Below are 288,358 nucleotides of genomic sequence, written 5' to 3' on the forward strand. Positions count from 1 at the left end.
AGCGATAACGGTGAAGGGAAATGTCAAGTGTCGCTTCTGTGCTCTAAATCTCGTGTTGCTTCCTTGAAATAACTCAAGCTTCCAAGATTAGAATTATGTGGAACTTTATTATTAACAAATTTATACAAAAAGGTAGTACATACTTTGCATTTACAAGTGAATCTAGTAACTTTTTAGATGGATTCGAAAATTGTCTTACATTGGTTGCATTCACAACCCAGTTCACTAAAAACATTTGTAGCAAACCGAGTTTCTGAAATACAGGGTAATACGATTACTAATCAATGGCGTCATGTTCGATCTAATGATAATCCTGCTGATAAATTATCACGTGGTCAATTATCCAATGATTTTATCAAAAATAAATTGTGGATTGGTAGTCCAGCATGGTTGTCACAAGAGGAAAAATTTTGGCCCAAATTAACCCTTAAAACTATTAGATGTTCATTACCTAAAACAAAAACATTGATTTGCCTTGACACTAATATTGAAATAGATTTCTTGAAAAACTTTTCATCTTTCGTAAAATTAAATAAAGTAATCGCGATATGTTACAGATTTTGCCACAATATCGTCATAACAAAAATAATGTAACAACGGACGAATTTCGACATGCTGAAATTGTTATTATCAAACTTATTCAGAATTCTCATATTGCTAAAGAATTCCATGAATTAAAAATGGCTCATTCTTTGAACAAAGAAAGTCAATTGTATAAATTAGACCCATTTGTAGACGAAAATGGCGTGTTGCGAGTTGGTGGACGATTAAGAAATTCTATTACCAGTTTTGAAAAACAATATCCGATAATCTTACCAAAATCAAATTTCGTTACAGACTTAATAATTCGTTGCTATCATCATGCTTGTTTACATGCTGGAAATCAAACTACACTGTACACTGTGAGACAAAAATATTGGCCAATAGATGGTCGCAATCAAATTAAAAAGATAATTAGAAAATGCGTGATTTGTTCCTGTGAGAGACCATATTAACTAATTATAAAATGGGAGATATACCAAGTTCTCGTGTCCAAAAAAGTACACCTTTCAATCGAGTGAGAATCGATTATTGCGATCCGTTTTATGTAAAGGAGAAAAAATATAAAAATACAAAAAAGATAAAAATCTATGTTGCTATTTTTGTTTGTATGGTCGTAAAGTCAATTCACATTGAAGCTGTCAGTGATTTAAATGCTGAAGCATTTTTAGGAGCATTAGAGTGTTTTGTTAATCGTCGCGGTAAACCAAACGAAATATATTGCGATAATGCGACTAATTTCAAGGGTGCAAAGAATGAACTTAACGAGTTATATGTTCTTCTCAAATCAGATAAATTAAAGAATCAAATTTTTCATTACACAACTTGCAATGAAATTACATTTCACTTTATACCACCCTCCTCGCCTCATTTTAGAGGATTATGGGAGGCGGGAGTAAAATCTTTCAAATATCATTTTAAACGAGTAGCTTCAAATACGTTATTTACGTATGAAGAATTTTACACACTAGGAACTATGATTAAAGCAATTCTTAATTCAAGACCTTTAGTTCCTATTTCGTCCTATTAACGATATTTCTGCTTTGACTCCTGGACACTTTTTAATTGGTGATTCATTGATAAGTTTACCTGAACCCAATCGGCTACAAATACCATCAAACAGACTGTCATCTTGGCAATTGATTTCTCAAGTACGTCAACATTTCTGGAAGCGATGGAGTGTTGAGTATTTAAACAAGTTAAATGTTCGCCAAAAATGGAACAAATGTTCCACTAATCCTAAGGTAGGAATGTTAGTTTTGCTTAAAGATGATAACATTCCTTGCATGCAATTGCCCACAGGAAGGATACATCAGCTTTATCCAGGGAATGATGGTATAGTGCATGCTGTCACTTTGAAAATTGGTGATAATTTGTTAAAAAGACCTACAATAAAATTAGCCATTTTACCTATAAATAATCAAAATGGTGAAGAATAAAAAGTTGATCGTAAACTCTCAACGGGGGGTGTATGTTTAAATCTAAATCATCTTCATAAAAAGACTTTAATTATTGATAATAATTACAAATATAACAAAAAAAACTATTGTATTATTTTAATATTAATAATTGTTTACATCGTTTATTATATAGTCATTTATACGTCACATTGTATTTTTATTATATATTTCATTCTCTGAATCAATGTTTAATTGGTATATGTGGTTCAAATTAAGTGTTCTTCGAAATTTGACAATGAGACCACCACTTTTAAGTCACAAAGAACTATCGTCAAGCCAATAGCGTTTTGTTTATATTATCCCATCTGCGACAAAATCTCGTCGATGTCGATGCTCTTGGAGCACAAAGACCATATACTTGCAGCATTCGTGAAAAGGCTTTCTTCAAATTAATGTCAAATTTTTATGTTCTTTTTTCTATCAAATATAATTTCTTTGTAATAATTCATGTAATATTGTTGAAACTTTTATATGAAATAAATAAATAAATTTAAACGTATATTATACCAAAATACTTTCTTGTTGGAATAATATTCAATAAGAAGACACCTTTTAGTGTCACTTTTAAACACCAATCATGGAATAGAATTTAGGCGTTGATAGCACTTGAAAGAAAAGGATCAATTTCGAGTAATTCTGCTTTTCACACTTTTAATTTTGGGCCTTGACTTAAACTTTTTTTTAGTCCTATTGTTTTCTAAAGAAGCAACATTGACTCTCCTCTCTTCGTCAGTCTGACATTCAACAGTGTTCTTAAAAATTCGTTGATTTTTTATATAATATTTCTGTGTCCATCGTTCCAAACATAAATGTGGATCCTCACAAGGCACAGTGGCCGATTTCCCGAAAAACCTGGCCAAAAGTCAAAAAATTTTTTTTAGAAATTTATACTTTTTATTGTTGAATATTATAAAGGAGGGTTCACTGCATAATTTTGCGAAAAAAAATTACACTTTTTTTATCACCAATTTATTATGTGAACAAGTAAAAGTGATCTTTGACAGAGATTTACTCAGAACGTTTCATAACTATAAATTTTTGTCACAGTTAAAATAGTGAAAATATACTAATATACAGCAGATTTTTGAATATCTTTTTTTGGGAATTATTAACAAAGGTGTATGAAATATGTTGAATGTATTTATAATCACATTTAAAACGTACAGTTTTTAAAAAAAAATGGGTATACCAATTTTGGTTGAAATCGTATCATTTTTCGATTTTCAGCAAAGTTTTTTAAAATCTAAACGGCCATTTTGGATCCGCCATTTTGAATTTGACACAACCAATGTAAAATTTGAATTCAGAAGCCCAAAAAACATGGGTATACCAATTTTGGTTGAAATCATATCATTTTTCGATTTTTGGCCAGGTTTTTCGAGAAATCGGCCACTGTGCAAGGAAGCGATAAATATTCCCGTAATGCAAAAATATGCCTAGAAACGAAAAATACAGTATATTTAGTAAAGATTATTTTAACGTATAATTTGTAGGAGTACATAGTGTTAAATAGGATAACTACATCAATTACCGATGGTACTCAATGCTGTTATTCATAATTTGAAAAATAAATTATAATTTGCAATTATATAAATTTGAATACCTGCAAGGAAGTCCCATAGACAAATGGTTATTACAATCGCATTTATATTCATTTGCTTTTCTAAAATTATTGAGTCTCTCGATTTGCAATAAACAATCCTGTTTCAGGATAAATTTGTGAAATTTTGTAAATCGACTTTTGGTTCAATTCTTCTTGAACAAATTTAAAAGCATATTCTGTTAAGTACTTATTAAAAAATTCTTCTAGACTTTCAACTGCGAATTGAATAGCTTTCCTTTTTAAACAAGAGTAGGCGGCTACTACGTCGTGCTCAGTACATCGAGTAGAAATTAATATAAAAAAATCTACAACAAATCGTTCCAAACTCGTAAACCTAGAAACTATTGTCTTGATCTTTCCGTTTATAGATTCAAGTCTATTATTTGTTGTATTTTATAATGTTGTGTTTAAAAAATTGCCACAGAAACTCTAATCATCTATAATATTGTGCCAATTTTTATTAAAATATTCTATGAGATTTAGTAGCTTTTTCATTCAATTCAGCATACAACTTGTCATATTCTTCATTATTTTTGCAATAAATCATTTTTTGTATTAGTCTTTTTGCTGAAGTCTTTTTGGCCGTTGGTAATGCCTAATTTTTCTGTTGTAATTTCCCTGTTGAATGTTCTTTGATTGTGAAATTGTTATGTTCACGGGATGTTTGTGTTTGCAAACACTACCTGCAAAAGTAAAGCAATTTACACAAGCATCCCAAACTGAAGAATGAGACATTTATATAGGCCTAAGCTTCCCATTGTCCCAAGTGGCGACGCCGACCGAGGGAAAACCCAAAAGCGTCTGAATCGTGACGTCAACTAAATTTGTATTTAACACTGCTCGGTCTGTTTTATTTATTAATAGTTTCTTTATTTATTCATTTATTTTCCCTTTCTTCAACTTATCAATGTTAGGACAGAATCATTTGTTTTTAACTGCTTAATTTGTAATCTTCCTTTTCTCTATGTTTATTATTATTAACATCACTTCTGTTAAAAAAAAGGAAGGAGAAAGAAACAGAAATTCTTTTCATTTTAGTTAAAATTCTTTTTTTTTCTTTGCTATTAATTAACAATCACCTAGTTAAGTAATTATTAATAAATACTCCTATCATTATAATTATTTTATTAATAAGCAATATTATTCGTATTAAACCTTTCATTATTTTGTAAAGGCACGGTACTAAGTTGTTCCTATGGCTTGGCATTTTCTACGCATGAAGAAGGACCGCTGGCACGTCTTACCCATACGGCTGCTCCCGCTCGACTGTCTCTGGCTCTCGATCTCTCCACCGTACCGCGCAAGCGCGGCCTGTGGGGGGTGGCCAGGTACCGGTGTACACGTCGGTTCCTGGTATACGAGAGATAAATTATAACTTTTTTAAATGTAATTATTTTATGATAAATTTTAGATATTCATAATCTGGAAATATTAACGACTCTGAATATATATTTTTTAAAGTTGAGTTATTAAAATTACAAATTTTTTAAGCAATAAAACTTGGGTTAAAATTTTAATCCTTCAACAAAGGACCTAGGGATTCATTGTTCAAGGAGGGATTGCAATATAATTTCCAAACTTAACAGAAATTTTCTACAAACTATTATATTTTTTTTGCTGTTTTACACGTATATCGTGAGAGACGGTTTGTTGATCTTATATACCTTTAAAACTATTGTTAAAGTACTTTAAAAATGTCTTCTTATGGGTTATCAGGTCGTGGTACTGAAGTGGAACTCAAGCCAAGTCCAATTCAGTACCATTCCAGTACCACTCTTTCGGTAGGGTTTAGAACAAAAATTCTTAACTCGACATACTAATTCTTACAGAATTAGTCGAACTTAGCCGAGTCCTGTACCCGAATGATTTTTGTAACTGGACTGCTAAAACGTTCATGCTGTTGTGGTTATAGTGTTGCTAAAATGTGATTCACGAATGTGATTAAACAAAAATAATTTATAAATTTAAAAATAAGTGTTTTATTTAACTTGTAATTTATTCTTAGCCGACGTATCAGCGAATAAGGACAGTTTTCAGTAAGTATAATACATTTTTACTTCTCTTATAAGTCGATATTTTTGAGGTTATGAATATGTTGAGCACGCTGTTGTTGGTACCGGTTGTAAATATTACTCAAATGTAATTTTAATATTTATAATATTTATTTTTCTTCTTTTCATAAAGTAATAAAATATTTATTTTGTATCAATTTCTAAAACTAATTATAATATTGCATCAAATATTGGAAAATGTGTATAGTTTCATTTTAAGGTTATAGATACAAATAATACATGTCACATAGATATAATAAACATGTCTATTTTTTTCAAATAAAATATAATTGCCTCTATTTAATCCATAAAATATTTTACTTTTAATAATATTTTATCAGGTTTTAAAAAATATGAACGAAATGGATAAGTCACTAGAAAATACAATGGAGGTAAGATTGTTTTGAGCAGTAAGAAAGATCTTGTAATTTTGAATAGAACGAGGTAGATCATTTATTTTGCAGAACTATTTAACTGAGGATTTTCAATAAGTACAATTACCAATCTTGCAAACGGATTCCAACATTGTCTATCAAGTAAGTTCTTTAATAATAATAATAATATTGATAACGATAATAGAGAGTATAAATAAATATAATTTATTATATTTAATAAATAGCAAACTAATTTTAAAATGTTATTTTACAAATAAAAATTTATTTTTAGTTGGAAAAAATATTTTTGTTTTTGGTATTCTTATGCTTATTTTGTAGCCAATAATATTTTTAAATTATTTTAAATATTGATATTGTTTAGATTTTAGATGTAAAGGAGCAATCTGTAGAACAAAATACAGCATTACATAATTCGAATCAGGTGACATGGTCAGAAGTATCAGAAAGAAAGAAGGAGGAAACCTTTATAAATGTAAATAACTTTAATTTTTTCAGTAAATTTTAAAACATTATTTATTTGTACATACAAAATTTGGAATTCTTGTAGAACCTTCTTGAGTTTTTGAATCGCGACTCAGATGGGAAATTAGTATTAACACATTACCAACATCACAAATCTTTAAATAAAGATGTTCGAGCTCTTTTAACAAGAACAATAATTAAGAAATTTAAAGATGATGCATTAAAATCTTTAAAAGTTGGAGAAAAACTAACAGTATTTAAGTAAGAAATATATTATATTGTATTTAATTAATTTATCGAATAAATTTTATTTGAATAAATCTTGGTATTTTTTTAGGATTTCGTCAAAAGTGTTTGCAGCTTTAGCAGATGCAATTGAGAAAATTTTCGCAGGTGAATCCGCAAGTACATACTTCAGTCCATTTTAGTCCGAAAATGGCATAGCAGTACAAATCTGTGGTACATTATGGTCACATTATTATTATATAATTGAAAAGTTAAGAAAAGAAAATCTCCTGGAAAAGCCGACAAAATCGAAAATTGTAGCGAAGTCTATTTCGAAAAGGACTAGTAAGATTTTTTATACAATCTTTTAAATAATTAATTTTTAAATTAGTAAAAAATAATTAAAAATGATATATTTATTGCAGATGAAGAAGTGAAAGAAGCTCTAAATAGAATACAGACTAGTTTAGATGAAACTAGTATTATTGATGATTGGATTCATACTCATAATGATCGAATGGTTCTGCTATTAGTTAATAAAATTTCCATTGCGGATTATATTAACAAATTTTCTTGTTTAAGAGTGCAAATAGCAAAACAGTTGGTATGATAAATTAAATATTACTTATAGAATTAAGCAAATTTAGTAATTTAAAAATTATTAATAATAGTTAATTTTATTTTTTAGTATCTTATAGATTTGGATATTTTGAAACCTGAGAAGGGCGAAGAACTGCGAAAAAGGTGGCCTATTTTAAAATCTGTCATTCTTAAAGTTATTTTAAAAAATAAACTTTCTCGAAAGTGCAATTTTCTACATTTTTTTTAATATATACCCTATCGAAAGAGTGGTACTGGAATCTTACTGATTTGGACTTGGCTTGAGTTCCACTTCAGTACCACTACCTGATAACCCATAAGAAGACATTTTTAAAGTACTTTAACAATAGTTTTAAAGGTATATAAGATCAACAAACCGTCTCTCACGATATACGTGTAAAACAGCAAAAAAAACATAATATGTAGTTTGTAGAAAATTTCTGTTAAGTTTGGAAATTATATTGCAATCCCTCCTTGAACAATAGACCCCTAGGTCCTTTGTTGAAGGATTACAATTTTAACCCGAGTTTTATTGCTTAAAAAATTTATAATTTTAATAACTCAACTTTAAAAAATATATATTGAGATTCGTTAATATTTCCAGATTATGAATATCTAAAATTTATCAAAAAATAATTACATTTAAAAAAGTTATAATTTATCTCACAATTTATGGCTTTCTTAGTTTTGTAAAAAATATTCTGTTTTTCTAAAAGAACATACCAATTTCTGTTACTTAGAGCCGAGTATAAATTAAAAGCATAAGATGTAAATGTTCTAATATTTCGTTTTCAAAAAGTGTAAATGTTTTATGAACTATTCTAAAATATATATTAATAGTATGTATTTGTTAGGTACAATATCAATTTCTATAAGTTTAGTCGTTTTTCCATAAAGTGAAACCATAACATATTAAAATGTGAGACAACTTTTATCAAATAGTGGTATGAAAAGTTTCTCCGTGTATGATTTCCCATATAATTTCCTATATAATTTCCCATGCAATTTCCTATGTATATATGGGAAATTTCAATATAGATGTAGATCACTATAGTTCCACATTTACGCCGCCAGATGGTGATAATATTTTGTATCTCACAGTTGAAATCAATCGTTAATACTATAAAAGCTGAGACTCTAACTCAGAAAGTGTATTGCAAATCACAAATTTTTTTCTTTGCAGATGAATTGCTGTAATGTTATTTGATTTTTAATTTTTGCAAACTGCCGTCTGCATAAATTATTCAACTGAAAATTCCCATATGAAATCCTATATGGTTTCCTTTATATAAATCCATGTGAAATCATATGTTTACACGGGTTTTCATATGAGATTCCACATGGGATTTTTCTAAGAATCTTTTATCTATTTATGAACAAAATAAGATTACACCTAGGATACAATATGGGATTTTACATAATTTTTTAATGAAGGTTATTATTATTAATTTTTCTACGTTTTTATACAGGAAATTTATAAGGAATGTACATGGGGAATTGACATAAGATAATGTGAGAGAAAATTCAGAGGAAATCACATAGGAATTCACATGATTCATGATTCACCCCACTACTTGAAAATGGTTGTGCCATCCCTCCGACAAATTATTAGTACGAGCTGAACCTTCCAAAACTGATCTGTATTGGTTTGGCCGATTAGGCATCTGTGCCAGAATTTCTAAATAAATATATAAATAAATAAAATAAATATAAATAAGATAAATTTATTAATAATATTATAAATGTAATTTAATTTAAAGCCATTTATGATATGTACCTGATGTAACGCCTCTCAACTCTACGCAAAATTTGTGCTGGACGTAACTCTAGATTTTCTTCAGCCTTTCTATTATTATTATTAATATTAATAATAATATTAATACTTCTTAAATATTATTTTTGTATTTTTTACAAATATTTTCGTCCAACCTTTTCTAAAAATTTAATTTAAATTTTTAGGAAATGTTCGTCACAAAAATTGACTGAATATTTAAATTACATTTTCACTCAACTTTCGGTATAAATTTTTAATAAATATTTAATTTAAATTTTTAGTCAACTTTTACGCCAAACATTTCACGAAACTTTAATTTAAATCTTCACTCAATTTTCGCGTCGAAAATTTCTGGAAAATTTAATTTAAATCTTCCGTCAAGTTTTACGCCAAACATTTACTCATTTTGGACATTTAAATCTTTATACAATTTTCTCTAAACTTTGCAATTAAAGTTTCCGAAGTTTGCAAATAAATCTTTAGGAAATTTTCAGGAAATTTTCGGTGCTGTGGGGGTTAGAGGAGCAATTTAAGCGGACTCGTTTATTGTTCGCTTCTTATTTTTTGGGAATTTTCGTAGTCCGCTTGAGCGGACGACGCACCAGAACAGTTCGCTTAACCCTCTGCCTGGCCAGTTGACCGTTATCGACAAAAAGCGACAATTCGGTCGCCTGGTGGGGACTATGGGAAATACATTCTATAGCGTTAGAGTGGGGATAACCCAGGACAGGGAGAGGGTTAATAGGCGCTCGAGTGTATGTATATTGCATAACTGCGAGTGGTTCAGTTGCATTCGAGTATCTATATATATATTACAATGTTTCATGAACAAAAATCATTTTTCGACAATAGTATAATTTTATTAAAAATGTAAAATTTTTTATTTTAATACCTATAGTTAAAATTCTTTCACAAAATAAAGTAAGACAATATTTGTAAAACTATATTTTTGGATTTCTCTTTTAGTAAGAGGGGGGTATGGTATTTAAACTCTTTTTATTTTTTTTAATTGAATGTATAATATTTCAAGAATATTGTGTGAAAATTTCAAGCCGATGGGTGGAAAATTGATGAAGTTATGAGCATTCTAATGATTTTTGAAGTCCGTGTTTACGATATCTCAAAGTCTACTGAACCAATCGTTTTGAAATTTGGCTCAGTACTTCTCGACTTACTGCCCCAGGTAACAACGAGGGCTTTTTTTAAATGCTGCGAAAAATAAAAAAAAACCTCTTGTAGTTACCTCGAAAAACATTTCCTTTAACAAAAATTTTTTTTTTATTTAGATGATTCTGTTGCGAGTTACGTTGAACACTGTAAATCCATTTTTTACGAGGCGCCTGAAAAGATTTACTGCCACTCGTTCAATTTGCAATATTTTTCAATGCGAATTTAGGAAAATGTATTTCAAATATTGTATTAACATGTGGAAATTAAGTTAATAAAGTAGAACACTTTATATCATCGAAAAAAATTATCAAAAAAGTGCCTTTTTTACACCGAATTAAACATGTACCCCCCCCTTAATAATGCCTGACTCTATAGGTCTGTCAACTTTTAGCTGCTACTGTAGCAAATTATTTTTGTACTTGAATATTCTATGACATAGAAATTTAATAATCTTGTCAAGAAGACTAGAGACAGGAGAGATAACTCAAGTGATGGGGGTAAGGTAGAAAGTGAGGGCAGGGTAGGAGTTTCTGTCTGCAAGTAGTTCGTGTGGTAGTCACAGAATGGGTTTCTGCGCATACATGTGTGAATACATTTAGGTTATGTTACTTTGTTTGGTAATCAAATGACACGTGATTTTTAATAAATTGAAATTAATGAGTCTTAGTTAGCAAATCCATTTTATAATACAATCAAGTATACCAAATTAGATTACTGACAGGTTGTCAATTTTTGATTAAAAATTTGAACACTCTTTAAATTAACTTTTGACAAGCTTTGTCGTCTGCTTTGTTGTCTCTCCAGCTGTATAACGGATCTGACGTCACAAGTTACACATCCGGATGCGCAGAAACCAAATTTGGTCTACTGCACAAATACTTAACGCCTTCGTTGGGCTCAAATGTTGCTTCAGCGATCTCTTACCCCCACCACTAGAGTTATCTCTCCTGTCTCTAGTCTTCTTGAATCTTGTTCAATATATGAGAACTGATCTATGAAAAAGGGGCTTAAGTGTCAAACAATCATTTTTCAGTTTCTTAACCATTCGGATAGAGTTAATTGAGACGCTCTTTCTCATGGTGAAAACAAGTAAGTCATAATTTCTTAAAAAGTTTACTAAAAGTGAAGGGAAAAAAGTAAAATTTTTAAAATTATAGATATAGAATTCACAATTAGGGTCGTTTTGAAATATACATATGGGGTAAAATTCCTATAGCGTACTATGTGAAAAAAAAATTGATCGGATCGGGCTGTAACTTGCAGATAGTTTAGCCCTAGGGGTGAGTACTTTAACTACGAAGTATTGTTAGGATTTTTCGACAACTGTAGGAGAGGGAGGAGGTTGAATTTTAAAAAAAAATTTAAACAGTGAATTTTTCAAGACTTGTAACTTTTAAACGGAAAGATGAAAAAAAATTGACACGTATGTTTTCCAAAGGGTTCTTCCTGATCTTTCGCATGGTGCAAAATTTTTTGAAAAAAATTAAAAATTTGACCCTTTTATTGAAAATCAATCATTTTTTTACTTTTTTTTAAGTTTGGTCTTTTTTTATTTATTTTTTGAAAGATAAAAATGTGTATTTTCACCACAAAAAATATTGAAATGTCCTATTTTGTTATTTTCGAGATATTAATTAATTAATGTTAATAAAAAAAATCGGACAAGTGCGAGTTGCACTTGCACTAATGCGAGGGTTCCGTACATCGACAATAATAACCTCTTTCTAATATATAAATAAATTATAAATAACTGGACAGGGTCATTTTGTGCAATTTTTTAGAAAAAAAACCAATTTCTTTCATTTCTAGCCTGTAGCCATCAAATCCAATTGGTCTCTCTATATTTTTCCTGTAATCTATACGTGAAAATACGTATGCGTACTAAATTCAAGTTATTCACATACAAAAATGTAGCCCATTGGTTATTAACAATCCACTAATTCAAAATACTTTATGTAGGGCTTGTTGGATGCGAAATTATGTCAACTTTCATTTAGTAAAGACAGCATTACGATAACTTTATTTGTTTATAAAATATATCATTATTTATTAACACTAATTAATTAATTAATATCTTTAAGGCAACGAAAAAGTACATTTCCATATTTTTTGTGTTGAAAGTATACGTTTTAAACTTTCTAAAAAAAATTGGAAAATAAAAAAAGACAAATTTTAAAAAAGTCAGAAAAATGTTTGATTTAAAAAAAATCGGACAAGTGCGAGTTACACTCGCTTTAAAACCGAGGGTTCCGTACACTTAAACCTAAAATTTGAGGGGATTAAAGTGTAAAGGCCTATGGAAAAATTCCAATTTTGCTTAATTTTTCCTGTAATGTGAGCATGAAAACACATAGATAGACACATAGAAACATAGATCGAAAATTATCAGTTGTGCGATTCCAAGTGAGATTTTGACTTTTTCGGAGTAGGTTAACCGATTGCAATGAAACTTTGGAATTTTGTTATATATAGTAAGACTAATCTTTAACGTAAATTTCAGCCTACAATATTTGTTAGTTTACGAGATTTGCAATAATAACAAAAAATTTAAAACTGCTATATCTTCAGTTCTAATAAACGGATTGAGGTCTACTTTTTTTTAAAATGTCAAGGAAAATGAGAGGAATAAATCTCTTTCAGAACATTTTTTTATAATTTTACAACTAAAAAAATTATTAAATAATAATTGAATAACTTTCGCGCGACTAACTAAAATTCAATCACTTAAACGCTAAAATGATCTTACCTGTGTTTTCTTTAATGTTCCAAAGGATTTTTATTGTAAATGTAAGTTTAACTTAAGAAATTTTATTAATTTATTAGTATAAACAATTGAGATTTCTGCTAGTTGACGTGCAGACGACATTGCGCACGCAGCATTCTCATATAGCCAACTGACGTGATTCGTGGACTAAATTGGCTATGTGAGAATGCTGCGTGCGCAATGTCGTCTGCACGTCAACTAGCAGAAATCTCAATTGTTTATACTAATAAATTAATAAAATTTCTTAAGTTAAACTTACATTTACAATAAAAATCCTTTGGAACATTAAAGAAAACACAGGTAAGATCATTTTAGCGTTTAAGTGATTGAATTTTAGTTAGTCGCGCAAAAGTTATTCAATTATTATTTAATAATTTTTTTAGTTGTAAAATTATAAAAAAATGTTCTGAAAGAGATTTATTCCTCTCATTTTCCTTGACATTTTAAAAAAAAGTAGACCTCAATCCGTTTATTAGAACGGAAGATATAGCAGTTTTAAATTTTTTGTTATTATTGCAAATCTCGTAAACTAACAAATATTTTTGGCTGAAATTTACGTTAAAGATTAGTCTTACTATATATAACAAAATTCCAAAGTTTCATTACAATCGGTTAACCTACTCCGAAAAAGTCAAAATCTCACTTGGAATCGCACAGTTTTTCTTTCAAAACGCTATGATAATAAACTTCAATCATGCTCACTATATTTTTTTTGTAATCTACACGTAAAAATACATAAAACTGTATAAATTTGAATACCTTGAGATAAAATTTTCTTCTTTTTAGGGTTCCGTACCCGAAGGGGGAACCCTATTAATGAGACTAGTGAAGCAAGGCATGTACCCCCCCCCCTAGCGGCCACATGAATTTATCTAGAGAGATGAAATTTAGTACACATATGTATTTTGGCGTGTATATTACAGGAAAAATATAACGAATCTCATAGGAATTTATTATCATAGCTTTGTCAAGGAAAAATCATGAATTTTTACGAAAAATACCTAAAAATGACTATGTACCCCCCCCCCTGGTGGCCACATTTTTTCACATAGAGATCTCAAATTAGGTACACTTATGTATTTTTACGTGAAAATTACAGGAAAAATATAATGACATGAATCGGATCGATTTACATTGCGTTGTCAAGGAAAAATCAAAAATTTTGAAGAAAAGCGTTTAATCCTCCTAGCGCACACACTATTTGACCAAGACAGTTCATATTTGGTATACATACGTATTTTTGCGTATAGATTACAGAAAAAATAAAGCAAGCACGATTGGAGTTGATGATCATATTGTCTTTAAGAAAAACTCATATTTTTAGAAAAAATCATGGATTTTTCGAATAAAATAAGAAGAAAATTTTATCTTAAGGAATTCAAATTTATACATTTTTACGTATTTTTACGTGTAGATTACAAAAAAATATAGTGAGCATGATTGGAGTTGATAATCATAGCGTTTTCAAGGAAAAACTGATAATTTTCGTTATATGTGACTATGTGTCTATCTATGTGTTTTTATGCTCACATTACAGGAAAAATTAAGCGAAATTGGAATTTTTCCACTTGACTTCATTACTTTCACCCCCTTAAATTTTAGGTTTAAGGGTACGGAACCCTCGGTTTTAATGCGAGTGTAACTCGCACTTGTCCGATTTTTTTAATTAAAAAAATCCATAATTTTTTCCAAAAATTCTTAGTTTTCCTTAAAATAAATATGAAAATTAACTCCAATCGTGCTCGCTATATTTTTCCTGTAATTTTCACGTAAATATACATAAGTGTACCAAATTTGAGATCTCTATGTGAAAAAATGTGGCCACCAGGGGGGGGTACATAGTCATTTTTAGGTATTTTTCGTAAAAATTCATGGTTTTTCCTTGACAACGCTATGATAATCAATTCCTATGAGATTCGCTATATTTTTCCTGTAATCTACACGCCAAAATACATATGTGTACCAAATTTCAGCCCTCTAGATAAATTCATGTGGCCGATAGGGGGGGGTACATGCCTTGCTTCACTAGTCTCATTAAAAAAATCGGACAAGTGCGAGTTACACTCGCATAAAAACCGAGGGTTCCGTACCCCTAATCCTAAAATTTGAGGAGTTTAAAGTGTGAAGCCCGATGGAAAAATTCCAATTTTGCTTAATTTTTCTTGTAATGTGAGCATGGAAATACATATCATAAGTTTTTAAAAATTTTTTAATTTTTTTTAGCATTTAACATTTTCAATTTTATGATTTTTTTAGATTTCACCAAATAATTAAAATATCAACAAATAAAAAATGTCAAAAGATAAAAAAAATAGCAAATGGTAAAAAAAAGAAAATGGCGAAAATGGAAAATTATAAAGAATGGCAAAACACTACAAAAAAATATAGCAAGCACAATTGAGCTGCTCGGAAGAAGAACTCGCTCTTCGCTCGGAAGGGAAAATTTCATAGCAGTTGTAGGCATAAAAATAGGAAAAAAAAAATTTCAAAATTTTTATTTTTAAAAAGTACTACCTTGTATAAAATATTAAAGCGCATCTTTTTTTTCTTTGAAATTTTTTTGTAGAGCGAATATTTTAGTTAATAATAACAAAAAACTGACAAATTTTAATTCTTAACTTTCATTTAATTTTAAAACATAAATTGTCATATCTTTCACAATTATTAATAAAATTACTTTAGAATTGATATCCTAACACATTGAAGTATAGAGAAAAGGATAACATAATAAGAATGTTCGAAATCATCATTTGTTTAATAATTTTTAATTGTTATTTAAGGACATATTGATAATCATGTTTTCTTACCTTTGCCGACAAAAAGTCTGCGGGAAAGTTCCGAGTTTCAAGAACTTCCAGTGAGACATTTGTTTATCAATGTGTAATAAAGTTTTTTGTAAATTTACAAAACGATTTATTAAATAGTTTAAAAAATATTGAAGTTTTAAAGAAACGCGTGCAGCCGCATATCACATCGCCACGTAGAGTAGAGTCTTATTACGCTCTCAGGGCGTGAAAACATCATCTTCCCATTACTTTTCAATAATATTATTAGTTATTTTCATAATATTATTAATTAAATTGTTTAAAATTATGAACAATTAATAAAAAATTAATTAACAACATTATTAAAAATAATTTTAAAAATTTTTAAATATGTATATATTGTATCTAAATTTTTATTAAATATATTATATTATTAAATAATTTTAAATTTTATAACATTTAAATAACAATTATGTTACTAATTACAAATGTTATTACAATGTTAAAATATAATGTAATACGTGTCGTCAAAAAGAAAACCGTTTAAAAGTTAATTTTAAACATCAAATTAAAAAATACAATAAAAGTGATATACTATAACTTTTCATTGTGATATAAAATAGGTTACTAAATAAAAATGTAACTACAAAGTTAAAATATTGTTAAATATTAAAAAATTAAAAATTAATATTGTTTAAAAATATGTTATCTGCAAAAAAAATGAACGTATACTTTACAAACAATATTTCTGAAACAATATTATTTTACTTATTAGGTAACTACCCTATTGAAAAAAAACACGTATAATTGTACGTATAATAATACGTATAATTATACGTATTATTATACGTATAATTATATGTATTATTATACGTTTAATTATACGTATAATAAGACATACGAATTTGAAACAAGAATTATACGTATAATTATACGTATAATAATACGTATAATTAATTATACGTATAATAATACGTATAATTATACGTATTATTATACGTATAATTATAATTCTATTAAAAATAGAATAATAGAATAGAATAGATTAATTAGTAGCAAAATTGCGCTGAAAATTTTTAGAAATTTTAAAATGCAAATTAAATTTCACGAAAAAAAATATCGTCGAATGTCAATTCAAGCAGTCACCCATCCAAGTACTAACCGCGTCCAACGTTGCTTAACTTCCGTGATCTGATGAGAACTTGTTCTTTCGCCTTGGTGTTTCCGCTGTCTTGTCTTGATTAATAACTTTGTTGTATAAGTATTGTATCGCACCTAACCTCACTTTTAGTGATACTTATACGACAAAGTCATTAATCAAGACAAGACAGCGGAAACACCAAGGCGAAGGAACAAGTTCTCATCAGATCACAGAAGTTAAGCTACGTTGGACGCGGTTAGTACTTGGATGGGTGACTGCTTGAATTGACATTCGACGATATTTTTTTTCGTGAAATTTAATTTGCATTTTAAAATTTCTAAAAATTTTCAGCGCATTTTTGCTACTAATTAATCTATTCTATTCTATTATTCTATTTTTAATAGAATTATAATTATACGTATAATAATACGTATAATTATACGTATTATTATACGTATAATTAATTATACGTATTATTATACGTATAATTATACGTATAATTCTTGTTTCAAATTCGTATGTCTTATTATACGTATAATTGTACGTATAATAATACGTATAATTATACGTACAATTATACGTATAATTATACGTACAATTATACGTATAATTATACGTATTATTATACGTATAATTATACGTGTTTTTTTTCAATAGGGTAACTTGTACAGTATATTTATTTTAATTTTTTATTAATTGTTTTAAAATTGAATGAAATTTAAGAATTAAAATTTGTCAGTTTTTTGTTATTATTAACTAAAATATTCGCTCTACAAAAAAATTTCAAAAAAAAAAGATGCGCTTTAATATTTTATACAAGGTAGTACTTTTTAAAAATTAAAATTTTGAAATTTTTTTTTCCTATTATTATGCCTACAACTGTTATGAAATTGTCCCTTCCGAGCGAAGAGCGAGTTCTTCTTCCGAGCAGCTCAATTGGAGTTCTCGCTATATTTTTTTTGTAATCTGCACGCAAAAATACGTAAAAGTGTATAAATTTGAAACTCTTTAGATAAAATATTCTTCGTTTTTTGGGGAAAAATCATGATTTTTATCGAAAATTATTAGTTTTTTCTTGAAAACACAATGATAATTAACTCCAATCGTTCTCGCTATAATTTTTTTGTAATCTACAACTAAAAATACGTAAAAAAGAATAAATTTGGATCCCTTAGGATAAAATTTTCTTCTTTTTTTATTCGAAAAATCCATGATTTTTCCTAAAAATATGAGTTTTTCTTAAAAACAATATGAACATCAACTTCAATTGTGCTCGCTATGTTTTTTCTGTAATCTACACGCAGAAATACGTAAGTATACCAAATATGAACTGCCTTCGTCAAATATTGTGTGCGCTAGGAGGATTAATCGCTTTTTTTCAAAATTTTTGATTTTTCCTTGACAACGCTAAGTAAATTAATCCAAATCATGTTCGCTATATTTTTCCTGTAATTTTCACGTAAAAATACATAAGTATACCAAATTTGAGCTCTCTATGTAAAAAGATGGGGCAACCAGAGGGGGGGTACATAGTCATTTTTAGGGATTTTTCTTAAAAATTCATGGTTTTTCCTTGACAACGCTATGATAATTAATTCCTATGAGATTCGCTATATTTTTCCTGTAATCTACACGCCAAAATACATATGTATACCAAATTTCAGCCCTCTAGATAAATTCGTGTGGCCGCTAGGGGGGGGGGGTACATACCTTGCTTCACTAGTCTCATTAATAGGGTTCCCCTTTCGGGTACGGAAGCCTAAAAATGGGGTAAAATTTTGAATTTTTTTTTCACCAATCGAAATAACACAAAAAACTTTTGGAAAACATATATGTCAAAATTATATCCATTTACTTATATAATATTTATAATTTTTAGTTAATTAATTAATTATTAAGGTTAATAAATAATGATATATTTTATAAACAAATAAAGTTATCGTAATTCTAACGTTACTAAATGAATGTTGACATAATACGTACCGCATCCAACCAGCCCTATATGAAGTACAATTGGCTAACATTGCAAATGTTTATAAAAAATCCTCTAATCGAAAATAGTTCATATAGGGCTCGTTGGATACGGAAGTATGTCAGCTTTTAATTGGTACCTTCAGGATTGCAATAATTTTATTTATTTGTAAAATATTTCATTTTTTATTAATATTAATTAATTAATTAATATCTCGAAAATATCAAAAAGGGAAATAGATAAATAAAAAAAAGACTTAACTTAGAAAAAAGTCAAAAAAATTTTTGTTTTTTAAAAAAGGGTCAAATTTTAAATTTTTTGAAAAAATTTTTTCACTATTCGAAAGAGCAGGAAAAAACCTTTCGAAAACATATAGTTCTAATTTTTTTTTCATGTTTCTGTTTAATAGTTACAAGTCTTTAAAAATTTACTGTTTTTGAATTGTACAGCTTAATTCCTTTTCTTTTCACGTCTAAAAAGTTTTGTGAAAGACATAATACAGTTTCTGTATTCAGAAATCTGTTCGCGAATCTCTTTTTCTCAAATTTAAAAAACTACATAGTCTTATCAGAAAACTGTTATTATCTAATTCTTTTTTCACTGGGTTATTTATTTATAAGTACTACTATTCTGTTATTAAATAATAAAATGTTTTTATCGTAGCAAAATGTCATATCAAACTTACGCCAAATGTCGGTATTTCATTTTTGATTGGACATCAGTGAAGGTTTTAGAACATTAAACTAATAATGTTTTTATATTTAAATTACCATTCAAAATGTAGGACCAAAGTAAGTGTATAAAGTATAGGAATTTAGACTAAGGGATAGAGTTTGAAGGCAAAGGATATAAGGTTGAAAGAGCATTGCATTTCCGGTATTATTTAAATTCAAAAAAAAGCTACAGAGTTGGGGAAAAAATTACTTTCAATTTAAATAACAAGTTTTAACAATAAATTCATAATATTAAAGAGATTTAATTTTAAAATATTTAAAAATATTTTTATTTTTTACGAAGATGTATAGTATAAATATATAATCGTATTTTATTTTCTTTAATAATAAAATGTAAAATGAGATTTTTTTTATTAGTGTTTTGAAAATAATTTTATAATGAAAAATCATTTTTTAACAAGTAACATTTTACAGTTGAAAAATTATATTAGGTCGATTACTCTGTATTTGGTATAACCGGTGACCGGCTAGTAGAAGTATAAAGACTCGACTGTAGAGCTTACAGGTAAAGCAGGTGTTGTAAGGTAATAGAAATTTTATATATAAACAGGTACTTCTTTGAAACTAGTAGTTTTAATTTTGCCTAGATCATTAATTAAATATTTTGAGACTTTGATAAATATTTGTAAAATTTGTAAAAACGTTTATTGTAAGGTGTTGAAGCAAAAGTAACAGTTATTTTAAGTTTGGTATGTGACCGTAAACAGTGCATTACGTTCGGAGTAGATTGGATCCTTCATCTGCCGTTATTCGGTAGAGTCAGTCCAGTGTCAAAGTCCGTAGCTAGATGCATTCCGCCGTTATTGCCGTCGTTACATCTTAAAACAGGTGGCCCAGTTATGTACATATATATGTAGATTGATTTGTTATTTGTTTTTTATTTGCAATTTTGATTTTAAATTATTTCTGCCCTAACAACTATTAACGAGACAGTGCTGACTTTATTGGAGAGAGGTTTCGGTATTTTTCCTATTTACTTTTCTACCTGGTGCGTCCGACCTGTACCGAAAGCTACCGAATGGACTCGTTAAGGAAGGTGCCGGTCATCGTGGCATCAGCGCTGTAACAAAGTGTGACTTTTTTTAGTTTTTTGTAAGTATAGTACGAGTTACAAGTTTCCCGTGGTCATTAGTGATTATTGTCATTTCTTTTTTCAAAATTTTATTGGTACCAAAGTTGCTATTTATTTTTCTAATTACAAAAAAAATATTTAAGTGTGTCATTATAAAAGTTTCGCTTAAATAACATGAACAATTTCGAACTATACGGGAAGTGTACATTAAAATAATTATTTGAGGTGCAGTGAAGTGTTTTAATGGCGTAAAAATATATTACTTAATTACGATTTAACTGTATTTCCTGGATTTTTTTTCACTTTTGACACTAGCTCTAAGGTAAGAATATATAATATTTATATTATTTCATATATTAATAATAATAATGATTTATTTCATAATTTTTAACTAAACAATATAAAACAGAGTTAATTTTGTTGTAATTCAATTGTTGTTTAAATTTTTTAACTATCACAAATATTTTTGAATTTGCAATAAAATGAATTTCGAAAAATTGACCAAGTTGTTTTTTGTATGTATTATAAATTACCAATTAAAAATAACTTTTTAAATTATTTATTTAATCTGACACAGATAGTTTTTATGCCGGATGGCAAGAACCCAGTAAGAATAATGAGTCCAACATGAGAGAGAAGAAAAAATTTCTAATCATTATAAAATTAATTTCTTGCTTGTTTATAGTTTTATATCCTTCTTAAAAATTAAGAATGAAAAAAGGTTATGATTTTCCTGAACGATGATAAACATTAAAGTAAATTAATGTTGATGAAAGTAATAGTAGAAATTGTCGTTAACTTAATTTACATTCTACATTGAGAAGATAATTAAAAAATAAATTTTAATTTTTCTTTTTATATTTATTTATCTTTATTAATACAAACAAATTTAAAAAGTGTTAACAATATATTGGGCAAGTGAACCAGTCATTGGCTTATTTAACCTAATTTTCAGCTTCAAGAATTAAATTAACATATAGAAGATAATAACATATTTTTAGAAATTTTAAACCGAATTCAGTTAAATTATTATCACTTTTGAATAAAAATGTGCTAAAATATAGTTAACAAACAATTGTTTGTATATCGCAAAGTTGCAGTCATTTACACTCTTAAATATGTAGTTACGCGAATAAATTATGTATTATTCATTTATTCTAATAAAATTGAATCAGCAAACACAGAACAAGCTAAATATTAATTTGTTTTTGTAATTTAAAGAAAAAATTATGGGTACCAACAACTACTGACCTTTGTGCCAATGGCATGGATCACTTCTCAGTTAGCCTATAAGCTTGCGCAGGAAACTAGCAAGCAAGCTTGTTGAAGTTTCCCTGCACTTTTACAGACTAACTGCATCACCATTTTGCCATACAGCACAAGAAGTTTCCTAAACATTTTCTAAAGTCAATCTGAAATATCTCCGAAATATTTATCGGAAAATCTGTAAGGAAATATTCGTTTAATATTAAAGTGACCACATGTGAGAAAATACTATGGTCAAAGTATAAGCGAATATTGATAAATAAACATTACTTCAACATTGCGAGGCAATATTACTTAAACACTGTAGTACAATATTTACTTAAACTTTAAGTTCAATAATTTTTCATAGGTCTAACTGCCAAAACGACTTTTTCCAATAGCAATAAGTTGTCAAAATACTCGAAATTTAGACTTTAAACCATTAATGCCCATAGCCACAGACAAGCCAATTTCGAGAAAACAACTATTAGGATCCTACCCAGTGGACAAAGAATCATGTTCAAAAACGTTTTTAGAACGTTTCATGTCAGTCAAAAAATGTTCTAGAACATTATTTTAACATCCATGTTCTTAAAATGTTTTAGAACATTATTTGGCGGACATGTAACGTTCTAAAATAAAGTTTTTAGAACGAACATGATTTTTTGACCACTGGGTAGCATGAGTCCTAATAATAATTTTGAAGTTAACAATTTTTTAAGCAATTTGTTATAAACAAATACGGTACCTCTATTCAAAATAAACCAATCTGGCGATGGTCGAGTAAAAGAAACACTTTAACGTTGTCTCTCTCTAAAGCGATTAATCTTCATTTTTTTTACTTTAGGCATATATATTTTATTTAAAATTCTGCATTTACAATAAGATCTAAACACAATTTATAATCAGTGAAAAATGAGAAAATATAAAATGTTGTATAAATTTCATTGTAAATGTTATACTGTAAATAAAAAATGCTTTAAAAAATTATTGCGAGGTTATAGAAAAAAAAGAAGTCTGTTTGCTTATTAGAAAGACAAAATAATAACCAAACATAATAACTAAAAGTAATAACTAATAGCACCATTCGGTTATACGTGAAAAATTAAAACGGTAACATGTATTACTTAAATTTTTTTTATAAAGTTATATTGCTATATAAGTTAATTTATAAATTGTTTATAACATTTTTACAACAGAGTAACTTTAAAAAAGAATGCAAGTGATACATGTTCCTGTAGTAATTTTTTACTTAGAATCGAATCGCACCATTAGTTTTTTCTAAAACTTAACAATTTGTTTATAACAAATTGTTTGAAAAACTTTTTAGGGTCAAAAATTATTATTAGGGCTCATGCTAGGATCCTAATAGTTCTTTTTAGATATCTGCTTGTCTGTATAGCTATGGTTGGGCCCGGCTGAAAAAACTTGTACAAGAAAATGTACAAGTTCTTGTACATGTTCAAGTAATGTTCTTGAACAAGTTCAGCATCCGGAATTGAGACATGTTCTTGTACCAGAACTTGTACAAGATCCTGGATAAGAAAATATATACTTGTACAAGAAAATGTACATGTTCTTGTACATATTTTTTGTGCAGGTTTCATGTACAAGTACTTTTAGATGAACACGTTTATGTTCTTGTACAAGAACATTTGTTTAAAAATGGTTTTGAAAAAAATTTGAAATTTTAATAAGTTATAATTATTAAGAATCTTCACTTATACATGCTAAAAATTATTGCGCAGCTGTAAAGGCTTAAAAAAACTACTGCGCAGCCTTTAAAGTTTTTAATTTTTAATTTAAAAGACATAAATGAACATGTACAAGAACATGTTCCACATCTGGTACAAGAAAATGTATATGAAATCTGCACAAAAAAATATGTACAAGAACATGTACATTTTCTTGTACAAGTATATTTTCTTGTCCAGGATTTTGTACAAGTTCCCCTCACAACACAAGGATATTCAGGATATCCCTGGGACGTCCTGGGGATATCCATTTGCTTTTGGCGATTCGGATATCCCTAAGATATCCTCTGGATATCCATGGACATCTCTAAGATATCCCAGGGATATCCAAACCGCCGAAAACAAATCGATATCCCCAGGACGTCCCAAGGATATCCTGAATATCCTTTTGTTGTGAGGGTCTGGTACAAAAACATGTCTTAATTCCGGATGCTGAACTTGTTCAAGAACATTACTCGAACCTGAACAAGAAAATGTACAAGTTCATTTATGAATACGTTTAAGAACTTGTACATTTTCTTGTACAAGTTTTTTCAGCCGGGGGTTACCATTTTTAGTTAGTAAACTATATACTGATGCTAATTTATTAGTTGTGGTTACTATTTTTGTTGCTTGGCATAACTTGGTTTAACTAATTAGTTTGTTGGAATAACTATTTAATTAGTTACCTTACTAACGAAATGGTTAGGCTTACTAACTAAATGGTAACAGTAACTAATATAAATGAGCAAAAATGAGTTACATGTTACATGGCCATGTAACACCTTTATAATTCTATTAACTTTAATTATATTCTTATTCCATATTATTTATTATAATTAATTTTATTCTGTTTATATTCAGTAAGATAATTTTTATTTTTAAAAAATGATAATTTAACTATTAAAACTCAGGGTGTTCAGCAGTCAGGGGAATGTCAGTGAACTTTTTAAAAATTTGACAAAAATAAACATTTTTATGAATTTTTTGGTACAAGAAAAAATTTACAATGGTAATAAATAAAATTTTTTTGAAAAATACTTTAATATTTGATATTTTTCATTTTTTTTAATATTAAATATTTATTTAAAAAAAGTTAGAAAAAGGTTAGGAAAAAGTCAGGGAATTTCAGGGAATTATCGTAGCACTAACGTAACATTTTCTTAATTATTTATAAATTTTTTACAAATGGTAATCTTAAAAATTTACTTTATTTACATTTTTCAAATAGGGAAAACTATTGAGGCCCTGGTCAGAGTCCTATTTTAAATTTAGCGAATACCCTATTTGTAGAGATCCTCAAGAGAGTGTAGACGCATGTTTCCCCTTCCACTACTTTTGCGGGTAACCGGAATCGAAAGTGATGAAAAAATATGATTTACTATTGGTATCTTTTAAAATGCCTTTAATATAAACCATTTCAAACAATTGCGCTCATTTCGAACCAATCAAATAAATTTTGGATTAACTTTCCATTTCAGTTTTACCCTCTACCAATCACAGTTCAGCTCGACTTGCGTCAACTCTCCCTTGAGGATCTCTACCTATTTGGGGTTTCAGCCGTTTTTCATTATTTTAATTTTAAAAAAAGTTTATATAATTGTAATCCAAAATAAAATTTTTGAAATAATTGAAACAATTTTTAATAATATTTTAAAACCAAAACTATATACTAGCCGATATTTTTGAGTATGAGTTGTTTAACTTTTTTATAAAAATTCATAAATGTTTTTTTACAGATATCGGAGTAATAATTAGCAGCGTGGAGAAATGGTGATCGTTACTCGGGTAAGCAATTTTTAAAATTAGTTATAGGACGTTTATTTAACTTCAAACTTTTGTAAACTTATTATATATGTACATACTTTTTACTTTAACAATAGATTTATGACCCTCACACCAGAACTATGTCCGTTTTATCCACATTGCGAACAGAATCGAAGTAAAATATTTTGAATTATTTATATAAATAAATAGATAAATTAATTTTATTTGCTCACAATGTTTCCCTTACTTAACGTTTACAACTTTTTACTTAAATAAATTAAATTTTATTTACTAGAATTACTGTAAAAAACTTCACAAACTCTTCCGAAGAAATAATAGGAAATTTTTCCGAAATAACCAAAATACCACAACTCGCAGGAATATTCCTCAAATCTCATTTGACTCAAATGAGATTTAAGGAATATTTATGCGAGTATACCATAGCACTAAAAATAATTTTTGATATATATAAAATGGTTATCTCTTTAATTTTATTATAGGAAACATTGAAATATCTGATTTAAAATGTTTTGATAAATATTGAATAATAAAATAAACGTAAAATTTTTGTTCAAAATATTACCGAATTCGTTAAAATGAATTGTTTACTCTTAACTTTTTTTATTGTATTTTATATTTTTAACTTTGAAAATAATTGATATTTGTTAAAAAAATTAAAAAATAAATGTTGTGTCGAAATAAAATATTTAATTTAGAAACAAGCTACCATAGTAGGATCATTTCAAAGTTTATTAAATTTAGCTTCAAATGGATCAAAATACAACCATTTTAATATTATTAATATAGTATTATAGTTCTGTAAAGTCAGATATTTTTTTGCGAAGATTACAATTGAAAAATCTTGAGTTCAAATGAACGTCAATTGAAATTTTCTTTTGAGATTTGATCCTTTTTAAGTTAAACCCTAAATATTAATTCTAAAACAAATTTTATATTAATTAACTTTTATATTAATTGACTTGAAATAGATTATTAAGAAGATTATTTATGACAGTGGTGTAATAAATTCTTCCATTATACGATTTTCAGGGCGATTACATATGGATCGAACCCATCTCAGGAAGGGAATTTGATGTTGCTATTGGTGCTCGAGTTGTTTCAGCAGAAGGCAGACGTATTCAAGTAAAAGACGACGATAATAAGGTATCTCATATATTTCATGTGGAAATAATCTCAAATTAATAAATAACAGACTAGGATGAAGAATTACAAGATAATATACATAATTCTCATTAAAAATCTTAAAGAGCTGAATTTTTTTTCTAAACATTTTTTATATTAAATAAGATTAATTAAAAAAAGTATGAAAGAAATTTTTAGATATCTAAAATTGTAAGGTCTCATCTATTTGTAGGATTACTTTTTGACCTAATAGAAATGTAATTAGTAAAATTATCTACAATTTCAAACATTTGAGCACTCAGAATGATTACAAGCATTAATCACTACACCCAGTGAGCTCCCTATTCTAAGAGAAAGAACTTTATAATATGCCCCTGTTCGATCTGCACACAGTTTTGTTTCACAAATAACTATTTTTAATATTATATTATAATGTATACCTAATTACTGCATATACAAATTATCTTTCTTTTACTATAGGAACAATGGCTAACTCCCGAAAGGCGTATAAAAGCGATGCACGCTACATCAGTCCAAGGTGTAGAAGATATGATCAGTTTGGGCGACCTCCATGAAGCTGGAATTTTGAGAAACCTTCTTATTCGTTACAACGAAAATCTTATTTACGTAAGAAATTTTGAGTTACTAATAACTTTACAAAAGATTTAACAAATAATGCCTAAAGAAATACTTTTTAAGTGTATTTTGTAAACCCAAAACATTTTTAAAAGAAAAGTTTCCAATGTATTTTTGTGTGTTGAACGCGATCCCGAGTTCCAAAATTGCGTATCACGTCAGGATTTAGAGTAAAGTCTCCAAAAACTGTGTTTTTGAGGGTTTCAGTATTTTTCTCCTTAACCTTACGTGCTAAAGACTATTCTACATAGATAGGCTTCAATTAAAGCTTAAATCGTACAATTTAAGACCCACATACGCAAGAGAAATAAAAATTATAAATTTTGAAAAAATGGGAATAAAGACCCCAAAAACCGTGTTTTTGAGGTAAGGCTTTTTTTTCTCTTTAACCTAACGTGTTAAAGACTTCTACATAGGCCTAAATTAAACCTTAAATAGTACATTTTAAGACGCATATATGCGCAAGATAAAAAAATTTTGAAGAAATTGGGGAATATTATTTTTGTATCTTGCGCATATGGGTCTTAAAAAGTATACTATTTAAGGTTTAATTTAGGCCTTTATAGAAGTCTTTGACACGTCAGGTTAAGGAGAAAAGAAATACTGAAAACCCTTAAAAATACGGTATTTGGAGTCTTTACCCTCACTTTACTCAAAATCCTGACGTGATATGCAATTTTTGAATTCGGAATCGTGTTCAGGACACAAAAATTTATTGAAAACCACTTTGATATCTCAAAAATAACCATGGAGACCTGTGTTTTTCATATAGAAAAATTTTTATTTCATAAAGTTTCAATAAAACAGAATTTTAATTTAACGTTTCTGAATATTTAACATTGTTCTTTAATCAAATTTCTAATCATCTTAATTGTCGAAATAACATAATATATATGAATATTTTAAAGTAATGTCGATCAAATAACAATTCTGAAACATATAAATTATATTAACTGTCGAAGAAAATTAATAAATTAAAAATTTTGAAGTTATTCGGAGAATCGATAATTATGCCAATAAAAATGATCATTTGAAACATTAAATTAGTGACAAAGAATTTTCGGCATAAATAAAAATTGTGTAAAAAAATAATTTTTATTACTTAAAATTTAGAATAAATAAAAAATATATTTAATGGTATTTAAAAACATAAAATTAATATTAAATAGTAATTAGATATAAGAATTATAAAAATTATGAATTTACATTTCGGAATAAATCTCTAATAAATTCTTGTAAACTCTAGGATATGAATATAATCTAATTTTCCATTGTTTGTGCTGAATATTTATTAACTTTATTTCTTAAAAATTACACTATGCTTGAAAAAGGTAATTTTTTGGAACAAACTTGGCATATAGTGTATTAACCTAATTTGGGTACGCTGAATTTTCTTTTTTTGCCAAATATCAAAATACATTTTTCCTAATGAAAAAGAATAAAATTTACTTGAAATTCGTTTCTCGAGGATTTTCGGGGTCTCTTATTACGAATCCAGTGTCAGTTTTTCAAAATTCTAAATGACAGATCCAATATCGAGGATAAATTTATTAAAAATTAACGTATTTCACTTGAAATTCATTTCTCAGAGGTTTTTGGGGTCGCTGATTACAAATCTGGTGTCAACGACCTCAAAACACTACTAAGTAACGAGTTTCAACATTAAATTTGAAATTCTTGAAACTAACTTAGGGGTCATCCATAAAGCATGTGATACTTTAGGGGGTAGGGGGGGGTCAGCAAAATATCACACTCCATATTAATCGGTATTGGAAAAAGCATCACAAGGGGGAGGAGGGGGGGTGTTAAAATTCTGAAAAAATGTATCACATGCTTTATGGATGACCCCACTTAAGGGATTCCTAACCCGTGTAGAAATCACCAACGTATGCCTAAAATGATTGTTAGCCCAACATTGGTCCTACCTTGGCAGCCCCTGTTTATAAATTCTAGACTGGTCCTAACTTGGACTTAGCTAGAACATCTAGTTAAGTGTAAGAAAATTTTTTAATGAAAAAAGTGATTGAATTTAGGATTTGTAAAATATTCTCAGATAATACTTATTTAAATAATTGATGATTATTTATATGGTTTTAATTATTTATTAATTTGCAATAAATATTTAAAGACATTTTTCCATGGTTATATTTGTTAATTTATTTAATTGTTATAAATATTGCCAAATAATATATTTCAAAAATATTTTGTTGAATTTTTATTTGTTTAAACAATTTATTGTTCATAATTTATAACTTTTTTAAATACACATAGACAGTAGCATAGTTAATATAAATAACAATAAATTGTTTAAACAATTAAACAATGCAGTATAATGTTTTAAATCCATTATTTGACAACATATAACACTTACAGTGAAAGTTCTGGATGATTTCAAGTATTTTTGTAAAATAGAATTAAAAAAATATAGTGAAAATTTATATAGACAAATCAAATAAAAATATCTAATTCGGTTAAAATTAATTTTTTTAATTATTTATTATTTATTACTAAAACTGATTCTAACTAGGCACCCAAGTTAGGACCAGGCTAAAATCGCATCCCAAAACATTGTAGGACCAAGCTAGAATGCCAAACTTGGACCTACCCAGTAAAAAAAAATAATTTAAACTTCGAAATATTTATTCTATTCACCGTAACCTTCCAATTCGGTTTTTGTCGCCAAACCGAATTTAGCTTAAGTTACAACCAATTTTTTTCGCTTACTCCCAATTATTTTTTTTTTTACTAGGTAGTTAATAATAAGGCAAAATAGATAGGACCAAGGTAGGACCAATTTTCTACACAGGAAACAGGGTGTTTTTCCTATAAGAATCACCAAAAGAGAACATCAATTTTTTGAACCTTGTATTCGTTTTAGTAGACCAGGTCACATATTTTGAAATAAATGGGATCCGAACGATTTTATTAAAAAAATCCGCCATATTGCGGATACACCATTTTGAAATTTGAAAAACTGGCACTAGATTCGAAATCAGCGACCCCAAAACGAGTTTCAAGTTAGTTTTATTCTTCTTGATTAGGAAAAATTTTGTATTTTGATAATAGGCAAAGAAAAACAAAATGGCGATTATTTTAAAAATTGTACCTGATCTTGAAAAATGGCTAACGCCATTGAATTTAGCGTACCAAAATTAGGTTAATACACTATATGCCCAATTTGTTCATTTTTTGAACTAGCACAGTGTTATTATTTCTTTTCTTTATTTCATACCTTAATACTACTTAAGTTTGTTTTCCTAAAAAATATAAGTGTAATTTCTTTTTTAGACATATACTGGTTCCATATTGGTGGCTGTGAATCCATATCAAATATTACCAATTTACACTGCTGAACAAATAAAACTTTACAAAGATCGAAAAATTGGTGAATTACCACCACACATATTTGCAATAGGAGATAACAGTTACGCTCACATGAATCGTTACAGTCAGGACCAATGTATAGTAATAAGGTAAGAATCAAATGTATAAAATATCATCTAAAATATTTTGGATAATTCAAGAAATATCCTAAGCGAATAGGAAACTTTATTTGGAGGGTCTCCTAAGTTAAATATCTCAGTATAACATCGCAAAGACACAATTTATCACCGCTTGTAAGATTTTACTAAAGGAACAATTTTTTTATTAATGTTAAAAATAATATTTATTTTAAATAAATTAATTAACAAATTGACAGAATTAATAGTAAACCGTTTAAAATAATTAATTACAATTTTTATAAATTAGAAATTTACGTAGCTATTGAAAAATAAATATAAATATTTAACTAATAATAAAATAAAAACAGAAATTTTTTTATTAAACAAATAAAAATGTAGATAAAAATAACAAAAATATTTAGGCATGTAAAAATGAATTATCATAAATATTTATTTTTCAATAAAACAAGTTTTGATTTGAAATTATTACTAGTCAGTGTACACAAATTTAGCTTCGGATAATTTCGGAAACTGTCGTTAATGTACGAAGTCCGACTTTGCGAAAAGTTAATAGAGTTCTGAAGTATGTTGACAGCGCCTACTGGTGGTGAAAATTTCAAATAGGCAGGTGTGTGGTTCCAACGGATGTCATTGTATCTTATTGAAAAATGTCAATTTTAATTAAAAATAGGGAATCGAATAGAATATGCTGCGTTGTAGATTGTTCGACTACAGAACGTAAAAATCCGGAATTACAGTTTTATTCTTTCTCGAAACAGTGGTGGTTAATAGAAAGGAGAAAAAAACTTAATAATTTTCATCTAATTCTGAATAAACTCTTTTTAAATTTCACTATGTTAAAGTTTAGATTAACTTTTATTGAATTATGAAATAATTTGTCTTTTCGTATAGAGGAAAATTATAGAGAATCCTTGATCTCATTTTCTGGGATTTAAAATCTGCAGAAAAGTTAGTAATCGTTATTAAAAAATGGTAAATTGAGGGTCCCGATCAAATAAATGGACCGAACGCTCCATTACCAGTAAAGTAGTAGTGACAGCCTGTGGGCGGCTCACTGCTACCCGACTACCATTAGAGCGTTCGTCCGAGTGTCGATCGAGTTATTTGATCGGGACCCTCAATTGAAGTATATAAACCGATAATTAATAATAAAACTATATTTTTAAAATCAACTATATTTAAAATTTATTTTTTATATTAAATAGAAAAATAATGTTAAAATTTGCAAATTCAAAATGGCGGACTAAATTACTGAAATTTTTCAAAATTATCTAATTTTAACAAAACTTGATATTCTAATGTTTTTAAAATCGTTGAATTCAAATATGATGGTAAAAATAACAAATTCAAAATGGAATTTGCTACGACCCAATAAATGCCAAAAAAACTTCTTTTTTTTGCAAAATTTTTTGAATTCGCTGCCATCTTGTCATTTTTAAATATTTTTTATCGGAGTTAGGAAAAATGCCTAACCACCTGTCTCAGCTTCAAAACGTTTATCTTTTTTTTTAATTCGATGCCTCTGAAAGGCTACACATTGTTCACCGATTGACCAAATTTTTTTTTACCTTTACTTAAGTGCTCTCTGCACGGAGAAAATCTGAAAGCACTGAGTATTTTTCCTCACAGCACTGGCTACTGCGTAAACCAAAAAATTAAATTCCAGAGTTCTGAAAGTTCTCCACACAGCACTGAATGCTCTGTAGAAAATAATCACAACTTTTTTTGACAGTAATCAGAGTTTTGTTTTATATTAGTTGACAACAGATTATTCAGAGCTACGAATGTAGCAATAAATTCTTTGCTCGAAGTCGTGAGTGCTGTTCTCACAGCTCTGAGTACTGTGTAGAATTATTTTTTAGAATTTAGAAAACAAAGGAACGTTTAACATCAATTAAAAGGAAGATAGCCATGGTTATTTTTTCTTGTCAAATATTAATTTTAATTGGCATGTTTATAACCAGTTAATGAATAACAGAAATAAAGAAATGAAGAATTTAAAAAGTCTTTTTAAAAACTATCGGTTTTAAAATATTTTTTAGTTATATAGCAAATAAAGTTATTATATTATAATGAAATAATAAATAATTATTTTTAAAATAAATTACTATAGGTAAATTTTAAATATTTATTTGTATTTCACAAGTTTTGAGATTTTAAGATTTCTTAGCTAATATCAAATTACAACCTAATCTAAATTTATAGATAATTATGATTAAAAAATAATAAGTTTCAACATTATTATTTTAAATATTTATCTCTTGAAGTAAAAAAAATATAAATAATCTTAGTCAAATAATCTGTTTTTCATAAAAATATTAGAAAACATCTAAAATTGATTAAAATTGTCTTGAACGCTTGTTAAAAATTGTTGTCTATTTTTTATTAAAGGTTTAATGTTCTTTCATTTCTTTAATCCTAAAAAATAATTCTACACAGTACTCAGAGCTGTGAGAACAGCAGTCACAACTTTGAGCAAAGAATTTATTGCTACATTCGTAGTTCTAAATAATCTGTTGTCAACTAATATGAAACAAAACTCTGATTACTGTCAAAAAAAGTTGTGATTATTTTCTGCAGAGCATTCAGTGCTGTGTGGAGAACTTTCAGAACTCTGGAATTTAATTTTTTGGTTTACACAGTAGCCAGTGCTGTGAGAAAAAATACTCAGTGATTTCAGATTTTCTCCGTGTGGTGAGCAAAAAGATCCAATAAAAAAATTTTTTATTTTTTTTGAAGAACTATTTTTTCTTGACATTGTACAAAAGGTTTTTTTCCTTTAAATAAAGTAATTAACGAGAAAAAATTGTTTTAACCCTTTTTTTACTACCATCTATCGCAGAGGCGCGTGGAGGGACCGAGCGCACGTGGTCATGTTCGTTGTTCAATTACTCAGTAACTAAAAAGTAGTCCTAAATTTCTTTCATGGGGCAAATTTCTAATAACCTCTATAGATTAGAAATATGGAAAAAAATCGCTTTTTTAAACCTCGAACGTGAACTGCCCCCTTTACTTCAACAACCTCCAAAAAGGTTAAAATTCCAAGTTTTTTTCAAATCTAAGCATTTTTTAATTGGTTCAGTCCGACATTTAAATTTAATACAAATTTATTCAAAAATTGAATAGCCAAAAAGTAATTTAAAATAAGTTTTAAATCTAATATTGCTGTCATTTGTTATCCTACATTTCGAGAAAATTTCAGTTTAATATTCACGAAACTTTTGTTGTAACCGACCTTATTTCGAATCAATCAAATAAATTTTGGATAACTTCCGATTCCGGTTACCCTCTCCCCATTGAAAATCCCTGTACAAGATCTTGTACAAGAAAACTTGTACCTGTTCTGGTGAGAACATGTACATGATCTTGTAAATTTCGGCAGCAGAATTTGGAACAAGTTCTTGTATCAGAACTTGTACAAGATATTGTACAAGAAAATATATTTAATATTTCTATACAAGAAAATGTACATGTTCTTGTACATATTGTTGTACAGGTACATTTACATCTTGTACAGGGATTTTCAATAGGGCAGCCGTATTAAATGACCTATTTACTGTAATATTTATGCTTATTTTTTCAATAGGGGAAGTAAATAAATGACACAAAACACTTGCAAATACGACAAAAGATTTTGATTTAATTGTATGTTAATCATGTGTATTAAATTATAAAATTTCAAAATTTGAATTAATAAATTTTGTTTCAATTGTTTAGTGGTGAAAGTGGAGCAGGAAAAACTGAGAGCACAAAATTAATTCTGCAGTACTTAGCAGCTATCAGTGGAAAACACTCATGGATAGAGCAACAAATTTTAGAAGCTAATCCAATTTTAGAAGGTAAAGAAAATCATGTTTTATCTGAGAAAAATACTCAGAAATAAACACTGCAAATACACTGAAAAAAATAGTATTGAATCAAGAAAATTTAATTGCTGCAAGTAAATTGTGGGATTGAATAAGGACAAGTAGGAAAAAAAAATTACCTTCTGAAACGAAATGCACAACCAATCAGGTTTGTGCACTCCGTTTCGGTAAGTAATTTTTACGGGAGAGGTATAAAATCTCTTTGACTAATTGTAAGCTGTTTAGTAGAATCATTAGTAAACGTGTTAAGTAGAATATTGTAACTATTCTCTCCTTGTATTATATTATAATACTGCAGCAATTTTGCAGAAACTAATGTAATGTTTGTCTGTCCGTAATGTTTGCTCTGTTTTTATTTTAGCATTTGGCAATGCAAAGACTGTGAGAAATGACAATTCATCTCGATTTGGAAAATATATAGATATTCATTTTAATAATCAAGGAGTAATAGAGGGTGCAAAAATAGAGCAGTATCTCCTAGAAAAATCCCGAATAGTTTCTCAAAATATGGACGAGAGGAACTATCACATTTTTTATTGCATGCTAGCTGGACTTTCAAAAGACGAAAAGCAAAAACTGGAACTGGAAGATGCGTCATCGTATAGGTATTTGGTGGGGGTAAGAATCAAATTTTAAATATGTATTCCCAGTAAGATGAGAGAAATTAAAAAGAATTGAAAATTTATATTTATTGCAAAAATAAAAAGAATTAAGGGAAGGCACTTTGACCTACTTAAATTATTAAACGATTGAATATTTATTGTTTTACTTGCAGGGAGGTAGCATCACATGTGAAGGCCGTGACGATGCTGCAGAATTTGCAGACATCAGATCAGCGATGAAGGTATTATTATTTACCGATTCTGAGATCTGGGAAATTTTGAAACTACTATCAGCTTTACTGCATATCGGAAATGTGAAAAGTAGAGCTACTGTTGTAGGTAAGTACTAAATATTCTGATGTACTTTAAATAGAAACAAAATTCACCGAAAAAAAGTTATATTAAAAAAGGTATATAAAATAGGATTCACTCATTCGAGTCTAATATTACTTCCATTTAAGAGAACATTTCAATTTGGAGTGTTGAAAACAGGCGAATTTAAAACATTAATTATAGAAAGTAAATAAGAGCAATCATTTCGATATTTATAAATGCATGTTCAATTATGATATTCACCTTGACCTGAATTTATGCAGATTAGGCATATCAATTTATAAAATTATGCCTTCTTCTTACAGATAATTTGGATGCAACTGAGATTCCTGAACAAACGAATGTAATAAAAGTAGCTCAGTTACTAGGTGTACCCATTCAATCTTTGATAGATGCTCTTACGAGGCGAACGATTTTCGCGCACGGTGAGACAGTGGTAAATGTTATCAAAATATTATTGTAAATATCACAGAAAATTATAAGGTATTAAAATAAGCTGCAACGCTTATTATTTTAATCCAATTTTGCTTATTTTAATACCAAAATGGATTAAAATAAGAAAAATTGGATTAAAATAATAAGCGTTGCAGCTTATTTTAATGCCTTTTAATTTTCTGTGATTCCATTTTGCATTGTCATGTATAGTTAAATATGTTCTTTTATTCCAGATATCGACGCTTTCAAGAGAGCAGTCCGTAGACATTCGTGATGCGTTTGTAAAAGGAATTTACGGACGATTGTTCATTCATATAGTGAAAAAAATTAATGAAGCTATTTTTAGACCAAAACACACATCCCGTAGTGCTATTGGCGTATTAGACATTTTTGGCTTTGAGAATTTCAATCACAATAGTTTCGAACAATTCTGTATAAACTATGCGAATGAGAATTTGCAGCAATTCTTTGTTCAACATATTTTCAAATTAGAACAAGAAGAATATAATCACGAAGGAATAAATTGGCAGCATATTGAATTTGTAGATAATCAAGATGCTTTAGACTTAATTGCTGTCAAACAATTGAACATAATGGCATTAATAGATGAGGAATCAAAATTTCCCAAGGTAATTATTATTATTATTTTCTGTTTTTTGATCAGGAAACAGCTCTAACGTTAAAAATTTTATATTTCACAATATTGAATAATCAATTATTTCCTTAGGGAACGGACCATACAATGCTGGCGAAAATTCACAAGACCCACGGAACCCATAAAAATTATCTGAAACCGAAATCTGATATAAATACATCCTTTGGTTTAAACCATTTTGCTGGAGTCGTTTTTTATGACACAAGAAGTTTTCTGGAAAAAAACAGGGACACTTTCAGTGCAGATTTATTACAATTAATTCATATTTCATCAAACAAGTTCCTTCAACTTTGCTTTGTTGAAGACATTGAAATGGGTTCAGAAACACGAAAAAGAGCTCCTACATTGTCCACACAATTTAAAAAGTCTTTAGACTCTTTAATGAAGACATTATCTACCTGTCAGCCATTTTTTATTAGATGTATTAAACCTAATGAATATAAAAAGCCAATGGTAAGTAAATATTAATTAGGGTATATTTATAAAATGCAGACCGTTATCTTCATATTATTTTTGGTTTTTAGATGTTTGATCGAGGACTCTGTTGTCGACAACTGAGGTATTCAGGAATGATGGAAACAATTAGAATACGTAGAGCGGGATATCCTATTCGGCATGCTTTTCCAGAATTTGTTGAAAGATATAGATTTTTAATTCCTGGAATACCTCCAGCACACAAGGTATTATTTTTAAGGAATCTAGTGTTCAAAAATGCATATTTTAAAAAATATTTAAGGGATTCCATACTTTTTAGTATAACAACTATTTCATTTGTAGAACACAATAAATCCTGATTAATTTTTTAGACTGAATGCCGTGTTGCAACGTATAAAATCTGTCATGCTGTGCTAGGCAGATCTGATTATCAGCTGGGACATACCAAAGTATTTTTAAAAGATGCTCATGACCTTTTCCTAGAACAGGAACGAGATCGAGTACTGACTCGGAAAATATTAATTCTGCAACGTAATATTCGAGGTTGGGTTTATAGAAGAAGATTTCTACGTATGCGATCAGCAGCCATAATTATCCAAAAATTGTGGAGAGGTTACGCTCAATTACAGAGATATAAACTTATGCGCATTGGTTACATGCGTCTTCAAGCTCTAATTCGATCAAGAGTTCTTTCACATAGATTCAGACATCTACGTGGTCACATTGTTGCTTTGCAAGCTCGAGCAAGAGGACACTTGGTTCGTGGAATGTACAGAAAGAAAATGTGGGCAATTGTTAAAATTCAAGCTCATGTAAGGAGACTAATTGCACAAAGAAGGTATAAAAAAATCATGTACGAATATCGTCTTCATGTGGAAGCTCTGAGACTACGGAAAAAGGAGGAAAGAGAATTAAAAGATCAAGGAAATAAAAGAGCAAAAGAAATTGCAGAACAACACTTTAGGGTAATAATCCAAAATAATTCCATCTCGTTTTCAATTATATCATATTTATTGTATTTTAGGAAAGACTGCAAGAATTAGAAAGGAAGGAGATAGAAATGGAAATAGAAGATAGACGCAGAATGGAAATCAAAAAGAATTTGATCAACGATGCTGCCAAAAAGCAGGATGAACCTGTCGACGACAGTAAATTAGTAGAAGCTATGTTCGATTTCTTACCTGATTCAAGTAGTGAAGCTCCCACTCCTGGAAGAGAGACGTCAGTTTTTAATGTATGTCAATGGTATTTTAAAACTCTTCTTCTTTCTAAATTAAGATAAAAAAAAGACTAATATTTTTATTTAAACAGGATCTTCCAGCACCAAAAATAGATCAACAGGAAATTATCAGCCCCCTTCAAACTGCTTCTGAAGACGAAGAGGATCTTTCAGAATATAAGTTTCAGAAATTTGCTGCTACATATTTTCAAGGAAATATCAATCATCAGTATTCGAGAAAGCCTTTAAAGCATCCTCTCCTTCCGTTACATACCCAAGGGGATCAATTGGTACGAATTAAACTATTTCAAAGAAACTCAATGTGATCACAATTTCAATTACCTTTTCTTCTTCTTTCACAGGCAGCGCAAGCATTGTGGATAACTATTTTAAGATTTACTGGCGACTTACCAGAACCTAGGTATCATACTATGGACAGGGACAATACTTCTGTCATGTCTAAAGTAACTGCTACTTTAGGTCGCAATTTTATAAGGAGTAAAGAATTTCAAGAAGCACAGTTGATCGGCATGGATCCGGTAATATAATATATTATATCACGTAACGGAATAAGTATAGGATTGTATAAATATTTTCCATTTACAGGAAGCATTTATGAAGCAGAAACCACGTTCGATTAGGCACAAACTTGTTTCACTTACTCTTAAGCGTAAGAATAAATTGGGAGAAGACGTGAGAAGAAAATTACAGGAAGATGAATTCACGGCGGATAGCTACCAATCTTGGCTTGAGGCTAGACCGACGTCCAATCTTGAGAAATTGCATTTTATAATAGGTCATGGAATTTTGAGAGCTGAATTAAGAGATGAAATATATTGTCAGATCTGCAAACAATTATCAAAAAATCCCTCTAAATCGTCACATGCACGTGGTTGGATTCTCCTCTCGCTATGTGTTGGTTGCTTTGCGCCTTCAGAAAAATTCGTCAACTATCTTCGAGCATTCATAAGAGAAGGCCCACCTGGCTATGCTCCATATTGTGACGATAGATTAAAGAGAACATTCAACAATGGAACTAGAAATCAGCCTCCCAGTTGGTTAGAACTCCAAGCCACGAAATCGAAAAAACCAATCATGCTCCCCATCACGTTTATGGATGGAAATACTAAAACATTATTAGCCGACTCCGCAACTACTGCCAGGGAATTGTGCAATCAACTCTCGGATAAGATATCGCTAAGAGATCAATTCGGATTTTCTCTTTACATAGCTCTTTTCGATAAGGTGTCATCTTTAGGAAGCGGAGGTGATCATGTAATGGATGCTATATCTCAATGCGAACAATATGCCAAAGAACAAGGAGCTCAAGAAAGGAATGCACCTTGGAGGCTATTTTTTCGAAAAGAAATATTTGCACCTTGGCATGAACCAACGGAGGATCAAGTTGCTACAAATTTAATTTACCAACAAGTAGTGAGGGGAGTTAAATTTGGAGAATATAGATGCGATAAAGAAGAAGACTTGGCAATGATTGCAGCTCAACAATACTATATAGAGTATCATACTGACATGAACGTAGATAGGTTGTTTACACTTTTGCCAAACTATATTCCAGATTATTGTCTGACCGGCATTGAGAAAGCTATTGATAGATGGGGACATCTTGTATTACAAGCTTATAAAAAAGTAAGTTTTTCTTTCTTTTAACCATTTAAAACATACTTTAGGTATTCTTTGAAAAGTGGTCGCTAATTATAAATCTGACATCAGATTTTTAAAATGTCGGATCAAATATGGTGGATTTTTTTAAATGCATCAGATTTGTTTGAAACTGCTGTTACTCGAGGGTTTTCGGAGTCGCTGACTATAAATATGACTTTAAATTCGTAAGCAGCTACCATAAAAGTCTTCAAGTAACGAATTTTAAGCGAATCCGATCACTTTTTAGTTTTTAGAAAATATTTCGCCACATTGAATCCATTATTTTGAATCCAAACTGACATCGGATTTGGAATCAGCGACTTCGGAAACCGATTTACGAGTTTTAAGCAAATGTAAAGAACATAAAAAAGTTCACCATATTAGATTCTCAGTTTTGAATTTTACAATTAGATGTCATATTCATAATAATTCATCGATCCTGAAAATCCCTGAGTATGAAAATTTGACTTTTTAAATGTTACCTATACAATTTTGCAGAAAAGTTATTAACAAATAATTTTTGTATAAAAAGAATAGCCCCCAGAATAGCTGTCAAGTTTTCACTGTAGAAATTGTCTTTATTTTCAGAGTTATTATTTAAAAGAAAAGGTACCTGCTTTACGAGTTAAGGAAGATATAGTAGGTTATGCAAAATTCAAGTGGCCTTTGCTGTTTTCTCGTTTTTACGAAGCATATAGAAATTCAGGTCCAAATTTACCTAAGAATGATGTTATTATTGCTGTTAATTGGACTGGAGTATACGTCGTTGACGATCAAGAACAGGTTCTTCTAGAATTATCTTTTCCTGAGATAACCAGCGTATCTAGTCAAAAGTAAGTGTTTATCAAACAATAATTATTTAATATTATTTAACATTTATCACCTACATTTTAATTTTTTTCATCAAAGCTTCCAGATATTCAGGATTTTTTGCGGACGTCCTTGAGATATCAGTTTGTCCTAGGAAATTAGGATAACCTTACAATGTTCGTGAATGTTCTAAGGGAATCCTTGGGATATCCTAATTCCTCAGGACCAACTGATATCCCTAGGACATTCTGAATATTGTTAGTATAACTTTTTTCATGACAAATAAATGTTTCATAATGCATGCAATTTAATTTCAGAACCAACAAAATATTTACACAAACCTTCAGCCTGTCGACCGTGCGAGGAGAAGAATTTATGTTTCAAAGTCCTAATGCTGAGGACATACGTGACTTAGTAGTATATTTTTTGGAAGGATTGAAGAAACGTAGTAAATTTGTTATTGCATTACAAGACTGCAAAGCACCCGGTGAAGGGTCTTCTTTTTTAAACTTTCAAAAAGGAGACTTAATTACTTTGGAAGATGAAAACACAGGAGAAACTGTACTTAATTCTGGTTGGTGTATTGGTCTATGCGACAGAACTGGAGAGAAAGGAGATTTTCCAGCAGAAACAGTTTATGTTTTGCCTTCTCTTACCAAGCCACCAAATGATATTCTGGTAATGAATATACTTCAATTTATCACACTTAAGTTTTAAATTAATTTTAGAGTATTTTACATCCATGTTGCCTCATTTTATACTTCCTTTTCTGCTCACTTATTCAGTATTTACATTCATTCATACTTTTCCGCATTTTTCTGATCATTTATTTTTTCAATTTCCTTACCTTTTCATCCATTATTTCCATCTGTATCCTTACAACCTCAAACTTCTCACGAAATCCACTCATCTTCTCAATTTGTTGGTAATTAGGAAAATAATATTTGGTAACATATAGGAAGGTTTCTGCTAAAGACTTGTATCTTTTTCCTGCAAGTTCTTAATTTCACTTTATATCTTGTGATAAATTTTTAAATCTTGTTTCACTGTACAGGCGCTATTTAATATAGAAAGTTCAGAGAATGGACGCAGACTATATCCTCAACAGATTAATGGATTGGAATCTCGTGATAAGCCTCACACTCTAATTGAATATGCAATTGATCACTTCCGGTAAGTATTTCTTTACTTTTTTAAATTAATTTAAACAAGTTTACTAAAATCATAAATTTAATTTACCAAAATATTTAGAACGCCACCAAAAAAATCAATTTCAAAAGCATTGACTTTAACAACTGCGAGGCGAGGTTATACCGATGAATTATGGAGACATTCAAGGGAACAAATAAAACAACCATTGTTGAAGAAATTAATATCGAAAGAAGAACTGGCAGAAGAAGCATGTTATGCTTTCACTGCAGTTTTAAAATATATGGGAGATTTGCCAACCAAAAGGCCCAGGATTGGTAATGAATACACTGATCAAATTTTCGATGGACCTTTAAAAAATGAAATTTTACGTGACGAAACTTATTGTCAAATCATGAAACAGTTAACCAATAATCGAAATAGAATGAGTGAAGAACGTGGATGGGAATTAATGTGGCTAGCTACAGGATTGTTTACTTGCAGTCAAAGTTTATTAAAGGTAAATTTTATTTAAAATAACTTTTCCTCACAATAACGCGGTTTGATTCCTGACCTGTGGCAACCTTGCATCTCTATTTATTATGTTAAAACGCATAAAAAAATGTGTTTTATAAAAATTTGTTTCGAGTGCTACCGTTCTTTTATTCTTTCACCCACCTTTAATGTCAGAGGTTTTTGCGATAGCAGCAAGTGTCCTGAAAATTTTGAGACCTTCTTGAGCAAAATTGGTTGAGAATTTTTTGAGAAAATTTGTGAGAATTACCTACCAAAAAAGTCTATAAAATGGACTTATTACCATACTATCCCCTGAAAAAAAATGTTTTCTTCCAGGAATTAACATTATTTTTAAGAACAAGGAGGCATCCTATTTCACAAGATTCATTACAACGACTTCAGAAAACATTGCGTAATGGACAAAGAAAATATCCCCCTCATCAAGTAGAAGTTGAAGCTATTCAACATAAAACAACACAAATTTTCCACAAAGTATATTTTCCTGATGACACTGATGAGGTGTGTGAGTTATCGTTTATTACTTAACTAAAATTTAAAAAAGTTGTATCAATTTTAAGTGGTCTAAAATACAATACTTGAAATGATCCTAATGGATATTCTTTTATTTTAAATTCATATTTCTAACGCTATGTAACAAAAAATGTAATGTCTTCTTCCTTAGGCATTTGAGGTCGATTCTTCAACAAGAGCTAAGGATTTCTGCCAGAACATCGCTCAAAGATTAAGCCTTCGAACGGCTGAAGGTTTCAGTCTTTTCGTTAAAATTGCTGATAAAGTAATTTCCGTCCCTGAAGGTGATTTCTTCTTCGATTTTGTCCGACACTTAACTGACTGGATAAGAAAAGCTCGTCCATCAAGAGATGGTAAGATTTTGTTTCTTTAATTAAATAACATAATATATTTATATGTTTTCAATAGAAATAATAAAATTCCTCTCTATTCAGGTACATCTCCTCAATTCACATATCAAGTATTTTTCATGAAAAAACTTTGGACAAATACTGTTCCTGGTAAAGACAGAAATGCTGATTTAATATTCCACTTTCATCAAGAACTTCCAAAATTACTCAGAGGTAAAAATTTTAATTTAATTAATTTTAATTTTTTTTTACGTAATATTATACAAACAACTTAGGTTATTCATGATTACTTTATTCAATTCTAACTAGAGAAATATATTACTTAGATATACAATGTAAAAAGACGTTCAAGTCAAATTTTACAGCAATATAATATAATATTTTTATATGTAATATTCGAGTAAGAAGGCTTGTGTTTATAAGTATTTAATTTATTTAATCTATTATTATCCAGATTAGTGAATTCCTTTGAATTTGATTCTGTCCCTGTATTCTAATTCTTGAGTTAGAATGAATATTTTGCTGAGCACTCGAAATATGAGTTTGCAAAGCTCAGTAAATATGTGTGTAATTATAAAAATGTTCGCACATTAGGAAATATTGAATAGAAAATTAAAGAAAATATTATTAACCAAAGCTCCTTTTCAATAGTTTTGTACACGGAAAAAAATATCTTGTGTTATCTACAAACTGCAGTTGTAGTCTCCACAAAGCAGCTGATTTTGGGAAATACACAAATCGGACTTGTAAACAAAACAAAATTTTTTTACGCACACGAAAATTTTTTCTGAAAAAAAAACAGATTGTTTTGTGATTTGCTTAAGGGGGAGTGACACCTTTGAGGTCTCTTTTAAACCTGTTTTTCATGAATTTTTTTAAGTCACATGAATAAAGTAAACAAAATTTGGTTTCGAGGACTTTATTTGTTAACTTTTTAAGTTTACAAAAATATATTTATATCACCGTTTTGAAGAATGTCATTTCGAGAAAAAAGCGTTTAAAGTTTTGACATATGAAAACTTATAAAAACATGAAATCAACGTTAATTTGCGATGCCTGCACCGTATAATTGGCCGTTTACATTAATATTGGCTTCATCTTCAGCCTTTCGAGCGGCTGTGAGCGTAAAAAAACGTAATTGTTACCACGGTAAAAGAGAAAATAGCCGATAGCGCTATCAAGCAGTCGAATCGCTCTTGAAAACCTTCTGCAAATTTCGATTATTTTACATAAAATTATTCCGAAATCGCTTTTGCTGATATAATTTTTATTCTACACATCATAAAGTATCGTTTAAGAAAACAAAAAAAATCGATTTTTTTCCGGGTCAAAGGTGTCACTCCCTCTTAATTCTGCCTATTGGAAACACTATTTTCTTTATTTACAGCACAGTTTTTACAATTTGTCTATTTTAGAATTGGATTTGTTGTTGCCACAATAAATTTTTTCTGTGTACTGTAAAATTGCAAAACCTAGTAAAATTATTTCGGTTAATTAACAATGTGTTCTAAAAGGTCCAAAAATAATTTTAAAAAGTAGTAGTAGTATGCAGTTTCTTTCTGAATACCTGATATTAATTCAATAAATTTATGTCTAGGATACCATAAATGCACTAAAGAAGAAGCGTCCAGATTAGCAGCACTGGTTTACAGAGTACGATATGGTGAAAGTAAACAAGAGCTACAGGCAATTCCGTAAGTATTTTTTTTTAATATATTACATTCTCATAATGAATAAGTTATTAGATTTGTGTGATTTTTGATCGATATCAAGGGAACGACATAAAATATTAAATACGGACATTTAAGATTTCAATCTTTATTTAAATTTATTAAAAACACAGTCTCAGGTGCTTGCTTTTCAACGTAATCAATGGAATATTGTAGAAAAAATTTCAAAAGCAAAGAAGAGTGCAAATTTCACATCAGCCAAATACAAATGCCATATCAGGATAAGCATGGAAAAAATGCCCCGTATGAATCAGGTCCTTATTTGGGGAATAATTTAGTCGTATTATAAAAAATAGTTTTGGCAAAAATATGTTATATTTAAGATGACATCTATTTTATAGAAAAAATATGGTGGTGGTGCAAAAAGAATTTCGACCAAGAAAAATTGTTTTAAAGTAAATGAAATTTTTTTTAGTGTCTTGCTGTGCAAGATTTTGTTTGCCAATTTTTTTTTTAGAAACTGTCTTAATATGTTGTACAACATATATTTTTTTATGAAAATTGGTTTAGCAAATTCGGAGGAAAACAAAATTTTTAAATTTTTTAAAAAAGCGTGTAACTTAAAAGCAAATTTTTTTTTTTTGAGTTGAAACTCGGAGAAAATAAGTTTCATAACAGGACTAAATTATTCTCCATATATATGTACTTATTGATACACTATTTCCATGCTTATCCTGCAACGGGCTTCAGCGAAAAAATGCTGAAATATTAAAATTCACATAACTTGGTCAATTTTCATAAAATTTTATTTAAGAAAAGCTCTTTTTACGCAGCTTTAAATATACTTTCAAAGCATGTTTTTGAAAAAAATCAAAAATTCGCAAAAACTAAGTTCCTCCTGTTCTTGACCACTATAGCCACCCACTGTGACGGATTTATCTCAAAATCTAACACTTGGATCGACTTAAACTTTTAGGAAGACAAAAATAAACCAAAAACAATTTTGTAAATAGGTTAAAAATTGAGGAAGTTATGAGTAATTCTTTACGTGAATACATACCGAAAACGGTTTTAAGACCGTAAAATAAAATTTTAAGGATGTTTGGGAAATTTCTGATATTTTTTTTATTAATCCGAATTGACCTTTAATTTGTAATAGGTCTTTATAAAAGAGCAAACAATTTTTTTGTCACACAGTGCAATTATCGACGGTACTTATATGAAAAAAATTTTATATTTCAGTCAAATGCTGCGCGAATTAACACCTGGCGATTTAATAAAAGTTCAAAACGCCAATGAATGGAAAAGGTCAATAGTAGCTGCCTACAATCAAGATGCTGGTAAGTTTTTTATTAATTTTATATACTATAATAAATAATTCATGTTCCAAAAAAACAAATACTTTCCTACAACACGTACATAGTTGTTTGAAACATTTAAGAAATACAAATAATTGTGTTACAGGTATGAGCCCAGAAGATGCTAAAATAACATTTCTAAAAATTGTATATAGATGGCCAACGTTTGGATCAGCTTTTTTTGAAGTAAAGCAAAGTACAGAATCACAATATCCAGAACTCCTACTAATTGCTATCAATAAACATGGAGTTAGTCTTATTCATCCCCAATCAAAGGTGAGTTTCATTTGCTTTTTCCTGCAAGAAGAAAAAACAAATTTGGGGTAACTTGGAATCGAATCCAAGTTCATATGGGCAACCTCCCCTCAACGTTCTTTGATTAATTTTTTTTCATTTTTAAATTTTTTGTGCTCATTTGTAGTGAAAATTGATACTTTTGCTATTTTTGTAAGAGGAAAATCCCCTTAAAGTAAAAAAAAATTTTAAACTTATCATTGGGATGAAGTATTTTATATATTGATTGTGTGTTGAAATTAATCGGTAATGTCATTCTTAAATGGTAGTGAAAAGACTTTGAAAAAGTGATTTTTAGAAAAACGCGTTTTAAATTTTAAAAGCTAAAAAAGTGAAAAAAAAATATATTTTTAAAATTATACGGAATCATCGGTTCCGCAGCTTCATAGAGTAGACTCCCTACAACAGCTTCGATGTCTTCAGCCTCTTTTTTTTCGTCCACGAAATTATAAAATCATTGAGAACAAACGCTCTATCGAACGTAAAACTAACTAACGGAGATGCAGTTTGAGAAGCTAGGGGAAAGGTTTTTGCTTTTAAAAAACTGAAGAATTGTGGACTTCGGATTCGTAATCTACGTGAAAAAATCTATTGAAATGATGTATGAAACATCTAACTTTTTCAAACATATAAAAGATAATACAAATATATTCATTATAAAATAAAATGTCCTCTGCCTAGGTATGTGAGATTCTCGGTAGTTTTAGCGTTTATCCAGATATTGATTCACTAAAATGTTTAACTTTTGTAGAGGTTTGCGGTTTATAAAAGTTTTTGGGGTATTATTAAAAAAATCAAGTTTTTTAAGGAGGTTCATCCCAAAATCGATTTTCTATAGATTTTTTAAAAATTTTTAAGATGTATTATTGACATCACTTTACATGTGTTGTTCAAATTTTATTGAATTTTACCGTATCATTTTCAAGATAAAAATTGATAAAGTTTGAAGTTTTACATGGGAACAGTGAAAAAACATGAAAAATGACCATGTTTTCATTAATTAAAAAAACGGTTCTACAGATTTTTTTAAAAAACTAATATGTTTTAAATTATGAGTTTTAACAGTTTTTACAAAAATATGAAATTTTTTTACCGTTTGGTTGTGAAGTAAATGTTAATCAAAATTAGCAACTTTTGAACTTATCCCATGTAAATAAAAGAAAGAAGAGGAGAAACGGCAACATAACCTCTAAATTGGCCAGTGGAGCTCAACTTTTATGGACTATAGCTGTCGGTTTTAAACTTACGGTAAACCCCTAATAGAATGAGTACCGCTTGAAGGGATGAACCTCCTTAAAAGACTTTTTGCGGAAAAATTTAACACCATGTAGAATAATTCAGCGCAAGTTTTGCTTTTTGGAAACTTTTACTTTAAAGTACTAACTTCCTGGATATTAATATATATTAATGGCCACTGGTCATATTTGTAACCATTTATGTAATTTGTAGTTAAATAATAATTAGATATGCGACCATATCGACAATTACTTTAAAGTTCTAAATTCTTTATTAACGGGTTCAAGTGCAAAATGAATGTTTAATTTTTATTTACAGGATATCTTAATAACTCATCCGTTTACTAGAATTTCCAACTGGTCTTCAGGAAACACATATTTTCATATGACAATAGGAAACTTAGTGCGAGGTACTAAACTTTTGTGTGAAACTTCGCTGGGTTACAAAATGGATGATCTTTTAACTTCGTACATATCATTAATGCTTACAAACATGAACAAACAACGTACAATAAGGATAAAATAACTTATCAGTAAGACAATGTTATATAAGATATAGCATAATCAAATAATATTTATGACATTAGCCTTTGTTTCTAGAGTTTATTCTTAATACTGAAATTTACCTGAATTATAATTGTGACGACGACTAATGAAGGTTCAGAAATTCAATAGTTAACATTAATTACAAATTGATAAATAATTGAAATTTTAATTCAAATTAGTTACATTATTAATGTGGTTGAGTGGTATACTAAATGATAATAATTAGTAACAATCAAAAGTATAATATTTAATAAACAAAGTCTCTTAAAGCGTTAATAAGCGCTTACTTGTTATCAGTTCTTTAAATTAAGTTTTTTTAATTAATTAAATAAGTCAAAATTTATATGGATATTGTATGAAAAATTAATATTTAACAAATTAAATATTCATTTTTGTGTAACTAAATTTACTGAACTGACAAAAAAATATATTTTTAATGTATATGACCGTTCTTGTTTCGTAAGTTTGCGAAAAAGACCAATGTAATCGTCCGACTAATCTACACTGAAAATTTTTTTAAATAAATTTGATTACTTTTTAAATATTTTACCTGGTTTAATAAGTTTCCTGTTAGTTCCACATTAACTTATCTTTTTTTTTAATTTAATGTACTATTTCTGTCAGAAGACCGAAGACAATATGTGCACGAGTACCTATATCCTAGTAAAAAGAAAAATTAGACGATGGCACTTTTTGGATGGACCATTATTTTTGAATTCAAAAAAAGGCGAATAGGACCGAAATTGGTTTCAGGTTTATATATTGATACAATTTTGCAGTTTCTGCGAAAACAATTTTTTCAATATTTTCTGAATTTTTTCGAAATTTTGAATATCTTTAAAATTCCTTTTTTTATACTACGTAAATTTATGTATTTTAATGCGCTGATTATGAAAATCATAGTGACAATACCCGAGAATTTTATTTTTATGTTGAAAACTATAAAATAGGGTAAAATGTACAGTGAACCGACACCCAAATACCTGCTATACAAATGATAATAAGTATACAGAAATAATAATATGGAATTAAATTTTCAGGTATAAATTGATTAATATACGAAATTTAGAAACTGATAGATGACACAAAATTTTATTTGTATTTTCCTCAATATTTTGTTATTTAGAAAAAAATATATATATAAATAAAATATATTTTACCTGAATTTTTTTTGTACATTAATTAATACGTTACTTAAATAGCGGTTTAAATATTGTTTATTTTACTAAGGGGTGTCATTTTCATACAATAAATTTTTAATTTTGAAATGACAAAATTTTCAAAATCTTATTCAATAAGATCTAAAAGTTTTTTTTTAATAAATTGCATAATTTAACCAAAGATCGCAAAAAACAATACAAATTTTAAGACTATTTTATGGTTTTCGACATAAAAATCGGATAAATTTGCGGTGATATTGTCACTATGATTTTTGTAATTAGGGCATAAAAATACATAAATGTACTTATAGGATAAAAAACCGGAGATATTTTTATAAAAATTCAAAATTTTGAAAATTTGAGTAATAACAACAAATGAAATGTTAAATGTTAAATTAAAATGAATGTAATGTATTGAAATGCAAGTTGACGTCGTACTTGTGGTGTCAGCCGCAAACGTCCTGAATGCAGTATTGTTTTCATAAGCGCTGAGAAAATGGAGAATTCCCTCTCCAATATCTTGAAGGAATTGCAATTCGAACGTTCATGATTGTTTTTTTTACATCTTTGATATAATTATGCTTGTAATTTCTTTTCCATAGTCAAAAACATTATATACATTTCGATCACATTCTGCATTAAAAGGATAATCCTCTTAAATTGAGAGGAAATTCTTTTGATATTATATTGTCGAGGAAAAGATTTATGAAAATGTAATGAATTTTTTCCCACAAAGAATATTGTTTTTAAATGTTATAAACTTTTTCATTTAAATTAATAAAGTTTCAATAATAATAACGTACTTGAGAAGAATAATTTAATACTCTTTTAAAGTGGACTAGACTAGTATTAATAGGTTATTACATTTCTGATGGAGCAGTTGTCTTAAGAATTAACGCAAAATTTATTTTTAAGAAAGAGTAACAGTTTAAAGAATTTTTTATAAAGTTTTCTGCTTTACACTACACAAATGCGAATTCGTCTAATTATATCTAAAGGTGTAATTATTGTTATTAATACTGAATTACTGTTGTGCATAATAAAGGTAACCATGTTCATTGTCCACACAATACGAACGTTAATTGTGAGTAAATTCCCAGGGTACATTCCCCAACATTCCTTCGTAACAATAGATCTCTTCAGGAAGGTTCCTCTCTTAGGATGATGTTATCACATTTCCTTTAAAAAGTCTTTTCTGTTTAATTACGTTTACCGAAAGCAGGTTTTATTATTTTACAGTTATTAGTCCGATATAGATTAAATACAGATAGCTTAGAAATAAGGAAATATTGTTATTCATCTGAAACTTTTTCTGTACGATAAGTTCTTCTTATATATTTATCGAAATATCGTAGTTTCAACTAATTTTCTAAATCAAACAAAAAAATATTTGTTATGACAAATTGAAGATTTTTCTTTATATTTCGTTTAGAAATCTGTATGTAATTGATTCCTTGCACGAATTTCATGTGAATTTCTGTACGAAGATTGAAAGACAAATTTTGAGTCAGAATAGTCGAACGCAATTCGCAGGAAAAAACGCCACACGAATACCAAAAGTACACTGTATAAAAAATTTTTATTTCTGAAATCGTTCACTGAAATCGTTCACATAAGACTGAATTTTTGCTTTCATGTTAGGACTTTCAGCAAAAAAATTATAACAAAATAACAAAAAAATTTTTTTCTCTTCTACCAGAATCGGGCACAAGTTAAATTCTTATAGAAAATATTCTTCATGGTGAAGACAATCCACAAAAAAATGTTAAAGTGGGGTTTTTGAGTAATTTCAATTTAAAGTTTTTTATAAAAATGTCCGCCATTTTTTTTAAATTTTTTTTTATCCTGATTTGAAATGAATTTGGTTATTAGAATGAAATTTTCTCCCTCGGATTATGTTAATTTTAAAGTATAAACGAAAATTCTAATTTTATAAAATATCGATTTTCGTGACTGCTGCAAATAATTTATAGTTTCTTAAAAAAAAAAAATTTTTAATCAAATCTTGTCTTTAATCGAAGGAATGAAAAAATATTAGATTTACACAAAATGTCAGCTTTAAAAAAAAAATTAAAAAATTTTTTGTAAAAAATTTTTTTTTTGTGTAAATATAATATTTTTTTCAGTCCTAAAAAAGCAAGATTTGATCTTATATTAAATAAATATTTGGCTGTTTGTAATTTTTTTTTATAAAAAACACTTTTTTTTATAGAAACCGTTGTAAAATCGTTGCAGCAGCCACGAAAATCGATATCTTTTTCAAAATTAAAAATATTGCTTTTACTTCAAAAGTTATATATTCAGTTGCAAAAAATTCCATTTTAATAAATTAAAAACTTTCTTTGGAAAAAATTTTCAAATAATGTCTTTTTCTGCCTCTAGACTAGGTATAACCTAGTAGACCTCGAATATTCCTTATTTTTCCAGCTTTCATATCAATAAAGAAAATTGTTTAACTTTCTCAGTATTTTTGAAATTGTTTCTCATTATTTATTGAAGTAAAAAATATTGTTTTCAAGACAAATTAATGTATTATTAAAATAATAAAACTGGGAATTTAAATTCCCGGTTCTCCTGATTAGTAGACACCCTGTGAAATAGATATTTATAATCTACCAATTCATGAAGTGCAATTAATTCAAGTTTCAAGTATTTTCAAAAAAACGGCCGCCATATTGGATCCGTCATTTTGAATTATTAAAATCTAACACCGGATACGTAATCAGCGATCCCAAAAACCACCGAGTAATGAGTTTCAGGCATTTCCACTAGTGTTGCACTCGCTTCCGATTCGTGTCGCTGTGGTCACGAATTATTATTTCAGCTTTGAAGTTGTACACTGAAAAAACCTTGGTCGAATTGTCGTTACAAAGAGCGCATTTGCAGAAAAACACTTTTTTAGTTTATTTAGCAAATAAGAAAAGACCAAGATATGTCTGAATTTACATTTTAAAAGTTAGAAAAGTGCATAGGGGAATTTGAAAAAACCTATTAATTTCTATAAAATGTTCACAAAAAAACTAAATGTACCCTTTAGTAAATTCAATGAAAATTATAAAATTTTTAAATATTCACATTTTTAATTCAAACAACATATGCTAGTAATCGTGAAATTCTGAGGAATAAGAATATGATAAAACAATTAAAATTTTTTTTTTTTTGAAAAAACTCATTAAGGGCCATAAATAGAAAATGTCATTAGGCCCGAGAACGCCGCTCAGGCCCTTAATGAGTTTTTTCAAAAAAAAATAAAATTTTTAATTTTTTTTATTATATTCATATTCCTCAGAATTTCACGATTACTAGCATATGTTGTTTGAATTAAAAATGTCAATATTTAAAAATTTTATAATTTTTACAACTTCCCCTTACAGGACGCAATCGATGATCGCCTCCTATTTAAATATGTGACGCTCCGCGACAAAAGGGACCTTAACTCAAAAGTAGCTAAGGTACTCGCGTTCTCGCGGAACGTCACATATGTGGGACTTTTAATAAAAGAAACTGTAAATGTTAAGGAAATGTCTTCTTAATTTATAAAAATATTCAATTTTTTAGACTCATTAAAAAAAAACGAAACTTTTGTGGAAAATTATAAAAGGATATTGATGGCAATAATACAAGTAATTCAAATAACATATTAAGATTTGATTAACATTATCACTTTAATAAAAAATCTATTTGCTGAATCAAATATTTTAATAATTAGTGTTATTATATTTAATATAAATTATTTTATTCGTTTTCTAGCATAGTATCTCATTAGATTCTGTATAATATTTTACACATTGTTTCAACAATTTCTGAAACATTTATTAAAACACATAAACTACTAAAATAAAGTTCTGCTGAACTGTCTTGTTCGTTTTCGTTTGTTTCAATGTTCACAGAGACGTGTCTACTTTTGTCGAACACAGAAGGCATGTAATTCGCACTAAAACTTAGGGTGCTTTGGTTCTGTCTGTAAATGAAAAGGAAGTATCAGAGACCTCCTTGTGATGGCGGATGTGTACTCCAGGGAACATCAGCTATAGCTGGAGGCATACTAGCTTGATTGTGCATGGAACGGGGTGCTCTCATGACTTCATCCGCGGGAGGACAGTGTGGACGAGGTCCCGGTTCTGGCGTATAGGTAAACGTTAATCCAGTAGCGTAGATAATACCGTCGTTGCGTACTAGAGAAACTGGAACTTGGGTGGGTTGTCGAACCCAAAGCCATTCACCTCTGAAGAGTGATATATCCGGAACGACACACAACATACTCTCTTGACACCTATACATGGTTTCAGCTTCAACGTCACCAAACCACACTCGAAGATTTGGTGTAAAGTTGTCACCAGTCAATTCCAGCATTGCAACATCACCGCCCCCGTTAAGATGCAGACTATGAACAAGTGGCACTGGAGTTACGGGCGAACGCACTGGACCCATTCCTTCGAAAAATTGGTATTCAGCTTTGTCAGTACTAATAATTGTCCAGCAAGCACCATCATTAATCATCTCTTTGTTTGCTTCCTTTGGACAGGGAGTTGCTTGAAACTGAATTATCCTCTCTTGAGAAAGACACAAATACATATGGTCCGTGTCTTTCATGTAGAAAGCACATTTATGCAATTGCGACACAGGATCGTCAGCCTCCAAACTCGCCATTTGCTTGTCAACCTTGCGAATAACTAATCGAGGTAGGGCCATTCCAGTTACTGAGCAGACTAATTTTACTGTACTGCCATAGTGGACATACCCGTCCCGAACTTGAAATTCTTCTGATTCACTTTCATTGTCGTCTAAAAGGTGAATTGTGAACGCACCCCATTGCGTTGAACTAGCATGAAAATTGCCATTTTCAACATGTAGATATCTCGTGCTAACCGTTTGTGAACGTAAACGATTGAAAAGAGCTACTTTAGTGCCACTGGCAATACAAAGATCAGCATTTTTTAACGACTGTTTCTTTTTGGAAGGTTTCGATATGACCTTTATTCGCTTACTGTGAAAAACTCCAATATCATGTCCACTACCGTAAAACATTTTAACGGAAAGCATAAAATGCTTTCTCTTATCTGAGTCGGATATGTACAAGGTTTTAGCGGCGCAATATTGTTTGCCATTGTTGAGATCAAGTTGCTGCATATCCTGATCGGAATTTCCAATTCCAATAAAAGCGCATAATTGCGATGACTGTTCGGACTCACCGTCTCTGAGCATTTGTTCCTGTCTCATTCTCCAACCATCTCCAAATAAATAAATACAAGGTGGCGGACAGAAGAATCGTTTTTCATTACCATACGATTTCTGAGCAACTTTAGCATGTAAAATTACAATGACCATATCACTCCTATCACGCAAGTAACGTTCCATAGCTTCTCGTGTCAACCTTTGGTCTTGATTGTCCGGACGATACACTCCAGCACTGAAACGAGGATATACAGACATGACCGATGTTGGCGAAGGCGGGGACTGCATGCCGTGTGCCATAATGGGTAAACCAAATTGATGTGGCATATTTAACTTGCTACTCCTTACTTATTTGGCTACTGCCAACTTATCCTCAAGGTAGGTGCAACATCACGTTGTGAATCTGAAAAGAAAAATACATTGTATAAAAAGGAAAATTACTGACATTAAAATACACATAAACATAAATACGTCATTAAATTGATTCGAAACTTTTTTTTAGTAAAAATCTATAATTGATTGATAAGGAGAGGTTGGTAATATTAAAAGGGGTTTAGAATGTTAAAATGTGAAAGGAGTAGAGAAAACTGTACAAGAGATTGAAGGATGGGTAGAATGAGAAAATTCTATCCGCATTCAGATGAAACCTGGTTTTCCTATTATATTATAGGCTAATATCACCTTGTGACTACTAAAACTTGCCTTATTTTATAATGCTTACTGTGAACGCTAGGAATTTTTTACAGATATGAGGTTTATGAACCCAATGGGAAATTTACCATTGGTCAAACATTAGACTAATATTGGGAGCCAATGATTGGCAAATGCAACCACTTTATTGATTATAAAAAATTTTAAATGACAACGCAGTGGTCTACAGAAAGAATTTGGTTTGTGAATTAAAACAGGAGCACCGCTCCAGGTCGCAATTTTGTCTCTGGAACAAAAAATAAAATGTATCCTTAACCCTCCGTCAGTCGCATCAAATTTTGTCACGCGATCAGTGGCAGGTGAGGAAATTCCTCACCTTAATAAATTAATCCAATATTGTTATAAAATGTCAATCTTTTTCATAAATGTTTATTATGAATGATAAAATGTAAAATTGTCTTCAGTTATTGTTTGTTGTAAAAATAAAAAATTAATAACTTATCAAATTGACTATACGCGGTTAGTCGCATGTTGAAAAATTTCCTCACTTTGCATAAAAAATTCTCAACATTTGCTACATTTAAATTCAATAACATAAAAATAAAACTATTAAAGAACATGAAAACAATTTTAAGGCCATTTTCATCAACTCAGTTAAAAGTTAATTAGCGATTAAATCCCTAACCGACCAATCATGAGCGGTTAAATTATCTTTAATCGCTGATTAACTTTTAACCGGAGTTGGTGAAATTGGTCCTTAATATATAAAAGAAGAGTGCTGTGAAAAGTACTGAAATTATGGAATTTTAATTTTATGTATTTCAAAAAATATAAATAAAAAAAAGGAAACTGGGTGGTTTTCTCACTATGCGACTGACGGATGGTTAAAATGTAGTTCAATATAAAGTGACATAAGTAGGATTTTTCAAAATATTGTTTTATAAAAAAGTGGCGTCGATTTTAATCGGTGCTACTGTAAACATTTTTTGTCTTTTTGTACAGACCATCATTTTTAATTTTTTATAATTAATAAAGTGGTTTTTATATACCATAATACTAGTGAGGCTTTCCACGGGAAATTTTCAGTCAAAAATTTTTTTTGCCCAAAACATTTTTTTCCAAATCTATATAAAAAATAAGAAAATATGTATTTTTTTATTTTCTTATTTGGTAAAAATGAAGGAAGTTAATATTTTTTTAAATTTAACGTCATCAAAGGCAGTGTATTTTAGAAACATTCTTTTATCTATTGTACTAATGCATAAAAACTTATTCTATATATGATATATAAGTATATAATTTGTTATATATAATATATATAATTTGTTCTCTTTTTTTCAAATTTTTCAAATATTTGTTAAAAAATAACGTACCTATAACGGAAGTAACAAAAAATTTGAATTTAAATTTAAAAAATTAGTTGTGAAACACTTTTGATTTTTAATTTTTTTTGTACTGCAATCTCTGATGACTGGAGAATTTTTTCCCTTATCTGCAAAAGTGGTGTTTTTAGTTTTTAAATCACTATTTTTAGTTTACTTAGTACGGCGCACAGAATTTCAAGCAGTTATTCTACAAATATAACTTTTTTTCATTATCATTTTTTTTTAATTTTCAAAAATACATACCTACTATAAATCTTTACGTCTAGCTTAAAAATTGTAAATAGTAATTTAAAAACTAAAAGTACTACTTTTGCAGATAAGGGAAAAAATTCTTTAGTCATCAGAGATTGCAGTGCAAAAAAAATTAAAAATCTAATTTCAACTTTTTTATTGCTTCCGTTATAGGTACGTTATTTTTTAACAAATATTTGAAAAATTTGAAAAAAAGTGAACAAATTTCATATATAGAATCATTTTTTATGCATTAGTACAATAGATAAAAAAAAGGTTTCTAAAATACACTGCCTTTGATGACGTTAAGTTTTAAAAAATCATAACTTCCTTCATTTTTACCAAATAAGAAAATAAAAAAATATATATTTTCTTATTTTTTATATAGATTTGGAATAACTGTTTTGGGCAAAAAAAATTTTTGACTGAGAATTTCCCATGGAATGCCCCAGTGCTTTTATTTGCTTAAAACCCTATATCTTAAAAAAAAATTCTTAGCTTTCACAGTAAGCCAGAGGCAAGTTTTTAATGGTGATAAAGTGATACTAACTCTTAAGAATTTTTATATAACCTGTAAACTATCTAAATCAGCTTAAATCACATTAAAAAACGCTCAAATTTTACGGAAAAAGCTAAGATTCGGGATTCTGGCATTTATTTCTAAGAGTAAAGGACGATAAATTTTTCTAAAAATTCGAAATAGACTTATCACGAAAAACTGTCAAATTTAATTTAAGAAAGAATTTTTAGCATTGTTTTTTAAAAAATAAAATAACTCATAATTACAAAATAAAGCTGACCTCTTTTATTTACAACTCTTAAATAAATCAATTTTTCATATTTTTCCTACAAAATTTCAAAAAGTTAAGACTAGGTCTTTCTCTAAATTCACAATTAAATTGTTACTATTTTGTGTTAACATTTACAATTTTCCATACCCTCAAAAGCTATATATGTTTCTTTAAAGAAAAAAGTTTTTACTTTTGTAAAGAAATAATTAATCAGAGATTTCTTACAGGAAACCTGTAACAAGTTGGCAGTCTTCTTAGAAAGAAGGATGTACGTGAAGCCCGTGGGAACTGAACTGAGCTCATTTTTGCTACATGAGTTAGAATTCTGACGTTTATTATGATACGATCCTTACACAATAAAATGGTAAATACTTCCTTTTTAATAGAGTCATGTATAGTTGCTATATTTGCTGCTAGCTAAATTGAATATTTTTTAAAAATATTTAGTATACTATTTTTATACACATTTTGATAAACATTTAGAAATAAAAGCTAAAATGTATAACAAAATTAAAGTAACGTGCTCTTTTATGTATTGGCACGTACAATATACATGAGAATAGGTTAATTAAGTTAAGCATAATTCTGGGCCATATGTATTTACTGTTTAATGACACTGAGTCAGCATCGTATAGTGTTGTCAATATTTCACACAATTTTTCTTGCTAATATTCAAGCTTTTAAATTTTTAATCTTAACAAACTTGTTAAGCTTTTTAAGAAACTTACATAGGTTAGACAATTTTATTTAGTATGAAAATATCTAAATTCACGCGTGTACAAAATAACTCAAAAATTTTTATTTCCATATGCAAAAAGGGGTCCGTTACATTTGTCCAAACTTGGTTTGGTTAAAAGTCTTAGGATTATATAAGAAAGTTGTTTTTAACAAAGTAGTTAGATTTCAAATAGAAAAATATTTCGTTTGTTGGAGTGTTTAGAATATTTAAATATTTCGTTTATTATAACTAGTCGCATTCATTTGTTATTTTAAAATCAGTACTTCATGTAAAACACTGGCAAATGCAATTCACAATATCCTACTTGATTTCTTTGAGGGATTTGTGTAAAACACTTTGTTCGTAGATCGATTCAGCTCAAATTTTTTGGTGCTTTCTATATCTTTAAAAATACTTGCAGTCAACAAAAATTTCAAGTCCCAATTCTATCTTTATAAAGAACTTTCGCAATCGTTAATTCAGTGAAAAATTACGTTTTCGATTTGGCTAAAATTTTCAGGGAAGATAGTTGAAAGTCAATACTTCGAAATGATATAAGCAATCCACTATGGTTCAGGAGACCGAGTTCGGAATTCAAAAATCACTTTTAGAATTGGGTAAAATTAAGTATACCATATTCTAATCATTAATAACACAGGCCGACAAGATTTACTTTCCAAGAATCAGACAATACTTTTCCGAAGGCTTTCGACGTGCTGAATCCGAATCCGGTCTCAGAATTGACTCTGCACGTCAGGTTTTCGAGATATTCTAACCTTAATGTGCAGAAAACCCGTTTTTCAACTGCATTTGAGGTCATGCAACATCAAGAGATAATTTTTTTTCCAAAAGATCAATATGACATCTGAAAGTGCTATTCTTCCCCTTCAAAACCCATTTTGAAAATTTTAAAAATCTTCATTTGTCCCTGAGTAATCGTTCATTCCAGTTTTTGAGTATGGCAAATTTTTTGATATTTAAAAAAATCGTTCGCCATATTGAATCCATTATGAATTTTGAAAATCTGACATCGCATCAGTGTTGCCAGAGACTCCGCATTTCCGCATTTTGCTCCGCAATTTGACACTTTCATCCGCAATCCGCATTAACAAAAGCGGATGACCCAAAAATCCGCATTTTGGTATAAACCCCTTTTTTCCATGTAAAGGTTACTTACGCCCAGTGCACAACTGCTGCGAAATGCGCAAAGCACGTAAAGCAAGCAATTTATTGTCAACCAATCAAAACCCACTATGTTGGCAGTCGAGCTGTGAATGCTTCCTTAGGGTTATAAAAATATACATAGTAAGTTATTTTTTTACAGATTTTCTTATAGGTATTTACTTTTTTTGTTTTTACATTAATTATAACAATTAAATTATTTAAACAAATGTTTAAAATATCTTTTTTGAAATATCCGCCATTTGAAACAAAAATCCGCATTTCTGCGCCTGCGCGTCCGCAAACCTCAAGCTCAGTTCTGGCAACACTGCATCGCATTCCTGTTCAGCGACCCCAAAAACCCTTGAGTAACAAATTACAAGCAAATACAATCAAATTCGTGTTCAGTTATACCGAAAATCTGCAGAACTATTTGAAAGTTAGATGTTTGTTGTTATATTATTCTGTATTATCGAAGTTTTATCTGTTCCTGTTCAGTTTTTAAATATCGAAGAATTCGCCATACTCAGAAATTTGAATGAACGATTACTCAGAGACAAATGAAGATTTTTAAAATTTTCAAAATGGGTTTTAAAGGGGAAGAATAGCACTTTCAGATGCCATATTGATCTTTTGGGAAAAAAATTATCTCTTGATGTTGCATGACCTCAAATGCAGTTAAAAAACGGGTTTTTTTTTGCACATTAAGGTTAGAATATCTCGAAAACCTGACGTGCAGAGTCAATTCTGAGACCGGATTCGGATTCAGCACGTCGAAAGCCTTCGGAAAAGTATATTGTCTGATTCTTGGAAAGTAAATTGAATCAAATTTTATTGGCCTGTGTAATCAAAGTAGTTTTCCTACAAATTTTATTGTCTTACGATAATGTGTCGTTAATATACAGTTGCGCGAAGTTTGAAAATCAATTATCATTTTTATCCAATGCATTTGTAATAAAAGTAATTTACTTCATAATCATTCAAAAGAATTCACTCTATCTTTTTTTCTCATCTCTCTTTACTCATGAGAAAAAAACAAGAATAAAAGTTAATTCATTGTAATTTTTTGAAATTTGAAGTATCACATAGTATTCTTCATGTAGTTGTATTTGTTCAATAATGTAGTATTTTCGAAAGCAAACTCCTCGAAACTCGACCAGATCTTAAATGCTACTATATGAATAATTTTTAATTTTTCAATTAAAAATATGTAATTTGAACTAAAAATATTGTAATTTTATATGACTATTTTAAAAAAACAATTTTAATAATGGCAAAATTAACTGAACGAGAAGTTCTTGATATTATTTCAGGGAATGATGATATAACAATTACTTCTACTGAAATTTTATGTAAAATTAATATAGATATTAAAAATATCTCAGGTAAAGATCTCAAAAGTTTAAAAAGTTCATTAACTTCATTGAAATGTAAAAATTTGAAAATATTTGAAAGTCTTAAATAAATAAAATAAGAAAAAACATTAATTTTAAAAATTAAAAATTTTCTCTCGTAAACAGCAATCAAAAAAATCTAATAACAAATTTAGATGAAAATACAATAATTATTTGAATATTTAAACGGCCATATTGGATCGGCTATTTTGAATTTTTAAAAACTAACATCATATTCGTAATCAGCGATCCCAAAAACCACTGAGTAACGATTTTCAGGCACTTTAAAATAAATCTTGACTTTTGGCCAACCAACTCGGTCTGGGTATTTAGTTTTTAACCATATTTTTACAAAATAAAGTGATAATTCGATTTCTCTTGCAGTTTATGCGTTTTGTGCACAAGAGCAGCTATATAGAAGAAATTTGGGGCGCATGAATATCTCATAAAAATCATTAGCTAGAATTTTCATTTGTATGAATTTAATTTGACAGAATTTTTTTAGACGAATTTTCATTTTTCTAATTAGCATTTGAGTTATCTTCTTTGTAAACAAAATTTTATTCAACATAATTTTCAGGTATCGAATTTTCATTTAACATCATTTTTATTTTATCAAATTTTTTGTTCTCCAACTTTGTATTTTAAAGCATTATAATTTAAATCAATTTTAATTTATCAAAATTCCCATTCAACAGGATTTTAGTGATTCGAATTGTTTAATGTCAGAATTTTTAATTTATCGAATCTTCATGTGCCTGAATTTTTATTTAATAGAATTACTAAACCAGCGAATTTTCATTTGACAGAAATTACAAATGGCGGAACAAACAAAAGTCAGAAAGATTTCGGCGCAGTTTTTAAAACAGACCAATAAGAAATTATTAAGAAAATTGTGATTGGTCTATTTTAAAAATTGCGCCGAAATCTTGTTTGTTCGGACATTTGTAATTTCCATCAAATGATAATTCGGTGTTTTAGGAATTCTATCATATAAAAATTCTAACACATGGAGATTCGATAGTTTAAAAATACTGACATTCAATAATAATTTGAATCACTAAAATTCTATTGAATTAGAATTTTGATAAATTAAAATTGGTTTAAATTATAATGCTTTAAAATACAAAGTTGGATAACAAAAAATTTGTTAAAATAAAAATGATGTTAAATAAAAATTCGGTACCTGAAAATTATGTTGAATAAAATTTCGTTTACAAAAAAAATAACTCAAATGCTAATTAGAAAAATGAAAATTCGTCTAAAAAAAAATTCTGTCAAATGAAATTCATACAAATGAAAGTTCTAGCAAATGATTTTTATGAGATATTCATGCGCCCCAGAAATTTAAACTCAAACTCAGAATCCTCGGAAAATTTCCGATCTGTTATGTATATTGACACACCATTTTTTTTCTTCTCAATAATAACTTTAAAAAAATTTAATTTATATTTAAGAATATTAAAAATATAAGAATTTTGTAATCAAAAAATTTCATGTTTCATTAAATTAACGATTGTGAGAGTTCTTTACGAGATAAGGGCTTTTACGAGAGAGAGTTTTGGTTGGTTGAGTATTTTTAGAGTTATAAAAATCACCGAAAAATTTTGAGACTAAATGCTGCAAACAAATTTGTTTTTGAGCCATGGATAGTTTTTTTGTACTATCTAAATCTGAATTAGTAGAAAACTACTCATTGTTAACAGTTTTATACTAATTAAAAGAGTAAATTCGTTTACTACGAAATAGTAGAAAGCTACTAATTCAATGTACGAGAATAGCCTACTAAATTAATTAGTAGCACATTTACTAGAAAAGTTAGTAATTTATTCTACTAAAATAATTAGTTACGACGAAGATTATTAAAGAATAATATGATCAGAATAAAAAAAAGTTTACATAGTGATAAACATAATATTTATTGAATTCAACATTGTTTTAATGAACACATGAAATTGTTTTCTTAATCCAAACATGAAAAAGAACATAAAGTAATGACATACTATTAATCTCATTTTTTAAGCGATTTGCAAATAAAACATTTATAATTTCTTTGCGCAAAATCCTCAATATTTTATTAATAAAGGAGTAAAAATTCTACTACTTCAGATTTAGAGAGTACCTAAAAAAATTAAAACCAATTTCAATTAGGTTATCAATAATACTTTTAGTATATTCTATACGTGAAAATAGTCATGATTAACTTTCATCCGTTTAGGGATTTCAAAACAATTTCAAAATTAATTCCAATGAGGTTCGCTTTACATCCTGTTCAATTAATAGTTCTCTACATCCAAAATTGTGGGTGTTATGCGAGAAAAATTTTGCTTTATGAATTTTAAATTTTTCCATGATAACGCCATTTAATACAATTTCAATACAGTTCGTTAGATTTTTGGCAGAATATGTACGTAAAAATACATGAGTACAATTCCCTCTGAAACTGTTAGTACGCTTGACGTGCGTAGAGTGGAAAATTGATGATGACTTTAAAGCAAGATATTTTAATTAGAAAAAAGTTAGAGCCTTGAAACTTAGATGGTTAGAAAGCTGATAAAATTCTACGTCTGAATGTATATCAAGAATTTTATTTTTACTTTTTAGAGCGATTGTAACATCGGGAAGAATTCAAGAAAAAAATAAACAATTTTCCTACTTTCGTACTAATATTTTTGACTCCTGGCATAATCGTATGGAACATTTTTAAACTTTTACAACATATTCTTTAAGATCTTAGCTTTAATTTGCCTTTTTGAAACTTAAAAAAAATTTTGTGGTTCCTGAATCATGTTAAAAAATGTCCGAGCATGTGTTCTTCTACAACTCATTGTCAGCTGTCGATCATCACTTTTCGCTGCCTCGCTTCTGGGTTGTAGAAAAACATTTTCGGACATTTTTTAACATGTTTCAGGAACCAGAAAACATTTTATAAGTTTCAAAAAAGCAAATTAAAGCTAAGATCTTAAAGAATATGTTGTAAAAGTTTAAAAATGTTCCATACGATTATGCCAGGAGTCAAAAATATTAGTACGAAAGTAAGAAAATTGTTTATTTTTTTCTTGAATTCTTCCCGATGTTACAATCGCTCTAAAAAGTAAAAATAAAATTCTTGATATACATTCAGACGTAGAATTTTATCAGCTTTCTAACCATCTAAGTTTCAAGGCTCTAACTTTTTTCTAACTTAAAATATCTTGCTTTAAAGTCATCATCAATTTTCCATTCTACGCACGTCAAGCGTACCATAAGGCTGCTCGCACAAGAAAAGATGGAGCAGTGTACAGGATGTGTTTCAAATGAGTTAGAAAAGGAAAGAGCGATATTCCTGTCTTTTTCTATCTCATTTGAAACAGATCCTGCACACTGCTCCGTCTTTTCTTGTGCGAGCAGCCTAACAGTTTCAGACATATAAAATATGATTTTCAAGTTCGCCTGTCAAATAACCTAATTTTGCAAATTTCATCTATTAAATGTGAGAAAGAGAAGTCATTAAATTGAAAAAAACCTTACCAAATATAAAGTACCTGTGACTAACTTTTAGTTTTTCTTAGCACTTTTTTTCTTTTTTCTTCATAAATGTGAAATAAAAAGCAATAAAAATTGGCACTTTGCTTATTTTCACTATTTTCAAATGTAAATAACTTTCTTGGAGAAAACTGAAAAATTACAAAACTTGGGCAATATCTAATTGATCACTAAATACACACACTGGAAAAAAATTCTCTTTGGTCCCGAAGATACTTTTTGAGATAATTAAGTTTAAATTTTTCACAATTTTTATGAGGTTAATGCATGTGATTTTTATAAAATTGAAGTTAGTTCAAAATGTTTAACCAATAAAACGTAACTTCGTCCTTAAAAAACCACATGTATTAACCTGATAAAAATTGTGAAAAGTTTAAACTTAATTATCTCAAAAAGTATCTTCGGGACCAAAGCGAATTTTTTTCCAGTGTGTGTATTTAGTGATCAATTAGATATTGCCCAAGTTTTGTAATTTTTCAGTTTTCTCCAAGAAAGTTATTTACATTTGAAAACAGTGAAAATAAGCAAAGTGCCAATTTTTATTGCTTTTTATTTCACATTTATGAAGAAAAAAGGAAAAAAGTGCTAAGAAAAACTAAAAGTTAGTCACAGGTACTTTATATTTGGTAAGGTTTTTTTCAATTTAATGACTTCTCTTTCTCACATTTAATAGATGAAATTTGCAAACTTAGGTTATTTGACAGGCGAACTTCAAAATCATATTTTATATATTATTTCACATATTTAAATAATTATATCAATTGATAATGATAAATTTATTCATTCTTAGTAAATTACAACAATTTTTTTTTATTTTTATGGTAAATTCTACGTATTTTTGCATATTTTCTAATGGCTAAAAAATTGACAGTTTTCAGCACCTCATATACTTTAAATTCATATTTTGCAATAAATAATTAAAATTTTAATAAAATCCTTTTCATTTCGTGATCTTGATAACTTCAAAATCATTCCTGCAAAGTATTATAATTTTTAAAAATTAGTCAGCGACGACTTCAGTCGAAATATAATGGATTGATCCAAAAATGAAATATTTCACAAATAAATAAAGCTATTGTAATTCTGAAGGTACCAAATCAAAGCTGACGTAATTCCGCATCCAACGAGCCTTATATGGACTATTTTGGATTCGATGATTTTTTATAAACAATTGCCATGTTAGCCAATTGTTTATTAACAATATAATAATCCAAAGTACTTCATATAGGGCTCGTTGGAAGCGGAATTCTGTCAACTTTCATTAAGTAACGTCAGAATTACGATAACTTTATTTGTTTTTAAAATATCTCATTTTTTATTGACTTTAATAATTAATTACTTAACTAATATTTCAAAAATAACATTAAAGGACATCTCAATATTTTTTGAGGTAAAAATGCACAAGAAGCGGTGCCATACACACACACACATCCACATCCGCACACATACACACATCCGGACATTTGTTCCTCATGTCGAAATATAACTATAGTTAAAAATTTATTGAAATAATTGATTTTAGGAAGTTCGAAAATTGTCATCACTATAAAACTTTCTACGAGGAAGAAAAATTCCTTCAATAACTGAAAAAAGGTGAAAAAGGTGACAAATCATTGAAATAGGTGAAAAAAGGTGAATAGGTGACACTCTGCATATTGCTGGACGATTGGAAGATGAAAATAAAAAGGCTAAATAAACACTTCTAATTTCAAAATAATTTGAATTTTCGGATATTTTTTTAATTCAGTAATTAATATTAAAAATTTAAGTTGAATTTTATTAGCAATAAAAACATTCTTGACAAAAAGTATATTTGTAAAATATGTTGTAATTTTATTTTTGAGGCTAGCTACGTTTTTCTTATATGGAAAATAAAATCAATATTTACTATTAATTATGGTCAAAACTTCAGAAGCACTTTACATAAAACAATTAAGAATAAAAAATTAAGGAAAACTGACAAATACTTAAATTTGCTACTGGACTTTGAAATAGAAAAACTGCAATAAATCAGTCAATTTTTAAAGAAAACTATTCAAATAGGGCTCGTTCGACGCACAATTTAGTACGCTTGAATATTACATGAAGAAAAAAAATGTTTAAAACATAATTAATGCGGTAAACATCAGTTAAAGTTGTAAAATTGAGGAAAAACTGACAATTTCTAAACTTTCTTGTAACTTTTCTCTTGTAAATATTACTTTTAACAAAAAAACTCTATGTGGGTTGAAAAGCCCTGCTTTTTAGCTTCAAAATGAAAAAAAACTTTTAAATCGGTGGAAAAATAAAAAAGTTCCAAGGGTTTTAGTCATAAATATACGTGAAAACGGTGTTTTGGGTCTAAAATTAAAATTTGGGGGTGTTAGGGAAATTTTTAATATACCATTCTTCTTAGTTTTTCGTTACCTACAACCTGTAGTAGGTTCGATAAAAAGTGTTTTTTAATTTTTTTTGTAACACAGTGTTATCAAAGCTTTGAAAATTAAATTTTTTTTACATTTTTTTACAGCCAAAAATTGTAAAAAAAAGTGATTTTTTAAATTTTGATTTAATTTTTTATTTTTTTTAATTCCATGATATTAGTCCACTTGGTATTCACGTAAACTAAAAAATTTTTTGGTTTTTTGATTTTCGACTGTCAGGAGCGGCTCTACAGGGGGTACCGCAAAACTTTACAAATTTTAGACCTATATTTTGGCGCCCTTTACAAATCGTAATTAACAATGAAAAAACAAAAAAAATTGCTTTCTGTAATTTTAATAATGTTTTTTAAGGAGTAAAAAAAGCTTTTAACTTTTTAATTAAAATGTCTGTGAAAAAAAATTGTAAAGAGGTGCCTATTTTTCGTCTTCGCAAACGCAAGTACGCCTGAATTAAATAATTAAATTTTTCAATAACAGGGTGTTTAACAAGGATTGAGAAAAAAATTCCCTGACATTTTTTGACTTTTTATTTACCTTATTTCTGCCTTTTTGGGACAAAAATATGGTTACTGACATATTCAACAATAATTTAATTTCTAATGAAATAATAAAAATGGTGATAAAAATCATAATTTAAGTCTTGGTCGATTAACAAATTTTTTTAATTCACAGAAAATTTTAATTTTTGTATAAATTTATAGAAATTTCCCTGACTTTGAATAAAATTCTCTGATATTTCCTGACTTTTCCTTGACTGACCTTGTACATGTTTGTACAATATTTGAAAATGACAGTAATACGAGTGATACTCCGCGAAATTTGAATAAAAGTATTTCAAAAGTGCTTACATATATATTTCCACGGTTGCTATTTAATGATTTGTAAATGTGCTTCAAGAAAAAATAGTTTATTGCAGAGATGATGCAAAAAGTCTTATAATTATTAATTCGTTAGAAAGGCATTTTTATAAGTATGTATGAAGTTGCTAATTATGTGAAATGCAATTTTTTTATAGTAACTGTGATGAAAAAAAATTGATAAAGAATAACGGGAAAAGAAACTGGAAAATTTAAGAGCTACACTGCAAAAGAAGTATCTTATTTTAAGATGTTTTGGTAGCGTTTTCAAGACATCAAGATATCTTAATGTCTTTAAAATGCTACCAAAACATCTTAAAATAAGATACTTCTTTTTGCAGTGTAAGTAAACTAATTTTAATCATTTTTTAACGTAACAAGCAATCATCTGTTGGATTTTTTTTGTTACATGTTATTAAAAATTTGTATTTTTAAATAATTAATAATAACTTTTTGAAGACACTACGCTTTATATATCCACTTGTAAAATTTTAAAGTTTGGTACTAGAAGTGTATATAGTGATTCTCCAAGAAGTGTACAACTCCATGTCCCTTGTGTTTTTTAAGAAATAAATTGTATGTATTGTAATTAATCCAACGTGAAAAAGTAACTTTAGTGTTTACAAACATAAAGCCTATAGCCACTTTAATTTATAAAATTAAATATTATTTTTAAAATGCAAATTAAAGATCCAAACTGTCATGGGGAAGCCTGTCCACAGTGTCATTTACGAAACAAAATTAAATATTTTTTACAATATACAATAATAAAAATAATTATTGGTAACGTTTTTTATTGTCCAAGTTTCTAGAGTTTAGGAAAAAAATTTATTTTTTTAGCTTTTTTTCGATGTTAATTCTTGTCCCCAGTTTTGTGCATCATGGGGAAGCGTTTTAAAAAATTGAAATATTTCATAAAAATCAAATCAGAACCGCATAAATTTCCAAAACTATATGTTTCATTTTTAAATTTTGTTTGTTATAATATTAAAAATTATTTCAAATTTTTATTAAGTATCACAATAGCTCTTTATATTACATGGATGCATTTACATCTAATTTGTTTAAAATATACAAAAATTATGAACAATTTGTCCGGCCCATTACAGATATTTCATTCTTGACTATCATACTTGAAAGTTAAATTATGATTTTAATTTTAATTAGAAAAAAAATTCTATAATAACAGAAATGATAAGCTGGCCAAAATATGAATAATTGATTAACAACAACGCAATAACATTAATATAATAAACATAAACATTATTTTTGATTAGTTTATTATTATTTATGTTTCTATGTATTATTAAGAAAATAAAAAAATATTCGAATAATAATTTTTGACAATTAGTTTATATGTTGGCCACGATTTTGCAGATACAATTCTTCTTAGTATTAGATTTCAAAATTTCGCGCGTCGCATTGTTCCGCTGTTCAGGAATTGGATTATATATTCTAAAATATTAGTGCTTCTGCTAGTATTTTTCTGTCAGATTTGTTGTTTACCAACAATGATTCTCGTATTTTCCGCGAGTATTACTGCTTATCTTTGATTTGAACCCTAAGAGAAACTATTTAAAAAAAACGTTATCAAAAATACTTAACAGCATTTACGGTGTTCTTACAAACATTTGAGGTTAGGGTAGACTACAACATGACCCTTGAACAAAAATAAAGAAGGATAAAAATTAAATTAATATTCCAATTCGATAATATAAATATTCAGTTAGAATAATTAAAAATTACAGAAAATGTCACTTTAGTCAAACAAAGAATACAATTATTTGCATTTTAAATAAACATCAGTCACGTCGTAAATCAAGATAAATAAATTAACAACATGAATTATTAAATAAACAAAAAATGCACGCAAATTGAAAATTTCTAACTTTACTATTGCGAAGTAAAAATTAAAATTTTTAACTAAAAAATACAAGGAAAGGAAATTCTTAAAACTAGTCATTCGATGATTTGATTTTTAAGTTTTTATAACATCCCCCCAAAAAATAAAATTTTTAGGTTATGTTTCTGTCAAATTCAATGATACCACAGTTTTTGATTTTTTAACTAGAAATTGTTTGAAAAAATTAAAAAAGGTTTTCAAGTAAAAATGTTTTTTATAAGTTAGACTATATTTTATTTAATAATTATTGAATTTAATAGAAAGCATTTTTTGTTTTAATTTTCCAAGAAATTGATAAATCTAATGTAACTCTGCATTCTTAATATGCAAATGACTAAACTTAGTTGTAAAATCATTAATAGAAAGAATTGAATGTCCGAAAAAGTTAATCGTATATCAGAGGTTAAGAAACCCCTAGCTCACATAAATTGAACAGCTTTTGATAAATCACTCGTAACAGAATAAGATTACATATTGACATTGAAAAAAGAATTAAAAATAAAAAAATCTTTACCTTAGACTGATAGTTTCTGTTGCACTTTCCCATTATATCCATTTCACTGGAATCGAAATTACTTCCTCCTGTTTCTGAGTAACTCATTACAAAGATTAATCTCCTTGCATTTCCATATACAATATTGAGAAGAAAATCGGTGCAGTTAGTCAATTCTTGCTTGGCTGCAACTAATCCATTTCCATTCAAAAAACACCTGTTCACTTTCTGAATTTTCCGAACAGTCATACCAACATATTAGCTGCCTGCAAATATTGCACGTGCGCGATAGTTTGAACTTTAAATCCTCCACACATATAAACATCCATTTTAGTAGTAGACTCCCTGAGATTATCAATGTTGGCACTGCGTTCGCGGGAACAATCAAAATTTACACAAACAAGTAGATTCTAAAAATGAGAGATGAAATTGTTTGCTTTTGGCAACAGTAACGTCAAGGAAGAGGGCGCGACTTTGCAGAAATAAACACAATCCCGCTTTAAACATAATCGCCAGGGCGACGAAAAGAGACCAAGTGGTTATTGCGATCGCATATAAATGCAATAGTTTCTATTGTTTTCCTCTTGCCTATTTGTACAATGGCGAAGTCGAACCGAAAAATATTACACGACTCTCCGAACGAAAGCAACACACTCTTAGAGCGAGTAAGATCGAGTCATACCGAGTGATCTTCCCTTACCTCTCAATCCCATTCTTTCTTCCCACCACTCAAAATTGTCCCCTCCACCGCGGATACTAGACAGTGAAGCTTCCCTTCTCACCCATCGTGGAATTGCTGCCGCAAAAGGATGTTGGGGTTACCATGGAGGGCGTGGGAAAAACCTGCTGTGGGAAAGAGTGGGTGGCCCCTGCCTCACTCTACTTTTGCGATGATGTCGATACAACACAAATGTCATTTCTCGTATATATGCAAGATCTGTGCTATCTATATCTACGTATACATACTTAGAAAACTCTGTTTAATACAAAGACAGACTATTGTAAGCACAGGTGAAACTGCATGAAACTGGACTTGTTAATTATATGAGAATAAGCAGCATTAAGCTAATGCAAATTTTTATCCAACATTAACTCTTTTTCTATCTCGATATTAATATAATCAGGCGTTTTGATAAATCTCTTTTTTCCTTCTTTTTTCTATTTATTTCCACATGCTTTTATTATTCTAAAAATAAAACCAAATTTATTTTAAATTACCATTTCATTTTTAACTTAGTTTTTATTAAATTCTTACAAGCTCACGATAACGGAAAGTTATTCTTAGACAATTCAAATTAGTTTCTGTGTTAAGCAAGCATAATTTAAAATAATAATAATACCGCAAAACGGGGTTATTTCGCTCAAATTTTCAAACTAACAAAATTTTTGGTAACAATCATTCATATTGAAAATATATAATCTCTGACTCTTTGCTTTTAATATTACTATGTAAAAAATTAATTATATTGCCCAAAACTATTTATATATATATACCTTTACATAATTCGCACAATTTTAATGCACAGCAAAATATGTTAGTTTATAAAAACATAACCATTTTATTTAAAAATAAAGTCGTTACAATGCGGAATATTTCAGATTTTTAAAATATAAGTTTTCAATATTTAAAAATATTTATAACATATATTTATTGTTATCATATATCTGCTCTCTAAATCTGAATCAGTGAGAATCTTCACTGATTTTAATTAGTAACTCACTTCTCACTGATTAAACCAATGATTTTCACTAATTCTCAGTACAAATCATTGATAACACGCAGGTCTACAAAATAAGACTTTTTTTTGGTGTCAGAGTAGTTTCAAATGTATTTTTGTGTGCTGAACACGATCCTGGGTTCCAAAGTTGCGTATCACGTCAGGATTTTGAGTAAAGAGAGGGTAAAGTCTCCAAAAACAGTGTTTTTGATGGTTTTCATTTTTTTCTCCTTATCCCGACATGCTAGACACTTCTATATATTAGGCTTAAATTAAAGCTTAGATCATACACTTTAAGACCAATATACGCAAGATTAAAAAAAATTTTTAATTTAAAAAAAATGGGGGTAAACACCCTAAAAACCGTGTTTTTAAGGTAAAGGTTTTCAGTATTTTTTTTCCTTAATCTGACGTGCTAGAGACTTCTATATAGGCTTAAATTAAACCTTAAATTGTTCACTTTAAGACCCGCGTTTGTGCAAGACAAAAAAAATTTTGAAAAAAATTGGTGTAAAGACTCCCAAAAATGTGTGTATGAGGGTTTTCAGTATTTTTTTTCTCTTTAACCTGACGTGCTAGAGACTTCTATATATAGGCTTAAATGAAAGTTTAAAACGTATATTTTAAGATCCATTTGCGCGTAATAAAAAATAATTTGAAATTTTGAAAAAATGGAGGTAATGACCCCAATAATCTTTTTGGGTGAGTTGAATCTAATTTTTTTTAAATTTCAAATTATTTTTATCTTGCGCATATGAATCTTAAAGTGTATATATAAGATATAAGCTTTAATTTAAGCCTATATAGAAGTCTCTATCACGTAAGGTTAAGGAGAAAAAAATACTGAAAACATTTAGATACAATATATACATATTTAAAAATTTTTTTAATTATTTTTAATAATGTTGTTAATTAATTTTTTATTAATTGTTCATAATTTTAAACAATTTAATTAACAATATTATGAAAATAACAAATAATATTATTGAAAAGTAATGGGAAGATGATGTTTTCACGCCCTGAGAGCGTAATAAGACTCTACTCTACATGGCGATGTGATATGCGGCTGCACGCGTTTCTTTAAAACTTCAATATTTTTTAAACTATTTAATAAATCGTTTTGTAAATTTACAAAAAACTTTATTACACATTGATAAACAAATGTCTCACTGGAAGTTCTTGAAACTCGGAACTTCCCCGCAGACTTTTTGTCGGCAAAGGTAAGAAAACATGATTATCAATATGCCCTTAAATAACAATTAAAAATTATTAAACAAATGATGATTTCGAACATTCTTATTATATTATCCTTTTCTCTATACTTCAATGTGTTAGGATATCAATTCTAAAGTAATTTTATTAATAATTGTCGAAGATATGACAATTTATGTTTTAAAATTGAATGAAATTTAAGAATTAAAATTTGTCAGTTTTTTGTTATTATTAACTAAAATATTCGCTCTACAAAAAAATTTCAAAGAAAAAAAAGATGCGCTTTAATATTTTATACAAGGTAGTACTTTTTAAAAATAAAAATTTAGAAATTTTTTTTTTCCTATTTTTATGCCTACAACTGCTATGAAATTGTCCCTTCCGAGCGAAGAGCGAGTTCTTCTTCCGAACAGCTCAATTTTGAATATTTTTTAAAAAAACCTTTTGGAAAATGTTCAGAATAACATAGACTCTGTCTGTTATATGCGGAAAATTCAAAATTTTGCGTTTAAAACGTTTTTTAAACAATGTTTAAGTTGGTTGTCAAATCATGGCGCATGACACGCAAACTTCTCAGGTATGTGAAAAGCACAATTTTGAATATTTTTTAAAAAAACATTTTGGAAAATATTCAGAATAACACAGACTCTGTCTGTTATATGCGAAAAATTCAAAATTTTGCGTTTAAAACGTTTTTTAAACAATGTTTCAGTTCCAAAAATGGCCTACATATAAGCAATTCGTGTATTTTTCCTTACTTGTGACAACCAACTTAAACATTGTTTAAAAAACGTTTTAAACGCAAAATTTTGAATTTTCCGCATATAACAGACAGAGTCTATGTTATTCTGAACATTTTCCAAAAGGTTTTTTTAAAAAATATTCAAAATTGTGTTTTTCACATACCTGAGAAGTTTGCGTGTCATGCGCCATGATTTGTGACGTCACGAAGGTTCAAATGCTCTTAAAAACCACTGTGATATCTCAAAAAAATACCTTGTAGACCTGTGTAATCAGTGAAAATAACTGATTCATACAATATAACAACCACAAGTAAAAAAAGTTAGTATTAAATTTTACAAAAGTATTTTTCAATTGTAGGACAAAATGCAACCCAAAGCGTAATTTTGATATTAGAAATACTAAACTTAAAAAAAACTTATATGAAATTTAGTAAAGTTATATCAAATACGTTTAACATATTTTAATATAATTTTACTAAATTTCATATAAGTTTTTTTTTAAGTTTAGTACTTCTGATATCAAAATTTCGCTTTGTCGCATTTTGTCCTAAAATTATAAAATACTTTTATATAATTTGATATTAACTTTCTTTACGTTAACACAGCTGGGTTAAGTTTCGGTTAACTTTTAGTATCTTTAATAAAGACTTGATAAATCGACTAGATATGAAAGAAAAATGCATTTTGAAAGGTAAATAGATGTTTATACCCAGTGGGAAAAGCACGATTGGCTGAATATTAGTCCAATATTAGGAGCACTTTTGCCAATCTTGGTCCATTATTTTAGCCAATATTGGGCCAAGTCTGGGAGTGTAGAGACCAATGCCAAGGCTCGAATTTCAATATTGGCCCAATATATTCAACCAATATTCAAAAGTGCAAAAAATCAGACTCCAGCCAAGATTAAAAAAATTAATTATTAAAACTGAAATATAATAAAATTTTTTGTTATATTTATATGTATATTATATTATTATTTATTATTATTTCCCTTCGGATCAAGGATTATATATAAAATCATCCGCAATAAACGGAGAAAAAGAAAAAACTATTTTCTAACTTCCTGCTACTCACATAGCACGACTTCTTGCTGTGAGGTTTCTGTAAGGATATTGTAGGGTTTGTAAGGTTACCGTGTAAGCCTACAGTAAACTTGAGGTCATCTTAAAACTTCCGCCATTACAGTAAGCTTAAACAGTAAAGCTAAGGTAAGCTTACACAGTAAGGTCGTGGTAAGTTTACATGGTAAGGTTGTGGTAATCTTACACGGTAAGGGTAAGGTAAGCTTCCCGTAAGGTTACTGTAAGGTTGCTGTAAGGTTACTGTGAACATAAAGTAATATGAAAATATATTAAAAATAATTACATTATAATATATATATATTATATTATAAATTTTTTTTTATAAAAAATTATATATTTGGTAAAGTACTTCATGAACCCCAATAGGGTTTGTTAAATAAAATTTACTGCGTAGCCGTATGTGCCACAGAAAACTACTGCGCATAAATATTAATAAAATTTATTTATTAATAACATTCTATGTTTACAGTAACCTTACAGTAACCTTACGGGAAGCTTACAGTAACCTTACGGGAAGCTTACAATAACCTTACCGTGTAAGCTTACCACAACCTTACCATGTAAACTTACCACAACCTTACCATGTAAACTTACCACGACCTTACTGTGTATCACGGAGAGAAATAGATGGTACGGGGTACTATCTAGATAGTACCAGGTACCATATTTGATCTTACATATACGGACAGCAATCTAGATTCTATCAGTAACAATCCAGATTGTACGGAGTAACATCTTGATTGTAGTGGGTAACATAACCATACTTTTTGTAACATCTTTGAAAGTACCGAGTAGCATAATGATAGTACCGGATAACATCTACTTTTTACCATCTTAAGATCATAAATTCTTACCATCTATTTCTCTCCTTGTAAGCTTACCTTACCTTTACTGTGTAAGCTTACTGTAATGGCGGAAGTTTTAAGATGACCTCAAGTTTACTAATTAGTTAAAAATTGTTTATATTTTGTTGAATTTTAATATTGCCTGAAAAGTTGAAAGAAACTACCTTACCGACCGCATACGGTAATGAAAAAATTGAAAGCTGGATTTTATCTTAGTTAAAAAAAAATTATGTTTTTATAGAGATGTTTATTCGTTGATATTACAATATGTTTAATATCTTTTTACGTAACCTTTCCTTTTATATATACACGGAAAGAAATCTTGTTAGAATATTTAATATTTTGACACTCATATTTAGTATATTAATGTTACAATTGCGGAAGATTTTGCAGATTTTGGGATGTTTATAGACTTCATTACTATTTTTTAAGAATGCCTAAAATAAAAATAATAAAGTTTAATATATTTAGAAACAGAAATTAGAATAGTTTTTGCGAAATTCATAATTGTATTATGAAAACTCCAAATGTTAAATTCTAATACGCCCTGTAACAAGTATGTATTAGAATAAAATATTTCATTTTCCGTATTTAGAATTCCGTTCCCCCACAGCAGCCAATCTTTACTAAAAATTTCGTAAAGATTTCCTTGAAATCTTGGGGATATTTAATTGCAAAGTTTAATGAAAATTGCATAAAGATTTAAATGTCCCACCAAAATAAATATTTGGCGTAAAAGTTGACTAAAAATTTAAATGAAATTTTCAGGAAATGTTCGTCGCGAAAATTGACTGAACATTTAAATTAAATATTCATTAAAAATTTATAGCGAAAGTTGAGTGAAAATGTAATTTAAATATTCAGTCAATTTTTGTGACGAACATTTCCTGAAAATTTCATTAAAACTTTTACTCAATTTTTGCGACAAACATTTCCTAAAAATTTCATTAAAATTTTTACTCAATTTTCACGACGAACATTTTCTGAAAATTTCATTTAAATTTTTAGTCAACTTTTACGCCAAATATTTATTTTGGTGGGACATTTAAATCTTTATGCAATTTTCATTAAACTTTGCAATTAAATATCCCCAAGATTTCAAAGAAATCTTTACGAAATTTTTAGTAAAGATTGGCTGCTGTGGGGGTTAACTGGTATAATCATTTTACATTTTGATATACCTTGTCGATAAAAAAGTGGATTGGTGTTAAATCCTTAAATATTTACATATAATACTAATAGAAACTTTTTCTTTCAAAAAATGATAGAAAAATATCAAAAATCACCGAAGTTTGACGGAGTTAAGCGAGTGAGTCCGACCGGGTTTGACCGATCACTAACGAGTAGTCACGAAAAAAAAAATAATTATAGAATATTTGTTATAAGTTTGCTTCTATAATTAAATTAAATGATTTTATGATAAAAATTGTTCTTTGAAAGGTAATAAAATGTTTAATTATTTCTTAATAAATAATTATTTTTATTTTTATTTTTAAATATTTAACAATGTAATATTAAGTTTCTCACAAGTGCAGAAAAATCTGTCTATTTAGTATATAAAGAAGTTCAGAATTTCTCATTTCAGCGTGAATTATGTATCTATATACGTTGCGTTATTCTGCGTTTATGTATGCGTATTGTAGTTAGGATGTGTTAGGAATAATTTTAAGCCAATCAAAGCGTACCAGTTATGTGTGTGTATTAAGAAAGACCCCCACTACCCTCGAATAGAAAAGGAGACAAAATCTTAGAAAAGAGCCATTGGTGGTTCCGACGTTCTTCTTTTTTTCACGGCTCCTGCTTTTTCGTATAGTTTTAGCAAATATTGAAACGTGCTTTATTTTATAACACCACTCCTACTTTTTCGTATAGTTTTAGCAAATTACTGCTAGACTGTTTACTTCCTATCCTGTTTTTTCCTACAGTTTTTTCAATATTCGAAAATTGTAGATTTGAATTAAGAAATAATAATTTCAGTTTTCGTAAAATGTTTCCAGTTACAGGAATTTGTAAAACTATACCAACTTTTATTATCAAACCAGAATGTTTCGGAATTGAAAAACAAAAATATCAAAATTTCTATTCAGATTTATTAAATATTATAACAAGATTTCTTTCCGTGTACATATAAACTTTAACAAAAAATAAATATAATATATTTATAAAATTTTTTTATTTTTTATATAAAAATTTAACATTTTTCTTCGTTAACATGTAAAACAACAGATCGTAGAAGGGTATACGCGACATTTAAAATACATTACGCGTATGCCCTTTTACGATCCGTCGGTTTATATTTTGAAAGTCGAAGAAAAACTGAAACTTTTTTTCTCTTGGCAAAAATTAACCCACGGAGTACACACCTCTTTTTTTCAAACACGAGGTATACTCAGGGTCAGTGTGACCCTGTTCACTTTTCAAACCTCTATCATTTCTGAACTACTTAATTACTTAAACTACTTGAAAATTTTTTTTTAATAATCTGTTAACTTTGAGGAATGTCACCATACTTTAAATATCTTATTAAAAATATTTAAATATAGAAAAAAATATTTAAATAAATAATTTTTTAAAAAATTGTGGTTCTTGTAATTTTTAATATTTTTAGCCAGTATTTTAGTATTGTATTTTCGAATAATAATAAGATAAAATTTAGTCCTATATTCTAACTTGTAAAATAAATTATTTTCGCAAGTTGACGGGAATACGTTTTCATTTTTGACAAGATCTAGTTGACAAGTAATTGAAGTTTTATAAACGTGGAAAATCTAAACGTATTATTAGAACCTAAAACTGTTAACTGAGATTCTCAGGATCTCAAGTTTTGAAAATTTGTAAAAGTTATATTCAAGATTAAACTTGAGAGCAAGGTCACACCTGTATGTGCTGCGAGGGTTAATAATAAAGTCAATATTTTGAGAAATAGATATGCCATTGAAAATAAGTCTACCTTTAAAGAACCTCGAAAACACAGAGTTTTAAAAATTAATTAATTTTTAAACAGTGAAAAAAGTAGTATCACGAAAATGCGTTCTTTTCGAGATATTTGCAAGTTTACATACTTTTTGAACACCTTGTATATCTTTAGTCGAAACATTGGTTGATAGTTCATAAAACTTTGGTGAACTAAAGACTTAATGCATAGAACAAAAGTTTTTTTTTTTTTTAATGACTTCGTGTCGCATCCAAAAGTAAATTTCAGAACTATACTATAATTTTTGCAAAAAAGAGTTCTGATATATTATTCCGATAGAAAATACAGAGTTCCAGAGTTCTCTTATAAAACAAAAAAAATAGTTACATAAAATTTCCAAAATTTATTCAAAAATTTTAAAAATTTAAAGTTTTAGTGGTTTTTGCCGAAGTTTTGACATCTTCATTAAAAGTTTACAACTTATCCTTATGAAATTCTACACTATATTCAAAATCAAAAAAAGTGCTGAACATTAAAATTCTCAAAATGTTTTTTATAAAAATTTGAGTTTTTATGAATTCTGATTAGAGTTCTGGCACCTTTATACAGTTTTCGAACTGTATCTCAGGACAGACTCTTTGACTACATTTTACTTTATTGACCCAAGTTCCGGTCTTTTCATTATTTCAAGCTGCAGCTATTCTACGCTACCCTTGCAGATAAGTGGTGATATGGCCCCAAGTATTGGGGCGAGATCACCACTTATCTTGTTTTTGAAGTTAAAATGAAAAAGTAATTAAAAATCATTGGAAAACATCAAATAAACACAAATTATCACTATTTTATAACACTAAATTTATTTTAGAAAATAAAATCTTTTATAATCAACAATTAAAATTTTTTTGTAGTTTTCAGAGATTGTCGCTTTAATTTAACAATTTGATTGAATCGAAATTGCATTTGGGCTTTCTGGCCACAAATTTTTTATAAATAATAATTAAAAATTGAATAAAGCTAATAATAAGGTGGTGATCTCGCCCCAAGTGAATATATTAAGAGAATAACACAACTTTTAAAACACTTAAAAATCATCACATTCAGAAGAGTCAAATTAATAAAAATTAATTACGTTAAATTTTTTTGGTGAAATTTTTCTCAAATAAAATCGCGAAAATTGAAAAAAAGTTGTGAAATAAACTGCTTTAAATTCATTAATTTTTTTGAAAAATGAAGAAAATTGTAATTCAATTTGAGTGTAACATATACTTTATATATAAGAATCGATTCGTTTCAATGCAAAGGAATTCAATTATTTTATGTATTAACTTGAATTTAAAAAAACACAAAATTTTTTAGCTAAAATATGAATTTTTGATTTTTCAATTTTTATTAATTCTTAAAATTTTATTCAAATCTGTACTTTATATCCTATACCAATCGATTCGTTTTAATGCAGGGAATAAAATTATTTCATATATAAACTATATAAACTAAAATGTGAATTTTTTATTTTTTAACTTTCATTAATTCTTTAAATTTCAATCAAATCTATACTTTATATATACTAATCGATTCGTCTTGACGTAAAGAAGACGATTATATTATATATTACCTTAAATTTTACTTTTAAAAAATTTTATTAAAAAAAAATTTTTGGAAAAAAGACGATAAAATTTTTTTTGGGGGTATTTTTAAAAATCCTCTTGTCATTTTTGAGAGATTAATGTGATAAATAAACCTACAAAATTTTACCCAAATCCATTAAAACATGTTAAAGTTATCGTGTTCACAAAAAAGGGGTCTACACATACATACATCCGGACAATTGATCAGGATCTCATATAACATGTTTCTATATAGAAGAAAATCTGTTTTTACCATTTTTAAAAATTTTATAAACGAAAGGACTACAAAGCTTCCTCCACGAGGAAGCACTATTATCAAGATTATTATATACATATATGTACCGCGTATTGTAATCTTCAAATGTAAATTAATCAATTATATTAAATTGCGAAATATAATTGCTGCAACTCTCTTAGTAATATCAAATAACAATATTTTGTTTAAGAAAATATTAAAAATATTTTTTTATTCCTAATAAATAAATAAGTAAATAATGATACATATATTTAGTTTAGAATAAAAAGTCCAGTAGAGAAATCAAATAAAATTAACAGTAAGCAATTTTAAAGAAATATTTCACTTTCTTTTGTAAGTTTTTGAGTTGTGTGCGAAACTGATGTATTTTTTTTAAATTAAAGATAAAATAAAAAGGAATATTATTAAAAAATTAAAAATTAAAAAAAAGAGGTCGAAATTGAAAAAAAATCTCAAAGAAATTTTGTTTTTTACTTTTTTCTATTTAAATAACAAAATTTTATTTTTATTTTAAAATTTTCTGAAAATACGTAATTTTCTGAAAAAAAATCGTTTTTGATTCATCAAAATCGGTTGAAAATTGACCGAGATATAAAGGAAAGAAAAAAATGCAGTATCAAAATTAAAAGTGATATAACTCCTACAATTTTAGATATTTTAAAAATTCCTTTTACTCACACATTGCTCTTATATAAAGCTATAATTTTACCAAGTATCATTAAAATCGAAGAACCACTTGCAGATTCTGATATTTCTGACGTGGACTTACCCATATATAATACAAATATAAATATTATGACTGCAATGTAAACATATCTTAACAAAAATTTCAAAAAGTTGGGTCTTTTTTTCCTTTAAGCACTGTCTTTTGTATTTTAGTTACCTTTTTAGTTAGGAAATATAATTTTTACAACTTTATTATACATCAGTTTCGCACTTTGAACATTTTATTCTAGTGACTATTTTTTAAAACGTGAAAAAAGCTTACATTGTGGTAATAAAAGCTTGAAACTTTCGAATTCGCGCCTAATGTCACGCCGTCGCCCATACTGGGTGTTTTCGAGAGTTGCTGACAGTATACTGACAGTAAAGGCACTCTTAAGGCGCTCTCACACCTTTTTGGCTGCCTGCAGGTTACCATGGCAACGCATGAGAGTGAGTGCGACAGAAAATTTAAAAATTTGAATATTCAAAATTTTTAATCTTCTGTCGCACTCACTCTCATGCATTGCCATGGTAACCTGCAGGCAGCCAAAAAGGTGTGAGAGTGCCTTAAAAAATTACCCAATCAAAATAAACATGGTCATGGATCAGCCAATCACATCATACATACAAGTTTTAATATAGGAAACCATATGGGATTTCATGTGCATTCTGACATATGATTTCACATGGATTTAAACATAGGAAATCACATAGCATTTCATATTGGGATTGGCTAAACTTCAATACGCCATCTGGTGTGTACCTACTTCGGACAACCATTTTCCTTTTTCATCTTTCTTTAATTAACACGATAGAAAGAGAAATAAAAACTAAAATGTCTGACGAAGTAGGTAAAAGTCACTAGACCGCCAATCCCAATAGATTCTGAAATATCAACCTAAGATTTCACATGGATTTATATATAGAAAACAATATAGGATTTCATGTGTGAGTGCGTCCTTAAAGATGCGTACACTCGTGGCCAGATATGCCTAATTTTGTTCTTTTCTAAGACCGTTTCCGAATTAGGATTTTTAGCACATTTTTGATAAAGTGAATACTCGGAAAGTATGCAGTGTCCTTGTTTCTCCATGCGTAAAGAAGGACACTGCATACTTCCCGAGTATAAGGCTTAAGCAGAATAGATTCTTGAACGGGAACGCAAACTTAAAGGCGCTTGTATACCTCACCGATCCCGAGTATACTTCTGTCGTGTACCATTGGAGTAAAAGAGACAAAAGATATTTCCATCTCTTTTACTCCAATGGTACACGACACTTTCATATTTTTCCTCTCTGTTTTTTTAAATGGAAGTAAATTGCCCCAAAAACAAGGCGTTTTTGCGAATTTTTGAGAAAAAAGTACTTTAAAAAATCGTTTTTTAGGTTTATAAGGTTATTCAAGTTGGGTGTGGGAAAGCCAAGATGGATGATTGCTGGTGCACAAACATCCGGCCTATCAGCCTATCAGCATTCATTCCCACGAGAAATACGTGGAAATGTGTGCTGATAGACCGGATGTTTGTGCACCAGCTTGGCTTTCCCCCACCCAACTTGAATAACCTTATTGTCTAGAATAAACCTTTATGAAGATATTCCCCTTTTGAATTTATATATTACTGGTTGTCCGGAACCAAGTGCACCAAAAAAAGGTACCTTTTGGAAAACGCCACCTACAGCTAAGAAATTGAACTAAATACACTCAAATATTTTTTTTAAAATTTTCACTACGTAATGTACAACAATGTCCAAAAAGAATTTTTGCAATTTCTTTAATACTTTTCTTATAATTAAAGTTTTAAAACGTGTCTTTTTTGTCAATTCTAAAGTAGAAAGTACCCTTAAAGTATATTTTTAAAATTGTAATATTTCTCCAAATTAATCAAATAACTTTATTCTACAAATTATTTATCTATAACAGTATTATTTTTAATACAAAATTGCGAGTAAAAAAACACACCAAAAATTTCACTATATTGACGGTTGATAATAGGAACTTCACAATTTCACTTTAAACACATTTGTATTAACAACTTAATTACTTTCAAAATCAATGAAATTGCATTCATTCTCATTTCAAACATTTTTAAATTGCATAAAACCATTATTTCACCAGTGAAATTTCACTGATTGGAATTATACGATTTGGCGCGAGCCACGACAGTTGGCAATAACACATTTGTGACGTCATTGCGTATGCGTACACGTCAACGTGTATGTATACAGCCAATGTAGTCTCACAACTAAAAATTGTTCTTTCTCATATATAAATAATTGTACATGATTATTTTTAATTTCCGGACCCCCTAAAATTTTTTTTAAAGTGCCTTCCCATGACAGCGTGAAACGCCAGCGTAAAAGCGGAAACCAAGAGAATGAAAAAGATAGAGAGATATGTTCGTCTCTTTCGTTCTCATGCTTTCTGTTTTTACGCCGGCGTTTCACGCTGTCATGGGACGGCGCCATTTGTAGCTTTACATCGACATGTGATGACACCTTTAAAAAGCTGTCATGTGACTGCGGCCTTATTGTTGAGGCACCTTTTATATATGTATATGTATAGTTCAGTGCAGTTTCAAGAAGGGAGGTGTGACAGCACCATAATTTTTGACAGAGAGAATTGCCTGGATTATTGTATATGGTTATTACTTGGGTTATTATTGTTTAGTGGATTAGTCAATGTCAAAAATGTTTAAAAACTAGTTGCAATATTTTTGTCGGGCTGTAAGTAATATCTATTTAACATACGCGCTAAATTTGGAGACGGCAACAATTTAGAGAAGCAAAAAGTGGGTGGTGATTCGAGGCTAGAAATCCTATAGTTAAGGAATTTCGTCCCTTAACCGTTTCTGATGAGCTCTGCCACTGTGTTTTTTGTGTTAGTAACATGGCTGTACAATTGGACAGCGGAGGAAAGGATGATTTAAAAACACAATTTGTCACGAGAGAAGGAACGTATCAACTGATGACCTTGTCGGAATATTCTAGGCCAAATAGGGTTGGATACACAAATAATCAAGGCAGTGCTTCTGTCAGGGTTTCATTTGTCACTTTGCCGGATCCCACAGATCCTACTGGCACTCAAGGACTTGGTGATCGAATGTGTTTCAATTTTGGCAAGGAACTTTACGTTTACGTCTATCGTGGCGTGAAAAAGGTTAGTTGCTCTCCAAAAAGTACTTTAATTTTTCCTCTTTGCTAATCTACGTGTCTTCCATTTCTCAAGCCTAACCTACAAATATATAACTTCATTTTTTGCTCACATTATTTTCATCATTTTTTCATTTTGAGTATATTTTTTTTTAACTTTGACAAACCAATTTTTACGTCTTGCGATAATGCTTTTATTTTTTTATTTCAACTTTTCGATAAATTAATTTTATTACATGGAAAATTTAGAAATTGTTTCTCTAAATTAATTATTTTTATAAATTTTATTTTACCAATAGCTAAAAGAAAAAAACACGCCTATTCCGTCATTTTTTTTCAAAATTTCAAATTACATACACAAAAACCCTACACCGATTAAACCGCATAAAATTTTTTGAGTAAATTGTTTTTAAACGACCATAATCAATTATGATTTACATCTTTATACAAAGATATTCTACACGACTTACTTTGCAAAAAAAAGAAAAATTTGAGTTCTACAGAATAAAGTACTAAATGAAAAATTCTGGACGATTAATTTAAATTATTTTTTTACTTGATCGTTTAAAAGCAAACTTTTTATTTATAAATTTAAGTCCAGTTATTATTAAGGTGCAAAATTGTCTTATGCAGAGTTAACAGTGTAAGGTTTTACTGTGTGCCATTTAGTGAGTAAGATTATATTACGTAGTATTTAATTGAATCGTGAATTTCGAAAAGAGCTCAATTCCAAAAACCGTACGAGTTATTTTCACTTTCATTTCACACCAGGCTTCTAAGGTGAATAGGTTTTACAAAAATGAATGCAAAATCGGCAACTGGGATTTGATTTGTACTTACTCACACTCTCAAATTCCGTTTAGAACGAAATTCTAGCTGCTCGGGTTCGCCAAATATGTATACATGTTTAACTATATCAGCGCAACAGTATAAGTTTATTTGAGACATTTAATGGCTGATTTAATTTATCATTAAATTATTATTAATTTGATTATATTATATCATATAATATTATATAAAATAAATATAATGAATAAATATTATCCCAACAAAAACATCTTCGATGCAAAAAGTTACGCCAAGCAAAAGTTATCTTAACCATCGAAATAATTCGTGAAATGAAAGTTAGCCAAGTTAATTTTACGATTATGTTAAGTTTTAATTAATTTTTTTAATATAAATAATCAAAATTTAAAACTGGGAAATTATTTATTTATTTATTTATTGAAAATATACGGGCAAAGCCCATTCGTACAGAGTACTATAGAGATACATTAAATGTGGTTTGTATTAATTGGCTGCGTTGTTGTTAAGGTCATTGAAAATCAAAATTCGCAAATTTTTGATGAAAGTTGTGAATGAATTACAGAAAAAATCAATGCTGTTGTTGAACTGGTTTGCCTCATTGCTCAGTCTGTTGATTACTGAATTTGTTATATAGTTTTCTTTAATAAAAGGTAGTTTAAATAATGGTAGGTTTCTAGGTGACCTTTGCGGCACATGGAAATCGAATAAGAACAAAAGGTCAGAGCAGTTAATACGACCGTTGATGATTTTAAATAAAAAAAGAAGATCAGCAAACAAAAATCTTTCAGACATCAACGGTATATTGAGTTTACTTCTAATTTCACTATATTCATGACTATTATAGTCTAATGGTAAACCAGTTTGTCTGGCAGCAAAACGTAGAAATCTGTTTTGAACTCGCTCTATCAAAACTATAGCCCTAGGAACTTTTTTTTGATAAATAAATAAATAAATAAATAAATCGTTCTGGTGAGGTCGCCATATTATTGATGCAAATTCAAGTATCGGTCTGACCAACGAGAAGTACAAGCATTTCAAAGCATCGATGTTTTTGAAGCGCCTTGAATTTCTGGTGATGAAGCCCAAGACTCTGGTGGCTTTATTTACAGTATATATGATGCGATTAGTAAAAACAGAATTTATGATCATTATACAAATTATAATTTTAAAATATGCGTGCAATGTAGAAAAAAAGAATAGTTTTGGTCTAAATATGAAATAGAGTTAATAATAATTATTAAAATAATTAATTGAAATCAATTTTTTGATTAAGAAAAATTTCTGTCGTACGAGCAGTTATGAAAACTTGGTGTGAATTATTTTTTTATATATACTTCTGCAAGTGGATTAACGAAAAATTAATGAAGGATATAAATATTAAATAGGTAATAAATATAATTATTATGTAAATATTTAAAAATAATTTACACCAAGTTTTTATAACTGCGCCTATGATAGAAATTTTTCTTAATCAAAAAATTGATTTCAATTAATTATTTTAATAATTATTAACTCTATTTCATATTTAGACCAAAACTATTCTTTTTTTCTACATTGCATGCATATTTTAAAATTATAAATTGTATAATTTCCCATTTTTAAATTTCATTATTTATATTAAAAAAATTAATTGAAACTTAACATAATCGTAAAATTAACTTGGCTAACTTTCATTTCACGAATTGTTGGCGCAACTTTTTGCATCGAAGATGTTTTTCTTCTTTTTTTTCTTCACAACATCAAAAGGGTGTTTTGATTTCAAAGTTGAAAACAATTTTGTTCCAAAAACTTCATTTTTTCTATATGGAATCAATGGTAAAGAATCAGTATCAATAACAAGGATAGAAACTTATCGAATGTGAAAAATCAAAATTTTGATATCAGAAATACTAAACTTTAAAAAAAACTTATATGAAATTTAGTAAAGTTATATTAAAATATATTAAACGTATTTGATATAACTTTAATAAATTTCAATGTTGAGTCGACGAAAAATACTTTTATAAAATTTGATACTAACTTTCTTTTCGTGAAAGACATTTTTTGGGACAAAGTATAAAGGGCTATTATTATTTAACTTAATTTAAATAATTGCAAAATAAATAGGATTTTATATTTTTCAACGAATAATAATAACACTGTGCTTGTTCAAAAAATGAACAAACTGGGCATATAGTGAATTAACCTAATTTGGGTACGCTGAATTCAATGGCGTTAGCCGTATTTTAAGTTCGGGTCAAATTTTTTAAATAATCGCTATTTGGTTTTTTTGTCCCATTATCAAAATACAACATTTTTCCTAATCAAAAAGAATAAAATTGACTTGAAACCCCTTACTTCGGGGTTTTTGGGGTCGCTGATTACGAATCCGGTTTCAGTTTTTCAAAATTCAAAATTCAAAATGTCGGGCCAATATGGCGGATTTTTTTTAAATCGTTCGGATTCTATTGCTTTATGAAGCACTCGCATACATTTCAAAATATGTGACCAGGTCTACTAACAAGAATAAATGGTTCGTAAAATTGAATTCACTTGAAACTCGTTATTTGGTAGTTTTTTGGGGTCGTTGACACCATATTTGTAATTAGCGATTGCAAAAACCTCTGAGAAATGAGTTTCAAGTTAAATACGTTAATTTTTAACCCTTCGAGATCACACTGGGTGGCTGTCACCCATCAATATTGTCAACTTTCGATATTTTTCTGAAAACGTGAAAGATTCATGAAATTTTTTCGATAACACGGATTTTATATTTTTATGCAAAACATAAGGAAACAGATTTTTAAAGCATTGAAATGTATCCACAAATTTTGCTGGTTTCTATAAATTTACCATTTCCAAATTACAGCCACTTAAAAATGACCAATGGTGGCAACCACCCAGTGTGACCTCTAAGGGTTACTAAATTTATCCGCCAAATTGGATCCGCTATTTTGAATTTTGAAAAACTGACAATGGATTCGAAATCAGCAAAATATCGGAGTTGTCACTGAACAGTATTGTAACTTAACGTAATTATCATTTAACAGAATTGTCATTTAACGGAATTGGCAGTTATAGAAGATAAACTCACATACTGAAATAGTGTCTGTTAAACGACAATTCCATTCAATGACAGTTCCGTTAAATGCTTTTGCTTTTTAACTAGCTTTAAAAGTATCTTTTCGTAGAAATTCTTAATAACTATAATCTTATTAACTACTGCGGACTACAGACCGACTTGAATTAGGAGTGCTCTTCGAGTACTCGCATTTACCTGGACCATCCCAAAATGGGTTTTCTTCTAGAAACTGTAGAAAAGCTCTCCTGAGTACAACGTTTGTCGACAGTACACATCATTATACCGCAATGTCAAACCTTCGTCTTGATACATTTCGATTGCAGTGAAAACACCAGGGCTTTAGCGATCCAAGCACTAACCGCACCCAAGTAAGCAGCTTAACCTCGATGATCGCAAGCCCCAGAATTTCACCAATCTTTAACAAAAAAATTCAAATTTTAGATTTTTTCAAAACTTTTTTAACACTTTGAAATAAGCATTCTAGAGTGAAAAATGAATTTCACCAAAAATTCATAAGACAAGTTGAAAATTATTTATTTAGATTTAGATTTATAAACAGATGATAAACCCTTTACACAGTATAAAGTAATGTAGAGACAAAATTTGTCGTATTTAATGCACGCGCGAAAAGAATACATATGCCCAAAGTGCTAATGACCCACCAGTGGGTCATGCCATCTTAGATTTGTCGTAAGAAAAATTATTACTGACCGAAACGAAATGAATAAACCTTATTGGTTTATTGGAATTTTTAGGATTTGTATCGTTGAAAGAAGCATATCTTATTAGTTGCAGAAAAAGAATTATACTTACTGTTTTTATATACATATAGTTAAAATAAATTTTGAAAATAAAATAGTTATATTTATGATTTGTGTAGTAGAATGAACTATTTCTTTTTGGATACAGAAAACAGACCTACTGTTTTCATGTAGTAAAAATAAGTGTTGAAAATAATTATTTTTAGGGTTTTTGTCGAGGCAGAGTTTACTTGTTAAAAAAGTGTACAGTGGACTATACAGTGACTGTAATTCAAGTCTAACATATAATTTTTATTGTGGAGTTAACTGTTAGTTTGTAGTAAATCTTACTATTTTTATCAGTTAAAAAAGTTTCTATGTAAAGTTTGTAACACAGTAAAAATGATACAGCCAGCAGGATCATTTTGATCCGCAGCAAAAATGAGTCAAGTAGGTGGCGCCACGTTCTATGTCGTTTAGCATTGGCTTATTTTGAACCGCAGCAAAAATGAGCCCAGGTTTATACTGTGAATACACTGTTAGAAATCGGACTCTAACTTTACACCAAAAAGATTGAAAATATACACTGAGAAAAATATGCTATTGAATCAATAACATTTCTGCCGCAAAGGTATGAAAATTATTGATTCAAAAGCATATGCTATAAAATTTTAAAAATATTTTATAGATTCTATAGCATATGCTTTTGAATCAATAATTTTTATACCTTTGCGGCAGAAATGTTATTGATTCAATAGCATATTTTCAATCTCGAAAAGTGTGAATGTTTGCATGTCATTGGTTAGATAAATTTAGTCATTTAATTTGTCTTGTCTCAATTTTTAGGGTTTCATGGCTTAGGTCCGAAAGCCTTATAGTTTCGCTTTGGTGTCCGTCCGTCCGTTGTACATTCGTATGCTTGCCATGGTAACAGTTAACATAGCAACCGTTACCATGGTAGTAAACATTACCTTGGCAGGCCACGAAACACTTCAATGGTGGCGCCATGCGCCTGCTTCTCTCATATTTTTATTATCTGTAAATAAAGTTTGATTCTGTTTTTCACCTTGTGTGCTTTTTAGGAATGAATTGTATGAAGTACAATATTTGGAAATTAATTAACACAATTAAAATGTTTCATTACTCTATTGTATTATATGTATCATATGGTGAATGTAGAATTCGGCGAGCGGTCATATTGACCTGTTTCGATAAATTGTAATTGTCAACACTGTTTACAACGTTCTTTCATTCAATTTGTTACGTTATCTTATTATAAGTATATCTTGCTGTATATAAAACAAAATGAAAAAAATAGATGGTTAAGTTGTCGGCTTTCGAATGTTAGTGTTGTGCGTTCAATTCCCAGCGTTTAGGGATTTTCTTTATTAGGTGTATAAAAATTAAAGGCCTTAATACTTTAATTAATAACAATAATAAGTTTACTACTTTAAATAGTTCTTTTCTACTAAATTTTACAGTTGATTTAATCGTTTTTACATAGTTGTCTCAACTACAGTTTGTTGACTGGGATCTCCTAGAACTATGAAAATTAGTTACTGCAACCTAATGAAACAGTTAATGTGACTAACAAAAAATCATTGAAATAACTTCTTTATTTAGTTAAATTTACTGTAAAAATGGTAAATTTTACTATACTTTATAATTAATTTGACAGTTTTTACATAGTTGTTTTAACTATTGTTTGTTAATTGGACCTCCTGGAACCAGGAGAAATAGTTAAATAGTAGTCAATTTTACCAATTGTTACTTTTTTAAAAAAAAATACTCACGAGTGAGAGTGTTAAAAAGAGAAATGAAAGTTAAATGTTATCAAAAGTAAAAATGAACAGATACAAAATAATGAATGTCTTTTTTCTGTTAGGCTGTGGATTTAAATAAACCAGTTGAAAAGAAGTTGTACAAAGGAACCAATCCCACTTGTCACAACTTTAATCAAAGTGCTGCAACAGCTGATGGTGCCCCACTTCTAGTCGGCTTTTCAACAGGTCAAATTCAACTTATCGATCCAGTTAAAAAAGACAATAGTACATTGTACAATGAAGAAGTAAGTGCTAATTAATATTACACTTAAGTAGATTAAACACCGATCTGTAAGCATCGTCAACTTGGTCGTGAGTTTGATTGAGATAATGCAATCATTATTCATAACCGAATTGGAGAAAAAGTAGAGTTGCTGAAATAACTCAAATTAAATCATGTCTATTCACTGTAAACAAAATGGAAGATTTTTTCTCTCCGAGTAGAGAATTCTATCTATTCTTTAATAAGACGATTAAAATCTTGACCATTTTGATTTTGTTTTGATGGAGGTTATTAACTTATGTGTCCCTTATTGTCTTATTTTTTTTAATTGAAAAACAAAATTTTAACTAAATATGGGCAGAACTCTGTTAGAACTATTCAGAACTCTAAAAAAATTTCATTTTTTAAGAAGTGAGGTGCTGCGTGAAGTTAGCCCCCATTACGAAAAATCGATATTTTTAAGACTTAATCGCCGGAACTATTTCTAAAACCTATCAAGAACTTTAGAACTATTCTTCAGAAAGTCAGAACTCTAAAAAAATTTTTAATTTTTTAAAAGTGGGGGGCTAAGTTCACATGCATGCTAAGATCATGTTATAAATTGGTGCACGATGGCCCCTATAATTCGAAAGTAATATTACAAAGAAAGGTTCATAATATCTAAAAGTGAGTTTAGGTACTTTAAAAGATAAAAATTGCAGCAGATATGGAGCATCGATAAGATTATTAACTAAACCAAAAACAAACCTACATTTGATAACCATTCGACTCTCTTCATACGTTAGCATCCCAAACGTATGTCAAAGTTTTACGTAATATAAACCTCGCTATACATTATATTTAAGGAATCTCTTATTAATTTTTTCAAAATAGACCTCTTTATTCAAATTTGGATCTTAAGATAGAGATAGGTATTCTGATTTTGATCTAACCAGAGAATTAAATAGAATAAATAATACATTTAAATTTTGGAAATGTTTGGTGTTTTTAATAACGATACCTAAAGATTAGGAAGCAGAGTTAATAATTGATTGATAATTTGGCCTAAAATCAAGATTAGAAGTAAAGGTGACTTCCAGACATTTAATTTCATGCTTTTCAGGGATAATGGTATCTAGAATTTTATAAGAGGTAAGAATATATTATTTTTTGTAAATAAAATCATGCTGAATTTTACGAGGTTTAAAGCTAACTTCCCATTAGTCTACTGGTGTATTATATTGTTTTGGAGTAAGACAGCATTCGACTTGAATTCCTGTTACCTTCACTTTTCGATTTGTTTCGTTAACGTCGTCCATCTAGAAACTCCATTTTCTCGAACTTGCGTCGTAAAGTACTATTATTAAAATAGTATATCTGATCTTTTAATGAAATGCCTTTATTACATAGATACATTAATGTTGATTTAGTTTGTATTATTTGTAATAAAATTGTATTTTTGTTGCAGCGGCTAATAGACAAAACAAAAGTTACTTGCATAAAGTGGATTCCTCAATCAAGTAACCTGTTTCTCGTCTCTCACAGTTCAGGTCAACTATATTTGTACAACAAGGAACTTTTATGTGGTACCACTTCGCCGCATTATCAACCATTTAAATCCGGTATTGGCTATGCTATTCACACCTGTAAAACAAAATCAACACGAAATCCTTTATATCGATGGGTTATCGGAGCTGATGGATGCTGCATAAACGAGTTTGCTTTTAGTCCTTGTGGAACGAATTTAGCCGTTGTATCTCAAGACGGATTTCTCAGAGTATTTCATTACGATACAATGGAGCTTATGGGTTCTGCAAGAAGTTATTTCGGTGGATTCCTTTGTGTTTGCTGGTCACCTGACGGTAGATATGTTGTTGTTGGTGGTGAAGATGACCTCGTGACAATTTGGAGCTTCAATGAGAAGCGCATTGTTGCTCGAGGACAAGGTCACCACAGCTGGGTTAGTGTCGTCGCTTTTGATCCTTACACTACATCCTATGCAGAACAGGATCCAGATTTCAGTGGCTCGGATGATGAGATCATTCCACAACACAATTATCATCACGTCCGGGAAAAAACAATTAGGCCTTCGACTACTTCGCAAAGTGGACAATCGAATCGAAATTCATGTAGCTCCGAAATTAGAGTTTCGGGAGGTACCTGCTATAGATTAGGAAGTGTTTCTCAAGACACCCAGCTTTGCCTCTGGGACATTACAGAAGACGTACTACGACAACCTGTCTGTCCAAAGCAAAGGCCGTCGGTTGTAAGTTCCCTCTCTAATGTTTGCAATCCTACTAGCGGCAATGGAGCCACGTCGAATAATTTCTCGAATCATAAATACAATAATGTTAACAATGTTCACCTGAAGGAAAATGCCATTAGCAACGATGGTAGCAACATTTCTAGTACGAATACAGCTGTGTCAACAGTAAACTCTTTGACTCAAAGGTTAGCAGGACTGGGATTTGGCGAACGCAAAAGCGATAATCACAAAAGAAATTTTAGCCTCACCATGAAAAACAACTCGGCAGGCAACAATTCTGTAGTTTTAACCTGTGGAGGTGATAAAGCAAGCAATAACTCTAATGGAAGCAATATGTACAGTGGCAGTGGAAATTTAAGTTCGAGTAAAAAGTCTGGATCGGCAACAGATGATCCCATGAAATTAATAGGAACAGCTTGGTGTCCTCGATTTGATGAATGTCCAGTACTGGAGCCGCTGGTGTGCAAGAAGCTTGCGCATGAAAGACTGACTGAATTAGTATTTAGAGAAGATTGCTTCGTGACAGCGTGTCAAGATGGATATGTTTATACTTGGGCGAGACCTGGTCACATGGTAGGTCCTCTTACCATCAGCAACACGCTGCATAGACCGCATCATCAAAGTCACCCCTACACTAACATCAATTTTTCAAGATCTAACGATCTCTGATGAATCGAACAACCTATTAGCGATTCTACATAATGTTGAATTTTTTAATATTATTATTTAAGGAATTTGTACATATTAATATATTCCAGATTAACATCTGTCCTACACAAGTTTACCTGCCTTATTCATTTCTATTCAAAAGAAATTGGAAAAAAGTTTAAAAACGTTAATTAGGTTATCAACATCGGATTTGTTAGTCCAATTCTTGTTAATTTTTAATTACTTGAAATTTTGATACCTCCATGTATATTTAAATAAACTCGAACAAGTAAATAATTATTGCAATCAATAGTAATTATTATCACGAAATCATCACTAATACGAAAATTATGAGTGTAAATGAGTGTAAATAATAATTATAATTATAATAGTAATTGTAATGGGTTACCCATTTAGTAGACAAGTTCTTAGGCAGTCAACGTGGGATAGGAGTTTTTATACGGACAAAACGAGAGTGGTTTTTTACATGGAGGTACCGATTTATACACTTTGCTAGCAACCAAAGATCAAGAAAAAAATTCAAGCTCTACTCAATAAAGTCATGTTAAAATTTAAAGTTATATTAATATAATTTTTTATTAAAATATATCACCTTAGTCAATAGTGTAAATGTGAATATTACTGCGGATTTTCAGATTAATCAATTTCGTTGCTTGTACTTATATATGAAAATTGAATAGTATCAAATTTATATAGGCACTCGTTATATTGAAAAATATAATAGCCAATGCATGTATTATTGTTAATATGTATGTATTACTGTGTGCCAATGGTTAATGAATTACTGTTCATGTATTACTGCGGATTGAAGTTATATATAGAAAATATTAATGAATTTATACACTTCAGCAGTAACCGTAGCTTCCGTAGTAATACGCACACTTACCCTATAAGATTTTAAATTTAAATAGATGAAATTAAGCTATTTCAACTTAATTTTAGGTATTACAATTTTTAAACAAGTAATAAGTAATGCTTCTTCAATTTATTTTATTACTTTATTATTTCTGCGCCCAATTATATTTACAATTTGTTTAGTTTTATCATGTAAAATACTTTTCACATTCTTTATTGGTCTTTTAAGAATTTATATTAAAAATAAGAAGACAAAAATCTTGTTAGTTTAATTTAGAAAAAATAAATATTTAAAACCAATAGTTAGGTCGATTTAATTTAATTTTACTTTAAATATCCAGTTTTACTGGAAAAAATTTATTTCTCTTTGAGAGGATTCCTATCAATCTGATGCAACTTTTCCTTTACAAAATGATATCAAAGGTAAGTACTATAAATTTGACAAGCCTGCTTATTTTTTTATTGGTAATTACACACGTGTAAATAATTAAATCGAATGTGACTTGAGTTCAATACTTCAAAAGTAATACTTCATTCGAGCAAATTATTTTCAATTACTACTTATATGAAAAATTAAGCCAGGATGCACATCTATGTGACAGCATTTACGTTCCACGAGCAAAGAAATGGAGGAGAATCACCGTCCACTTTGAGAAACATGGGCGTCATCAAAAACATTTCAGGGAATCTTCCACTTGAAGAAGCGTCTACTTAAGGGGGTCCTACTGTATTACATAACACCGTGGCAAGAAAAGTAAAGTCTCTGAAAAATTTAAAGCCAATTTCATCGTTTCTCTTTAGATCATTTAGTTTAAAGTATGTAAACAAAAAGTAAATTTTTTATCGACCTAATCAAAATTCTTCGCAAGAGGATTTTACACGTAAACATAGACATTTTCATTTGTATGAAAAGAAAAATCATTTAGAAAAAAAAGAAAGTATCTCATGAGATACTTTATCAAATAAAGCTTACAAAATTAAGAAAAATTTCGACCTTCGACATTTCACTATCATTTCTTATGTAAAATTTCCTCCCGAATCCGAATATGAAGTCAGATATTAAGACAGTAGAACATTTTTCGAGATATAGTTAAATTTCAATTTTTTAAGTTTCAAAAAAAGTGGATCCACTAATTTGTATCTGGTTGACCGATTTCGATTTTCTTTCAAGCAAAATAAAGGTAATTAAATTTCATATGAAAAAGTATTTATAACATTTTGATGTGACAACGTCTTACTCCGAGGTCTAGTTTAGTCAGAAAAATTGGCGTTCATATCGAAAGAGATTTCTCGAAAACTATAAGTCATATTTTCAAGATTTTTGTGTTATTCGATTACTTTCGATCTATAACCTCGATGCCAAACTTATTTTTGTCGGAAATGAAATTTTTTATAGCTTTATATTACCGATAGGTTGAAGATTTAACTATATGTTAGTACAGCGCTGACTGCTGACAGTATCCACTGTATACTATATATATATATATATATTCATAATTATAATGGTAAAAATAAACATGGCTGCCGAAGCTGTCACTATGTTTTGTTTTCGTATCGTTATTCGAAGCTGAAGTCTACAGCGGGAAAAAAAACGTTTAGCGATCATGTGGAGGTTTTAAAAAATTTTAACATCAAAAGTGGCTCAAACTCAATTTGCACTGTCTTTTGTGGTAATTATCTGTTTCTGGAATAAAAAAAACCAAATCACCAAATCACCCATTCGGTAAAAAGGCTGGAATTGAATGAAAGTAAAAAATCTAATTCCATTTAATCTGGAAAATTCCCTTTTTTTAATTCCACGCATAGAATAGAATTTTATAAGTTTGTATTCCTTTTAAATTTTTTATTCATTTTTCACAAAATGTGAAATAGTATAAAATGGAATTAAAACTGTGCTGATTTTTTAAATGGAATTGAAAAGCATTAAAAGTTTCGTGAAGTTTTAATTTCATAAACTAAATTTAAGTCATGCTGAAATAGAGATGTCCAAAAATAAAAATTATCCAATTTGCCTAAAACTCGTTACATGAGGGTTTCCGAGGTCATTGACTATACACAGTTTTTCTGAGGATCTCAAATTGAGACCGTAAAGTGTATCAAATTGTTGATAATGCAACGTTTTGATGCTGTTTATAGTCTCAATTTGAGAGCCTCAAAAAGCTGTGTACGAATATGAAATCAGTTTTTCAAAATTCAAAATGGTGGATTCAATTATGGCGGACGAATTTTTAAACATCAATCCAATTTTCCTTTAAATCGTTACTTGGGGGTTTTCGGAGTCGCTGATTAAATACTCGATCCAATTTGGCGGACGATTTTTTATAAATCGATCAGATTGTGAAACTTAAAAATAACTTATACATTTATACACTTCAAAGCTCAGTAATTTCAAAATTTTGTGTTATTTTGTTACCAAAAAAATTATTTATCAGATATTTTGATCTGACTTTTCACAATTTATAACTACCCAAGTAGCACGATATATCAACCAGATGTCACGGTGATATCACCGAGGAATGTCACCGTGACATCAGGAAAATGTCAAAATGTCCGCCTTACGGTGATATCACACGGTGACATCGAGGTGATATCACCGTAAGGCGGACATTTTCCTGATGTCACGGTGACATTCCTCGGTGATATCACCGTGACATCTGGTTGATATATCGTGCTACTTGGGTACACGAGGACAATGTCTATATATAACGTAAGGCCCGTTTCGGTAAGGGTAAGCAACACACTGACGTGAGAGCACAACGCCGGTGCGTCATAGATTTATTGTTGGGCCTATAATTGAACCCTTAACTGCTTAGAAATGAATCTAAAGACTAATCTAATCATTGAAAAACTGAATTAAAGTAAATGTAAATGTAATAATTTTATTCAATTGTTTGTAACTTATAATTCATTGCTTTCTCAAAATACTAAAATGTATACTCAATTAATGTGACCGCTAATATGAACTTCAATTAAGATTACATTTTACTCTAGAACACGATCAAAAAATTTATATCGTAGTAGTTCCTTTACGAGTTAAAACAAATCACGAAAACTGATAGCACTCACTTAAAGGAAAATATTATCGTTTTCTATAAGATTCGAGATCGCATTCTTATAAATACTTTTTAATAAAATTATATCCCAGGGGCAAAACCAATGTCGGAATGTGTGATTTTTATAGTTAACTTTACATACCGTTTGTTCTCGAGATAGCACTTTTGGACAAGCCCGAAATGCTGTTTCTTTTTATGAGCTTTGTCCAAGCTCTGGTGGGCAAACTGCGGAGTGTCCAAGCGTCTTTGGGTAATGTTTGAAATAAGATATTTTCAGAAACTTATTAATGTTTTTTATATTTAAAAAATTGTAAATTTTATTATTATTATTATTAGGTATTATGCTTATGGAGTATACTTCCGAATAAGAGGGACCTCCAATTTTAAAAAATTTGGTACACTAACGTTTTTTTTGTAAAAAGTCTGTTTTGCTAAAATGTCAACGTAGTGTTTATCATATTGTTTTCTATATTACTGCTTCTGAATATTTATTTACGTAAGTGTTTTCTGAAGTGGAATTTCCTGCTGAACACGAGTATCGTTTTTATTTTCAAATAAATTCACGTCGTTCTTTAAAATTTAGAAAAAACTGAAATATGGGCTCATGAAGCAAGAATAGCCACAGCCACACAAAAAAAAAAGTACCCGGGCCGGGGAATGAGACCACCATTTCTTGATGTATTTTGATGCGCTGAACACGAATCTGAAGTCCGTTTAGCTCCATCACGTCAGGATTTTGACATAACCTTAAAAAACATAGCTGATTTTAAATGACAGGAGAAATTTTTTAAATAATGGCAGATTTGCTTGAATCTTGTTACTCGGGGGTTTTTGGGGTCGCTGATTACGAATTTAACGTCAGATTTATAAAATTCAAAATGGCGGATCCAATATGGCGGACGAATTTTTAAAAAGTAGTTGGATTTTTACGAAAATTGGTATCTAGGGGTTTTGGGAGTCGCTGATTACAAATTTATCGTCAGATTATTCAAATTCAAAATGGCGGATCCAATATGGCGGATAAATTTTTAAAAAGTAGTTGGATTTTTACAAAAATTGGTATCATGGGGTTTTTTTGGAGTCGCTGATTACGAATTTAACGTCAGATTATTCAAATGTAAAATGGCAGATATAGTACGGTGGTCAAATATCTTTATGTTTCTACATGTGTCTGCATCCAGGGTACCTCCACGCGGTGACGGTGGACAACGGAGTTTGTCCGCTATCCGGCTAAGTCCCTGGATAATGGCTTTGATGCCGTCATGGCAGACACACGTAGGAAACGTATTACGATGCAGGGACTCGGAACCCCAGTATCGGCCAAGTTACATAAAAATTCAACTATTTTTTAAAAACTCGTCCGCCATATTGGATCCGCCATTTTGAATTTGAATAATCTGACGATAAATTTGTAATCAGCGACTCCCAAAACCCCTAGATACCAATTTTCGTAAAAATCCAACTACTTTTTAAAAATTCGTCCGCCATATTGAATCCGCCATTTTGAATTTTATAAATCTGACGTTAAATTCGTAATCAGCGACCCCAAAAACCCCCGAGTAACAAGATTCAAGCAAATCTGCCATTATTTAAAAAATTTCTCCTGTCATTTAAAATCAGCTACGTTTTTTGAGGTTAAGTCAAAATCCTGACGTGATGGAGCTAAACGGACTTCAGATTCGTGTTCAGCGCATCAAAATACATCAAGAAATGGTGGTCTCATTCCCCGGCCCGGGTACTTTTTTTTTTTGTGTGGCTGTGTAGTTAGAGTTATTACGGATATAAAATCCTGCTAATGCGACTGCAAATTTAAAAAAAAATGTTTAATTGTTCTTTTTAGGTTGATATACATAATGGTGCGTAATTATATAAGGAAAACGAAGCTTATTGACCAAGAAATTGGTGATCATCTGAAGAAAATTGGTTAAACCTCAGATTCTATAGTTCAGACAAATTTTAATGCAATAATTAATATTTAGAAAATGTTCAAAACATGTTGTTAATACTTGATATATCAATATTGAATAATCTAAATCCAATAAAATAAAGAAAACAAAAATTTACTGATTTTCTATGACATTTTTAGCATTCGGATTCTTTTAACTATCCTTACCCCGGTACTACATTTTTTACTTTTTAATTCATATCTCGTAGGGATTGCAGTCTACAGCAAAATAATATATAGCAAACTTAAAGCCAAATAACCAGGTTTTTCAAAAATACTACTCGTTTGCAGATACAAATTCAGGTTTGGTCGCTAGATTCGAAAACGTCTTACCTAACTATTCTTGCCCCATCCTCCCCTGCGTTAGTTTTAATAACGACAAATTAACATTTCTATTTTTTCAACATCAGGGAACAAGAATATGACAATAAAAATTTGGATTTTTGAGGTTATCAATGTTTTTTTGGACGTTGAAATTGTCAATTTTTAATACTTTTCAACGAATGGCGTTCCACTTTTACTCAATTCTTATTCAATAAAACTCAGATTTTTCATTAAAAAATAGATTATATTAATATACCTTCTAATTTATAAAATATAATAATAATAATACTTATAGTATATTAATAGTTTAAATTAAATAGGAAAGCGATTAAGAACGCACCACCTGTAAAGTAGTTAATGTTATGTTATTTATTGTTTTACTCCCTGAAGAGGAAGTTATATATATTTCAAACGTTATTGAAGCGAATTTATACTGATAAAAAATTATCTTGTCTAAATATAACAAAATTTAATTCATACCTCAAAATATCTTATTTCGAATATTGTCCAAAGTGGCTCGGACAAAGTATGAAAAAAAGAAGATTTTGAGGCTTCGCTCAAAGACTCCGCAGTTTGGTGGGCACTCTGCAGTTTGTCCACCAAAACTTGGACAAAGCTCGAAAAAAACAGCATTTCGGTCACTCGAGACCACGACATATATATATTTTTTGTGGTTTTCGAAAATCATCAACACTACTTGTATACTAATCTAGAATTGAAATTTATACTTAGTTTTAAATGATATTTTAAGTTACTATTAATGGCCTCAGTTTTATCAATTAAAAGCTAAGAATTTCACATAATTTTACCTTATTCTTGTAGCTATTATCTAAACATTAATATAATTCATAAATTAATACTGATAGGATAATAAGTAAATAAACGGTTGGGCAAATCGAAAAAATCGTTAAATTTACCTTAAATTTTTTTAAAATGAATCATTAGCTCTAGGAACATAAGTTTTTTAAATAAATAAATATTGGTTAATAATATATTTGTGTTTATTTATTTTAGCCCATATACTTTATATTAAATGAATAACTAAAAGCAGAAAAAATTATATGTAAAATAATAATGTATAGAACTGAAAAAATTACTACCGAGCCTATAATTTATAGCAAGCATTGAGTTTAATTATTAATTTTTATTTTATGGTATAATTGATAATTCATAGAAATATAAAAAATATTTCATAAATATTCTTCTATTGAAAACATATTTGCGCATTACTTTATTGCAGCAATATAGATTGCCGACAGGTGGAGTACGCAGAACGTAGAATTAAGTTTTTTGTATACTTATATACATATATATATACCTGCACGGATATACCTATACTACACTTGATTGGAGTTAGGATAAAACCATGAACATATAACGCAACCGCGCCGCCGTAAATGTAGACACATTAAATATGCAGGTAAAGAAGCGATCCTACCGTTAGGCGAGCCTGTTCACTTCTGTTTTCCGTATACCATGTCATATTCTCAGTGACCTATTAAAATGAACACACTTTAATCTACGTGCGTATTTTGTGAAACGTGATTACCAGTTATGGAATACTTTTCTTTTTAATAATTCAGGTAAACAATTCAAACATTTAGAATTATAAAATTCAAAAATTATCATACTCTATCAAGAAATTAATCTTATTGTTAATTACTATTAATTTATATAAAGTATGTGACCAAGATATATGCCAAGAGAAAAAATGATAAAAAATTTTTTTTACTTTTTAATATAATATAATAAATTTACCTAAACAAAGTATTTTAAACCTTAGTTGAGAACATTTTGTCACACCCTAATGACTTTTTAACCTGTAAATAATTTTTTAATATTAAAACTTTTAAACTATTTTTCAAAAATATTTGAATTATTTTATGACTAGTTTTAAGTAATATAATATTATATAATGACTAACTAGTATAGTAATAACTAAACTAAATTACTACTAAATAACTAAACATATTTACACGTATGTGAGTAATGAAGTAAAAAATTGATTAAAAATGAAATATTAATTCATTTATATTTTTTATATACACTGAGAGAATTTACATATCAAGAAATATTTAAAGCTAATATCAAATGTCAACTTTGGGAATTCCGGGATTTTGTCTAAAAAATTTATATGGTGGATTCTAACCTTTAAATCGGTTGAAACTAACGACCAGTATTTCTTAAGAAATATATACTGACATTAAGAACATGTTACATATTTTTTACCTGCTATTTGGTCGAAATACAATTGATTACAAAGTACAATCTCTGAATAAAATAGATCAATAATGTCTAATTTTATAGTAATTATTCAGTTATTAATTAAATTAGTCAACATTTTCCATAATAAATTTTTAAAAATATGTAAAAATTAATAATTCATTTTTTAAACTCACTTTGCAATGATGCTTATTATAACCAATAAAATTCTACTGATTTAAATTAAAAGAGCAGGAATTATTTGTGTACGCAACTATTAAAATGTTCGTATAGGTGAAGAAATATTTATCGCCAAATTTGAGCAAAAATTACACGGCAATACATAGAATGTTGAGGCAATATCAACAATATTATCAGTTTAAGAAATTTTAATATCTAGGCAAATATTACTTGCAAATATTGAATCAAAATTGATCGTTTAATATTGCAAGAACTTTGCCGAATAATTTTTTCTCAAGTTTCTTGTTAAATATTTCTTCACATTCGGACATTTTCATAATTACATAAACATTATGAGCTTCACATAAAACATTCCATAGTTTACAGGTGTGGACTACAAACACGGTTTCTTTTCTTGAAGTTTCTGACTTTTTACAAGTTCTACCCTACTGGAAATCCCATATATGAAAAAAAAGTCATATTAAAAAATGTGACATTTTGAAAAATGAATTTTTTTGCATTTCTCGAAAACGTAAGAGATAAAGGAGTGTAGTCATGAGTGAACCACGTTTTGTTTTTCGTGTGTAACTTTCTTTGAGGTAAAAATTAGCAAACTTTGATAAACCGCTGCATTGAATTGTTATCTTATTGTTATCAATAATTTTTAAATGAAAAAAATAGGGAAAAAATACAAACTATCAGATTATTAAGTTTCATACTTTGATTCACAGCGTACACAATTAAAAATATTGGCTGTTTTAGTTTTATAAAATTAAATTAAAAATATTTTTTTTATTTATTATCACTTTTAAGAAAGCCTGAAATAAAAATAATATTATATAATATAGTTAGAAAATAAAAATTAGTAAAGTCATTTGAAAAATTAAAATTTTACTTTAGGAAACTCAAATGACAATTTTTATTAAGAATTTTAGAAATATCATTATAAAATGATTACGTTAATTGCTTCAATATTTTCATATTTTGGTATAGCCGATACGAAAATTTCAAAAAAGAAGGTTGGGGAAGTAGGACCGAAGGCAACCGAGCGAGTCTGAACGAATTTGACCGATTGCTAACGAAAAGTCACGATGATTACTCCTGTATTTGGCTATTTTTTCCATTCATTCTATTTCAGTTATATTTATTAAAATGATTTGTTTTTCGAATTTATGTTTGTATTTCTTTAATTATTATTAAGATTAAACTGAATTGAAAATTATAACCGAGCAACTTAAAAGTTCACATAACGAGTAGTAATTAATTTTTAAAAGTAAAAACATTTCTCAAAATTTGCTAATAAAGTTTTAATTATTTACTCAATTCACTAACTAATTAAATTAGGAGTACTGGTTTTTTAGATTATCAAGAATTTTATAAGAAATCATAAGAAATTCATGATCATTGTTACTTTAAAATATGACCTCTTAAATGTTAGTTTAAGTTAGTTATTGTTTTCTTATGAATATTAAAAAACAATAGCGCATATAATTTAAAATAATAAATAAAGCGTTTCTCGCAAGTGCATTAAATTCTATCTTCCTAGTATATAAGGAAATTTTCTACCTTCGTGAAACATGTATATAATACTGCCGTACGATGTAAAAACTTAAGCAACTGACATTGTCGCTTAGGCTGATTTCAGTAGTAATAACAAACTAAAATCAGCCTAAAGCGACAATGTCGGTTACCTAAGTTTTTACATCGTACGGCAGAACATAAGTGTGTGCGTTGCGATATTCTGCGTTTATGTACATATATGCGTATTTTCGATAAGTTAGGTTGGTATATATATGTTAAGAAAGTCAAAGCGAACCTGCGTGCGTGTGTAGTTGTGTATACAAACCATACCTGCATCCTCAACTACAATAGAGAACAATTAACAGCGATGACCCAATCCTTCGACAGGTAGCAAATAATGAAAAAATTTTTTCTTTTATTTTAACGTCCTTTTCAATTTTTCGTATAGTTTTAGCAAACAAAATGCGCGCTCTTTAATTCCGCTTCCCTTTTACATATGGTACGTTTTAAGAAAAATAAGAAAACTTTCTTATGAATTTTAGAATAGTAATTTTAATTTATGTTAAAATTGTTTCTACAAAGCTTTTGCTACAAATATATTAATTTTTAATAAATAGCCTTAGTTTCCATGACTTGCTAAAGAATATATACTAAATTTTTGTATCATTTTTAACATTTATTGCAAAGGATTTTCTTTCTATATATGGACCATAAATATGGTGCCTAGAATAAAAAAAAACAAACAAAAAAATATAAATGTTGTTGTCAAAGCTTCAAAAATTAGTTGAATTATTCAGACAAGATATATTAAGGGCTTCAGGGGGAAACTGATTACGAATATGGTGAATCTGAAGTTAATTTTCAAAAATTAAAAATGGCGGAAGATTTTCTAAAACTATCAAATTTGTCTGAAACTTTTTACTTGGGGATTTTTGGGGTTGCTGTTTACGAATTTGATGTTGATTTTTGCAAATTCAAACTGGTAGATCCAATATAGCAACTATAATTTTAAAAAAAATGGAATTTGGTTATTAATTTTACTATCTGGGTGATGATATGATATATATGTCTCCCAAATATTTGATAGTAATTTTTTTTACAAATAATTAATTAAATTTGACTGCTAAGTTAGTTGTTTTCTACTAAAAATTAGTAATTTTTTACTAATTGGAGTACAGATGATTCGTTCATGGTTTTACTGTTAATTAGTAGTTTTCTACTAATTCAGATTTAGAGAGCATGGTTGCTGATTTCGAATATAATGTTAGTTTTTAAAAGACATATCTAGAAAACCCAGATAATAAAATTAATAACAAATTTACATTTTTATAAAATTATAGTTGCTATATTGGATCCGCCATTTTCAAATTTGCTAAAACCAACTTCAAATTCGAAATCAGCGACCCTAAAAACCCCCGAGTAAAAAGTTTCAAGCAAATCTGATAAAGTTGTAGAAAATCGTCCGCCATTTTGAATTTTTGAAAATTAACTTCAGATTCATTTTTAACTTATGTCTAATCAGTTAGTTTCAAGCAAATCTGATAAAGTTGTAGAAAATCGTCCGCCATTTTGAATTTTTGAAAATTAACTTCAGATTCATTTTTAACTTATGTCTAATCAGTTAGTTATTCCAGGACCACATAAGATTCCTTCCTGATCCTCGAAGAGCATGTTTTGCTAAACTTCAGTACTGATTTTGTCAATTTTGGAGAGCACGCGTTTATACACGGAGAACAATGGAAAAACGAATAAAGTAACTTTTACTACTTTAAAAGTAAAACCCGAACTGTCCGCAGTTCTGGCAATTTTTACTCCAGAAATAGTAAAATTTACTATTTCCGGTATAATTTTTACTATTTCATGAGTAAATTTTACTATTTCTGGAGTAAATAGTGCCGGAAATGCGCAGAAACTGGAGACATTTTAGGTTTTACTTTTACCAAGAATTGCAAGGTGGTTCACTCATGAGAGCGGTCCACTTAAGGTATCACATCGGTACTAATCGGAGTCAAAAGTTTGTAGCTCGCATTACTACTTCCCGCACTATACTTTTGCCAAGAAGACTAGAACCAGGAGGGGAAACTCCGTTGTAAAGATGCGGCGTGACAAACAAGCCACTAGAAGGCGTGGCTTATCGTTCGTGCATTGCTATTCAGACGAATTTCAGTGTTCTGCGCATACTTTCTTGACACTGATATTTGAAATGTAGCAGACGCTGTTTTTAAGTTTCTGTTTATGCGGTTATGGCAAATGGTTTACCCATAAATTTTTTGATGCGATTATATTTAATTAATTATATGTAACTAGCAAAATTAAACGCGCGCAAGCGCGCCAAATTGAGTGTTTAATTGTTTGTTATAAAGAAATTAAAGAATAATATTATCAATAATAATTTAATTTATTAGAATATTATTACATATTAAATGATAATAATGAAAATTATATGTTTACAAGCCTCGGATTATACGACTTTTTCTGACTTTTTTCAAAAATAAGACTTTTATCGACTTCTTTTAATAAAATGCGACATTTTTTTTAACATTTGAAAAAAATGTAAATAAAATACATTTTTCTAGTATAAAATGTAGATCTTCATCATATCTTCTTCAATTAAATTATTTAACAAATTTTAAACTAAAATGATTCTTCACTACATTAATTAATTTTAATAATTTTAATGAAATACATCACAAATTCAATTATATCAAAATTATTTTTCAATTAAAATTTTTATGAAATTTAACAATTGTTTATAATTTTTAAAAAAAAATATCACAATAAAATTTAATTATTTTTTAAAAATTTCAATTCAAAATAAACTAAAATTCAATTATTACCCAAAATTTTAATTCAAAATCAATTAAAAATCCAATAATTATACAAAATTTTCAATTTAAAATTTAATTATTTACCAAGTTTTCAATTTAAAATGAAATAAAATTCAATTATTTTCTAAAATTTCTATTCAAAATTAATTAACCAAATTTTCAATCAAAAATGAACTTAAATTAAATTATTATCCAAAATTTCAATTAAAATTTAATTATTTACCAAGTTTTCAATTTAAAATGAAATAAAGTTCAATTATTTTCTAAAATTTCTATTCAAAATTAATTATCCAAATTTTCAATCAAAAATGAACTTCAATTAAATTATTATCCAAAATTTCAATTAAAATTCAATTATTTCCCAAAAATTTTCAATTTAAAATCAAATATAATTTCATTATTCTCAAAAATTGGAATTCAAAATTAATTGAATTTTCAATAATTTGAATTTAAAAGCATCTAAAATTTAATTATTTCTAAAATTTTACATCGAAATTTTTTTTTTTTTGAAATTTAATAATTTCAATTATAACTCTAAGGAAATTCAATTATTTTTAACTATTTTAATAATATTCTTTGAAAATTCAACTATCTGAAACCATTTTTCAAATTATTGTATTTTGTCCGCATTTTCTAATAAATTTTTAGTGAAATCATCTAAAATTTTAATTACAAAACACTTAAAGTTTCAATTAATTTCAAAAATCTCAATTTTAAATCTTTGAAAATTCAATTAAATTTAAAAAATGTTTTCCAAAAATTGTTTGATAAATTATTTTCAGTTCTGGAAAATTTAATAATTGTTTGAAAATTAACAATATCTTTGAAATTTAATTATTTCTAAAAATTTCAATTTTAACCCTTCGAAAAGGATTATTATTAAAAAAAAAAAAAATTTTATTTAAAAATCTGTAAAATATTTTTGTTAAAATAAAAAACAAATCCACTTTTTTTGGAATATAAATCGACTAAAACGACTTTTTTGTGTCTTTAAGTTGATTCGAGGCCTGTGTTTTTATAATTAATATTTAATAGGTATTCGTTGGCACCTGGTACCTTAAAAATTAATTTTTAAAAATAAATGTTTTTCAAATTACTATCTTATACGAAATTTCCTGGCGCATCTTTTTTCTCATCATACATTTTTTGTACAATTTTTGAATCAATATACAACTTTAAAAAGAATTTCGTTGGTAAACGTTGTGTACTTCAGCTTCGTGAATTGAATTTTCGAATTTGGAATTTTAAAGAAACTTATTCCGAAATTTGGAAACACAATTATACAACTTTGGCAAAAATAAGAAAAAGAATTGTCAAAATTTGACACGTCATAAGATTACTATTCAAAAAAACACGTGAAATCAGAAAAGGCCAACTTCAAGTTAGGACAGAAGGACAGACCAAGCATTTTATTATTATATAATTTACCTAACCAAGCAGACGCAAACATTTGCAGCTGCTTGCTACGAAATTTCCCCTTCAAAACCTACATGGATAGTATGCGCAGAATTCGTAAATTCGTTCTATTAGCAGTGCACGAACTTAAACGACACGCCCACCGTGTGCACGCTTACCATGCCACTACTCACTGCGGTAAAGCGTGGAAGTTTCACCTCCTGGTTCTAGTGTTCTAGTCTTCTTGACTTTTGCCTTCAACTCCCTATACTCTCAGCCCATACTGTACCTACTTCTACAAATACACTCGTACACGTATACCCCACACTAGCAGCGATTGGAAGGAGTAGGAGGTTTGACAACGTCGCTATAAGTCTCGCTTAGACTACTGTGGACTACTGTCTCTCTCTAACTAATGTTACCATCCTGCGATGTTGCCACATCAAAGTGGCGGGTGTGCTATATATTGCAAATGACGTCATGAAATAGAATTTTTAATTTATAATTACAAATAAACGGCACGGTAAATTATAAATTTCTTTGTATATTTTAGTTCCAAATTTATTCGTGAATTCAACATTAGTTTTTGAAAAAAATGTATAGAAAACTTCTGATGATATTTATGAGAATGTACTTCTCCCCCATACATTAGTCCCGTCTCCCATGCAAAATAAGCAACTTTGATTGCTAATATCTCTGGTTTCGTACGGCGAAAATTCTTCATATTTTGCAAATTTGTCAAGAATGATAATAAGAACATATGGTAAAATTTTCAAGAAAATCTATAGAAAACGGTTTTACCGATGTGATACCTTAAGACTACACCTACACAAAATTTAACAAAATTTTGTAGTCACAAAGTAAAAATGTTTACTGCTAATAAATTAAAATATTACTATAGGTTAAATTTCAAATTTTGAAACATTTTAATACTTTATTATTTTGTATTTAAATAAAAATTTTCATGTGGGATTTCATATTGGATCCTACTTGGGATTTCATGTGGATCCGTTTAAATATTTCTATACACTGCAAAAAAATTAGCGAGTTAAAGGCACTGGGAGTTAAAATTTTCGAGTTAAAAGTCAACTCCCTTCGCTTTAACTCTAAAAGGGTGGGACTTTTATAGCATCCTCGAGGGAGTAGAAATTCAACTCCTTTTTTAAAGTGTATTTGCTCCAAAAATGGCTTGAAACGCCTCACTTGATATGAGCCAAACCTAAAAAATGTCGAAATGTGGCTTCATCTTGCTGTCCAAATCGGATAAGGCGTTTCATGTCGATATTAGGAACTCCAGATTTGGATTTTTACATGGAATTCCACATAAAAATAAGGGATTCCGTGTAGTTTCTTTCTATTAAGCCAATCGAAAATTTGTTTGCGTACATGTAATAAGATTTTCGGAAATTTGACATCCAACCTTTCCTTACTCACCTTCCAATACAATTACTTAAATAAAATGGATAGTTAAATTATTTATCTTTCTATTTTATTTAAGTAATTATATGTTATTATTTTGTAGCTACGAAAAATGAATTCTTCTACACCAGAAAAAAATGTCAAAATTACTAACTCAGAGACGAAGAAAAAAAAAGATTGGGTTCAGTTTGAAGATGAATCCGATAATAAAGTAAATTCCTCCGAAACACAAGATACTCTAACGCAAGAATCATCTGAATCAGTTACACTGAAAAAAGACATGGAAAATGAGAATGGAGTTTGTGTCTTGGATAACGAAAAATGTGATGTTAATATGGCTGAAAAAAATAATAGTGGTGACTATAGTGGAGCTGTTATTCCAACAGAATCCGTCCAAATTAATTTAGACAGATCAGGTTTAAATCATTCCATTGGCATGGAAGATTCAAACATGTCATTCAGTGCAAAAACTAATTCGTTAAAAACAATTGATCTGAGAAATCCTTCTAATAATGGAAGAACTATTTCCAACAACACAACAAGTACTTCTACTGGATTTGCCAGACAAGGATTTGTAAATGGAGACACAATTGTTACTTTATTGCCAGTAAATACAAGATGGCCATGGGTTACACCAGCTAGATTTAAACCTGAATTAGTACCAGAAGAATTAATGGCTCAAGGACTTACGGTAATATTTTTTTTAGATAGTGTTAATGACGTTTATTTTTAGAGAAAAATAATTAATACTTTTCAATGAAAGATTTAAAATATTTCAATGAGAGATTCATGAAATTTTGGTGAAAACAAGAAAATGTTTGCCACTGAGAAATATTCCCGTGCAATTTTTCTGAAATATTACGTTTAATACTCTTACAATATTACATTTGAAGAATCTGTAATATTAATAAAATATTTGAAAGAAAACTTTGACTCATTAAATTAATCGGAATTTTTAATATCTCGTTCATAGGATTCTAAAAAACTAAAAACTACTGCGCAGTTGCACCAGTGCGCATCATTGATGTTCAAATTATTTATGCAACGAACGCTGAAATATTTTTTATATGTCTCATTTCATTTAAATTGTCATATTCAGACTCCAGAAAAGTTGGGGTAGCAAAGAGGTTATAACAAAATTTTTTATACAGTTTAATATGTTAAATAAACGAAATTGATAGTGGTCACAAAATTAGACCCTGGCGGATTCGATTTGCGTAATGTCTACTTAACTAAGCGGACTTTAGGTAGACATTAGGTAGACATGTAAAAAAACGTATAAAAAAGCTATTAATCGACTTATTATGATAAAAAAAAGTTGATAAAAGGGTAAATGAATGTTTATAGAGTAAATTCGTACAAAATTTGTAATTAATAAAGCAATAAATAATTAATAATGAATGGAAATGTGCGCGAGGTACCTGATCAGTTCAGCTGTACAATTATTTTCGTGCTATTTTCATGAAAAGAATATAAATTAACTGCAAAAACAATTGATATTTATAAAAAAGTGTAAAATTGATTTAATTTTATTGTTTGCAATACGAATTATTAAATAATAATTAAGTTTTTATCAAATGTGAATAGTGTTGTGAAAACCTGTGAAAACTAATGAGTTACTACATTACCGATCGCATATGATAATAAAAAGTTCTCGATGAGTGTAACAAAAAAGCTGCAATCATGTCCGTAATTTTGGACGAGAAACAATTATGAAATCAATAATTATTTGTATAACTTTATTCTGCATTTTAAAATTCACTTTTTATTTTCTTTCAAAGCAAAAGCTTGGAAGAAAACATGCTCGCACTGTATTGTAAAAACTGGTGGCGCCATCTCTCATATGCGATCGGTAATGTAGTAACTCATTAGTTTTCACAGGTTTTCACAACACTATTCACATTTGATAAAAACTTAATTATTATTTAATAATTCGTATTGCAAACAATAAAATGAAATCAATTTTACACTTTTTTATAAATATCAATTGTTTTTGCAGTTAATTTATATTCTTTTCATGAAAATAGCACGAAAATAATTGTACAGCTGAACTGATCAGGTACCTCGCGCACATTTCCATTCATTATTAATTATTTATTGCTTTATTAATTACAAATTTTGTACGAATTTACTCTATAAACATTCATTTACCCTTTTATCAACTTTTTTTTATCATAATAAGTCGATTAATAGCTTTTTTATACGTTTTTTTACATGTCTACCTAATGTCTACCTAAAGTCCGCTTAGTTAAGTAGACATTACGCAAATCGAATCCGCCAGGGCGAGTCATATTTTTCTCATGGCAGACGGTTTTTTGTCAGAAATATTTAAATTATATGAAGATTTTTTTCTGCGAATTTTTGATGAAATAATGTTTAATTTGTCTATGAGCAAGTATTTTTTCGTTACTTTTTCAATTATGAGACTCAACCAAATGTAAATTTCATTATAGGGTTATGTTTAATGAAAGAACTTTTTAAAAATTAGGCGAAACGCAGAAAAAAGTGAATTAAAATAAAACTCTAACTTTCTCTATTTGTGAAGAAACGAAAATTTTACTATCAATATATAAATCTATATTTTAACTATCTTCCAATATTCAGTGTATTGGGAAAGTTAAAAGAAATATTTCATGCATACTTATTTACCTGTTCATTATTATTCAAACGCAGAACTTGGACTAGAGGTTGGGGACTCATAACATTAACTATGAAAAATATATCACACAAATTTTTCTGCAATAATTTTTATTAAATATAATTATTATTTAAATATAACATAAAATTATTAAAATTCTTGAATTTAAAAATTTATTATTTGTAAAAATTTTTAATTTCCTCAATTTTTTGCGATTTATAAACATTTTTACGGGTTGCTTACAATGTTTATTGAAGTTTTAAACTTGTCTTGATTGTCCTTATATAACAAATAAACAATTGAAACTTGATATATTAAAAATTCGAACATTTGCATTATTCATTTTGAAAAAAAAACAATATATATTCTATAGTTCACTGCGTTTACTACAAGTAATATACAATTTGTGGGACACTCATATCATTTTGCTTTTTATTTGACTATAACTAAAAATAGTTTATATTTATATAAATTGGATCCGTCTTATTCGAAAGATAATTCAAAACTTGTGAATTTTATACTGGTATTAAATATAAAATATTTACTTACTATTTTCAAGCAGGGGTCACTAATGACCAGTAACTTATAACCAAACAGTTTTTTTTTCTGTCACGCTATAGAAATGACACATTTAAAATTAGAATATTTTACGTTTTTTCAGTTGATTTCTTATTATCTGCTGTTGTGTATCTGATAGTAAAGTAGTTTTTTTGATCACAGGATAATAAATTACAAAACACACATAAATACAAAATTTTGTATATGCAAAATAAAATAATGAAAAAATTGAGGGAAATGTCATTTCTATTTTTTTTAGAAAGTATAAAGAAATAAATAACATTACCAAGAGTTGATTTTTCTTAAATATAGATTTATGTTGTAGTTCTTGCAAAAAAATTTTTCTACTTGTTGAATAAGAAAATCACGACACTATGTTCATTTGAAACATGATAATTGACTACTGTGACATGGGTCGCTAATGACATTTTGCCTGCATTTCGTTCTGCCATTATCATTCACATCATCTTCATGTACTCTAAGTTGAAAAATTATTTTTAAAAAACATTTTATTTTACGAAATAAACACATTAATTCCACCAAAGTTATGGCATAAGTTTTTTTTGGCAAGGGACACGAATATGACAATTTAAATGAAATGAGCCATATGCGGAAATTTCCCTGATTTTAGCAATATTTCAAGTACTTCGCATTGGAATATTTCAAATCTTTCAATGGAATATTTCGGAAATATTAAGGAAATATCATGTACTGTGTCAATTCACATTATTCATATTTGTATACGAAAGTGAAATTTTTTAATTTTATTTAATATCTAAATTTTCCACTTATTCCAATTTAATTCCGAAATGTATTTCCTATTCAAAGTAGCAGAATATATCGCAAATGTTTTCTATTAAAAAATTTTTATGAAATTTATTATCAGTGGGTGAGTTTTCTGTTAAAAGAATACTATAGATTTTTGAAAACAAGCTAGAAATAGAATGCATTTTTTCAATTTTGTTATCATTCGTACTTTTGAAAAAGATATGAAGAGTAAAATAATTAGATTTATGCAAATAAATACCTTAAAAATTTTTAAATAATTTATTTTTTAATTATAAATTAATGTTTATAATGTTTATTTAAATGAAATATATTAAATTAATATGTATATGGGCAAATCTAAAAAACAGGTAACTTTTGTGTGACTTCGATATTTTTTTATACGAGTGTATTATATTAACTCTGTTTCTTTTGGGTTAACTTAATTTACTAATACTTGAAGCCTGCAAAAAATTCTAAAGTGATTTATCGAATAACTTATACGCTATATAAATTTGAGTTCAAAAAATAATAGAAAAATTCAAAAATTTTAGTGTTATTTTTAGGAAATAAAAAATTGAACTACTCATAACTTTTGAAGCAGTCGATATTTTGATTTCCAATTTTATGTGTGATTAGTTCTTATATTTAAATGTACTAATTAAAAACTGTGTGCAGTAAAGAATAACTTGAAAAGGCTTGAATCTACTTATATTTTCTATATTTCTATATTTCCTATGTAGAGCGTAATTTTCATTCGAACGACACTTTAATTAAAGACACATTTATAAAATACATTTAAATCACCTAAATCTTTTTGTAACCTCTAGTTCTTTTATTTTTACCTACCTGTAAAATGCTTCAAAAAAAATTTCATTAGAAATGTTTAAAAATCGTGATTTTTATAGTTGACGCAAAGTTATTCTTTTGAAACTAGGCAAATTTAATGTTTTTTTTTAAAATAACGATGTTCAAGCGAGTTCTGCATTGTAACCTAATCACAAACGTCAAAAATTAAGAAAACACAATGTCCACAGGTAATTTAATACTCTTTTTATATTTTTACAAAAATAGAGCTTTTCTAGAATAGTATTTACTTACTAAAATTTTTTAAAAAGAATAAAAATACACTTGAAGAAAATAGAGACAAAAAGAAGAATACGGGTGCAATAACTCGTAAGCATGGGTATAACACAAGGCAAAAAATTTGAGGTTAATTTTTATAAATGTTTGTTCATGTTTCTAGTTCATAATTTGTTAATAAATAATAATAATATAAATCAAATTTTGATGATTTTTTTATTTAATATAAGCAGTTTGTGATATCTCTTGATATCTCGAAATATATAGCCGTGACGTAACAAATGCAGAAGTTTATTTTCGGTCTAACTTTTGAAGCACTTTATGAAAATGAATTACATTTATATTTTCTGATTTATTGAACGATTATGAGTAAAATGATATAAAAACCATATGTGTGCTTACAAATTTAAAAATTTTACTTTTTTTTGTCGAAGTGTGCATGTTTTTTAGATTTGCCCATATTATTTAATTGTTCAATCTTTATACGTTATAATGATATATTAATACTTGAAATTTCTATCATCCGAACCAGGTCCTACCTAAATTAGTGTGGATAATCAAGGTTCCGCTGTAATAAAATATGAATTTAAAAAAAAAAGAATTTAGTTTTATAGTCAAAAAATCGAAATTCAGAATACCCGTAATAGGAATTGAGTTTCATAAACCGGTATTTTTCATTTTTTTTGTATACAGAGAGGTTGGACAATTTTAACTCTTTGAGCTCTGTTCTTTTTAGCATAAAATATCAATTGACTGTCTTTTTCTTGATTTTCCATATATTTTTCTTATTACGATAGAATTAAAAAAGTTAATTAACCCCCCGTTAGTCGCATCAAATTTTGTAACGCTATCAGAATAAATTAGTCTAATATTGTTATAAAATAATAATTTTTTTCTTAAATGTTTATTACGGATGATAAACTGACAATTAAATATAAAATTATCCTGTTATTGTTTATTGTAAAAATAAAAAATTAATATGACATCAAATTGACTATACGCAAAACAAAAAATATTAAAGAAGATACAAAAACTGTTTTAATATACACTGAGAGAAAAAATCTGCCGTTTTAGCGGTAAAGCCATCCTATTTTGGCATAAGTTACACAAAAAACTGCGGTTTCAGTATTGGAATGCTGCCGTTTTAGCATTGTGATACAGAGCAGTTCGCAGTATCACAATGCTAAAAATACAGCATTCCAATACTGAAACAGCAGTTTTCTGCTGGCAGTGTAACTTATGCCAAAATAGGATGGCTTTACCGCTAAAACGGTAGCTTTTTTTCCCAGTGTATAAAAGAAGAGTGCTGTGAAAGGTACTGAAATTATAGAATTTTAATTTTATGTATTTCAAAAGATATAAATAAAAAAAGAAACTGGGCGAGGAATTTCCTCACCATGCGACTGACGAAGGGTTAAAGATCCTAAATAAGATTATGTATGGTTTCTTTATGATAATGAAATGATTGTTGTTCTAGCTCACAGTGGAAGACTACGTGCACATAATGGAATTGTTAGTAAATGATGTAAGATTTAACATGTACAATATTTGCTACAAGCGTGTTCTTGTCTTATGGATTTTTATTGGCTTTGTGATTCTATTGGGACTTTTATTTTCTGGAGTAACAGGTCTCACTTTATTTGGCCTTGGTGTTATGTGGTTAGTTCTGAATGCTGCTGCAATATTCCTGTGCATGTTTATTAAAATTAAATTGAATCAAAATTTAGAAAAATGTATGGCACAGGTTAACAAGCATTTGCTCCGTCATAAAATTTTACTTGGATTGGATGACAGGGGAAAAATCTCTTGCCATAAAGTCAACTTGTGTTTCTTATATTTCGACAGTAACGAATGTGTAGTAAGTATTTAGCAGTACATACATATTTTAATTATAAGCAATACAAAATTTTAGATAAATCAGTTGTGTTTTGCAATTGTTTCTTAAGGCCAGGTTCAAGTCGTGTCAGCTGTTCCATTGAAACTTCAAAGGAACAGCTGACTCGACTTGGACCTGGCCTTAAATCCTCTATCAAAGAAGCTATAAGTAGAGTAGAGTGAGTGGGGTAAAATCAGCAATTCGCTTTTATTTCTGTGTTTTAATGTTAATGTTTGAGGTGAATGATAGTTTTGACGTTCCCCGAATGTGTCACGAGTCTTAAGCCGATTCCAACCCGGTCGAAAATCCTTATACAAGATTTGTTACATGATTATACCTAAGAACATGTACAAAACTTTTCATATAACAAAGAACATGTCCAAGCTCATAGTAACTCGTGGTAATTCTTGGACTCGTGTACTTGTACATGACCGTGAATAAGTTCCTGTATAAGATCTAGGGTTTCGATTTGAAATTTAATGGGAAACTTTAAAGGCTGCGCGGTTGTTTTTAGCACATGTAATAATTAAACTTAGTCTATATATGGAAAAGGATTTTCAGCCGAGAATATGCCTGCTTAACAACAGCGCGTTTAGTTAAATTGACAGTAGTTTCAAAATTTTTATTTTGTTTCTAGAATTAAATTATTTCAAGATATTGTAGAAATTGAAAAGGCAGGTGAGTTTTTTTTATTCATTTGAGAGTTGAGAATGGGATGGTGATTTTTATTGTCCACGTTTTAAGTGTTACGGGAGTTATTATGTGTTTTTTAAAAGTCTACTAATGAGAAAAAATAATTAATACGATGCTGGAATGAATATACCAGTAATTTTTTTCACGTTCTAAGATTGGGTTGACAAGATTTTGGAAAATTTGAAAGAGTCATTGAATTTTTTTCAGCAATGAAAAATCTATAGACATGTCAATGAATGTTATGAAATATCATTTTAAAATATAAATTTCCTATACATATGAGGCATTCTTTGTCAACTGAAGCCCCCCTCTGTCCAAAATTGGTTTAAGTATAAAATATCGGGCATAGGCCTATTATTTCAATAAAAATAAGTACTTTTTAATTCCGTGTGGCGTTTTTCAAAATTCAAAATGGCGGATCCAATATGGCGACTAACTTTCACAAAATTGATTGAATTTACTTGGAAATTGTTACTCGGGGGTTTTTGGGGTCGCTGATTACGAATCTGGTGTTAGTTTTTAGAAATTCAAAATGGCGGATCCAATATAGCGGATTAAATTTTAAAATTTACTCGGATTCTTCTGAAATTTCTTACTCGGGGGTTTTTGGGGTCGCTGATTACGAATCTGGTGTTAGTTTTTAGAAATTCAAAATGGCGGATCCAATATGGCGGATTAAATTTTAAAATTTACTCGGATTCTTCTGAAATTTCTTACTCGGGGGTTTTTGGGGTCGCTGATTACGAATCTGGTGTTAGTTTTTAGAAATTCAAAATGGCGGATCCAATATGGCGGATTAAATTTTAAAATTTACTCAGATTCTTCCGAAATTTGTTACTCGAGTGTTTTTGGAGTCGCTGTGTACGAATGCGGTGTTAGTTTTCATAAAATCAAAAATGCGAATCAAAAGACCAAAGACCAATCAAAAAGTGCGCCATACATTTTTTGTTCAGAACTTTCTTCTAATCACTATGGCGGTATTCCCGAAAGATTATCTAGCGAGTTTAATTTTTTGAAAATTTTTCCAAATTATTTTTGAGTGTAGCTCAGCATCCGCTGGACCAATCAATAGGTGCGCCATACATTTTTTGTTCGAAATTTTTTCCCTTTTTTATTAGCGGTATTTCGGAACGATTATCTCGCAAATTTAATTTTTCTAAATTTTTTCCAAATTTGTTTTCTAGTTTAGCTCAGCATCCGCTGGACCAATCTAAAAGTGCGCCATACAATTTTAGTTCGCTACTTTTTGCTAAAGACTTTAGCGGTATTCCCGAACGATTATCTCGAAAATTTAATTTTTCAAAAATTTTTCATAAATTTATTCGAGTGTAGCTCAGCATCCGCTGGACCAATCAAAAAGTGCGCCATACATTTTTTGTTCGAGACTCCCGAGTTTAGACTTTGGTGATAGTCCAGAAGGATTATTTCGCAAATTTAATTTTTCTAAATTTTTTCTGAAAAAAAAGTTTCAAACAAAAAATGTATGGCGCACTTTTAGATTGGTCCAGCGGATGCTGAGCTAAACTAGAAAACAAATTTGGAAAAAATTTAGAAAAATTAAATTTGCGAGATAATCGTTCCGAAATACCGCCAATAAAATAGGGAAAAAGTTTCGAACAAAAAATGTATGGCGCACTTTTAGATTGGTCCAGCGGATGCTGAGCTACGCTCGAATAAATTTATGAAAAATTTTCGAAAAATTAAATTTTCGAGATAATCGTTCGGGAATACCGCCAAAGTCTTTAGCAAAAAGTAGCGAACAAAAAATGTATGGCGCACTTTTTGATTGGTCCAGCGGATGCTGAGCTATACTAAAAAATAAATTCGGAAAAATTGTTGAAAAATTAAATTTTCCAGATAATCGTTCGGGAATACCGCCAAAAAAATAGTCAAAATGTTCTGAACAAAAAATATATGGCGCACTTTTAGATTGGTCCAGCGAATGCTGAGCTACACTCAAAAATAATTTTGAAAAATTTAAAAAAAATTAAATTTGCAAGATAATCGTTCGGGAATACCGCCATAGTGATTAGAAGAAAGTTCTGAACTAAAATTGTATGGCGCACTTTTAGATTGGTCCAGCGGATGCTGAGCTAAACTAGAAAACAAATTTGGAAAAAATTTAGAAAAATTAAATTTGCGAGATAATCGTTCCGAAATACCGCCAATAAAATAGGTAAAATGTTTCGAACAAAAAATGTATGGCGCACTTTTAGATTGGTCCAGCGGATGCTGAGCTACGCTCGAATAAATTTATGAAAAATTTTCGAAAAATTAAATTTTCGAGATAATCGTTCGGGAATACCGCCAAAGTCTTTAGCAAAAAGTAGCGAACAAAAAATGTATGGCGCACTTTTTGATTGGTCCAGCGGATGCTGAGCTATACTAAAAAATAAATTCGGAAAAATTGTTGAAAAATTAAATTTTCCAGATAATCGTTCTGGAATACCGCCAAAAAAATAGTCAAAATGTTCTGAACAAAAAATATATGGCGCACTTTTAGATTGGTCCAGCGAATGCTGAGCTACACTCAAAAATAATTTTGAAAAATTTTAAAAAAATTAGATTTGCAAGATAATCGTTCGGGAATACCGCCATAGTGATTAGAAGAAAGTTCTGAACTAAAAAAAAAAAAAATTTGGAGAAATTTTCAAAAAATTAAACTCGCTAGATAATCTTTCGGGAATACCGCCATAGTGATTAGAAGAAAGTTCTGAACAAAAAATGTATGGCGCACTTTTTGATTGGTCTTTGGTCTTTTGATTCGCAATTTTGATTTTATGAAAACTAACACCGCATTCGTACACAGCGACTCCAAAAACACTCGAGTAACAAATTTCGGAAGAATCTGAGTAAATTTTAAAATTTTAATCCGCCATATTGGATCCGCCATTTTGAATTTCTAAAAACTAACACCAGATTCGTAATCAGCGACCCCAAAAACCCCTGAGTAAAAAATTTCAGAAGAATCCGAGTAAATTTTAAAATTTAATCCGCCATATTGGATCCGCCATTTTGAATTTCTAAAAACTAACACCAGATTCGTAATCAGCGACCCCAAAAACCCCCGAGTAACAATTTCCAAGTAAATTCAATCAATTTTGTGAAAGTTAGTCGCCATATTGGATCCGCCATTTTCAATTTTGAAAAACGCCACACGGAATTAAAAAGTACTTATTTTTATTGAAATAATAGGCCTATGCCCGATATTTTATACTTAAACCAATTTTGGACAGAGGGGGGCTTCAGTTGACAAAGAATGCCTCATATATATTTTTTTTAATACACTCAAATTCATTAATGCTTTCCTTCCGGTTGGACGGCGTTTTAAAAAGTCGTCCAACCAGAAGGAAAGCATTAATGCATTAATTTGATTGTAAACTCGGATTTAAAGTAAAGAATTTTTAATTATATTTTGAGAAAAATTTTTGACTGTTTTTTAAAGTTTTTAATTCTTTTAAAAATTCAGAAAGTTTCTATCTGTAAATATATTACATATAGGGTCACCCAGTAAAAAAAAAGAATTGGGAGTAAGCGAAAAGAATTGGTGGTAACTTAAGCTGAATTCGTTTTGGTGAAAAAACCGAATTGGAACGTTACGGTGAATTATTCTTTTCTTACTGTGAATTCTTTTCTTTTGAACATTTAAATTGACGTTTGTTTATTCGAGTTTGCATTATACATGAATAAAATAAATGTTTCGAAGTCTAAAAAAGCCGATTTGGAATAAGAAATATATAATTTTTTTAAAAGAAATAAAAGTGAAATGTGACAGATTTACCGACAATTTTATCATGTGAGTAGTACTCATATGGTAAATTTATCATATGAACACTACTCACATGATAAAATTGTCGGTGAATCTGTCACACTTCGCTTTTATTTCTTTTTAAAAAATTATATATTTCTTATTCCAAATCGGCTTTTTTAGACTTCGAAACATTTATTTTATTCATTTATAATGTAAACTCGAATAAACAAACGTCAATTTAAATGTTCAAAAGAAAAGAATTCACAGTAAGAAAAAATAATTCACCTTAACGTTCCAATTCGGTTTTTTCGCCAAACCGAATTCAGTTTAAGTTACCACCAATTCTTTTCGCTTACTCCCAATTCTTTTTTTTTTACTGGGCAGTTGAGGTAAATGGGGACAAGAGGTTTTGGAGCTTAATTTACAGTTTTAAAATTAAGTTCAACGTCAATATTTTAACCTCAGATCACCTGCAAGAGATTTTGAGTATTGCCAAGCTTTTATCTTGACAATTGGCAGCAAGATAAAAAAAGTTATCGCTCAATGCATAAAAACTTGAAAATGAAAGTTGTTTCAGTATTTTGTCCCACATTTCAAAGAAAACAGACTTAAAAAAAATTTATTTCTTATTCCTTATGACTCCTATAACAAAAATTCACTTGAATTTTTTATTTTTGTAAATTTGGTTAATAATAACAAGCTGTCCCCACTTACCCTGAGTTTTCAAATTTTTAGGGTAAAAGGGGACAGCTTGTTATTATTAAGCAAATTTACAAAAATCAAAAATTCAAGTGAATTTCTGTTATGGGTGTCAGTTCCATGCGTTTAAAGCTTATCTAAATTTTTTTCTGCTGCATAAAATTAATCTTGGGAATGTAAATAACAACTTAAAAAAAATAAACCCGCAAATATTACCTTTTAAAGGAAGAAACTTACGTAATTTGTGAAAAATAGCGATTTTGTCCCCATTTACCCCAACTGATCCTAGAAGAAAATAATTTATCACACCTGTCTTTAATAAAGAAAAAGTTGGTCCCCGATGCCGAAAAAAAACTTTTGAATATTTTGAATCTCTGTATCCTAAATGAACTAAATTTCAAAGATTCAAAATCGTAACCGATCCTCCTGCATGATTTTTTATGAATTTATTGTTTTTTTATGCATTATAATGAAAAATTGCTTCATTACAATGTGCAGATCAGTTGAAATTACTAGTGCAATTTTTTTATACTTATTAAATGGAAAAATAATAATAACAACAATAATACATTACTGTAATTTTTGGGAATAAAAGTTGGGTGATCAATATTGTAATTTTAAATCCGTACTGTCAACAAAAATAATAAAAGAGTATTTTCCCTAGAACACCGCAGATGTAAACATTAGATTATACGATCGTATAATCTAATGTTACATTAGAAATTAAACATTAGATTATACGATCGTATAATCTAATGTTTACATCTGCGGTGTTCTAGGGAAAATACTCTTTTATTATTTTTGTTGACAGTACGGATTTAAAATTACAATATTGATCACCCAACTTTTATTCCCAAAAATTACAGTAATGTATTATTGTTGTTATTATTATTTTTCCATTTAATAAGTATAAAAAAATTGCACTAGTAATTTCAACTGATCTGCACATTGTAATGAAGCAATTTTTCATTATAATGCATAAAAAAACAATAAATTCATAAAAAATCATGCAGGAGGATCGGTTACGATTTTGAATCTTTGAAATTTTGTTCATTTAGGATACAGAGATTCAAAATATTCAAAAGTTTTTTTTCGGCATCGGGGACCAACTTTTTCTTCATTAAAAACAGGTGTGTTTAGTTTTTGAAAAATTTATTTACTAGACTATATTTGTTAATTGAAATTTAAAAAGAATAATTGTTAATTAAATTAAAGAAATTATTAAACATCATGAGCTATACAGTTTCAAGGGAGTTAGGAAAATTTTTAACCACTTTTTTGATAACTGTAAAACAAAATGAAAAATTAATTTTAAGGTTAATGCATTGTAGGATTAGGGGAATTACTACTAATACAGGAATGTGTATGCTTTTTATTGAACTTTATTTTTTGAAGTGACTACTGTACACTACCTTAAGAGAAATATATTTCGTTATGTTTTTATTTTCAACGTTTTGTGTCATCAAGATGCTTTTGTTTGTTTGTTTTTTTTTAAAAAATAGTGTAACAAATTTCTCTATTCTTGCTATGCATAATTGTTCGTTAATATAAAAAAACCAACACATCATTTTTCAACATAAGAACAATTTTATTAACTTAATAAGGGAAAAATAAATGTCATATCAGGATTATTGAGAAAAATTTTGAATTTTACTATACACTTATTGAGGGTTCAACCAAACTTGACGTGTTAGATATTAAAAATTTTAATATATCATTTAATTCAAGTGTAATGAGCTAAAGGTTTTATTAGCTGCGTTGTTTAATTTAGTTGTTAAAAATTAAGTTTTTACAATTGTATGCACACTTTAACATGTTAGCTAGGCTCCATTCATTAATTACATAAGGACGATTTTGGCTAATTTTGACCCCTCCCTACCCCCCTGTACACAAGATTTTTCGGATCCCCCCTCCCCCTTCGTAAGTAAGTTTTTAACAATCTTAATGTAATTAAAAAAATTAATTACAACAATACAAATGGAAATTACTTGGCATAATCTTACGTAAGAATTGCTTCTACCTCGAAAGCTTCTACTGATAAAATTCTAAAAGAAATGACACCTTGACAAATAGAATATGTTAATTTTTCAATTAGATATTTAAGAAAAACCCAATTTTCAGTGCTTTTACTATTTTTTTATTTTTCTGACAAAAATTAATATTTTTAAGCTCCTTGAAATGGTATTTTGTTATACAATTCAAATTATTAAAAACAATTCATGTGCACGTTCAAAAAATGTCGAAAAGTTATAATTAATATTTAAATGACAAAAATGATCAGTTAAATTTGTAAATGTTAAATTCACTTAAACTGATCAAAGAAGTTTAAGATTATCTATTTACTTGAGTTTTAAACATTATATTTTTTTGTAGAATTGAATTTCAATTTTTCGACATTTTTTTACCCAACTTTCATGGCTTGCATATATTACTAACAAGTGACACCACCTAAGTGTAAATCGCGGATCGAGTTCTAATATGGATCGAAAAATATTTGATACATATTTTTTATTTCGACTGACATGCAATTTTAGGGGTTAAAAATGGATGGTCAAAGCAGAATAGATTCTTGAACAGGAACGCAAACATAAAAATGAGTGAGAGAAGAATAAAGATATATGCTATCCTTCTCTCACTCATTCTTACGTTCCCGTTCAAGAATTTATTCTGCTTAGGGAGCGTTCACAAATTACGTAACGTTTTTTTTACCCCCCCATGTTACACGTTATTGCATACATTAGCGCCATTTTTTCTGCTGTCCGTAACAAAGTGCTTGACCCCTCCCCTCCCCCAAAAAATGTTACGTAATTTTTGAACGCTCCCTTAGGCCTGAAAATGTCGATTTTTAACGTCATGAAGAATAGACTACAGCAGATCAAAGTAATGTATTATTTTGAAAATAAGCATTATTGGTAAATGACATGTACTCACCTGCAGGAATTATTAAAATTAAAGGTGCTTTTATATCTCTAGTATTTTGGTCAAGCAATCGGCTGGATTTAATATTCACGGAGAATCACTGAATTTAATTGGCTCTAACAAAATTCAATTTTCACGGTGAAAATCTAATATTTGTCAGAGCCAATCAAATTCAGTGATACAACCATGAAAATCCAATCCAGCCGATTGTTTCACCAAAATACTGGAGGTATAAAAGCACCTTTATATATAAAAATAGTCTTCTAAAAATTTATTTGAAATTAAAACATGTATTCTAATAATTAATTAAGAAGAAAAAAAAATATATAAAAACGAACACACTATGTCTAGAAAAGATTAATTAATTAATTATTAATTTTTTGTCTTTATATTCACACTTTATATTCTTTTCGTATATTTAAGAAGTCAGTCGAATTTGAATTGAATTACAAAATACCATAGGAACGTTAAAAATTTTAATTTTTGTCAGAGAAATAAAAAAATAGTAAAAACACAGAAAATTGGGTTTTTCTTTGATATCTAATTAAAAAATTAACGTATTCTCTTTGTCAATGTGCGATTTCTTTCAGAATTTTATTAGATTTTAGGAAACAAAAAGGAAAGAATTTCAGATTTTTTAAAGGTCGTTTTATAGTCATCAGAAAAGCAGTGTTTGCCCATTTCCCGACGGTATGAAGAGAAATCTGCTGCGATTTACGCATAAACATATCTTTAGACATATAACCATAGAGATAATATAAATAGAGTAGACAAGGTATAGGCGGCTGCGTAAGAGGGAAGTGTCCTGACATAAACAGAATGGGTTGGAAAGAGAAGAAAGATTTAACACCAGTATCTGTCCTTCAATAAGCACCAGCGCAAAAGAGACACCTACTGGTGCTAAAATCGCGTTCTCTTTCTATCAAACGGACGCCTCTATACAGACCATCTCCACTCTATTTATATTATCTCTATGCATATAACATCGATACTTTCATGCAATTATAGACTTATGTAATTATAGCTCGCTCTCTTAGCCCTTTAAGGTAGTATTACACACCATCAAAAAAATCCAATTTTTTTTTACATTTTGCTGTTCCAAATCATCTTGGAAATATAATCCCAAAATATTAAATCAAAATTCGACGAAATAAAAAAGTTACAGAATAAATTGCAGCGCAGTGTATTCACGCACAAAGCGCCAGTTTTGCGTTTTTTATTTAAAGAAACAAGTATAATTTGTTTATTTAAAAATTTACAAAATTTTCTTATGCACCATTCGAAAGAGCGGTTCTTGGCACATAAGAAATGGCTATTGCAAACTTATTTTTATAGAGTTTAATTGCGAAAATACAGCGTCAAACTTTGATAAAAATTTGTACATTTGGGAGTTAAAACTTTAAACGCGTTTTTCTCGAAACGATATTTTTTAAACTGGCGGACAGCATAACTCGGGTTCTATTTATCCAAAAAAAAGGAAAAAAATATAAGTTTCTTCGTAATTAAAGCCTGCAGGCTTTATGCCTAAAACCGATTATCTATTCCTTTTTGGTTTTTAGCTACGACCCAAAAACTGCCCAAAAAACCCCTTTTTTTTGCAAAATTTTTTGAATTCGCTGCCATTTTATCATTTTTAAATATCTTTTATCGGGTAAGGCACAATGCTCAATCACGCGTCTCAGCTTTAAAACGCTTTTTTTGTTTTTAAATCCGATGTCCCTGAGAGGCTGCAGCTTGTCCGCCGATTGACCAAATTTTTTTTTACCTTGACTTCAGTGCCCTCTGGTGACCAGAAAGATCCAATAAAAATTTTTTTTTTTCTTGAAGAACTATTCGTTCTTCTAAAGTATAATACTATACCTTAAGGACTAAATCCTTTCTAAAAAAACATTGCGATAAAAGGTCGAATAGAAAAAAAATCGAACTCGAAAAACTATCGAAATAAGGAATGAGCATTGAGAATGAAAAATGTAAATAGAAGGGAGAAACATATTTCAAGATTTGAAATGTACAGGTGGCACTGCAGGTGATTTCGTCAAAACTGAGGGTTAATATTTAAATTATATATAAATCTTATTTGTCATAAAACACAAATATTGAAAATGTTTAAATTGTATTATACAAAAAAAATTAATAAGTACAACACTATTTTACACAAAGCGGAAATTAATTTCGGATCTCCTTTAAGTTTTTTATCATGCTTTTAGATTAGAACAGCTGTTACATTGTAGAAATGAACATAACCTATTGAGTTAAAGCCACTTGATTAGCGGGCGATAATTTTAAAATATGTCATTCAACCATGGAGTAGTATAAGGAGACCGAACGACCATGTTAAATCTACGTTAAAAGTGGACCAAATTTTGGTAACCGCTTAGTGTCATGAAAATACGTAATGGAACACTAGCGCCACTGATTGTGTTAAACTCAGCTGGACAGTCAGCCATTGTAAAAGTTTTAAAAATAAGGAGCAATGTATTTTTGGGTTATGTTCAACGTACTTCTAATTTTTCCCACTGTTTACATACTTCCCACCAGAGCGCTTGTGTTCCATTACGTATTTTCATGACACTAAGCGGTTACCAAAAGTTGGTCCACCTTCAATGTACGTCGTTCGGTCTCCTTATACATGCATTTAACTTAATAACAATTAAATATTATAATATATTATTATCCTTTGTTATTAATAAATAATTTATAAAAAAGAAAAATAAACATAATTACAACTAAAGGTAGTGAAAAATATTGTTTCTGAAGAAATTTTTTGATGGTTTTTTTAAATTCATGATTTACATAATGTAATTTTTTAAATTACAATTTCAGTGACTATTTTAAAACACTGAAAAATTTCTTTTCACTAACTTCACATTATAATTAACAATTTATCAGAAATTTAAATTATGTATCTAAAAAGTTTATAAAATAAAGACTTTAAATAAAATCCATCGATAAGTCAACAACAACTTTATCAACAGACTATAATCAATTACATATAAGCAAATTAGGACGTAGTACCATAAAGATGAATATAATTTAAAAATAAAAAAAGCAGAAAATGATTAGTGCAAGAGAGATTCTTAAATCACTCTCTTATTTCATATTCATAAATTTTTTTCTTTACATTTTGAATCGATATGGGATAAAAAAAGCAAGAAGAAATCAAATCATTTTTTAAAATGAAATGAATAAAATGGAAATTGAAAAAAAACAGAAGCAACGAAGATGGCCGTCGGAGGTGCTAGTGTATATAAAAATTTATTTATTATATTTTATGTGATTTTCAAATTTTAGGTTAAAAAAAATTCATTTTTTATTGAAAGTAAATCACTTATAAAAATTTTTATACCGATGTATTCGTTTCGGCAAGTATAATATCTTTTTCAACATTTATTTAATTTTATTTTCTTTCCTTAACTTTCGATATATCGATTTTTTACCATATTGACTAATAAACGATAAAAAATTAATAAAAATGTTAAAAATTTCGTTTTAAAAGATTTACTGCTGTTATTCATTATTAATATACAATATATAATTTTCACAAAAAAATTTGTGTCAATATGACACCGACCCAAATTTTTGTACATTTGGTCTTTATATGCTCGGAAGTGTTTGATGCTATATTCCTTAGGATACTTTCATGCGTAAATCGCAGCTGATTTCTCTCCGTGTAATTTTTAGGTCAGCTATTTTGACTTGTTTATAAAATGATACTGTGTGTAATAAAAATCTTATTCTTCACATTAGTTTACTAACTTTTGGTTTGTTGTGTGTACATCGCCAAAAAATTAATTTTTTGACGAGATATATTTTTTGTCTTATTTTTTTACACAATTTTCCAAATCGTGCTATAATTTAAAATAATTATTTTTATAGAATAAATTACAAGATTTCATCGAAGCAGAAGAGAGAGATGGTAGAGCTATTGGAGAGGACGAAAGCAGTAAAGCCCGGCGAGCAAAAGATATGCAGCAACGCATGGACATAGATGATACTGATATTGTAATTCAAGGCAGTACAATAACGCGGCTCTCAAGAAAACAAGTAAGTGTTTACATTTTTTAATCAAAATTGCTTCAGGATTATTTTGATTTAACCCAATAAGTGAGCCCTAAACGTCGCTTTATTTAAAGAATATTATATTAATTATATTATTATTATTATTATATTATATTAATTTGAACATTTTACATTAATTTAAAATACATACAACAGTTTTCTTTCTTCTTCTTTTCTTGTTGATTTACCAGAAAACATTTCAGTGTAACTTTTAAATAAAAATAACGTAGCTCCTACTCAATCCGATTAATTGTAAGTAAGTTTAGACTTCCGGATGTGAGTTTGAAGTAGCCTGCTGGATATAAAGCGGGAGCAAATACAGCCCTTGAATTCTAATTGTCCATGATGATAATGCTTTACATAAAAACCTTAGCGTTATACATTACAAAATGTATTGATTTAATATAGGTAATTACATTTCTAATTTTGTGTTTTCTAAAAACAGGGCAAAAGTGAACGAGTTTTTTGCCGCTACACACAAAGATGGGCAAAAGACTATTTGCGAAGGCGCTTGGATTGGACTGTTGATGAGGAAGGCGGAAATCCTTCTTCTCCACGACATTTGTCATCTGCAATATGCCCCTGTCAATATATTGAAGAATGGTTGCGGAACAAATCTCGCATACAAGGAAGAGATTTTTGCCCCACATGGAGCACATTTTTGAGAGATAGAGGAATTTAAATCGTTCAATTTATCATTTAAAGACAAAAGGTAATTGGAAATATTAACGGATATTAATGATATATACGCTTTTCTTAAAAGACCACCGCTTAAAAATAAAGCATATTAAAAATAATTTAATAGTTAAATGAGATTAGTATTGAAAATAAGTAAGTCATGGGCTGTCCACAACGTTGCGAATAATTGGAAACCATCATTTGTTATTTTAAGGGGACTTTTTGGTTTAAAATTTCAAAAAAATCGATTTTTTTTGCTTGAAAATGTTCCTTAGTATCATAAAATTACTGCCCCAACACGTTTTTTAAAAAATATGTAAAAAAACAAAAGTTGTAATAAAAAATTGTTTGATAGTCCTGGCTCAAAAACAATTTCGATACAATTCGTTACATAGGATTACAAAGCGCAATTACTTAAAACTACCTCTTTTAATATATAAATTTAATTTATTGTTGGCTAATATGTACCTAATAATGATTTATAAATATTTTATTGATGTAATTTAGTTGACTTTTATTTTTACTATTGCAGATCTGATGTATGTACTTAAAACAAATAACCGTCCATGGAAATTTATACTGTTTACTATTGCATAATGGATTATACAAACATATGTTTTATAAGAAGTATTTTTTTAAAAAAGCAGAGCTTTAAAATATCCTTTACTCTTTAATTACAAATTGTATAGAAACCCCGTCAAACCTTATAATATAAACATATTGCTAAAATTTAGATATTGAGTAGATCTAAACAATGTAACTCACCAAAATGTGAGAATATGTAAGAACTAATGAAAGAATTTAACTAAAAGTTTTTAATTAAAATTTTAGAAACTAATTTTTTTAAGTATGCACTATATGTATATCTTCAAAAATTATCATTGTTTAAAAATATTCCTATACACGTATCAAATGTTATGTATATAGTAATAAAAAATTTTCTACTTTGATCAAGTTAAACATTTATAGTCCTACTATTCCAACCCGCTATAATTTTAAAATTGAATACTTTTCTTAGTAAAAATCAGAATTTACAGTGGAGTTTTTACAACATAGAAATAAGAATATTTCAGATAATCTGCAATTTTCAATTTCTTTCTTATGTCATCCAATTCGCATACTTTTTATTAATTATATTCATTTTTTTAGAAAAAACGTCTTGAACGAGCCATTTGTCTTTGTCCTTTTCCAGAGATATGACTCATGAGAATCTACTCATGTAGATTATCTACGTATTTCATATGCAGGTTCCTACAAAGAATCAATTTTTGTAAGTTTTTTTTTTTTTTTTTTATGTAGAAACCTGAGGAGTTCGTTCTTGGCTTTCAAGGAGATAAGACGTGTTTACATTGTGCTCTCGTCGACTGTGTCGATCTGAGAAGTGAATATAATTCTCTTACCTGTGATTTTTATTATAAAGGCTATTAAAGTGAAAAAATTGTGAAGTTCCTATAAAATTACGCTAATTGTTTATAACTAAGTGATAATGGCAACCAATGATGAACTGAAAACCCTACTCCTGTCGGTCCAAGAGGATGTCAAGTTTACAAAGACAAAAGTTTCCACTATGACGGAGGATATTAAAATCTTGAAAAAAGCGGATGAAGATATACTTGCGGAACTTAAAGATTGCAAATCAAAATGTTCATCTCTGGAAAAGAAAAATACCTTATTGGAAAAACAAGTATCCTCTCTTGAAGAAAAATTACAAGCTATTGAAATTAAAAGTAAAGAGAGGAATGTAATTCTTTACAACATTGATGAACCGACAACAGATCAAATAAACATATTTGATAAAATCAAGAAAATTTTCAACGATGCACAGATGGATATTCCAGATGACGGCATCGAAAAGGTGTTTAGATTGGGCAAAAATATTGGAGCAAGACCGGTTCTCGTGGCTTTCACTAACGTAAGGTACAAAAATATTTTTTTCTCAAAAGCAAGAAATTTACAAACTTTTAAAATTGCTTTTTCCAACGATTTTACCTTTGAACAAAGGGAATTACGCAAAAAATTAAAAGACTACCAATCAAAATTGTCCCTACAAGGAATATCTTCGGTTATTAGAGGATCCCGACTAATGGTAGATGGCAAACTGTATGATATTACAACTGTACAAAAAATGATTAAAAAAGATGAATCTCAGGAAGCGTACTATTCGGATGGAGGAGTGTCAAATGCCTCGACAAGTTCAACAGCGAGCAGAAAAAGAGGTCGTCCATCGAAACAGCTGACGGATTCCAGGAAATTGCAACGCACACAAAAAGAAATTAATATACAGACTTTTTTTTCAAAGGAGAGCCAGAACATAAACAGCACAAACACGTTACCAGACACGAAGACAAGTTAAATCAAAAAGCAAGTAAGAAAACAAGAATTATATTTTGGAACGTCAGGGGAATCGCAAATCTCAAGGACATCGAAGAACACACCACTAGCAATGACATTATATGTATGAGTGAGACTTGGATTGATAATACCAAACAAAACCTCAACTATTCTCACTTCATGAATCACCAACACATCCTCAGCCCAGCTACAAGGGAATCCAAGATGGGAAGAGCAAGAGGAGGGCTTCTGGTTTACTACGCAAAAGAATACAAGGTAGAAAAACTCTATGTAACAGAAGACTTTATTTTCTTGATTGTGAATATCAATAGTAAGAAGGTAATAATAGGCTCTGTTTATACGAATCCCAACTCGAATTTTGAAAATTTCTTATCTAACCTAGACAATTTAATTTACGAGTGCTCCTTACGATTTCCTAATAGTCCGATGATTATAGGGGGGGATTTTAATGCCAAAATAGGTAACTTAAATCAATTGGGGGAGAATTTTCTTTTACAATCTACAAATTTATACAATAATAGATCTAGTTTATTTGAAGAAATAAATAAAAGGGGAAAATTATTAGTTGAATACTTTGAAAAAAATGGCTTTATTGTTGTTAATGGACGAACTAAAAAAGATAATCCCGCTCAGACTACTTACTTAAGTAGGATCGGCTCTTCCATAATTGATTTTGTATGGGTAAACAGTATGGGTACTCAAATTTTGGAAGATCTAGAAATCCTAGAGGTCCCTACTGGATCCGATCATTTCCCTTTAGCGGTAACCTTGATTGATGGACATTATTTTGGAGTTGAAAAGAAAAAGAAAACTTTTTATTACAAATGGAATGAAGATAAAATTAAAGAATATAAGGAAAACATCCCTTACCCAATAATAAATGAAAATAATGTTTCAAATTTGACAATAGATGAACTCTCGGATAAATTGTTGAAGTCAATCAAGGATACAGCTTGTGAATTGAATATGTGTTTGTCTTCGAGTAAGAATGGGTTTAACTCCTCTAAATGCTGGTTCGATTCGGATTGTAAAAAATGTAAAACCGAGCTTAAACTCATACTTAAAAAATGTAAACAAGAGAAATTTACACCTGAAATTACCTCATTTTATATAGAAAAGAAAAAAGAATACTCCAAAATGTTAAAAATTAAAAAAGATAGATATAAAGAATCTTTGTTGGCTGAAATTGCGGAAACCAAAAATTCCAAACACTTTTGGGGGATTATTAATAAATATAGGTCAAAACAAAGAGAGACAAAAGACTTTATAGATCTTGACAATTGGGAAAAGTTTCTGAGAACAATTTACACTCCTAGAAATCCGGATTCCTACTCCTTATCCCTCCCGATAGATGTCAATACATACCTCGATTCCAGTATATCCTTAGAAGAAACCTTGAAAAGCCTAAATAAATGCAAATATGGAAAGGCACCGGGCCCCGATGGGATAAATTATGAATTCTTGATAAATCTTCCAGGTAACTTAATATTATATTTAAATTCAGTATTTAATAGAATAATTGAAAAAGAGACAGTTCCTGAATCTTGGTCTCAAACTCATATTAAAATGCTTTATAAGAAGGGAGATATGTCTGATCCTTCAAATTATCGTCCCATCGCCTTAATTGACTGCATCGCCAAGGTTTTCACTCAGATCCTTTCTACAAGATTGATTAATTGGGCAGAGGATAATCACCTGATTCCTGAATGGCAAGCTGGCTTTAGGAAGAAAAGAAGTTGTGTTGACCACATTTTCACGTTAAATTTTCTTATTCAAAATAGATTAAGATACCATAAAGGTAAAGCTTTTGTTTTATTCGTGGATTTTAAGGGAGCTTTTCCCTCTTTAAATCATAAGTTACTATGGAACAAGCTTTACAAGTTAGGATGTGGATCAAAATTTGTAAAAATTTTAATAGACTTTTATTCCAAAGCCAATATATCGGTGAAGGGCTCTGGGGGAGTATCTGGTGCGGTTGATTTTACGAGGGGGATTATGCAGGGTGATGTATTGAGCCCCTTTTTATTTGCTTTGTTTATTGCGGACCTGGAGGATTTTTTAAGAACCAAAGGAATAAGAGGAATTTCGCTTGATCACCTGACAGAGATAATAATTTTAGCGTATGCAGATGATCTGGCTATTCTTGCAGACTCGAGTGTAGAAATGAATAAAATTCTCAAAGCCGTATATGAATATTGTCAACTTAATGAACTAGAAATAAATATAGAAAAAACTAAAGTTGTTATTTTCAAAAAGGGAGGACATGCACAGAATAACAAATATCCACCTTTTATGTGTGGTAATTCCAGGGTGGAAATTGCAAAAAGCTATACATATTTAGGCATACCCTTCTCTCAATCTTCTGTATTCGCTCTTGCCACAGAAAGTATTATTTGTAAATCTAAGTTAGCCGTAACTGCAACAATAGCTTTAATTAATAGAATGGATTTGAACTCTTGGAAATCCATTGAGAGACTCTTTGAGAGCCTGGTAATAAGTAATATAATGTATTCTGTTGTAGTATGGGGTATTAGATACCTTGACGACATAGAAAAAGTTCAAACCGATTTTTTTAAAAAATTATTACAGGCCCCAAAGAATACTCCAGGATACGCAGTAAGACTAGAGGTAGGAACAACTCAAATCGCTTCTAAGATATTTGAATTTATTCTAAATTACATAGAAAAAATGCAAACAATGTCTGACGAAAGATATCCAAAAAAATGTTTTAATAAAATGATAAGCATAAAAAGACAAAATTCGGGGAAACAAAATTGTAATAAATTTAGCTGGCTAAACCAAGTGGAGAAGTTTTTCGAATTAATAGGAGTGGAGGCTGACTGGGAGTCACCCCTCACGAAAACAAAGAAAATATCTTTGATTAAATTATATAAAGAGAAAATATTCCAGACAGATCTAGGGAAAGCCCAGTCATCTTCTTCTCTAATAATTTTCCCACACTTGGAATTGCTAAAAGAGGCCCCAAAGTATTTAACAATAACAAATGTGTCATTAAAAATAATTAAACTGATAGCTCAACTGCGATTAATAAATAAATACAATACTAGGATGATTGTTAATTCTTCTGTATGTGTCTTGAAATTTGAAAAGTACTGTAAGTTTTGTTATCTTGATATTGAAAACTCCGATTATGTCTTCCATTTACTTATAGAATGCCAATACTTTGATAATGAAAGGAAAAAATATCTTTGTAATAGTAATAACACGGAGGAAATCGAGAATACTTGTCTGAAGGTTTTGATAAATCCGAATTTATCTTCAATTAAAAAACTCGCTATTTTATTGTATAAAATTTTAGTTTAGGAAATATATATTATGTAATAAACTCGAACTCCTTTGTATGAATCAGTTGATTCTTAACAAATAAATAAATATAATATAATATATAAATATGTAGAAACCTGTATAAGGTTAACCTAGAAGATTTTCTAAAGAAAAAATCATGAGATTCTATGTTATTAATATTTTCGACACACAAGTACAGTTTCAGATTGAAGACAAGTTCTTCCATGGGTTCTTAACAAAATAAAAGGATCTCGCGTGAGAAACTTCTTATTAATTTACAAAGGATCTCGAAACAGGATCCTTGCTTGTTCTATCACAGGAATTTTTTATAGGGTTATCACAAAAAAGTGTAAAAAATGATTCAATAATATAACTAATTTAAGCCTAAAAGAAAGAATAATTGTAAAATAAAGGTTTATCATTTTATCATTATTATTAATGAATTATTATTTATATACATCTAATACAATGAAACTTAACCTAAATATTTGATATTAATCGTCCTTTTTTAGCGGCCTTTTTTAATTTATTCATTTTCTTTTCCTTTTTTCTTTTCATTATATTATCTTGTCGCTTATGCTGTTTTTCTTGTATAGTTTTTTGAACGGAATCCATTCTTGATTCCCATTTTTTGGCACTATGCTTCTTTTTCATTTCCTCTCGTTTAATTGATTTCTTTAAAAGTTCTGGATCGTCTCTTAGCTAAATTTAAAAAAAAAATAATATTAATTTCAGATTATAGGAAACCAAAATTCAAAACATTAAGACCAATGTTAAATTTTAATTACATAAATTATTATTTAAAATGATATGGGAAGAGTAGCCCTATTGAAAATTCCTACATAGTTTCCCAGGTGTGATCCTTTAAAACGAATCTATTAGAAATTCTCATAAGATCCTTCGTAAGATCTTACGTGGGATGCGTTTAAGGAAGTTTCCAGACAACGTACGACATTACAGTACGAATTTGTTTCAGGCAATGTTACAGGAAACTATATAGTTTCCTACGTAGGATCCTAAAAAGGATGTCACAACAAATGAAAATTAAAAAAAATTTGATTATTTTTTTTTATTTATGTCATTGTTGCCTTGCTTGTTTTTCGATTTCTAGTATTTCTACTTACAGAGTGTGAGGAAGATTTTTGTTTTCCTCCACAGTCGATGGTTAGGTTAGTGTATAGGGTCTTTAGCTAGCGCGCTTCGAACCCGGGTTCAATCCCCAGTCCCTCCAAATTTATTTTTAAATATTTCTCATAATACTATCTCATAATTACTATCACATATACTAGTGAGTAAAAAACGCAAGGTGTTTTACTTGATACAATTAAACTCTTCAATGTACCACTTCCCTCACAATCTATTCCCTCCTTACCCCGATTATAATTTTAAGCTTACACACTACATTTGAAGCATCAGCCATACAATAATAAAGGCTCGTGCTTTTTTTTATTTTAAAATTTGAAACCTCGAATTTCGGATCAACGTTGGAAAAGCAAACAAAATCAATTCCAATACCCAAATAAAATAATAACCTTTTATTTTATAAATTTCTAAAATCATGTAAATTTCTGTTCTTGGAAAAACAAGTAATTTTCCAACCTGGAAAATTCTTGTTCATGGAGAAACAACAATTTTCCTTAGAATATTTTGGAAGATAATAAACTATTTTATTACAATTTATAATGTATTTTTATTTTTTTAGGGTTCCGTACTCGGTTCGGAACCCTATTAATATCGGTTTTTTTGAAATCGTGTACCCCCCCCCTAGCGGCCACATAAATTTATCTGGAGGGCTGAAAATTAGTACACATATGTATTTTCGCGTGTAGATTACAGGAAAATTATAGCGAACTTGATTGGAGTTGATTATCATAGCGTTGTCAAGGAAAAACCATGAATTTTTACGAAAAATGCCTAAAAATGACTATGTACCCCCCCCCCCTAGCGGCCACATCTTTTGACATAAAGAGCTCAAATTTGACACACTTACGTATTTTTACGTGAAAATTACAGGAAAATTATAGCGAACTTGATTCGGATCAATTTACATAGCGTTGTCAAGGAAAAATCAAAAATTTCGAAAAAAATAATTTATTCTCCCTAGCGCACACAATATTCAACCCAGACAGATCATATTTAGTATACAAATGTATTTTTACGGGAAAAATACAGGGGAAAAAAAGCGGTCACGATTAGAGTTGATGATTAACTTTTTATCAAGTTTTTCAAGAAAAAATGACAATTTTAGGAAAAAAATGTATTTTTCCACCAAAAACGAACAAAATTTTATTTAAAGGAAATTAAATTTATATATTTTAACGTATTTTTGCGTGTAGATTACAAAAAAAATATAGCGAGCATGATTGGAGTTGATTATCATAGCGTTGTCAAGGAAAAACCATGAATTTTTACGAAAAATACCTAAAAATGAGTATGTACCCCCCCCCTAGCGGCCACATCTTTTGACATAAAGAGCTCAAATTTGACACACTTACGTATTTTTACGTGAAAATTACAGGAAAATTATAGCGAACTTGATTCGGATTAATTTACATAGCGTTGTCAAGGAAAAATCAAAAATTTCGAAAAAAATGATTTATTCTCCCTAGCGCACACAATATTCAATCCAGACTGTTCATACTTGCTGTAAAACTCAATTTTTGCGTGAAAAATACAGGGAAAAAATGTAAGCGCGATTGGAGTTGATGATCAATTTTTATCAAATTTTTGAAGAAAAATGATAAATTTCAGAAAAAAATGTATTTTTCCGCAAAAAACGAAAAAAGTTTTTCTACAGTGATTCAAATTTATATATTTTGACGTATTTTTACGTGTAGATTACAAAAAAAATATAGCGAGGATGATTGGAGTTGATTTTTCTGGAATTAATAAACAAATTTTATTTTTTAGATAACTTTCGATTTTTCCTTGACAAGCAGCTACTAGCCTTATATCAATATCTTAAGTTTTATCTCTTTTTGACTTAGAAAGATAAAATTTAATATTCAATATATTTTTAAAATGTAAATACAATAAAAATATTGCGAGTTGAAATAAAATTATGTATCTTATATTTTTTTAGTAAAATATTTTTTAAAAAATAAAATCGGACAAGTGCGAGTTACACTCGCACTGAAATCGAGGGTTCCGTACTCGAAGCGAACTTATTTGGTATAAAAACAAATGTTTAAAAAATATGTGTTGTATGACAACTAATATAAATGATACGAAGAGGAACAATTTTCTTGAATTTTACAAAATTGTTCTTTTTTGTATCACTTATATTAGTTGTCATACAACACATATTTTTTAAACATTTGTTTTTATACCAAATAAGTTCGCTTCGAGTACGGAACCCTCGATTTCAGTGCGAGTGTAACTCGCACTTGTCCGATTTTTTATTTTTTAGCCCTACTGAAGAACGTAGGTACAATCTATAATTAGGTCGTACATAAAAACTCACGTGAGAACGCTGGCAAAATCTCAAGCAACACATATGGGATCCTGTGAGAGATCTTACGTACGAACTCATGTTAGTTATTAATTCGAATTTCGTACATACAGACACATGCGCCACTTATTATGTGACGTATCAAGAAATTGAAAAAGCGAACGCATGTACATTTGTGAACATTTGTACAGGAAAACTACTCTAACCCTACAATCATTTACACGGACGGATCACATAATAAAAAATCCGGATTATCATCCTCAGCTTTCTATGTTAAGCATTCCAACTACTTGGTTGGTATTCCACTGCAGTATGGCGTATCTGTCTTCTCTGCGGAGCTGTATGTCATCTTTAGACCTATCTTATTCGCGGAGAATCACCTCAATAATCACATCCTGATAGATTCCGATTCCTTTACCTTTTTATTATGGCTGAGCTCAAGCAACAGCGGGGGTTCTGAGGCTTAGTTCTGGGCTACTCTGATTTTCGTGATGTTTTCTTTGTAATGTGTGAAGCAATTATCAAGATTTACCTTTCCATTCCAACCCTTTCCACTAACACAATATCTTGCTACGAGAGAAAGGTCATTCATTGAACATTCAGAGTGACTGAACCCTGAGGGATCCTTTCGCTTGCCACGAGTTTCTGTCTATGATGTATTCCACGCTAAAGTGTAAGTCCATCTGCAATTGCATCTCTGATTTTTTTTTCTTTTAGTAATAATTAATTGAGACTAGCCTCCATGAATTTTTTCAAATTTTTTTAGCAAGCCGTTTTCGAGTTATGGAATTTTGAAAATTGGAGAATTTTCATGACTTTTAATTTTTGAATGCTCATAACTTCCTTAAAAATGCATCAATTTTAAAAGTCTTTTTTTTCAAAATGTGTGTTTTTAAACATACTTTTCAAAAAACAATCGAAATTTTTTTTAAACGATATTATTATCAAATTTTTGAGTTTTAACGAAAAAAAGTCATTTTTCTCATTTGACGTACTGATCGATTTTTTTAAAAAAAACTACTTCTTTTTACGAAACTTTTAAGCCTAGCCCGACAATGGGCAAACAATTTTTACGATATTTTTGGAATTTTTCAAAAATTTTGAATTTTTTAAAAATATTTTTGTTTTTTTTATACTACGTACTTTTATGTATTTTGATACGCTGATTTGATTTTAATAATGAAAATCATAAAAAAGTCCCAAAATTTATGTTTTTTTTCGTTTATTGGGTAAAATATGCAAAATTAAAAAAAATGCATAAGATATAAAAAATGTATTTTAATAAGATCTATAACTTTTGTTTGAAAGTTTTTTTTTAATTTTGCATATTTTACCCAATAAACGAAAAAAACCATAAATTTTGAGACTTTTTTGGGGACATCCACGTTGCACTATTTTTCACCATTTTCGACTCCCCCATGTTGCACATTTTGCATACATTAGCGCCATTTTTTCTATTGAATGTTGTAAATCCTTGATCCCCCCCTCTCCCCTTCAAGCGCAACGTAATTTATGGATTGCCCCTTTATGGTTTTCACCATAAAAATCAAACTATTGGGTATTGTCACTATGATTTTCGTAATCAGCGTATCAAAATACATAAAAGTACGCAATTCCGAAAATATTGTAAAGATCGTTTGCCCATTATTGGGCTAGGCTCAAAAGTTTCGTAAAAAGAAAGTTTTTTTGAAAAAATTTCGAAAAAAATCGATCAGTTCGTCAAATGAGAAAAAAGAATTTTTTTCGTTAAAACTCAAAAATTTGATAGTAATATTGTTTAAAAAAAATTTTCGATTTTTTTTGAAAAGTACGTTTAAAAGCATACATTTTGAAAAAAAAGACTTTTAAAATTGATGCATTTTTAAGGAAGTTATGAGCATTCAAAAATTAAAAGTCATGAAAATTCTCCAATTTTTAAAATTACATAACTCGAAAACGGCTTGCTAAATAAATTTGAAAAAATTCATGGAAGCTAGTCTGAATTAGTACTAAAAGAAAACAAAATCGGAGATACAATTGCAGATGAACTTACACTTTGGCGTGGAATACATGCTATACACATTGACTTACCGACTCTATATACTAAATCTATTTTTCACTCTTTTGTTCGTTCTGACAGATGGCTATATCTAAAGTTATTTAAGAAGAAGAAGAGTGAGTGTTTGCGAATGTAATGTTCCGTTTGTGACAGGGACCACGCTTGGGTAGCATGCCTTATACACGTGCACAATAAATATTACATATTTTAATTATTAAATAATTTGTCTTAATTTCCCCCATATTGAACACGCGTATTGTTGCGATATTTTCTATGGTTATATCTTTTATTTTATACATTTTATTTAAATAACATTTTAACTAATTCCCACAAACAAAATAAACGTGATGGCTCAAATCTGACCAATGTCCAACCCTGATTACTCTTCCCTAGGTATTTCAAAGTATTATTTATTGGATTATAATTTAAATTTTATTATGAACTACGATTCAAAGGCATAAAAAATTATTTTAGTACTGCAGAAATAAGTAATGTAATGTTAGCACCACGTTTTTCAAGTTATGGATACTTTAGGAATAGTTCTGCAGGTCTATAACAATTTTTTCATTAGTTCTGTCAATTAACATTAAAAAACACAATTTAACAAAAATTGGGTGCTAACTTCGCGTAGCACCATAATTGACATAAAAGAGAGTTCTGACATGGTCGATTGATAGTAAATCAAAAGTTCTAGAGTTCTCTAACAGAAAAATTAAAAGTACCACAAAAGTAAAAAACTACAGAACTTTGAAAAAATAAAAAAAAAGAATTTTGCAAAAAATTTATTTTTTGAGTTCTAAGCAGAGTTCTCGATTCGGTAATCAGAGTTCTACAAATTATCTTAACAAACTTTCCTTCCTTAACTTTATATTGAAATAACTACAGAACTTTAAGAAAATCAAAAAAAATATTTCCCAAAAAATTTTATTTTCTGTGTTATAATTAAAGTTCTGGTAGTAATAATTTGTTATTTTTTTACTGTGATAAATATCGAAATCTAAATTAAACGTTTACCTAATCGTTTTTGCTGTGTGCTGTAAAATATTATATTATTAAGTAGTGTACTTTTATTTTTTATATATTTTCTAATAACGTTGTTTTCATCTCTTTATTTCATGAATATTATCACATTTAGTGTTAATTATTATTGAATGAGTCATACGTATAGACAATTAGATTTTCAAAGTATGGGCTTATAGAATTTTTCATTAGTAAATCGATATCTTAGAAAGCAATTTGTGAAAATTGACAAGTTTCTTTTCACTTGCTGATTGTCTCTAAGTTTTATATGCTTTTATCAAAAAGTATTAGAGGATAAGTGAATCGTTGATTTGTGGAGTATTAATTTAACAAAGCAATAAATTGTAAAATTACTTTCATGCATAGCCGGTATTCATTAACAATTACTTAATGAAAGCTGAGTAATTTGAAGTTTCATTGGTTTTATTTAAATTTATCAATTCAAATCATCTAACTAGCTGTCCATTTTTCTTATCCTTTGATGGTCTCTTCATTGAGAAAATAACGTATGTTGCGTACGCGAAACGCGTAAAAATGCTATGCATTGTAGTGCGTTTTGTGTTTGCATCTCGCTTTATCGTTTCAATTACGAGACAACTTTAAGCTAAGCAATATTGAGGGGGAAGTCCACTTTTGGTGTTAGAAAAAATTGATATTTCTTTTTTTGCATAGTTCTAAGCTAGAGGTTATTAGACATATGCTCCCTTAAATGAAATTGAGGAATCCTTTTAGTTGATGAGTATTTAAAGCGCCAATGTGATCGTGTGTTCGAGTCTTTCACCAGCTTCTGAAGTGGGTGGTAGCGTTACCATTATTTTCAGTAAATTATTTTATGTTTTTTTAAAGTGGTCACAAGTGATTAAGTCATAAGTTTCTCCCATCATGTTTTATTCAATTATTTATGTTTAATCGCGTTTTCAAATAATTTGCTATGACTTCGACTATAAGTTTGTGGTCAATAATTTTATGTTTACGTTTGGTTATAAATACTACCTACATTTATAAGCTCAAAAAAATAATCAAAAGTCAATTCCTTTTAGAAAGAAGCTTGTTAAAATGAGATATTTGAAATTTTTTGAAGAAGCTCGTTTCTAGATCTACAGATTGTAATAACACATGAAATCATATTCAATTTTTTTGATTCAGGCAATTTAAATAGAAAAAGTTTTACCAAAAAGTTGGTAGCAGAATTATTGCAGGCTTATGCTTGAAGTGCAGATTGTTGGGAGCTTTCTAACGATCTCTATCTAAACGATCTGCATCTCTGGGCGAGAAAGATATTAAAGATTAAATCGTAACCAAAAATAAAATTTATTTAAAATTTGTTAATTTTGAGTGACCAATTGTTAGAGGCTCTCTAACGATTTCTACCAATACGATTGGTTCTTCTCAAATTAGGAATTAAAAATTGTCGAAGAGGAAAGTCTGTTGTCAGGGGCCTTCGAAAGATTTCTACCAACACGACTGACTTTCCAAATCTTCAATTGAATAAATTATTATTTAACAAAACAACAAAAATACCAACAAACAAATCTTCAGAGTCAAGGCATGGAAAATCAATGGTCAGGGGCTTTCTAACGATCTCTACCAACACTAATGATTGTCCAAGAGTGGTATTAAATATTAAATCGTAATTCTTGTTTAATATTCTTATATGCCATGTGCATTGCAATAGGCGATCCACATGACAATTTGAAAGATTAAATTATAGAGATGATCCTGATAAACCCAAGATTTGGCCAGAATAGGATATAATTAATTTATTTAAATTAATTATCTAGTAGGGTTTTACAGAGATAAATCTACTGAAGTAACAATATATTAATAATATATTGTTGAACTATAATGATTTATTGAAGTTTAATTTTTTTATACCAAGAATAGTAAAGATAGAATAGAGTTAGGAGAAACTAACCCTTAAAAGTTTTGTTAGGTAATGTTTTATAATATTGTTAAAATAATTTATTTCATATTTATGTTTATAGTCTATCAACCACATGTTTGAAATCATTTGCTTCTCAGAATCGATGTATCACGTAAATTTAATAAAAAGAGAATAAGAAATTATATAATATATTAACAATCCCCGGATTGAGAGCTTATGAATGCTTCATGCTCAAGAACGTTTTAAAGTCGCGTGTGTAAATATTAATATTAATTAAAGCAATATTTTTAGAGTTTAAGTGTTAGAATAAATGGCAACAAATCGTATTTCATTATTTCGTGTAATTCTTGCAAACTTTTCCGAAAAAGGCTAGGTTAATTAGTTTAAGGAAATTTAGAAATTTAAAATATACATCGGTACCTCCATTCAAAACAAACTTATCTGGCGATGGTTGTGTAAAAAAACGGCTCTTAATTTGTCCCTCTAGAGCAACCAGACTTCTTTTTTCTCTAACCTCGAAATATTTTTTAAAGCATTTTTTATTTACAGCAAAACATTTAGAAATAAATTTATACACATTTAAAATTTTTTTTGATTACAAGAAAGAACATTTAATTTTTTTGATTACATGATGCACCGTCAACTAAGGATTATTAAAAACCATACACGTGCGCATTAAGAAACTTGGTATATTATTTGTTTGTTATGTAGTCTTGTATAAGAAGTTCTAATACAAGAACTTGTTCCAAATTTTGGTGCTAAAATTGTACATTTTCATGTACATTTTCTTATCAGAATTGGTCCAAGTTCAGTTGCTAAACAGGTACATTTTCTTGTACAGGGAATTTTAATAGGGCGTTTTTAAAATTATAATATACTACTTCTTGAACTTCTTATTTTGACACAATACATTTATTCATATCTAGCACTTCAGAGTTAGTTAAAGAACGAATACATGCTAAGTATACTAATACATTATTTGAATATATTGATATGAATTAAAAGTTTTTTAAAAATAAATTTTTTTAAATGCGATAAAAAAACTACATACCGTCAAATTCTGACAAATTAAATACAATTTTCGAGTATGATTGTGATTAAATCCAATGGATCAATATAAACCTATAATAAATCATAGAACCGACACTAGGTTTATTCGAAGACATAGGAGAGAGCAAAAATGTTCTACTATTTAACTTCTCAATTTTCAATGGTCAATTACATCATATTAAATTTTTTCACCCGATTTTGATTAATTGTAATTTCAGAAGCCCAAATTTAACATTTAAATCGAATTATGTCGATATTTATTCACTTTTAACACACTAAAATTTATAACAGGACAATATAATGTTAGAATTCAAAATTACAAAAAAAAGAAATATAAAAATAATAATTAAGTTGTTTGTCACTCCACATTAATTACTGTATAATTTAAATTAAACATTCGTTACAATTACAATGTCGATAGTTTGAAAACGAAGAGAGCACTGAGCTCTTTACAAATTATATTTAATTCTATTCCCAGTCGATCATATTCGGAATTTTTCGTTAACTACCGATCTAATTGACCATTATAGTCGCGTCTTATAATTTCTAATTTCTTGCGCAGCAACATCCTGCCGGATCTAAATGAAATTACATTAATCTATTATGTCAATAGGCAAAAGAGACACTTTTTTCAAACCACGTTCTATAATTCCAGCTTCAGTTTTTAACTTTATTATTCTTATAATACCATCATCACCATATATGATTTCTATAATTCTGCCCAGAGACCATCGAAGGGGTGGCAAATTATCATCTCTTATTATGACAAGCGCACCGATTTTTACATTTTTCAATTGGTGTCATCGCTTCCAAAAATCCAATTTTAATTTCTGAATATGTTGATAGCTAGATAATCGGCCCACGGGAATCGCAGAGTAATCATACTCCGGAACAGTCAGCAGTGAACGACCAATTAAAAAATGTCCTGGTGTTAAAGCCAGAAAATCATTCGTTTCAGACGAAAGGGAGGTAAGTGGTCGCGAATTTAAAATTGACTCGATTTCTGTCATATAAGTCGCTAATTCCACGTACGTAAACAACGTATCCCCTAGAGTTCGACGCATATGATGTTTTAAGGACTTCACGGCATCTTCCCAAATTCCTCCAAAATGTGGATTCATCTCATCCTCAGCAAGCTGCTTCAAGCATCTTGTGGCAAGAAAGGGTGCAGCTGACGTACCGTACGTCACTGTGCTCAACTCATATGCCTTCAAAGGTTGGGTCATGTCATACCGCCATAATATTCTCTGATATTTGCGATCATTCGGATGAATTAAGAATTGGCGATAATTTTTTTCAATGTCTGGACTAAAGGGAAACAAATACTCTAAATCGCAAAATCAGCTCAAAAATTCCCTCTTGAATAGTTGGTCCTACTATCAAACACTGATTGAGAGAAAGTCCAGTCGATGATTTGGCAAAGGCGTCAAATACCACCCTTAATTTTGTAGTTAAGCTGGATTCTTTCAATACAGCGTGGTGAGGAATATAATATCCATCCCTTTTGACAACCAGAAGAGGTTCCATATGTTTCGACTCTTCATAGACCTTCATAAATTAATTATATTGTTCTCGTAATTGTGGATTTCGTTCCAATTTTGATTCTAAGGCGAAAAATCGTCGACGTGCAATATCAAATGTTGATCCCAAATTTTGTTGATTTTCATTAAATGGTAAACATACCATATAACGACCTTCAGGAATGCGTTGACATGTTTTGCGAAAATGTTCTTCACATTTTTCTTCCTCTTTGTAAAAAAAACGTTTTTCAGAAACAGTAACAACTGTTAACAGTAACAGTAACAATCCATCCAAACTTTATGTTTTGAAGAACAGTCCTAGATTGAAAAAGTTGAATCTGATTTGGAATCAAAACATCATAGAATAGTTCAGCACCTATAAATACATCTACCTCAACAGGTTGATCAAAATTAGGATCGGATAAACTAATCTGTTTAGGAATTTTTATTCATAGGAAAGGCGGGAATATTACTCGTTACCTTTGGTAAGACAAGGAAGGTGCGAATAATTTGATGTTTTAGAATAAATATCCGACACCACCCATTGCGTACTTTTTATTGTAGTATTATTCACTGCTTCCACACACGAATCTAAATTTATTCTATTAAGATTTAATCGTTTTGCTAAATTCTCAGTAATGATATTTGGTAGTGATCCACTATCTAACAAAATCCTACATGTATGCTTTTTCCCTTCATTGTTTGTGATATTTATTACCACGGTTGATAATAATACATTTGATGAGTCACACATGCATACTCGTTAGTTGTGATCCCTTGTCAGTTGTCTTGGCAGCTTCAGATATTTTCGAATTGTCGTGGAGCAAAGTGTGATGCCTACGATTGCATATTGTACAATTGCCCGATTTACAATTTGTAATTAAATGATTTCGTCTCAAACAATTATAACAAAGACCCTTCCTTTTTGCAATCTGATTTCGTTCAACCACAGAGCATTTTAAAAAATTTTCACATGAGTTAGTCAAATGATTACCGTCACAATATATACAAACTAAATTTGATGTAGATAAAAAGGTTTTTCTGAAGGCACCCTATTCACATTTGATAATCTACTTTCTGTTTTAAAATTTCCCTTCGCCGAATCTAATGATTGTGAATTTAATGTTTCAAGTATTGCGCATTTTCCATTCAAAAAAGAAGTCAAGGTTTCAAAACTCGGCATTTCATTTCCCGTTATTGACCTTTCCTACTCTTTCCGCGTTTCTTTGTCTAATTTATTCGATACTACATGAACAAGCGGAACATCCCATTTTTCGGTGGGCAGTCCAAGAACAACATCATAATTAGAATCAGTTGTCTCTAAATTATCAATGATTTTTAACGCGTTTCCTTTTACGTAACTCCTTAAGAAACGAAGTTTCTGAATAGTGTTATCCCCGCAAATGATTGCTTGAAATGAGTCTCGAAAACCCAACCATTCGTCATAGCTTCCCGAAAAAGTGGGAAGGTCAAGTCGCGAAGTCTCCATGCTAGAATGCGAAGCAATTTCGGCCTCTAGTCGCGCAATAAAACAACTTGTTATGTTTTCTCTCGATCTAGGAAAACTTTTGAGGAGATTAGAGTCACTATGGGTGAGACACGGATTAGCTGTTAGAACACCATGAAACATCTTGGCATCATCTTGGACAGAAAACTTCTCTGGAACCCACATATTAAAAGCCAAGCAGAAAAAGCCACTAAAGCCATGGGCATACTGAAAATCGTTTCTAGAGCTACCTGGGGAACATCCCCTACTCTCGCCCTTATGGTCTATCGCAACCTCATAAGTTCAATCTTGGATTGGGGTTCCCCTCTTTATTCAGACGCAGCAATCACGACATTAAAGATGCTGGATCGTGTTCAGTTTGCCTCCTTGAGAATAGCTATGGGATGTATGAGATCCACTCCGACTTCAGTTTTGCTGTCGGAGGCGGATGAACCCCCTCTCTCTTTCCGTAGAATTTATCTGTCGAACCAGTTTTTTGTGCGTAACTTTAAATGGAGGGATAACCCCCTCCTCCCCAAATTGAGATTGTTGGATGAGAAATCACATTTGAGAACTTTCCATACGAACAAGAGCAGATTAACCTTACTTAATACTTATCAACGAATCGTCCCTGTAATAATTTCTCCTGATTGTGACGTTGATTCGGGTAACATTATAGCTGATCATCCTTCGCCGGAGAAATGCTTTCGCGAGATTGTCCGTGCTAAAGCTCAGGGATATCATCTCCTGTACACGGATGCTACTTTGAACCCACAGTCGGGTTTGGCCTCTTCGTCATTTTTTCACGAGCAGACTCGCTACTCCTCAGGAGCTCCTCTACAGCCAGGAGTGACGATATTAACAGCAGAGCTTTATGCTATCTATATGGCGATTATATACGCCCAGAAGAGAAGACTTGACAGGGCCCTGGTGATCACAGATTTTCTTGCTTCACTCTATAGAATAAGAAATTGTCTCCACTATAAAGAAAACCCTGATATTCTGTACAAGATCTTGGACACTATCTTTCCTGCCCTGCAATTGCAACTTGAAGCCAATATTAAATTCATGTGGGTTTTCTCACATGAGGGAGTGGTTGGTAACGAAAGAGAGGACAGAATTTGCCGGGGAATTAATAGAGTAAATAGTAGAATCTACTTTGGGCCACCGTTGAGTGATCTCAGGGAAATCATCTTGGCTCCGGATAGAGCAGCATGGCTCTCTCGCTCCTGGCCCTTTAGGGAACAGGAGGGAACGGAGCGGAGATATTTCTCTCGAGTATCATTCAAAACTAGTAGCCCTTGGTTTGATGGTATGACCTTTCCGCGATGTTGGATAAGTACAATCACAAGATTGAAAACTGGTCACACATATATTTGGGATCATTTTCAGCGGATCCACTGGGATGTGGCGACCGTGTGCGCTTGTGGTGAGGAGAGGAGGACCATGGAACACGTTTTGAACGTATGCCCAATTTTAACTCCGGTTAGAGATAGATTTTATAGTTTTTTAGCAACTAAATTTCCCGGTATGGAACCCAGTACGGCTTTAATTGAATCTTTGATTTTTGCTCCGGACAATGAGATTGTCAGAGAGGTGGGAGGGTTTTTGTGCCACGCAAAGCAATTTGTCTGATTCCCGTTCAGTCTCCTCGCTGCATGAAATTTGCTTAGGCTCGAGTACAATTTCGATGGAACGCGGAGGCGAGTGCGGGACTAGATATGGCTCAATTTTCCTGACCCTTAATTTCCATCCTTAACGGCAATAACTCAATTCAAATTCAACATCTTCCAATAAGGAGCAGTTCAAATGTTTACTTAAGCTTTATTCAAATTATTATTAACCAATAAAATATAAGTTACTTTCCTATCTGTCCCTCCTTCGCTTCTTTTCTTTGTCGCCAAAAAGATAGTGGGGATGCGGACGGAATGAAAGAATACGGAGATTATTATATGTAGTTAATTTTTGTATTACTTTTTTTGATAAATGTTCAATTACAAACGTTCAAAAATTACACTTTTAATATTTTTAATAATAAAATTCTATTTATTCTGGTTAAGTAATTTAATTTTCCCCCTTTATCCCCTTTTTAAATTTTGTTACCTTTTTATAATTTGCAACTTTTTTCTAATCATAAATAAAGAAGTTTTTCTTTTTTTTAAATATACCAATTTCGTATTTAAAATGTAATCATAAAATTGAAACTCGATATTTAAATTTTATGCACTCAATTCAGTTCATTTTATTTTTGATTCAGATTATTAACCTCACAGCATAATATAATTATGGTTTTTACTGTTTGTGCTTTAAATAATATAACATAAAGAATTTTATAAATATTGAGCTGGTTTATCCAACAGAATACAAACTTCTAAAAAATAATTAATTGACATGTAAATAATTAAAATATTATTATTGATAGTATTTTCTAGAAAAACTAAAATATCAATATTCTAGAACAAAGTTGACAATCAAAATATTTATTTATTTATTTTCATTTAATTTACACATGATCAAAATTTGTTGTCTTCTATACAAAATTTTGAAAAATGTTTCGATTTTAATTTTAATTTCATAATCATTTTCTGAAGAAAAAAACCTTTATTACAATAAAATTGAATCAATTTTAGAAAGTTATATAGAAGCGATATGACAAAAATTTTAATTATAATAATTATTATATATAGTAAACTTTTATATATTTTTTTGTTTGTTTTGATTTCAACAATTAATTATCTTTTCAATATGCTTGTTAATGCTAAGCTTTCATTTTGCAGATTAATTTTTAATATTCTTTAACTGATGGTCAACTATTTTTTACGATCATTTATATGCATCTACTTCAGACATGGAGTTTGTTGTCTTCAGCTGTCTAACACAATAAATTGCTACTATTTTATATAAGTATGTGAACAAAACAAGATATTTGCTACAACACTTTTGGCACAAATAAATAACTGTTAACGAGCCGTGAATAATTTAAATTTGTCTTATATGTTATTGTTTTCTATAATTGGTCGTTGTATTTAAAAAAAATGTATGGAGTGACATACTTTTTAATAATCTTTATGATCAAACAAAAATAACGTGTGGTATTGCGTTCAAGAAATCACAAATTCAGAAAAGTTCAAACGCCAAATATTATGTTAAAATTAGTGGAATATGTAACGAGTGTGGAGCGAGTTTGACAGGGTACGAGTTTGATAAACCTCGTAAAGGTAAAGACATTTTTTTATTGTTGAATAAAAAATTTGCGACCTTCTTTTACACAGACCAAAAAACGCCATCTACGAGGAGAACGTCGAAAGCGTATAGCAAATGAACTCGTGGAGTGCAGGAAACCAGCTTCTGTATGGCGTAACCAGCAAATAAGAAAAGCAATGAAATTTTGAGATCCTACGCATCCTAATATACCTGATACTAACATCTTACGAAAGGCAAAGGAGAGAGAAATGAATGCATGATTAGGGATTACATCATCTGATCCTATAGAAAATTTGCGAATAGCAAAATATGAACATCTAAAAGGTGTCATTCGACACATAGGAGCAGATCCCTTTTATTGCATGTACTGGACGCCTGAGCAAATAGCCTTCCATCAGTTTGTTCATCAAAATGATTTGGAGTATTACCTTACAGCAGATGCTACAGGTGGTGTAGCCTACAAGGTACCAATATCAAGTCAACAGAAAATTTATAATACAAAAATAGTTTACAAAAAAAGCAAGTATATTTTTATGTATCTTGTTAAATGCTGCAGCTATTTGAGAAACGTTTGTTTTTATCAAATGCTGTCATCAAAGCATGATGCCTCATTTTTGACTTTTTTTGTCAGAAATATTAATTTCTGTAAAAAAAACCTAAAATGATTGTTACTGATTTTAGCAAAGCTTTACTGATAGCAGTTGCACGTACATATGCCGATTGTACGGACTAGAAAAATTACTTAAAGATTTGATTTGACATTTTAGTGGAAAAGAAAAATGTTACTTTGCCAAACTGTTGTCTTGCTTTTGATTTAAATCATTTTATAAACTTAATTTCGAAATGGAAGTGCTTCAAAAGAAGAGAAAAAGTCAGACAATTCTTTTTACGTTCGCTTGCACAGGTTTTTCAAATGGAAAATTTTAGTGAAGTGTCCAATACTCTTCTATCTCTTTTGGTAGTTTGTTTGAGTGAGCATATTGGATTAGACGAAAGTAACAAACAGTATTAGTCAGAAAAACAACTATCATATATAAATAATTTAATTAAAGGCTTACCAGATGTTCAGGAACAAGTTACACAAGAAAACGCTAATGACAAAAAGGACCAGGGCGAGGACGAAATAGAAGAAGGAGTACAAAAACCTGAAAATTTGGTCAATAACGCAGATCAGCGATTTGAATGCTGGCATAATTGGACAAAATCCTTATATGCAACTACAGAAAAAAATAGTAGTACAACAAGAAAAAAGAGCGTTGTAAATTTAAACCCATTCTTCGTAAAGGAAGCTGCCAAAAAAATTAAGGATTTGATGTACTACTTGCCTCCTTGAACAAAAATAATGTTTCCGACATTCAAATTAAAATTAACGATAAGCAGATCATCGGCAAGTGTTGAAGGTGAATTTTTTAAATTAAAAAATCAAGTTTTTGAAAAATTGCCTCTTAAAGTTGACAAGCTCATTCCCTTGCATTGTGATTACTTAAGCGGAGAATTAAAAGAAGCTGGATCACAAATGCAAGGATCTGAAATTGAAATTAAGAAGAGAAAAAAAAACGTAGCAAACAAATCTGTAAAAAAAAAAAATTTTTATCTCTTTACGAATCGTTACAATGTGAAGAAAATTAGAAAAATAGGAATCATCAGACAAAGAATTCACGAACTTCTCTACAAGATGTAACAAACTTGGAAACTGATCTTTCTGACACATGGAATCCGTTTGCTCCAACCTTTCCTCTAATTATGACGATTCCACTGATACAACAACTTACGTTAACAACACAATAGACGAAAACAATACTAATGACACCCTGCAAGAGGAAACCGTTCGATCAGCTGTTGGAGAAGTTAAAGAAAGTGTGAATAATATTATTCTTCTAGATGCGAAACAAAATATAGAAGCTAATTATTTAACAAAATGTCCAGCTTGGGATTCCATAACAGGGATTGTAAATATTGCAATACGTATTCTAAAAAACGGTAGTTTATCCGACACTTTGCATCTGCAAAACAAATGCAAAGTAACAATAACTGAGACTTGTGGTTTTGACAGTGTGTTAATGCTAATAATACAGGGCATGTCTATAAGCCAAGAGTTTAAAACTACCTTGGAAAAGTCTGATATTCCTGTTGGAAATATTAGACAGAATACATACAGAAGATTTTTAAATTAGAAGTTTCAATTGTAATGTTCTGTACTTTTTATTGATAAGAGTTTAAGATTAAAGTGTTAATGGGTAATTTGTTAATATAATTTGTAGAACTCTGATTACTAAATCGAGAACTCTACTCAGAACTCAGAAAAAATTAATTTTTGGCTAAATTCTATTTTTTATTTTTCAAAGTTCTGTAGATTTATAAATTTTGAGTTTAGATGAAAAGTTTGTTAATATAATTTGTAGAACTCTGATTACCGAATCGAGAACTCTGCTCAGAACTCAAAAAATAAATTTTTTGCAAAATTCTTTTTTTTTTATTTTTTCAAAGTTCTGTAGTTTTTTAATTTTGCGGAACTATTAATTTTTCTATTAGAGAACTCTAGAACTCTTGATTTACTATCAATCGACCATGTCAGAACTCTTTTTTATGTTAATTATGGTGCTACGCGATGTTAGCACCCAATTTTTGTTAAATTGAGTTTTTCAATGATAATTACCAGAACTATTGAAAAAATTGTTATAGAATTGCAGAACTATTCCTAACACAGGTTTACAGTGAAATTGTCACTCGAACAAAACATTTTTTTTTCGATTAATATGTGTTTTTGAGTAAGAAAATCATATTTTAAATTTTTTTCCCTCGTGCAACTTTTTTGGAACAGCAAATTATGCATTTTCGAGGTGTGACGTCACATAAAGTCAACGGTAGAGAAAGCAGTTCATCCAAATGTATAAAAAAAATCACCATTTGAAAGATAATTAAATTACCTCTCAAACCATTGGTCAACCAATAAAATCCATTCAAAATTGTCAGAGTATTATATTAATATCTTTTACAAAAAATATTAATTTTTGTTGTATAGATGATAGTGGGGACATGCTAGACAAAGACGTTTTGACAGCTCATAACTGTTTTAAAGTAAAATTATAAATAAAAACAACTATTGGCTTTTGTTTGTAAACAAAAAAATTAGTTCTTCACGTTGGACTTATTATTAACTGATTTATTAAGAAATATGAAGGACATGTAATTTTTTTTACGATTTTTTATTAATTAAATGCCAATAATACCAAAAAAATTTGAAGATAAATTTGTTCCTTCCATAATTTAATTGGTTAAACTTGAATTATTTTCTCGATTTTTTGGAAGGTTGAAATTGCAAATAAAAATTCTCCTTTTTCCACTATTTTTGTATTACAACGTTTCGTTGATTAATTTTGTCAACATAAAAAATTCAAATTTTTTAAAACGTTACATATAATTATAACAAACTGAGATGTGCACAGTTCTTCAGTTATGAGAAGACTGAAGAGAAATAAAAATATCACATTTTGAAATGTATCTTTTAAGGTAAAAACCTTGAAGGTATTCTCATAACTGGAGAATTGTGCACATCTCCACAAATTGTAATAATTGTTTTAAAATTATTTTGACTTTTTTGTTATATGGGGAAATCTCACGAGCCGGTTACGAATTGCGTACTGCGATATCGGTGCCGCAAAAAACCTCCAAATTGTCAATTCACATTTAATTTACATTTGTTAATATTACTCACGAGTGTGAAAAATTAAAAATGGTCTTAGTAGGCAAAATTAGATATTTAAACAATATATTTCTTCACTGAAATCGAAGAAATATAGAAAATCCTGATATAACTCGCATTAAATCTAATTTTCATTCAACGATAATGTTAGTTGATGGGTATTATGGCCCTGCAACTGGTGCCTAGCGCCTCAAGTGTTCGTGTTTTTTACAATACCAGATCAGAGATTTTTTCTATCAATCAGTTTTACCGTTATACAAATACAAAGAATCTCATGTGTTACATGCAATAAACGTGCTAATTGGTAAATTGTGTTTATTTGATCCCAAAATCCGTAACAGATAACTTTTTGAGAAATCGTTTTTAATGCTTGGGGTTTTTTGTCATTCATTTATGGGTTCTAAAGGATTAAAAAATGTGTATTAGACAAGTGTGACACTTGTGATATGCGAGATAATGAGTTATTCATAAGTGTAACTACATTTTTGCTGATTTTTGAAAATCATCAATTTTCTTATAATACTTTTTCAGCGATCATTATTTAACATTCGCCCATATAAAATTTACATTTTCAGCTCTCCAAGAAAAGAAATCTGGGTGGTATAACATTGTGCCACCTAACATTTCTATGTAATCGTTCTGGGAAAACGCGCAACGAGTGCGTAACTCGTTCCCAAAAAATGGTTTATCGACGAGCACAACAAATTATACGTAAAAAAATGTAGATATCCTTTTGTAATTTGTTGTTTTAGTATAAATAAATATGTGTGAAAAATGATCACCCCTAAAATTAACATTGAGGGTTGATATTAAAATTTTTCACGAGAAAATTGGTTCATTAGTCTGTTTAAAGTGCCCTTGAAGAAAAAAATATATTTGAACTATCCCGGGTGGAATTTTAATGAATGAAATCCATGAAGTTTCATTATTATTATAATTAAAATTTACATCTTGTCAGGTACTTATACAAATTTTGAAATTTATATGAAATTGTTAATTTCGATATTTTTTCTAATTACGATTTTCGTCCTTCTTTCGCCACACAGATGATTTCTTTCTTAGAGTAGCTTTTCTGAGTATAAAACGATTGATATCAATAAGGATATTATCACAGTAAAAATAAAATCTTCTATAAAGATTACTCCTAAGTTTAATCAGTCTTAAAAATCAAGATAGTTTTAATTTAAATGGGAATTAGTGTGTATCTTAAAATATAACTCATTTTCCTCCTTGAAATAAAATTCTATTTTAATTGTGAACATGTTTTTACGTTTAAGATTAAGGAAAATGGAGTTAGGAACTTTGTTTGAAAACATTTTCTCTTAAAAATACGTTTTACCTGCACTCATAACCACAAAAATGAAAAATATGATTTAAATCGAGTAGCTATTAGGAAATATGAATTACGCGGGTAAAAATTTACTTATATTTGGTCGAAAAATAATAATTTATGGTAGAAAAAAGTGTGCGACTAAATTGAAAATAATTTTTTTTTTAAACAAAAAGAACCCAGCTCGTGAGATATGCCCATATATATGTGACGTGTTAAAAAATTTGCATTTTTTGTTTTATTACAAAAATTGAGAAAATAATTCAACTTCAACCAATATCAAGAAAAGTTTTGTCTATAATAGTTGTGTGAAATTTTTTTTATTAAATCCACCTACTTTTCAAGCTTTGAGGGACCTCCTTATTCATAGAAAAATTAAATTTTATAGAGCAAAAGAATAAGTACATTGCAGAATAGAAACCTAACCGGAATCGTAATCGTAAACGCAACCAAAAGAATAAGTTAGAGAAGGAAAAACAATCAATCTATCCTTCTCTAACTCATTCTTCCGGTTGCGTTTGCCATTACGATTCCGGTTACGTTTCTATTCTGCTCAGGCTTTGAGGGACGCAAGCGATTTCCGAGAAGTGTGAAGTTTGCTGCGCGAGCGCAGTAATCATAAGAATCGGGAATCGTCTCCCCTCATAAATTGCACTTTTTTTACTTTTTCCAAAAACTGCGCAGGAAGTGTGGTTCGGAGGTTGTTGAGAGGGGAAGAATCAATTGATTTCGAGATCCACTATCCAAATACATAGGAGTTGAGCCGTATAGGAGCAAATTTACTTTGATCTCTAGTGGCAAACTTAGTAGAAGTCGAATTAAATTCTGCAACTGGATCGAAGAATCGATGCGTTTGTCATTTCTCAACTAACCTCCGATGTCGCACTTCGTACGCAGTTTTTGGACAAAATCAATTACTACACCATATACAATTATTCTTGATAATATTTGTAAATTTTACCTTTTCTCCTTTAGCTTTAGCCAGTACCGCGTTCCATGCTTCTTTTTTTTTAATTTCATCAGCTTTCTCTACTTCTCCATTTTCAACAAGTTCTTTAACTTTCTGTTTCTTCAGTTCAATTTTTTGTAATATTTTTTTAGAATTTTTTTCATTATTTAATTTTCTTTTTGTACCAACTTGAGAAAAATCAAATTTACTAAAGACCATGTGGCCTTCAGAATTAAAGATTGGCTTTTGTTTTGGAATTTTTGAGGCTTCGACACATTCTTCTTTAGCTTTAGAAGAAGCAGCAGCTATTTTTTCTGTTCTTGCAAGTTTTTTCTGCATTATACGTTCTTCCTTTTTGGATTTTTTCTTTATTCTACTTTTTAAACCTTTTTTTAAATTTCGATCTCTATAATCCAATCTTCCTTTGCTTTTTAGTTCATCAAGCCGTGCATATAATTCTTCGAAAGTTTGAGCTCTTTTTACCTTCTTATCACCCATCGGCACTGTGAACAAATTTAACAGAAAATATTCATTTCATGACCACTTAGCTTCCTCATTATGATAAAAATAAAGAAGAATTTTATAAATATTGGTCAAATATAAACATTATATACATCAATCGATTCGTTTTGATGCCAGCAATATAATTTTGACAAGAATTGATTAAAATTTCAATATAGGAGAAAGTTATTTCAAAAAATGATTTTTCTCAAATATTCCAAAAAATTATTTAATCTATTGACTTCAGTAAAATATATGAAACTTAAACTGGCACCAAGTTAATTTTGAAAAAGTCCTAAAATTTGGTTTTTTCATTTATTGGGTAAAATATGCAAAATTGAAAAAAAAATTTAGTTATAAGTTGTAGATCTTATTGTTATATATTTTTTATATTCTATGCATTTTTTTTATTTTGCCTCAGGATCACTTTCCTAGGAATCTTTTCACATGTAAATTTATTTATTTTTACATATTTTTACGATTATAGGAAATTCATTTCATTCATTCATTCATTCATTTTATTAATTCTGTAATGAGAATAATTCTATAAAAATATTATCAAGAAAATTTATTTCGAATATTTCAGAATCGAACTAATTGTAAGACAAATTTTCAAAATTTTATTGAAGTAGGAAAAAAAATTCTAAAAAAATCTTAAATTTCCATTTTTATACTTTTTTAAAGTCTGATTTAAGCAATTTCTTCGAATTAAAAATTTATTAAATTTTGTCATAGTTTTTAGTTTCGATGGTCAAAAAAATTTCAAGCAATACTTAATCAAGTTTTACAGATTTTTAAATTCTAAATTAATTATATTTCCTTTAAAAAGTGTCTAAGGGTATATAAAGTAAGAAACAATATCAATCATAAGTAGAAACACTTCTTAAGTGCATGAATTTGATCCCGATCGTGGTCCTGTACTGGGTTTAAAAGTATTAGAATAAATTTTTTATTGAGCAAAAAAAAGAGAATGGCGGCACTGCAGCTGTTCAAACTTAGTTCCTTAATTTTGCGCCGTGGATTGGCCAGGTCTTTGTAATTAACGAAAATCAACAAACTAAATTATTTTAATAAAATAAGTTATTCCGCTTCGAATTAATTTCAATTGAGTAAAAGAAAAAATTAATTGAAAATTTAAAAACATTAAAACTAGTGATGCACGTCGGACGAAAAGATCGGGAAATAACGATTACGATAAAAATTATCGTCTTTTTAAACATTATTATCGTTCGGATCGTTATCGGTTCGACAAGCTCGACAATCTGTCGATCAAAGTTTTGTTTAAAATGAAGTACGCGTTGAAACAGTCATTTGACAAATTTCTATTGGTTAATTTAAAAAAAATTGACGTAAATTTCATGCATAAAACTGCATTAAATTAATAGAAAATTTTGATTTAGATATATAATTAATAATAAAAAAATTAATAAACTAAATTTGTTATTAATATTAAAAAAATATTTAATAAACTGTAATTGTTACTCTAGAAATAGATATATTCATGGATGAGAAGTTTTTAATTTAATTCAATGGTTAATACTTTTAATTTAAACATTTTTCAAAATACATTATTTCATAGTGTATGTATAAATCCTTTTTTGTAGTTTAACAAAATCAATTTAAAAATATATTGTAATAATGAGAAACTTTAAATTCTGGACATTTTAATAGTTCAATGAAAATTTTTATATTAATTTTAAATTACTGCTTTTTAAAAATATTTACAATAAAATTAATGAATTTTTGTTGCTTTAAAATTTATATCTTTCTTTTAATAGATAATAAAATAACACATTATAAGCCAATAATTTTAAAAATCACCTTTTTAATAAATAACATGTAACAATAAAAATTTTTATGACATTTTATTTATTTAACAAAGCAGTTGATAATATATAAACACTTAACAATAAACTTTGAAATAAAAAACGGAATAATGTAAATATATAACTACATACATTTTTAAGTAATACATTTTCAAGAAAACTAAAATTTCAAAATTTTTTTGTGTACTAAATTTTACCTTAACTTAAACATATTCAATAATTCAATGAAATCTTAAGATTTCATTGATTTGTTGATTTTATCTTTTAAGGAACAAGTTACCCATGAGTTTAGACACATGAGGTATTTTATCGAATCATTGTCCAATCTATTTCGATGTTTACGAATTGTGAGTGATCCACGAGAAAAAAGCCTTTCAGCCGGAACCGATGTTGCTTCCACACTAAACAAATCGCGAGCCATTTTAGATAGAGTCGGATATAATGTTTGAAAAAATCCTCGTAAGTTTAGCGATTTCGTTTCACCTTTTGATACCTCAGAATCAAGAGGTGTTAAAGTACTTGGATCATCATATAATAAAAAATCATTTTTTAAAGTATTTATTAATTAATATAAAGAATTATTTATATTAATGTTTTTTAAAATTTAGAAATAAATGTTCTCAGAAGAAAAATTGTTTTAAATATTATTTTACATGGATTTTAATTAATTAATATATTATACCTGTTTGTAATATTGAATTTTGAAAATTGAGTGAAACTTTTCCAAGGAAGCTTTCTTCATGTCTTTTCCCCAGCTCGTATTATCGAATGCTTGAAGTTTATGCCTCGGATCTTAGAGGAGAACCCCGCAGTAAACCCAATTGCTATTTAGGTAATGTTTAATCAATTTTTCGTAGCAAGCTTCTAACCCTTTTAAAATAGCATTGTCTGTCCAAGAAATATCTTCACTAGACTTGCTTCTCAAATCTTCAAAAAAAATGAAGTAATCCGGTCCAAAAGCAAATTGAAACCTATTATAGTAAGTGGCAAGGTGACGTACTTTTCTCCACTTAGAATCTCAGTAAGTTCTTTAAAATAACTTAAAAATTCAAAGATGTCTGACAACAATAACCATTCGTACTCAAAAATTTTATATTTCTCAAGACTTTCGTTCTTGTCACACAGAAAACTTAACGCTCGTTTCATTTTGAGAGTAGATTCTATCATTGTGAAAGTAGAATTCCATCTGGTTGAATAATCCATTTTGGGAAGATACATTTTTTCCTCTGTTAAACAGCAATTTTGTAATTTATTACGCCATTGTTCTGAAAATTTTAATTTTTTGAACAATTTTCTCAATTTGTCAAGAGGAAAATTTTCGGTCTTCTCATCTAAATTTTCATGAGCTTGAGCTTTATCGGTATTAGAAGTTGAAGAATTATCAGATGTTTCTTCGACAGTTTCCTTATTTTGTTCTCCATCGATATTTCCATCGTAATCGTTTTCATTTTCACCTTCACGTCGTCGATCGAGTTTTAATTGGCTCAAAAAGTCTTGGACACCTAAATGCATGATGTGGGCGTAACATTTAAATCGTTGATCCTTAGGATCAAATGGCATCAATTTTGCCAATTCTGCAACAAAAGTCGTGTTAGCTGCAGTATTATCTAACGTGATCCCTTGAATTTTGCTTTGCAGGTTGTGGGCTTCAACATGTTTGTAAAAAACTTCAGCAATTTCCTTTCCAGAATGCTTTCCACAAGAAGGAATAAAGAAAATTGCTAAAGCCTGCATGTCCCAATTTTCATCTACAAAGTGTGCTGTTACTCCAAAATATGAACGATTTGCTATCGATGTCCAGCCGTCTAGGGTGAAAGAAATTTTAGAATCATTGCTACGTAGAATTTCAAATACGTTTTTCTCCATATACGCATATCTTTTCGCAGTTAAATTTCGAAGTTCGTTTCTTAAGGGTACGTTAGCATTCTGATTTAAGTAATGAAATAAATCTTGAGTAACAGAATCAGAGAAGAAAGAAAATGGCAAATATTTCTTCGCAATCAGATCTAAGATTTTTTCATTGAATGTTCCTTGCACAAAAACCTATAGTAAATATATAATTTACTTTTTAATTAAAAAATTTAAATTATTAGAATTTTGTAAATTAACTGGGTATTAAAATTTTTTAAATTAAAAATAAACAGAAATTTCATTTTCATTATTGGCTCTTTCATTCAGTAATTTATTAAATAAATATTATTTATTGAAATGCAATTTATTTTCAGATTTTTGAATAAAAATATTTTTTTTCTGTTTGTGAACCATTTTTAAAAACGAACGAAATTTGTTTCATTGTAAACAATTTACATTATTTGTAAAATAATTAAATTTTTTCATAAATTCGTTCGGTGAAGTTGAAGAGAATCTTTTGGGAAAAGAATAAGCCATCATCCGTTTAAATTACACAATTTAAAAAAAATATTATATTAAATATATTAATTAAATAAATAACTAATAATCAAAGTTTCATTAGTTTTTTTTATCATTCTGATGACTAAAACTACAAAAAATAAGTTGTATTTGTACTTCATGAGTTGTTTTTGAAACCAATTTCTTTTCTGGATAGGTTTTGTCAGGTAAACACAATTTGCATCTTCCCATTTTGCAACCATCTTTAATAAAATAGGCAAACGATTCTTCTAGGGAAAGGGCATTATTTTTACGTCTTTTTGATTTAAATGATGCATTTCAATTTTCTTCTTCAGTACTGTACAACGTGAAAAATCAGTAAAAAATATATTTAATTACTTATAAAATAAATATTTTTTACAATTTAACGATTAATTTTTACAAGGAAATTTTTATTTTTAAATCCATAAATTAATTAATTATCACAAATATTATTAATCTTTTAACTTAATGTAATTTCAAAAAATGCTTTTTATTATTAAACCTTGACTGAATATTTTCCGCTTCTTCATTAAAAGAATTACTTTTTCTTTTTTCGCCTGCAGACATAATGTTTGAAAATCAGAAACTCAAGTATTATATTCTTTTTAATTAAATACAATAAACTTGATAATTTTTATATTGTCACTCATGACATTTACAATCGATTTTTTTCGAACGAACCGAGACGATTTGGTTTTTATAAATTAAATTTCATTTTCTTAAAGAACTTTGACTTTAAGGATAACATTCTCATCACGGCACTCGCGTTTCACGCTCGTAAATTAGAAACATACAATAGGAAAAGTATAGGGCGTGCATTAACCTAAACGAAATTTTTACAGGTACTTTGAGGCTCTATCAAATTTCTGATTTTATAGTCTTCTATATTACTACATTTTTCTAAATCTGTCTTGTCAATCAGTACGTATTCAGTTTTGGTTTGCAAAATATATTCTTGGTTTGGTAAAAACACCATAGCTTGACCATTAATTATTCATTCTGGAATTGGTAAACTTCTTACTATTGTCATTTCTTTTTCATCTAAAATCGGAATTTTAATTATCTATACTAAGTGATGATTGTCTATAATGTTGATAATGTCTATAATGTCTATAATATGTTGATAGTTTCTTTCATCGCTTTCCATTACTTTGTGGGTGATAAACTGAAGTCTTTACATTTGGTCCTTCTGGTATGTCTGATTCTTCATAATATTCTTGTTTTCTTTCATTTTGTTTAAATCGTTGACATAAATCACATGTTTTGATGAAGTCTTCAACATCTTTTGTAATGTTGGGCCAGTTTGTCATATTTCTTATCTTTTGTACTGTAATATCTTTAGAATAGTGTCCTCCTAATATTCCTTCATGTGCTTCTGCTATAAATTTTCTTCTATTCGTTTCAATGTGTTTCTTTATTAAATATATTTTCTTGTCACCTCCTTTCCATATTTTAAAAAGAATCCTCGATATTTTCCTTTCATCTATATCCTCGTAAATAATTCTTAATCTTTCTTCTTTAGTTTCTTTTTCTAAAAATTCTGATAATTGATCATCTGTCACCTGAGGACTAATTTTTATTTTGTCATTTTCTTCTGTTTCTTCGTTAGTGATCCAAATTTCTTTTATCCTTGTCGGTCCAAATTCTCGTTTTATAATTAACTGTCCTGTTTGTTCTATTTTGTTTCTTTTTAATCGTATTTTATTCGCGTCATCATTATCTATTTGAGGTATATCTCTGATCCATTGTACTTCTGTTTCCTCGTTAAAATCTCTTACTACTTTGTATATAGCTCTTTCTTTAGGTATTGTTTTTCTTCCATAAACTAATATTTTCCAAATATAATTTGTGTCTCTTATAGGTTTAAGTATATCTCTCAAGTTACTTATCGGTTCCAAAAGAGAATAATTTGCATACCCTTGCCTTTTTTCTTTAGTACCTGTAATCAATTTTATAGTTTTTATTACCTTGAATTCGTCTTTAATTATTGATTGATCACTTTCTTCTGTCTGTGAATTTATTTCCATATTTTCGTATTTATTTTCGTCATCAATGATTGAGTTGTCGTCTTCTGTTTGCGTATCTACTTCCAGGTTCTCATTTTCCTCGTTTACACCTGTAGTAAGCGCGTTCTGCTGTTGTAACGTATCATATGTACCGTCTGTTGTCATCTGAACCCTTGGAATGCGCGATAAGGCGTCAGCGTTTGTGTTGGCAATTCCTTCTAACATACTGTTTTTTATGATTGATATATTCGATCCTGTATCAACTACAAATTTTCCCGATTTTAATTTATCAAATTTTAAAGCCACAATAGGTGTGTCGTGTCTTCTTCTTTCTCTCGGGATCGGTGGAAGGTTGTGCTTAGCGGGTTCTCCGATAAAGAAAATTCTTCGCTTAACTGCACTCGGTCTGGTGGTTTGCTGTTGATCGATCGTGACTGAAAATTTTGAGTTTTCTCTTGACGTGGTGGTAAACCTCTCAATTTTCCTCTACAGACATCTTCTGTATGTCCTACATTTTTGCAATGGTTGCATTTTTCTATATTTGTCTGTTTACTAAATCTTGGTTTTGGAACTGGGTTCTCATTTCTTGGGTTTCTTGTAAAATTTTCTATTCTTTTATCTTTTATATTCACGTTAATTTCTGAGGCAATATTAAAACATTCATTCAGAGTTTTCGGTTTCTGAGGACGGATTCTAATTTCAAATTCTTCACGTATATTTCTTAAGAATGTGCTGACGCTTGCACTTGTTTCTATTTCCTGTCTTACGAAAGTTTCTTCAGGTGTTATATTCATACTATCTATAGACTGCCTGATTTTATCCTGACACTGCATAAATCTTGAGGTGAATGACTCTAAACCTTCATTTGTGCCCATTATACATGAATCGCGAGTCCTTTGAAGTGATTCTAAACTATCCTTTTCTCCAAATAAAATTCGTAATCTTTCAAAAAAAATCAGCAAATGTTTTAACTGCATCGGCTCTAATTGTGTTTGCCGATTTTCCTACTAATTTTTGTGCAATTATTGCATGAAGTAATGTTAGTCTTTCATTTCTTTTTGTTTTCTTTTTAGACAATCTTAGTAAATGAATGAAGTTTTCTAAACCGCTCCCGTTAAATTCTGGTATTAATTTTATACTTTTTCCAAAATCATATTCTGTAACTTCTTCTAATTCTTCATGATCGCTGTTTAATTGATTCTCATTTAAGGGTAAACCTTCCTCTCTTCTAACTGGTTGTTCCATAGCTAACAATCTTGTTTCAAATCTTTCCAATTTTGCAAGAATTGTTTGAAAAAGGTCATTTGAACTTGTTGATGTTTCTGGCATGATTTTTAGAATATTGTCTAATTTAGGTCTGTCAGTCAGTGATATTGAAGGGGATGAACTGTCTGTGTCTATAGTTTCGTTTTCCCTACTTTCTCTAAATGAATTTAAATCCAGTTTGATTTAATAAATTTCCTATATCGTTTCGTACAATTTTATTTTATAACCGTTCGCGTTTTCTAATTTAAAATTTCATTTCTTGCAATCCTGCTACAAGGAGTACACAAAAATATGAAATTTGTTTTTTTTTATTTATTGACGATGGAAATACTGATAAAATCACGGAGTATACCAACGCTTTAAAACAAACTTAGCCACACCCTATGAAGGTCGCCGTTCAACGTACGTAAAGTGGACTTATACTCTTGTTCTAAAGATTCGTAGTTTTGTTTTATATACCTTACTTCAATGTTGCTTTTGAATGTTGGTCTGGATCGTAGTACTGGAAAATCTCGAATTCTGTTTCGTATACTTGGATAACTCTCTGGATACCTCTCTGTAGACCTGGATATCTATATCGCTGCTTGGCTAACACTCTGGATAACACTTCGTAGATATGGATATCTGGATCGCTGCTTGGTTAACACTCTGTATAACACTTCGTAGAACTGGATAACTCTCTGGATACGTCTTTGTAGATCTGGATAACTCTCTGGATATCTCTTTTGTTGATTCTCTCGTTCACTTTGAATTAATACTTTGTTTATCTGGAACTAGTTCTTGGTTCTGGATATTTAAAACTTGGATGAACTTCCAAATAATTTTAAATATTTCACCGCTGCCACCAATTATGTTGTCGCCGTAAGAAACAACTAATAATATTATTTTTGTGAGTTGGTTACTCAACTGAGAACAAACTCTACTTTATTTATTTAACAAGCAAAGTACAAAAACTTGGAGATAATCAATCCTTCCAAAGCTTCACTGAGTCTTTTTGGAAGACAATTTACTAACCGTGCTATCACTTTGAATAGCGACTAATTAATCTGACCACACCTGCTTATGCATTAGTTTTAAAGGACTGTGCAATAGTCCCCAATCTTTACAATACACACTCATACTTCATACTGTCGACATTTTAAAGGAAAATAAAAAAAATTGTTTTTTCAAATTTGAGAAAAATTGAATTTTCTGAAAATTCAAAATTTGAATAATTTTTTAATTTTTGGGAAGATTAGTCTGTCCAACGAACTAAGGCTTCATTTTTACATTTTAAAAGAGTATACCAAATTTCAAAGCGATTCGTTAAGATTTGTTCAAGTTATCGTGAGGACAAAAAAAGTGTCTACAGACAACAAACAGACGGACAGGTTTTCAAAACCTATTTTTTGGCATCAGGAGGTCTTAAAACGTGGAGATTCACTGGAATTAGAAAAAAAGGCAAAATCGACCAAAATGAATACTTTCTCATTTATAATGAGAATGTAAAAAAAGGTAGCGTTGCGTCACTTTTTCGAGTCTTGCAGCGCGACTCAGCTTTGAGGACTACTGTGTGCCTCTTAAAGTGTGCTGTGTGCGTTTCTGGGACGCGTAGCACGCCCCAGATTGAGGTTTACAAGTTTGGGGAGCGTTGCGCGCCCCAGAAAGGCTCCCAACAGTCCTCAAAGCTGAGTCGCGCTGGCAGACTCGAAAAAGTGACGCAACGTTATCTTTTTTTCAGTGTTACTCCATCAAAAAAAATCTAACTAATTTTCAGTAATTTTCACAACTTGTCATTGAAATTTCACTGATTATATAGCACAGGTATTGCAAATTAAAGGTGTATCCAACAAATCATAAGTAAAACTTTAAATGCGTTTTTCTCAAAACAACTTTTTACCTAAAAATTTAACTGTAGCTTTTTAATAACATTACCTAGAGAAAGGCGTATGGATTTTTTTAAGTTGCATATTTTTAAAGTTATAAACAATTTAGTGTCTAAAAATCGATCAAAAAAATCCCCTACGTCTTTCTGTAGCTTTTGAGATGTAAAAAAAGAAAAAAATTTGATTTTTGTTCTAAGATGAAAATTGTAGCAAAAACCTTTTCGATCGCGAAGTGATTCTCCTAAGAATGGGTTTCTATCACGTACATGTAAACCTCATATTTTTTTTAAAAAAATAAAATTTATAAAGTATTTTTTTCTCTTTAAAGTCTACCTAATAAAGATATATATAAACATATTTTTTATTACTGTTAAACTTTTCTTGAACAAAATTATTAAAATTATGTCTCTTTAGGACGTTCTAGAGTGGTTTAAGCCATTAATTAGTTAACAAATATTTTACTTTAAATAACTAATGTTATTAGATATTAAATTCGTTATATTAATTCTGTAATGAGAATAATTCTACAAAAATATTGTCACGAAAATTTACTTCGAATATTTCAGAATCGAATTAAGACAAATCAAAATTTTATTTAAGTAGGACTTTCTAAATAAATTCTTTAAATTTGAAATAAATTTTATGCAAATTTCAACAAATCTATTTTTATTTTAAATTTTTGACAACAATTCAATTTTTTTTTGAAACTTTTTAAATAATTGATTTTTTATAAAAAATATTAAAATTATTAAAAATAATTGAATTTCGGAAGAGTTAAAGTTAAAATTTTGAGAAATAATGATGATTTTTAGTTAAAATTTTTTGATGATTTCTGTTATTGAAATTTTTTTTAGAAATTGCAGACAAAAATGGAATTTGAAAATTTATTAAGCGAAAAATGGTTTTAGATAATTTAATTTTCGAAGAATATTATAAAAATCATTAAAAATAATTGAATTTCAGGAGAGTTATAGTTCATGAATTCTTCAATTTGACAAATAGTTGAAGATAATTGAATTTGTAAAGAATTTCATTAAAATTATTCAAAATAATTAATTTAGTGATGAATTGAGGACCCCGATTCTATAAGGAGACCTACGCTTGAGGCAGCCGCCTTGTGACCAGTCAGGTGATCCAAAAATGGAAAAAAATAAAATTCAAATTTTTTAAAAACGCCATCCTGTAGAAAATGAAAATCCGCACCTTTTTTTCCTTAGAGATTTTTTTATAAAACGAATATTGAAATTAATAGAAGCAAAAAAGTAGAAAATTTTTTTACGATAATTTAATGGACTTTTAAAACATAACTCGTCGTGATTTCGCCAAATATTGATGGATTTCTTTGAAATTTTGTGCATTATATTCAGTTTATACTATTAAAGACGACAATCATTAAAAAAATCAAGAAAATTGTTATTATTTAATGTTAAATCATAATAAAGTTTTAATTTTGAAAATATGTGTTTTTCAACCTTCTACTGAAAAAGTTATCGAGGGAATTTTCATTCTGGAAAAACTTCTCGCGACAAAGTTTTTCCTTACATATTAAAGAAGTTTTTCCAAAAGTTTGGAATTAATTCTGTAAAAAATAAAGAAGTTATAAGGAAAATAGTGAAAAACTATTTTTCCTTATACTGCAGCAGTAGCCATGACACCTCACGGCTTAATTTCATCAGGGGCGTTCTAATTATATAATTCGCCCTACACTCGAACATGAAAAAATAATTATTTATTTGTTATAAAAAATATATTTCTTAAATTAAATAATAAATTATTATTTCATATTGTATAAGAAAATTATTATTTCTCCTATTCAAAATGTATAAATACTGATTTCAAATTTAATTATAATTATTAATATGTATTTTGGATATATTTTTGTTTATTAACAGAAATAGAATACAAAAATATTTCATTATTAGTAAAATCAAAAATTTGTATGCCATATTATTTTTGGGATTGTTGCTGCGTGTAACAAATATAATACAAGTATAAAGTATTTCAATAGGTTTATTTATGGGTACGGAACCCTCGGTTTCAATGCGAGTGTAACTCGCACTTGTCCGATTTTTTATTGTTTTCGACATAAAAATCAAATTTTCGGATATTGTCACTATGATTTTCATAATCAGCACACCAAAATACATAAACGTACGTAGTATTAAAAAAACCAGAAATATTTTTAAAAAATTCAAAATTCCGAAAATATTTAAAAAATTGTTTGCCCATGATCGGACCAGGCTCAACATTTTTTAAATTTAAAACAGTATTTAAAAAAAATGTTTGAAACAATCGATCAGTACCCACGCGCAGAACGACATTTTTTAAAAATGTAATTTTTGTATTATTCCTGAAATCGAAAAACATAATGATACATCAAAAAATCGAGTTCGAAAAATTTTTGTATTACAATGCTTCCTATATGAGAAATAATAATAATAATTCGAATAAACCAACATCTTTAATAATATCATTGAAACTTATTCAGTAGAAGAGATAACACATTTTAGACTAACACATAAAATAAATGAAGATACGAACCTTCCATAAACTGCCGCTCCTCATTGTTTTCGCCCTCATTGTCCTCGTTAGAATCTAAAATTTATAAAAAGTTAAAAACATTTTAAATTCATAAAAAATAAATCATACAGTGAAAATTTAATTTTTTGATTTTACAATTTTTTTTAACAATTTTTACAGTTACAATGGGATAAAAAAATTTCAGTAGGTACAGTTGGATGGATTACTTGAAAATATGTATTTACTAGCTTCACTTTAAATAAAAATATCTCCGCAAAAACTGCAGTTAAAGCTGTCAAATAGAGAACATTTGAAAGTTTATTAAATTTAGCGTCAAATGGACTAAAGTACAACGATATTAATTATATAAACATAAAATTATATAGTTATTTAACGTGAGTTGATTTTTTAAAAAATTGCAATATCGATATTTTCAGTTTAACTCTTAACTGTCACAATTCCGCGTTCAAACGTAAATGACACAACGAGTCTGCTGGACCCAACGTATTCAAAAGTGTATTGTATAGCCAGTACTGAATATTTTTGCGCAAAAATTTAATCTGAGGTCATTTAAAAAATGACAACATTATTATGTATAATAAAGGTAATTTAACGAACTAAATAAAAAGGTATTAATTTAAAAATAGTATGTTTATTTATAAAAGCCTAATGGGAAACTGACACGAGTAACGGACCATAAGCCAATATTAAAAAGTTTTTTTAAATCAATTATTTAAAAAGAAATTTTTTTATTAATATCATTTTATTTTTAATTATTCAATTAAAATAAAAAAATGGTTATCACAGTATTAGTGAAATCATATTTTCCGAAAAAAAGTTTGTCTCACATCCTTAAAAATAAGAAAGACATCGAGCAGAAAAAAATTTCAACGAGAAAAAATTTGGTTCACTTCTTATATATACATATCTAGTGGCAGCTCAACTGCGAGAAGAGATGTTCGCCCTCCCTATGTGGCGTTGAGCGAACTAAAGTCCAGGGGTCCTATTCTCGAAATCATTCGAATATTGTTCGTATGCGAGCAAATTCGATGGGTAAGTTTCGTGCACGAAGCAACAACCGTATTCTCGAGCACCATTCGAAACTTCGTTCGACGATCGTTCGTAGACGAATAGGTTGTACAGTGTTGCCGTCGTTTATTTTTAGTGACTTTCCAGTGTAATTTTTTTGAACCAATGAAATTACTTCGACATGATGTTTTATTATTATTATTATTATTATTATGAATGAAACTCTATAATTGATTTTACATATAATACGCATAAACGAAAGAAAAATTAGTCAATATAAATATCATTTCAGTTTTTGATAAAAATAAGTAATGAAAAATTTATTTCCAATTTTTAATTTTATTACTTTTTAATTATTAGTTCAAATTCCTTTTACCTTTATTTAAGTTTTTTGTGGTTATGTAGGTTTAAATTTTTTTTATCTACTATCGGATCAAATATTAACGTCCACGTCAAACTTATCTTATATTTAGAAATTAAATGAAATTTAACTTATAATTATTTACACTTCTTACACTTATAACAATTCGAAACTTTGAATCCCTTTTAATATGTGTACATAATATTATTAAATAATACTACTGCGCATGAGCAGTACCAAAATTCGAACACGAAACTGTTGCTTCGAGTGGTTAAGACCACTCGTTGTATTTCACTCGAATCGTTTCGTCTACGAACGCCTAGTGAACAGTTCGAGAATACAGTTTTCGACAAAGTTATTCGAAAGTCTTCGATTCGTGCACGGAACTCATTTCGAAAATAGCACCCCAGAGCCAACCGCACAGCGCGGAAACATTTGAAAAATTTGTATTTATTAGATATTTTATTTTATTTTAAATTAAATTATTAAATTAAATTTTATTTATTTTTTAAATTGTCATCCACGAGTGTATTTTTTTCCATGTCATATTTTTTGGTAAGGGTGCTTTTAAGGTTATTGCTAACATAATTTTTTTCAAAATTAACTTGGGGCTGATAACTAGGTGCCAGTTTTACTTTCATTTATTCTTTAAGGAAAAAATTACTACAACAGCAGGACTTGCATAAAAGGTATTTGTTTTGCAGAATAAAATATGACTTTTTAGGTTAAAATTAAAAATTAGAATTATTAATGTTTGATGGTACTTTATTCTTTTGTATCGAATTAGTTGTATCAAAAAACTTACAAAATTACTCAGAATATGTCAAACTAATATATTAAAATATAAAAAATATTGAAAAGCTACGCATTCAATTAATTTGAGATCGAAAAAATGCTCTGTTCTACATGGTGCCAGTTAAGGGTTAAGGTCATTATACTTGGATGATATTTATGTATTTGATTCTTGTGTAATAAAATTTTTGAAAATATGAAAATTTTCTTCATATTTATATTGTTTTCATTACATATTCACTTTATTTTAACAATTTTTAAATTAAGCGCCTTTTGCGCTCAGATACTTTTGCGTTATATGATTGGCACTAACACAGTTGTTAATGAAGTCAACAACGTCAACAGGATTCCTAATCTAGAAAATTCTATTATTTAATTTCGTTAATTTGTGTAAATCAACTACAAGAACTAAAGTTGTCTTTAGAGCTATACCTTTGTTTATTAAGAACAATTATTTTATATAATATTTTTGTAAGTAATTATTTGTTTGTCCCCGATAATTTAACATTAATCTTGAACTCAAAATGAACGTAACCGGGTTCAATTTGAAACAATTCACTAAAAACTCAAAATGAGTCAAACCAGATCATTTTTGCTGCAGTTCAGTTTTTTTCTATGTATGAAAATCATATATCATTTTATTTTTCTAACTTGTAAATGTTAATAAAAAAAACAAAAATGAATCATGAGAAAAAATGATTTATATTAAAAAAGGAATCTATTGATATAGGTATATATGGACAAATCTCAAAAACATATTTATCAAAATCTTCATGAAAAATAAGAAAATATGTAGGGTAAGTGTACCAGTTACCGATGATACACCAATTGTCGATGGTCGTAATTTTCTTTTTTAGATAAATAGTATATTGTAGAAAATTTAAAAACACAAATAATTTGTAAATTAACCTTATATTTTCAATTACATATTTACCCCATCATCAAATTAAATATCGATGGCACTATAATAATTATTCTCTTATAATATAATTATAATTCACTGCTGTTAAATTTACTCGATTCGACATTTTCTTAATAATTCAAGTTGACGGGAGTCGAATTTTAAAAAAACAAATTAAATGTATTTCTAATTACTTTGTTTGTATTAAATTATTATTATACCATTGTAGAAGAACTGTATTTAGTTTCTATATAAATATATTTGTTAAAATAAATTTTTCATATTTTTTAAAAGTAAATCATCGGTATCTAGTTCCATATTTTATCTTAGCTCCATTTTTCGAGGTATTGACTCGAAAATTGGTACAGTCAGTTTTTTAGCAGATGTACCAACCATTTGTCGATGCTTCGAACAAAAAAAAAAAAAAAAATAGAAAATAAAGTTAGTTAAGTTTTTGTTTATTAAAAGTCAGTGATGCAAAACTTTTATAGGTTAGTTATTTTTTGTATAAACTATAAACTTACAGTTAAATAAGTAAAATTGTTTCATGTCAATGTTCTATAATATTTTTATGTGAAAAATAAATATTTATTCGATTTTGTATATACTCGTAAAGGTTAATTCATTATTTGTCAGGTTATATGTGAAAAAAAATTTAATACCATCGAGTATTTCAGGCAATACTTAATCAAGTTTTACAGATTTTTAAAGAAAATTTTTTTAAAAATAATTTTAGACGAGTTAAAGTTGACATTTTTAGAAATAATTGAATTTTAAAAGATTTTTTTTAATTTCAGACAATAATTAAATTTTACAGAACTAAAAATAATTTATCAACTAATTTTAGATAAAATTTTTTAAAAGTAATTGAATTTTCAAAGATTTACAATTTAGATTTTTGAAATTAATTGACTTCAAGTGATTTTTAATTAAAAATTTTTGATGACTTATGTTACTAAAAAATTTATTCGAAATTGCAGGCAAAAATACAATAATTTGAAAACTTTTTAAATGAAAAATGGTTTCAGATAGCTGAATTTTCGAAGAATATTATTAAAATCATTAAAAATAATTAAATTTCAGGAAAGTTATAATTGAAATTATTAAATTTCAATAAATTTTAGATGGAAAATTTTAAAAATAATTAAATTTTACAAGCTTTTAAATTAAATTTTTTTAAAATAATTTAATTAAAATTTTTTGGTAATTTTAGTTGCTAATTTTTTGAAAATTATTAAATTTTTATAAAAATTTTAATTGAAAAATACTTTAAGATAATTGAAATTGTGAATAATTTTATTAAAATTATTAAAATAAATTAATTTAATAAAGAATTTTAGTTAAAAATTTGATGAATAATTGAAATAAAGAAGATCTGCATTGTATACTAAAAAAACGTATTTGGTTTAAAATTTTTTTTAAAAAACATAAAAAGTCAAAAAAAGTCGTATAATCCGAGGCCTATATTCCGAAATTTTTCTTTGCTATCAAATGTTTATTCTACAAAAATATTGTTACACAAATTTACAAAAACTGATAGTGACAGAAAAATATGTTTAAAATATTTTTTAAGCACTTTGTATTAAATTTTCAGACATTACTCTGACAAAAATTTGTTTACTAACTTCCTTGACTTATAACTATTTTGTTTTGGGGTTATGATCCTAAAGCTGTTCGTTTTGAATTTTACTTTAACCTCTTAAATGGTCAATGGTTTTTTGCTATATGTAGTATAATAAAAAATAATGTTTTATTTGGAGTTAATTTTATTATAAGATACTGAAAATTTGAGATTTAAGTGAGACCAACTTTATATTTTAGAAAACACTTTTTACCTTTCTCTGTAAACGGTAAAGCCATTTTTTGAAACACATCTGATATATACTTTTCTTCATCTAATAATATTTGTTGTACCATTTTGAAATTAAACATATTTGACACTTTTAGAAGCATATTATATTATTCTCTATTCTTTTTATAAAAAAAGTATAATCCTTTGGACAGGCGAAGACACATGAGAAAAAAAATAAATATCTGAATGAAAGCACATGGAGCAGATTAGTAGATTAAGCTGCTTCTACAACTTTTTCTTCATTCACATGAACAAATAAAGACCTAAGCACAACTGCGTCAGGTACATACGGAAGCCTGTACTGTACGGCTCACGAGCGTCTCGGACGCAAGTGGCGGTGTTTCGTACCACAAGTGGCACGAAGTCCGTCCAACTTGTGGCAAGTTCGTTAGTTCGTGCCACTTGTGGAAAGTGGATTTTTTGAAGGGTCATTCTCAAATATGACAATTCCGTTGGATTCTGTTGCTATCTATTGCGTCAGTGCTTTTCATTTCAATTTCATGTGAAGAAGAAGAAATGAATTTTATAAGATATTAGTAATATTAGTATATTAGTAAATGTCATCGAACAAACTTTTTATAGTTCACACTAGTGTTCTAAAGACAGTAAATTACGTCAAGAAGAGAAAGAAGATTACAGTAATTTACCGGTAAATTACCGGATCGTTTTTCTCTGAGAATTTATGAGAATTTTTACTTGTACTTTTATCCTTGTCTGACACGTGCGTTGTCATGACAACGTGTATGACGAGGATAAAAGTACAGACACAGTGATGGGTTGTGACGCGTTACACGAAGTTTTGTACGTATAATACGTTTTCGACGTAATATACGTATAAAATGTATAAAACCATGTAGAAAACCACTGACATTTTGACATCTATATATGATCCTCTGATTTTTGCCATAACGAATTTTTCTTATCATTCTATTTAAATTAAAGTCTTAAAATAAAATAGAAATGGTCAGAAAAAGTAAAAGAAAATCTTTTAAAGAGGGTTTGCCCTGGGAAAAAAATGGAATTTGAGCGGATGAAAGAGCTAGGCACTGATAAAAATGTTGCTAAATGTTTAATTTGTCAAAACATTATGAAAAACACTGGCTATAAGCGTATTATTATAATTGTTTGTTATTGTTTATAAAGTTTTTATTTAAAAATTGTTTATTTTTGGAGATACCAAACGACTAGACTGACAATATAATACTTAGAATATAGGTTATGTTATTATGCACGTGGCCCGGTGTTCACTCTTATCTGTAAAACCAACTTAGAAATAAAACCGATATAAAAACATTTCAATAATTAAAAATTTTGTTTTATAATTGTTAAAATAATTAATAATTACGTAAATTTTGTTTATATTAACAACTTTCTCTTTCAATAGTGTAAAGTAATGAATGATGTATTTTAATGAAGAATTTAAAATTGCCGCTCTTAAATCACGTGATCAAATGTAATATACATCGTGTAGAAAACTTGGCACGTAATATACGTAGTATTATACACGTAGAAAACCACGTATTATACGTCATGTATTATACGTACCCATCACTGTACAGACATATGTTCCTGACTGTACAATTATTATTATAATGAAAAATATCTTTGTTACAATATATAATATATATATTAATATTGATATAATATTACATTATTATATTGAATCAGGTACATTTATATGCCTGCACTTTTATCCTTGTCTAACACACATGTTGCCATGACGACGCACGTGTTAGACAAGGATAAAAGTGCAGGCATATATACCCGACTGTCATCTTGCTTGTCAGTAAGAACACAGAGAAAATTAGGGTGCAGTCCCATGGAGCAGATTAGCAGATTAGACGTTGACCAATAAAAAAACAGTCTCTAACGGAAATGCAAAATTTGCCGCGAGAGACTAACTTTTGATTGGCTGAAATCTATTCTGCTAATCTGCTCCATGGGACTGCACCCTTACAGTCTATTATATTCATTGTTCAAATTATTCATTTAATAACATGTCGGTCGTTTATTTATAACTTACATACTATAAAAATACATATTTAAATTTAAAAAAGGCAATTATCAATCACTTAAATGAATATTCTCATAAATTCTCTTTTTTCGGTAATTTACCGCAATTTTCTTTCTTACCTTCTCAGGTTTCAATTTTACCGAGAATTTTAAAACACTACCAGATGGTGTATCGCAGCTCTGCGATTCCCAATAGGTTCCTAAATGTTTGCGTTGCGTACACGTCGCATTGGTTCCCATGTAGTTTAGCGTTGGTGACGTCATACGTCTACGTTTACGAATGCTCTTAAGTCGGTTCTACAATGGGCACGTTTGTACGTGAACGTATACGTTTCGTGCTGACGTCACCCATTTGCAGAACATTGTGACGTCAGCACGTACACGTTCACGTTCGCTTACAAACGTGCCCATTGGAGAACCGACTTTATGCTGACTCTACATTGGCTGCGCAAACGTGTACGTGAACGTGAACGTGCTGACGTCACAATGTTATTCAAGTCGCCTCTACAATGAACGTGTACGTGAACGCGACGTGCTGACGTCACAATGTTAATCAAATGGGTGACGTCAGCACGTTCACGTACACGTACACGTTTGCGCAGCCAATGTAGAGTCAGCATTAGGTTCCTATTGGAGACGCTCCATGACCGTACCCTCAAGCTACGTTTATGGATAACAACACAGTTCAGTGTTGCCAGACCGTACGATAATTGTGTAATCGTACCATAATTTAACCCTTTGTACCACGTACCATCCATAGTTTGTCGCTTACCATAATTTGGAGTCAATCATTATTTTAAAAAAAAATCGAACGTTTTATTAATAAATTACGCGTGGATGATCGTCAGGGTACGGTCATACTATCTCATGCATGCACTGTGCATGCATTTAGTAACTTTCTAGTTACATGCCAGCATCAATGTAAAGTAAAACAGCGTGAAACCAATAGGAACGCTCTACCCACACAGCACATTATATTTCCTAAACATTTCATGAATATTTCATTGAAATATTTGAAATATTTCAATGCAAGGTTCATGAAATGTTGAGGAAAACAGGAAAATGTCCGCCTATAAGAAATATTGCCGTGCAATTTTGCTGGAATATTACACTTTAATACTCCTGCAATATTACATATGAAGACTGCAATATTCAGGAAACATTTCAAAGAAAGTTAGAAACTTTTTTAAAATATGAAATCAATCGTTACTTTCCAACATGTTCAACACCTTAGGATCCTGGAAAATAAAAAACTACTGCGCAGCTGTACAGGCCATAGAAACTGAGATCGACTAGTGCGCATCATTTAAGTTGGAAATTTTCTACAATATTTTAATGAAATATTTCAGCAAAATTACACGGCAATATTTCTTATAGGCGGACATTTCCCTAATTTCAGTAATATTTCAAGGACTTCGCATTGGAATATTTCAAAATTTCAATGAAATATTTCAGAAATATTTAGGAAATATTATGTGCTGTGTGGGTATTAGAGTAACACAACAAAAAATTGGAATGAAAATAAGGAATCTAATGGTAGTCAGTCTGCAAATGAGGAAACATGTGATATTACGTTTGATTCAAATTAGAATTTTCAATTTGTTCAATTTTAAGATTTTATATTAGATTAAGAGATACTTTTTAACTCAAGTTGAACTAATTTTAAAAGTTTTGCCAATAAATGTTTTATGTTAACAACTATCAATTAATAAGAGCATAATACTGTTAATTTATTATTATTTATTTTAAAAATTTGAAAATCTACGGAACTGAATTTTTTTTCTTTAAAAATTTTAATTAACAAGAGCATAATGTTTTTAACTTATTAATATTTATTTAAAAATGTATAAAAATAAAAAAATTTTATTCTTGAGTAACCGTATTAATAAAATTTATCCCAGTTTAAATTTGAATTTCGCGCTGCGTACTATAATGTACCATAATTTTGATAGGTCGAGTCCATAATTTGTTTCATCGCATCTGTTAAGACTGACACAGTTGTTCCCATAACTAGTAAAATTAGACGCCATCTGGCTGTCACTGTCGGGTTCAGCAATTAAGGTTCTGTGAGTATTCAGTTTAGTGAGAGTACTTTCTCCATAATAAATATACAATACTTGTTATATCAAAGGAGTAAAATTTATTTTAAGATACTTTTATAACTTTCAATAATATATAATTTATAATGGTAAGTATAATTAAGTGGAGTTTAATAAAAAAATGACATATTTGATTTTTGTATAAAAATTTGAGAAATCTACACTGAGAGAAAAAAACATGACTTAGTTTATGTCTTTTATTCTAAATTATTTGTTGTTAACCCAAGCAATATCCTGCATGCAAGTTTAAACTATTCAAAACATTTTTATTGGGTTGAAATATTTTTAAATAAACCTTAACAGATTATTTAAGTTTTACTATACATTTATAATTAAATCAGATATTTTTAATATGAAGTAGCTTTTCATAAAGTGAATATTTTTGAATTCTCATATACTTTTTATTCATAATAATATATAGTATAACGTTTAGCTTATATATGTAAAAAATTGTAAACACTAGGGGCAATTGTTCTTTTTGCAGAGCTTGCAGTGTATAGTATATAACTTTTTGATGTTAAAAAATACGACTATTGTAATTATTGCTGCGCGATTTCAGTCAAGACACATTTTGAATAGAAAATGCGTCATTTATATTCGATAAATAAACTTATTTTGTATCATAAACTATATGTAGTATCGTTTGTCTTATTTATAGATTTAAACAAAAATTAAAACTCTATAAAAATACATTGTTTAAATAAATATAAGCAATAAAAAATTATATCAAATGCATTGATTGCATATATTCAAATATTTTGAAACAGCTTGAAATAATAAATAATGTTTTCCAAAACACTACAGTATTTCAAATACTGTTGCTCGAAAAGCAACTACATGACTTTTTTTTATGTATTTTGATCTGAGTAATTATTTGATTAAAAGAGATACATTCTGTGTCAATCGCTAAAATTATGTACAGTTATCCCGAATTATGCGATTAAAACATTTAATTTTGCAAAATTATTCTAATTTCGATGCGTCATAATTTCATGACAAAAAGAGAATGAAATAAAAGTAATATACAGGGTGTGGCTAAAGTATGGAAAGCGGTACAGTTTAATGTTGCAGAGCTTTTTTTAAGGGGTTAAGTGGGCTTCAACTTTTAAAAAAAACTATTTTTTTGCTTAAAAAATAGTTCAATATTTCCAGAATATTGTCCCAAAATTCCAAATCGATTTCTCGAAAAGTTACAAACCGATCTTGTTCATATTTGGCACACTTCTTCAAGATAACATTATCTCGTGCTTGAACGAAGGATTTTTTTTAACTACATCTAATTCTACTAGCCAAAACGTGGTGAAAATTTCATCAAAAAATGGCATTTTTTTCAAAACTCCGCCAAAAATTCAATTTTAATTTTTTTCTTTTTCATTCGTTCAAGTACGAGCTGTAGGCATCTACTAACAGAAAATATTTGGTTTTTTAAATTTCTGATGAATCTGTCATGACATATGTTGACAAGGCCAAAACAACTTTTTTTGATGGGTCACAGAAGACGAAGTCTCAATGGCTGAATTTTTAATATTTTTTAACCGAAATTTAACAACTTACTCTTCAAATATGTCCTGTCCTTTTGATATGTAAATTGTTTAAATAAAATATTTCATTTCATTTATTAGAAAAAAATTTGTAAAATTATGCTTTTTTGGACCTCCGAAACCTACCTAACCTCTTAACGTAAACCACGTTTCAAGCTAACTTAAAAACTATATAAAAAAATTTTTTTCTTTCGTTTTCAGCTTTGCTTGGAGCATGTATTTTATGTTAAAAAAATCCCAGTAGCATTATACTGTACCATTTTCTAAAAATAACTAATAAAAAAAGACATTTATTATTTCAGTGCTTCGGGTGATGTTATTCCTTAATCTTAATCAAAGTGTTTGCAAATAAAATAACTTTCTGACATTTTTTTTACATTCTCAATGAACTGCTCGTTTTCATTCATGTCAGACATCGCACAGTTCGATAAACAGATATTCCCACTCTCTAAATTTGAATCAGCTAAAATCCGCTGATTGGCAGCGAATAGTCGCTGATTGAAAAAGCTATAAGTATGCAGCTGCGAATCAGCGACTAACAACTATTTCAATCAGCGAAATACTCCATTTTAAAAATAAATTTATCTTCCGACGAAAATGACCGACGTTCGCCGATTCGTGTTTCGCTATTTTATTAGCTGTATCCGCTGATTTGCAGTGAAAACTTTATTCGCTGATTCAAACAGTGAAATTTTAGCTAATTCAAATTTAGAGAGCACAGTACCCCCTTTCCATCTATTATTATTATTATTATTATTTAATAGGTAAATGATGTTAATACTTTTGTTTGGCGTAATGGCCAAAATTTATTTTTATTATTATTATTGTTGACAAAAAAATGATTAGAATATTATTTATGCTTAAAATTTTAAAATATATAAAACAGTAAAAAATAAATATTTCAAAGTATTCGTTTTTAACATCCATTTAATCGCGTCACGCGCTATCAATGCAAACACTTTTTCACATTCTCATCATAATGAGAAGGTTTCCGCAATTTTCAACTTTTTCTAATTCCTGTGAATCTCCACGTTTTGAAACTCGAGTGCCGTGATTTATTTACTGCTTGAAGAGTGTATTCTTAAACTCCTAAGCCCAAATAGGAAAGACCTAAAGGCCCTCAAGGAGTCACCAGAGTGATGCGCGCAATATGTACCGAAAGCGTGCGCATAGCATATTGCCTGTATCTTTATTTCTGAGCTAATTTAATTTTTGAAGAATGATCGATGATTGTAGAGAATAATTAATAATAGAGTATAGAAAATAAATAATTTTGGTTTGTTGATTTTCGTTAATTACAAGATTTGCGGCCAATTTACGGCCAAATTTGAACAGCTGCAGCACTGCCATTTCTTTTTTTTGCTAAATAAAAAATTAATTTTAATACCTTTAAACCTTATTTATTTTAACTCATTTTAATAAATTCATTCAGTTTTTTGTAATAAATTCTTGAAAAACAGGTTGTTTACATGAATCTTCCTTAAAATAACTACTTTTGTACTTATTTTAACTCTGTGTGTGTGTAATTAATTTAACCATTTTTAATGGCATTAATAAAAATAATTTCCATTCTACCTTGCATTTTACTTCAAAATGTAGTTAAATCAACTACAAAAACTGAAACAACTAAAAGATCTCATTCTCTTAACTGGATTTTCAGTTCTTTTAACTACTTTCTGAAAATCAATACAATTTTTAAATTTAGTTGTGAACTTTTTGAATTATACAGAGTAGTTGAAAAGTAGTAAAGTCTACTAACTTTTTTTGAGTATAAATGTAAACGGAGTGTGAAGCGTGCACCAATATCGGACCGCGAAGCGAAACGAGTTCTTGTTACTCGCCCCTAGGAGAGCTGAAACTAATATCTACTTCCGAACAATTTTAACTTAAAAACCAATAACAGTTCACGCCCCACAGTTACTTTATTCAAAAATGTACTTGTAGAAAATTTTACGATGGAATATTAAAAATCTTTTATGATATTCGTATTCAGGAATAAATATTTCTTTAAAAAATACTTATTTGATTAAATTTATGCAGAGTATACCTTGTCTTTAACCACATACTTACCAGGTAAAAAAAAAGTAAACGATTGTATTAAAAACACATTTCAGTACCAAATTTTTATTTAAATAAATTTACTTATAATAGGATTTATTTAAAAGTTAAAATATTTGATTTATAATTATAGGAACTAATTAAAGAGAAAGTAAAGACACCAGCAAGTATTCTTCACGAAGAAATGACTAAAAAAAAGTTAGTACCTACTTATGAATTAATTCTTGATGGAACGGGAAATCCTCATCCATTATTTACTTACAAGCTTACTTGCGATAAAGAATCAGTTGTTGGATCTGGACGTTGTAAAAAAATTGCTAAACAGGAGGCTGCAAATGAAATGTTGAAGAAGCTGAAACTTGTAAACTGCATTTCCGAAACTTCTTCAGATTCTCACTCTACGATTCCTGAATCCTCTGATGAGGAATTGCTACAACCACTTCTAGATAATGAGTCTGATCAGAAAAATTTGCATTCGGAGGATTCAAATGCTGTACAAATTCTAATGGTAAGATTATTATAACATATTATTCATTATTATTATTATTATTACTATTTTCTTTTTGTTAAAATCGTTTTTTAATAATTTTATAATAACAAGGTCTTTTTATTATAAAATTATTCTTATTGTAATATGGGGTTATTTCGCTTATATAGTTCAACTTCCCTCTCTGATAAATCTTTTTATTATTCTAGTGAAAAATTCACTTTTTGAAAATATGTGGGGCGGTATAGATTCTACACAAATAAACCCTACACGAGAAAATTGCGCACCGATAATTTTACAAAAAAAAATCCTACACTTGTACAATAAGCAAAATAAAATTAATTAACAATTTTTTACTTTACACAATTAAATCAAACATAATTTTATTCTACACATTCAATTGCACACAGGAAAACCCTACACCGTTAACTCTGAAAAAAAAAATTCTACACAATAATATGCGGAATAAAATTTAAAAACAAATAATAAAAATTCTAAACGATTAAATACTACAAAATATAACCGTACAAATTAAATTGCACTCAGGAAAACCCTACATGATGCACAACTCTCCACGGTTAATTAGAATTTTTTATATTCTACACAGTCGACATGGCAACCCTGTTTTTTCATAAATAAACATACTTATGAGTAAGTATATAAGGTGCAGAATCTTCTTGTGCAGAGTTAACGGTGTAAGGTTTTCCTGTGTGCAATTGAATGTGTAGAATAAAATTATGTTTGATTTAATTGTGTAAAGTAAAAAATTGTTAATTAATTTTATTTTGCTTGTCCAAGTGTAGGATTTTTTTTTGTAAAATTATCGGTGCGCAATTTTCTTGTGTAGGGTTTATTTGTGTAGAATCTATACCGCCCCTTATTTATTATACCTACATTATGTTTAGTTATTTATTATTTATATTTATTATTATCTCACTAGCACTGCAACAGCGCCCTATAGGTTGAGTAGTGTTGCGTGAGACTTTTTCTTACGGCGTGATCCCTGACGTGTTAACACATTTAATAAATTTTTTATTTTTTTTATACAAAAAATAGAATTTGACTCAATAATGTGCTGATCCCATTTCTGTTAATATATGACTTTAGAGTAATTAATTAAGAAATGCTCTTTTCGTGACCAAAGAAACCAATTTCAAAAAGATCAGAATTGGAAAAAACTTAATTTTTTTCTTAAATTTCAAATAAACCTTCTTTTAAAAAAATTGTGAATCAATGTATTACTCAAGTACTATTTTGCTATTCTGTGTCACTCACAGTTGTTTGCTGGTGGGGTGTGACGACTGAAACCTTGCAGTATTGAATTTTTTCTTTTCATTAATTAGCATATAAAATCTTTGGGTATATTTACATATATCAGGGTGGCCACTATTTTTAGACTTTTTATCTCCCGGTTTTCTCCCGGTAAAAATGATCGATTTCTCCCGGTTTTTAGTTACAATTTAACTGTGAGCAAAACATTATTTTTTATGTTTTTTTGGAGAATTTTAATGATTTTTTATTTTTGATTTCTCATAACTTTCTTAAAAATGCGCGGCTGCATTTACGGTGTAATAAGTATACTATAAGGGGCTACATGACAAACTATCAGCATAGACAAGTTTCATAGTAAAAAGACATAAGTTTACCCTGCTAAAATTAAATCACACAACGTCAAAAAATTAGTCAGGATCTCTGACGTTTTGAGACTGTTTTTGTTACGATTGCAGTCACAGAACACCACAATAAGTGAGGTTTAGTCAGAGAATCGTCAATAGTAGTCAGATTTTTTATGAGGGTCGGAGCTGACCCTTTTTTGGCCATACCATAAATCATTAAACCCTGTGACTATATGTGATGTTAAATGACATTTCTTTCTATAAAATAGTTTTAACGATTCCTGACTTACTTCTCATGAATTCTGACTACAAATATTTAAAAATTTAAAGAAATCAATATTTTTTAATTAAAAAAATAAATAAAAATCATTTATCGTACAACATTTTTTTATCTTTACGTTACACATACCCAATTATTATTTTTACAATTTATTATATTTATTTATCCCTATCGAAGAAAATCTCGCAAATGCAGGGAATCGAACTCACAACCTAACGAACGCAAACCGAATACCTAACCCGTGAGCTAACTAACCTAACTGTGATCGTAAAAGCAGAATTCGGTTTTATAAAAATAAAAGATCTTATTACTTTTTTTCAATTTTATCAACATATTTTGTTGATTATTATGATAATTTTAAAAATTTTTATAATTTTTAAAAATTAACAAGTAAAGTTATAATAGGTATATTGTTATATTGATCAAAAAACATTTTTAGTCAAATTATCATATATTAATGTATTCAAATAATAAAATTTTCATTAGCAAATATTTAATTAAACAAAAAAATTGTATGTAAATATTATTTGAATTCGAATTTAAAAGAATATGTGTAATAGAAATAAGATAGTCTAGATTAATAAGATACTGTCGGATTGTCTTAAGTAAACTCTGAGCGGAGCGAATTTTATCAGGTTATTCGCTCAAGTTTGAGCACATTCCTTACTATTATAATTATTTATAATGATGAGAATTATTTAATATGCATATATTAATTACTATATTATTAAAATTTAATTTAACATAATTCTTCTACAAATCAACTAAATAATTACTAATTTTAATTTCTCTTTTTAGCATACTGGACTATAATTAGATCCAATATTTGGTTTAAATCAAATTTATATTGAGTGAAAACTTGATCAAATTCGCTCACAAATTGATTGAGCGATCAATTCATATATTCTATTTTACAAGAGACCAGAAGTTTTTTGCTCATCTAGTTGTAAAAAAATGAACTTTTATGTGAAATAGCAAGCGATTTCTAAATTTTTTCAAATATATATATTCAGTCAACACAGTGGGAAAAATAGGTTTTCAACATAAGTTGCTTTCTTATAACTAAATGTAAGGAAACTAGTTGACTATAAACGGGGTTTCATGTATATAATACGTACGTTAGAAAAGGACAAAAAAAGTATAGGCCAGAAGTATCTTTTGTGGTTTTATGGCTTTTCATTGCAAAATTTAAAATTGTTGCATTTGAAAGAAATAATTTTTAAATATTATATTTGTAATGTACATGTTAATACAATTACAACGGTATATAATTTTTTGCAAATATTTTTAAATAATTGAAAATTAATTTTAATTAATGGAGTAGATTGTTGTATAATCATTATGAAATTTTAAAGTTTTTGCATAAAGTTTTATATGATTGGAATCGTTAAAATCTAATAATTACAAATATAACATTTAAAAAAATATTTTTTTAAATTTAAATAATTTTTTATTTTGCGTTAAAAAGTCATAAAACCTGAAGGACCCTCGAAAGGACCCTTCTATTGAAAGAAGGGAATATATACAAAAGGTAAATTGTAGTGGGTAAAAGTAAATAAGAGGTTTGAAAGGAATAAAAAAAATTGTCCTGAGGATTTGAAATACATATTTAAAATTTTCATAGAAATTAACTATTCAATTTTTTAATTTTTAACTATTTTTAGAATTTTTTGTATGTCTAGAATCCTGAAAAATTGAATCTTCCAAATATCTCATTTTCATATGAGTAATACCAAAAATATCGAAAATACTTTTTTTACAAATTTAATGGCTTTCTTAACATAATAGAGTTATATGGTGGGTCTGAGTGGCCTTGGTACCTCTCTTAGGACCCTTTTTACAAAAAAATAAAACGTAGTGAGAAATAGTCACTTTTCAGAAACATCCCACACAGCACATAAAATTTTCTGAATTTGTCCTGAATATTTCATTGAAAGATTCAAAATATTTCAATGAAAGGTCCATGAAATTTTGATGCAACAATGAAATGTCCGCCTATAAGAAATATTGCAGTTCCGATTGTACGAAAAATTTCAGCGAAATGTTGAGGAAATGTGAGGATGAAAAATTACTGACATATTATTTTTTAATATTTGCAAAATAAAAAAATGAAATATGTTACAAATTTTTAAGTGAAATATTTTGAAAAGATTATTCATTAAAATTCTAGAAATATCGAAATGAAATATTTCTAAATTGTTAAAAATACATATTTAGGCAATATCATCCGGATATATTTGTGAAAATAAAAAAAATGAATTTCAGAAATAAATTGCGGTAGTGATTGTGAAAATATGTGATAAAATTTGTGTATTTAGTGAAATAGTGACAATTTATTTATTATAAAGAAATTATTATTACGTGAAAATTACAGGAAAAATATAGCGAACATGATTCGGATTAATTTACATAGCGTTGTCAAGGAAAAATCAAAAATTTTGAAAAAAAGCGTTTAATCCACCTAGCGCACACACTATTTGACCAAGACAGTTCATATTTGGTATACTTACGTATTTTTGCGTGTAGATTACAGGAAAAATATAGCGAGCACGATTGGAGTTGATAATCATATTGTTTTTAAGGAAAACTCATATTTTTAGAAAAAATCATGGATTTTTCGAATAAAAAAAGAAGAAAATTTTATCTTAAGGAATTTAAATTTATACATTTTTACGTATTTTTACGTGTAGATTACAAAAAAAATATAGCGAGAACGATTAGAGTTGATTATCATAGAGTTTTTAAGAAAAAACTGATAATTTTTTATAGAAATCATGAATTTTCTTCAAAAAACAAAGAAAATATTATCTAATGGGCTTCAAACTTATACATTTTTATAAATTTTTACGTATAGATTACAAAAAAAATATAGTGAGCATGATTGGAGTTGATAATCATAGCGTTTTTAAGGAAAAACTGATAATTTTCGTTATATGTGACTATGTGTCTAGCTATGTGTTTTTATGCTCACATTACAGGGAAAATTAACCAAAATTGGAATTTTTCCACATGCCTTCACACTTTAACCCCTTAAATTTTAGGTTTAAGGGTACGGAACCCTCGGTTTTAATGCGAGTGTAACTCGCACTTGTCCGATTTTTTTATTTTGCAAATATTAAAAAATAATATGTCAGTAATTTTTCATCCTCACATTTCCTCAACATTTCGCTGAAATTTTTCGTACAATCGGAACTGCAATATTTCTTATAGGCGGACATTTCATTGTTGCATCAAAATTTCATGGACCTTTCATTGAAATATTTCGAATATTCGAATCTTTCAATGAAATATTCAGGACAAATTCAGGAAATTTATGTGCTGTGTGGGATAAGGCCCATAAAAACCATTTAAGTCAGAATTAGTCAGTAGCATCACAAAACATCAAAATAGTCTCAAAACGTCAGGATTTCTGACGTTTTGAGACTGATTTCTGATTTTATTTTTAGCAGGGTATACACTGAAAAAAAAATTATTTGGATCAAATACTTTTTATTTGATCCAAATACATCATTTACTTGTCTATTATCCAATAAATATGTATTTGAACCAAATACACATTTACTAAACCTAAGTATTTTATTTTATCGTATCAAATAAATAGTTATTTGAATCAAATACAAAGTATTTAAATCAAATAAATGGAATATTCAAAGCTAATAAATAATTATTTGAATCAATTATGAAAATTATTCCATTCAAATAAATATTTACTAGACATAAGTATTTTATTTTATCGTATCAAATAAATAGTTATTTGAATCATATACAAAATATTCAAATGAAATAAATGGAATATCAAAGCTAATAAATAATTATTTGAATCAATTATGAAAATAATTTCATTCAATACTGCATGTTTCTTGATTCAAATAAATATTTATTAGCATTAATAAAATATTTTTCTTGAAACAACTAAAAATTTTCTTGAATCAAATATTCGATTATATTTCGAGCCTCGTTCAAGGATATTAGATAAATAACCACCTCTGGTTTTACGCTAGAGTCCAGAACTTTCGAGACCCAAAATTTTAATGTGATTATCCCCTCTTTTCCCAATGACCTTACAAGTCTTACCTGCTTCATATCTCTTCGTTGTGCGCTAGAGTAAACATTGTTTGTGATAAACATGAGTAAACGAAAGAGCAATAGTGAAGAAGCTTTAGAATTTTTCAGTTAACCAAAATAAGAGATCTTTGATCCCCAAAAAAAGATGTAAGTACCTTGGGTTTGTAATTGATTCAGAAACACAAATAACTGAACTTACAGAAGAGAAAAGAATAGCCTTAGGAAATTTGGTTAACAGTTTTATTTTTAATCAAAAACACAAGATTAGAGAATTTTCCTATTTCATTGGTAAATTAGTAGCAGCATGTCCTGGCATTGATTATGGCTGGTTGTATATAAAATTATTTGAACGCGAAAAACTTATTGCCTTAACTGAAAACAATAATAATTATGAAGCCTTTTTTCTTGTACCTGAAACACTGAAACCTGACCTCTTTTGGTGGCAGAATTCCTTAAAAATTAGAAACAGTAAAATTAGATCATTAACGTACACAAAAACGATTTTTACTGATGCCTCAGATTCTGGTTAGGGTGCCATTGATGGGGTTAATAATTCCTTTGGTTTTTGGAAGCCTTATCAAAGAATTTGTCATATTAATTATAAAGAATTATACGCAGTAAAAATTGCTTTACAAAAACTTACGAGTCATCTAAAAGACTGTCAGATTCTTTTAAGAATAGACAACAAAACAGCAATCGCATATATTAATAAAATGGGGGGAACAAAATATGAACATTTTAATTGTTTAGCTAGAAAGATTTGGCAATAGGCAGAAAAAGGTCATAATTTCCTGTTTGCCTCTTACATTGCTTCAGAGGAAAATACTCAAGCGGATGCTTTATCGAGAATAGGAAACGACGACACAGAGTGATAATTGGCTGATTTTGCCTTTCAAAAAATTATTAAATTTTATGGCGGGGTAGATATCGATTTATTCGCTACATATAAAAATAAAAAATGTAATAAGTTCTGTTCAAGATTTTCAGACTCTGAAGCATTTGAAATCGATGCCTTCACATTGAATTGGTCAGACTTAAATTTTTATGCTTTCCCCCCATTTGCGATAATTTTAAAAATGTTAAATAAAATTGTCTTAGAAAAAGCTTCAGGATTAGTAGTAGTACCAAACTGGCCTAATCAACCATGGTTTCCACTCTGCTCTAAACTTTTGTCTCAAGAGCCTTTTATACTAAAACCTAGATTTGATTTATTGCTTTCCCCCCGTGTAGAACAAAGTCGCATCCCAGCTCAGCAACCCTGGAACTACTGGTTGGAAAAATATCGAAGAATCTTTCATAGATAAAAGAGTGCCCTTAGAATCTGTAAAAATAATGATGGCCTCCCTTTCAAAAAATACAATCAGTCAATATCAAAGGGCATTGGTCCAATGGAAAAATTTTTGTTCTAGTTCTAACTCAGAATTTTTTGATATTGATTGTAATAAAGTACTTAAATTTTTAACTAGTAAATTCGAAGAAGGATCATCATACGACACATTAAATAACTATAGATCAGCGTTATCACTAATTTCGAATAACAAAATTGGGGAAGATCCGCTTATAGTAAGATTCATGAAAGGGATTTTTAGATTAAAACCTTCTTTTCCGAAATATTCTTCCACTTGGGACACGTCAGTAGTCTTGAACTATTTAGAAAAATTATATCCGTTAGATAATTTATCTCTTACTGCAATCTCTTTGAAAACTGTCACACTTTTAGCATTATGTTGTGCACATAGATCGCAAACCTTAGCTAGCATTGAAATAAAAAAATCCTCAACCCGTACTTTTAGTACCTTTCTTGAGACAAAAACCTGAGTTGTGTGTAGCATCTACATTAATAAAATACATTGAACTAACCGAAAAACATAGAGGATCCACTGAAAATTTATTTTTTTTGTTGAAAAAAACCGTACAAGGCAATCACCAGCCAAACACTTAGTAGGTGGATAAAAAAGACTAACTGACAGTGGCATAGACACTAATGTATTTAAAAGCCATTCGACAAGGCACACAAGTACTTCGACTGCCTTTTCGAAAGGTATTAGTTTAGACTTAATTAGGAAAACTACCGGTTGGTCTTCTAAATCAAAAGTATTTAATGAAGTTTATAATAGACCTATACAAATCCAAGACCAATCTTTTGCAAAGTTGGTATTAAATATTACTTCCGATTAAATTGGCTTATAAATTTAGTTATAATGCGTTCATCGATTAAAAAAAAAAATCGGACAAGTGCGAGTTACACTCGCACTGAAATCGAGGGTTCCGTACTCGAAGCGAACTTATTTGGTATAAAAACAAATGTTTAAAAAATATGTGTTGTGTATTAAATAATATATGTGATACAAAAATGAACAATTTTTAAAAAAAAATTTAAGAAAATTGTTCCTCTTTTGGTATAAAAACAAAAAAAATTTTAAATTTGTTTTGTATTTCAAATAATATAAGTGATACAAAAAGGAACAATTTTGTAAAATTTAAGAAAATTGTTCCTCTTCGTATCACTTATATTATTTGAAATACAAAACAAATTTAAAAATTTTTTTTTGTTTTTATACCAAAGGAGGAACAATTTTCTTAAATTTTTTTTTAAAAATTGTTCATTTTTGTATCACATGTATTATTTAATACACAACACATATTTTTTAAACATTTGTTTTTATACCAAATAAGTTCGCTTCGAGTACGGAACCGTCGATTTCAGTGCGAGTGTAACTCGCACTTGTCCGATTTTTTTCGTTTTTTGCGGAAAAATACATTTTTTTATTAAATTTATCATTTTTCTTCAAAAATTTGATAAAAATTGATCATCAACTCCAATCGCGCTTACATTTTTTCCCTGTATTTTTCACGCAAAAATACAGTTTTACAGCAAATGTGAACAATTTGGGTTGAATATTCTGTGCGCTAGGGAGAATAAATCATTTTTTTCGAAATTTTTGATGTTTCCTTGACAACGCTATGTAAATTGATCGGAATCAAGTTCGCTATATTTTTCCTGTAATTTTCACGTAAAAATACGTAAGTGTACCAAAATTGAGCTCTTTATGTCAAAAGATGTGGCTGCTAGGGGGGGGGGGGGTACATAGTCATTTTTAGGCATTTTTCGTAAAAATTCATGGTTTTTCCTTGACAACGCTATGTTAATCAATTCCAATCAAGTTCGCTATATTTTTCCTGTAATCTACACGCGAAAATACATATGTGTACTAATTTTCAGCCCTCCAGATAAATTTGTGTGGCCGCTAGGGAGGGGGTACACGATTTCAAAAAAACCGATATTAATAGGGTTCCGAACCGAGTACGGAACCTTAAAAAAAAATGTTAACCTAAGTTATGTATCAAAATATTGTAAAACAATGAATCAATTCACAAAATAAAAATTGTTAACATCTGTAAACCACTACATGGTTATTTATCTAATTGGTTATTTATTTTGTAATAAAACAAAATAAAAGGGTTGGGAATGTAATCTCCTTGAACGAGGCTCTTTACATAATTTCAATCGAATTTGGCGCTTTCAGCGCTCATTTGATCGAACAATTATATTTCGAGCCTCGTTCAAGAAGATTACATTCCCAACCCTTTTATTTTCTTTTATTACAAAATAATTATCCACACCCTAAATTTGTGTTAAACTTAACAATTTTTACTTTTCTAGCATTTACTACTCTAAAATATGAAGCAGGTAAGACTAGTAAGGTCCTTGGGAAAAGAGAGGATAATAACATTAGAATTTTGGGTCTCTAAAGTTGTGGACTCTAGCGTAAAACCAGAGGTAACTACATGGTTATTTATCTAATCTCCTTGAACGAGGCTCTTTATATAATTTCGATCGAATTTCGCGCTTTCAGCGCTCATTTGATCGAACAATTATTTGTGATAAGTAATTGTTTTAATTGAAACTAAAACCTCTTTAATTGCGGCTATTATTATTTTATTTGATCCAAATACATAAATTATTTGCATAAAATGTAAGAATTTTTTGATTCAAATAAATCAAAATTTGAATTGAATAAATAACATATTTATTTACTAATTCTTCCATTTGTAAATTAAATTCTTACTCGAATAAATAAATTAAAAAATATGTAATTTCTGCATACTATGATCGCATATTTTCATTTTTCAACTAATTCATACATAGAATTAATTATTAAACGCAAACCTGAGAAATAAATAAATCTAACGCATGGGGGAATCGAACCTACGACCTACGGACTATGATTCTAACGCTTTACCAACTAGGCTACGCACGCTACGTGAAAACGAATATTAACTTCTTGATGTCATTTAAACTTGCAAAATACCTAACTCAGAAAAGTGCTTAACATCATTTAGTTAAAATTAAGATATTAAATTATATTTTCCAATTCGAATTCGAGGAATTGGCGGGCAATTGTCACCAACAGTACTTTAATCTAGCGTCTTGCTACATCTCTCTCTATTTATCGCTACTCTCTCTCTCTATGCATATCTATATGACCAAATGACTAACTCGCTTCAAAATGAATAGTATCAAATAAGTCATTATTCTCATTACACTTAAATATTTAATTGATCAAAATATTTTATTTTCTTTTAATAAAATAGTGTATTAACATTAAATAACGCATTATTTATATTAAATAATTTAGTTGACTTAAATCAGTTAAATAAAGTTATTGTATCAAATACTTTTTATTTGTTTCAATAAAACGAAATATTTGAGTGTATTAAATAAATTAATTGTTTCAAGTAAATCATTATTATCGTTTCCAATAAATATTTAATTGATTGAAATATTTTTTTATTTGTCTTGATAAAATAGTGTTTTAGGATTAAATAACGAATTATTTGTATTAAATAATTCAGTTTATTTGAATCAATTACATAAATTTATTGTGACAAATACTTTTTATTTGTATAAAATAAAGGAAATTTAAAAAAGTTAAAAGAACTTTGAAGTTGTGCGAGCCAACACTGAGAAAACGATATGTTTAAAGTATATTCAAAAGTTGGGAAAAATGGCTACACATGGTCATTTTTCTAATATTTAAAATTCTCTTGTATGTTTATTAAAATATATTTCTTGATGTGTGTTCAAACAGTAGTGTAAAGATTAAAACAAATGTTAGACTTAACTGTAGAATGCTTTTGATCATAAACTGATTTACTTTTGGTAGTACTTTATGCTTTACTTGGGTACTTATTCGTCTGCGTGTGTCACAGTTCGATCAAAAATTGAGTAAAACGTCTGTCCCCACCACGCAATTTCTGCCAGGACTGAATGTGAAACTCTAGGCACCCGTAAAATTTTTTGACTTAAAAATTATTTATAAAACTTTTTAAAAATTTGTAAATAAGTTTACTAGTAGCATTTACTTTTAATAAAGCAGTTCAAAAAGATAAAAGTTAATAATTATCAACAATTATAGATAAAAAACCATATATATTTTAACAGGGCGCCAAGTTTTTTTATTATGCACCTGAACCTATCACACTAAAAAATGGGATTTCATAATAAGTCTTTTCATTTAATGTTAAATATTTTATATATTTTATTATTATTAGTTTATTATTGTTTATTTGAAAATTGAAAAAAATTTATTTTAAAACTTGGCTTTTATGTTTGTCTTATTCACATGAAAAAATCTGTTATTCTATAAATTTCAATATAATTTTTATTCTATTTAGTTATTTATTACAATATGAAATAAATTATTTATTTATTTATTTAGAATTACAGACGGGTGATAAACCCATTATAAAGTTTAAATTGTAGACAATAATTTTGTCATATAAAAAAAACAACTAAAGATTAACATATTATGGCTAGAGTTATTATAAATTATTATTAAATTTTAAGAACGGTTTCACGCAGCTTTGTAATAAACCTAACTAAGCTAACTGCAAAAAAGTCCAATACATCACTATAAAAATTTCCCTCACTACATATTCTATTTATAACAGAATTCTTGCCATAGTTCGTTCTGTGAAAAACAACGTGAAATGTGGAAAAATTTCTTAGATATTGTGATGGAGCACAAAGTTTTATCGACGATAATAACAAAGGACAGTTCATGAGATTCATTACTATTTCTTCTGCTAAATAATTTTTAACTTTATTTTAATTCTGTTTTTTTAAATAGATTAATATTTTTTTCATATTTTTTTTTATTTTAAATTAGAAACTTGAATGGAATTTTTAATTTCTAAACCATAATTAATTGACCACAATATATTTTATTCTATTAAGAGTTAATAATATAATTATAAAAGTAAAATAAATCATTTATTCACTTTACAAGCGTTTCTCACAAGTTGTGAATTTTTCTGCCACTTGATATATAAGGACAGTTCAAATCATTCCGTTCAATGTAACTGCGAGCGAAATTAGTATTGCAAAAAAACAATTAAATTTTACGTTTCCTAAAAACCAGTTTTTCTCTTATATTTTGAAACCGGAAAAAGACGGAAAGTTTTTTATTAAGAAAAAAAAATGCGCAATCGAATTCTGTATAAGAATATGCTCGAAAAATATTAAAATTCAAAAAATGAATTTTGAGTGTCCATGGGACTTCGTTTTCCGGCCGAAAAAATTTACGTGCCCTTCTAGAATCCAGCGGCTGAATTACTTAAATATTACGCATATGTAGCATATAAAAGTTTTGCGCGTTAAAAGTAAACTTTTCTGTACTATAAAACGCTGATTTTTCTCTCCGTGTAAAAAGTCACATTTTATTCTGCAAAATATAAACCTTTTTTGCAAGTCCTGCTGTTGTGGTAATTTTTTCCTTAAAGAATAATACATCAAGAGTATCCCTGGCGGATTTGATTTACCTAAATTCGACCCAGCTGGGGCGAATCTAAGTCGAATTTAGGTAATTATCAAAAAAAAGCTTTAAATTGATGAAAATTTATAAAAATTAGTATTGTGAGGTTAAATGAATATTTATAGAGTTAATTTTTGTAAGAATTTTAATTATTAACGTGATAAATAATAAAGAATCACTTGATATGTGCAAGTGGTAACTGTAGATTTTAACTCGTTGTCAGTTTTCATAATATTTTCAAGAAATTAGTGTAAAATGTGTGAAAAAATAATTTATATTTAATAGAAATTGCAAATTTTATTAAATTATTTTATTATTTATCGAGCACAGTTTAAAATAATTGCAATTTAATTTTTAAAAAAAGTTTTCTTAAAAGTGATAAGAACTCTACTATACCGACAGCAAGAGGATATTTTCAGGTAAGTAAAGTTATTGTAGCGTGTAGTTTTGTTGTGACTAAAAGATGTCACTTTAGTTTCTATAGTGATCAGACAAGAACATCGAATCTCATGATCAAATATTCATGAATATTCATCTCTGTTCTATCTTATATCTGATCACTATGTAACACACCGCGAAACTTCCAAACGGAAAGTAAAGCGAAGTTCAAAATGTACAATGTTTGTCCAAAAATTTTAGGTTTATAATATTTGAATTTTGTTCCTTTCAAATTATCAACGGTAGGTTTCTTTCATCATTTAGATCCTTAAAAGGATCCACTTGCTTGAGTTAGGTAGGTTTATTTTATTAAATAAATAAGACACTGGTTTTTAATTAGAAAATCAAACATTTATTCAATTGAATTTGAATTGAGTCTTGTTTAAATACGCTTTATTTAAATTTAGCTTAAATATTCTTAATTTATAATCCCTTTTGACAAATATTAATTATAAATTAAGTTTTAATTTGAACTTTACGAGTTTATTATTTCGCGAAATTCACGTTAATTTGCTCGCCAAAATCTGAGGTCCTTCCTTATAAAATTATGTTTTTATTGGGATCTGACATTCGTACACATGCCATCTGGTGTTGAAAAATGTAACTAGTTTTGGATAACTGTTTGTGTCACTTGCAATTGTAGTTCCGCTGTCATTGTTAATTATTTTATCATTATGAATGAAGTTACATTTTTACCGCGTGAGGAATCTTCCTGCAGAATTAAGTGTTCTGTGAGAGGCTGTGGCAGTACTGTAGCGAAAAATTTAAGCGTAATTTTCCATAAATTTCCGAAACCAAAACCAAAATTACACGATTTACACCACACTTTATAATGTGCCCGGCTTGCAAAACGCGTTCACCTTCAATAAATTTTCGTTGAGCAGGATTTGTACCTGCCCATGTGCAAATACTGTCCATAGAAATGAACATTTTCTGCATCCCATGTTATTCCCATGTAAATTCACTAAAAGTGTTACCCAATTTACGCCATATTGCTTTAGGCCCCGCCCCCATGTCAGATCCCAATAGTCAATTTTCCACTCTTAATTTTAGTTCCTTTTCCCTTTCCATAAGAAATTTTCCCAATCATATTCCTATTTTCAAGTTGTTCAATCCCGCCCTCGCTAATTGATTGGTCCCTTTTTTTTTAAGACCGTTGCAACCGTTCGTAACTGTCATAATTTTTTATGTGGAACACCTGCACAAAATACGCATTTAAAATTGCGTGTTTTGCTAAATTTATGATCTAAAATTAGTTTTACTTCATTTTTTACTTAGATAACCGTCATTTAACGATTTAACTTACGCATCAATTTTAACTTGTTTACTCTCTTTTCCCTTTTATGTATTGATTTCTTTAATTTAGTATTTTATTTTATTTTCTCAAAATTTTTCAGGTTTACAAATTAAAATTGTTGCGTTTATTCGAATACATATATATATATTTATGTATATTTTAATTATTTATATTAATTTTTCTTAATTTTCAAAGAACTTAAATTTAAGTTCAAATTTACCGCTTTTATTTTTAATTAATTAACTTTCAATCAAGACTCAATTCTCTGCAGCAATAATTATTAGTACTCGTATTCACCTAGAACAATTTTCTAGCAAAAGGGGAAACTGCAGAAAAACCCTTTTTGGAGTACTTTTCTATATTACGTAATTACTAACTTTAATTAATTGTATATTTGTTTTGATTCAAAAATAAAATCTTCATATCAAAACAATTAAATAATTGTTTCTCTAATTTTATTTTTTAATCAATTTACATTTATTCTTCCATTCTTTTCATTATTCAAATAGTCGATCAATTCTCTATCAACTTCTTGCAATAAATCAAATTTAAATTTATTATTTAAAGCGCAAACTCATTATTTATTACAGCACTGAGTAACAGTGATCGGGGCGACTTAGTCAAAAACCTCGGGCCTGAACGTCAATGATCCGTCACTGTTACACTATAGAAACTAAAGTGACATCTTTTAGTCACAACAAAACTACACGCCACAATAACTTTACTTACCTGAAAATATCCTCTTGCTGTCGGTATAGTAGAGTTCTTATCACTTTTAAGAAAACTTTTTTTAAAAATTAAATTGCAATTATTTTAAACTGTGCTCGATAAATAATAAAATAATTTAATAAAATTTGCAATTTCTATTAAATATAAATTATTTTTTCACACATTTTACACTAATTTCTTGAAAATATTATGAAAACTGACAACGAGTCATAATATTAAAATTTAAATTGGCGATTCAAACAGCTACACTAGCGCCACAGTTGAACTAATTTAGGCGTGACTCGCTCTGTAGCACTCCATGTGTTTTAAATTATTTTTTTTTATTTAACGCTTAAAAATAATTTTACAAACGCAATAAAAATATCAGAATAATTAAATAATTTGAAATAAACTGTCAAAACAGAGACTGCTTTAGAGCGAGTCACGCCTAAATTAGTTCAACTGTGGCGCTAGTGTAGCTGTTTGAATCGCCAATAACTCATGCTTTTTTTTCATTTAAAAACACGCAATTTTTTGTTTTTATTTTTCACAAATTTTTTAAATTAACTTAAAATAAATTAATTTCATAAAACTAATTACATTTTAAAAACACATCATAAGCTATCTCAGATTAAATTTTTGCGCAAAAATATTCAGTACCTGCTGTACAATACACGTTTGAATACGTTGGGTCCAGCAGACCCGTTGTGCCATTTACGTTCGAACGCGGAATTGTGCCAGTTTAGGGTTAAACTGAAAATTTCGGTATTGCACATTTTTTAAAAAATCAACTGACTTTAAATAACTATAATTTTATATTTATATAATTAAAATCGTTGTACTTTAGTCCATTTGGCGCTAAATTTAATAAACTTTCAAATGATCTCTATTTTACAGCTTTAATTGCAGTTTTTGCAGAGATATTTTTATTTGAAGTGAAGTTAGTATATATTTTCAAGTAATCCAACAAACTGCAGGGGAGAGTCCGCTGTTAAACAGCAGCCCCGGTTGTGCAGCACTTGTTATTTTGTTCATGTTTCTTTATCTATTGATATGAAATTTATGTCAACTTTTGGTCACGTTATAAAGATGTTTTTGAGCAAACACCGATCTGCAAAATATTATTTGACCTTTTGTGAGAATAATTAATAGTAGAGAAGAAAATAAATAATTTTGGTTTGTTGATTTTCGTTAATTACTAGCACCTGGGCAATCTACGGCCAAAAATTGAGGAGCTAAATTTGAACATTTCAAAATGTGTGTTTTTAACTGAACTATTCAAAAATTTCGTCAAAAATATTATGGAATTAAAATTTACTAAATTTTTCGTAATTATTATTTTTTATTTTATTGTTAAAACTGTTTGTATTCTTCGATTTCTTTTTTGAAAAATTTTCAAAAAAACTACTTCCTTTTACAAAAATTTTAAGCCTGGTCCGGTCGTGGGCAAACAATTTTTTCAATATTTTCGGAATTTTTAAAAATTTTCGAAATTTTACATTTTTAAAAATATATCCGGTTTTTTTATACTACGTAATTTTATGTATTTTGATGCGCTGATTATTATGAAAATCATAGCAATACCCAAAAATTTGATTTTTATGGTGCAAACCATAAAAACGTCTTAAAATTTTTGTTTTTTTTGTTTATCGGGTAAAAATATGCAAAATTTTCGAAAAGTGCATAAGATATAAAAATGTATTTTAATTCAAAATTTCGAAAATTTTTATAAATTCGGAAAATATTGAAAAAATCATTTTCCTATGACCACACCAGGCTTACAATTGTTGTAAAAGGAAGTAGTTTTTTTTGAAAATTTTCAAAAAAGAAATCGAAGAATACAAACAGTTATAAAAACAAGATTTTAATTTTTAAATTACAAAAAATGTAGTAAATTTTAATTATATGAATTTTTGCATCAAATTTTTGAAAAGTTTAGTTAAAAACAGACATTTTGAAAAAATACTTAAAATTGATGAATTCAAAAATAAAAAATTATTAAAATTCTTAAATTTTGAAAAATTCATGTCTCGTAAACGTCTTGATGAAAAAAATTTTAAAAAATCTCCCAGTGTAAAATTTCAATCCCGGCTTTTTCCCGATTGGAATTTTAAAATTGAAATATTTCATGGTGTTTTAAAGCCCATGAATTTTTACATATATTTTGTATGGGAAAAATACACTTTTTCGTAGATTTACTGTAGAATCATTAAAAATTAACATTTTTCGACCTGACTAATCTACTTTTCTTTAATAATGTTCAAATATAGATTTCTTTAAAATTGCTTACTTTTAATTTTATTTGATTTCTTTACTGGAATTTTTTTTTCTTAACTAACATAAGTATTATTATTTGTATTTACATATTTAAAAATGTTTTTAATAATTTATACCTAATTGTTATTGTTTTACTATTCTCAAATGCACCAAGACGAATAAACGAACTCAGGCGACATTTCGGTACACTTAAAGTGTATACCAAATTTGAAGTCGATTCATTAAAATTTATTCGAGTTATCGTCGGACCAAATTTTTTCTACAGGCATACATACAGACAGACATTTTTTTAATACATCAGAAAGTCTCAAAACGTGGAGATTCATTGGAATTAGAGAAGGCTCAAAATCGCCCAAATGGGGCGATTATGGTGAGAATGTAAAAAAATTGTACCTTTGACCCCGAAAAAGTCAAATTCCTTTCTGAGTTTCATTTTTTTTGGTCAAAAAAATTTTTTTTTCAAAAATACATATCACCAATCGAAAGAGCATTTAAAAAGCTTTCAAATCTGACAAAACAAATTTATTTTAATATTTAAGAAAAAAAAATTATTAAAACATGCGGTGTACTGTAAAACACCAAAACTTTTACCCCCTCCCGCTTTGAAAATATTGTACTAAATGGAAAAATATTTTTACCAAAGATTAGCATCTATGACAACTACAAATGCCCCAAGTTTAAGCGTATTTGGAGAAAAAATTTTTTAAACCTTGATCACTTAACGTGTAATCCCCCATATGTAAAAATTCATGATCTTTGAAACACTATTAAATATTTATTAAAATCAAAATAAAAAAATTCGTATTTCTTTTTTTTCACTTAGAACAAAATTTTGGCCTGGAATGATAAAAATTCAAAAATTTTGACGTCTGTGAAGCTAGAACCGCCATTTCGAAAATAATAATTCGGACCTTAAAAATGAATTAGGGCTCTTAAGGGCTCTTAAGGTCCGTAAGGTAGAAATTTCGGGCTATTGGCCTTCTTTTTGAATCACATGCACCTCACCTTCACATGTTGCTAACGGCTCAAAGTTCTACTATACCCAAACTTGAATAAATTCAATTTTTTTAAAAATAACCGTCTGCACCCTGAGTGGAGAATGTTTTTAACACCGTCATAAGTTTTATTCAATCAATTTTTAACTCTGCGAAGAATTCAAAATGGCGGATCCAATATGGCGGATGACACTTTGAAAATCAACCACAATTTACTTGAAACTTGTCACTCGGGGTTTTTGGGGTCGCTGATTACGAATCCGATTTCAGTTTTTCAAAATTCAGAATGGCGGATGACATTTTGAAAATCGACCGCAATTCGCTTGAAACTTGTTACTCGGGGTAACAAAGCATTTTGTTAAATGTACAACAGTATCTGTTAAACAATAACTAACATAAGGTTGGATATGCATTTCTAACTGGCTAGAAACTGATTAAAGGAATGGTCTGATCTTGAAAATTAAAATACATATGCTGTACTTCGATCTACACAGTATTATTGACAGATATGGTCTGATGTATAAAATCGAAACACAAAAGTAACATTAATAAATTCTAGAATCTAGTACAATGTAAAAATGAATCGATGATACGGCAATCAACACAACAACGATAATCAACACACTGATTGTTTATGAGTGTTTAGTAAACATATGAATTAAAGATACTGTGACCTGAAATTTAAATATATTGAAATGTTTTTCAAAAATCCATTTCTATGTTATATTACGAACAGATGGTCTCATGTATAAAAGTAATGTTCATAAGTGTCAATAATGAAATCAGAAAAACAAGTGCAGATTAATTTGTTTATATAAGTTTCACGTCACATATAAGTGAGAAGTACTAGGAAGAAGTCAGCATTACAGTAAAATGTTAATCAAGAACTATTGATATCTGTAAAAAGGAGAAGCCAAAATCTAATTTTTATTGGCTTAAAATCTCTATTTCCTCTTTAGGGGATGGATAAAAATATTATTATTTTAAATATTTAATATTTCCTCCATTCTTTAGTTTTGATGGCGCTAATAGAAATATTCATTCCTGTAAATAGGAGGAGATTTGAGTTATTCATAAAGCATTATAAACATAAATATGTTTTAAGTTGTGCAGCTTATTAGTTAGAACTCTCGACTCATATGCATTGCTTTTAGGGTTTAATTCACAGCTGGGTAATGTTACTGTAATATTACTGTAATATTACACCGAAATAGTACGAGTATTTTTTGTAATATTCCATAAACATTCGGATAAAATAGCATGATGCTTGGGTTATTTATTAAAACTAAATATTTTCTCTTTTTTGTATTTCTCATGCTGCGAATAGAAATCTTGTTTTCTGTAAATTAAAATAATTATTTGGTCATATTGGATCCGCCATTTTTAATTTTTGCAAACTGATATCGGATTCGTAATCAGTGACCCCAAAAACCCCCGTATAACAGGTTTCAGTCTAATTAAATGATTTTTAAAAAAATTCGTCCGACATATTGGATCTGCTATTTTGAATTTTTGAAAATTGACACCGGCTTCGTAATCAGCGACCCCAAAAACCCCCCGAGTTACGAGTTCCTTTTTAAGACAGACAATTTCTATTTTACCGATATTTTATTTGACAGAAGTTTCATTTATCCGAATTTTCATTAGATAGAAATGTTAAAATGTCGAATTTCCATTTGATTGAACTTTCATATATCAGATTATCCACTTGGTACAAACATTTCAGCGGGAGTTTTAAAATCAACCAATCAAAAATGATTAAGAAAATTGTGATTAGTTGATTTTAAAACTCCCGCTGAAATGTTTGTACCAAGTGGATAATCTGATATATGAAAGTTCAATCAAATGGAAATTCGACATTTTAACATTTCTATCTAATGAAAATTCGGATAAGTGAAACTTCTGTCAAATAAAATATCGGTAAAAAAGAAATTGTCTGTCTTAAAAATTTAACTAAGAAGAATTTTTGTTAAATGACAATTCTATTAAATAAAAATTAGATTGTATAGAAATTTTTTGAATAAAACTTTTATTAAATGATAATTTTGTTAGGTATATAGAACTTATTTTGTTTGGAAATTTTGTTAATTAAAATAATTTTAAGTGAATATTCGGATAAACAGAAATTCGACAAAAGAACAATTCTGATAAATAAAAATTCTTTTTTATGAAAATTTTTCTAGAAATTTTGTTAAATGGAAATTGTATTATTTGAAAATTTGATATATTAGAAAATCAGCATTATTACAGTCCAGTTAAATAGAAATTGTATAAAATAAGAATTTTGTTAAATAGTAATTTTTCGGTATTAAAATTGGACTCATTATAAAATCTCTTTTTTAAAATTCTACTAAATGTAAATTTGATAATAATAAATAATAATAAATTCATATGAAATATGAAAGAATTAAAAATTTGTAATCTAATATGAGGATCTTTTTTTTAAATTAATCGTAAAACATTTTTATTTACAGAAATTATGTGTCGACAATTTACTTCCAGCACCAAATTTCGTAACGTCGATTATGGGACCATCACATACTCCCAACTTCACCACACAGTGCACAGTATCCCATTATGAGGAGGTAGGTTATGCACCTAGTAAAAAAACTGCAAAACGTTATGCGGCTTTAAAAATGATTAATGCAATAAAAAATGGAAAAAGTATTCCAATTAATGCGGAGTGCCAAACTATGTCAGAATTAGGTACTTATGTATCGCCACGTATAAACTACTTGCTTTCATTAAAGAAAACAGATATAAGCATGTCAAAAGATGAAAATCATGTTGAAAAGTTTGTGCCTTGTGAAGAAAGCACATCTATTAAAACAAATATTTCTCCTGAAATACAAAGTCAATTATCTGTAGTTAAAGAATCTATTGAAAAGCTACTGCAACTAATTTAAGATAATTACAACCATTAAGTTTCAAACATTTTTGACTAAATTTTTTTTTGTTATTACGCAATTTTTTCAACAGATTTTATTATAATATATTTGTATTTTATTGATGTCCTTATATGATGATTATAAATTATCATATAAAGTTTCAGTATAATGTTTTCTTATTCACTCATGTGGTTAAATATAATTATGAATATAAATCAAAAGAAACATCTAAATTTCATTTAGAAAAGTATATGAAAAGAAATATATATATTGGTATTAATCTAAATAAAAAAATTTCATAATGAATTGTTCGTACATTTTTCAATATAGCTTTGTAAGTAATTTGTCAAATTTAAGCCTAGAAAGCACATCTGGGGTAGTAAACTACACTAAAAAAATTCAAAATTCGGTATTATTTGCAGATTTTTTTTGTTTATGTGGTTTTTGTAATTTTTTGGCAATAATTTTGATTCTATCAAAAAACAAAAAACGCTATCTTCTTCATAATAAAAAAGGAAAATAATTATTCATAATAAAGTTATTTTGCGTTAAATATGAACATTCTAACAACAAAAGAATTTTGGGGTGGTTTTTTACCCCAGATGTGCTTCTACGTATGAGCCAGCTATATTGCGCTTGATTAAAAATGACAATTTTAATAAATGATTCCATGACAGTTTCTCTATAGCCTTTTTTATTGATGATTAAAACATAAAAATTAACATAATTTTTTGAATTGTACATGGGATCGTTCACAAACTACGTCACACTTCAAGGGGGGAGGGGGGCAATTTGTGACGACCCGTAGAAAAAATGGCCCTAAAGTATATAACAGTGTGTGACGTGGGGGAGGGGGATACAAAAATTGAATAAAATAGCGTGACGTAGTTTGTGAACGACCCCCATGCAATGACGTTAAACTATGTTTATAGACTCAATTACATCATCATTAATTATGTTTACAGGCTTCACAGTGTTTCCCCTATTTTTCCATCATTTTAAAAAATTTACTTTTTTCTCTTTTTTTATGAATATTTCTCCTTTTTTTCATTCATTTTCCCTATTTTATGTTGAAACTCGAATAATGGTATATTTCATAAAAATCCAAATTTTAACCAAAAAATTACATGACTCGGATTGCACGACTTTTATCGACTTTTTTCAATGAATGTGACTATTTTTTTGGAAGGGGTCTCAAAGAGTCTGTTGCTATTAGCTTAATTTCTAATATTTATTAACAAAAATTTTATACCTAACTTACTTATTTTATAGTGTACTTTAAGGTAACTAAGTGCTCAAATAAAATAATTTTTTTTATATGAAAAGAATTATAAAGAGACTTACATTTTTTGGCCTTTTTGCACGGAAAAACTTTTTCAAGAATTATTCTCGAATTTATTCAAGAACGGAGGATATGGGAAAAATACTTGAATTGCTGCAGAACCGTAAGTTGAAATATTATTTATAGTTTTTGGGGAAAAACTGTAGTGAATTTCTGGACAACTTATTGAATTTTCAACCAAAAATTCACGAACTCGTTTAAGAATCGAAAAGTATGAACTGCGAGAAAAAAAATTTGCCTGCGTGAGTACTCGAACTTGACAATTAGAACTACCAAGAATCAAGATATCTGCCTTATGCCGCTCGGCTACAGAAACGTGTTGCGTCATTATAGGTGGGAATAATGTTTAACGAAAGCAGGCGTTGTATCTATAGCTCACGCTGCTTCTTTCTTAAATAGTTCGAGACTTTTTCACCGCACAGTGACTGAGATATTATAGTCGCGGCGTCAAGAAAACTTATTCTTCAATGATTATAGAATTTTCTATAAAAACTAGTAAATTTTTCCCATATCCTCCGTTCTTGAAAAAATTTGAGAATAATTCTTGAACAAAGTTTTTCCGTGTGCCCCATGTAACCATTCAAATTTTTCTATTAAAAATTCTTTAAAATTCAATTACTGTTTAAAATTTTATCAATAATTTTCAGCAATTGAAATTTACAATTTCTGTTAGGGTTAGAATTTGATGGGAAAAGGTTTTAGATTTTCATTGGAAATTAATCATAAAACAAAAAAATGATTTTTCTTATTACAAATTCCGGTAGGCTAACAACATGCCCTTCGGACAAATTTAATTATAAAGGTAGTGGATTCCTCCTACTACCATTCTATTATTCAGAACGTCGTTGAGATTCGTATTCTTATTGTACTCTTAATTTGATCAATCAGAAAAAAGGAAATATGAGAATGGTTTGAATAAGAAATAACAATTTAAACCTCAAAGAAAAACGTGTATTTTATAAAATAGAATAAAAATGATTTTATTGCATGTATCGAAACGATGTGTTTGATAGTGTGAATGTGTGCGTGGTGTAAATATAATGTATTAAAACTCACCAAAATCAAATCCATAATATTTAATTCAATAGTCCTCGATAATCAATCAATATTCAATAATCAATATTCCAATATTCAATAATCCTCAATTCAATAATCAATATTCAATAACTCAATAAATCGATATTCCATAAATGACAAATCAATATTCAATAATCTATATTCCAATATTTAATAATCCTCAATTCAATAATCAATACTCAATAACTCAATAAATCGATGAACCGATATTCAATAATCACAAATCAATACTTCAATACTTCAATAAATCAATCCAACTAAAAGAATTTCTCCACTTAGAGAATTCTTTTACAATACACACTTGGATCAACCCCAAACTCCGGGTTATAACACCGTCTCCTTTTGAGACCTCAAACTCTCCAAACCTCTACCTTAACTACACTCTAAACAACCCTGGTCTAAGGGGTTGTTCTACCCGTCTCACTCGGAGACTTCACTACTAAAGACCTCGATTTCTCATCAACAATTGGTTTTATTAATTGACAAAATAGTGGGATTCCTATTTCCTAATATTCTCGATATTTATTTAACAATACTAAAATGATAACAGCTACTTGTTTCTTAATTTATTTATAAATTAATTTGAAAAATTGTGTTTGTGATGTATGTTTGTGTTTTATATTATTTATAATTCCATCTGTAATTTATTATAAGTAGAAAAAGAATTTAAATCACTATGTGATTTAAATCTTACAATAATTTATTAAATTTAAGTATCTTTTATTTAAAATTGAAAATTTTAAAAAGTTACGAAATTCGTTCGTAACAAATACCCCCCCCCCCAGGATCACAGTACCTATTATCATTAAAAAAGGTGAATAGGTACCATTTTTCTCTAAAATAGGTTTATTAACAATTTATTTGTTAATAGAAAGTAAATTTTTTCAAATATCAAAACATATAATTATAAATTTAATGTTTATAAAATACATAAAATCGTTTCTTAGTGTCGTTTCTTAATATTTAATATATAAAATCTGAATTTAATTTAAAGTCAAGATGAACCATTCTTAATGCTTCTTTTTCTTCGTAGCACTGTCCATTATAAGGGAATTTTTTCGCCTTATATTTTTATTGAGCTTGTCCACCTCATCCCTTTTCTTTTTTTCTGCTTCACGTAACTTTTCGAGACTAATTACCATTTTTTTATGACGATATCTTTAGCATTTTTTTTAACTGCTTCTTTTAAAGCCTCTTGCATTGATTAGGAATTCTCAAGAGCAGCTTTATAATCTTTTTCTGCAGATTTCAAATCGTTTTCTAGTTTCTTGATTGTCCTTGATCTTGTTTCTGCTTTCAAACGTTGTTTCTCAGCTTCTTGTTGAGATAGGATCTTTTGCTCATCCAAATACAATTGGTTAGATTTATAAGCGCCTTTACCGAGTTGAAGTAAATCAGGTGTTATAGGCACTTTATATACCATTTTATCATACTTTTTCAGTGCATCAATGATATATAATTTTGAATTCAGAGTTCTTTCAGACATATTACTTTCATCTTCCGTTAAGATCCTTGAAGATAACGAGAAGTCTCGTTCGACATCGGCATTTCCGTGACTTAAAGCAAGAGCGTTCTGTACAACTCGTTTAATTTCCGGGTACTTCGGATTATTTGCATGATTTTGAAGACTAAAGATGTGATTCCAGTAAACATCGATTCTTTATTCTTTGTGAATCTGACCTGCTGATCCACCCTCAGTAGTCTCCATTCGCATTCCAGTCTATCAGTATCCACATTTCGAAGAGGCAATAACTTGTCAATTTCTACAATATATCTTACACTTTCAGGATTTTTAAAGTTTTCCTGACCAAGGCACTGAAAATACTTTAGAGTTTTGAAACAGTGAATTCTACTTAGTAGATGTTTTACACTAGCAATGTAAAATTTTTTTGCTTGATTTAAGAACGAGAACTGTAATAGTTTTGACAATTTCGCTAGCGATTTTCTTGCCTTTTCTCCGACGTTGATTTCATCAAGATCCAAAAAATTTTCGATTCTTCTGATAACTTCAGAATATCTTTGGTCTGAAATGCAATCGACTCCAAAGCAGATTGCTTAGTCATGCTTGAAAGCAAAATCAAAATTAATGTCTTCAATTGTGAATGTAAAAGATGAATTAGCGGTTCTTCTTTTTGCATAACTAACGTGAATTCTGTGGTGAAAATTTTCGCAGTATAAATTGCGAACTGCAAAGAGATTTTTAGGAGATCATCTTTTAGATACATCCTGGTAATTTTGCTTTTGTAAAGTTGAGCTTTCCTTTTGAGGAATGTGTTTTAGAAAATAATATTCTAACGCAGGAAGCTGTTCCTCTATTCTTTCTGCTGATGCGCCGAGAGTAAGCCATCTTTCCTTGACGTGTTTGATGAAAACATGTTGTGGAAGGTTCATTTTTTCTGAATTGCTTCAAAAGTTTCACAGCGTACATCCCGGTGGTGAAAAAAATAGTACACTTTGATAATGAAATCCGAGATGTCCACATCTAAACATTCACAACCTTTCAGAAAGGAAGTATGAACCATATGCAACTCGCATGTTCCTAAGTTGACTAGGGGCTTCAATTTTGACTTTTTTAATTTTTCCTCAATTAAATTCATGACCTTTTTATTTACATTTGGTCCATCACAACTTAAAGCCAATAGTTTTTCCAATAGTAAGTTATTAGAATCCAAAGCTTTCATCAATCGTTCAACTAAAATTTCCCCCGTTGCAGATCCAATGAAAAACGTTTCAAGATGTCGACATATAATCATGTTCTCAGCATGTGACCAAAACGGAACTCTGATTTGTAATTCCTTTTTACTTTTTACATTACTAGTTTCGTCGAAAAGTAAAGAAAATAATACGTCAGGCAAATCTAAATCATTAAGCAAAAGGTTTTTAAAATATGGCCCTAAAGCTTCAGTGAGTAATATTGAGCTTTGCTAGGGGACAAAGAAAAGGTTTCGGGTACACAACCTGGAAACATTGCACTAAAAAGTTTTTTCTTTTCTTGACACGAAGCAACAGAGCTGCAAGTTGCAACATTTTCTAAACACTACAAAAGCTCTGCTCTCATTGCAGTTTGTCTTGAATCAAACAGTCTAACAGTTTTAACCGAGGTTTTAACTACATCTAAGCTGTTGGTTCCTGGGGGCAAAGAATCTGGCGATATTGTAGCTGACGAATTAGAAATTATTTCTGAAGGTGATTGCGTCGATGCTTCAATTGGTAACGATTTTAACAATAATATTTTTTTCAATTTCATATTTACTTATTAATTATAATTATTCAAAATACTGGTGATTGATGTAGGTTAGAAAAAGGCAAAATAATAAATAAAAAAAATTAATTTTGTAAAAATAATAATAAAAAAATGATCGTTCAGAATTATATAAAATTTGTATAAAATCGATTGAAAAAGTATTAATTATATTCTTTACATTATTTATAGAAATTGTTTAAAAGTTGTAATTAGTTTAAACTAAAAATTTTGTTCTTTTTATTTGAGTATAAAGAAATTTTGTTTATATGTAAAAAAAATTGGGAGAAAAAAAATAACAAAAATTATTTTAAATGAAACACTCTTTTAAAATAATACATAAATAAAAATGTGGTGTTTCTGTTGTTAGTTATTTTATGGGGTGGTATATAATTATTCTTCATTGATGTCTTTTCAACATTTAAAGACTGCAAAAGATGGTGGATTTAGAAAAAGCAAAATAATATATGAATAAAATTAAGTCTGTAAAAATAATAATAAAAAAAAGTTTATTTTTTTTGTTTCAGATGTAAATATCTGAGACATATTTTGTTTAAATATAATACAGTCTACATAATACAAAATTTAGATTGGGAATTTCGTTTGTATAAAAGCTTTATTTATAAGATGTATTTTAGACTTGTTAGTGACCCAATAGATTATATATGTATTGCATGCGCCTTTTTCTATATGTATTATATTTAAAATATGATTAATGTATTACACTTGTTTTAGTTAATGAACTTTACCGTTTCATTAATTTATGTTATTTAAAATATTTCTGTTTTTTACTATTCCCTTTTATATTTATTTATATTTTTTTTTGCAAAATATGTTCCCATAAATGTCATTATTATTATTTTATAATTCTATATATTATAAGGTATCGTGGTTTATTACTTTCTTATAATCTACATTTATCCTTATTTTAAATAAAATAATTTGTATCTTAGTACACATGTTTACCCCATTTGTTAATAAATTGCTGCATTATTTATTTATTTTTTATATTTAAAATGATTATTATGGTTACTATATTAAATAAAAGTATTAAATCCTATTTGTTATGAAGCAACCTTTCATTGTGTAATTTTTAATTAGTAATAGTAATAATTATATATAATAATCATAATAGTAATAATGATAACTTCCCTTTTTTTATTAAAAGAAATGTAGTGATATTTTAATTTAATATGATATTTTATATTAATATTAATGAACTGTTTGGAATTTGTTTTTTTTTCTGAAACGTCTTTTCTTTACTTTTTCTATCAAATATCTTTTTTATTATATATATATTTTTTTTTTCGTTGTTCTGTTTTCTGCAAATTGGCAGAAACTGTTTTCTTTAGGTGCGTTCTTTGTTTTATTAGTCATTCGTTTCGCGATCTTTACCATAGCTGCATCTTAAAAAAAATTTTACTTATAATAATATAATTCATCCCTTCTACTATGTTTCAACATACTTTTGATTATTCTTCATACGCGCTTGCAATGAAACTTGCAAGAAGTGGTGTGGACTCCATTACTTTTTTTTTAATTTGGAATTGGTTCCAACTTGAAAAGTTGCAGTTGGATAATATATTTGGTGATTGCCGCGCGTAAGTTTATTTTATTGTTTTATTTGCCTAATTAATTTATTATTATTATTATTATTATATTTTTTTTGTTATTTTGTTCTAATAATTTTTTATCTCTCTCTTTTTTTAGTATACAAATTATGATGACAGAATGGGAGGATGCTACTATCAGGGATGATCTGTCCTTCCGTTGGCCATTAGCTGAGGTGTCCATGTGTAAGCAGGTGCGTTGTGACGTACCTGATGCTTCTTGGCACCACGTTGGGCGTGGGAACTCAAAAAATATAAGACTAGGGGCTACTGTCTCCTTTATACATCCCGCCTAGTGTGTGGTGCCTGGCACCCTGATTGTAGAGGAAATCTGCAGTGTGCTCGGGGTCAATGTCTTCTCTTAGTAAGTATTAGAAACTATTAAAGAGTAGGAATTTTGAATATTTTTTAAATAGTTTTTTTATATTTACTTCTCCCTTTTTTATGATAAAAATGAAGAAGAATTTTATTTCTAAGATAAAATTAATTTACTCTTTCTTTTTTTCAGTCCTTACTCCAATTTACCGGCCTTCCCTCAAGAGTACGGTTTCCGGTTGTCAGAACCAGCTCTGGAGATAGCTTTTGTTCAGGTTTATGGGTCAGAATGGGAAGAGGGTTTTCTTATCAAGAGTAAGTGGGAGGCGGTGAGTTTATTATTTTTTTTATTGTTAAAAAGTTTAATTTGCATAGTCAAAAAAATAATAATATCTGCATATTTTCGTTTTGTACCCGTTTTCTTCTAAGTTAAATAATAAAAAATTAATTTTTCTTCTTTTTTAGCGTTGGGCTGTTCGGATGTCGACGATTTGGCACGAGTGTTGAGTTTGGCGTTTTTTTTAAGAATTATTATTTTTATATACCACGTAATTATTTATTCCTAATTTTAGTAAAGAATAATTTTTTTTTTAGTTTAATTATACCTTTGCCAATTTTTATAAACCTTTGTTTTAGCTAAACAAAATATGATAAATTTGATTTTTATTTATGAATTATTAAATAGAGAGATTTTGTGTTGATAGTTTACTTAAAAGGTTTTTATAGTATGCGAGATATAGAAAACGTATTGAATAAAATGTATATTAGTTCTTATATTCTTTGTATTTTATTTAAAGGAAAACTTCTTGGGCTTCAACTTAAAGTTTAATTTTTATTAAAATATTAATTTGATATCAAATCAAATAGAATATATTAGATATTTTGTCTGTTTTTTAATTCCTTACTTCTTCTTTTTTTTGAGAAACTATTTTGTTTCATTAATTATATCTTTCCTTTTTGTCTTTATTTCTTTAAAATTTTAATTTTACCGTAATTGAGTGAAAAAGTGTCTTATTTTCCTATTTTTATTATATTTTCTTTTATTTTATGTAAAAATCTGATGATAAGTTTAGTTTCTTGATATGAAACAAAAAAAAATATCAAAGTTATTCTTAGTTAGTTTCGTTAGTCTTATTATTATTATTGTGTGTGTTTTTTTTTTAAACTGTAGACATTTGCAAGTAGTATTTATTTTCTCTTCGTTCTTATGATGGCAACACTTCCCGACCGGTGAAAACGCGTCCCCCTTTTACATATGCCTTCTACTTTTCCAATTACCCTCCTCGCTTTCGGTTTGTCTTCTCATACTTGTTATGTGATTCCTTGGTATGCGGAAGTCATGTTTTTTTTGTTTAGATATTTTTGTAAACTGTATTCCTATAATTTTGATTATTTTTATTTTTTGTTTTATGTTATTTATATATATAGTTTCCTATGAGTTCTTTCTTATTTTATCTTTTTGTATTTTTAATATGTTTAGTAAGTATTTTAGTATGTATATACTTCTTGTTATCGAGTTGTGTTTATTAAGAAAGTTATTTACAGATGAATGTTTTTATGTGTTATTTTATTCTATTTTAATATGTTATAAAAATCTTTAAGAATTTCTTCATCAATGGCTCACACAAAAAAATTTTTACAAAATATTTGAGTTTGCTTTTTTAGAAAAACGTAGTTAGTTCTTCCCTTTTAAATGTATTACTTGACATATTATATACCGTAGTTTTAATGTATATCAACATTCTGATTTGATACTCCTCTATGTATTTGGTAATCGAAAGATGTAGTTCCTTCTCTTGGTTGTTCAGGTGATGTTCTAATTCTTTCATTTTCATTCATTATTCTTGGGTCTTTTCCTGAGCATATTTTAAATATAGGGTTTCGTTTTTTATTAATGAATAAAGCCAACTTCCTGTTGTGATTCAAGGTTCCCATAATGGTTGTTGGTTATTAGTCAACCGGACCTCGCAACATTTTAAGGTATTGTTTTTTGGTTGTCTAAGTAATTCGGGTTCGCAGCTAGGTGCTAATACAATGTCATAGGTTCCGTATTTATGGTGACAAATATATTGTTTATTTATTTGGTAGCATGTTGATAGTTGTTCTTCATTTATATAGAAATAGAATCTTTCATCCTCTGTTATAGCTAGATATCTAGAATGTGGTAATATATATGCTGTTGGTACCTTTCTCCTGTATAACTGTTAATTCATGTATTCTGTATAGTACATAAACTCTTTCTTCTACTAATGGTATATCTAATGACATGACTAATTAGTTGTCACTTATTTGTAATTTAGCTTCTGAAATCTTACTTATGGAATTGGTATTTATTTCGTCTATGGGCATTGTAAATTCTTGACCTTTTAAGTATTTTTTTGCTTCTGTAGCTGTATTTATTATTTGTTCATTTGATAATAGTTTGGAAGATAGATGCCCTTCCTTCGCCTTAATTAAAATTTCTAGAGTATGTTCTAAGCTGTGCTCGTATGTGTCTATTTGTTTTGTCCATCTTATTATTGTTTCTCGTAAATTGTCTAAATATTCTACTCGATTCGTTTTGTTTCTAATAATTAATATTTCATTTTCTGATTTTATTAATTGTTTTAGTGATTGTAGTGATTGGTTGTGTTGTTCTTCTGCCATATCGTAAAGTGTATGTAATTACGCTCTTACTATATGTGTTTGTTCTCCCATGAGATGTGATATATTTCTCTGAGCCTCGTTTAAATCTACCATTAGTTCTTTGTATCTTTCTCCTTCATCGTAAGTTAGTACCCCTATTGTTGGACATACTATTTTCCCTATCACTGCTAATAAAGGCGCACTTCTTTTCTTCAAGTTTCTAGTTGTGTGGGTTTTTATTTTTTCTCTCGGCTTTTTTAATTCCTGTATTATTTTTTCTATCTTTTTCCATTTTAATTTTATTATTGCTACTCTGCTTTTTATAGTTTCCTGAGATACAAATTGTTCACAGTTTTTCCCTAAAATTTCTTCGCAATTATTCTTAGTTTCGTTTAGATTTGTGTCTAATTTCATTAATTGTGATCTTTTTTCTTCTTCAGTTTCAATATTTTCTGCATTTTCGATGTCTTCAAACATGTGATCGTCCCAAAAATAAGATTGTTGTCCTAGTGTAGAAGCATCGAATCTTTTTAATGATTCTAGTACTCATTCTAACGTTTCCTGTTGTATATCTTTTTCTGGTGTTTCGCTTTCTACTGTTCTGTTTTCGGGTAAATTTTTTTCATTTATTAAAGTTGTTTCTCCTTTATTTCACTATCTTCTTTCGAACTACTTACTGGTGGGCTAACGTATACTAATGTTTCTCTTTCTTGAGGATTTTCTTCGGTTTCTCTACTAATTGGTCTCTTCTCTTGCTCAAAAGGTTCATCGCTTTCAGATTCCTGTTCTGTATCGACTAAAGAAGGAAATACGCTATGACTTTTCCGGAAAAAAGGGATTTCTTTGTTTCTTTCTGCGAATTCCTCTTCCGTAGACACTTCTTCATTATCTTCATTACTAACTTCGCTGAATCTAACTTCTTTTGGTTCTGTAATTACTGTTCTGCGAGGCCTAAGTCTTCCTGATATTGGACGATCGTCCTTATCTATTTCTATCACCTTAGGTTTAACACTTCCTTTAGGTCTACCTCTTTTTTTCTTTCCGAGATTTTCGGTTGGTATTGAATCTGATTTAGTTCTATGTCTAAATTCAGGGACTCTTGTTGTTTGTGCTTTCTTTTGGATTTTTGTATCTACGCGAGTTTTACTATTACCCGCAGCGCTACTGATGGAAAAAGCTCTGTGTTTTATTTGAACTAATTCTTTTGTTTCGCTGCTTTAACTTGGCACGGAAACAGTATCTTCTGATTCGACCTCGAATGTTCTAGCTTCTTCAGACGTATTTGCTTCTTCCATGGTCGGATTTTCTGATAAGCCTGGTAGCCACCGATTTATTTTTCCCGATTTACATACAAAGTCGTATTGGTAATGCTGTAGACGCAATAGCCATTTTGTCATTCGTGTTGTAGGTTTATAAGCGCTGTTAATTATTTTTAGTGGTTCATGATCGCATGAAAGTGTAAATTTTGTACCATATAAAAATGGTCTGTAATGTTCTAAGGAATGTATTACAGCTAAACATTCCTTTTGTGTGTTATCGTAATTTAATTCGACCCTTACTAATGTTTTAGAAAAATAGGCAACTGGTAAATCTGTCCCGTCTTTTTCTTGTTTTAAAACTGCACTAATCGCATGCTCCGAAGCGTCTGTAGTTACTTTAAATTGTTTACCGAAATCTGGATGTTGTAATATTGAATTTTCGCATAGCGCCCTTTTTAATTTTTTAAAACTTTTCTTTTCTTCGCTTCTCCATTGAAATGTTTGTTCCTTTTTTAACAAATTATATAGGTTTTGCTAACTTCGCATAACCTTTTATAAATTTTCGATAATACCCGGTTACCCCTAAAAATTCTTTTATCGATTTAGCTTTTTATGGAATTGGAAATTCTTTTTATCTTTTCTTAAAAATTCGCATTTTTCCGGTTTTAAAGCTAATTGAGGGGCTGATAGTAAAAATGGTTTAAAATATCATTGGGAGCAAAAGTGGGATAAGTGACTTGGGAGCAAAAACGGGTTAAAATGATTCGTGTAATTTATTGATAAATTCATTATATTATCGATTAAAAAATATTAATTATAATAAAATATGCATTTTTTCCTATTGTTAATATTTTTTAATCGATAATATAATGAATTTATCAATAAATTAAACGAATCATTTTAACCCGTTTTTGCTCCCAAGTCACTTATCCCATTTTTGCTCCCAATGTTATTTTAAACCATTTTTACTATCAGCCCCTCAATTTAGCTTCTCTTAACCTTTCGAATAGTCTATTGTGACGTCCCAAGGCCCTTAAAATTTTATTTAATTTTTCTTTCTTTTTTTTAATAGTAATAATTAACTCTTAAATTTTTTTTATTTTATTAAAGTATGGAGTATCGGAATCAGAGAGGAACCTTCAGTTAAATCATTAGTATTATTAATTAACATCTTTTTTTTGTCCGGATAAAATATACGATACCTTTATGTTAACATTCGGTGAACATTCGGTAAATTTGACATTCGGTGAAATTACTGTTCGGTAAAACTGATTCGGGGAAATGTCCGGGAACGAAATAGTACAGCACCTCCGAAGGTACATCGCCCTGGCCTAAATCAACATCAATAAAATTTGGGTTGTCACCACTGCAATAAAATCTTAGAAGGTCTAAAGAATTTATATGTATATATAAATCTTAGAAGATCCTTCTAAATGAGACTCACCAACACAAACTCATTTTTACATATCCCCCACCACCATTCTTGGTCTCATCGCGGGGTAGAACACTGTATTCACTCATCAATTTCACCTTCAAGTTCCAGCCTTGGCCGGAGTTCGCTTCTCTCTCTGAGCAGGAGTCCAGAAAACCTTAGGGCCAATCAACGATTGTTTCCTCTTTCGACTCTCTTCGAGCTGTTTTAAGTATTTAACATTGTCTATATCAATAAATCAAAATTAAATTTTATTAATTCTCTGTCTCAAATTTTTTATTAAAGAAATTAAAATAAATCCGATTAATATTTAATTCAAAGAAGGAACTAGGTGAGACCTCTCTTTGAATAGGACTACCCATCATCCTTCACTTACCGCTCTGTGAAGGATAAATACAAATTTTTAAGTGGAGTAATTTGAGTTGTTTTCCTTTTATTTATTTAATAATCGAAAAATTTCTCAATTTACGTAACAGGGAAATTTTTCTTGCAAACAGTGGTGGGATAATAGTCCATCAACTAGTTCTTTCTTTTTGTCCTTTTATTAATTTTGTGTCTTTTTACATCTCTTTTATACGTGTTCCTACATATGATGGAGAAAAGCCGGAGTTACGTGAATTTATTCGCGCTATTGAAACCGCGTATAGTACGTTATCGGGAATAGATGAAAAACAATTTGTCACTGGCTTAATGGTAAAAATCGTGGGGAACGCACGCGAAACGATTGAGTCAGGACAAAAATTCGAAACAATAGAACAGCTGGCTGACCATTTACGTGCCTATACCCGTCAAAATAAACATTCCATTCAATATTATCATTCAATATTATTATTGCGTTAATTAGTAATAATGCTTTGGGCGCGTTTATAATGGGATTATACGGTAGTTTGGAAATGCGTGTGTCAACTCGTAAATCCAAATCTCTCAACGACGCGATTACGATCGCTATTTTGAAGAACAAAGACATCTCGATGAGATATCAGAAAAACACGGTTGGCAATCGCCCTTATTTAATGCATCGACAATCATATTCAAATCAAGCTAATGTGCAACCCAGACAACAATTTTCACGCGATAACAAAATAGAATCTGTAGCAGTAACTTCTAGCGAATCAAATCTACTGCCTCCTCTTCAATTTTGCCCAAATTGTTGTTTAGATCTCGAAAGTTTAACCCTTCCTCAATATCAAAATGCTCTCCATAGTGTCATGCCTTTAGAAACGAGCCGAACATTAAATTCAACTATACCTATTGCAGATTCCGTAGATTCTCATCAAGGGCATATTAATCCTACCTGAATGTTTAAACTCTGTAACGAAAGTATTTTATTTAAAATATTAATTTGAAACGAAAGTATTTTATCAGCATATTAATTCAAATTATTTCATGCATGAATATATATATCTATACGGTTGAGCTCTCAGCTCGATAGCCAGGAGGAGAGTACCGAACGCGCACACTTTGCCGCGCAGCACGTGGTCTCTCTCACTCGCGCCACAGCTCCCTGTAGAAACGTCAAGCGGTATATACTTGCTTGCACGTACAATTTCCTCAGTTCGCCGTCGACCGGACTCGAGGCACATCTCGAGGCTGGACGACAGCAGCTCTCTCCTTTCCTCCTATTCTCTTCCTTTCTTATCTATCGCCGAGGGTGAGGTACGTCTCTCCCGAGGAATGAGATCATCCTCCCCAGGGCAGGCGGACCACAGGTACATCTGTGCTGCTAGCCCTGCCTACCTCATCCTCGAGGACGGTATCTCAGGTACATCTGGGGCCGACCTGGTGGATGTATTCCTACAGAAGGAGTAGTACTCAGGCACCTTGGTGCAGTAGTAACTCCCTTCGCACTCCATCTTTTCTTACCTGCCGCGCAAGGTCTGACCAGGGGTACATCCGTGGAAGGCTGACGCGATCCTGACCCGCCATTTCCTGGAGAACCGACCCTGTGAAGACGAGGTACATCTCGCTCTTCACCGAGTTGATGCACCAGGTATTATTCTTCGACTCGAGGTACATCTGGAGGGAAGAATAACCTGTAACTTTCCTCTCTCTCTCTTTCCGCACTAGCTTCGCGTAGAGTATGAATGTCGTACGGAAACGGCATCTAGAAATTTTGATTAAAATAGAATCACTAGTCGTGCACGAAACCTAGTTTTCGCTCGTCTCGTAGCTAGGGGCGTATTCTAGAATCTCCCTCGCGGAAATAATTATTGAGCATTCCACCTGGGGAAAAATACAAAATGGCGAGAACTAAATATTGTTTCTTTACAGTATTGCGGCGGATCAAATACAGCACTAGTGCAGCACCACAGCGGCGTACCGTCTCGTTTCTTTTCTTTCTCATTTCTTTATTCTCTATTCTTTTATTTTTCTAAATTCTTCTTCATCTCACTTCTTTCGAAAATTCTTTATTCTTTTCCACTTCTTTCATTTACACTTAAGTTAGTTAGTTAGTTTCACATTTATTTTACTATTGTTAATTTAGTTAGTTTAGGATTTCTTCATTTTTGTATTTTTATATATATTTTTTTGAGAGTTATCGAGCAGTTTGATTTTAGTCATTTATTTTATTGTTATTTTCTTTTATATTGTTTATTATTTCTTTTCTTTACATTTGTTTAAATAAAAACTGCTTTCGAAGGTTTAAATCATCGCCTCATTATTGACTTTACCTACCTGTATATCACGATAATACCATTTAGATTTTTTTATAAGAGAGCAATGAACTCAAGAGTTCCTAAAATTTAAGACCCGGACTCATCCGGCGAGCAAATCCTTTGGCTTAATAAATTCAGATCATTACATGGCGCCCGAACAGGGACTTAAAATTTTTTTTTTGCTCTCTCGGTTCTACTAAGGTTAAAAAAAAGAAAGAAAAAAAAAAAAAGAAAAAATTGGTATTTTGTGATATCAGAGTAGGAGAAAAGTACAATTAGTTCTCGTCATCGCGAGGGCGCTGTTGTCGATACTAGAGTGGGGATGGGTGGTAAAGGAATATAAAGACCGCGTTTAAAGAAAAAGGCGTAATCGATCAGTACCACTCATCGAGAACACTAAAAAATTTTTTTTGTAAAGCAAGAAAGAAGAAGAAGACAGCATGTACTCTCCAAACACCGAGAACTGGGTCTATCAGACCATCCGTAGAATCGAAAGATGGTTCCCTGGCTTCCCCGCGTACGAAGTCCTCTGTCGGGTTGAGGCAGCCCAAAAGAGATTAAAGATCTCTACTCACCTTTTGAAACATGTATTCCCCGACATGATCGTCGGTGAAGACCTAGTTGCTCAAAAAGAAAGTATCTTAAAATTAACAAAAGATGAGCAAAAGGACTTCCTTGAGACCTGCTTCTTTAATCGTCGCCCGATTGACCTCGGCACCCTGACTAGCATAGTGTGTAGTCTAACTCAACCCTACGACCGTACTAAGAACTGTTGGCGCTGCGGTCAACGAGGACATCGCCGGGTAGATTGTAAAAACCCCCAAAAACAATTCTGCTACATCTGTGGTGTCGGCCCTATTTAGGCCCGATACTGCTGCCTAAGGGCAAGAAAATAAATTTTTTTTTCTTTTCTCGGGTAAGGCTAGATGCCCGAATACCCCCCCCCCCATCTCCATCTTCTGGGAGGAGTAAGGGACCGATCAACTAGTATAAGAAGAGCAACAGATCATCCCTAATCACATTAATTCACTTAAAGCCATTGAGTAAACACCTTAACAAAATCTTACGCATCCAATTTCTTTTAACCATTCAAAATGGGAGTAAAATGGATATACGGTTTGTCGAAGAGCGACTTAATCGCGCAGATGGAAAACTACCGGATCGATACCAGTGGAACACTAGCAGAGCTTCGACAACGCTTTGTAGCCTTTGTAAAAACACAACCGGAACTGCTGCATAAAACGAGGGATCCAGAAGGATACAAAGAAGATGAAGATATCTCTCGAGACACCTCCGCACTAGAAGATCCGAATTTGATCAACAACTTCGCACCTGGCTCGCAACATCAACCTACAGCACCACCACAAGAACAAATAGAACAGGTAGACATCGAACTAAATCATCAATTTAGACTACCTGGAACATCTAGAACATCATCACCACATGAGGGCTATTCCGATACCTTTGTGCTGGAAAGGATGAGAAAATGGGTCTGTCAGTTTGATGGCAAAGATGTCTACACTTTTCTAGAACGAGTAGAAGAATTGCAGGCCGCATACGGATTTACGGACCAACAACTATTGAGAGGATTTCCGGAATTGTTGAAAGACGATGCCCAACTTTGGTATCGCAACGAGATAAGATATATTAGAACCTTTGAAGAATTAAAATCAGCTCTAAGGAAATTTTATCTCTCTCCGAGCGAATTCAGACACCTGGAATCGCAAATAGTGAGGAAACTCCAAACTAAATCAGAACCTATAAGAGAATTTTCAACTGCCTTGAGGACCATGATGAGGAGACACGGAGGTTACATTGTTCGTGAGCTAGATACCATCTATTGGAACATGCAACCAAGGTATAGATTGCATATAAGGAGACACGAACTAGACTCTGTAAATACCTTAATCCAGAGAGTTGAAGAAATCGCGGAGATTCTACAAACAGTCAACGCCAAAGAAGCAGCTTATCAACCAGTAGCAGAGATTTCCAAGCCTTATGATCCGAAAAAGGATTGCTGGCGCTGTGGGAAATCAGGACATCGACGCATGAGCTGCAGGAGCAGGCCAAAGAAGTTCTGTTCATTCTGTGGAAAGGACAACGTACTAACCAGAGATTGCCAGTGTGAGAAGCCGGGAAACGCAAAAAAGGTCGAACAATCGGAGTAAGTTCGACCTTATCATCTCCCGACTCCAGAATCTTCATCAACTGTAAATGTGAAGATCTAACCATCCCAGCCCTAGTGGATACAGGAGCAGCAGGCTCATTTATAGACATCCACACAGCAAATACTTTAATTGCTCAAGGGGGAGTCGCAAACTTAGAAGAAATTATTGTGGCCTTAGCAAATGGCACACAATACACAGTTAAAACAAGTTTTGACATGAAGATCGCAGCCGGGAAAACTAAGGTAAAACATAAGTTCTTGGTATTACCTGGGTTATCTCAACCAATGCTCATAGGTATGGATTTGTTAAAAAAGTTCAACTTTTCTCTACTAATTAACAATCAAGATATACGATTGTTAACTAACTCGTTTAAAGTTGATATTTGCGAAATTGGAACATCAGGATTAACAACATTGGACAAGGATCAAGAAAAGGAATTAAACACCTTTATTGAAAAACAGAAACTTTTATTCGCAAACATAAAAGGACAAACTCCACTCCTGAAACATGAAATTCGCCTGAAAGAATCCACACCAATTAAGCAACGTTACCAGCCAAGAAATCCAGCAACACAGGAACTTATGCGTCAAGAAGCCCTGGAAATGTTAAAACAAAAAGTAATTAGAAAATCTCGAAGCCCTTGGAGCTCACCAGTAGTGCTAATTAAAAGGAAAAATGGAAAACTACGATTTTGCATTGACTTTCGCAAACTAAACAAAGTTACAAAAAAAGATGCTTACCCCCTCCCCCGCATCAATAGTATATTGGACCAATTAAAAGGTGCCAAATACTTATCTACGCTTGATTTAAAGAACGGTTATTGGCAAGTTGAGTTAACCGAAGACAGTGCACCCCTTACAGCCTTCACAGTACCAGGATTGGGATTATTTGAATTTGTAGTCATGCCCTTTGGACTACATTCCGCACCAGCAACATTTCAACGACTCATCGACCTAGTAATTCCCGCTGAACTAGCTCCAAACGTCTTTTCATATCTCGATGATATCGTTATTACCTCGGAAACATTTGAATCACATCTCAAACTCCTAGAAGAAGTATTTGTAAGATTAAGTGAAGCCAAACTAGTACCTAACTGGGAAAAATGTTTTTTCGCCAGAACCCAACTCACTTACCTCGGACATCTAATAGATAAAGATGGACTTCATCCCGATCCCGATAAAGTCGACGCCATTTTGAAACTACCACCTCCAACCAACCTGAAAGAGTTAAGAAAATTTTTGGGTATGGTATCGTGGTACCGTCGATTTGTTAAAGACATTTCTGTATTAATGTCCCCCCTAATTGATTTGTTGAAAAAGAAGACAACTTGGAATTGGAATGAAGAAAAACAAGCAGCTTTCGACAAGATAAAAAAACATTAACTGAAGCACCTGTATTAGCCTGTCCCGACTGGTCGCAGACATTTTATTTACAAACTGATGCCAGCCTGGGAGGTCTTGGAGCGGTTTTGACTCAGAAAATTGGAACTTCTGAAGTTGTTATCGCCTATGCCAGCCGAACTTTAAATTCATCTGAAAAAAACTACTCAGCAACGGAGTTAGAATGCCTAGCTGTAAAATGGGGCATTTAGAAAATGAGACACTATCTAGAAGGCTACCATTTTATAGTTGTCACTGATCATCAAGCTCTCAAATGGCTAAATAGTATCATCACTCCGTCAGGAAGACTCGCAAGATGGATTATGGAATTGGCACAATGGGACTTCGAAGTTCAATATAAGAAAGGTTCCGAAAATCGTCTCCCAGATTACTTGTCAAGATTGCCCCTAGCAGTTTCTACAATTGACAAACAACCATCTTGTCAATGGTATCAACGCCAATTTAAAACAACCTCCGAGAATCCAGAAAGAAATCCAGACTACAAAATTAAAGATGGAAAATTATTTCACCATATACTTCACTCGCTGGACTTCAAAGACACACCCTATGAAGATCAATGGAAGTTGTGTATCCCGAAAGAAGATAGAGAAAAAATTTTACACAAAGTACACGACGAAACAACAGCTGGACATTTGGGTGTTACTAAAACTTTAGCTAGACTTGGAGAATTTTTTTTCTGGCCTGGAATGCTTCGTGATGGAGCCGAATATGTAAGAAACTGCCAGAATTGCCAACGTAATAAAAGCACACAACAGGCTGCAGCAAATTTAATGCATGCAACCTTCGTAGAAAATCCGTGGGAAATGATTTCTATTGACTTCGTCGGACCACTGCCTAGAACAACTTCAGGAAACTCAATTCTTTGCGTAATACAAGATCGGTTTACGAAGTGGATTGAATTGAAACCTTTAAGAAAAGCAACTTCAGTATTAGTTATTTCAACACTAAAAGAAATTTTCTATCGTTATGGTTGTCCTAAAACAATTGTCTCGGATAATGGTAGACAATTTATTAGCAAAGAATTTAAATCTTTCTTGGAAGATTTTGGTATAATTCATCGCCTTACGCCACCCTACTCACCACAATGTAATCCAGTAGAAAGAGTAAATAAAGTAGTAAAGACGATGATTAGACAATACCTCGACGCTAAGAAACCGGACTGGGACCGCCATCTGTTGGAACTGCAATTTGCTTACAACACGGCTAAGCACACTTCGCCGGTTTCACACCTGCCTATCTTACCGCCGGCCGAGAGTTTCTCCCACCAGGCTTTCAAGACACGCGCTTGAATTCAAACACAACCACCGCTTCAAAGACAAGGATAGAAAAACTTCAAAATGCCCTCGAATTAGTTAGAATTAACCTTGCCAAAAGTTTCAAAACTCAACAAAAACACTATAATTTACGAAAAAGAGAATGGAAACCCAATGTAGGAGATAAGGTTTTAAAAAGAAATTTTCATTTATCAAACAAATTGAAAAAAGAAAATGCGAAATTATTAGAAAAGTTTAGTGGCCCATTTACAATAAAGAAAAAAATTTCTCCAGTAATTTATGATGTTGTAAATGAACAGGGAAAAATTTTTCGTCATGTTCATTTAAAGGACCTGAAGAACTTCGTTGACGACATTTCCAACCAATAATAAAATTTTCCCCCAAAATTCTAAAGTCAAAGACCTCTAAAGAAAAATAAATCTTATTTCGTAGAATTAGGTGTATAGTTCCTCAAAGTCACCCGCGATGGAAATATTGAAACGACTAGCACAGCTCGAGCGCGAGAAAATAAAAGAAGACGCGTTAGACCTAAATAATTTAAATATTTCCATCTACGAATTCGACATCGCCTACCAAAAAATGTTCGACGAAAAAAAATCGGTTGTAGATATAATTAAACCACCGGAAAAAATTATCGCTCCATTACAACCGTATTCAGGTCGAATTACTGAAAAATGTAAAGTCCTAGCTCCAACACAAAAACCACGACGTTTTCAACTCGAAAGAAAAATTGTTGAAATACCGCCGTCCATCCATAAAGGAAATTTCGAAAACACCATGCTGAATATCTGCAAAAAAGAAGAAGAGAAAATTAATATAGAAAAGAACGAGAAAATTAAGAAAAAAATTCAAAATTACCCATATTAAGCATTCCAAAGTTAATTGTACCCGTGAAACCTACTCCAAAAAAGAGTGGAAAAATTACCAAACGAACCCCAACACAATTGTCCTCGATGAAATTAACTGCAAAAAAGAAAATAATGAAACAGATGAAAAGTCCGAAGAAAGTTAACCCGATACACACTGCACCTAAAAAAGAAAAACTGCAAATTATTAAAAAAGGAAAAATTAGTAAACCAAAAATTACTTCTGACGTTTTACTTACAACTCCAATAATTGTAAAGAAGAACAAACCTTCTCCAAAACCACTATCTTCAGATTGCCCGAAGTCGTTCGAAGAATTATTCAACAGTCACGATCAAGACACGATCAACGAAGTCGATTTAAATAATAACACAGCCGAAAATTCTAAGGAAAATCCAATTCCCCTAGTTAAAGAACTCTCGAAACTGCCCTTTAAAATTTCTAAACTTCCTGGAGGACCATGGATTAAAGTTCCGATTGGCCCTGCTCGTTATCGGTTGCCCGTCAACGACGGCAAATGGATTTTAAGACTGGAGAGAACCAACGGATTCATTAAAAAGCCAGAAAAATTTTGTAAGTGGTACTGAAAATTATTCTTTTTTTTTCTTTTTTTTCAATATTTTTGTATATTACATTCCCCAAGACGCTCATTAGAATTCGCTTTTTTTAGTAGGGGGGATGTAACGAAAGTATTTTATTTAAAATATTAATTTGAAACGAAAGTATTTTATCAGCATATTAATTCAAATTATTTCATGCATGAATATATATATCTATACGGTTGAGCTCTCAGCTCGATAGCCAGGAGGAGAGTACCGAACGCGCACACTTTGCCGCGCAGCACGTGGTCTCTCTCACTCGCGCCACAGCTCCCTGTAGAAACGTCAAGCGGTATATACTTGCTTGCACGTACAATTTCCTCAGTTCGCCGTCGACCGGACTCGAGGCACATCTCGAGGCTGGACGACAGCAGCTCTCTCCTTTCCTCCTATTCTCTTCCTTTCTTATCTATCGCCGAGGGTGAGGTACGTCTCTCCCGAGGAATGAGATCATCCTCCCCAGGGCAGGCGGACCACAGGTACATCTGTGCTGCTAGCCCTGCCTACCTCATCCTCGAGGACGGTATCTCAGGTACATCTGGGGCCGACCTGGTGGATGTATTCCTACAGAAGGAGTAGTACTCAGGCACCTTGGTGCAGTAGTAACTCCCTTCGCACTCCATCTTTTCTTACCTGCCGCGCAAGGTCTGACCAGGGGTACATCCGTGGAAGGCTGACGCGATCCTGACCCGCCATTTCCTGGAGAACCGACCCTGTGAAGACGAGGTACATCTCGCTCTTCACCGAGTTGATGCACCAGGTATTATTCTTCGACTCGAGGTACATCTGGAGGGAAGAATAACCTGTAACTTTCCTCTCTCTCTCTTTCCGCACTAGCTTCGCGTAGAGTATGAATGTCGTACGGAAACGGCATCTAGAAATTTTGATTAAAATAGAATCACTAGTCGTGCACGAAACCTAGTTTTCGCTCGTCTCGTAGCTAGGGGCGTATTCTAGAATCTCCCTCGCGGAAATAATTATTGAGCATTCCACCTGGGGAAAAATACAAAATGGCGAGAACTAAATATTGTTTCTTTACAGTATTGCGGCGGATCAAATACAGCACTAGTGCAGCACCACAGCGGCGTACCGTCTCGTTTCTTTTCTTTCTCATTTCTTTATTCTCTATTCTTTTATTTTTCTAAATTCTTCTTCATCTCACTTCTTTCGAAAATTCTTTATTCTTTTCCACTTCTTTCATTTACACTTAAGTTAGTTAGTTAGTTTCACATTTATTTTACTATTGTTAATTTAGTTAGTTTAGGATTTCTTCATTTTTGTATTTTTATATATATTTTTTTGAGAGTTATCGAGCAGTTTGATTTTAGTCATTTATTTTATTGTTATTTTCTTTTATATTGTTTATTATTTCTTTTCTTTACATTTGTTTAAATAAAAACTGCTTTCGAAGGTTTAAATCATCGCCTCATTATTGACTTTACCTACCTGTATATCACGATAATACCATTTAGATTTTTTTATAAGAGAGCAATGAACTCAAGAGTTCCTAAAATTTAAGACCCGGACTCATCCGGCGAGCAAATCCTTTGGCATAATAAATTCTGATCATTACAACTCCAACAGCGCTCGCTCAGCGCCACGGGCGAGCGCAGCTCCCAAAATGATTGTCAAATCTGCGACCTCGAATCAACCGCAAGAGAATCTGGTACGGTAAATTCGTGCGGGAGCACTGTGGGAACAGTCGACGAATGCTTAGAAATAGATATAAAATCGCGAGACTTTCGGGCAGGTAAAGCCAGGTTTTTAATTGACACTGGAGCAACTGTCAATCTTATTTCCATTAAAGCTTTACATCCGGACGCGATGATAGACACACAAGATCAACGAGTAAAATAACCGGTGTTACCTTTTCTCAAATTGCTTCTTTGGGTTCAACGCAATTAAATATTTTCGATACACAAGTAAATTTTCATGTCATAAACGAAAATTTACCAATCCCTGGTGATGGAATAATTGGAGTAACATTTTTGCGCCAGGTTAAAGCCGAAATTTCTTTCCATTATAATACTATTGTTACAGATTGCCAGCCTTTGCGTCCCATACCATTCGTAACTTCGTCGAAAAATTCAGAAGGAGTTAAAAGAGAAGGTCGCGGGGAAAACTATCCCATTTTTAGAATACAAGCGCGAAGTCGCCAAGTTATCCCTATTAACGTATCAAACGAAAAGATAACCGAAGGTTATCTTCCGCGTCTTGACGCAGGAGATGGTCTTTTTATCGATAACGCGGCCGTGTCGGTTAATGATGGTAAATGTTACGCTTTGGCCATAAATACCACGAAGTCTGACATTTGCGTACAATTAGAACCACAAGAAATTATCCCTTGTGATTTTGCAAATTCTGACTCATTCGAAAACGATCTTTGGGCAAGCGAATCTGACACCGGTCAAAGCATAACAGTAATTGAACGAGTGAACAAAGTTTTAAAAAAGGTCGGATGAAATCACCTTGACACGGAGCAAAGGATACACGTGCGCGAATTAGTTGAAGAATTCCCTCACTTATTTCTTTTACCGGGCGACGATTTACCGGGAACTAATATGGCACAGCATGATATTCCCACCACCGACGATAGACCGATAACTACCAAACAATATCGATATCCTTCGGTGCACAAAGCGGAAGTTAGACGGCAAATTGCGAAATTGCTTAAATCGAAGGTGATTAAACACTCAACATCCCCATACAATTCTCCGTTGTGGATTGTCCCTAAAAAACCTGACGCTCAGGGCAATCGGTAATCGTTAATGGTGATTGATTTTCGCGATTTGAACGAAAAAACGATTGGCGATCGGTATCCGCTTCCTAACATATTTGAAATTTTAGAAAATTCTCTCCAATCTCAAGAACAACTCTCTCCTGCATGAATTGGCCCCTCTCGTCAATTTTAATCCAAATCTGTTTTCAACCCCCACTCCGGGACCATCTGTCGAAACAAACAATAACAACGATCTAGTTTCAGAAAGATCACGTTATTTCAACCCAAGATGTCTCTCATCCTGAACCTTTTGTAGTTGGTATTTACAAGTCCATATCACCTAGTATACGTAAACTGAATGAAGGAAATTTAAATGAACAAAATTTGATTGAGGGAACTGGACCTCCCGTAATTATTCGATCTCCAGATACTCTCACTCTATCACGCGATAATTACGTTCATTTTCTACCTGCGGAATGTAATTTTGTTACAAATGAGTCGCTTGCCTTATCTGACTTAAATTTTGTTCGCTCCGAATCCTTGAGAAAATGTTGTCCAAAAAGGGCCAAGTAATTATCTCGCAAACAGGTAAAACGAATACATTTACATATACAAAGATAATTATTATGACCACACTTCTCGCGAGGATATTTTATGCAACACTCGGGCATTGAAAGAAGCTGTAAATAATATCCGCGCAACATCTTTTCGAATTACTAGTTTGCCAGACAATTCCAAAATAATATCGACAATCGAATTCGAAAAAATGATACTCGAGGTTTTTAGTGACGTAGATGTGAAAATCACCATGTGTAAAGGTGAGGTAACTATTTTGCCCCCTGAACAAAGAAAGACAATCATTCGGGAATATCATTCAAGCTTAGCGGGCGGTCATAAAGGTTGTACTAAGACTTACAGACGAATCCGAGAACGTTACTACTGGACAGACATGAAACTCGAAATTGACAATGCTATTCGTCATTGGGTAGTTGTCAAAAACAAAAATTAGTTCGTATCAAAACACGTCAACCAATCGTGATAACAGACACGCCCTCAGAACCGTTCTACAAGGTAGCACTCGATACCGTAGGCCCCCTTCCTCCCACTCCTTCGGGAAATAAATACATATTAACAATGCAGGATTGTTTCTCTAAATATTGCTTAGCCGTCTCCATACCGAGGGAAACGGCCCACCAAGTTGCTGATGCTTTCGCTAGACATCTTATCGCTCAATTCGGGACACCTAAAATTATTCTCACCGATCGAGGAACCGAATACAACAATCAGATCTTCCAATATCTATCTGATATTTTCAAGATTAAATTTAATATGACGTCTGCATATCACCCTCAGAGTAACGGAGCGCTCGAACGTAGCCATCAAGTGATATTCGATTACTTAAAACATTTTTTAGATGATTATGAAGATTGGGATCGACTACTTCCCTTCTGTATGTTTTCATATAATACTTCGATGCATGAAGCAACTAAATTTACCCCGCATGAAATCGTTTTCGGAAAGCGAGCTCGATTTCCATCTTCGCTTCCTTCTGCGGAACAGTTGCAAACTTACGGTTCTTATGTTTCTGATTTAGTTGTCCATTTAAGCGATATCAATGACATTGTCGAAAAGAATTTAGTGCAAGCTAAAGAACGTTCTAAACAAATTTACGATCGTCGAGTAAACCCTCAAACTTTTCGAGTAGGAGATCCGGTTTGGTGGTAACGCATCGCTAAATCAAAAACCGAGAAGTATTGTGCCCCCCCAATCTTTCTAGTATAGAATTAACCAGGGGTATTGGGTAGCTTTCCCAACCATTTTCTAATTAAGGACTCGGAAATCTATTACTAATCTCCACTTTTTATTTCCTTGCGCGTCGGCCTTTTTGGGTACAATCAATACTGGTGAATTATAATTTGATTTTGAATCTGTTATTAGGTCGTCGCCATACATTTTTGTACTTAATTGTCTTCCGGCATCCTCATATTCTGGGGGTTGTCTATATTGTTTACATTTGACTGGATTCTCATCTGAAGTTGGTATGTAATGTTTTACTCCGGGTTTAAATAATCTAATTCCATTTTTTCTAAAATAAGTTTAGTACGTTCATCGGTTTTATTTACCCCCATTTCATTAGCAAATTCCTTTTCAAGTTTGTATTGATCTACAAACTCGAACGGTATTAATTCCTGTGGGGTGACCATAACCGTGACGTCCTTCTCAGTGGTGATAATAGCCATAATCTTACATTTACCTTTCTTTTGAGTTACTATTGCTTCTCCTAAAAATAACCCTCTTTTTGTGTCTATTCTTGGTAAAAAGCCTTCTTTTAAATGGGAATTTTGTATAGGTATTTCTACTACTTGACGCGACCTTGCTTTTATTCTTAAAAGTCGTCGTACTGGTTTTACTTCTGTATTTAGTTCTTAATTAGCTTGCCTAGATTCTTCATCTACAAAGGGTAATGGTTTCGTAGGTTTAGATTGTGTTATTAATATATTATAAAAAAATCTATACGCGCTCTTTCCTCTCTCAAATAGGTCCGTCCTACTACTCCATCTGCGCTTACTGGAAAATTTTCTTCTACCACGTAAAAAATATGTTTTTTGTCTGTTATTTTTATCTCTACTGTACCTATAGTACCCTGTCTGATGTTTTCCCTGTTATATGAGATTTATCCTCTCCAATTATCCCCATTTTTATTATTTAATTTTTGACTGTTATTTCTACTAAATTCATTTCCTGTCCCATTTTGTGGCTGATTATATCCCCTATTCCTATCTCTAACTGGACACGCTGAGCCTTGATTTCTAGGATAACTGTTGTCCCTATTGCCCGGATTTTCTCTATTTGCGCCTCCATATTGTCTATTTTGTGTAGCTCTGAAATTTCTTTCGCTTCTGTTTTCATGGTTAGCTCGATAAGTTTAAAGACCTACTCTACTGTTCGCAAGGCCTCTCGTTCTTTGCGTAATCTTTTATTCACACGAAATAGAATTTATTATATTTATTTTCTTTTTTAAATGATTAATTTTTAATGCCTCAAATTTGCAAAATTTTATAAATTAAATTCGCGATTTTTGTATTTAATCCTCTCACTTGCCCAAGTGGCAAGGTTAAGTCGAGGAAATTTCCCGTTTTTGGAAGAAAACAGAGCTTGTCGCTACAATGGTGGTTACTTTTCTCTATGTTCGACGTTAGCGAACAAAAAAAAATTCTACCTAGTCACCCGCACTTTAGCTAAACAAGACACAAAAAATACATATACATATAAAAGTATGTTGTGTAAAAGTGTACTCAATGTAAAAAAGTATGAAATGCGAGAAAAAAATTTGCCTGCGTGAGTACTCGAACTTGAGACTTAGAACTACCAAGACTCAAGATATCTGACTTATGCCGCTCGGCTTCAGAAACGTGTTGCGTCATTATAGGTGGGAATCATGTTTAACGAAAGCAGGCGTTGTATCTATAGCTCACGCTGCTTCTTTCTTAAATAGTTCGAGACTTTTTCACCGCACAGTGACTGAGATATTATAGTCGCGGCGCACAGAGGGATAGATTGCAAATCTAGGTGGACAAAATACCAAAAATGAAAGTCGACAAATCCATGTTAATGCACAAGGAACTTAATCTAAAGTATTATTTTAGAAGTGCCCTGAAGTATAGAAACCGAAAAGTTATTTTAAGTAGCTATATTCATGTGTAAACGATGTGGTTTTGCCAATATCTCATTATTCTTTAATTTTCAGTCTCCGATTTAGACGTGTTTAACACGCAATATATTTAAAAATTGGATATATTCTTTTTTAGTATTATTGTGCATTGTATGAGTTAATTTTATTGCTTTGTCAGTTTCGTTTAGTCTAATTTATAATAGTTAAAACCATCAATTACGGTAAGTACGTACCAAAGACAATTATACATCGATTAAAAAGTATAAAAATAAAAATTATTAAACTTTATTAATTTTTTCTTTACATTTTCTGACAACTAAATACATAATCTAAAAGCACAAAAAAATATACAGCCTACTTTTGCCTACTTTGTCTTATATTTGATTTTAAAGATGACATTACGGTTAAGGTTAAATTCAGTGCTCTTAAAGAAATCAATTTGACTATCAGTATCTTCTGTTTCATAGATTAAAATATAATTTATTCGCTATCTTTGTGTGCTGATGTAGTTAAATTGTCATAGTAATTAATGTAATTTTAATGATATAAAAAAATTTTGAAATTCATCAAATTCAAAAAAATAAAGATAAAAAATAACTATATTTGTTTACTTTATTTTAGGAATAATGGATTCCTTAGCTGTGAATATTTGTGTTACAAATCGTGATTTGTACACTAAAATTAAAGACTCCTCTTTTTCATGCATCAGGTACACGACTGAAGCAGCAGCATGTCTTTTAAACTTTTTAAAAGATAAAATAGGCAAAAATTGGATTGAAGAAGAGTTGTTTGAAAGAGAAATCAAGACGAAAATTGATGGATTTTACAGCAATTTATCCACATGGTGGAAAGCTGTTGGAGTATGTGGAATACACACAAAGTTTTTGACAAAAAATGAAAAATGGCTTGATTTACAGTTTTGCTTACCAAATACTTCCAGTAATTTATTTTTTAATATTAATTTTTTTTTAATCTTGAAGACAAATATGTCTTCCATTATCTTGCAATTAAAATATTTCAGAAAGAAAGAGTGTCGGTCGCCCAAAAATGGATTTTAATGATTGTAGTTTGAAAACGAAAAAAAGAAGATTAGAAGAAATAAAAAGTACTGTTTCAAGCGAGCAGTTACTATTTGCCACAAAAACTGTTTTGTATGATGAAGGAAAGAGAGCTGCAGCAGATCTCCTTGTCCAATCTACTCAATTATCATCTTCTCATGCAGTATATATGCGTCGTGATTTGAAGAAAGCTCAATATTAGCAGTAGGAGTTATTCCATATACTCCAGAGGAAGCTTTAGCGTATATTTTTAATGCAGGAATGACAAAGGAAATGTACCTTCAAACCCGGCTGGGAGCTAAAAAACGAAACTCGAATATATATTATCCATCTTATGAAGAAGTTAAGAAAGTGAAACTGCAGTGTACTCCAGAGGGGGTGACTGTGTCAAACAGAGGTGAGTAAAAATAGCCGAAAAAGCTATAAATAGTATTATACACCTTTTAAAATGTTTCCAGGTGCTCAAGTACCTTTACAAAATTTATTGCAACATACCGCAACACGACTTTTGCACAGTATCAAATTGTCACCCGAAGTTAGAACAGTTCAATTAGTTTGCAAATGGGGTGCAGATGGAAGTTCGGGGTACTCAGAATATATGCAAAAACCTACTGATTCTCTTGCGGATGACACTAACCAAGACTCTAACGTGACTGATGCCAATTTGTTCCTAATGACATTAGTTCCATTGCGCCTTATTGGACTTTTTGAAAACTGTAATGAGAATAACAAAAATGAAAATCAGCAAATTGTGTGGCAAAATCCAAGGCCATCGTCCACGCGATTATGTAGGCCAATCAAATTTTTATATGAGAAAGAAACGGCAGAACTGATCCGTCAAGAAATCGCTGCAATAGAATCTAAAATTTCTAACTTATCTGACTTCGATATTTTAATACAAAAAGATGGACACGAATTCAACGTGAAATGTACGTTCATTATGCACCTAACTATGCTTGACGGGAATGCAATAAATGCTTTGACTGATAATAAATCGACACAAACGTGCTATTTGTGCAAATCAAAACCGACGGAAATGAACAACCTTAGGAACAAAAACATACTGATATAAACGTGGATAATCTGAAGTATGGTTTGACAACGCTACACGCTTGGATAAAGTTTTTGGAATTAGCTCTTCATGTATCCTACAAACTAGAGTTACAAAAACCCACCATTCGAGGCATTACTTCAGAACAAGCTGCTACAATAGAAACGCGGAAAAAACGAGTACATCACGAGCTACATCAAAAAATGGGAATAAGAGTTGACAAAGTAGTTAAAGGGAAAGGCACATCCAACACTGGAAATGTAGCAAGAATTTTTTTTTGAAAATTACAAAGATTCAGCCAGTATCACAGGAGTTGATGAAAATTTGATTAGAAGGTTTGGAATTATTTTGATAGCTTTATCTAGTGGGAACTCTTTGAACATCACGAATTTTAATAATTATGCGAAGGACACGGCAAATTTGTAGGTTGAAAAATATTCATAGTATCGGATGCCAGTGAGCGTACACAAAATCCTGATTCATGGAGGTGCAGTTGCTGAAGCGATTATTCTCCCAATAGGCATGATGTCCGAAGAGGCTCAAGAAGCCAGTAATAAAATATATAGACAAGTTCGAGACACACACACACAAGAAAATGCAGTCGCATAGATACAACGACTGACTTAATGAAAATGATGCTTCAACAGACAGATCCTATCATTGCTCAATTACGAGGTTTGCCAAAAAAAATCAGAAAAAACTACCCGATGAAGTGTTGCCGCTACTCGTTCTCGACTCGTTGACCAAAGATGATAAAAACTAAACGCTTTTTTAAATGAGTTAATTTTTAAATTATTAATTACTTATTGTTTATTTATAGTTATTATCAATTGTTTGTAACAAATACAATTATTTGTTGATTGTTAATTTATATTTTAAACTTTATTCAATATGATACATAAAATTTATTTGACACTTGTCTATTCGAAACTGCAAAGAATTTTTCGATTATTAGTAATCAGCGATCTCAAAATCCTATAGTTAAGAAGTTTCAAAAAAATTCATCATGTTTTTCAAAATTTGTCATCTATATTGGATTCGCCATTTTAAACATGTAAAAACTAACTTCAGATTCGTAATCAGCGAGCTCAAAAACCCTCAGATTCTGAGTTTTATATAAACCCATCATGATTTACAAAACTCGGCCGCCATATTGGATTCGCCATTTTGAAAATGTAAAAAATAAATTCAGATTTGTATTCAGCGACCTCAAAAACCCTTAGATACCTAGTTTTAACTATATCTATAATGTTTTTCGAAATTCGGCCCCCATATTGGATTCGCCATTTTGAAAATGAAAAAACTAACTTAAGATTCGTAATCAGCGACCTCAAAAACCCTTAGATACCAAGTTTTATAAAAATCCATAATGTTTTTCAAAATTCGGCGGCCATATTGGATTCGCCATTTTGAAAATGTAAAAACTAACTTCAGATTCGTAATTAGAGACCTCAAAAACCCTCAGATTCTGAGTTTCATTAAAATCCATAATGTTTTTCAAAATTCGGCCGCCATATTGGATTCGCCATTTTGGAAATGTAAAAACTAACTTGAAATTCGTAATCAGCGACCTTTAAAACCCTTAGATACCAAGTTTTATATAAATATATCAAGAAACCACTGATTGTGAGTTATCAATTTTGTCCACCTAGATTTGCAATCTATCCCACTGTGCGGCGTCAAGAAAACTTATTCTTCAATGATTATAGAATTTTCTACAAAAACTAGTAAATTTTTCCCATATCCTCCGTTCTTGAAAAAATTTGAGAATAATTCTTGAACAAAGTTTTTCCGTGTGCCCCATGTAACCATTCAAATTTTTCTATTAAAAATTCTTTAAAATTCAATTACTGTTTAAAATATTATCAATAATTTTCAGCAATTGAAATTTACAATTTCTGTTAGGGTTAGAATTTGATGGGAAAAGGTTTTAGATTTTCATTGGAAATTAATCATAAAACAAAAAAATGATTTTTCTTATTACAAATTCCGGTAGGCTAACAACATGCCCTTCGGACAAATTTAATTATAAAGGTAGTGGATTCCTCCTACTACCATTCTATTATTCAGAACGTCGTTGAGATTCGTATTCTTATTGTACTCTTAATTTGATCAATCAGAAAAAAGGAAATATGAGAATGGTTTGAATAAGAAATCACAATTTAAACCTCAAAGAAAAACGTGTATTTTATAAAATAGAATAAAAATGATTTTATTGCATTATCGAAACGATGTGTTTGATAGTGTGAATGTGTGTGTGGTGTAAATATAATGTATTAAAACTCACCAAAATCAAATCTATAATATTTAATTCAATAGTCCTCGATAATCAATTAATATTCAATAATCAGTATTCCAATATTCAATAATCCTCAATTCAATAATCTATATTCCAATATGTAATAATCCTCAATTCAATAATCAATACTCAATAACTCAATAAATCGATGAACCGATATTCAATAAATGACAAATCAATATCCAACAGATCAAAAAATAAATAAACCAATATTCAATAATCACAAATCAATACTTCAATAAATCAATCCAACTAAAAGAATTTCTCCACTTAGAGAATTCTTTTACAATACACACTTGGATCAATCCCAAACTCAGGGTTATAACACCGTCTCCACTTGAGACCTCAAACTCTCCAAACCTCTACCTTAACTACACTCTAAACAACCCTGGTCTAAGGAGTTGTTCCACCTGTCTCAGTCGGAGACTTCACTACTAAAGACCTCGATTTCTCATCAACAATTGGTTTTATTAATTGACAAAAGAGTGGGAAAAATATAATGAAACTGTCTGTCGCTAAGTCGCTTCTTGCAACCTTGCAATTTTGGGGTAGTGGCGTGATCCACCTTCGATGAGCCACTCCTTGTATTGAGCAATTATACTGCTCAATTGTATATTGATTTATGAAATGATGGAACTTTATTTACGAAACTTCGTTAAAATGAAGTCTTTTATTCTATATTGAGGTTCTTTACCTTCTATTTTCTAATATTCTCGATATTTATTTAACAATACTAAAATGATAACAGCTACTTGTTTCTTAATTTATTTATAAATTAATTTGAAGAATTGTGTTTGTGATGTATGTTTGTGTTTTATATTATTTATAATTCCATCTGTAATTTATTATAAGTAGAAAAAGAATTTAAATTATTATATGATTTAAATCTTACAATAATTTATTGAATTTAAGAATGTTTTATTTAAAATTTAAAATTTTAAAAAGTTACGAAATTCGTTGGTAACAATTTCAATTAATAAATTAATTTTTTTCAATAATATTTTAATCAATTTCTTTAAAAATTTAATTAAAATATTTGCCAAAATTCTGAATTCGAATAATTCGTACAATGACTGAATTTTTTATTCTTTAAAAGTAACTTTAAATTATTATTCTTCAAAATTTGTCCTACTGAATAAAAATCTTAAAAATTTGTTTAATTTTGAAGTTTAAAAAAAAAGTTTAAGGAAATGTTCATGTGAAACATTGTTATTATAGGATAAGAAAATTTTTTTAAATTTCTATTAGTTACCCAGTGTGCAAAGTTACAGAACAATTCTGTAACTGTTCTATAATAAAAAAGAACAAGTTCTAGAACTGGTGAGGAACAGGTCAGTAAAAATGTCGTCCCCCTGGTGGCACAAAACAGTAACAGGATCTGTAACAATTCTAGAACAATGTTCTATATCATTGTTCTAGAACAAATATGTAACAATTTGATAACAAAATAAATTTTAAAAAAATTTTAATTCTATAACAATTCTGTAAGTCATGAAAATACGTAAGGGGAGTCTCTTACTGACCGTGATACAAGTAAGACGTGTTTATTTTGCTTTCTCGAGAGAGTGTTGTGTAATTGTTCAGTTTTCGTAAATTTTATGTCAAAATGTCGAACAGCGATATAGCTGAACTAAAGGAAATATTACTTAAAGTGCAGAGTTATGTGGCAAATACATCTGTGCAAATTTCGAGTGCAGTGAGTGATATTAAACAAATAAAGGACAATCAAAATGTCTTTATCAGTGATCTCACTGAACTCAAGCAAAGATGTACAAATCTAGAGAATAAAAACAAGAGGCTAGAAGAATCAATCGTCACCCTGTCAAAAGAAATAACAACCCTCCACTTCAAAGGAAAGAAGAATAATTTGATTATATACAATTTAGAAGATACTGAAGACTTCAACTAAAAAATGATTGAGAATACGATGAAAATTTTTCACCAGGCAAAAATTCAGATACCAGAAACCTGTATTGTTGACATCCGAAGACTTGGAAAAGAAGTAAACACGAGACCAGTCTTAATCACAGTTTCTGGATATATATGGAAAACAAAAATTTTTCATAATGTGAAAAATTTAAGTGAACTTAAAGTCTTTGTGTCAGACGACTTAACAAAAGAGGAACAACTGGAGCGTAAGAATTTGAGAGCTTGTCTTCGAGAACTCAAATTAAAAGGTAGAGATGCACGAATAAAAGGAAAATTTATCGAGATAGACAAGAAACGTTATACCTTAACTGAAGCACTAAATTTCATCAACACTGGATCTACGGATAAAAATGAAAAATCCCAGACTCCCAAGATGAACCAGAGAATTCAGACTAGGCCTACAACTCCCTTCCGAAAAAGAACTCTCTCCACGAATGATCCTGACACTAGACCTCTAAAAGATAAAAAGAAATCCAAGACCAATATAAAAGACGGAGATATGAATACATTTCTATCACCAAAAACAAACAAAGAAGCAACATCAGAAAATTCTGGAGGGGCGACCAGTTCATGAGGAAGTCAATATTTATTTCTGGAACTCGCATGGATTTTCCAACACATTGGACCTATTATTTCAAGCACAACCAAATGATTTGATTTGCTTGTCGGAGACTTGGCGCACGGACGAACTACGAAGTTTTCACCTGAATGGGTCAAATGTCTATGAAGTAACATGCAGCCCGGCCAAACGAGAAGCGCGAAAGGGAAGACCCAGTGGGGGACTTGCGATTTTCAGCAATAGGGATAAGTATAACTCTACTACCCTCGTAAAAAATGATAATTATTATATTTTTAATAAATTTGCGACGAAAGGTTTTGAATTTATAATTGGTCTGGTGTATTTTAGTCCTAACGTAAATTTTGATATAGAAATAAAAAATTTTAACGAAATAATTCAAAATATTTTAAGTGAATGTCATGACATACCGATAATAATAGGTGGGGATTTTAACGCACGGGTGGGGAACCTCAATCAATTGCCTGAGGAAATTTATTTGAATAACAATCTCCTTCGAATTGATAGACGATCTTTGGACCTGAAAATAAGTAAAAATGGTAAATTCTTAATTGAATGTATGGAGGAGAATGATTTGATTTTGTTAAATGGCAGATCAAAAAACGATTGCCCAGCCCAGTTTACTTATGTTAGTGCCTTGGGTACTTCTGTAATCGATTTGATATGGTGCAGTTATAATTGTATTGAAAAAATCAAAAATTTTAAAATCACGAATGTACCGACAAGATCAGATCACCTTCCTGTTGTATTGACATTAAAAATAGGTTCGGAACTCTCCAAAATTAATAATAAAATTTCAAAATTAATATGGAATTAAGATTGTTGTTCGGAATTTCAATCCTTGATTAATACACAATTGTTGAATAGGGAAATGTCATTAGAAATTGAGGATACATACGAATTTTTTATACAGTTGATTTATAGTTCTGCGAAACAATTGGGTATGGAAAAAACTTATGAAGTGTCGGGAGTGAGGAGGGGGAAACCTTGGTACGACGGAGAATGCCAAAATTTGAGAAAAGAATTGCGAGACAAAACAAAAAATATTAAAAAAAATGAATACTCAATAGAGTCTAGACTGGAGTTGGAGCAGAGTAAAAAGAAATACAAAAACATGTTAAATTCAAAAAAAATTAATTACGAAAAAAATATTACTAACTCTCTGGCTAGCGTCACGGACTCTGCGAGTTTTTGGTCAATAATTAATCGATATAGGAAAACATTAACTACCAAACAAGAAGCCATAGAGATAGGCGCTTGGTCTGAATATTATATTGGTTTGTTTCCGACTAGAGTATTTAATGATACTAAATTTTTTGATGTTAGACACCCATATTTGGACGAAGACATATCTCATATGGAAATAAGTCTTTCCTTATGCAAATCTAAAAATAAAAAAACACCCGGACCCGATGGTATTTCCTTTGAATTTTTAAAATCACTCCCACATGAAGGAAAAAATTATCTCCTAAACTTTTTTAATACAGTGTTCAACCAGGAATCTCCCCTCAAAAAATGGAGTAATATTTTTTTAACATGATTTACAAAAAAGGTGATAAATTTAAGCCTATAAATTATAGACCAATAGCACTTGTTAATTGTATTTTGAAGATATTCACGATAATTTTGAATACTAGAATTCAGAACTGGGTCGAGGAATTAAAATTAATCCCTGAATTTCAAGCCGGTTTTCGGAAAAAGAGAAGTTATGCAGACCACAGAATCACTTTGAATTCCATCGTCCAAATTCATCTCAGACAGAGGAGAGCAAAGGTTTTTGCACTATTCGTGGATTTTAAGAACGCTTTTCCCTCGGTCGACCACTGTATTCTTTGGAAAAAATTGTTTGAAATAGGGTTAAGTTCAAAACTAATCAGAATTTTAAGAAAAATTTATGAACAAGCTTCCGGTAATGTCAAACAAGGGTCAAAGATTTCTGCCGCTTTCGAAATTACAGAAGGTGTCCTCCAAGGGGAGGTTTTAAGCCCTACATTGTTTTCACTTTTTATATCGGATATTGAAACATTTTTTCGTAGTAGAGGCATTGTGGGTATAAGTGCTGATCATTTGACAGAAATTATATTATTGGCATATGCTGATGATATAGTCTTTCTAACTAACTCAAAAACTCAATTAAATAAAATATTAAAAACATTAAGTGAATATTGTCAATTAAATAAACTTATGGTAAATGTAAATAAAACAAAAATAATCGTATTTCAAAAGGGAGGTTATTATCATATGATACATGTCACTGATGGGGGTAACGAGAATTCATGAAGAATGCAAAAACTTTGCTACATCTTCATGAATTCTTGTCCTTAGCTGAGTCATTGGTAACGTGTTTTTCTACATTTTTCCAAACATCCTATCGGCGCGCCCCTTTACACTCCACGCTTTCCACTCTTTTCCCTATTCGCTCTCTCCACTTTCGCCTTACGGCCCATTTCTATTCATCCTTGCACCTCCCACTCTCAACGCGACAGGCCCTTTGCTTTCCTCGCGCCACTTCTTTTAACTTTCTGTTCGCCGGATACTTTTTCGAGCCGAATTTTCAATTATTTATTTAAATAAAAGGTTATGTTCGAAGTTAGATGTGTTTTTTATATCTTGTAGATCATTTATAGCATAATTTATTATAAATAATTAATGTATCATAATAAATTATTATTAACTAATTATTAATTATAATTGTTATTACAATAATTATAATTTGTTAATGGTATATATTATTGTTATAGTGATTTATAATTTATAATGTTATATATATGTATATATGTATGTACAAAGCATGATTTGGAGACTCACGTTTTTTGCCGCATATATAGGTTCCTGATGAAAAATACTACATTATGCAATTGGAATAATTGATTTATACTCAAATTTACTACTTTTAAATCAAGGATTAAGTACACAAGGCATAGTTTGGAGACTTAAAAATTTATATACCGCCAATGTCTTCAAAGAATGCATTGTACTTGTACGTCTTTTATATGTACAGGGCATAATTTTGGGACAAAATTATATATACAACGAATGCTTTGAGGACAATTTTATGTACAGAACGCATAATTTGAGTACAATGTTTGTAACAACCGTGTCCTCAAAACATGCATTGCATTAATAATCTGGACAAAGTAAAGTGTACAGTATACTTTCAAAAAGTTCTGAAAGTATGCGTTTTATAAATAATTACTAAGGCTTAAAATCGAAATTTGATAATCATTATGCGCAGTGTAGCAGTCCTCAAAATATGCGTTACTTCCAAAACCAAATAACATACACACTACACTATAAAAAAGTCCTCAAAGTATGCGTTACATAAATAATATTTAAGGCTTAAAATCGAAATGTGATAATCATCATGCGTAGTGTAGCAGTCCTCAAAGTATGCGTTACATAAATAATAATTAAGGCTTACAATCGAAATGTGATAATCATCATGCGTAGTGTAGCAGTCCTCAAAGTATGCGTTACTTACATAACCAGGACCAAATAAAATACACACTACACTATAACAAAGGACTTCAAAGTATGCGTTTCATAAATAATAACTAAGGCTTAAAATCGAAATGTGATAATCACCATGCGCAGTGTAGCCGTCCCCAAAGTATGCGTTACTTACATAACCAAGACCAAATAACATACACACTACACCATAACAAAGGTCCTCAAAGTATGCGTTTCATAAATACTAACTAAGGCTTAAAATCGAAATGTGATAATCCCTATGCGCAGTGTAGCAGTCCTCAAAGTATGCGTTACATACATAACCAAGACCAAATAACATACACACTACACCATAACAAAGGTCCTCAAAGTATGCGTTTCATAAATAATAACAAAGGCTTAAAATCGAAATGTGATAATCACTATGCGCAGTGTAGCAGTCCTCAAAGTATGCGTTACTTACATAACCAAGACCAAATAACATACACACTACACCATAACAAAGGTCCTCAAAGTATGCGTTTCATAAATAATAAAATTTATTAAACAAATGTTTCTGTACAAGAACATGAACGTGTTCATGTGAAAGTACTTGTACATGAAACCTGCACAAAAAATATGTACAAGAACATGTACATTTTCTTGTACAAGTTTTTTCAGCCCGATATATATATTCAGGGCAAACTAACATGCAACCTACACTATAACAAAAGTCTTCAAAGTATGCGTTTCAAAAATAATAATTATTGCTTGAAATAAAAATGTAATAATCACCATGCGCAGTATAGCTTTTTTTCCCTGTTCCATGTTCAGTAAAGTAAAATTATGTTGTATTGAGTTTTTTACAGTATGTCAAAAAATCCTGCGCAAAGGGATTATGGTAAAGAAAATTACTTTTTTACACTTCGAGACACTTTAGTACTTATAGATATTTAGTAAAAATATTTTTCCATTTGGTCAAATATTTTTGAAGAGGAATGGTTCAAAAGAGACCTCAAAGGCAGAAGTTCACCGTTTTCAACCGTTTTCTCTAATCCACTAAACAATTGATGCATGCAGAAACTTTGTCAACAGGACCATACAATAGAGCCACAAAACCATATCCGGTTTTAGACCCCAAGATAATATAATTGCCCTTCTGCAAATCCAAAAAGTAGTGCAAAACATACTATATTGATATTCTGAGTGCTTTCTCAAGATTAGCTTCTTGTCCAGAATCACTCCTAGATATTTAACCGAATCAGAAAAAAGCACTTCTTTTCCATAAAATACAGGTTTCCTCACAGTTGGAACTTTGTATTTTCTAGTGAAGAAAACAATATTTGTCTTGTCTGGATTAACAGGGAGGCCAGTACTGACAGTACACCTTGTCCGGTGGTAAGAGTTCATTTTCTGTTCTTGGAAAGTAACCAGAGGCAAGAATCAACTCTTTCTTACTTCCATTTTTATCTCGATACATGACTTTTATAACTGCGAGATCTCGACTAGTTAACTCTGAAAGAGGAACCGTATTTACTCCCTTATAGAAAATACACGCCCTGGGTGGTAATTCTTGTGGTGAATACACTAACTCCCCACAGTTATTTAGTTCTCTAATCTTACACTTGTAAACCCAAGGTTCTTGAATGAAGGCAATAGCTGTAAAGTTCTTGGCTAGAATCGCCGTTGCGCTTATACAGTGATGCAAGTTAATCTGCGAACATTGAATACTGTGGTCCGTCAATATTAAGACTTATCCACGAAATCCTCCGTCGCTTCGCTAGCCGTGTCTTGTCTACAACTCATCAGATCCATTCTGTGCTTACTCACTCGAAGAGTGATATGCCTAAGACCGAAACACAGTTTGTAGTGAAGACACTCAAGCACACCCAGCTTAATCTCAGGCACATCTACCGCGAGAGTCCAGCTTGCAGCCGTAGAAACTACCCCTGATCCTGTTTAACCTCCCGAATACAACCTCCAATTAGTTGTATACACCCCAGGATTCTGTTACCTGAGGTTAGTCAGGATTGAAACTTGGTCCACCTTAGGACCTGGTACCCAAGCAACCACCCTGGCCCTCTTAATGAGGTTAGAAGTATCTATCACTTTAAGTGGCAGACCCTCGATTGCCTGACAGATATTTGGTACGTGGACATTTAACCACTCCCGAGAATCTGAGTCAAGACACTCAATTAAAATCGCCCCTCTTGTGAGGCGAACTTCTCAGAAACGAGGTGCAATCCCAGATCTTGACACTTGGGAGAATTAGGCGGTTCCAACTAGGGGTCTTTGCCTCCTTCTCTTCTCCTGTTGTGGAGAGGTGTCTGACTCTTATCGGCGCGAACTCCTTTTCGTGCCTGATTCTCCAACCTCCTTGTTGCGCTGCCACTGAGCTTTTTACCCTTAACGGATTATCTCGCCATTAGGTCTTCGACCACAGTAACAGTGGAACCCTGAGATCGTCCCGAACTTTTCTGTATTAGAGCCTCAGAAATATATTGTTCCCTTTCAGGTTTCATTTCATCCTGAGGCGATATTACCGAGGCTGAAGTTAACGTTAAATGTGCCCTTTCTTCCTGCAGCAATATCTCAAGCCCTGAATCCCGACTCTCCAAAGAGTGTTCGGTACTCTCAGGCGAAACACTTTTGTTTTTGTTGTTTTCTGTAGTCTCCATTTAGATCCCACGAGTACATGGGAACAAAAGGTCCGTCCTTATATTATTATTATTTTTATTTCTTTATTTTGTCCAAGCAAACCATGAGGACAATAATTCAAGTACAATACAATCCATAATATACACAAATGATAATATATAAATTCATAAATTATTTTTTATCTAAAGTTGAATAACAATGATAAAGATAGAACTATAACAATCTTTGATGATTATAACAGTAGAAATCATAAAACATTCAACCAAAAATAGACTACTCTCAAGAAAACAAATATCTTTCAAGAGGGAACCATTGAAATTTTTGTAGTTTTTCGAAAAAACGCATAATTTCAGTACAATTTTATTAATGAGTCCTCAAAGTATGCGTTACTTATATAATTAGAGCCAACTAACATGCACACTACACTATAACAAAAATCCTCAAAGTATGCGTTACAGAAATAATTTAAGGCATGATATTACGTGAAACCACAAACTGTAAGATTTTCGTATTTTTATAAATGATCCTGTTAGATTTACACAAAATCTTTTTCAGAAGCATTATCTATTATATCGAATAATAATAATCTTATTATTTTAGTGTGGTATAATATGTTAATTGTCTTTATCCGGGTTTCTGTACTTTAACCTTTGACCCATCAGTAATAGATTTGTTTATTCATTCCGAAACCGGATTCGGACTTAGTTGTCCAATTAAACAATAATACTGCATGTTCCATGCGAACCATTGTACTCGGTGTAATTTATTTTGGATTCCAGTGTTAAATATGGTCAAAAATGGGAGTATTTGTACTTTCGATAAATGATAATTAAAATCTGGTACCTGTATTGACTTCCGACCAATTTTGAACATCGTTAAAATATCTAAACATATAAATTATTTAACCATACTACGTATACTTTCCTTCAAGGAAAGCACATAAGTAAGTTGTGAGTAATATTTGATTGCAATACTTTATTATGCTTAAAAACTAATTTGAGTTTCTATTTGAAATCTTAATATAAGAAATTAATATTTTCTTGCATATCATTATACTTTCTTTTCTCTTAATCTCTAATACTCGTTCCATTCGAATAAATAAGAACAATTTCTAACGGTCCATGTAGGCAAAGGAATTAAGGCCAGGTCCAAGTGAGGCAGCGCCATCTACATTGAAACTAAAATTTTGGAAAATTTTCAACAGCCTTTTCTTTAAAACAAGAAGGTAAAATGCTTTTTCCTTTATGGATAATTGATTATTGTCAAGATATACACCAGCTAAAACTTTTTTTGAGTTATAATAATGAAAAAAATTTCATGTCAATAAATTAAATATGAGCACTTTTTTTTTTTATGTTAAATTACACAGTGGGACATATGTTTCTTTCGTTAAATATATAAAAATTAAACTTTACAAAGTCATTACGTGAAATAGCAAAATTTGAAATTTGTGTCTCTTTTTATGATTCATCAAAAAATTACAAAAACCAATCTTAAACTTTGATATCTCTGTGAGTGTTATATAAATATTTTCATGTCTGCTATAACATTACACTGTTACAAGAAAATGATTCCGCAAATGAAATGTTAAAACTTTAGATTCCAAAGTAAGTTTGCCCGCAGAGGGACAACTTATGTGCGTCGTATGTAGTCGTATCTGCGAAGTTTTTAGTTTCTGTTTGTCTTTCGTACGCATCATATAGAACCGCTCTGTAAAAATCGCTTTACCTGTTTTATCTCAAATAAGTTAATAAATTCAGTGTTAATTTTACTTTCACTATCTTATTCTCCTTTTTTTCACAAGTCCTTTATGTTAAACTGTTTAAATTCATAACATGGTCCTTCGAGCCGGATTTCCAAAAAGGAGAAAAGAAAGTGAAATCAGTGCTTTGTGTTAAGTGACGCTTAAGGGATTTTTCCTTTATATATTGCATTTTTTTATTCTCTCAAGTGACTTGAATAGTCAAAAAGTACTTTTTTTAAGACTTTATTGTGTTTTTTCCGCAATATTTTGGTGCTATTTTACTTTTTTTCTCAGTATCGAGAACCTTTTTTCATGAAAAATTTTTTTCACTATATTTTACTTAGCGTGGTCGGCTATTTTTCCTGTAACAAACATGGCCACGACTAGTTATGAACGAGTGTTAAGTGACCAAGAAACTCTATTTAACTCTATCGAAAAGATTGTTAATCGTGTTTTAAATTACGAAAATCCACCTCGACAACTGTTGTTAGGACGCCTAACAAATTTACAAGATTGCTGGCTGAGGTGTCGACAAAATCATGCCGCTTTACTTGCAAATCCTCCAATAATAGATCCTCCTAATCAAGCCGAAGGAGGAGAGACAACAATTACAATTTATAATTCTGATGAGTTTAATCAGATTGAGGACTTGTATGAGGAGGCCATATACCACATACTTAGCAGTCTTCCTGAGCCACCGCCCATGCCGGTACAAGACCGTTCTCAACCACCAGATCCAGATGCAACGCCACGAGGAGCATCATCATCTGTAAAACTTCCTCGCATTACTATACCCACTTTCTCAGGTTCGTATTGTGAGTGGCTCACCTTTAGAGATCTGTTTAAATCTCTTGTAATTGACAACGATCGCTTGTCGGATGCAGAGCGTCTTCATTATCTCAAATCATCTCTTAAAGGTGAGGCATTAATAATTGCTCAAAATCAACCAGGGACAGATGGCAATTTTCAGAATATTTGTGAAAATCTCGAAACTCGTTATAGTAATTCTAAAGTTTTAATATATGAATATTTAAAAAAGATTGTTGAATTGCCACCTGTCACATCAGATTGGTTGAATAATTTAAAAACTATGCGTAACGTTGTTATTACTGCGACATCTGCTTTAAAAAGTCTAAAACGTCCTATCGATGAAGGGAATGATTTGTTAGTTTTTATGTTAATAAACAAGTTAGATAAAATTTCTCGTGATCAGTGGGAATTGTCAATTAGTGAAGAGACAGATCCTCCCTCTCTCGATCAATTTGTTAAATTTCTTGATTCTCGAATTCGCGCTTTAGAAGCTACAGTAGATATTAAAAAGCGTCCTGAAAGTAAAAATTCAAATCATTCGCAGTCGGTACTCAAGAAGGTACACACGCATCAAAACTCAACAAAGTTTGTATGTCCAATGTGTAACAGAGAACATAACCTCTATGCTTGTTCTGTATTTAAAGAAAAAACAATTGATGAACGTTCTGAATATTTAAAGGCTAATTCACGATGCTTCAACTGTTTAGGTAAGCATAATCGCAATTTATGTCAGAGCCGAAAATTTTGTAATATTTGTAAAAAGCCTCATCATTCTTTATTGCATCGCGATAATAAAAATTTGTCACAAAGTCGCGAATTAAAAACTGATCATAGCGTTTCAGAATCAAATCAAGTGTCTGATGATGTGGCGATTTCATCGCATTTGAACTCGTCTAAAAATACCGCACTACTGTTCTGTTGGGAACCGCTCGAGTGATGGTTGAGGCGCCTGATGGCCGCCGCGTTCATGTCCGCGCTCTTCTTGACCAAGGGTCAGAAGATACGTTTTTGTCCGAATTAATTGCTCAATTATTACGTCTTCCACGCAAAAATACGAATGTTACAGTGTCCGGTTTGGGAGGAAGTTGTACGAATAAAATCCTTTATTCCGTTCCTATCACTATTTAAACGATTAAACCTTGTTCAACCACGCTCCAAACTCAAGCATTCGTACTTCCAAAAATCACTGCATATGTTCCAGCTGAATTTACCCTTTTAGAAATTCCTGAAAATCTTTAAAGTCTCGAACTTGCCGATCTAAATCCATGGGAAAGTGACCGGATCGATTTGCTGATTGGAGCCGATCTGTACGCTCAATTGCTCAAACCTGAGATTTGTCCTGGACCACGTGGAGATCTCGTTGCTCAGTCAACTATATTTGGTTGGATCTTATCAGGACCACTACAAGGATCTCCTCTTCAAAGTTATCACATTAATGTCCACTTTTCCATGGAAACCCGAGTTGACGAAAGCTTGCGTCAATTTTGGGAATTGAAAGAGATACCAGCAGTGAATTTAATGACAAAAAAAGAAATTGAATGTGAGCATCATTTTATGGAGACACATTCTAGAGACTTAAATGGAAAATATGTAGTTCAATTACCTTTTGATGATTCCCCCTCGAAATTAGGTGACTCTTATAACATAGCTCTCAATTCGTTGTGTAGAATAGAAAAAAGATTTACTCGTGATCCTCTGCTTGCTGAAAATTATCGTGATTTTCTAGGAAAGTATCAAGAGATGGGACATATGACTCCAGTTGACGTTGACCAGACTGATTCATCTCGTGTCTTTATTCCGCACCACCCTGTCGTTCGCGAAAGTAGCCAAACAACGAAAGTTAGAGTCGTCTTTAATGCTTCGAGTCCAACGTCCAACAAAACCTCGATTAATGACATTTTACACATCGGTCCAAAATTACAAACAGATATTTGCTCCATCATTTTATGATGGCGTCAATTTGAATTCGTGTTGTGTGCTGATATTGCTAATATGTTTCGCCAGATTCTCATCGATCCTGCCCATCAAAAATATCAATGTATTTTGTGGCGAGAAGCTCCTAAGTGTCCGATCCATGTGTTTGAATTAAATACTGTTACCTACGGAATGGCGTCTTCGCCATATCTTGCCATTCGCGTAATGAGACAGTTGGCACATGACGAAAAGGACAATTTTCCTTTAGCTGTTTCCGTGCTTTTGGAGCAAACCTACGTTGATGACGTTTTTCTTGGAGGATCGGATAAAACCTCCACACTCAAGGTGAGAGATCAAGTCATTAATATGACAAATGCTGGGGGATTCCCATTACGGAAATGGTTTAGTAATTCTCCTGATTTACTAGACGGATTGGATTCTGCTGATCATGGTTTAGCAGTTGAGATCCCTTTTGACGATTCTTCAGGTTTCAAAGTCCTCGGAATTTTTTGGAAACCGTCAGATGATGCCTTTCACTTCAAAACTTTTGAAATTCCTGAAGAACCTGCAACAAAAAGATCAATACTCTCGGCTACCGCGAAAATATTCGACCCAATGGGTTGGATTTCGCCTGTGACAATTATTGCAAAAATTCTTTTGCAAAAACTCTGGCTTCGAAAGCTAGACTGGGACGATTCTCTTTCCTCGGACTTGCTTAAAGATTGGAATCAATTTCGATCTTCATTGTCGGCCTTGTCAAATCTTTCAGTTCCAAGATGGACGCATAATTCTTCTGATGCAGTCTCGATACAAATCCATGGCTGCGTCGAGTGTCGCATATTCTGCAGTCGTATACTCTCAAATTCGGTCCGCTTCAGGTGATGTTTTAGTCAGTCTCCTCATGTCCAAAACAAAAGTTGCTCCGCTCAAGACAATAAGCATCCCACGACTCGAATTATGTGCCGCAAGCCTTTTGTCTAAATTAATTCATTTTGTTATTGATTCTCTCGGTTTAATGAATTCTCAAGTTTTTTGCTGGACAGAATCTACAATTGTTCTCAGTTGGCTTCAGAAGCAACCAACTTCCTGGACTACTTTCGTTGCAAATCGTGTGTCAGGTATTTTAACGGAGTTGCCTGCAGCTACGTGGAATCATGTTCCTTCTAAGCAAAATCCCGCGGATTGTGCCTCACGTGGCCTCTCAGCGGAGGACTTGTCAACCTTTTCCCTTTGGTCGGAGGGTCCCACTTGGCTGCGAGATTCACCGGAGACATGGCCTCGACGAAATTGTGGTCTGGAAACTACCGAAGAGTCTCGTATAGTTTCTCATCTGATCAACAATAACCTCGAACCTGATTGGCAATCACAACTGATGTCTCACTATTCATCTTGGGCACATTTATTGCGTGTGACTGCTCAAATTTTACGAGCTATTTAAGCCTTTAAACGCCAAATTTTGTTTTCGAATCAAGTGACGGCTACCGAAATCAACAATGCCGCTTTATTTTGGGTTGAATACGTTCAAGAAAATTCTTTTGCTCACGAAATTCAGTGTCTCAAGGAAGGAAAACCAATTCCCTCAAGTTCTCGCATACAAAAGTTCTCACCCTTTCTCGATGACAATGGTATCCTTAGATTGGGCGGACGACTACGCTAGTCTAAGTTATTGACTTACCAAAACCCACCAGATATTCTACCTAATCATCCGATTTCCTTTTTAATTTTGACACAATTGCACAAAAATTTATTACACGGGGGAGTTCAGTTGACTCTTTATATTGCTCGCACTCAATATTGGATTATTGGTGCGCGAAATCTCATTAAAGGAATTATCAGGAAATGTGTCACTTGCGTGAGAGACAAAGCGCGTGTTGAAAACCAACTTATGGGAGATTTACCTAGTGCTAGAGTATCTCCTTCTCGTCCTTTCTCTCATACCGAAATTGATTACGCGGGTCCATTTTTGGTCCGCTCTAGTTCGGGTCGCGGAACCAAGTCACATAAGGCTTGGATCGCTGTTTTTGTTTGTTTTTCTGTTAAAGCCATACATTTGGAGCTTGTTGACGATTATACGTCAGCTGCTTTTCTCGCAGCTTTGAGACGCTTTACCTCACGTCGAGGTTTGCCAACAGATCTTTATAGTGACAATGGCACGAATTTTCGCGGTGCTGATCGCGAATTGTCACATACATTTAAGCTCATGATGAAAGATCCGACGATTGCTTCTCACATGGCCTCAGACGGAATCACGTGGCACTTCATGCCTCCGTCTGCGCCGCATTTTGGAGGTCTGTGGGAAGCTGGCGTGAAAAATGTAAAATTTCATTTGCGTACATTATTATCAAACGCTACACCGACTTCCGAAGAATTAACGACTTTACTTTGTCAAATCGAATGATGCTTAAATTCTCGACCTATTGTTCAACTAAACGAAGATCCAGAGAGTTGCGAAGCATTAACTCCTGGACATTTTTTAATCGGATCTGCGTTAAAAACTGTACCTGCGATATCTGTTCTGGATCTACCTGAGAACCACTTGTCGCGTTGGCAGTTTTATAAACGTGTCTTAGAACAGTTTTGGCGCTCATGGTCCAAAGATTATTTACAGTCACTGCAACAGCGAACAAAGTGGTTGTCAGAGCGAGTTAATTTGAAAATTAACGATGTTGTTTTACTACGAAATCCTAATCTCCCACCCGCTAAATGGGAATTAGGACGTGTCATTAAATGTATTCCCGGTCAAGACGGTCACGTTAGAGTCGTTCAAGTAAAGACGAGTGCGTCTGAATTTACTCGTCCAATCACACAATTAATTCGATTACCGTGCAACTATTCATAATATTTGTAACCTAATACGTATTCTTGTAATTTCGACAATTAGTTTTAAGTTCGTACCTTTTGTTCTATTGTGACCATTGCAATCTTAAAATAAGCTCGCAAGGTAGGCGGTATGTTTACGATTTCATCGCATTTCATTTACTTTTTTTTAAATTTTATTTCGCGGTCTTTTTAAATCAAGGATGATTCCTTAGTTTGCCCGCAGAGGGACAACTTGTGCGCGTCGTATGTAGTGGTATTTGCGAAGTTTTTAGTTTCTGTTTGTCTTTCGTACGCATCATATAGAACCGCTCTGTAAAAATCGCTTTACCTGTTTTATCTCAAATAAGTTAATAAATTTAGTATTAATTTTACTTTAACTATCTAATGTGATTTTTAAAGGAACAACTATGTTACTATGTTATTTCTTAAACGAAATGTAACATCTGGAGTACCCAAAGCATGCAGTGGATCAGTTCAATGAAATTTACTATCCAATGAGTGTTCTGTTACAAGATTTATGTGTCAGATTACTTTATTTAATTTTAGTGCTAAAAAAATTGGTCATAATCATTTAAAATGTTTTTTAAAAATATAAGGAGACTTTATGTTAAATTACACAGTGGGACATATGTTTCTTTCGTTAAATATATAAAAGTTAAACTTTACAAAGTCATTACGTGAAATAACAAAATTTGAAATTTGTGTCTCTTTTTATGATTCATCAAAAAATTACAAAAACCAATTTTAAACTTTCGTATCTCTGTGAGTGTTATATAAATATTTTCATGTCTGCTATAACATTACACTGTTACAAGAAAATAATTCCGCAAATAAAAAGTTAAAATTTTAGATCCCAAAGTAAGTAGTAGATTAGTTCGATGGAATCATTTATCCAGAAAGTTCTCAGTTCCAATTTCTGTATTTCTCAACCTAATTTATGTGATTTTTAAAGGAACAACTATGTTACTATGATAATTATTAAACGAAATGTAACATCTGGAGTACCACAAGAATGCAGTGGATGAGTTCAATGAAATTTACTATCCAATAAGTGTTCTGTTATAAGATTTTTAAGTCAGATTCTTTTATTAAATTTTATTGCTAAAAAATAGGTCATAATCAATGAATAAGTTTTTTTACAAATATAAGTATATTTTATGTTAAATTACATAATTGGACAATTGTAACTTTCGTTAATTATATATAAATTAAACTTTACAAAGTCATTACTTGAAATAGCAAAATTTGAAATTTGTGTCTCTTTTTATGATTCATCAAAAAATTGCAAAACCCAATAATCTTAAACTTTGGTTTCTCTGTGAATGTTATATAAATATTTTCTTTACTGCTATAACATTACACTGTTACAAGAAAATGATTCCACAAAGGAAAAGTTAAAACTTTAGATCCCAAAGTATGTAGTAGATCAGTTCAATAGAATCATTTATCCAGAAAGTTCTAATTTCGGACTTCCTTATCTCTCAACCTAATTATTGTAGTTTAACAAAGAAGTAGAATGTTTAAATTTTGATTCCGTAAATGAAATGAAAAACCTTGGGTACCGAAATAATGTAGAGATTAGTTCGATGGAATCATTTATCCAGAAAGTTCTCAGTTCCAATTTCTCTATTTCTCAACCTAATTTATGTGATTTTTAAAGGAACAACTATGTTACTATGATATTTCTTAAACGAAATGTAACATCTGGAGTACCCCAAGAATGCAGTGGATGAGTTCAATGAAATTTACTATCCAATGAGTGTTCTGTTATAAGATTTTTAAGTCAGATTCTTTTATTAAATTTTGTTGCTAAAAAAATAGGTCATAATCATTGAATAAGTTTTTTACAAATATAAGGATATTTTATGTTAAAATACATAGTTGGACAATTGTTACTTTTGATAAATATATATAAATTAAACTTTACAAAGTCATTACTTGAAATAGCAAAATTTGAAATTTGTGTCTCATTTTATGATTCATCAAAAAATTACAAAAACCAAACATAAACTTTCGTATCTCTGTGAGTGTTATATAAATATTTTCATGTCTGCTATAACATTACACTGTTACAAGAAAATGATTCCGTATATGAAATGTAACACCTTGGGTACCGCAATAATGCAGTAGATTAGTTCGATGAAATCATTTATCCAGAAAGTTCTCAGTTCTAAATTCTCTATTTCTCATCCTAATTAATGTGATTTTTAAAGGAACAACTATGTTACTATGTTATTACTTAACGAAATGTAATATCTGAAGTACTCAAATCATGCAGTGGATGAGTTCACTAAAAATTTACTATTTAATGAGTGTTCTGTAACAAGATTTATGTGTCAGATTATTTTATTTAATTTTAGTTTTAAAAAAATATGTTATAATCGTTTAATTAGTTTTTTAAAAATATAAGGAGATATTACGTTAAATTACATAGTGTGACAATTTTTCCTTTTGTTAATTATATATAAATTCAACTGTACAAAGTTATTACGTGAAATGGCAAGATTGGAAATTTATGTCTCTTTTTATGTCTCAACAAAAAATTATAAAACTAATATTTTCATGTCTGCTATAACATAACACTGTTACAAGAAAATGATTCCGCAAATGAAAAGTTAAAACTTTATATCCCAAAGTAAGTAGTAGATTAATTGGATGGAATCAGTTATCCAGAAAGTTTTTAGTTCGAATTTCTCATTTAAAAAGTTTTTTAGAAATATAAGGAGACATTATGTTAAATTACACAGTGGGACATATGTTTTTTTCGTTAAATATATAAAAGTTAAACTTTACAAAGTCATTACGTGAAATAGCAAAATTTGAAATTTGTGTCTCTTTTTATGATTCATCAAAAAATTACAAAAACCAATATTAAACTTTCGTATCTTTGTGCGTGTTATATAAATATTTTCATGTCTGCTATAACATTACACTGTTACAAGAAAATGATTCCGCAAATGAAAAGTTAAAATTTTAGATCCCAAAGTAAGTAGTAGATTAGTTCGATGGAATCATTTATCCAGAAAGTTCTCAGTTCCAATTTCTCTATTTCTCAACCTAATTATGTAGTTTAACAGAGAAAAAGAATGTTTAAATTTGGATTCCGTATATGAAATGAAAAATCTTGGGTACCGAAATAATGTACTAGATTAGTTCGATGGAATCATTTAGCAAGAAAGTTCTCAGTTCGAATTTCTCTATTTCTCAACCTAATTGATGTGATTTTCAAAGGAACAAGTATGTTACTATGTTATTTCTTAAACGAAATGTAACATCTGGAGTACCCAAAGAATGCAGTGGATGAGTTCAATGAAATTTACTATCCAATGAGTGTTCTGTTACAAGAATTTTGTGTCAGATTCTTTTATTTAATTTCAGTGCTAAAAAAATAGGTCATAATCATTTAATAAGTTTTTTTTTTACAAATATAAGGATATTTTATGTCAAATAACATAGTTGGACAATTGTTACTTTTGTTAATTATATATAAATTCAACATTACAAAGTCATTATGTGAAATAGCAAAATTTAAATTTTGTGTCTCTTTTTATGATTCATCAAAAAATTACAAAAACCAATATTAAACTTTCGTATCTCTGTGAGTGTTATATAAATATTTTCATGTCTGCTATAACATTACACTGTTACAAGAAAATGATTCCGCAAATGAAAAGTTAAAATTTTAGATCCCAAAGTAAGTAGAAGATTAGTTCGATGGAATCATTTATCCAGAAAGTTCTCAGTTCCAATTTCTCTATTTCTCAACCTAATTTATGTGATTTTTAAAGGAACAACTATGTTACTATGATATTTCTTAAACGAAATGTAACATCTGGAGTACCCCAAGAATGCAGTGGATGAGTTCAATGAAATTTACTATCCAATGAGTGTTCTGTTATAAGATTTTTAAGTCAGATTCTTTTATTAAATTTTGTTGCTAAAAAAATAGGTCATAATCATTGAATAAGTTTTTTACAAATATAAGGATATTTTATGTTAAAATACATAGTTGGACAATTGTTACTTTTGATAAATATATATAAATTAAACTTTACAAAGTCATTACTTGAAATAGCAAAATTTGAAATTTGTGTCTCATTTTATGATTCATCAAAAAATTACAAAAACCAAACATAAACTTTCGTATCTCTGTGAGTGTTATATAAATATTTTCATGTCTGCTATAACATTACACTGTTACAAGAAAATGATTCCGTATATGAAATGTAACACCTTGGGTACCGCAATAATGCAGTAGATTAGTTCGATGAAATCATTTATCCAGAAAGTTCTCAGTTCTAAATTCTCTATTTCTCATCCTAATTAATGTGATTTTTAAAGGAACAACTATGTTACTATGTTATTACTTAACGAAATGTAATATCTGAAGTACTCAAATCATGCAGTGGATGAGTTCACTAAAAATTTACTATTTAATGAGTGTTCTGTAACAAGATTTATGTGTCAGATTATTTTATTTAATTTTAGTTTTAAAAAAATATGTTATAATCGTTTAATTAGTTTTTTAAAAATATAAGGAGATATTACGTTAAATTACATAGTGTGACAATTTTTCCTTTTGTTAATTATATATAAATTCAACTGTACAAAGTTATTACGTGAAATGGCAAGATTGGAAATTTATGTCTCTTTTTATGTCTCAACAAAAAATTATAAAACTAATATTTTCATGTCTGCTATAACATAACACTGTTACAAGAAAATGATTCCGCAAATGAAAAGTTAAAACTTTATATCCCAAAGTAAGTAGTAGATTAATTGGATGGAATCAGTTATCCAGAAAGTTTTTAGTTCGAATTTCTCATTTAAAAAGTTTTTTAGAAATATAAGGAGACATTATGTTAAATTACACAGTGGGACATATGTTTTTTTCGTTAAATATATAAAAGTTAAACTTTACAAAGTCATTACGTGAAATAGCAAAATTTGAAATTTGTGTCTCTTTTTATGATTCATCAAAAAATTACAAAAACCAATATTAAACTTTCGTATCTTTGTGCGTGTTATATAAATATTTTCATGTCTGCTATAACATTACACTGTTACAAGAAAATGATTCCGCAAATGAAAAGTTAAAATTTTAGATCCCAAAGTAAGTAGTAGATTAGTTCGATGGAATCATTTATCCAGAAAGTTCTCAGTTCCAATTTCTCTATTTCTCAACCTAATTATGTAGTTTAACAGAGAAAAAGAATGTTTAAATTTGGATTCCGTATATGAAATGAAAAATCTTGGGTACCGAAATAATGTACTAGATTAGTTCGATGGAATCATTTAGCAAGAAAGTTCTCAGTTCGAATTTCTCTATTTCTCAACCTAATTGATGTGATTTTCAAAGGAACAAGTATGTTACTATGTTATTTCTTAAACGAAATGTAACATCTGGAGTACCCAAAGAATGCAGTGGATGAGTTCAATGAAATTTACTATCCAATGAGTGTTCTGTTACAAGAATTTTGTGTCAGATTCTTTTATTTAATTTCAGTGCTAAAAAAATAGGTCATAATCATTTAATAAGTTTTTTTTTACAAATATAAGGATATTTTATGTCAAATAACATAGTTGGACAATTGTTACTTTTGTTAATTATATATAAATTCAACATTACAAAGTCATTATGTGAAATAGCAAAATTTAAATTTTGTGTCTCTTTTTATGATTCATCAAAAAATTACAAAAACCAATATTAAACTTTCGTATCTCTGTGAGTGTTATATAAATATTTTCATGTCTGCTATAACATTACACTGTTACAAGAAAATGATTCCGCAAATGAAAAGTTAAAATTTTAGATCCCAAAGTAAGTAGAAGATTAGTTCGATGGAATCATTTATCCAGAAAGTTCTCAGTTCCAATTTCTCTATTTCTCAACCTAATTTATGTGATTTTTAAAGGAACAACTATGTTTCTATGATATTTCTTAAACGAAATGTAACATCTGGAGTACCCCAAGAATGCAGTGGATGAGTTCAATAAAATTTACTATCCAATGAGTGTTCTGTTACAAGATTTATGTGTCAGATTCTTTTATTTAATTTTAGTGCTAAAAAAATAGATCATAATCATTTAATAAGTTTTTTTTAACAAATATAAGGATATTTTATGTCAAATAACATAGTTGGACAATTGTTACTTTCGTTAATTATGTATAAATTCAACATTACAAAGTCATTATGTGAAATAGCAAAATTTAAATTTTGTGTCTCTTTTTATGATTCATTAAAAATTACAAAAACCAATATTAAACTTTCGTATCTCTGTGAGTGTTATATAAATACTTTCATGTCTGCTATAACATTACACTGTTACAAGAAAATGATTCCGCAAATGAAAAGTTAAAATTTTAGATTCCAAAGTAAGTAGAAGATTAGTTCGATGGAATCATTTATCCAGAAAGTTCTCAGTTCCAATTTCTCTATTTCTCAACCTAATTTATGTGATTTTTAAAGGAACAACTATGTTACTATGATATTTCTTAAACGATATGTAACATCTGGAGTACCCCAAGAATGCAGTGGATGAGTTCAATAAAATTTACTATCCAATGAGTGTTCTGTTACAAGATTTATGTGTCAGATTCTTTTATTTAATTTTAGTGCTAAAAAAATAGATCATAATCATTTAATAAGTTTTTTTTTAACAAATATAAGGATATTTTATGTCAAATAACATAGTTGGACAATTGTTACTTTCGTTAATTATATATAAATTCAACATTACAAAGTCATTATGTGAAATAGCAAAATTTGAAATTTGTGTCTCTTTTTATGATTCATCAAAAAATTGCAAAACCCAATAATCTTAAACTTTGGTTTCTCTGTGAATGTTATATAAATATTTTCTTTGCTGCTATAACATTACACTGTTACAAGAAAATGATTCCACAAATGAAAAGTTAAAACTTTAGATTCCAAAGTATGTAGTAGATCAGTTCAATAGAATCATATATCCAGAAAGTCCTAATTTCGGACTTCCTTATTTCTCAACCTAATTATTGTAGTTTAACAGAGAAGTAGAATGTTTAAATTTTGTTTCCGTATATGAAATGAAAAATCTGGGGTAAACGTTATATAAATATTTTCTTTTCTGCCAAAACATTAGACTGTTACAAGAAAATGATTGCGCAAATGAAAAGTTAAAACTTTAGATCACAAACTTAAGTAGTAGATCAGTTCAATACAACAATTTATCCAGAAAGTTCTCAGTTCGGAGTTCTCTATTTCTCAACCTAATTATGTAGTTTAACAGAGAAAAAGAATGTTTAAATTTGTATTCCGTATATGAAATGAAAAATCTTGTGTACCGAAATAATGTAGTAGATTTGTTCGATGGAATCATTTATCCAGAAAGTTCTCTGTTCGAATTTCTCTACTTCTCAACCTAATTGATATTATTTTCAAAGAAACAAGTATGTTACTATGTTATTTCTTAAACGAAATGTAACATCAGGAGTACCTAAATAATGCATTGGATGAGTTCAATGAAATTTACTATCCAATGAGTGTTATGTTACAAGATTTATGTGTCAGATTCCTTTATTTAATTTTAATTCTAAAAAAAGTAGGTCATAATCATTAAATAATTTTTTTTACAAATATAAGGATATTTTATGTCAAATAACATAGTTGGACAATTGTTACTTTCGGTAATTATATATAAATTCAACATTACAAAGTAATTATGTGAAATAGCAAAATTTGAAATTTGTGTCTCTTTTTATGGTTCATTAAAAAAATTGCAAAACCCAATAATTTTAAACTTTGGTTTCTCTGTGAATGTTATATAAATATTTTCTTTACTGCTATAACATTACACTGTTACAAGCAATTGATTCCGTATATGAAGTGTAAAACCTTGGGTACCGCATTAATGCAGTAGATTAGTTCGATGGATTCATTTATCCAGAAAGTTCTCAGTTCGAATTTCTCTGTTTCTCAACCTAATTGATGTGATTTTTAAAGGAACATCTATGTTACTATGTTATTTCTTAAATGAAATGTAACATCTGGAGTACCCAAAGAATGCAGTAGATGAGTTCAATGAAATTTACTATCCAATGAGTGTTCTGTTACAAGATTTATGTGTCAGATTCTTTTATTTAATTTTAGTGCTAAAAAAATAGGTCATAATCATTTAATAAGTTTTTTTTTACAAATATAAGGATATTTTATGTCAAATAACATAGTTGGACAATTGTTACTTTTGTTAATTATATATAAATACAACATTACAAAGTCATTATGTGAAATAGCAAAATTTAAATTTTGTGTCTCTTTTTATGATTCATTAAAAATTACAAAAACCAATATTAAACTTTCGTATCTCTGTGAGTGTTATATAAATATTTTCATGTCTGCTATAACATTACACTGTTACAAGAAAATGATTCCGCAAATGAAAAGTTAAAATTTTAGATCCCAAAGTAAGTAGAAGATTAGTTCGATGGAATCATTTATCCAGAAAGTTCTCAGTTCCAATTTCTCTATTTCTCAACCTAATTTATGTGATTTTTAAAGGAACAACTATGTTACTATGATATTTCTTAAACGAAATGTAACATCTGCAGTACCCCAAGAATGCAGTGGATGAGTTCAATAAAATTTACTATCCAATGAGTGTTCTGTTACAAGATTTATGTGTCAGATTCTTTTATTTAATTTTAGTGCTAAAAAAATAGATCATAATCATTTAATAAGTTTTTTTTAACAAATATAAGGATATTTTATGTCAAATAACATAGTTGGACAATTGTTACTTTCGTTAATTATATATAAATTCAACATTACAAAGTCATTATGTGAAATAGCAAAATTTGAAATTTGTGTCTCTTTTTATGATTCATCAAAAAATTGCAAAACCCAATAATCTTAAACTTTGGTTTCTCTGTGAATGTTATATAAATATTTTCTTTGCTGCTATAACATTACACTGTTACAAGAAAATGATTCCACAAATGAAAAGTTAAAACTTTAGATCCCAAAGTATGTAGTAGATCAGTTCAATAGAATCATATATCCAGAAAGTCCTAATATCGGACTTCCTTATTTCTCAACCTAATTATTGTAGTTTAACAGAAAAGTAGAATGTTTAAATTTTGTTTCCGTATATGAAATGAAAAATCTTGGGTAAACGTTATATAAATATTTTCTTTTCTGCCAAAACATTAGACTGTTACAAGAAAATGATTGCGCAAATGAAAAGTTAAAACTTTAGATCACAAACTTAAGTAGTAGATCAGTTAAATACAACAATTTATCCAGAAAGTTCTCAGTTCGGAGTTCTCTATTTCTCAACCTAATTATGTAGTTTAACAGAGAAAAAGAATGTTTAAATTTGTATTCCGTATATGAAATGAAAAATCTTGTGTACTGAAATAATGTAGTAGATTTGTTCGATGGAATCATTTATCCAGAAAGTTCTCTGTTCGAATTTCTCTACTTCTCAACCTAATTGATGTGATTTTCAAAGAAACAAGTATGTTACTATGTTATTTCTTAAACGAAATGTAACATCAGGAGTACCTAAATAATGCATTGGATGAGTTCAATGAAATTTACTATCCAATGAGTGTTATGTTACAAGATTTATGTGTCAGATTCCTTTATTTAATTTTACTGCTAAAAAAAGTAGGTCATAATCATTAAATAATTTTTTTTACAAATATAAGGATATTTTATGTCAAATAACATAGTTGGACAATTGTTACTTTCGGTAATTATATATAAATTCAACATTACAAAGTAATTATGTGAAATAGCAAAATTTGAAATTTGTGTCTCTTTTTATGGTTCATTAAAAAAATTGCAAAACCCAATAATTTTAAACTTTGGTTTCTCTGTGAATGTTATATAAATATTTTCTTTACTGCTATAACATTACACTGTTACAAGCAATTGATTCCGTATATGAAGTGTAAAACCTTGGGTACCGCATTAATGCAGTAGATTAGTTCGATGGATTCATTTATCCAGAAAGTTCTCAGTTCGAATTTCTCTGTTTCTCAACCTAATTGATGTGATTTTTAAAGGAACATCTATGTTACTATGTTATTTCTTAAACGAAATGTAACATCTGGAGTACCCAAAGAATGCAGTAGATGAGTTCAATGAAATTTACTATCCAATGAGTGTTCTGTTACAAGATTTATGTGTCAGATTCTTTTATTTAATTTTAGTGCTAAAAAAATAGGTCATAATCATTGAATAAGTTTTTTACAAATATAAGGATTTTATGTTAAATTACATAGTTGGACAATTGTTACTTTTGTTAATTATATATAAATTCAACATTACAAAGTTATTATGTGACATAGCAAAATTTGAAATTTGTGTCTCTTTTTATGGTTCATCAAAAAATTGCAAAACCCAATAGTCTTAAACTTTGGTTTCTCTGTGAATGTTATATAAATATTTTATTTACTGCTATAACATTACACTGTTACAAAAAATGATTCCGCAAATGAAAAGTTAAAACTTTAGGTCCCAAAGTAAGTAGTAGATCAGTTCGATGGAATCATTTATCCAGAAAGTTCTTAGTTCCAATTTCTCTATTCCTGAACCTAATTTATGTGATTTTTAAAGGAACAACTATGTTACTATGATATTTCTTAAACGAAATATAACATCTGGAGTACCCCAAGAATGCAGTGGATGAGTTCAATGAAATTTACTATCCAATGAGTGTTCTGTTACAAGATTTATGTGTCAGATTCTTTTATTTAATTTTAGTGCTAAAAAAATAGGTCATAATCATTGAATAAGTTTTTTACAAATATAAGGATTTTATGTTAAATTACATAGTTGGACAATTGTTACCTTCGTTAATTATATATAAATTCTACGTTACAAAGTCATTATGTGAAATAGCAAAATTTGAAATTTGTGTCTCTTTTTATGATTCATCAAAAAATTGCAAAACCCAATAATCTTAAACTTTGGTTTCTCTGTGAATGTTATATAAATATTTTCTTTGCTGCTATAACATTACACTGTTACAAGGAAATGATTCGACAAATGAAAAGTTAAAACTGTAGATCCCAAAGTATGTAGTAGATCAGTTCAATAGAATCATATATCCAGAAAGTCCTAATTTTGGACTTCCTTATTTCTCAACCTAATTATTGTAGTTTAACAGAGAAGTAGAATGTTTAAATTTTGATTCCGTATATGAAATGAAAAATCTTGGGTAAACGTTATATAAATATTTTCTTTTCTGCCAAAACATTAGACTGTTACAAGAAAATGATTGCGCAAATGAAAAGTTAAAACTTTAGATCACAAACTTAAGTAGTAGATCAGTTCAATACAACCATTTATCCAGAAAGTTCTCAGTTCGGAGTTCTCTATTTCTCAACCTAATTATGTAGTTTAACAGAGAAAAAGAATGTTTAAATTTGTATTCCGTATATGAAATGAAAAATCTTGTGTACCGAAATAATGTAGTAGATTTGTTCGATGGAATCATTTATCCAGAAAGTTCTCTGTTCGAATTTCTCTACTTCTCAACCTAATTGATGTGATTTTTAAAGAAACAAGTATGTTACTATGTTATTTCTTAATCGAAATGTAACATCAGGAGTACCTAAATAATGCATTGGATGAGTTCAATGAAATTTACTATCCAATGAGTGTTATGTTACAAGATTTATGTGTCAGATTCCTTTATTTAATTTTAGTGCTAAAAAAGTAGGTCATAATCATTTACTAAGTTTTTTAAAAATATAAGGAGATTTTATGTTAAATTACATAGTGCGACAATTGTTACTTTCGTTAATTATGTATAAATTAAACTTTACAAAGTCATTATGTGTAATAGCAAAATTTGAAATTTGTGTCTCTTTTTATGATTCATCAAAAAATTGCAAAACCCAATAATCTTAAACTTTGGTTTCTCTGTGAATGTTATATAAATATTTTCTTTGCTGCTATAACATTACACTGTTACAAGAAAATGATTCCACAAATGAAAAGTTAAAACTTTAGATCCCAAAGTATGTAGTAGATCAGTTCAATAGAATCATATATCCAGAAAGTCCTAATTTTGGACTTCCTTATTTCTCAACCTAATTATTGTAGTTTAACAGAGAAGTAGAATGTTTAAATTTTGATTCCGTATATGAAATGAAAAATCTTGGGTAAACGTTATATAAATATTTTCTTTTCTGCCAAAACATTAGACTGTTACAAGAAAATGATTGCGCAAATGAAAAGTTAAAACTTTAGATCACAAACTTAAGTAGTAGATCAGTTTAATACAACCATTTATCCAGAAAGTTCTCAGTTCGGAGTTCTCTATTTCTCAACCTAATTATGTAGTTTAACAGAGAAAAAGAATGTTTAAATTTGTATTCCGTATATGAAATGAAAAATCTTGTGTACCGAAATAATGTAGTAGATTTGTTCGATGGAATCATTTATCCAGAAAGTTCTCTGTTCGAATTTCTCTACTTCTCAACCTAATTGATGTGATTTTCAAAGAAACAAGTATGTTACTATGTTATTTCTTAAACGAAATGTAACATCAGGAGTACCTAAATAATGCATTGGATGAGTTCAATGAAATTTACTATCCAATGAGTGTTATGTTACAAGATTTATGTGTCAGATTCCTTTATTTAATTTTAGTGCTAAAAAAATAGGTCATAATCATTAAATAATTTTTTTTTACAAATATAAGGATATTTTATGTCAAATAACATAGTTGGACAATTCTTACTTTCGGTAATTATATATAAATTCAACATTACAAAGTCATTATGTGAAATAGCAAAATTTGAAATTTGTGTCTCTTTTTATGGTTCATTAAAAAAATTGCAAAACCCAATAATTTTAAACTTTGGTTTCTCTGTGAATGTTATATAAATATTTTCTTTACTGCTATAACATTACACTGTTACAAGCAATTGATTCCGTATATGAAGTGTAAAACCTTGGGTACCGCAATAATGCAGTAGATTAGTTCGATGGATTCATTTATCCAGAAAGTTCTCAGTTCGAATTTCTCTGTTTCTCAACCTAATTGATGTGATTTTTAAAGGAACATCTATGTTACTATGTTATTTCTTAAACGAAATGTAACATCTGGAGTACCCAAAGAATGCAGTGGATGAGTTCTATGAAATTTACTATCCAATGAGTGTTCTATTACAAGATTTATGTGTCAGATTCTTTTATTTAATTTTAGTGCTAAAAAAATAGGTCATAATCATTTAATAAGTTTTTTAAAAATATAATGAGATTTTATTGTAAATTACATAGTGTGACAATTGTTACTTTCGTTAATTATATATAAATTAAACTTTACCAAGTCACTACTTTAGATCCCAAAGTATGTAGTAGATCAGTTCAATAGAATCATTTATCCAGAAAGTCCTAATTTCGGACTTCCTTGTTTCTCAACCTAATTATTGTAGTTTAACAGAGAAGTAGAATATTTAAATTTTAAATCCGTATATAAAATGAAAAATCTTGGGTACCGAAATAATGTAGTAGATTAGTTCCATGGAATTATTTATCCAGAAAGTTCTCAGTTCGAATTTCTCTATTTCTTAACCTAATTTATGTGATTTTTAAAGGAACATCTATGTTACTATAATATTTCTTAAACGAAATGTAACATCTGGAGTACCCAAAGCATACAGTGTATGAGTGCAATGAAATTTACTATCCAATGAGTGTTCTGTTACAAGATTTATGTGTCAGATTCTTTTATTTAATTTTAGTGCTAAAAAAATAGGTCATAATCATTTAATAAGTTTTTTTTACAAATATAAGGATATTTTATGTCAAATAACATAGTTGGACAATTGTTACCTTCGTTAATTATATATAAATTCTACGTTACAAAGTCATTATGTGAAATAGCAAAATTGGAAATTTGTGTCTCTTTTTATGATTCATCAAAAAATTGCAAAACCCAATAATCTTAAACTTTGGTTTCTCTGTGAATGTTATATAAATATTTTCTTTGCTGCTATAACATTACACTGTTACAAGGAAATGATTCGACAAATGAAAAGTTAAAACTTTAGATCCCAAAGTATGTAGTAGATCAGTTCAATAGAATCATATATCCAGAAAGTCCTAATTTCGGACTTCCTTATTTCTCAACCTAATTACGTAGTTTAACAGAGAAGAAGAATGTTTAAATTTTGATTCCGTATATGAAATGAAAAATCTTGGGTACCGAAATAATGTAGTAGATTTGTTCGATGGAATCATTTATCCAGAAAGTTCTCAGTTCGAATTTCTCTATTTCTTAACCTAATTTATGTGATTTTTAAAGGAACATCTATGTTACTATAATATTTCTTAAACGAAATGTAACATCTGGAGTACCCAAAGCATACAGTGTATGAGTGCAATGAAATTTACTATCCAATGAGTGTTCTGTTACAAGATTTATGTGTCAGATTCTTTTATTTAATTTTAGTGCTAAAAAAATAGGTCATAATCATTTAATAAGTTTTTTTTACAAATATAAGGATATTTTATGTCAAATAACATAGTTGGACAATTGTTACCTTCGTTAATTATATATAAATTCTACGTTACAAAGTCATTATGTGAAATAGCAAAATTGGAAATTTGTGTCTCTTTTTATGATTCATCAAAAAATTGCAAAACCCAATAATCTTAAACTTTGGTTTCTCTGTGAATGTTATATAAATATTTTCTTTGCTGCTATAACATTACACTGTTACAAGGAAATGATTCGACAAATGAAAAGTTAAAACTTTAGATCCCAAAGTATGTAGTAGATCAGTTCAATAGAATCATATATCCAGAAAGTCCTAATTTCGGACTTCCTTATTTCTCAACCTAATTACGTAGTTTAACAGAGAAGAAGAATGTTTAAATTTTGATTCCGTATATGAAATGAAAAATCTTGGGTACCGAAATAATGTAGTAGATTTGTTCGATGGAATCATTTATCCAGAAAGTTCTCAGTTCGAATTTCTCTACTTCTCAACCTAATTGATGTGATTTTCAAAGAAACAAGTATGTTACTATGTTATTTCTTAAACGAAATGTAACATCAGGAGTACCTAAATAATGCATTGGATGAGTTCAATGAAATTTACTATCCAATGAGTGTTATGTTACAAGATTTATGTGTCAGATTCCTTTATTTAATTTTAGTGCTAAAAAAGTAGGTCATAATCATTTACTAAGTTTTTTAAAAATATAAGGAGATTTTATGTCAAATAAAATAGTTGGACAATTGTTACTTTCGTTAATTATATATAAATTAAACTTTACAAAGTCATTATGTGTAATAGCGAAATTTGAAATTTGTGTCTCTTTTTATGATTCATCAAAAAATTGCAAAACCCAATAATCTTAAACTTTGGTTTCTCTGTGAATGTTATATAAATATTTTCTTTGCTGCTATAACATTACACTGTTACAAGAAAATGATTCCACAAATGAAAAGTTAAAACTTTAGATCCCAAAGTATGTAGTAGATCAGTTCAATAGAATCATATATCCAGAAAGTCCTAATTTTGGACTTCCTTATTTCTCAACCTAATTATTGTAGTTTAACAGAGAAGTAGAATGTTTAAATTTTGATTCCGTATATGAAATGAAAAATCTTGGGTAAACGTTATATAAATATTTTCTTTTCTGCCAAAACATTAGACTGTTACAAGAAAATGATTGCGCAAATGAAAAGTTAAAACTTTAGATCACAAACTTAAGTAGTAGATCAGTTCAATACAACCATTTATCCAGAAAGTTCTCAGTTCGGAGTTCTCTATTTCTCAACCTAATTATGTAGTTTAACAGAGAAAAAGAATGTTTAAATTTGTATTCCGTATATGAAATGAAAAATCTTGTGTACCGAAATAATGTAGTAGATTTGTTCGATGGAATCATTTATCCAGAAAGTTCTCTGTTCGAATTTCTCTACTTCTCAACCTAATTGATGTGATTTTCAAAGAAACAAGTATGTTACTATGTTATTTCTTAAACGAAATGTAACATCAGGAGTACCTAAATAATGCATTGGATGAGTTCAATGAAATTTACTATCCAATGAGTGTTATGTTACAAGATTTATGTGTCAGATTCCTTTATTTAATTTTAGTGCTAAAAAAATAGGTCATAATCATTAAATAATTTTTTTTTACAAATATAAGGATATTTTATGTCAAATAACATAGTTGGACAATTCTTACTTTCGGTAATTATATATAAATTCAACATTACAAAGTCATTATGTGAAATAGCAAAATTTGAAATTTGTGTCTCTTTTTATGGTTCATTAAAAAAATTGCAAAACCCAATAATTTTAAACTTTGGTTTCTCTGTGAATGTTATATAAATATTTTCTTTACTGCTATAACATTACACTGTTACAAGCAATTGATTCCGTATATGAAGTGTAAAACCTTGGGTACCGCAATAATGCAGTAGATTAGTTCGATGGATTCATTTATCCAGAAAGTTCTCAGTTCGAATTTCTCTGTTTCTCAACCTAATTGATGTGATTTTTAAAGGAACATCTATGTTACTATGTTATTTCTTAAACGAAATGTAACATCTGGAGTACCCAAAGAATGCAGTGGATGAGTTCTATAAAATTTACTATCCAATGAGTGTTCTATTACAAGATTTATGTGTCAGATTCTTTTATTTAATTTTAGTGCTAAAAAAATAGGTCATAATCATTTAATAAGTTTTTTAAAAATATAATGAGATTTTATTGTAAATTACATAGTGTGACAATTGTTACTTTCGTTAATTATATATAAATTAAACTTTACCAAGTCACTACTTTAGATCCCAAAGTATGTAGTAGATCAGTTCAATAGAATCATTTATCCAGAAAGTCCTAATTTCGGACTTCCTTGTTTCTCAACCTAATTATTGTAGTTTAACAGAGAAGTAGAATATTTAAATTTTAAATCCGTATATAAAATGAAAAATCTTGGGTACCGAAATAATGTAGTAGATTAGTTCCATGGAATTATTTATCCAGAAAGTTCTCAGTTCGAATTTCTCTATTTCTTAACCTAATTTATGTGATTTTTAAAGGAACATCTATGTTACTATAATATTTCTTAAACGAAATGTAACATCTGGAGTACCCAAAGCATACAGTGTATGAGTGCAATGAAATTTACTATCCAATGAGTGTTCTGTTACAAGATTTATGTGTCAGATTCTTTTATTTAATTTTAGTGCTAAAAAAATAGGTCATAATCATTTAATAAGTTTTTTTTACAAATATAAGGATATTTTATGTCAAATAACATAGTTGGACAATTGTTACCTTCGTTAATTATATATAAATTCTACGTTACAAAGTCATTATGTGAAATAGCAAAATTGGAAATTTGTGTCTCTTTTTATGATTCATCAAAAAATTGCAAAACCCAATAATCTTAAACTTTGGTTTCTCTGTGAATGTTATATAAATATTTTCTTTGCTGCTATAACATTACACTGTTACAAGGAAATGATTCGACAAATGAAAAGTTAAAACTTTAGATCCCAAAGTATGTAGTAGATCAGTTCAATAGAATCATATATCCAGAAAGTCCTAATTTCGGACTTCCTTATTTCTCAACCTAATTACGTAGTTTAACAGAGAAGAAGAATGTTTAAATTTTGATTCCGTATATGAAATGAAAAATCTTGGGTACCGAAATAATGTAGTAGATTTGTTCGATGGAATCATTTATCCAGAAAGTTCTCAGTTCGAATTTCTCTACTTCTCAACCTAATTGATGTGATTTTCAAAGAAACAAGTATGTTACTATGTTATTTCTTAAACGAAATGTAACATCAGGAGTACCTAAATAATGCATTGGATGAGTTCAATGAAATTTACTATCCAATGAGTGTTATGTTACAAGATTTATGTGTCAGATTCCTTTATTTAATTTTAGTGCTAAAAAAGTAGGTCATAATCATTTACTAAGTTTTTTAAAAATATAAGGAGATTTTATGTCAAATAACATAGTTGGACAATTGTTACTTTCGTTAATTATATATAAATTAAACTTTACAAAGTCATTATGTGTAATAGCGAAATTTGAAATTTGTGTCTCTTTTTATGATTCATCAAAAAATTGCAAAACCCAATAATCTTAAACTTTGGTTTCTCTGTGAATGTTATATAAATATTTTCTTTGCTGCTATAACATTACACTGTTACAAGAAAATGATTCCACAAATGAAAAGTTAAAACTTTAGATCCCAAAGTATGTAGTAGATCAGTTCAATAGAATCATATATCCAGAAAGTCCTAATTTTGGACTTCCTTATTTCTCAACCTAATTATTGTAGTTTAACAGAGAAGTAGAATGTTTAAATTTTGTTTCCGTATATGAAATGAAAAATCTTGGGTAAACGTTATATAAATATTTTCTTTTCTGCCAAAACATTAGACTGTTACAAGAAAATGATTGCGCAAATGAAAAGTTAAAACTTTAGATCACAAACTTAAGTAGTAGATCAGTTCAATACAACCATTTATCCAGAAAGTTCTCAGTTCGGAGTTCTCTATTTCTCAACCTAATTATGTAGTTTAACAGAGAAAAAGAATGTTTAAATTTGGATTCCGTATATGAAATGAAAAATCTTGTGTACCGAAATAATGTAGTAGATTTGTTCGATGGAATCATTTATCCAGAAAGTTCTCTGTTCGAATTTCTCTACTTCTCAACCTAATTGATGTGATTTTTAAAGAAACAAGTATGTTACTATGTTATTTCTTAAACGAAATGTAACATCAGGAGTACCTAAATAATGCATTGGATGAGTTCAATGAAATTTACTATCCAATGAGTGTTATGTTACAAGATTTATGTGTCAGATTCCTTTACTTAATTTTAGTGCTAAAAAAGTATTTCATAATCATTTACTAAGTTTTTTAAAAATATAAGGAGATTTTATGTTAAATTACATAGTGCGACAATTGTTACTTTCGTTAATTATGTATAAATTAAACTTTACAAAGTCATTATGTGTAATAGCAAAATTTGAAATTTGTGTCTCTTTTTATGATTCATCAAAAAATTGCAAAACCCAATAATCTTAAACTTTGGTTTCTCTGTGAATGTTATATAAATATTTTCTTTGCTGCTATAACATTACACTGTTACAAGGAAATGATTCGACAAATGAAAAGTTAAAACTGTAGATCCCAAAGTATGTAGTAGATCAGTTCAATAGAATCATATATCCAGAAAGTCCTAATTTTGGACTTCCTTATTTCTCAACCTAATTATTGTAGTTTAACAGAGAAGTAGAATGTTTAAATTTTGATTCCGTATATGAAATGAAAAATCTTGGGTAAACGTTATATAAATATTTTCTTTTCTGCCAAAAAAAAGAGACTGTTACAAGAAAATGATTGCGCAAATGAAAAGTTAAAACTTTAGATCACAAACTTAAGTAGTAGATCAGTTCAATACAACCATTTATCCAGAAAGTTCTCAGTTCGGAGTTCTCTATTTCTCAACCTAATTATGTAGTTTAACAGAGAAAAAGAATGTTTAAATTTGTATTCCGTATATGAAATGAAAAATCTTGTGTACCGAAATAATGTAGTAGATTTGTTCGATGGAATCATTTATCCAGAAAGTTCTCTGTTCGAATTTCTCTACTTCTCAACCTAATTGATGTGATTTTTAAAGAAACAAGTATGTTACTATGTTATTTCTTAATCGAAATGTAACATCAGGAGTACCTAAATAATGCATTGGATGAGTTCAATGAAATTTACTATCCAATGAGTGTTATGTTACAAGATTTATGTGTCAGATTCCTTTATTTAATTTTAGTGCTAAAAAAGTAGGTCATAATCATTTACTAAGTTTTTTAAAAATATAAGGAGATTTTATGTTAAATTACATAGTGCGACAATTGTTACTTTCGTTAATTATGTATAAATTAAACTTTACAAAGTCATTATGTGTAATAGCAAAATTTGAAATTTGTGTCTCTTTTTATGATTCATCAAAAAATTGCAAAACCCAATAATCTTAAACTTTGGTTTCTCTGTGAATGTTATATAAATATTTTCTTTGCTGCTATAACATTACACTGTTACAAGAAAATGATTCCACAAATGAAAAGTTAAAACTTTAGATCCCAAAGTATGTAGTAGATCAGTTCAATAGAATCATATATCCAGAAAGTCCTAATTTTGGACTTCCTTATTTCTCAACCTAATTATTGTAGTTTAACAGAGAAGTAGAATGTTTAAATTTTGATTCCGTATATGAAATGAAAAATCTTGGGTAAACGTTATATAAATATTTTCTTTTCTGCCAAAACATTAGACTGTTACAAGAAAATGATTGCGCAAATGAAAAGTTAAAACTTTAGATCACAAACTTAAGTAGTAGATCAGTTTAATACAACCATTTATCCAGAAAGTTCTCAGTTCGGAGTTCTCTATTTCTCAACCTAATTATGTAGTTTAACAGAGAAAAAGAATGTTTAAATTTGTATTCCGTATATGAAATGAAAAATCTTGTGTACCGAAATAATGTAGTAGATTTGTTCGATGGAATCATTTATCCAGAAAGTTCTCTGTTCGAATTTCTCTACTTCTCAACCTAATTGATGTGATTTTCAAAGAAACAAGTATGTTACTATGTTATTTCTTAAACGAAATGTAACATCAGGAGTACCTAAATAATGCATTGGATGAGTTCAATGAAATTTACTATCCAATGAGTGTTATGTTACAAGATTTATGTGTCAGATTCCTTTATTTAATTTTAGTGCTAAAAAAATAGGTCATAATCATTAAATAATTTTTTTTACAAATATAAGGATATTTTATGTCAAATAACATAGTTGGACAATTCTTACTTTCGGTAATTATATATAAATTCAACATTACAAAGTCATTATGTGAAATAGCAAAATTTGAAATTTGTGTCTCTTTTTATGGTTCATTAAAAAAATTGCAAAACCCAATAATTTTAAACTTTGGTTTCTCTGTGAATGTTATATAAATATTTTCTTTACTGCTATAACATTACACTGTTACAAGCAATTGATTCCGTATATGAAGTGTAAAACCTTGGGTACCGCAATAATGCAGTAGATTAGTTCGATGGATTCATTTATCCAGAAAGTTCTCAGTTCGAATTTCTCTGTTTCTCAACCTAATTGATGTGATTTTTAAAGGAACATCTATGTTACTATGTTATTTCTTAAACGAAATGTAACATCTGGAGTACCCAAAGAATGCAGTGGATGAGTTCTATGAAATTTACTATCCAATGAGTGTTCTATTACAAGATTTATGTGTCAGATTCTTTTATTTAATTTTAGTGCTAAAAAAATAGGTCATAATCATTTAATAAGTTTTTTAAAAATATAATGAGATTTTATTGTAAATTACATAGTGTGACAATTGTTACTTTCGTTAATTATATATAAATTAAACTTTACCAAGTCACTACTTTAGATCCCAAAGTATGTAGTAGATCAGTTCAATAGAATCATTTATCCAGAAAGTCCTAATTTCGGACTTCCTTGTTTCTCAACCTAATTATTGTAGTTTAACAGAGAAGTAGAATATTTAAATTTTAAATCCGTATATAAAATGAAAAATCTTGGGTACCGAAATAATGTAGTAGATTAGTTCCATGGAATTATTTATCCAGAAAGTTCTCAGTTCGAATTTCTCTATTTCTTAACCTAATTTATGTGATTTTTAAAGGAACATCTATGTTACTATAATATTTCTTAAACGAAATGTAACATCTGGAGTACCCAAAGCATACAGTGTATGAGTGCAATGAAATTTACTATCCAATGAGTGTTCTGTTACAAGATTTATGTGTCAGATTCTTTTATTTAATTTTAGTGCTAAAAAAATAGGTCATAATCATTTAATAAGTTTTTTTTACAAATATAAGGATATTTTATGTCAAATAACATAGTTGGACAATTGTTACCTTCGTTAATTATATATAAATTCTACGTTACAAAGTCATTATGTGAAATAGCAAAATTGGAAATTTGTGTCTCTTTTTATGATTCATCAAAAAATTGCAAAACCCAATAATCTTAAACTTTGGTTTCTCTGTGAATGTTATATAAATATTTTCTTTGCTGCTATAACATTACACTGTTACAAGGAAATGATTCGACAAATGAAAAGTTAAAACTTTAGATCCCAAAGTATGTAGTAGATCAGTTCAATAGAATCATATATCCAGAAAGTCCTAATTTCGGACTTCCTTATTTCTCAACCTAATTACGTAGTTTAACAGAGAAGAAGAATGTTTAAATTTTGATTCCGTATATGAAATGAAAAATCTTGGGTACCGAAATAATGTAGTAGATTTGTTCGATGGAATCATTTATCCAGAAAGTTCTCAGTTCGAATTTCTCTACTTCTCAACCTAATTGATGTGATTTTCAAAGAAACAAGTATGTTACTATGTTATTTCTTAAACGAAATGTAACATCAGGAGTACCTAAATAATGCATTGGATGAGTTCAATGAAATTTACTATCCAATGAGTGTTATGTTACAAGATTTATGTGTCAGATTCCTTTATTTAATTTTAGTGCTAAAAAAGTAGGTCATAATCATTTACTAAGTTTTTTAAAAATATAAGGAGATTTTATGTCAAATAACATAGTTGGACAATTGTTACTTTCGTTAATTATATATAAATTAAACTTTACAAAGTCATTATGTGTAATAGCGAAATTTGAAATTTGTGTCTCTTTTTATGATTCATCAAAAAATTGCAAAACCCAATAATCTTAAACTTTGGTTTCTCTGTGAATGTTATATAAATATTTTCTTTGCTGCTATAACATTACACTGTTACAAGAAAATGATTCCACAAATGAAAAGTTAAAACTTTAGATCCCAAAGTATGTAGTAGATCAGTTCAATAGAATCATATATCCAGAAAGTCCTAATTTTGGACTTCCTTATTTCTCAACCTAATTATTGTAGTTTAACAGAGAAGTAGAATGTTTAAATTTTGATTCCGTATATGAAATGAAAAATCTTGGGTAAACGTTATATAAATATTTTCTTTTCTGCCAAAACATTAGACTGTTACAAGAAAATGATTGCGCAAATGAAAAGTTAAAACTTTAGATCACAAACTTAAGTAGTAGATCAGTTCAATACAACCATTTATCCAGAAAGTTCTCAGTTCGGAGTTCTCTATTTCTCAACCTAATTATGTAGTTTAACAGAGAAAAAGAATGTTTAAATTTGTATTCCGTATATGAAATGAAAAATCTTGTGTACCGAAATAATGTAGTAGATTTGTTCGATGGAATCATTTATCCAGAAAGTTCTCTGTTCGAATTTCTCTACTTCTCAACCTAATTGATGTGATTTTCAATGAAACAAGTATGTTACTATGTTATTTCTTAAACGAAATGTAACATCAGGAGTACCTAAATAATGCATTGGATGAGTTCAATGAAATTTACTATCCAATGAGTGTTATGTTACAAGATTTATGTGTCAGATTCCTTTATTTAATTTTAGTGCTAAAAAAATAGGTCATAATCATTAAATAATTTTTTTTTACAAATATAAGGATATTTTATGTCAAATAACATAGTTGGACAATTCTTACTTTCGGTAATTATATATAAATTCAACATTACAAAGTCATTATGTGAAATAGCAAAATTTGAAATTTGTGTCTCTTTTTATGGTTCATTAAAAAAATTGCAAAACCCAATAATTTTAAACTTTGGTTTCTCTGTGAATGTTATATAAATATTTTCTTTACTGCTATAACATTACACTGTTACAAGCAATTGATTCCGTATATGAAGTGTAAAACCTTGGGTACCGCAATAATGCAGTAGATTAGTTCGATGGATTCATTTATCCAGAAAGTTCTCAGTTCGAATTTCTCTGTTTCTCAACCTAATTGATGTGATTTTTAAAGGAACATCTATGTTACTATGTTATTTCTTAAACGAAATGTAACATCTGGAGTACCCAAAGAATGCAGTGGATGAGTTCTATGAAATTTACTATCCAATGAGTGTTCTATTACAAGATTTATGTGTCAGATTCTTTTATTTAATTTTAGTGCTAAAAAAATAGGTCATAATCATTTAATAAGTTTTTTAAAAATATAATGAGATTTTATTGTAAATTACATAGTGTGACAATTGTTACTTTCGTTAATTATATATAAATTAAACTTTACCAAGTCACTACTTTAGATCCCAAAGTATGTAGTAGATCAGTTCAATAGAATCATTTATCCAGAAAGTCCTAATTTCGGACTTCCTTGTTTCTCAACCTAATTATTGTAGTTTAACAGAGAAGTAGAATATTTAAATTTTAAATCCGTATATAAAATGAAAAATCTTGGGTACCGAAATAATGTAGTAGATTAGTTCCATGGAATTATTTATCCAGAAAGTTCTCAGTTCGAATTTCTCTATTTCTTAACCTAATTTATGTGATTTTTAAAGGAACATCTATGTTACTATAATATTTCTTAAACGAAATGTAACATCTGGAGTACCCAAAGCATACAGTGTATGAGTGCAATGAAATTTACTATCCAATGAGTGTTCTGTTACAAGATTTATGTGTCAGATTCTTTTATTTAATTTTAGTGCTAAAAAAATAGGTCATAATCATTTAATAAGTTTTTTTTACAAATATAAGGATATTTTATGTCAAATAACATAGTTGGACAATTGTTACCTTCGTTAATTATATATAAATTCTACGTTACAAAGTCATTATGTGAAATAGCAAAATTGGAAATTTGTGTCTCTTTTTATGATTCATCAAAAAATTGCAAAACCCAATAATCTTAAACTTTGGTTTCTCTGTGAATGTTATATAAATATTTTCTTTGCTGCTATAACATTACACTGTTACAAGGAAATGATTCGACAAATGAAAAGTTAAAACTTTAGATCCCAAAGTATGTAGTAGATCAGTTCAATAGAATCATATATCCAGAAAGTCCTAATTTCGGACTTCCTTATTTCTCAACCTAATTACGTAGTTTAACAGAGAAGAAGAATGTTTAAATTTTGATTCCGTATATGAAATGAAAAATCTTGGGTACCGAAATAATGTAGTAGATTTGTTCGATGGAATCATTTATCCAGAAAGTTCTCAGTTCGAATTTCTCTACTTCTCAACCTAATTGATGTGATTTTCAAAGAAACAAGTATGTTACTATGTTATTTCTTAAACGAAATGTAACATCAGGAGTACCTAAATAATGCATTGGATGAGTTCAATGAAATTTACTATCCAATGAGTGTTATGTTACAAGATTTATGTGTCAGATTCCTTTATTTAATTTTAGTGCTAAAAAAGTAGGTCATAATCATTTACTAAGTTTTTTAAAAATATAAGGAGATTTTATGTCAAATAACATAGTTGGACAATTGTTACTTTCGTTAATTATATATAAATTAAACTTTACAAAGTCATTATGTGTAATAGCGAAATTTGAAATTTGTGTCTCTTTTTATGATTCATCAAAAAATTGCAAAACCCAATAATCTTAAACTTTGGTTTCTCTGTGAATGTTATATAAATATTTTCTTTGCTGCTATAACATTACACTGTTACAAGAAAATGATTCCACAAACGAAAAGTTAAAACTTTAGATCCCAAAGTATGTAGTAGATCAGTTCAATAGAATCATATATCCAGAAAGTCCTAATTTTGGACTTCCTTATTTCTCAACCTAATTATTGTAGTTTAACAGAGAAGTAGAATGTTTAAATTTTGTTTCCGTATATGAAATGAAAAATCTTGGGTAAACGTTATATAAATATTTTCTTTTCTGCCAAAACATTAGACTGTTACAAGAAAATGATTGCGCAAATGAAAAGTTAAAACTTTAGATCACAAACTTAAGTAGTAGATCAGTTCAATACAACCATTTATCCAGAAAGTTCTCAGTTCGGAGTTCTCTATTTCTCAACCTAATTATGTAGTTTAACAGAGAAAAAGAATGTTTAAATTTGGATTCCGTATATGAAATGAAAAATCTTGTGTACCGAAATAATGTAGTAGATTTGTTCGATGGAATCATTTATCCAGAAAGTTCTCTGTTCGAATTTCTCTACTTCTCAACCTAATTGATGTGATTTTTAAAGAAACAAGTATGTTACTATGTTATTTCTTAAACGAAATGTAACATCAGGAGTACCTAAATAATGCATTGGATGAGTTCAATGAAATTTACTATCCAATGAGTGTTATGTTACAAGATTTATGTGTCAGATTCCTTTACTTAATTTTAGTGCTAAAAAAGTATTTCATAATCATTTACTAAGTTTTTTAAAAATATAAGGAGATTTTATGTTAAATTACATAGTGCGACAATTGTTACTTTCGTTAATTATGTATAAATTAAACTTTACAAAGTCATTATGTGTAATAGCAAAATTTGAAATTTGTGTCTCTTTTTATGATTCATCAAAAAATTGCAAAACCCAATAATCTTAAACTTTGGTTTCTCTGTGAATGTTATATAAATATTTTCTTTGCTGCTATAACATTACACTGTTACAAGAAAATGATTCCACAAATGAAAAGTTAAAACTTTAGATCCCAAAGTATGTAGTAGATCAGTTCAATAGAATCATATATCCAGAAAGTCCTAATTTTGGACTTCCTTATTTCTCAACCTAATTATTGTAGTTTAACAGAGAAGTAGAATGTTTAAATTTTGATTCCGTATATGAAATGAAAAATCTTGGGTAAACGTTATATAAATATTTTCTTTTCTGCCAAAACATTAGACTGTTACAAGAAAATGATTGCGCAAATGAAAAGTTAAAACTTTAGATCACAAACTTAAGTAGTAGATCAGTTCAATACAACCATTTATCCAGAAAGTTCTCAGTTCGGAGTTCTCTATTTCTCAACCTAATTATGTAGTTTAACAGAGAAAAAGAATGTTTAAATTTGGATTCCGTATATGAAATGAAAAATCTTGTGTACCGAAATAATGTAGTAGATTTGTTCGATGGAATCATTTATCCAGAAAGTTCTCTGTTCGAATTTCTCTACTTCTCAACCTAATTGATGTGATTTTCAAAGAAACAAATATGTTACTATGTTATTTCTTAAACGAAATGTAACATCAGGAGTACCTAAATAATGCATTGGATGAGTTCAATGAAATTTACTATCCAATGAGTGTTATGTTACAAGATTTATGTGTCAGATTCCTTTATTTAATTTTAGTGCTAAAAAAATAGGTCATAATCATTAAATAATTTTTCTTTACAAATATAAGGATATTTTATGTCAAATAACATAGTTGGACAATTGTTACTTTCGGTAATTATATATAAATTCAACATTACAAAGTCATTATGTGAAATAGCAAAATTTGAAATTTGTGTCTCTTTTTATGGTTCATTAAAAAAATTGCAAAACCCAATAATTTTAAACTTTGGTTTCTCTGTGAATGTTATATAAATATTTTCTTTACTGCTATAACATTACACTGTTACAAGCAATTGATTCCGTATATGAAGTGTAAAACCTTGGGTACCGCAATAATGGAGTAGATTAGTTCGATGGATTCATTTATCCAGAAAGTTCTCAGTTCGAATTTCTCTGTTTCTCAACCTAATTGATGTGATTTTTAAAGGAACATCTATGTTACTATGTTATTTCTTAAACGAAATGTAACATCTGGAGTACCCAAAGAATGCAGTGGATGAGTTCTATGAAATTTACTATCCAATGAGTGTTCTATTACAAGATTTATGTGTCAGATTCTTTTATTTAATTTTAGTGCTAAAAAAATAGGTCATAATCATTTAATAAGTTTTTTAAAAATATAATGAGATTTTATTGTAAATTACATAGTGTGACAATTGTTACTTTCGTTAATTATATATAAATTAAACTTTACCAAGTCACTACTTTAGATCCCAAAGTATGTAGTAGATCAGTTCAATAGAATCATTTATCCAGAAAGTCCTAATTTCGGACTTCCTTGTTTCTCAACCTAATTATTGTAGTTTAACAGAGAAGTAGAATATTTAAATTTTAAATCCGTATATAAAATGAAAAATCTTGGGTACCGAAATAATGTAGTAGATTAGTTCCATGGAATTATTTATCCAGAAAGTTCTCAGTTCGAATTTCTCTATTTCTTAACCTAATTTATGTGATTTTTAAAGGAACATCTATGTTACTATAATATTTCTTAAACGAAATGTAACATCTGGAGTACCCAAAGCATACAGTGTATGAGTGCAATGAAATTTACTATCCAATCAGTGTTCTGTTATAAGATTTTTGAGTCAGATTCTTTTATTAAATTTTATTGCTAAAAAAATAGGTCATAATCATTGAATAAGTTTTTTACAAATATAAGGATATTTTATGTTAAATTACATAGTTGGACAATTGTTACTTTTGTGAATTATATATAAATTAAACATTACAAAGTCATTATGTGAAATAGCAAAATTTGAAATTTGTGTCTCTTTTTATGGTTCATCAAAAAATTGCAAAACCCAATAATTTTAAACTTTGGTTTCTCTGTGAATGTTATATAAATATTTTCTTTACTGCTATAATATTACACTGTTACAAGCAATTGATTCCGTATTTGAAGTGTAAAACCTTGGGTACCGCAATAATGCAGTAGATTAGTTTGATGGATTCATTTATCCAGAAAGTTCTCAGTTCGAATTTCTCTGTTTCTCAACCTAATTGATGTGATTTTTAAAGGAACATCTATGTTACTATGTTATTTCTTAAACGAAATGTAACATCTGGAGTACCCAAAGAATGCAGTGGATAAGTTCTATGAAATTTACTATCCAATGAGTGTTCTATTACAAGATTTATGTGTCAGATTCTTTTATTTAATTTTAGTGCTAAAAAAATAGGTCATAATCATTTAATAAGTTTTTTAAAAATATAATGAGATTTTATGTTAAATTATATAGTGCGACAATTGTTACTTTCGTTAATTATATATAAATTAAACTTTACAAAGTCACTACTTTAGATCCCAAAGTATGTAGTAGATCAGTTCAATAGAATCATTTATCCAGAAAGTCCTAATTTCGGACTTCCTTGTTTCTCAACCTAATTATTGTAGTTTAACAGAGAAGTAGAATATTTAAATTTTAAATCCGTATATAAAATGAAAAATCTTGGGTACCGAAATAATGTAGTAGATTAGTTCCATGGAATTATTTATCCAGAAAGTTCTCAGTTCGAATTTCTCTATTTCTTAACCTAATTTATGTGATTTTTAAAGGAACATCTATGTTACTATAATATTTCTTAAACGAAATGTAACATCTGGAGTACCCAAAGCATACAGTGTATGAGTGCAATGAAATTTACTATCCAATGAGTGTTCTGTTACAAGATTTATGTGTCAGATTCTTTTATTTAATTTTAGTGCTAAAAAAATAGGTCATAATCATTTAATAAGTTTTTTTACAAATATAAGGATATTTTATGTCAAATAACATAGTTGGACAATTGTTACCTTCGTTAATTATATATAAATTCTACGTTACAAAGTCATTATGTGAAATAGCAAAATTGGAAATTTGTGTCTCTTTTTATGATTCATCAAAAAATTGCAAAACCCAATAATCTTAAACTTTGGTTTCTCTGTGAATGTTATATAAATATTTTCTTTGCTGCTATAACATTACACTGTTACAAGGAAATGATTCGACAAATGAAAAGTTAAAACTTTAGATCCCAAAGTATGTAGTAGATCAGTTCAATAGAATCATATATCCAGAAAGTCCTAATTTCGGACTTCCTTATTTCTCAACCTAATTACGTAGTTTAACAGAGAAGAAGAATGTTTAAATTTTGATTCCGTATATGAAATGAAAAATCTTGGGTACCGAAATAATGTAGTAGATTTGTTCGATGGAATCATTTATCCAGAAAGTTCTCAGTTCGAATTTCTCTACTTCTCAACCTAATTGATGTGATTTTCAAAGAAACAAGTATGTTACTATGTTATTTCTTAAACGAAATGTAACATCAGGAGTACCTAAATAATGCATTGGATGAGTTCAATGAAATTTACTATCCAATGAGTGTTATGTTACAAGATTTATGTGTCAGATTCCTTTATTTAATTTTAGTGCTAAAAAAGTAGGTCATAATCATTTACTAAGTTTTTTAAAAATATAAGGAGATTTTATGTTAAATTACATAGTGCGACAATTGTTACTTTCGTTAATTATGTATAAATTAAACTTTACAAAGTCATTATGTGTAATAGCGAAATTTGAAATTTGTGTCTCTTTTTATGATTCATCAAAAAATTGCAAAACCCAATAATCTTAAACTTTGGTTTCTCTGTGAATGTTATATAAATATTTTCTTTGCTGCTATAACATTACACTGTTACAAGAAAATGATTCCACAAATGAAAAGTTAAAACTTTAGATCCCAAAGTATGTAGTAGATCAGTTCAATAGAATCATATATCCAGAAAGTCCTAATTTTGGACTTCCTTATTTCTCAACCTAATTATTGTAGTTTAACAGAGAAGTAGAATGTTTAAATTTTGATTCCGTATATGAAATGAAAAATCTTGGGTAAACGTTATATAAATATTTTCTTTTCTGCCAAAACATTAGACTGTTACAAGAAAATGATTGCGCAAATGAAAAGTTAAAACTTTAGATCACAAACTTAAGTAGTAGATCAGTTCAATACAACCATTTATCCAGAAAGTTCTCAGTTCGGAGTTCTCTATTTCTCAACCTAATTATGTAGTTTAACAGAGAAAAAGAATGTTTAAATTTGGATTCCGTATATGAAATGAAAAATCTTGTGTACCGAAATAATGTAGTAGATTTGTTCGATGGAATCATTTATCCAGAAAGTTCTCTGTTCGAATTTCTCTACTTCTCAACCTAATTGATGTGATTTTCAAAGAAACAAGTATGTTACTATGTTATTTCTTAAACGAAATGTAACATCAGGAGTACCTAAATAATGCATTGGACGAGTTCAATGAAATTTACTATCCAATGAGTGTTATGTTACAAGATTTATGTGTCAGATTCCTTTATTTAATTTTAGTGCTAAAAAAAGTAGGTCATAATCATTAAATAATTTTTTTTACAAATATAAGGATATTTTATGTCAAATAACATAGTTGGACAATTGTTACTTTCGGTAATTATATATAAATTCAACATTACAAAGTCATTATGTGAAATAGCAAAATTTGAAATTTGTGTCTCTTTTTATGGTTCATTAAAAAAATTGCAAAACCCAATATTTTTAAACTTTGGTTTCTCTGTGAATGTTATATAAATATTTTCTTTACTGCTATAACATTACACTGTTACAAGCAATTGATTCCGTATATGAAGTGTAAAACCTTGGGTACCGCAATAATGGAGTAGATTAGTTCGATGGATTCATTTATCCAGAAAGTTCTCAGTTCGAATTTCTCTGTTTCTCAACCTAATTGATGTGATTTTTAAAGGAACATCTATGTTACTATGTTATTTCTTAAACGAAATGTAACATCTGGAGTACCCAAAGAATGCAGTGGATGAGTTCTATGAAATTTACTATCCAATGAGTGTTCTATTACAAGATTTATGTGTCAGATTCTTTTATTTAATTTTAGTGCTAAAAAAATAGGTCATAATCATTTAATAAGTTTTTTAAAAATATAATGAGATTTTATTGTAAATTACATAGTGTGACAATTGTTACTTTCGTTAATTATATATAAATTAAACTTTACCAAGTCACTACTTTAGATCCCAAAGTATGTAGTAGATCAGTTCAATAGAATCATTTATCCAGAAAGTCCTAATTTCGGACTTCCTTGTTTCTCAACCTAATTATTGTAGTTTAACAGAGAAGTAGAATATTTAAATTTTAAATCCGTATATAAAATGAAAAATCTTGGGTACCGAAATAATGTAGTAGATTAGTTCCATGGAATTATTTATCCAGAAAGTTCTCAGTTCGAATTTCTCTATTTCTTAACCTAATTTATGTGATTTTTAAAGGAACATCTATGTTACTATAATATTTCTTAAACGAAATGTAACATCTGGAGTACCCAAAGCATACAGTGTATGAGTGGAATGAAATTTACTATCCAATCAGTGTTCTGTTATAAGATTTTTGAGTCAGATTCTTTTATTAAATTTTATTGCTAAAAAAATAGGTCATAATCATTGAATAAGTTTTTTACAAATATAAGGATATTTTATGTTAAATTACATAGTTGGACAATTGTTACTTTTGTGAATTATATATAAATTAAACATTACAAAGTCATTATGTGAAATAGCAAAATTTGAAATTTGTGTCTCTTTTTATGGTTCATCAAAAAATTGCAAAACCCAATAATTTTAAACTTTGGTTTCTCTGTGAATGTTATATAAATATTTTCTTTACTGCTATAATATTACACTGTTCCAAACAATTGATTCCGTATTTGAAGTGTAAAACCTTGGGTACCGCAATAATGCAGTAGATTAGTTTGATGGATTCATTTATCCAGAAAGTTCTCAGTTCGAATTTCTCTGTTTCTCAACCTAATTGATGTGATTTTTAAAGGAACATCTATGTTACTATGTTATTTCTTAAACGAAATGTAACATCTGGAGTACCCAAAGAATGCAGTGGATAAGTTCTATGAAATTTACTATCCAATGAGTGTTCTATTACAAGATTTATGTGTCAGATTCTTTTATTTAATTTTAGTGCTAAAAAAATAGGTCATAATCATTTAATAAGTTTTTTAAAAATATAATGAGATTTTATGTTAAATTACATAGTGCGACAATTGTTACTTTCGTTAATTATATATAAATTAAACTTTACAAAGTCACTACTTTAGATCCCAAAGTATGTAGTAGATCAGTTCAATAGAATCATTTATCCAGAAAGTCCTAATTTCGGACTTCCTTGTTTCTCAACCTAATTATTGTAGTTTAACAGAGAAGTAGAATGTTTAAATTTTGATTCCGTATATGAAATGAAAAATCTTGGGTACCGAAATAATGTAGTAGATTTGTTCGATGGAATCATTTATCCAGAAAGTTCTCAGTTCGAATTTCTCTACTTCTCAACCTAATTGATGTGATTTTCAAAGAAACAAGTATGTTACTATGTTATTTCTTAAACGAAATGTAACATCAGGAGTACCTAAATAATGCATTGGATGAGTTCAATGAAATTTACTATCCAATGAGTGTTATGTTACAAGATTTATGTGTCAGATTCCTTTATTTAATTTTAGTGCTAAAAAAGTAGGTCATAATCATTTACTAAGTTTTTTAAAAATATAAGGAGATTTTATGTTAAATTACATAGTGCGACAATTGTTACTTTCGTTAATTATGTATAAATTAAACTTTACAAAGTCATTATGTGTAATAGCAAAATTTGAAATTTGTGTCTCTTTTTATGATTCATCAAAAAATTGCAAAACCCAATAATCTTAAACTTTGGTTTCTCTGTGAATGTTATATAAATATTTTCTTTGCTGCTATAACATTACACTGTTACAAGAAAATGATTCCACAAATGAAAAGTTAAAACTTTAGATCCCAAAGTATGTAGTAGATCAGTTCAATAGAATCATATATCCAGAAAGTCCTAATTTTGGACTTCCTTATTTCTCAACCTAATTATTGTAGTTTAACAGAGAAGTAGAATGTTTAAATTTTGATTCCGTATATGAAATGAAAAATCTTGGGTAAACGTTATATAAATATTTTCTTTTCTGCCAAAACATTAGACTGTTACAAGAAAATGATTGCGCAAATGAAAAGTTAAAACTTTAGATCACAAACTTAAGTAGTAGATCAGTTCAATACAACCATTTATCCAGAAAGTTCTCAGTTCGGAGTTCTCTATTTCTCAACCTAATTATGTAGTTTAACAGAGAAAAAGAATGTTTAAATTTGGATTCCGTATATGAAATGAAAAATCTTGTGTACCGAAATAATGTAGTAGATTTGTTCGATGGAATCATTTATCCAGAAAGTTCTCTGTTCGAATTTCTCTACTTCTCAACCTAATTGATGTGATTTTCAAAGAAACAAGTATGTTACTATGTTATTTCTTAAACGAAATGTAACATCAGGAGTACCTAAATAATGCATTGGATGAGTTCAATGAAATTTACTATCCAATGAGTGTTATGTTACAAGATTTATGTGTCAGATTCCTTTATTTAATTTTACTGCTAAAAAAAGTAGGTCATAATCATTAAATAATTTTTTTTACAAATATAAGGATATTTTATGTCAAATAACATAGTTGGACAATTGTTACTTTCGGTAATTATATATAAATTCAACATTACAAAGTCATTATGTGAAATAGCAAAATTTGAAATTTGTGTCTCTTTTTATGGTTCATTAAAAAAATTGCAAAACCCAATAATTTTAAACTTTGGTTTCTCTGTGAATGTTATATAAATATTTTCTTTACTGCTATAACATTACACTGTTACAAGCAATTGATTCCGTATATGAAGTGTAAAACCTTGGCTACCGCAATAATGCAGTAGATTAGTTCGATGGATTCATTTATCCAGAAAGTTCTCAGTTCGAATTTCTCTGTTTCTCAACCTAATTGATGTGATTTTTAAAGGAACATTTATGTTACTATGTTATTTCTTAAACGAAATGTAACATCTGGAGTACCCAAAGAATGCAGTGGATGAGTTCTATGAAATTTACTATCCAATGAGTGTTCTATTACAAGATTTATGTGTCAGATTCTTTTATTTAATTTTAGTGCTAAAAAAATAGGTCATAATCATTGAATAAGTTTTTTACAAATATAAGGATATTTTATTGTAAATTACATAGTGTGACAATTGTTACTTTCGTTAATTATATATAAATTAAACTTTACAAAGTCACTACTTTAGATCCCAAAGTATGTAGTAGATCAGTTCAATAGAATCATATATCCAGAAAGTCCTAATTTTGGACTTCCTTATTTCTCAACCTAATTATTGTAGTTTAACAGAGAAGTAGAATGTTTAAATTTTGATTCCGTATATGAAATGAAAAATCTTGGGTACCGAAATAATGTAGTAGATTTGTTCGATGGAATCATTTATCCAGAAAGTTCTCAGTTCGAATTTCTCTACTTCTCAACCTAATTGATGTGATTTTCAACGAAACAAGTATGTTACTATGTTATTTCTTAAACGAAATGTAACATCAGGAGTACCTAAATAATGCATTGGATGAGTTCAATGAAATTTACTATCCAATGAGTGTTATGTTACAAGATTTATGTGTCAGATTCCTTTATTTAATTTTAGTGCTAAAAAAGTAGGTCATAATCATTTACTAAGTTTTTTAAAAATATAAGGAGATTTTATGTTAAATTACATAGTGCGACAATTGTTACTTTCGTTAATTATGTATAAATTAAACTTTACAAAGTCATTATGTGACATAGCAAAATTTGAAATTTGTGTCTCTTTTTATGATTCATCAAAAAATTGCAAAACCCAATAATCTTAAACTTTGGTTTCTCTGTGAATGTTATATAAATATTTTCTTTGCTGCTATAACATTACACTGTTACAAGAAAATGATTCCACAAATGAAAAGTTAAAACTTTAGATCCCAAAGTATGTAGTAGATCAGTTCAATAGAATCATATATCCAGAAAGTCCTAATTTTGGACTTCCTTATTTCTCAACCTAATTATTGTAGTTTAACAGAGAAGTAGAATGTTTAAATTTTGATTCCGTATATGAAATGAAAAATCTTGGGTAAACGTTATATAAATATTTTCTTTTCTGCCAAAACATTAGACTGTTACAAGAAAATGATTGCGCAAATGAAAAGTTAAAACTTTAGATCACAAACTTAAGTAGTAGATCAGTTCAATACAACCATTTATCCAGAAAGTTCTCAGTTCGGAGTTCTCTATTTCTCAACCTAATTATGTAGTTTAACAGAGAAAAAGAATGTTTAAATTTGGATTCCGTATATGAAATGAAAAATCTTGTGTACCGAAATAATGTAGTAGATTTGTTCGATGGAATCATTTATCCAGAAAGTTCTCTGTTCGAATTTCTCTACTTCTCAACCTAATTGATGTGATTTTCAAAGAAACAAGTATGTTACTATGTTATTTCTTAAA

The 288,358-nt window shown here is 29.6% G+C and overlaps 9 protein-coding genes and 1 long non-coding RNA gene across 19 annotated transcripts; 7 read left to right on the forward strand and 3 right to left on the reverse strand.

Moving 5' to 3' along the window:
- Window positions 1-20,158: 20,158 nt before the first annotated feature.
- Window positions 20,159-48,905, forward strand: LOC127280438 (myosin-VIIa). Of its 3 annotated transcripts, none has more exons than XM_051303407.1 (28): window positions 20,159-20,180; window positions 25,446-25,494; window positions 26,524-26,637; window positions 27,097-27,243; window positions 30,541-30,725; window positions 34,434-34,555; window positions 34,944-35,200; window positions 35,358-35,523; window positions 35,823-35,953; window positions 36,186-36,581; window positions 36,680-37,060; window positions 37,132-37,287; window positions 37,414-38,007; window positions 38,067-38,276; window positions 38,354-38,551; window positions 38,624-38,800; window positions 38,868-39,908; window positions 40,512-40,756; window positions 41,051-41,411; window positions 41,788-41,906; window positions 41,985-42,381; window positions 42,714-42,896; window positions 43,060-43,261; window positions 43,343-43,471; window positions 44,856-44,952; window positions 46,171-46,268; window positions 46,393-46,562; window positions 48,135-48,905. In XM_051303407.1, the coding sequence occupies exons 2-28, from the start codon at window positions 25,477-25,479 to the stop codon at window positions 48,339-48,341; spliced, it is 6,501 nt and encodes a 2,166-aa protein (XP_051159364.1). In that variant the 5' UTR covers window positions 20,159-20,180; window positions 25,446-25,476; the 3' UTR covers window positions 48,342-48,905. The 3 variants fall into 3 exon arrangements, with proteins under 3 accessions (XP_051159364.1, XP_051159363.1, XP_051159362.1); XM_051303406.1 differs by lacking the exon at window positions 20,159-20,180 and adding an exon at window positions 20,608-20,748; XM_051303405.1 differs by lacking the exon at window positions 20,159-20,180 and adding an exon at window positions 20,715-21,050.
- A 4,256-nt stretch (window positions 48,906-53,161) lies between these two features.
- Window positions 53,162-81,673, reverse strand: LOC127280439 (suppressor of hairless protein-like). Of its 3 annotated transcripts, XM_051303409.1 has the most exons (3): window positions 70,250-70,945; window positions 69,438-69,492; window positions 53,162-55,099 (listed from the first exon to the last, which is right to left on the reverse strand). In XM_051303409.1, exon 3 carries the CDS (start codon window positions 55,021-55,023, stop codon window positions 53,503-53,505), a length of 1,521 nt encoding a protein of 506 aa, XP_051159366.1. In that variant the 5' UTR covers window positions 55,024-55,099; window positions 69,438-69,492; window positions 70,250-70,945; the 3' UTR covers window positions 53,162-53,502. The 3 variants fall into 3 exon arrangements, with proteins under 3 accessions (XP_051159366.1, XP_051159367.1, XP_051159365.1); XM_051303410.1 differs by lacking the exons at window positions 69,438-69,492; window positions 70,250-70,945 and adding an exon at window positions 81,612-81,673; XM_051303408.1 differs by lacking the exon at window positions 69,438-69,492 and having other exon boundaries at window positions 70,250-70,943.
- Window positions 81,674-83,888: 2,215 nt separating this feature from the next.
- On the forward strand, window positions 83,889-94,605 carry LOC127280434 (WD repeat-containing protein 20). Its single transcript, XM_051303398.1, has 3 exons — window positions 83,889-84,484; window positions 90,971-91,153; window positions 92,579-94,605. The coding sequence occupies exons 1-3, from the start codon at window positions 84,215-84,217 to the stop codon at window positions 94,043-94,045; spliced, it is 1,920 nt and encodes a 639-aa protein (XP_051159355.1). The 5' UTR covers window positions 83,889-84,214; the 3' UTR covers window positions 94,046-94,605.
- A 444-nt stretch (window positions 94,606-95,049) lies between these two features.
- On the reverse strand, window positions 95,050-101,653 carry LOC127280437 (uncharacterized). Its single transcript, XR_007842834.1, has 2 exons — window positions 101,541-101,653; window positions 95,050-95,663 (listed from the first exon to the last, which is right to left on the reverse strand). It is a non-coding gene; the product is annotated as an uncharacterized LOC127280437 (long non-coding RNA).
- On the forward strand, window positions 101,639-130,436 carry LOC127280435 (uncharacterized). 6 transcript variants are annotated; one of them, XM_051303403.1, is made up of 8 exons: window positions 101,646-101,805; window positions 102,985-103,136; window positions 109,871-110,458; window positions 116,289-116,336; window positions 116,556-116,669; window positions 128,626-128,793; window positions 129,254-129,520; window positions 130,019-130,436. In XM_051303403.1, exons 2-7 carry the CDS (start codon window positions 103,110-103,112, stop codon window positions 129,488-129,490), a joined length of 1,182 nt encoding a protein of 393 aa, XP_051159360.1. In that variant the 5' UTR covers window positions 101,646-101,805; window positions 102,985-103,109; the 3' UTR covers window positions 129,491-129,520; window positions 130,019-130,436. The 6 variants fall into 6 exon arrangements, with proteins under 6 accessions (XP_051159358.1, XP_051159361.1, XP_051159360.1 ...); XM_051303404.1 differs by lacking the exon at window positions 116,556-116,669 and having other exon boundaries at window positions 101,645-101,805; XM_051303399.1 differs by having other exon boundaries at window positions 101,647-101,805; window positions 116,289-116,669.
- Window positions 130,437-135,552: 5,116 nt separating this feature from the next.
- On the reverse strand, window positions 135,553-174,336 carry LOC127280392 (surfeit locus protein 6 homolog). Its single transcript, XM_051303349.1, has 4 exons — window positions 174,074-174,336; window positions 169,177-169,230; window positions 156,793-157,283; window positions 135,553-135,846 (listed from the first exon to the last, which is right to left on the reverse strand). The coding sequence occupies exons 1-4, from the start codon at window positions 174,189-174,191 to the stop codon at window positions 135,625-135,627; spliced, it is 885 nt and encodes a 294-aa protein (XP_051159306.1). The 5' UTR covers window positions 174,192-174,336; the 3' UTR covers window positions 135,553-135,624.
- A 3,790-nt stretch (window positions 174,337-178,126) lies between these two features.
- LOC127280393 (RISC-loading complex subunit TARBP2-like) lies at window positions 178,127-203,976 on the forward strand. Its single transcript, XM_051303351.1, has 3 exons — window positions 178,127-178,291; window positions 181,935-182,309; window positions 203,257-203,976. The coding sequence occupies exons 1-3, from the start codon at window positions 178,289-178,291 to the stop codon at window positions 203,686-203,688; spliced, it is 810 nt and encodes a 269-aa protein (XP_051159308.1). The 5' UTR covers window positions 178,127-178,288; the 3' UTR covers window positions 203,689-203,976.
- Window positions 203,977-247,043: 43,067 nt separating this feature from the next.
- LOC127280416 (uncharacterized) lies at window positions 247,044-248,417 on the forward strand. Its single transcript, XM_051303375.1, has one exon. The coding sequence runs from the start codon at window positions 247,044-247,046 to the stop codon at window positions 248,415-248,417; it is 1,374 nt and encodes a 457-aa protein (XP_051159332.1).
- Window positions 248,418-248,537: 120 nt separating this feature from the next.
- LOC127280417 (uncharacterized) lies at window positions 248,538-249,430 on the forward strand. The gene is made up of 2 exons (XM_051303377.1): window positions 248,538-248,650; window positions 248,722-249,430. The coding sequence occupies exons 1-2, from the start codon at window positions 248,538-248,540 to the stop codon at window positions 249,428-249,430; spliced, it is 822 nt and encodes a 273-aa protein (XP_051159334.1).
- A 42-nt stretch (window positions 249,431-249,472) lies between these two features.
- LOC127280418 (uncharacterized) lies at window positions 249,473-251,792 on the forward strand. Its single transcript, XM_051303378.1, has 4 exons — window positions 249,473-250,244; window positions 250,438-250,800; window positions 250,867-251,019; window positions 251,083-251,792. Exons 1-4 carry the CDS (start codon window positions 249,473-249,475, stop codon window positions 251,790-251,792), a joined length of 1,998 nt encoding a protein of 665 aa, XP_051159335.1.
- The last annotated feature ends 36,566 nt before the right edge of the window (window positions 251,793-288,358 follow it).

The sequence above is a fragment of the Leptopilina boulardi genome, unplaced genomic scaffold (assembly GCF_019393585.1).
Source record: "Leptopilina boulardi isolate dan_hultmark-lab unplaced genomic scaffold, ZJU_Lbou_2.1 LbouV2_244, whole genome shotgun sequence".
NCBI classification, from domain to species: Eukaryota; Metazoa; Arthropoda; class Insecta; order Hymenoptera; family Figitidae; genus Leptopilina; species Leptopilina boulardi.

Excerpts from the sequence above, each read along its gene's own strand:
- LOC127280438 (XM_051303407.1), top strand. Across the intron at positions 35,524-35,822 it reads AAGTAGAGCTACTGTTGTAG|ATAATTTGGATGCAACTGAG; the intron begins GTAAGTACTAAA and ends TTCTTCTTACAG. Across the intron at positions 37,288-37,413 it reads GAATACCTCCAGCACACAAG|ACTGAATGCCGTGTTGCAAC; the intron begins GTATTATTTTTA and ends TTAATTTTTTAG.
- LOC127280439 (XM_051303410.1), bottom strand. The coding sequence starts at position 55,023 with ATGCCACATCAATTTGGTTTACCCATTATGGCACACGGCATGCAGTCC.
- LOC127280434 (XM_051303398.1), top strand. The coding sequence starts at position 84,215 with ATGGCTGTACAATTGGACAGCGGAGGAAAGGATGATTTAAAAACACAA. Across the intron at positions 84,485-90,970 it reads TCTATCGTGGCGTGAAAAAG|GCTGTGGATTTAAATAAACC; the intron begins GTTAGTTGCTCT and ends TTTTTCTGTTAG. Across the intron at positions 91,154-92,578 it reads GTACATTGTACAATGAAGAA|CGGCTAATAGACAAAACAAA; the intron begins GTAAGTGCTAAT and ends TTTTTGTTGCAG.
- LOC127280435 (XM_051303399.1), top strand. The coding sequence starts at position 103,110 with ATGAATTTTTTTGCATTTCTCGAAAAC. Across the intron at positions 110,459-116,288 it reads TAATGGCTCAAGGACTTACG|CTCACAGTGGAAGACTACGT; the intron begins GTAATATTTTTT and ends TTGTTGTTCTAG. Across the intron at positions 128,794-129,253 it reads CGCGGCTCTCAAGAAAACAA|GGCAAAAGTGAACGAGTTTT; the intron begins GTAAGTGTTTAC and ends TTCTAAAAACAG.
- LOC127280392 (XM_051303349.1), bottom strand. The coding sequence starts at position 174,191 with ATGCTTCTAAAAGTGTCAAATATGTTTAATTTCAAAATGGTACAACAA. Across the intron at positions 157,284-169,176 it reads GGAGCGGCAGTTTATGGAAG|TGCCGATGGGTGATAAGAAG; the intron begins GTTCGTATCTTC and ends ATTTGTTCACAG. Across the intron at positions 135,847-156,792 it reads CTAAAGCTAAAGGAGAAAAG|CTAAGAGACGATCCAGAACT; the intron begins GTAAAATTTACA and ends TTTTAAATTTAG.
- LOC127280393 (XM_051303351.1), top strand. Across the intron at positions 182,310-203,256 it reads ATGCTGTACAAATTCTAATG|AAATTATGTGTCGACAATTT; the intron begins GTAAGATTATTA and ends TTTTATTTACAG.
- LOC127280416 (XM_051303375.1), top strand. The coding sequence starts at position 247,044 with ATGGCCACGACTAGTTATGAACGAGTGTTAAGTGACCAAGAAACTCTA.
- LOC127280417 (XM_051303377.1), top strand. The coding sequence starts at position 248,538 with ATGTTACAGTGTCCGGTTTGGGAGGAAGTTGTACGAATAAAATCCTTT. Across the intron at positions 248,651-248,721 it reads CGCTCCAAACTCAAGCATTC|TCTCGAACTTGCCGATCTAA; the intron begins GTACTTCCAAAA and ends AAATCTTTAAAG.
- LOC127280418 (XM_051303378.1), top strand. The coding sequence starts at position 249,473 with ATGTTTCGCCAGATTCTCATCGATCCTGCCCATCAAAAATATCAATGT. Across the intron at positions 250,245-250,437 it reads GTGTCGCATATTCTGCAGTC|AATCTACAATTGTTCTCAGT; the intron begins GTATACTCTCAA and ends TTTGCTGGACAG. Across the intron at positions 250,801-250,866 it reads ATCTTGGGCACATTTATTGC|TGACGGCTACCGAAATCAAC; the intron begins GTGTGACTGCTC and ends TTTCGAATCAAG.